The sequence below is a fragment of the Vidua chalybeata genome, chromosome 18 (assembly GCF_026979565.1).
Source record: "Vidua chalybeata isolate OUT-0048 chromosome 18, bVidCha1 merged haplotype, whole genome shotgun sequence".
NCBI lineage: Eukaryota > Metazoa > Chordata > Aves > Passeriformes > Viduidae > Vidua > Vidua chalybeata.
This window is the reverse complement of record NC_071547.1, coordinates 7,762,562-7,982,918: the sequence shown is the minus strand read 5'-3', so window position 1 is coordinate 7,982,918 and position 220,357 is coordinate 7,762,562. Positions and strand designations below refer to the sequence as shown.

The window sequence follows — 220,357 nt, the reverse complement described above, 5'->3', positions numbered from 1 at the left end:
CATGAACCCTGCCTCATGGCACAGACCTGCTGTGCCCAGCCCTCCAGCCTTGTCAGGGCTTTGCTCAGCCCCAAGGCCTCCCACTAGCAATGTTTGGATAGATTTGCCTTTGGGGACCTGAAATGTAGTGTGCAGAGCACACTTGGTTTATAATTTGTGGAGTGTCCCTTACCTAAGTGCTTCTGCCCTTTCTAATCCCTAAAATATTAAGCATCTGGAGGACAGAGGGGAAAATGACATTTGGGATCAATCTTCTGCACAAACCTTGTATTGTTTGTGTGAATAAGATGGAGTATGAGTCAAAAGATTAATTAAAAGCTCAGTGATCTCGAGACAGCTTACCATAACTTCTGGATCAGACATAAGCAAAGGTGAAGAATTAGGAATCCTATTAGAGATAGATTTTGTGCCATATTTGTATTCTAATTAGTGCTGAAATAAAGGCAGGGAGATTTACAAACATAGAGGGGTTAGGCAAAGGCTGTTCTTTATTTAGAAAGCCTGAGATTTCTCAGAGAAGATTATTTCTTTCTGAATTTTCCTTCAAAATGCAATTCTTTTCCCAACCAAAGAGATTCCATACTAGGATAGGGTTTCAGGAAGTGTCAGCAATGCCAACGTGTCTTCAGTGTGGCACATCAGAAGACTGGCACATAGGATATGAGTTCTTGTCAAATGAGCAGGTTATTACAAAATGAAAGTGCTCAATTTCACCATAGGATTTATTTCACAATCATTTATTTCGGAAACAAGCTGAAGTGGTTAATACGAAATTGTCACTTCTTCTTAGATCATCTTTTGAGCAAAGAGAAAACCAGACCAGAATTTTGGAAGAACACATAGTGTTCTCAGTGACTGGTGCTAATGATGTAGAATTCAACACTTTTTTTAGTACAAGTGTTGCTGCTGCCTTTCAGGATTGAGAAACACATTGATGCCCTGTTCCCTCTCAGTGATGATGTGACTAGACTCAGGTAAAAGAAAGGAAGGAAACAGATATATGTAGCTGGAAAAACACTGAAAGAAGTTATAAATGTGCTTCCAGCCTTCATATATTTGCTGCTGCAGATCCCTTTCCAGACACAGTGGCCCTAGCCCTGTATCAGTCTCTACTCTTTACACACACACTCTGCCCGGGTGCAGCCAGGACTACACACGGTGGGAATGCTGAGACAATGTTACAGGTGCTTTCCTCCCTGAATGAGGAAAACCATAGTGGTAAACCATCACTAGAACCAAGTTGCACATCCTCGCTCTTGAATTTCTTTGCACACAAACTTCTGGAGCAGCACTTGAAACTTCCCAGTGTTGGAATTGATCTTCATGTCTCTCTGTTAAAGCATGCCCTGCTGAGAACATTTCCAGTCACCACAGGCAGGACCAGCTGGGCTGCACTGGTGAGCTGCTGTGCACCCAACCCTTCAGCACCTTGTTTTCTGGATTCAGCTTTGCAGAGAACACTGTGGTGTCACTAGACAGCCATAACCCTGTGTTAATGGTGTTCCAGGGCAGTTAATATGGCCAGTGAAGGTCCCTTCCCAAAGTCTAGAATGTCATGTAGGTGAGTTTGATCATCTACAGTGTGATCAGAAGATCACACTGAATGTGTGCTTAGGCCATGCCACTTCAAATACTTCTCTTTAATGCTATGGACAGAGAACATAACATATTAAAGCTTGGATAGGCAGGATGGGGGGGGGGAAGCTATAGGAAATACACATTGTTTCATGCCTAATGGTCCATTCTACAACATATTTCCTTCAGGACAGCTATAGTTTAATTTTGTCCTCTTCCAGAGTTAGCCTCCTTCCACAGATTGTGGTGTACCAGGATCCTGGTAGATCTCTTTCCCATGTAATTCTTGGGAAATCACACGAGATGTCAGTTTGTGTGAGAGCAGCGTCAGCAAGGACAAATGCCATTGTTTTAAATATACATTGCAGATGTTGAAAGTAAAGACATGACCATGAAGTTACTGAAAACTATTCAGGGTTAATGGTGGGAAATATACCATATTTATCTTGTGTCTAAAGAAATGTGCCTTGCTGAGAAGATGTGGGAGGTTTGGGACATCTCTTCTCCGCAGTGCAGCCCCTACACATCTCAGAGAAGCTCTGCTTTTGGGAATAACACACATCTGTTTGGTCAATCCTGGCTTCCTTCTTAAAAGGGAACTTTGTTTCCAGTAAGAGGAAATGATGACTGTTATTGGTAGAAAGATGCAAAATGTCTCTTATACTGGAGAATATTTGTAGGCTGTTTTTATTGCTTCTTCATTACCGTAAGTAGCATCTTGAAAAGGAGGTCTTGTATGTGCTTGTAAATGCAAAAGAAACACTTGTATGTGCTTGTAAATGCAAAAGAAACACTTCTGTTCCTCTGAGACTACTATAAATCAAATATAATCTTCATTTCCTGTAGTGTGTCACTGAAAATGAGGCTTGGGCATTTTTTTGCAGCAAGGGAAAATATTTATCTGTTGCAGATTTTCTTGTAAAGCAGCTTGTGTCTGTAAATCTTGGTGCATGCACAGATAGTGGCTTCCTGTTTGTACCCTGCCCAGGCTCCAGCTCTGAGCTGCAGGTCTCATCAGTGACACCAGCTTTCACTGGCCTGACATCTCTGATTCCTGATGCAGCATGTCTACAAAAATGAGGAAATTTGAGATGTTAGAATGGTTCTCCCTGTTGGTGATTCCATAGATAAAGCCCTACACAAATACTACATTGATCAAATCAATGGGAACTTCACCTTTAAATTTCTGTGTTTCAGCACACCCAAATCCTACAAATTAACCCAGTGAATATCTAAATTACTTCATCTGACATTTCCACTAGCTACATTCAAAGTATTTTTTTCTCTGGTAATCCTTTAAAAGAGGATGTCACCCACAGTGTGCAGCAGATTTATTCCTAAAAGGTTTGGATCTGGAGCCATGTACTGTAACTTGGCAAAGCATACACAAATACTTTGAATCAAACACTGAAATCTTATGGAAATGAAAAGGATTTATGTATATGATTAAGATGTTTAATCAGCCCTTGGGCAATTTTATCTCCAGAGATATTTGGGAGTGATGATGTTCCTAAATGCTCAAGGTGCTCAGTGTCTGACAGCAGCGAGTCAGTATCTCTGTGAATTGCTTTCATAGTGCAGCCATTAATTACAGCAATCACACAGAATTTTAGGCTCAAACCCAGCCATTCATCTATGTGAGGAAAAGACTGCACTGAAAGAAAATTGAGTTAAAAGGGATCTCACAACTGAAAAATAAAAACAGTTTTAAGCAGCATATCTTAAGAAAAGTAATGCCAAGGAATGCAGTTGGTTTATCTATTAAAACTCAATTTAGGTTTCAGTTTATGGCTGTATTTGTTTTATTATAATCAGTATCACCATTTTCTCTGCAAGAGAACTGGAACAAAAGACACATAATGTCTTTTACTGAATGTATGAGGTATTTCTGACTTACTAAGATGTGACTCTACACAGAGTTAAGATTTGAATTCAAGGAAGCACTTTTGTGCTTTTGATAATGTAAACCCTGATGTGTCAGGAACTTTAAGAAAAAGCATTGGGATTTCCAAGGGAAAAATGAAACAAAATTCTTCCAAAAATAATAATTCTGGGAATGAGTGAGTCAGTCAGACTGCTGTTCACAGCATGAACATTTCTAGACTATTTAACCAGTGTTCTTCAGTAGAAGCACTTCTTCTCTTTGCACCTCTGCTAATATTGGTGTAGAAATAAAAAACATGCAGCATGTGTTTGGGGGGCTGCATTTGCTGTAGGTGTCTGCAGTGCAGCATTTCTCAGTCACACACCCCAAACAATTCCAGTTCTGTTGCCTGGCATTCCTGTGAACTGCAGTTTCATAACGAGTCTCATAACAGGTTTCAAAGGTAACAAAAGTACATTTTCATCAAGTGAATAATGCACTGTAACACTCATTGTCACAGGACGCTCTTTAATGACAGAAGTTGGGATGGGTTCAAAAAGCAAGAAGAAAAATTCATGGAAGAGAGAACTATCAAGATAAAACTTCTGGCTGAGGAAGCTGCTGAGCTCCAGATTGCCGGAATCTGGGAGGATACACAGGCACGGTGCTACTTTTATCTCTTCCTAAGCATCTGCTCCTGGGCCCTGCAGAGGCAGGGCACTGGCTGGGACTGACTTACCCCGAGTGCCCTTCCTTACATCACTTTCTGGCCCAATGGGACTTCTTTGGAGGGTTGTGGCTTCCCTGAACACTTTGTGTGACAATTAGTCAGCGATCTGATTCAGCCATGACTTGGGAAAATTATTGCCTCAATAGCAAAGGATTTGAAATTTCTGGAGACTCTTTCACCCCTTGCACTAAATCCTGCCAAAGGAAAGGATTGACAGTCATGGGAAAGCACTAACTTCCACCCGTCTCTGTGTTGATGGCAGCCTGTAGTTTGGCATTGTCTGTGCCAATTTCTTACCATTTCTTCAAATACTAAGCAGTTGTTTGTAGACAGTGCATGTGTGCAAAATCTTGTGCGCATCACAGTGTTCTAATTTAGTGAAAGAAAAACTGCCACAGATGTTCCTCTGGTGATAGTACGAAACACCTATATGGAAATCCATGGAATAATTGAAAATAAAACCTTAATTTCTAAGAAAGATTGAAATGCTGTCTTTTAACTCCTCCAGGAAGGAAGTGTGAATCAGAACTTTGAGTTATAATATTACATTTTGTCCTAGGAAATGGAACTTGCTTGCACTTTCACTGGCTTTTATCTTGTTCTTACTCAGATCCCATCAATGCTCAGTTGAAAATATGAGCACAATGTGAATTGCAAATAATGCCAGTCCGCCTTCAGCAGCATTTGTTTCACTTCCACATTTTCCTGTTGTGAGCTGCAACCCTGTTTGCTTAATTGATGGGAATACAGACATAACAGAAATGTGTTTCTTGGTATTCAGGATTTTTAGTCAAAAGATTTGCTGCTAGGTCACACACACAACCTGCCCTCTCGAAATGTGTGGATAGATGTCCAGCAACTTTCCTGAACACAGTTCTTGCAGCTGGAAGGTTGGGAAAAGCCTTTCTGGTACTTCTGCTAATATGTGTTTCAGTTTTGACAGTGTTGAATTTAGAGTTTGGGCTATGTAACACGGTTTCCCCATGAGGAAGTGATCTGTGTCTGTAATCTAACCGTAGGTATCATTTACACTCCAGGTCTGCCTGCTGGAGTCCCTGACACCGCAGAGAACTCGCAGGAGAATCCCGTCTGGCCCTTCAGCGGTGACAGCGACCAAGGCTCTCACAGACCCAGAGGGAAAGCTGTGACGGGAGAGAACAGTGTGAGTAAAACAAGTACCGGGGAGTTTTTGTACAGTGTTCGGGAGAGGAATTTGCTTCATGTGTGAATGAGCATCTGCAAGCCAACCAGGCTGGTGCTACATACTCCATTACAGTCAAACAGTACCCGCGGTTATCACACCAGCCACGTTTACCATTGAGGAGAATCGCTAAACCCGCTGTAAGTGGAGCAATCCCAAAACTCAACGATTTTTGGGTAGAAAACAGAAGCCAAACCATTCCGTGTAGATGTGGCACTTCGGAAGACGGTTCGGCGATGGCCGTGGCCCTGGCCCGCGGGCCGCCATGGCCGCGCCCGCCGGGGCGGGCGGGGGACGCTCTATCCCTCCTCTCGCTGCTCCCGGAGCCGCCTCTCGCTGCTGTCTCCGGCCGGGCGCGGACCATAGAGTGGCGCGGGGTAGGCGGGCGCTCCGCCGCGGTGGCTGGTGGGATGCGGGAGGGCTGTGGGGCGGAGCGGCGGATCGCGGCCTGGCGGCGGGAGCGGCCGCGGCCTCAGGTGAGCGGCGGGAGGGGGCCGGTTCCCCGCGGCGGCGGCGGCGCCTCCGCCCCCACAGCGCTGCAGGGGCTCCCCCGTGCAGGGCACGGCCTCGGCCCCGCCTCCGTTTGCGGGGAGGGTTGTGCAGCCGGTGTGGGGACGGGAGAAGTGTACCGGGGGCAGGAGCCCCGGGACGCCGCTGCGGGGCCGTTTCGCGCCCACCTTGATTTGTTTTTAAAGCAAGGCGAGGATTAATTTGAGATGTGGACAGGGCCGCGGTGCTGGGCTAGCCGGAGATGCGAGGAGAGAATGGAGCAGGAAGTGCTGTCTCCACTAGGCATTCCTCGGATGCTTTTGAAATTGCAGCACCCACCATGGGATTGCGGCTGCCGGGAGCCGGGGGGATGCACAGAGCGAACCTGCTTTGGCAACAGACCGAACTCGTGCTGTACTTCTTTTTGTCTTTAATTATTGTTCACGTGTAAGTCAGAGACTTCATGGTATCGTGAGACTTAAGCATGACTTGGAAATTATTTAAATGCAAACTTACCGGTTTGCTGTGAGTTGACAGTATGTCCACAATTATACTTCAGCTCTGTGGGTGTGAGGCAGAGCTGCCTATTTCCTGATGAGTGATGTGGCTAATATGTTTATCTTTTTAATTTTAAAAAGCCCCTGTTTTTTTTCACAATTAGAGGTCCGTTTAACAGTGCTTTTTGACACAGTAACTCAGCAAAAATACTGTCAAATGCTGCTTGCATAGAAACAACATCATCCCTAGAACTGATCGTTTACAAGAACGGTGTCACTGCCTCCTTTGTGCATTTCAAGTGGCTGTTTTCATTGATGAAACAGTACAAAAGTTGTTTAGAGTCATATGTTAGCGTTGAAATTGAACTTTAAATAAAATATTTAGGATTAGAGCTTTAGGTTCGTGTGTTGTTTTTTCTTGACCTTTTAAGAATAGTGCTCATACAGGTGGTTGAACCCTTGTAGTCCTTGTTCCTTTTGCTGTGCATATGTGTGCTGTTGAGTCACAGGCATGTTCCAAATTTTGATGCATTCCCAGTAGTAATCCCTGTACAGTTTCCTTAGTTCAAATACAATACCAGAAGGAAGTCTGTAGAACTTAAGAGCTCTGAACATCAGTTCCAGGCCAGAGCAGTGGCTCACACTTAACGTGGTCTGTCTGCAAAGGTCACACCTGGGTTGTTGCATTTTCTGTAAATTCCATGTTTGGTGGAAGTGATACAGTCATTTTTCTGAATCAGAGTGTAGCAGAATTGTTAGTGTGTAAAAGAGCATTCCTACAATTGATAATACCTATTTCTAATGAGGAAAAATGAAATCACCTGGGATTGTTCATCTGGAGGGGGTTTCCCACAGTGGAGGTGAGGACATGCCAAGAACAAAGCATGGCACACAGAACAGGCTGTGCTGGATACGTTTGTTAGAACTCGGTGATTCACAGAATCATGCAAATTTTTTCTATTATTATTGATGTGACTCAGATTTGACATTTCTTCCTTGGATTTTGTAGTTCTTTTAGTGAGAAACCACAAATACTGCTGTTTAACTGCTATATCTTGGTGTTTCTGTCTGCTTTAAGTCTGAAAAGTGACTTCAGAATGCTGATGTTGCTGAGACCATTTCCAGAACTGGGAAACCTGTGTAAGTCTTCACTCCTGTCTGTGGCTATTAAATACTGCCAAAAAAAGTATCTGAGTTATGTAGTCTCTGATGGAAGGAAGAAGCCTCATTTGAGAAATCAGGAGGGCTGTTCTGCTTGTTGAGATGTTGTAAGGTCACTCTGAAGTGATTATTTGAAAATGTTTGATATCCTAATATGGACACACTCTTTGTACATGTTTGTAGTGCTTTCTTTGTGCTGGTTCCTATTGAGAAGCTCCCAGTCTGCCTGTTCCTCACAGTTTACTTCTTGCATCCTGACAGGAACAAAGGAAATGACCCATTTTCCTTCCTCTCTCTTTCTCTCTCACCGGAATACTGCTCTTAGCAGAGGACAGTGGGATGGCACGTTCCAGCTGCAGCTGAACTCGGTGGCACGTTGCTCCTTTACATTGCCAGCATCAAATTGTTCAGGATAGGAATTTGTTGGAATCCAAAATGAAACTTTGTTGTGTTATCCACTGTTCAAAACCAGATTTGGACATTCCTATGCTGTAGCACAGTGCCCCCTTTTTTCTGTTAGGCCTGCTAAGTAGGGCCCAGCATTATTTACAGATAAAGTTTCACTGCTTTTTGTAAGTTGTTGCAAATGTATCTTATCTATTCCTTTCTCCTTGAACTGTTTTGTGTGTGCTGTTTTGCTTATCTCATGCTGATTGAAAGAGTACTTTGAAAATTTAAAGAAAACAGAACAGATACAGTTCTTGCTCTGGTTTGCCTTAGTTGTGGGGTTTTTTTATACATTTTGTTCTGGACAATTGATAAGAAATTAAAATTTCCAGGTGTGTGAACTACCCAGAGTGTTGTCAAAGACTCAGCTTCACGGTGTTTTGATGTTTGAGTCAGCTGTGTGCAGACAGAGCTGTGGTTTTCTGTGGTCACTGATGCGCAGCGAGGACTGGTCCAGCGCCAGACTCTCACTAGTGAGCAGTGCTGAGAGTGCTGTGCTTGTTTGGTGCTGTAAGAGGATTTAACGTGTGGCATTTTGTTCATTCCGAGGTTTTGATTTGTACTGTATGGTAGAGCTTTGGGAAGGTAGCACATGGTCATCCGGGGAAGTTTGGTGGAATGATTTTCGAGGAAACCTCATGAGGGCAGTATTAGGAATTGCAAAATGTCAAGGCTGAGCAACTGAGCTCTCAAATGAACCTCGGCACCTTAAGTGTTGTGGAACAACAAGTGTTTCTGTGGGGTTTTTTGTTGTTGTTGAGGTAACTTGAGCTAAAATATTTCTATTCTAACAAAAGACATTGGGAAATTACTAATTGGAAGTGTGAGCTGCAATCTGATGCGATTAGAGCAGCTGGGCTGCTGTTTTGGCTACAGCAATTTTCAGTCAGAGTAAGACACAAGGTGATGTGGTTTGCCTTGTAGGAAACAGGTTTTGTAAGCTGTACTTGTGGAACAGATGATTTTACAAAAAAATGTTCCTTATGCGATAACAGACTAACTTTGAAGCTGAATGTATCATAATCAGTTGATGGCAATTTTGACTCTTCTGCTTTTTAATCAAGTAACTCGAATAATGCTACAATGGTTGTGACTATACTGTCAGTTTAAAGTAGAAGTAGGGAATTTGCCATACATATTGAAACCTGAATCATTCCCCTGTCTCTCCTTTATCTATGGACAGTGGGCCTGGGTGAATTCTCCTCTGTCATTACTGTGAGAAATGGGTCAGGTATATCTACATTAGCACTCAGTAACTATGAGTTTTCTAAACTCTTGAACTATGTTACTAATTTTATTGACAAGGTGACAACAGAGGTTTCCAAACTTAGAAACAAGATGTCAACAGAGCAACGAGTTACTTCTGTCAGTGGGATTGTGAGTGTCATTAAGAATCTGTTGGCTGGAGGCCGCAATGAGCCTTTGCATACTGGTCAAAGGAAAAGAAGCTCTGGTTTTCAAAACCATTCTTACGGGATGCTTTCCAGAATGTTTTGAGGAATACACAATTAGAGGTTGACAGATGATTAGAATGAGAACCTCCTTATTTTCCAGGCAATGGATGCATTGGGCTTTCATTAGAAAGCAAATGAGCTGGGTATGGGGGAAAAGTAGTTGGAGGAGGAAAAAAACAACTTTCCTTGCTTATAAGGTAGCTAGTACCTGCACAGCTGCCAGGATTTTAAATGCTTGCTGCAGGGCAAATGAAATACCTGGGAGCTGAAGATTGGTTTTCTTTAGAACTCCAAGCAGCAATTATGCTAACTTCAACTTTTCCTTCAGTCCAGAGCTTGGACTCTGCCAGGATTTGACTGCCAAACTGCCAGTGTCAGAAACTGGACTGTATCCTGCTAAAATGACTTCTGCTACCCAACAGGAAGGTCTGAACACACAGGTGCCTGCATAGGTCACTTCCCTACTTTTCCAGGCCAAGAGCTGCATTGTCAACAAACCAAGCTGTGAAGTGCTCTGGCCACTTCTGTGTTTCCTGTCCCTACTCTGGGGCTGCTCTAAATGAAAGGGCTTTGCTATTGCCCTGATAACTAATCTATAGCACAGCTAACATCCTTGAGTAAAGAGATAAGGGCGTGCCAAAGTCCAGCTGTTCTGGGTGTCTGAAACTAAAGAACAAATCTCTTTTGATAGTCCTTCACACTGGCATGAATTTTTGCATCCAGCATGGGTTAGCCAAGTATAGTGTCCTATTCAGCAACAGCACTTTGAAGTCACTGAAAATAATGTTATGTTCTGACCCTTACCTGGGAATCATGTAGGTGTCCTGTTCTCATGAGAATTTTTGGATGTGGTAATAATTCTCAAATGTAATGTTTGGACAACATTTGCATTACATTCGCCTATCTGTGAACCATCCTTCTACAAAGAGAGGATGGGTGAAAGTTTGTTATGATACTAAATTTTAATATTTTGCATTTGAAAGGAATTTTTCTATTTTGAAATTTTTAAGTATTTAAATTAAGTACTTCTCTGATTTATTTCAGAAGGAACACATTTTGATTATGGCTTATTTGTTCTGGTAATCCTTGAGTATGTGACATTTCATTCTACTAGAATAAAATGTGATTGCTACATGCAGTTGATCAGTTCAAAATTAAAAGTAATGTAATCTTCAAGTCAGCTAACATGCACTATGGCTTTTTTTCTTCCAGTGTCTGAAACTTGAAGTGAAGAAACATGTCTCAGTCAGGTGAAAAAGTAAAGGTAAAGAGATGGCTGCATAGCCAATGTTTTGTCTAGAAGCTGTTCAACTTCTGAAAACATTTGTAACCTTACTGAAGTGCTAAAATTGTAAATAAATTATACCTTATTGCTTCAGATGTGTTTCTTAAAAGGAACTGCATAGTAGAAACAGAGATTGTATATGATCCTAGTGATAGACTTTCTGGTGTTCACCAGACATTCAGTCTCTGCTTACAAAGTTAAAATGGTACCTTCACCTAAGGAAATTTCATGGTACAAACCTTCATTCCTAATGTTTTTGCTCACCTGGATGGGCTTTAAAAGGATTGTTAACAAAAAAAATTATTACCTTTTAAGCGATTTCCCTTGTATCCCCCCACACCACTGGAAGTGCATGGCATTGTAAAAAGCCTGTTCTCTTAATAAACTCATCTGTGAAGAAGACATCTGGTTCCAGGTAGCCCACAGGTCCCTAAATCAGATGGCTGAGTTCTTATTTAGGCTCCTATTAGGTTTTCAGTCAATGGGTAACAGATGTTGGAGCAGACTGTCCTGTTTATAGCCCAGATCTCTTTGATAAGTTTTTCAGGCATGTTTCTTTTTCCTGCTTTTGTGTTAGAAGTTAAAGATTGTGAAGATAGGTGAACAACTTAACCAGCAAAAGATACATCTCTGTGTGATTGTATCTCAGTAACCCCTCCATTAGTATAATGTTCTTGTTTTTTACCTGTAAGCATGCATATGCATTATTTTTATAGAAGATAGTAGCAGCAGACACCAAATCTGAACAGAATTTTTTATTTTGTGCTGTATTTATTTCTTAAGATTAATAATAGCGTGTTCTTGCAAGCTTGCAGATTTTTATTTTTATTTTATCCAAGGGGAGAGTTTCATTTGTGTAGCTCAAGGTACTTACCTTGTTTCTATTTATATCAGCCTGCTTGGTAAATGAGCCTTTTTAAGGTCTGCTTTGCTATTGCAGAAAAAATGGTTTCATTCTCTATTCTTCCATGTGCTTTATATACCCTTGCACTTTATTGTGTAGAATCAAGTAAACTCTTTTTCAACTTTTTAGGGGGAAAGGGATTTCATTTACATTCAACCTTTGTTTTCTTGTCAGTTTTCCGACTCGGCAGGCTATGTGGGATTTGCTAATCTGCCCAACCAGGTTCACAGGAAATCTGTGAAGAAGGGTTTTGAATTCACACTCATGGTGGTTGGTAAGTGAGTTCTTTAAGTATTTTTGACTGTTATACAATAACAACATTTCTTTCACATAGATGTATACATCTTCCTACTTAGCAATTGACTGTTACATAGTAGAAAAAGCTTTGAACCTCTATACACTTTCTAATTACATCTGTTACTATTTTGTCATGTTTAGTAGGAGGGAGTATTTATAGTGATTAAAGATGAAGACTTGGAGCCAACAGGACATTTTGGCATTCCTGATTCATCGTCAGATGACAGGGGTAGTTGTTTAATCTTTCTTTCACTCTTGTTTCCCCACTGAAGGCATGAATGCACAGAGTGAGTGTTTTGCTGTTGAAATGGTGATGCTGCTGTTGTGTTTTCTGCTATTCTGTACTGACTCACTCTGGTGTCAGAGATAAACCTGTAATTTGCCTGTTCTGTCAATGAGCACCTCTGAGTCTCTTTTATGGAGAGTCCTTTAAGCACAAAGCTCTTCCTAGTGATGTTGAATTATGTTTGTATTAAATCAGTTTAATGGTTTGCATGTGCAAAGGGAGTCCACAGTACTGTTATCCTTTTGTAGCAGTGAAAAATGAAAATGTGCTCTGTAGTACCATTTGGGATTACTTGGTGACAGTATTCAGCAGTGTTTGTGAGATAAGCAGGTAATTTGTGGTAATTGTAGAGTTCTTGTGTCATGTAGTTTGTGATGAGAAATACAGATAATTTTTTCATCTCTAATATCAGGCTAGTAGCATCTAAAATAATACGGCCAGTTGGTCTAATGCTGGCTCCTTTGATTCCTTGAGTTAGGAATCAAGCAATTTTTTGAAACTCAGATTTAGTAGTTAAATTTACACGTTTAACTTCATTACTTAGATGTAGCACAACATTTGTATCGTTTGAAGTTACAGAATTATGAAACTTCTCAGGTGAATTTTGAATAATTTGCTTTATGATTTTCAGTTACATAGAACCTATATGGGCTTAAGTGTAAGGGTGCAAAACTTGACTATTAGTTTGGGACTGCTTTACTCATTTGTCTTCCCAGCAGTGTTCCAGCTTTAATTTGTAGCTTAGGAAAACCTTCAAGCTCTCAGAATTTTTCAGCAGGAGACTTAAAGCTCCTGATTTTGTAGGTTTAAATGAAAAAAGCTGTAATTTCTCTCAAGTAACTAAAGCTATCCTTAAATCTATAGTCCAAGTGCTGTATGACCTTTCAGCTTTTATTGTGACATCTGTTACAGTAAACTTACAATTTTCATGTAACATTTATGAGAACACTGGAGGCTTGTTTTTCCGGTGTTTTCAAAGTGCTTAGCTGAACCTTTGATGTTTTGATATCAAAAGCTAGGGTGGATCCTGATTAACAAATTATTTTTCCTCCATGTGGACTTGGAGAAAGACAAGGTGCTTTAAAAATGTTGGAGTAGAAAGTGTATGTGCTTAATAACCTGAATTATTTTGTTTGTAGGTGAGTCTGGCTTAGGAAAATCCACTTTAATTAACAGTCTGTTCCTGACTGATCTTTATCCAGAGCGTTATATTCCTGGAGCTGCAGGTAAATGTGGTTTTGCAGTTCCTCCAGCACACTCCATCCTATAAAATTTCATGTTCTTTCAGTTAATATTGCTTCATTCTTTACCCATTACACCACTTTGTCATGCTGTATTTAAATTTTCTAAATTATGTTTTGTTGAGCTGTCATTTTCTTATTTAGATTTCCTTTCAAAGACAGCTTTTATTTCTTTATCAGTTGCTATTAAAAAAAAACACTCCCAAACATTTTAGGTATCAATATACCTAAATGTGGTTTTGCTCTAATCCCCATTTCTTCTTACTGCTTTTTGTCTTTAGTGCCTTAAATCCTGGTTAGAGGTGTAAATAACCTTTTGACAAAGAATCTATTGAGTAGTATTATTTTATTTTTGTATATTGTCATAAGTAAACCCATGTTTTAGTTCATTGTTTCTTGTTTTCTTACAAAAACATGGTGTTAAATTCTGCTTACTGCTTTGTGTATTTTGATAAAATATTTTATGTCATGCAGGTTACAACACACTTGAGCTTGCAGTTCCTCCTCTTGCTCTCTCCTGTGGAGGTGTCTGCAGGAATTGCTAGGCAAATAACAATCCAAATGTTCCTTTATTTTAGAGAAAATAGAGAGGACAGTTCAAATCGAAGCTTCTACAGTAGAGATAGAGGAGCGAGGGGTGAAGCTGCGTTTAACTGTAGTTGACACACCAGGATATGGAGATGCCATTAACAGCCAGGACTGGTATGTGTGTAAATACTGCTTTGTTAACAAAGTTCTGTGTGTCTTACACAAACACTATTCTAGTGTGCCTGGTACTTTCTACAACTTCCAGTTTCAATTTCTAACCACTTTTGGTGTTTTTAAAAGTTTTGTAGGGTGTGTCTATGATTCTGCCTCAAAATTAACAGCCTCTCCTTCAAAAAATTTCTCTGAGCACTGCAGTCAGCTTTTTGTCTCTATGTCCATTCCAATAGAACAAAAGTCTGGTGGGGGGAAACTTTTTGTCTTTTACTTTCTGTGTCTCTGGCCCATCCAGTTTCCATGTTTTTAAGACAGTTCTTTTCATTCCCTGTCCTCTATATGTACTACCAACAACTTGGGTAGAACTGGTGTTTTTTTATGATGAAGTTACCACTTGGCTCTCTCTTGCCTAAATATCACCAACAATCTTTAATGGATGAAAAAATTGTCAGTAGGTATGCTGGAAAATATACATAATTGCTTTAGCATAATGTTTATGAAGAAATAAGTCTATAAAGCAGCTAGAGAGGAATGGGGCAATTTGTAACAAAGTTCATAAATGTAATTTCCAAATAATCACATTCAGGCAATTCTCTTTAACTGTGGAAAGCTGATGAATTTTTCAAATAAAGATGAGATATCCTTACTGGGATGCTCCTAGTTTCAGTGGATTAAAACTTCGAATTTTCACATGATTGTCTTTTAAGAAGTGCTAACAATATTTATTTTACTCAGTTGTTAATTACCACTTTATTTGTGGTGGTGGTGGTAATCCCAAGGCAAACAAGGATCACTGTGCAGAGAAATGGAACATAAAGCTAATACAGGTTGATTTGAGTCCTTCACTATAAGTTAAAGACCAGGAAATAGATAAATAGCAGATAAAATAAGCATATATAATGCTAATAGAATGTTTTGTAATCTTTCATTGGCAGAATGATGTATCTGCAATGTTCTCATTATCAGATGGTTTTTCTCTTCTTTCTATGGTGTAGATGTAGGAACACAGCAAAAGTGAAGGCAGTGAAGTTCTGTAATACACTAAATGAAAGTCTGAAAGCGAAGCTCTAGTGAGATTTCTATTTTCCTTCCACTTTTCCTACTTTAGTAAGTTGAAAAAACCTGAACTTTTGGAGTAACACAAAGGCATCTTTCTGGGCTGCATCATGGTCTTGCTTATTTTGTGCACTGTTGACTAGAGCTTCCTTCCGCTGCAGCTGAGAGCTCTGCAGCCTGTGCATTGTGTTATAGAGAGCCCTTCCTGTTGATTGTGTTCTAATGCCCTTTGTTTATTCTGCTCAGATGTTTCTTAGAGACCTACGTGTTCAGATTTTCCCCTTTCTTTTTGGAGGTTTTCTGAATAGAATCATTCTGTGGTGATTCAGAGCTGAGTAGAACAATTTATACGTAATTTTATATGACAAATATGAAACATCAAATACACTACAGGAACAAATAGTACTTACATCTTACAAAATAAAAAGATACAGTTAATGGTAGCTCTTTAGTCTACTTATGTCACATGAAAAGCCTTTCGGCCATGGCAAGTGTCATTTTGACAAAGTCTGTTAATCTTTACAGGATGTCTCAGGGACTTGGATGGGCAGACTCTTTGTTTTGAGCTGTAGTGAAGACTAACCCAGTGCAACCACCTTCCTTCCTTGGTAGTTCAGAGGAAGGAGCAAGTTCATGTTCTTGAACTTATGATTGTGTTCAGGAGCATTTACTGCAGTTGTGGTTCACTGGTAGATAGTGCTGTTCATGATCCAAGATTTATAAAGCCCTTTTTTTGGGAAGGCTGCAATTTGTGCAGACTGTTTGTTTTTTGAAGTGCCAAATTTTACTAAGGCAAATTTTGAACACAGGTAAATCAAACTGGCACGGTGTCTCTAGGAGGTTGCAATCACTGGGAGTGTTTCAAATATCTTTCTCCTAAGTAGGTTCCCTAATGGTTTTTAGTCTCTGTGCATTGATGAAAGGGCTAAATTTTAGAGTTTGACTTTCAGGGATGGGAGCTGAGGTAAATTTTTATGTATTTTGTGTCAAAGAAAAAGTACTGAGAAGGATTTTTTGCTACTAATAGTGTGTCCAGGAAGTCTACTGGATTGGAAAAACAACAGTGTTGGATTGGGAAATGATTTGTTATAGATTTAGTACAACACATTTTCTGAAGTAGAGTAATTCTTGTTTTTTGGATGCTACTGTACTTAAACAATATGATAGGTGAGGTGGACGTGAACCACAGTTTACTGTGGTGATTTTTTTAAGATTCTGTGTGAAGCTTTTAAGATTCTATGTGAAGCTGGCTGGAGTTCTGTATTCTAGAATCAGACCCACACCTAGGATTGCTCATGGCATCAGTTTAAGGGTGTTTTTGGAGAACAGCAAAATTTTTTGTGGTGGGAGGTTTGACGCATTCACCATCTTTCCATGAGTAAGTACATTGGGATCATGAGAGAAGCGTGTTCTTAAAATAGCATCCTTCATGAGAAGAGAGAGGATCTAATCAGGGGAGAAAAAAATTGCTTGATGCTTAGATTTGCTTTGATATCTGGCCTCAAAAAAGTGGTTGACAAAAACAAACTAGAGGTGAACTTGTTAGATATTGCTGATCACACTCTTTATTTCATCTTGCTTGTGGTGTCACAGGTCATTCTTTGATAGCTGCTCTCAGCTCTTTGGCTGCTGCTAATTATTTTTTTCTCTTTCTCGTTTTGTTTCTTTTTTCTGAACTGACTAAGGTTATATTTTATGGGTTTTGGCAGCTTGATAATATTGTTCATTTTCCCCCAGTGGGCTTAAATGCAGCGTTTGTGTTGTTTGCTGTTACAATACAGGATGTGCTATCTCCTAAGTAATGACAGCACTGTGGTGTAAGCCAGGTGTTTCCCGGAGGTCAGGAGGTACAGGACACTAATGCCGTATTTATAGGGAAAATTGTAGCTGTTAGACCTAGAAAACTGCACGTAAACTAATTACATTACCAGAGAAATGTGTGATAGTTCTTTCCCATTGTTAGTGTTTGGTTTCTGTCCTAATATTTGTATGTCTTCAGTCTCGTTACCTTTTACCAGCTAAGAGAGGTATTGAAGATTAACAGGAACAAAAACCATATTGATGTGTTTCAGCACATTTACGTATTAAGGTACTATTTCCTTATGAGTAGCACTAAGGTCAAAGCCAAATGAATTCCATCTTCTGCTTTGTTGTCTTCTGTAATATGACTTAGAATAGCCAAATCTTGCAATGGTGTAAATGTGTGTGTTTATATATTCTACCGTGGATTTATTCCTTCTCAATCCAAAAGCTTACTTAGCTTTGAAGAGTCAAATTCCCTCCAGGATCTCTTCCATCATTCTTGTTACTTTCTTTTATTATCTCCTTTGCAGCCGTGCAGCCCTGGTTCAAACACTGCTGCCTATCACAGTGTTTGCCAGCATTCCGTGTTCATTTTCCAAATTAGTGATTTTCTTTTCTGTTATCTGCTCCGTTTCCTCCTTAAATGTATCTCATCAAGTTTGTGTTTTCTCAGCAACAGAAATATGGATGTTCCTATTTCTCAGGTTAAGTTTTCTGCTTAGTTTTTTTTCAAGTAGTTTTAAGACATGTTCATGATACGTGGTCATCTGCCTAACCTTACCTATGTCAGCTGTTCACCTCCCTTCCCCTGCAGTAACTAATGTAAAGTGTCCTTTTATATAAATGGTGTTTGCAGGTGTCTGCATGCTCTGGAATAGCTTAAAATTATCTTCTTATGCATTATTTTCTATTCTCTCTCCAGTCACTGCTCTCTGTGTCTGATTAATCTGTGATCAGATTTTGGGCTCATTTACTTCTTTGTAGGGAATGTTTTAAATTGCCTTGCACTAAGTAGGAGGGTTTTTTTTCTTTGCCAACAGAAAAGAATTCTGTAAGGTAACAAAAATAGCTTAATAAATCATGTGATGCTTGAGTGCATGACTTGCAAATGTATTTGTACTTAATTCAAACAGAATACCAGAATACCCTGGCTGTAGGGTCAGGGTTGTAAATCAAGATCCGGGATATGTCATTCGTCAACCAGTTTAAAAACAAATCTTCAGCCCCTACCCCCAGAAAAAAAGGCAGAAAAATCCTCAGTCTTCTGTTCCCATGTTGTCTCAGCACCAAGTGCTTTTTTCTGAGCTTGCACTTGAACTTTTTAGCCAGTGAACAGAGTAACACTTGAAATTGGTTCTAGGCATAAGTTGACACTTGATGATTGTTATGAAAACACCCTTTTGCATTATCAAAATATTTTTCCTCAGTACCAGATAAAATGCTAGGAAGTTGAATTTTCTGCAACAGTAATGTTTTTAATAAAAGTGTGTTTCTCCTTCTGTTCTTATCTTTTCATGATTCTTTCCTTATTATTTAAAGCTGATGTAAGATGCCTCTCTCTCTCTCCCCCCTCCCATACCACAGCTTCAAAACAATTATCCACTACATTGACAACCAGTTTGAGCGATATCTACATGATGAGAGTGGTCTGAACAGGCGCCACATCATAGACAACAGAGTCCACTGCTGCTTCTACTTCATCTCTCCTTTTGGGCATGGGTAAGAAAAAGCTTGAGCTTTTGTCCTTTAGGGCGTTGCACCTTCATAATGGTTCATAAGTCTGTTTGTTACTTGAACTGGTAACTTAGCAGTAATGTTAATTGAGTTACCAACCTGTCAGATAGCAGTGCAATTAAAACAGTCTATGGAGATGAGTGCTCTCCTTTACTTCATCCCCTTTTGCATTTAATATTGTTTCAAGGCAGTCAGTACTGCATTGTTTATCACCCAGAAACAAATGCTTTTAATATCTACTTCATTATCTAGAGACAGTTTTAATTGCAACTTAAACTTTGTACAACCAAGTTGATAAGCAAGGGCATTAAGCTTAATGGCTTAATTTATTATGAAAATAATGTTTATGTGGACACTTGCAATAAATACTTTTTAATACATTTGGTCTGTTATAAAACAAACAGCACAAGATACCATGCCTATTTTAAATCTCTTTTTTCCCTGCTTGTTGGCAGACTGAAGCCATTAGATGTAGAATTCATGAAGGCTCTTCATGGAAAGGTCAACATTGTCCCTGTGATTGCCAAGGCTGACACCCTGACGCTGAAGGAGAGGGAGAGGCTGAAGAGAAGAGTAGGTCAACACTTGATCATGAGAACAGAGCAACCCATACAATATTAAAGCCAAATATAAAGTAATTTCAAACTGAAGAGGGTTGAATGATATTGGCCAAGGACCTAATCTTGGGGAAGCATGAGGTGGGAAATCTTCACTGAAGTCTGATGTGCTTTGCCAGTTATTCTTGCTAAGAATGTGGCAGTTCTTGGCTTCATGTATCTAAGCAAAGCAGGGCACCCAGCAGCAACGCGGTTTGTGACAAGGGTTCAGACAATCCTGAAAGGAGAAGTGGAGACGTCTGAGAGCAGTGGCCTGAGTGCCCCTTAGTGCTGGGAGTGCATTAGGTGTGTTCTGAGGGCGTATCTTCAGTTTCATCCAGAAGGTACTTGGGTTGTGCACTCTGCTGCATGGTTTGTAGCAAAACGTGGTTGGAAACTTTTAAAATAAGTGCACCCATGGTACAAACTAAAACACTAATACAGAGACAGGACAGTTGGGTTAATACATGAGCAGGATGCTTCTGTGGCTCCATTGTTATAGGAAAATGCATGTTGTTGTGTGAACATGTAACATTTTTCCTGCTGGGTTTTGTGTTCATCTGAAACACCAGGACATACTCAGTGTTGTATTGGAGACCATCTGTCTCTCCAGACAGTGGTACTAAAATCATTCTTTGCTTTGCAAGGTTTATTCAGCATCTTGAAATTTTATTTTTTGACAAACCTTTCCAAGACAGCCCAGCTTTTGCCAGATATGATATTGTAGTGAATTAATAATAATGTCAATATTTGTTGTTGTACAAGTCTTTAACCTTAAATTGAATTTCCATTTTATTGCATCATCTGAGCAATGAATGTGAATATTTAATCTGCTCTGATTTATTCTCTTTGATTGAGAATGACTTTGTCTGCCTTGTTAAAGGAATGTGTAGGTGGTGTGATTGTATTTTGTATGCTTAGAGGTGGCCCAGTAAAGTTTATTGAGATCACAAGCTTTGTCACGTTCAATTGACTCAAAACCAGTACAGTAATTTATAAAGTCCAATGAGTTTGAACCCTACAAAGCCTATGATTTTTTACAAATTTAAAGACTTACTCTTTGAGTAGTGTAGGGATAATTAGTACTTCTAAACTGCAGTCTGTATTTTACACCAGAGCAAACCTTTTATAAGGTAAGATACCTTTTATATTACATTTTCATGCATGGCATAACAGTTTTGATTGTGACCCTGTGACTTCCTGTAGGCCTTTAGAATGATTATTAGATCTTTATTCCAAGGGTGTTCATGTTGGGAGTATTTTTCTATTTTCTTGAGGAGGGACTACAGTTTTATTTATTGGGAAAATAGTATAGATAAAATCATGCTGCAAAGCAGCACATTAGCTGAACTCCACCTAAATTCAGAGAATTTGTTTGGAGCTTTTTTGAGTGAACCAGTGCCACAGTGGTAGGTGTGGCCATGGTTTGTGTGGGCACATGAAGAACTACATTTTGACGAGGTGAGGTACTGCTGGCATTGCTGCTGTGTTTTATAAAGCTCAGTGAGAAAACTTGCCCAAGAGATGGAATGAATTCTTCGTAGCTGAGAAAGTTAAAAATGGGGACAGTGTGACTGTATGAAACTTGTCTGCAATGCAGGCAAACATCCACTGAAGAGAGGAGGAGATACTTGTACAGAAATGAGCAGCTTTATAGTGAACCAGGTGAAAGGAGGAGGGAAAATTTAAAAAGTCCGTTCATTGAGACAAGAAGAACCTTTGGATCTTGCTGGGAGAAATTCTGGCCAGCCTCTTGAACTTTAATTTTGTTCCTCCACAAATACTATAAGGTAACAACAGATGTGCCGTGTTTGAATTGAAGGAACTCATAGGAAAATCATAAAGCAAAAATGTGGCTGATTGTGTAGGTTTTATTACTTTTCCTTTTCTGTTACTGTACTGACTTTGTGAAAGATTTTTATCTCACATTGTTTGTGTAACTGCTACTTTTTGTAAAATCCCCGTAATTCACCCTTTCAGCAGCGTACTTCAGGCTCAGTGTCCATAGTTGCTTGCTTTTTGGTTCAGCATTTGGGAGAAGAATGATGTTGAAAGATTTGAAGAAGGCATTTAAGTGGAACGTTAATTATTTTAAAATAGAATTCACTGGCAATTTAACTAACTTTTAACTAACTAATCTTTGAAACAGTCTGGACTTAGACATATGAACACCACATTTATGCAGTGGTGAAGTACAACAAGATGAAGGGCATCTGTAGTCTAAGGGAGTGGTTAGGGAGCAGGTAAACAAGTTTTCATTATTTTTATACTGCTGGCAAAGGTCACTCTGCAAACTGAGTTTATATTAAGTCAAATGTATAATGTGCTTCCAAAGCTTTGAAAATCAAAGCTACTGTATATTGTTCTAACTCAAAGCATCTTGGCCAACAGAGTCTCTAATCAAGAATAGGAATCAAAGTCCTGCTTTGCTGACGCAGCTTGAAGTCTTACTTTTTTTAGATGTTTCTGCCATTTGGCCGTCAATCTGAAGTAAAATGTTTTTGTTTTGCCGCTATGGACTAAGCAGCAAGATTAGCCTGTGGTGCTTGCAAAGGAAACCCAGCTTGGAGTAATTCCTGTTTGGGCTTTCTGGAATTCAAAGTTAGTTTTTCAAACTCTTGAGTGGGAAGAAATGCACGACAATTTCACAAGCTGTGCCATGCAAGGGTGCTAAGGAAACATGCTCAAAAGAATGACTTCATGAGAGGGGAACTAATATTTTGACTTTTTTTTTAATTTCCCATGGGAAGGCTAATCTTTAGGAACACAGAATCCTCTGAGGCCAATAAAATTGAGATTTGAAGAAGCAAAATGCTGTTTCATTGTTAGGAGCATAAAACACAGTTTGTTTTTATTGCAATTCTTTTTCCTTTCAGGAAAGCACTAGGTTTAACAGCTGTAATATATTATTCTAGCACCCCTTGCTGTTGGCTTTCCCGTTATTGTTCCACATGCATTTTATCTCAAAGATCTCAGCCAGGTTAAATGTGCTTTCTTGTTTTATGCAACTGCTTAAAGGCATCAAACTGCAGTGCTGCCCCACCCATCCCAGCTGTGCATCTTTTATTGTCATTTGGTGACAGTTCAGGTCTCTTTCATTTTGCAAAACAGTAATATCCATTGATTTAAATGTCATTGTGTGAATGTCTTAATTGCTTATTGGCAACACTTACTCCCAAATTTCTTTTCTCTCTATAAAATATTGCTCTCTGTGTAGGTGGGGGCTCGTGGTACTTTGCTCAGTGTGCGCGTGTGTGTGAGTGCGGGGGATGTTTATATACCTGGCAGGAAAACATTTTCAGGGAACAGCTGTGGCTCATACATGGTATTTCCTCTGCTAATGGTCTGGAGAATTGTTTTCTTTTAAACACCTGTTAAATAACCAAGTTCTGATTGGACAATTTTCATTTATACTGTAGCTGTCAGCTGCCATCATGACAGAGGATGGAGGAGCCCAACAATACTCAGAGAAGGCTCATTAAGACCTCTCTATTTGAAGTCTGCTTGATTTTGTGCTACCAAGTTAATTTCCAGTTGTATACACAGTAATGGCATCACAAGTCCTTACATAGGCTCTTCTGAATATTTTTACCATTACTTCAAAACTCTCCCTGAATTTGCCCAAACTTTGTCTGTGCTGAGAGTTCATTGAGCAGGGCAGCTGCTTGGTTCAGGTGCTGTTGGTGGGGTTACAGTTGCTGCTCTAGGAAGTTTGCACAGTTCTTCCCCTATTCTGCTGAAACATCCAAGACCCCTTTGGAGACAGTCATTGTAGAATCTCAGCATTCTTCGTGCTCTCCTTACACCACCACACTTCCTTTACTGAAAGTAACAGCTCAGTGACAAGAGCTGACTTAAGTATGTTTAGTAGTGTGGCAGCAGAAACATTCTCCTTGGTTTTGAAAAAGGAATTGACTTGTGCCACCGTTTGAAACTGCCAGAGGCCTAGAGTTATGCTGCCTGCTCACTCCTGCAGTGATTTCATTAGGAAAAGAATGTGCCCAGGAATACAGATACTGTATTTTTTATGTTATCCTCAGACATTAATGACGAAGAAAACTGTTTAAGAACAGGGTCTTTTTCTTAGTGGATTTTAAATTACTTTCTCCAGTTTAAGTGGGTAATAAGCTTCTATATTTTTTGATTCAAGAGGCACTAGGCACTGTCTTCTACATTTTTGAACATATCAAATGCAAAAAAATATACTTTGACTTGGGGTGAATGGTTTTGATTCTGTAACTAACAAATTCCTTCTTGTTACTTCTACTCTTTTTTCATATTAACCTCACTTTGCTTCTGTATTTGCCTTGTAAATCTTCTGGCATTTTTTAATTATTTACTTGCTATGTTTTCCAAAAATACATTTATTTTTTGTGCCTTTTAAAAAAATCTTCAAGCCTGTGCTATTTTGCAGTTTGGACACTGAGTCAGGTGAATATTTGTGACTAGTTAATCAATTTCATATATTTTTAACTGAATACCTCTTCAATGAATTAAGAGTATTATTCTTTCTTTTTTGCAAACTTTCAGGTTCTGGATGAGATTTCTGAACATGGCATTAGGATTTATCAGCTCCCCGATGCAGATTCTGATGAAGATGAGGAGTTTAAAGAGCAAACTAGAGTTTTAAAGGCAAGTTTCACTCCTAGTTTATAATTTTGCTGCTGTAGTTCTTCCATCTACAACATGCCTAAAGGTACTTTATTCTTGTCACAATGTGTCGAAAATTTCAGTTTCCTTTCTGTGTTGACTCTGAATTATAATCCCTTTTATTCTAGTCTCTGCTTCATCAGAATTCCAAATGTAGTGTGTCATGACTTTCTCTTCTTTCCTCTTTTTCGTGTAAACCACTGTTCACCATGAACTATTATTTGCAGTCTGTTTTCTGATTCAAACGTTTTAACGTGAGCAAGGAGAGAGATTGTGTGTGTTATGGTTGCTGTACTAATTAACAACTTGCCTCATGTTAAAGCAGATAATCAAGGTTTTACTGAAGTAATTTCCTCTTTGTGCTTGCAAAGGTGTTTGACGAATGTGTCTGAAATTCTCTTTCTAGCTACTTCACTCTGCATCTGAAGTATGTTTCTGTTGGCTGTTCTCCATGCATGATGTTATGTCAGATGACACATTATACCCAAACTGTACTTTAACAACAGTCGAGTGTTCCTAAAGAGAAGCGTCATTTCCTTCTGGGCCTCTGTTAAAACAAATTGATCCTAACACAGCTACAGGTGCTCATAAGGAGAGGTTGCATTGCCTAGAATGGGATTTGTTGGTTTTCTGGTATGAGAGGATTTTAGTAGAGAGTGTTTGTCAACATTTCTTCTCCCCCTCTCTTGCCTGTTACTTGAATTGTTGTGCTTTCTTTAAAAGAAAGACAAAGCAAAATACAAAAACTAACCAACCAACAATTAAAACAGTAACTTGTTTTTTCTGTCTCAACTAGGCTAGCATTCCCTTTGCTGTTATTGGATCCAATCAACTTATTGAGGTGAAGGGGAAAAAAATCAGAGGCCGCCTGTATCCCTGGGGAGTTGTTGAAGTTGAAAATCCAGAGCACAATGATTTCCTCAAGCTGCGCACAATGCTGGTGTGAGTAATGGTAAAGTGATCCCATCTCCTGTGGTGACGTAACTGCCACAGTGACTAAAAACCTATAGCAACCTTCATTCCTTAATTTAAAACTAGCCCTGATGCCAGCATAGAGTTAGATTTTAGTCCCCTGCAGCTTGTTTTCCTGCTGTACCCTCTGATCTCTCAATTCAGGAAATACTTTCTATATTTTATGTTGCCAGATACAAGTGATGGTTTTATGCCTTATGTGAACTGATCTGATGGCTGTACATACCAACTGAAGTTTTGTTGTCGTGCAGTTGGTGGGGCAGAGAGGCTTTTAAAATACTCTTCAAAGTGAAGAATATTCCAAAAGCAAAGAGCAATTTTCTTGGCAATATGGGAAATCCTTTGTTAAATATGATACCCCACCCCGTTATGATTTTAGCCGATACGGATATTCTGCCTGCGTAAATGCTTTTAAGTGATTTTTTTTTTAAACTATGTTTGGCTATTGTTGGAAGTGAATTCCGTTGTGTCATTCCAGATTCCTTCTGCACTGGGCAGGGATTGCCCTCTGCTGGGCATTGGGGGAAAGTGGGTTTTCCTTTTTTTTTCTTGGCAATTGGAAATTGTTAAGCAATGTCAGCTGTTGTGTGAACCAAGCAGCTCCACCTAGTTCCCAGTTACAAATTATGTTTGACAGCACTTAAGAGTAATAAAATACTTTTGGAATTAAAGTACCTTTCTGAATTACTGTCTCTGCAAGTTCTTAACACTGCAAAACTAATATAAACAACTCGTCTGAAATAATTAATGACCAAGAGGAGGACAGCATATTTTGGGTCTTTGAATAATATTGGTGTGGCACATAGGAATGAATTAAAGATCAATGAACTTGAAAGCAGAGTTCTGGCTGGCTTGGTCTGTAAGGATTTACTTTTCTGGTAAATACATCCATTAGATAAAACAGAAACAAAAGATAAAAGGGTGTTTTTCTTTGCTTTGGTGAGTGTTCAATAGCCCTTTGCATGTTCTAGGACACACATGCAGGACCTGCAGGAGGTGACCCAAGACTTGCACTATGAGAACTTCCGTTCCGAGAGGCTAAAACGCACTGGCAAGTAAGTGTGTGCTGCCCCTGGGCTCTGCTGCTCCTCATTGCCCACTGACAAGGGACTTGCTCTTCCTCCTAACTAATCCCACCTGTAAACAATTACTTCTGATGAGACTTCAATCTGTGGAATTCTGAAATTTGTATGAAATGCTCTTCTTGAAGAGGAATAATATATAGCAAAGTGCTGTGCTTATAAACAGCTTAAATCCCCTTTTCTCTATGCTTTTAACTGGAATGTGCAGGAAGAAGGTGCCTGCAAGCAGGATAGGTTTTATGTAATGATGTCTGCTTGAAGAAAATGAATGCTAGTGGGCAAATTTAAATAGGCCCCAGTCTATCAGCTTAGGGAGGTATTTCTTCTCTTGCTCCTTCATATGTAGCTAAAGAGAGATGTTTAGACCAAACAATCTTTTCTGATAATTTGTGTGTTTTATGGAGTTCATTATATCTTTTTTAATTCTTGGCAAGGTTGTCCTTGGCAACTTAATGCAAAAAACCCACAACAACCTTTGCTGCATCTTTTGGGATAGTAACTTACTCTTGTCCACATTCCATTTGTTCTTCAAGTGTTCAGCAAAGCATTTTGATGTTAAAGAAGAAATGAAATAGCCTTCACAGCTTTTTAGTGGGAATGGATAGATAGTGAAGGAAATCTCTTCGTTAAAGTAAATTGCAAAAAAAAAATACATATAGCAGTAAAGAAATAAAATTTTAAGAAATGGAGAGCGAATAGCAGGAGTCTGTGAGGTAAAGATGGCCTTTTACAAAAGGGCAGCATGATTTTTAAAATGTCCTAATTTGCCCTGTATGGAAGAATGTGGACTTTGATGATGTTATATTGAAATATGAGTCTTAAATCTGTTCTTGGAGATTTTTACTTCTGTATTTTATGCTGTTGATGCATTCTTTTCTTCAATAGGCCTGTTGAAGAGGAAGTGGTAGACAAGGATAGAATCCTCCAGCAGAAAGAGGCTGAGGTAAGAGGAACTTTCTAAAACTTGTTCTTTAATATAACATGCTAGGTTGCATTTCAGTTTTCTGCATTATCTACTGCCTGTGGCAGGTAGGATTGGAGTTGTGCAAAATGACAGGCATAACCTGACCATACAGTGGCCCTTACAGTGTTTTGTTTATAGTCACTTGCATTGTGGATGGGAGGTAACGTGTGCACTCTTGGTTATAGGCAGAATGTTTATAATTTCCTGTTTGGGTGCTAAGTTTCCATAAGGATATTTGCTATTTTAAGTATTGAAATCAATTTATGTTTGTCAGCTACACATGTTGGGTGCTGTGGTGGGATAGACTGACAGTCTCATGTCATTTCAGATGTGCGGGTGCTTACTGCAAGCACATTACCAGTAAATTTATACTTTTGTCTTGTGGCTATGGAATAGAAATAGGCTCTTGAGTCTTAAAAAACCCATAATATAATTAATACATGTGTTTTTTCATCTTAACCTTGACTTACATCATAGTATTTTCGTTGTGTCTGTCAGTTTATGAGATCGGTGTTTTCAAACCCTGATTTCTCACTCTGTTTCCAAGTTATTGCTAGGCCTTTAAACTTAGTATTTTTATGTTGAAGTTGTAGAGACTCAGAAAATTTTAGCCTGGTATTTAAATTCTAGCAATATGCTGCCAGTGCTTATAGTACTTGCAGTGTGAAAACTGAAGACTTGCTGCCAGTTGTAAGATAGTGGTTTTTTTCTCTTTATCTTTCTTTTATCCAATTCAGCCTGGATCCACATCCATAACTGCAAGAAAGATCATTGCAATGATTTGTAATAAAAAATAAAAAACTACAAACAGTTTTGTGTGTTTCTGAGGTGGAAAATTTATTCCCATACATGGAAATTTTTGAAATTTACTTTGGTCTGTGCGTTTCCTTTTTCCCTTATAGCATCCATATTTAAAAATAGCTGACCCTGGTTAGCTATTGGCTAACCGTGGCATGTTGATATAAATAGGAAAAAATTTTCCTATAAGGAAATACAGAAGCAGCTGATTATCCCCATAATTAGTAGCTAATAATATGAATTACTGGAAATTGAGTGAGCTGCATATTTATCACTATATAACTGCATTTCAGTAGCATGAGCATGCTGGATGACTGTGCACATACAAGGGTGGAACTTCTGCAAGTGCTCTTTACACAAATTAACTGCTTCCCATTTACTGGGGCATGTGCAAAGCAATAGGAGCACATCAGCTGATAGCCAGCAGTACTGAACGCTTCAAAAAAGTCAAGAGCGTTTTTTGAAAATATTGTTTGTTTTTCTATTTTTCCTTAATGATTCCAAGCAGACAAGTAGACTTAAAGAATTTGAGTCATAGCTGTTTCTCCTGTTATTTGAGCTATGTAAATTGTACATGCCTAGTAGTTAAGTAGAATCTTGGGTATCCTTGTAGAACTATTTGTTTTAAGACCTATGTGTGAAATAAGTCTCTTATAAATAAATATTTTCCCTGGAAACTGCCTGACGGGCACTATATATATATATTTATTCTATTTATGCATTGACATAGAGCGGTCAAAATAGACCAGTATATAAATATGTAATGTGTCTTTTATATAACATGGCTTAAAGGGATGAAATTTTGAATTTCTCAGGGGACAGTCTTTGAAAGTTTCCTCTGGGGCTAATCATCTCTGAATAATTGCTGCTGAAGTTATGGGGGATTAGGTTAGAACTTGAAAAAACAAATACATTTTTAACTTCTGCATTCTATTGTTCCAAAGAGATCAAGAGGCTTTGCTGAATCTTCTGTAGATAAGCTGGTATGAAGTCCCTTCATCTCCAAATCATCCCTAAGGTTCAGACTGGGAAAAATCTGTGGAGGAAAGAGGCACAGAGGAAATGGGCTTGCATTCCATGGCCTTCACAGAGAAAACAAATATCCATTTCCCCTCCTGTTCTGCATTCCCATCAGTAACGGTGCTTGATGTTCTATTTACAGTTTTGTGAGGTTTATATAACCTTGGAAGGAATGAATGCTTGAACTAGTGCCAGGATCATCTTTATCAAGGCATCACTTTTGCTAAATGGTCTTTTATTATGCCAAAGGATGTGGTCCCAGTTCAGCCAATTTGTGATTGCTAAATCTGTCATTTTGGATTTATTGCTTAGTCTTGTTGTGCTTTTTCTCATTTGCAAGTGATGACCTGTTTTTTTAGAGCTGGAAAATGAAAATAGGCATAAAGATATTCTTGTTCCTTACTGTAAATATGATGCAGAACAGATTATTTTGATGTTGTAGTGTAAGTGGGCACAAACTTAGTTTGTAGTTTTGTGCCATATTTTTCCTACTCTGAAGACATCTTGTCAATAAAAACCTGTGAAGGTTTTAACAGGTAGTACTTCCAGAAAAATGTTAGGGCTGTGATTACATGAAAACAGCAAGGAATGAACTCCTCTGGGTTTCTCTAGTGAGCTACCCTGAGACTTTGGGCAAATCTTTCCACACTTCTGTTTTCAGTGGAGTTGGTCAGCAGTGGGCTGTATATAGCAGAATGAACACAACGTTGAACTTGTTTTCTCTCTGTCCTTCCACTTTCTGAACATGTGTAACCCTTGGCAGATGAGATAAAGAGCCCTGGGTTAGTGTGGGAGTCAGGAGGGGGAGCAGCAGTGGGGCTGCCAGGCTGGGGGCCAGCAGCGGCCCTGTGGGGAGTGAGGATGGGAGCGATGTGTGCAGGTAACTGCCTGCTGCTGCTGGGGTTTGGGAAAGCATTGTCTTCAGAGATAAGGGGCAAACTTCCATGGGAAGAGACAGCATCACTGCTGATGAAGACCTGCAGACCTGAGGGAAATAAAAACAGGTCTAAAGTTTAATTTTTTAATGGGATGTTACTGCCCAGTACAGGGGGCAGAATGCTTCAGCCTTGCCCTGTGAAGTGTGCAGTCTTAGTCCTGGAGAACTTCCTAAGGAGAAAACCCCAATTAGCAATGGGAATCTCTGAGGAATTATACTGCAAAAGTTTGGTGCCCTTTTTTTTGCTTTTTTTTTCTTTGAACAATTGCTTTTTTTTTGTTTGTTTTTAGCTGTTTTTTGAAGGAACAGTTCCTTCACTGTTTTGAAGGAGCAGTGCATGCACAGCTCAGTGGCTGTGGCCTGAGTGACTTCTGCTCTTGGTGAACGTGTCCTATGGAAGACATTTATCTTAATGGTAGCCCCATTTCCAAATTATCAGGAATATTTTTCCTGTCTTCAGTTAACAAAATTATTTGCGTTCTTTGGTATTGGAAGTATTTTTAATCAAAAGAACTCTTACAGGAGCATTCACTAGAAAATCCAATGTCTGCAGTTTTCCATCTTCCCTGTTCTTGCAGCATCTTCACTTATGCCTTTCTTATGTAAAAGCATGGGCAGGAATAATCAGACTTGGTAGAGGGGAAACATATCAGTGGGAAGTAAATACTGTTAATTTCTTAATATTTCTCCTCCTGATACCTGCATATTGGTCACTGAGAAGCTGCTCATGTTGTTTAAACAGGAATAGTGTCTGTTGGTATTATATGAAAATCTGTAGGTACAGCAGAGTGGTGTGTCTGTGGTTTCTGTTAAGGGTGTGGAGGCTATTAACCAGATGTATGGTTCACTTTTAACTCTGTAACCTTAGCTCTCATTTTAAATGTTTGTTTCCTTTCTGATTTGCTGCAGTAGTTACATGATCGTTTGAACTAAATTGTAGATCTGACATAAGTAAACTAAGGGGCATTTATACCAAGGTTATGTTTATTCTTTTGCCTTTTGTTATCTGAGAATTCACAGGAATTATTTGTTTTAACAGATTTCCAAACATTGTTTCCTAGCTTCCTTCCACTCATGATGTGCATTGGCCCTATGCTGTCATGTTGTAGCATCCATTCTTTAGGGGATGAACACAAATATATCAGTGCTGCTCTTGCAAGTGAGAGGACTCTCTGCTGAGCAAGATCACAGTCATCTTCTGCTCTTGTTGCTTGCAGTCCCCAACAGCAAAGGGAATGTAGATGTTGACATGACATCAATTTAAGTCTTTGGTGTGATTCTTTTATATTCTCCTTTATTAAGAGCAGAGGTTTTTTTGTCCTTTCAGTAGGTCCAGTAAGGTGACCATGAGCTGGTTTTGTTTGTAGTGTAATGTGGAGGAACAGCTCTTGTGTCCTGTCCTCTACTCAAAGAGGAATTTTTGAAGAGACTGGCATGGTTACCATTTGAGCACAATAGAGCTTGAGTCCCTTTTTTTAATTTTCAAACAGTGTGTCTCATTTTTTTACAGACCTTGTGCCTGAAAGGTTTTCTACTGAATTATTCTAAACTAGCTGCAGAAATTTGCCATTCTTTGCCTAATGGAAAAGACTGAGACTTCACCATTAGGTCTCAAAAACACCACATGAGGATGGAAAAGGAAAATCTTTTACACTCTTAATGTTAGAGCAGAGTAGGTTTCCTTGGGCTTTTGTGCTACCTTATCTTTGTGTCATATGCAGCATCTGATTTATTTTGTGCTATGGGCATATTTTTATCAGTTAAAGTTAAGAAAATGCAATTCTCAATTCTGTATTTAAGTCTTAAAATATAATGTTGGCTATTAGCAGAATTCTGCATTTGAGCAATCACCATAATATGTGTGCAGCAGTATCTCCCCCTGTGATTACTGAATGGTTTCTATTTTGGGAACGTTTCGTGGCTCAGCTTGGAGTGCTCTTGGGAAAGCTCAAGTAGGAGAGCTTACAAAAAGCTACTTTTATTCTGATGGTAGATCTGCAGTGAGGAAGTTCAAAAGACCAGGTGTCTTACATATTTACAAGTTGATCTTTGAAGCTTTTCTTTTTTCTTGGATCATGAAATCAACGCAGCACACATTTGGGGAACTTTCTTCCTCTTTTTCCTCCTTCCTGCAACATTATGCCATCTTCTTCATCAGAAGCTTTTTGTTTTAAGTACTGAGCAGAAAGATGCAGATGGGTTTATAATAATCCTCACAGACTTAGCTGTATTTCATGCTGTTCCTGTGTGAATCTCCTTTTGTCAGAGGGCATCTCTGCAGCAGTCACAGGAACCTGAATTAGCCTCTCCTGAACCCTGTGCTGCTGCAGCAAGAGGATAAGTACATAAGCCAGCGAGTTTTAAGCAAGCTCTGGTACTTCTGGCTGTGCTGCAATCTTTTTTACTCTTTAGTTATTCTTCTGTTTCTTACTCTTTCCTTAATCTGTATCTAAGTGCAGGCCAGAAAAAGTGATATAGGCACCTGCAGTTAGTTTTTCTTGTTCTGTGATGTTCTTTCAGTTTGTTGGATTTTTTTTAAACAAAACAGAACAACAGCTCAACACCACATGCATATATTCTAGCATTTGTCTCAGGTTCTTTTGTATTGAACCTGGTGGACTAACAAGTATCACAAGAGTTAATGTGGTTTACTGGATGAAAATAGAGTACAATTGTTTAGACAGAGTTTTTCTCAGTTAGTTTCCCCCCTGAAAATAAATGAAAGCACTTCTCTACATAAATAAAAAAAAGAGAAATTGCTATACAAGCCTCAGATTTTTACATGATCTCTGGTTTGAGGTGGACTCATAGGTTATAGAGTGTGCATGGAAATAGCAGCCTATTTCCTTCCCACTTTGTAAAATGGGGCTCTTGTAGTTCTGTATGTGGAGCTTCCCCACCTGCATTTGGAAGGAAGTACCCAGTCATTTGTAAAGCAAATTAGAGGTATTTGCATATATACTTTGAAAATCCATATTAGTGTTCTTTCTTCTGTCTTAGGAACATTTGTTCTTTTTTTTAGGAAAAACAACCAGCAACAAAGCATTATATATAAGTGGCCTTTTATGAAATGGAAACCAGCTTTTAAGTGTTATAAGAAAACGCCTTAAGAAAACAGTTTTTTCCAGGAAAAGTAATTGTTTAGATGTAAAAAAATATTGGTGCTTAATATGTTTAGTCTGACATTCCAAATTTTATAAACATCTTTCTAGTTCTCTTTTGAAATAGTTTTTAAATCTTGTTTTCATGTTTGGCCATTACTGCTGCTAAAAATTTGCAGAGTTCTCTGATAGTCACAGGATGAGTGTTCCTACATGATCTGATGCTTTGAGCACCTCTATCAGAACAAAGCTGCTACACTCAGGTGTAGCTCTGTGCACACCTAAAGGACATGCTTTCCTTATTATGGGTTAAATGTTGATTCATAGGTCTGCAAGCTGTTTCAAAAGATTTGGTTCTATTGCTTAATTTTCCTTATAAGTATTCTTACAAATCTTTTGTGAAAGTTAGATGTACTGAACTGAAGAATATGAGATGGAGAAAAACAAAGTATTCAGTTATGTGAATTTTTGTGAAGGGGAAAATAGGATCTGTGTTCTACCATGGGAAAAAAAAAAAAGTTTTAAGGTTTCCTGGATTTTTGGGCTTCTCATGAAATTGTTGTGAACACTGGGGTGTCTTTCTCTTCCAGCTGCGCCGCATGCAGGAGATGATTGCTCAGATGCAAGCCCAGATGAGGATGAAGCCTGGTGATGACTAAGGTGCTTAGCATCTGGATGTGTCAGGTATTGCTTTTCTGACTTGTTTTCACCTCTTACATAAGATTTTGGCAATGTTTATTGTTAATTTTGCACTTTGGCCTTGCATTTACTGTACTTAATAGGAAAAAGTGATGTCATGAGTAGACCAGAAAAGATATATGCCAGTGTTATCTCCCAGCTGTTTTAAGACCTGTAAATCCTTCTCTTCAGTGCCTTACTTTTGGATCATCAGGCTTTGCTTCTGTTAGCACAAGCTGGTCAGAAAGTTAATTTGATATGTAAACAAAAGATAGAGTGTTTGGGGGTATGTGGGCTGCTGAGTTTTTAACAGTTTTCTCAAAGAGCCAGACAGAATTTTCTTCAGGTGTACTGAATACAGACTCCCTTGGTATGTGTGATGTATTAGGGGAGATCAGAGTGAGTGAAGAAAAAAATTCCTGTAGCACATGCTCATTCTTTCTTCTGGTAGAATTTTTCTTTTAAATGCAAGAACAAAAAATGGAAGGATATGAGAAGTCTTGTTGCTTAATACTTCAGTTTAATACTCTAGTTGTGATTGCTGGTCTTGTGGAATGTAAAGCTTGAATAAAATGGATTATATTATCCCTTATGACCTTGTGTCAGCTGCCAACATTCCAAGCCTAAAATAAGGAGATTTTTTGTTGCCTTTATTTGAACCTTTAGTCTTCCTGTTTACATAAAAAGAAGAAAAAAATAATTAAGAAATAAACTTATTCATTGGATTCTCACTTAAGCAGAAGTTGATTGTTTTACTGGTATGAACACTGTTACCTTTGAGTGAAGTACTTAAGGGGAAATAAGTAATTCAGTCCCAGGTTTCTTACTGTCACAGTTCCAACCGTTGCAGATGGAGGACTCTTCACATCATGTCTTCCAACTTCCATCCTAAGATATGTTTTCCCAGAGATGGTAATCTAAACATTGAGGATAATTTTGTGGCTGACCACACGGTGTTTGTGAAAGCAGTGTCTGACAGAAAGCTCTCATTCTCTGGCCAGGAGCTGGTCATTTTGCAGCCTGTTCAATATTGTTAATAACTATAGTCTGAATTGAAGGTTCCAAGTTTTCACTGTGACTTTGTTGTCATGTGGCCAAATTCTTACCACTTGTAGAAATGGTTATTTGGTGTAGGGAAGCTTTTTTAGTGTAAATTACTGTTACTGTTTTTTGCTAAGGAGCTCAGTTCTTTGTAGGAGTTAGAAATCGTGTTTAATCACATGACACTTTCAAACTGATACTCAATAAGAAAAACACACCATAAATCTACCCCTGTCCACAGTTGTTGGCAGGGCAGAGGATGGCAAGGGGTACAACTATATTCAGATTTCTTTCCTCAGTTTCTAGGTGCTGCCTTTGCTGTGAAATCAGTATCTGAGGGCTGATGGGATGTAGTATTCTCACTAATGGTTAGCCAGAAATGGCCCCAGATCCTCTGTGTTTCACAGCTTCTGGCAATACTGGATATGGTCTTTATAAAAAGGAACTGGAGCATGGTTTGTCCCTAGCTGAATTTGCAGCCATGGCTACATAAGTAAACAGAGTTCTGAGCATGCTCATGTCTGTCCAAGGGAAATGTTCTTCTGTAGATACCTCACTCTGCTAATCTGGAGTGCAGCTCGGACCACTCTGTATGTTAAGCAGGAGATTTTGCAGATTTAACTGAGTGTTCCCATGATCTTGTTGTGATTTGAACTAAATCTTGAGGTGAAGTTAATTGGGGTGAAATACTTGAGTATGGGTGATTTTGAGAAGGATTTGAATGAGATCCTCTTACCTGGAGGTCCTGCTGTTACTTTGGAATTTGCTAAGCTACATTTCTGCAGCTGCTGTGAAAATCATGTTTAACAGATTGCTTTCAGGAAAGACTTTTGAACTGCTGGTTTTGTTACCCTTGAGAAAGAGAGTGAAAGATAGATTGATTTTTTTATTGCTATCCAGGATGCAGTCAGAACTGCAGATGCAGTCCTTCTAAACCAGGATGCTGCTGTATGATCCTGGCAGCATGTGGAAGGGAATCCTCATCCAGAGCTTAGCCTTAGGGAAGTTTCTCTCATGCATGTTAACTGATTTTGCAACTTAGGAGGAGTGACGAGTTCAACCTCCACCATTCCCATCAGATTTATTTGCTGTATTTTATTGAAATCACTATTTCTAGAGAAACCAGGAAACTTGTAATTAACACAGTAGTTAACAGAGCCAAACTGCCAACAAATTTAAATGTAGTTTGTATTAATCTTTTTGTTCTATCTCAGTTTATCTTGAACATCTCTTAGGTTCTAGTTTTACAAGAACTATAAAGGATCACTGAAAGCACAGTCTCTCCTCCCATTGCTCTTTTGCACCCTTTGTGCTGAGAAAGATATGTGAATTTATAAACAGAGAGTTTATGTAAAAATTAATATTTTCACTCTTATTTTGGATACATATTTAATTTTTGTGTTTTCTTCAAAAGACTCTTAAAATATTTTCCCCTTCATAAAGCACAGTTTTCAGGTATTTTGGGAAAAGTGGGGTGTGGTATGGTATGAAGACCTTCATAGTTAAAAGCTGGAGAATAAACAGTAGGGGAATGAAAGGTGTTAATATCCAAATATGTGAAATACCCACTTTTGATTTCAGTTGTATTTTGGAGTGGGGAGGAGATTGCTGAATGCTTTGGGGTTTTCTAGGAGGAGCATTGCATAATGATTAAAAAGTGCTAAACTCAAATTCTTGCCAAAAAGACTGACAAGTCTGTGTTACCAGAAAGTGCTACACAGATGGGATGACTGGAAGATCTGGTTTGCCTGATCCCTTTTGAATAGGGCCATCTTTAAAGGTTTTGTGGCAAGAGCAAAGAGAGAGTTCACTTCAAGCAGTTTCCTTTACTTTCAAGGCTGGAGTAAGAGAAGAATAAGGGGAGTGACAAAGGCAAAAATTAGATGCAGGAAATACATTCAAAGTTTCCAAAGAGAACAGACAGATTTCTTGCTGTGGAGAAGTAGAATCCTGAAAGGGAATGAAGATGAATGCTGGTGGAGACTCAGTTAGAGGTAGGAAAGGAAGATGATTTTGGCACACTGGTCATTCCTGTTTCCAACTGCAGTTTCTGACAAAAGCCTGTGAGAACAGATTGTGGTGATTAAGATCTTTTGAGTGCAGCCCTGACAAAGGTGTGTTGACCTACACTTCTGTCTCTTTCCTCTAAACATTTAATAGCTTCTGTATGCAACTAGTGCAGGTGGAGCAGGCAATGAGAGCACAGCTAGACACCAGAATATTCTTAGACTAAACAGTAACAATTTTTTTACCCTGACTTTTGATATACTCCCCTTGCTAATCTTTCTCGGCTTTGTTTTTTCTTGTAAAACACAAGACACTGCTATAAAGTGTAGGAATTTATTGGTTCTTATATTTGACAGTTTACATGAAGGATTGAAGAGAAAGATGGAAGGGTGGAATAAGGTAGCAAAACATAAATAAAACTAAAACATGTTTAGTTTTATTTGGGTGCTCAAATATGAAATGCTTTTGAAATAAGCCTGCAGTAACTCCAATAACATATTTACTAGTTTCTGAGCTTGTCCATCTCAGATGAGCAATTATTATGAAAAGCTGGAATAATTGTACCAAGTGAAATGGTTATTGGTGGATGTTTCTTCCCTTTCCTTCTCTGCTTCTCAAAGTGTATCTCTTTGCAATCTGTTTTCCTCTTGTTATTCTTACAAATCTGATTTGTCTGTCTTCACTCAGTTTCAAGATCATACTGGGACAAATCAGTAACAGAAACCAGGCTGTGGAATGCTAATACAGCCATCTGGAAATGTAGTTATAGTTAGGGAGATCTGTTCAGACAAAAAAGAAACCCAAGCATCTTGCACTTAAAATATCTGTAGGATGCTGAAAATTCTTTTAGTATAGCTTATGATTTCCACAAGTATTTTAAAGCCTCCTGAGCACATTAACTGGTTCTTGATAAGAACAGTGGTAAAGACACCAAACAGCTCCTTTTTTCTACCAATGAATTGACATCATTTAACAGAACAACACAAAGCACTGTCATAGCAACCAGCCTTCTAAAACGATGCTGCTGAATGCTGAATTGATCTGATGAGAAATGTCATTTGAGGAAGTAGAGATGATGTTGTAGGTTTTTGGCAGCTGAAATTGAGAGCCTAGGGAATGTGAAGCTTGGGCAAATTTGTAGTATTTGTATCAACTGCCTGGCATTGCCAGTGGATGTTTCTCTGGCTAGAAACTAGACCAGGAGGGTGCTGTCAGTGTCCAGCTCTCCTCAGCTTTTCTGACTGTGGAGTTGTTCAGCAAGCCCTGCATTAATGGGCTGGCACAAGTTTTTCCACCTTTAGAGAATAGACTTCTATTGGAAATTGTATGGTAACATGGGGAACCTGGAAATGTGTCAGGGCCACTTTTTCCTAAAGAAACAAAGGAACATTTATGATAGTTTTGAAGCTTGGATCCTGGTATGTAGATGTGACTCTGTGGTTATCACACCTATTGACATATTTAACTGGTGAGCATTGGTGATCAGTGTAAAGGCCAATTTTGTAACTTACTGTGAACTTGGCTGATGATGTTTGCTGTGGGGAAGTCTGAGGTCTTGCTACAGAGTAGCAAAGGAAAGGGAACAAACTTGAAGCAGTGAAGTCAACAGAGGGTGACTGAAACACCAGAAAACGAAAATGTTTAGGGTGTGGTGATGTACTGAATCAAAACCAACAGAAGAGCAATGGTGTCATTCAGGACTCCTCTGCTTTTTGGAAAGATGCCATTTCTCAAAGTTCTTGCTGATGATGGGACACTCAAAGGGCTGTAGTTATCATAAATTGGTGCTATTTGAAGAAAAACAATAGAGGTAAGTGAGGAAATGTAGCTGCTTATCAAGCTAATTTCTCTCATTTGGAGTTCAGAAGTGAACAGAGGTACCAAGTCACTCTGCATTGTAGTGGTGTTCTTGGAAGAGCTGAGGGGGAGACAAACCCATTTCCTTTACAAGGTGTTCAAAATCTTCACACATACAGGATTCTGAGCTATGTGAGCACTGGATCAGGGTGCAGGTGTATGTGGTACTTGCTAGTTATGCTGCTTACTGAGAGAGTTTTGTTTTAATGGCACACTGGAGAAATATCCTCTTTGTTTAATGATGGTATGAACTCACGTTGCAGATGGAGGCATTTGTTAACTCTGTGTTGGTGAAATGAGCATGGGGGACTATAAGGTTGGTCTAGTAAAGCTGGAGGTCAGACTTGTCAAGAATAGTATTAACCTAATTGTGTCATAAAATATTGTTATAAGATGAGGAAAAAGGAGCAGTGAAATGAATCCACATTAAAAGTACACAAACATAACTTGCCCAAGTGTATTCTATAGCTTATAAGATGTGGGTATCATGTAGCTAATGCTGCTAACATCAATGCACAGCTGTGCTTAGAACCCGAGTCTTCATGTTTATTGGAAATTCCAGTCTTTTTGTGAGCCTGAAATTAGTTACAGTTTCTTCTTGAGGTATCTTCTGTAACAGATTAGAGTTGGGCAGGCAGTGGCAGAAACCAAGGTTCTCTTTCAAACTCAACGTAGCAGTGTAGCACAACAGGTTGAGTTTGAGTATTGAATTTGCTTAGCAATTTATGGACTCTGGCTTTAAAGCCTTATTGCTAGCTTGCTTGTTTTAGTTGTTATTAGAAATGATGGGCTCCTTAAAACGAGAAGGAATTGTGTATTGAACAGAACTCCACAGCGAGAAGGGTGAAGAGCAAAGCAGGTTGCTCTTTATCCCCGCTGTAGTCTGGATGAGTGTTACAGTGTATTTTACAAGTAAGTTGGCACAATAGTGTTTTCTAGGATATTTCTATTTTCTCCATCCAGATAGGCATTTAGATTAAACTGACTTTTTCTGTAAGGAATGGGTCTTTTTGGGACTGGAGAATTTGAGGTGTATCCCCTGAGTTCCAAATCTGACACAGTAGGATCCAACTTTCAGGGGAAGCTGGGATTCTGCTTTCTTTGTAGCAGCCTTTTTGATTGGCAAGTAACTGTAGAAATATCCAAAACTGATAGTTATTTTTGAAATTACAGACCAGTATCCTTTTTTTTTTTTCAGCCACAGGAACACTGCTGTATGAATGCTTGAAAAAATGTCTGCTTTCCTGCTTTACCTTAATAGTGTCAGTGCATGATGTCAAGCTTGCTGCCTCCTGCTAGCCCTGTTTAGCTGAGTGGTTTGTTTCCCTCAGCAGCAATAATGCTTCAGAGAACAGGCCAAGGTCGGTGTGTTGTGTGCAGGACTGTTGAGAGGAGCTGTAACGCTCTCCTTGTGTTCTTGCAGGCTGAGGGGGGGTATGGGTGCCTAAGAAACTATGTAGCTAAAAATAAGTTCTCATTTAGCAGCTCTTATTGGACATTTGTGATAAATATTTAGGATCAAACTGCTCAGCTGATCTAGTTGTAATACAGGTGCCTGTGCTGCAGGAGCTGAAACTCCCCATTCCCTGGATTATGCTGCTTTGCTCGGAGGGGCTCTGACTGCCCCCAGTGCTCTGACAGTGCCAAGAGTTTGTCCTTTCTAATGCTCTGTTTTCCACTTTTGTTCCCAGCAGCATACGGTTCTCTAAGTGGATGGGTGCTCTCTTTTCTTTGCCCGAGTGGTAACGTTCAAATGCAAAAGCTGGAGCCGCAGACCAGGACCTGCGTTAAAACAAACACAAAGTCTGAAGATCATGTTGTAAAACTGCTTGTTTTATATAATCAATGTTATTCAACTTATAGTGTATGTTTTTTGATTCCTTTCGTAACACTGTCTTCATACTTACTCATGTGGTTTTATTATCCTTCCTATACCTTTTTATTCAGAAACTGCCAAGAGTACACTGTTTGGACTAGTCATTGTGGTGGGTTTAAGGAATTAATCATTTATCTGCTAGGTTGTTCTGAACAGTTTCGTGGTTAATACTAAGCCTTTGTGGCCTGTTTATGGTAAACGTATGTGTGTTTGCACAGTATTTTAACTTTCACCTGCCATTTTAGGTTATTATGTATCGTATCAGTTTTTCAGAACTTCCTCTGTGCTTTTGTTGCTTTTGAAGCTTCATCTCTGGTGATTTGCATTTGTGTGATGTATGAGAAAATGTACGAAACGCTGACGATTCACCAGTGATTGGAAAAAGCTGACTTTCCTAAATCGCCGTGCCTTAACACACCATAAACACTCCACACACCAACAGCTTGTGTGGATGCCTCTGGAGGTTTGGCTTCAGGTCTCAAGAATTGATGGCAAAAATTTGTCACAGGCATTTCTATCTGTCAGCTGAGCGATGGCATGTACTGATTTTTTATATATACCATAGCACTACTTTTCATTGAAGTTTTGTAATAAATTGTATGAATGTGGAAAACGTTGATTTTCTTTTTGGGGTGGTTTTTCTTGTTTTATTTCGCCTTTTCAAGCTAATGTATGAAATGCTGTAATGGCATTCTGCACAGTGCATATTCAAAATAGTTTTGATGTTTACCCTGGGGTATGAAGGTGTTTTCTAAAATTTGTATACCTGCAAACTGCGTTGATTTCATTTCAAAACAACTTTAAAGTGTTTTACCTGTAAGTTAGGTAGTAAAGCTTCACATCCATTTTTTTCCAAAGTTCATTAAGCACCTAGTGATGTCTTTAGGTGAGTGAATATCTTGGGAAATCTGATCACACACCTTACTTTATAAGTTCATGAATGTTGTTATTTCCTTTATGTCATTGCTGAGTTGCAGCTCTCTTCTGCATACTTTTGTAATCTTGTGTGTTTTATATATGCACAAGTGTAAATTACTTTCCAAATATGGGATTGAGACACTTTGTCTTCTGTACTAAATTGGAGTGTCTTTCATGTAATGATTACCCCTAATTTTGCTGTCTAGCAATGAGTGTTTAATCAGGATAGGATTCGCAAATGATTGGTATTACTGGGATGCATGTTTGGCTTGCTTGGAGTTGAACTGCATAAAATGGACATTACATTGTTACTTCAGTGGCTGCTATAACAAAGTTGAAAGAAAAAATGGAGTGACAGATTTGCATTCACACAAATTTTCTACCATTTTTATGAAGATTTGAATTTAACCATGTCTGTCCAGAGGGCCAAGGTGAGAGATTTAATGGCAAGCTTTTTCTCATAATTCATTTGCTGTTATTTGCACATTTCTTGTTGTTTTTCTTCCAGGATTTTGCATCATGTTTTGCACCCCTCTTAATTACGTGCTTGTCCGTTTGTTCTTGTGAAAGTCAGGACAGCCACACCCCTCCTGAGAAACACAGACTTCAGTTGAAGACCTTAGTTACAAGCTAGATTAGCTCTCTGAGCAAAGGTGGCATGAAAGCTTTGCCTTTCAAAGCCAGCTAGGACAATGGGGAAGCAGACTATCAAAAGCATCTAGTCCTTAATTTTATTAAAAACAGAGGAGTTTTTTCTCTCTCTTTAAAGCAAGGCACCTAAAGTCACTGTCACAGTTCTTGTGTAGAAAGCCTCAGTGAAAAGATTTTTACTTGGAGATACTGAGTAATGATTGATAGTCTGTACTTTCTTTGGGTTTGTGGATTCCAGATGGAGCATTTTGGCTCAAAATTTGAGATCTATTTTAATAATTGTCCAAGAAGGGCTTGTAGAGCTGCTGATTCCATATGTGTGTACTTTCCTTTCAATGTAGTTTTATTTTTTATGCTTTCTACCACTTCTTTGATGTTGACTGATGTTAGTTTTCAGTTACATTTGAACTTGGTTTTGTTAAAATACTTACCAGCTGACTGGGGGAATAGATAGTTGTTAAGCCAAGTCTTTGTACTGTGGAGCTCTCTGGACAGAGGACACTGGCTAGAGCCTGCTTTCTGACTTTGCATTTCAACTCCCATAGGTGTTGGCAGTACCAGGGCCTTGGAAGACAAGTCCCTTTCTCTGAATTTCCTCCTGGCCTTCTCCAGATTGACGTTTTCCAGCACTGGGACAAAGTGCCCACATGTAACTTTTTTAATGACTGTTCAGCAGGATCAAAGAGTATTTGACTGCAGTTCTTTCAGTCTTCATTAGTTTTAAAACACTGTGGCAGACTATAAAACAACTCATGAAAGACTGATTGGCTCGTTGGTGCCTTTAATTGTGGTGCAGAGTCTCTGATGGTCTGGGGCTTTCTAGCATTTAAAACCAAGGAAATTTGCTGACAATTATCTGATTCATTTTTTTTCTGATGCTTTGAATCAATGGCTAAAAGTGAGCTCAGGGTACGCTAATGTGGTTTTAAAAGGTATGTGCCTCGGATTGCCAGGCCTTGGAAGTGTCTCCTTGTTTTGTTATGAGGGATGTTTTGAATGAGAAGGTGGAAGAAATGCCAAGATAAATGCTGTGATGACTACAAGGATTTGAAAAGTTGATATTGTGGCATCAGTGTCATATTTGTTCCCAGGCAGGGCAGTGCCCTTCAGTTATGCAGCCAAACTTATCCTGTCCTGTATTTGGAAGAGTTTCAGGTGTGATAACTTGCCTCTTGAAATGGGGAAGACATGACCCCTCCCTGCAGCTGTGGAAGTCAGGAGAAGGATCTGGGTGTCCTTAGTCTTCACATCCCATTCTCCTTTCTTCTCTGTTGTTGAGTTTTCTATGAGTTCTTCTCATGTCATGTGCAACTGCTGCTTTTCATTTAAGTTCTCTCTTGCCTTGTCTTAAAGAGTTATGCTGACAGCTTTTACCTAAAATAACTTCACATATAACCTCTTTAAAATTTTTTAATGGAAACAGAGCACACATTCCTACTTCACACAGCATGGTTGCAGTATGATTCAGGACTTCCCACTGTATTTTGAGATGCTAAATCTGGAAACACATTTCCTATTTATTCCATTTGTGTTTGGGTTTTGTATTTTTTTTTAATACTGTATTCCTCCTTCTCGCTGCTGTCTTTCTGTTCGAGAGCAGCGAGTGCTGCCTTTTATAGCGTTTAAACCTTCAGGGAGGTGTAGCCTGCCCGGCTCCGGGTGGATGCGGGGGGTTATTCCTGCACATCAGCCCGGCCCGGGGCTGTGTCCGCCAGCCGCCGGCACGGGGCGGGGCTGGAGGGGGGGTATCGCTCCTGTGCTCCCGCCGCCCTGCCCGGCTCCGGCAGCCCCCGGCCCGGCTGTCACCCGGCGGGGGCGGGCCCGGGGCGGGCTCGGCTCCCGGGATTGGCGGCCCCGGGCGGCCCCGGCCCCTCGGCGGCGGCGCGGGGCGGCCCCGCCGCTCGCACTCCCTCAGTCCCCCACCCATCCTCGCACACACGGGCACGGCTGTCGCTCCAGGGAGGCACCATGAGCACGGGCATGCGGTACAAGAGCAAGCTGGTCAACCCAGGTGAGGCGGCGGGGACGCGCGGCCGCTCCGCCCCGCGGCCCGGCGCGTCCCTCTCGCCTCACTCTCTCTCCTTTTCTCTCCCCGCTGCCGGTCCCCCCCGCGGGCATCCCGCCCTGGCCGCGCCGCCCCGCAGAGGAGAAGCAGGTAGGTGGGCTCCCGCCGGGCACGGCTCTCCGCGGGGATGCGGCAGCTACCTGGGCACAGCGGCGGCTTGGCTGCCTTCATCCGGGAAATAGGCGCTTTGCCTGCCGCATCCCCCCGGCTTTTGGCTTGGGTTTCTTTTTTGTCGCTGCCTTTGGGTGTGTCGAGCGGGTTCGGATGGAGAAAGGCAGCGCGGGGCTGGCAGAGGCGTTTGGGTATTGGGAGCACGTCTCGCATCCCTCTCCCCTCCGCAGCACAGATGCGCAGACACAGCCCCGGTCCTGCCGCTCCTTGGTGCTGCAGCCGATCGGCACCTCGCAGGCGGCCGGGATTTGGGTGTTAGGAAACATCTGTTTTGCTTTGCAAAGCTAATAGCTATTCGGAGACATGCCTTTGAGTCCTGGAGAGAGAGGAGGGGTGATGCAATCAGATGACATCGACAGGTTTTTTTGTTGTCTATTTGGTATTTGGAGGGGTTTAGGATGTTTGAAAAGAAGAGGAATCTTCCTCTGCAGAGCTTGAATGCTCTAAGGGGTTATCAGGGTCCTGTGTGTTCCTCAGTACCCATCATCATGATATAGGGAAGTCTGCTGTAATTGAAAGAGCCTTTCTGTCTCACAAGGGTGGGGATGGAGATGATGGTTAACACAGCAGAGCAGTGCATGGGAAGAATCTCACCCATTCCCAGCCTGGCTTACACTTGCCTTTGAGTCCAGTCTTTTTCTGAGGCTCCAATTCTGTGTGAAGCAAACACCTTGCCTGCTAAGACCCTAGTACTGCACAGCCTTTTTGGGCCACAGAAAAGCAAACTAGCTTTGTATCAGCTTGGGTATTCACCTGGCTATGGCAAGAGATGGTGTTTCCCTGTATAATGCAGACTTGGCACTGTGCATTTTGGGAGCTGCTGATCGCAGTGGTGAGAAGAACAAAGTAAATCTAGGGGTAATAGGATAATGGGATCAGCAGATGCATTTTTCCCAAGGTACTTGAAATTTTGCTGGTATTGTGTAGCTGATTATGAATTTTGCAGTTAATTATTGTTTTATTTCTGGATGAAAGCAATCCAGAATCTTTTCTGACACTGTCGAACATCTAGTGTAAGCTCTCAGGTGGAGAGAAGCTTCGTGACATCCCCCTCCAAACCATGCTGTTCTACAGTTCATGTTTTTAAATTAAGAGGGAAGCGGGTTATGTATAAGGCTCCTTTCTGTGCATTCCCTAGGGGAAGAAGTGAGGTAGAGATCAGAGGAGTCTGTTGTAGATATTATCGTAGCTCCTGAAGGCTCTTGTCACACTGCATAGGCAAAAGTGGGCTGGAGTCTGTACCCCAAAGAACCCGTGTGTGCAGGCCAGTGCAGTTCCTGCTGGGGCAGAGGAGATCTTTCCTCCAGTGTGGAGGAGGCGTGTGCGTATCCGCGTGTCTTACGCTGAGTGTAGAGTGGGTCTTGCATGACAGAGCACAGTTCATTATGGGCCAGGCCTGTTACTTGTGGATGGAAAAGGAAAACCAAGCTGTGAACACAAAGCAATCTGTTAAAATTAACCTGAATACTCAAAAGCATAAATTATTTTTATTTCGCATTTTTTAAGAGCAGGATTTTTCTTCCTGTGCCACTTTTTTCCAATCTTCTTGCATCTGACAGCAGATAGCAATTGAAAGGATTTACCAAAGCTGTAGTTTTTGTCTGAATTGATTTTTAAAAAATTATTATAAAAGCTGTTTTTTAATGAATATTTGGGAAATTAAGTGAGCTTCTTAGAGGGCAGTACAACAGATTGCATGTAAGTAGGGTTGCCTTTGGTAAAGTCTTAATAATATTCATGACTTACGGAGTCCATAGAATAGAACAATGTGGTGTCAAAGAATGTGTGTTCATCCTCCCTCACAGCATGGTCAGGGCTGATGCATTGTCTGGGTTCAGGGTACTCTGATTTGCAGATTGGGCTCCTAATTACTACCATTCATCAGGAAAAAATAACGGTAGATTCTCCACCTCTGATTTCTAAGGAATGACCTCTTAATTACTGAAGTCAGTGGAGGTTTCATCCTGGTCTCTGTGTGCAGAGCATTCCGCTTTCCCAGGGGAAGGGTTGTGGTTTAAGAGCTTGGACTGGTGTGGAGCTCTGTGGCAGGTTGCCTGGTGACACCAAGCTCCTCAGTTCAGCACCTCTTGGAAAGAGGGATGGTTTCTTTCCTAGCAATTTATTTACCACTAGATCACTAAGAGGGATTCTCATGGTGAAGCTGGGTAGGAAATGAAGCAATGACTAATGTCACATGTGCAGAGGAGTAGGCCCCATGTAGGGAAACCCAGCAATTTGTCAAGAATTTGACAGGGCAAGTACAGCAGATGGATGCTCTGCCAAAGCCAGAGGTGTTGCTGTGGGAGGAGTAAAGTGAAACCTTCTAAGTACCTGGTTAAACTGGAGTCTCCTGGCACACTCCTCCAGAACATGCCTCCTAGCTCCTGTTGTTGGCGTGTGTGTGTGCTTGGGGTGTTACCTTGCTGTGCCTCTGAAGCTGGCTCCTGCCCATTCAGGCTCATGTCTCTCACGTTCTTTGAAGTCATTGTTTCTTTTTAAATCAGGAGGATGGGAACTTCTCCTTCCCAAGTTGATCTCTCCCCACCCCATCAACTTGCAAAGTTGTTTGGGTGTGGGAGCAGAGACTATCTGGTGGATCCAGTTCTTTCAGTGGGTTTGAAATTACAGGGCTGTGCCTTTTGCATTCAGTTTAGTCCTTTTTTCCTACTTGAACTTATTTTTAAGTGGTCTGCCTGTCAGTAAAAATATATGGGGGCCTGTATATAGAGAAGATGCTGTGCAAAATGTAGTTTGATTGGAGGAGTGGTTTCAGTGCCAGTCATTGAGAACTGAATTCATTGTCTTTGTGTTTCAGTTTTTGAGAATCTGGGTTTTATATGTTAAAAAATTATGTTCAGACTCCTTTGGTTTTTCTTATAAGAAATGGAGCAGAGATTTCTATTGTTCCTGGAACAGCAGATATTGCAACAGCAGAGATGTCTTCTATCTAAAATAGCAACTGTGCCAACACAGAGCATAATTTTTAAGGTCAGCTTTCAACCCCAGCCTTGCCCACCAGAGAACGTTGGTGGAAATCCCCCAGTTCCCTCTTAATGTATGCTGAACTGCCTTCTCCTTTTCTCTACTGTGCTTATGGAGAAATAAGCCCAGATGGGCCACAGGTAAGTGTATCTCCTGAAAGACTGCACTCTGCATAGAGCTGAGACACCCAGGGTAGTTGTAGATACTGCCCATCACACTGAGGACAACTCAGTGCAGGCTGTGGTGCTGATGACCAAGAACAGATTAAGAGGAGGGAAAAGTGGTGATTCCTTGTGCTTGCCTTGAGCTGGTTGAATATGACCTAATGTGACCCTCAGTTTCTATGTAGGTACCTATGTAGGGAAAATTGATTAACTGAGTTTTGTGAAATATGTGATAAGTATCATCAGAGTGGTAGGTTCTCTTATACAGCAACTATACAACAAAGACCATAAGCAGAGCTTAGTCTTTACAGAATCTCCCCAAGGTCTCTGCTGGAGTAGCTTGGAGGACTTGTACCTGCACTGTTCCTTTGTGGCATTTCCATCTTTCACCTAAATGTTTTTCTTACAATAACAACTCTTGTAGTCTTGTGGCTAGAGGAACGTTCTTGCTTGTGCAGAAAAGTATGGAATCTGGAAGGAGAACAGACTACCACTGACTCTTTAATTTTCTCAGAATTAAACCAATTATTTTATAATTGTGATTCTTTGAGTCATTGGGAGCAGCTATATGGATCTGTGTTCCTGCTCTGTGTCAACTCAGGGTGGTTGTGGTGAGGTGGCTTTTTTTTTCCCTTGGAGAAAGCAAAATTATGTTTGCAGCTGTCTAATGGGATATTTCGCCACAGCTGGATAGTCTCTCACTGTGTCATAACTTGCCCTGGGTGAGGCTGTTTCTCTTTGACTCCCCACATTAATGTCTCTTCCAGCCTCTGTGTTTTCCAGCCCTGGTCATGCATCCTGGCTACCAAGATGCGCCTGCCAGAAAGGGAGTAGCAACTTAGTCACAGAATCTGGAGGTAAATACTGGAAACACACTTAAAGCAGCACATCCCTGCTTGTTTTTCTGATGTCCCAGTGTATCTTGGCCAGACGCAACATAGGAGTGGAAGCTTTTACTTCTCTGTGAAAAGCCTGTGTGTTTCATTCATTTTTTTTGGCCCATTTCAAAAGACAACGTTGGTCCCTTGCCCTCTGAGCTGGGCAGAGGCTCAGTGCTCAGAACAGTGTCGGGAGTGGATGGGACTGCAGCAGGTCAGGAGGTTCAGCCCTGCCTGTGTTTCTGCTGTGCATCTGTCTAAACAGCCTGGCTGCAGGAGGCCCTGTGTCACAGATGGGCTGTTCTGGGCTGGGAAGGGAAGTTCATCCTGGGCACTTGGACTTTTTTTTTTTTTTTTTTTCATTCTTTATCTGCTTGTCTACTTGGAAAAGGGCTGTAAAAAGAGGTCAGTGCATGGACTTTGTGGTGAAACAGAACTGCTGGAGAGCTGGGCATAGATTCTGTCTCCTGCTGCTGTCTCTTTTCAATTATTTATGCTCCAAATGGATGAAACAGTTGTGAGTGCAGGGCAGGGGAGAGGTTCAGCCCTCTTGATACAAGTACCAATCTGCAGTTTATGGAAGGGAGAAGTACTTCCTGCACAGGATTTTTGTCACTTCAGTTTCCCTGCTCAGCTACTTGTACACAACTTCAAAATTCTGCTGCACTTGTGAGAGTTGTACAGGGCTGTTCCAGTGTTCCAGGCACATTAACCAAATGTGTAAATTAAACAGATGTTAGGGCTTGATCCTTGCTGATATTGAGGGGGTAGGAACAACCTTCATTTAACCCCAAGAGATGCTGGTGACACTTGTTCAGCTGCTGGGTTCCAGACTGCTGGGGCTTTGCAAAAGTTTGCAATTGCAGAGGGGAAAATGTTGCTGGAGAAGGAAGAAACACAGTCCCTGGGTGCTTTTAGTCTCCAAAGTCAAGGATTCTCTTACAACCACTTACGCTCTCAAGAAATGTTACTGGTTTCACACTGATGCTGTTCTTCATTTGATGGTTCTAGCAGTAAATGTAAGGGGCTTGTGTTATGACCATTCCCTGGAAAAGTTGAGGAATGGCAAGTCAAGAGAGAGAAACAACTGGTGGAGTTCAGTGTTTTCTAGAACCCATATTGCCCAGTTTCGGTCTAAGGTGCTGTTCATTAAATACCCAGTGAAATGGACATCTTAGCAATCCAGAGGAGATTCCATCTCAGCCAGCTGGTTTGGTCTCTGTGCCAGGCCAGGCTGGGTGCCTGCTGTGCATCTCAAGAGCTTTGCCAAATTAGTTTTAAATGTTCAGTCCAAGGGGTTTCTCCAGCTGTTTTGGGATACCCCACAGTGGTGGCTCCTATAACCACGCTGCAGTTACTGCTCATATGTGCTGGAACCAAGCCTGGGAAGCTCAGCTTCATCCTTAGTACTTCAGGTCCTTCTTGCTGAGATACCTCTTGGCTAAGTTGAGAGGATTCCTCTCCCATTCCCATTTCTCTTCCAGTTCAAGTGGCCTCTGTGTTGCCTTTTTTCTTGGATAACAGAGCATGAACTGGAGGGCACATTCTTTGCTTACCTGTAGAGTTTTCTTTCCTGACCAACAACAAGTGTTTGTCCCCTTCTTGCCCAAGGCAGAGGTTTCCCTGTGACAGTGAGACCACACAGTATAATGCTGTACTCATAAAAGAAACATGGGGCACCTCTAATACGTGTGTGACTTCAGATGTTTGTGAAGTGTATGCAAGTTGTTTAATAGCATACTGGAATAATTCCCATAAGGGCTGGATTTTGTGTGAGTGTATGTGCATGTCTACACTGTGGTTAGCCTTGAAGCACAGGAAAAAAATGTTTGTCTGCTGTTACACATTCCTTTTCTCCCAGAGATTTGTCCCTGGAGCTGTGAAGAGGTTTGCAGTCATCTTGTTCCCACAAAAGTGTTCAGGAGCTGGATTTGCGTGTGGTGCTGGGATCAGATGCCAGAACATATGCTCCTCATCAGTATATATGTGTGCTGCTGTTCATCCATGACTTGGCTTTGCAGAAACGCTGTTCAGCATGAACAGGGGAAGGCAGCACTGCATACTGAGAGGGAAGATTTGGATGTACAGTGCTGACCATAGAGGCTGGGCTGCAGGAAGCGGAACAGATCTGTTGCTTCTGACTTAAGTAAGAGCTGTCTTTGTTTTAGGACTGAATGGGGTGATACTCTTCATTCCTTCTCTTTTGCATTTCCAGTGCATTAATTGAAATCTGTTATGACCTGCTAACATTCAGCTCTAGACTGCTATCCCTTCCCTTGGTCCTCACTCCCTGACTGCAAGGCTGGTACCCAGCAGCATCACAGCAGCCAAGTGCCGGGGGTGGCTGGAAGGGAGAGTGTGCTGAGAAGATGCAGGGACTGTTTTGCTAATGAGCAAAGCTTGGCTAAGTGTTGGCCAAGAGCTGAAGAGGAAGTGAAACCCTGCACAAGCATCTGCAAGGGTGTAACGCCAAGAGGGGGAGGAGAATTTAGCTTCTGGCTTGAGTACAACTGTCCACTCCTGAAGTCAAAAGAAATAAGAGAAGTTGAGGCTGAAGTTGAGTTCTGGAAGAGGGATGTAGCTGTGCTGGGCAGGGCAGGACAGTGCAGGGATGCTCAGGATGTCAGAGACCTCTCTGGATACAGCCCTTGGCCTGCCCCAGCCTGGTGCTGTGCCATGGCAGCCAGGGCTGAGGGAGGCTCAGGGTTAATGCTTGGAAATGTAGCACTGGAGGATCTTGGGCTGTGGTTCATGCAAACCTGGGGCTCTGTGGGGTGTGAGCCAGTGTAGTTGTAAGTCAGTCAGGGGTGGGAAGCCTTTACTAGAAGTTAACTCCAGTTGTTCACTCAGCTCTTAAATCTGGGCTGTGTCTGTGCACAGTGGCAGTGGCTGATGGCAGTAACAGCCGTGCTCGGCGTGGCCTGACTCGTGCTGGGGAGAGAGGGGCAGCGGCTGCCTGGCCCTGCCTGTGCTGTGTGACCACTTGGTGCCAAGGAGAGGGAGACCTGAGCTTTGTGCGGCTCAGCCCTTTGCTCTTCCGGGCATCTTTGGGAGTGCCCTGTTTGTCTTGCAGCTTGTTATCCAATGTGTCCGGGGTGTGTGTGTGGAGCTGGGATGGCCCGTCTCTGCCTGACCCCACCCGAGGCAGTTGGTGCCATTCTCTCAGAATGACTCCTGGCAGGGAAACTGGAGCTGAGAGTGCAGGCTGAGCAAATAAAGCACAGGATCATGAGTGCTAGCTCCTGGAGACTGGCCATGAGGAGTGAGCCCATCCCACTGACCTCTGGATGTTCTCAGTGCAGAAGCAAGGGAGGGGAAAGATATCCACTCAGCTTGTGGGAAAAGAGGCTCCAAAGGCGTAACATCTTCCTTCTGCTTTCTGTGAGGCAAAGCCCATGGCAGTACAGATGTGGCTCCAGTGATTAAGTTTCATTCTTCCTTGCAGACTTCTGGTGCATGAAGCTGTGTGAACACACATGGGAGCACAAGCCAGGCCTTTTACTGCTCTAGTTTGTATTGCAATTATTTTTAAGGTTACTTCCCAGACAAGTCACTTTACTTTCAGCTTTTTGTAATGTCTCCTCGCTGTTTCCTCAGCGTGGGAACTATTTTAATCCTTCCTGATGCACTGAACTCATTCTTGCTGTGATACATGCACACATGTAGTCTCTTTAGATCCTGCAGTCTTACATCCACTTTTATTTTCAAATAAATTACATACTACATTAATTATATACTCAGGTGAAATGTGAGTCACAAAGGCATCTGCCTGCCCTATGCATGGTCTCCTTGGCTGTGCTTTCTCTTTGGTTTGAAGTTCTCCTGAGTCTCTGCCAGCGATATGAAGTCCTGGAAATGCCCATCTGGACCAATAGTAATTTCTCTCTGCCCAAGGCCTGCTGTAAAAAATGTCAGGGAGATTTATGGCTTTTAAGATTCTATAGATTCTCAGAGGTTACTGCTGCCTAGGGAGTCTGGTGCCAGCTGGGATCAGACAGTAATGGAAGAAGCATCAGACCCTTCAGAAGCTAGTATTTGCCCTGTTTTGTAGGCAGTGAGCTGAATCAAGATGGCAGGAGTTAATTCAAGAGATGCAGCTGGTCTGTAGCAAGGCCTTGCCATGATTGCACAGGGCCAAGATGAGCAAGAATGTGTCATTGGGACAGTGAGAGATGCTGTCAGGGATGATCTGTTGTCTCCTGGCCGTTGTTCTTGCAGTCCTGACTCTCAGAGATGGTTTCTGTGATGCAGCTGGAGCGGTGCACTGGAGCTGTAGCAAGCAGAAGAGAAACTGTTTGTGTCTCATCCCAAGTTTTATACCTGTGCTGTTCAGCTACTTTAAAGAGCTCCCCTCCCCTTGAAAGGAGCCCTTGGCAGCACGTGTTTATGAGGGAAGTGGGTATCGGGGAAGACAGTAATTTTGCAGAACTTGGTGTTTTTACTGAGCAGTTAATCCAGGCACATGCTTGGGGAGCACTCCAGGTTCACTGAGCAGCTGGCACCCTCTGGATCAGCTCTGGTCTGCCAGCAGTCCTGGGGCTGACACTTCAGAGGCTGAGAGCAGGCCCATGGAGGTCAGTGAGTTAGAGGTCTGTTTGCTGCATATGCCCCAGCAGTGCCACATGGACCTGCTTGGGACCCTGATGGCCATCGCTGTGCAGCAGGAGCATGTCCTCTTGTCACCTAGATAAGCCTCATCTGCCCTGCCCTACCATGCTTGGCTCACACCAGGTTCACAGCATTGGATCTCACAGCAATTTGAGCAAACCAGAAGCAACTGGATGGAGCCCAGTGTTCCTGTTCCTCAGTGCTGGCTCTGTTCAGCTGCCAGTCCCCAAATGCACTTGCATGCCATCTCAGAGCTGTGGGATGGCATTATTTGCAGCAGCTCCCATTAATGTCAGTGAAAGCCTTTCTGTTTGAGGTGGTAGGGCTGGTCCTCAGCAGCTGCTCAGAGGTTCCAGCCAGTGCCAGGCATTTTGAATGCCCAGTGTCATCTGAACATCTCCCTGCTCCTCCCGTGGTCGCACTGTCATGGGCAGGTGTCAGGCAATAGCAGAATTGTTCTCTTGGTAAACAAGTGATGTGTTATTGGAGCTGCCCCTCATGTGGCAGCAGTGCAGTGTGTGCATGGGGTTGCTAATGAGGGATGTCATGGGGCTTGTTAGTTTGAAAGCTTAATGAGCCATCTTCTGCTTCTTTGAGAAGTGTGTGGATGCTTCTTCTCAGCTGTTCCTGTGCTGCATCTTGCACTTGGATGTGTTTAGTACTTAAGTGTGTCCCTCCAAGTTAGAACTCACAGCAGATATTGGGCATTTTGGAGGACTCAGATCCCATTTATCATGACATTAATGGCAGTGGACATCCAGGAAATGTCTGGATGAGACCGCTGCTCCCGTTTCCTCAGATACCCCGCATATGCTTGAGGGCTGAGCTTCCTTGTGGAGCTTCCAGTGAATCCATGTGTACTGGATACCTAGAATTTGTCCCTTAGCTGATTAGGGATTTTCCTTCATGACAAATAACTATTTTTCTTCATTATTTTTCAAAAAATGAAATAATTAGGGCATCCACCCACTTCTTGGCTGGCATCCTGCAGTAATAGGCCAACATGTGTTTTCTTCAGAAGAGGAAGCAGGTATTGCTTTGTATTTTCAAGGCAATGGTTTATAAATAAGCTTGAAAAGCCTATGAGGGGCAGTGGGATGAGAACCCACACAGAGAATAAATCTGAGAAAAGAAATCCCAGAAAATACATCCCAAGAGATCATTGTTTGGCCTGGCAAGTCAGAGCCCAGGCTAAAAGCCCAAGAGAACCCCTCCTCACTTTGCATATGACAATGGTTCTAGGCTTTGCTTGGAGATAGTTATCTTTGGATTCCTAAAACATATAAAGGTTTGACTTCACGCTGTGCTGCACATCCTAAGAACTATTTGTGGGTATCTAATTTGATTTTGCACCCAGTTCTCGTTAAAGGGCTGCAAGTGACAAATTACTCTTGGCCTGTTGTGGCTGTCACTTGAGCTGACGTTGCATGGGGGTGCTGGCTCTCTGCTAACTCATGGACTGAGAGGAGCATTCCCCACCCTGCCTCGCTGCTCTGCCTTACCTACGCCGCTGTTTCCATTTCCTTTGGGTTGCCTTGTAGGAAAACACAGCCTAGCAAATGCAATTTTTTCCACTCCATTGCTTCCAAGTTCTTTCTAACATTGCGTGTTGCTGCCCCTTGTGTGTCCAACAGCCACAGCATTTACAGTCAAATGACTTTCTGTCTTCTCTAATATCTTTTTGATCTGGTTTCATTCTGACTTCTAGAAATCCAATGTAATCATCTCAAAGGTGACATCTTCATGAACTCTGCTATTCCAGTGCCTGCTGTGTTAGCATCTCTCATCTTACATCTCGTGTACTTCACCACTTTTGTTATTTTCAGATAAGCCCAGAAAGAAATTTATGAAATCAGCAATACCACAGAAAAATTCTCAGGAGGGAGGATTCCACAGTTATCTGTTCCTTACAATCAGGGCTCTATTAGTGAGTTGCTGATAACGGTTTTTCTACAGGGCAAGTAGAGAGTATATTGATGACTCTGACTGGATAAACTTTACAGTGGAAATCAAGACTGAAATAGCAGCAAAGACCAGTGTCACAGGGATATTATCAGCAAAGAACAGGAGAACCCTGTTTGTCCACTGGTTGGGCTGTGGTCCTAATGCAAGAACAGTAGTTATTCAGCATGGGACACTAATCTTTTGTGATTGCTTTCTCTCTCATTTTTTAAGGGAAGAAATGGTTATCTTAAGGTGGAAAGGATCTTTGGTGGTGTAGAGAATGCACTTTTGAATGTCTGTCTTTTAATAATCTGCAAGATGTATGACTTTAGTGTCTGTTTCCTGCAGTCCAGCTGGGTGATAAGGTTTGTTCCTAAGCCTGTAATTTTTGATGAGGAGAGAAGCAGAATAGCAGTCTTGAATTCTGTAGAAAATACCATCCCTGAGACCTTCTCAGGACAATACACGTATTCCACATCTGTCCTGGTCAAATTGGGTTGCCTGGTCTGGCTGCAGTATTTTATACTGAATTATCAGTGCTGAGATTTACCAAAATTGCAGAGTTAGGTTGTAAACCCAGTGCCTTTTTTCTGTAGGATCACAGCAGCTCTGATCTTCTTGTTCCAGTATGAAGCTCAATGGGGCCTTGTGGCAAGATAGCAATTATTGAGTGTTTGCATGGCAATGGTGTCTGTGGAGCCTCTCCTGGGCCACAGCCTTGCAGTTTCCCACTGTGCCAGTCCAGGACTGTGGGCTGTTTCTGCCACAAATGAAATGATCCTGCTTGCAGTGCCTCTGAAATTGTTGGCACATTCTGGATTAACCAAGGAGCTGACACATTCCTCTGGTCTGGGTTGGTGGTGTGGAGATGAAAGGCAATAGGCTGAAACATGAGCGTTCCCACAAAGGCCATTGTACAATGTAGTTATTTAAAAGGCAAATATTTTAGGCAATTTGCAATAATAGGAATCAAGGGACAGCCTTCTTTTAATACAGATGAAAGTGCCTAACTCCTTTGAAACTGAGGAGCTAGATACCTCCTGTATTTTTATAAATTTGGCTCTGGCAAGCAGCCTTGTCACTGCTGTTCCCCCACCATCCCTCTCTGATCTAAATTGCTATGTAGCAAGAGCTCTCACCATCTCCCATGAGGAGACTGCTGCTGCCTCGGCATTTACACACCTGTGCCAGGCTTACAGCTGCCTTTCATGTGCTGTGGTCCATGGATTAGGTCCAGGAACGGGGTTGCTGAAGGAAAATACTGCAAGAGGTATGTTCCAGGCTGCTCTGAATGGCCCTTTCATCTTTGCCTCAAAAAAATCAGTGAGAGTTGTAGCTCTGTGAAAGGATTGTGGTTGTGCTCAGGAGTGACAGACCCATTTAACATTTTGGTTTCTGTATTGGAACTGAAACTTTTACAATGCTGCTTCTGTTTTAGGCATCTGTTCAGCAGAGATGTTCCATTGTGGATTAATCTCTTAAGCTCATCCCACCTTCTTTTGAAAGTTGTCCTCTTTAATTTTCCTTCAGACTTCTTAAACCCCTCCTGTGTGTCCCTGGCAGGAGCTGGCTAGTGGAGAGTCACTGTTTATCACAGTGGCTGTGCTGCTTTCTGGCTGCTCTGTGTGCCTGGCAGTTGTCTTGTGTGCTGAGCACAGGCCCTCTGCAGCTGGGATCACCTCTGTGCTCCAGCTCTGCACCCTGACATAGGGATGTGCTCCCTGGGACCATGGAGCTGACTGCAGTCTGCTCTCTTGGATGACAAATCCAGGTCTGAGGAGCCAGGCAGTGCACTGCCCTGAGGCCTTATACTCCCATGTGCCTGTCTCTGCTTCAACCAGACTCATCACAGCATGGAAAACTCACACAGGCTTTGCTCTTGCAGATCTTTTATCTTTTGCAGTGTTAATATCTTTTGCAGGGGACAGAGAACATGGTTTGGAGTTTTCCAGGGTGTCTGGGTGCAGGGTGAAGAGCATGACTCTTCTTCAGTGCTTGCCAGCACTGGATCCTTAAGGGCTCAGCAGACACCAGGTGTGGGTGTTTGCAATGAAATTCTCTATGCTCAGAGGTGGTGGAACTGAAGCCCAGGATATAACAGCTCTGTCTAGAGGCATTTCTGTCTGGAGGCCATGATTTTTAGGGATACACAGCATACTTTGATGAAGGAGTGGCTCTGCTCCCCTGTGAGTCAATCACACCACAACTAAAGCTTCCCAGAGGCACTTGAGCCTCAGGATTCCCCTTAGCCCAAATGTTCAACTTCAGACCTGTTCCTTCCATGTGGTGGTTGGTGTTTCTCAGGGTGTGAAGCACGCCCTGCTCCACTCATTGCTGTTGGAGCTCTCCCACTGGGAACTTGCAGGCACTGCTGTGTAGAAGCTCTGTGGTTCCTCATCTCCCCAGCAAGGCAGCCGTCTGTTGGACAGGCGCTTCCCCACCAGGTCCTCACTGTGTTGAGGCATCTTTCTGAGTTACAGGTGGGAAGCCAGAACTGGCAGAAAGAAGCTGGTGGGAATGCAGCCAGGTGGGAACAGCCTGCTGCTTCACCTGCTGAAACCTCTTTGTCCTGCAGTGTATTTATTCCTAGTCTATGCTGAAGAGGAGCTACCTCAACAGCCCAGGTCCATGCCTCGTACCAGGGGTTGAGAGAAATTCCTTTCTCTGATGCCCACTTCTTCTAGAAGGGCTAAAGCCCACAAGGAAAACAGGTCTTTCATTGCAGTTTTGGCTGGTTGCTGTCCAGAGCTGGCCTCTGGAAAGAGACTAAGGAACAAAGTGCTCTGTGGAAGATGCAGTCATGCTGTATTTCTCCTGCTGTTCAGGTTGTTGTGTGATCCAAAGAAACTATCACAGTATTGGCAGCACACACAACCCATTCTTCCACCTGCTTGAAGGAAGTCTAAAATTATGCAGCACGTGATCGATAGCTGCACTCAAGCATGCTCTGCCCCTTGTTCCTCTATCCACTGCCTTTGCAATAGCTCTCACCACCCTGTGGGGTCATGCCCAGTGGCTGCTGTGTCACCAGTGAGGCCAAGGCCATGTGCATGTGTGAGCTGGATTGCATTCCAAACAGGGTATGGATCACAGCAACTGTATTTGCTGACAAAATGGCCCCATCCAATGGCTGCCATTGCAGTGAGACTGGGAATTCTGGAAGAGACCCACAAAACGTGGGGGCCTTCCTGTTTTGAGCAAAGTCTGGGGTGAGGGGGAAAATCCATGACTGTGTAGGAGTCTGTGTGTATGACAGTGATGTGTGGGGGTCATTACTGCCTGAGGCACTGCTGGGTACTGCAGTCAGGTTAGAGCTTCCAACAATGAGACACTGATTCATCTGTGGTCAATGTGTTTTTAAAAGAATGCCACAGAACTGTCAGTCTGGTTTCTCCTGGCTGACTGTGACCACTGCAAGGCTCTTTTCCTTAGGACTCCCCCATGCTGGTGACTTTAGTTTTCATTTTCCTTTCTCAGTCTGGTTCCTCAGGCATTTGTGCTGTCTGATCCAGGTGGGAGAATCCTGCTCCCACCCTGGCCAGTGTGGCCACTTGTACAGTGGAGAATGGGGCTGTGCTGGAGAAACCACAGAGCTGGGGGCCTGGTGCTGCATTGCCAGTACAAACCATTTCCAACTCTGTGTGTGGGGAGATAGAATTGGGCTGCTGCAGTTGGAGGTCAGCAGTTGGAGCTGGCACAAGGCAGAGCAGTGTGGCTGAGCTCATCTGATGACACCAAGCTGTGATTCTTCCCCACTGCTCTGCTTGGGTTTGGATTTGGGGATTTGGGGGTTGAGTATAGTCCTGTGCAGCTTGTGCCATACCCTGCTGTTAATTCAAAGCAGTTTCTGCCAGATTTGTTCTTGCAGGGGAAGGAGGGAGGGTGGAGGGTTCGGATGGCAGCCGACTGGGAGGCAGAGATAAATTAAGTGTTGAGCTCTTAATGGGGAACATGCTCCATTGGTTTGGGTTTCCCTCCCCACCCATCCCACTCTTTTTAATCTGTGGCACAGTCTTGGGAGCAGTTTGAGAAGGGAAGTGATTTCAGACTGGAGGTGACCTCATCTGTCTCCAGCTCTGAGGTGGAGCAGTGTTTGGAGGCCCAGCCAGAGCTTATGGTACTCTCTGAATGATGCAGGCGAGGGGCTGAGGCTCCAGGAGAGTCCTGTGCCTCCTGCCCAGTGCTGTACAGCTGTGCAAGGGGGTGGTAAGTGGGTGATGGCTGTGGGGGTTTTTATCTGCTAGAGTGGGGGGAAGTAGGAAGGAGAAGCAGAGTCCAAAAAACACAGCTGGACATGTCACAGAGCAGTTAGTTCCTGATGAGAGGTCCAGCCCTGTCCTGCAGGGTGCTGAGCTGTGCCCAGCTGGAGAACCTGCTAAGTGTGGTCATGTGCTGTGTGGAAAGGTGCCTGAAGGTACGTGTGTGGATGGAAGAGTCCTTACTGAGTTCTTTGAATTTGAGGATCCTGTGGATCAGCAGAAAAGGGGATCAGAGCTCTCCTGGAGGTTTTGCTTTTTAGGACCCAAGATGTCAGTGAGAAATCTGGGATATTTGATGATCTGGAGCATGGAGTGGGAGCCAGTTGAGGTGTCAGCTGCTGGTCCAGATAGTGATGAGGAGCACATGAGACCACAGATGCTACTTGCAGAAACTACGAGATAATTCTGCTTCCTGACATGGAAAAGGGCCATTCCTCCTGCCTTGATGTCTGCTATTTTGACGTGGCCAAGATTTTCTGTTGCACAGCTGGAGCCTGGAGTCCTTGGACTCTGCTGGTGTCCAGCAAGCCCAGCTCTATCCTGTGTGCTGGAGCTGGTCTGCCAGGTGCAGCTCTGGACTTCAGTAAATGTCCATGTTTTTCAGTAAGGACAGCTTCCAAGTGCTGTCTCACAAGCTGTGTGGGGGTGTCCAGCCACTTCCCCTTAAGCTTAGTTGTCTTCTGGCTCCAGCTCAGCTGAAGAGATGTTGGGCTGTGGTAGTCTATGGGTAGGAAAATAAAAGCAGTCTTTTCTCATGTCTCTGTGGCTATGTGGCTGCAGAAACTCCCTGTAGCTGGGTAGGCAGTATTGGAAGAGGATAAATTGACTGGAAGAATTTGCTTTTCTCTTGGCCTTGTCCCAGGTGGCATCAAGACTCTGGCTTGGAGATAAATTCCCCTCCCACCACTGCTAAATAGGGAGAGTTTAACCATTCATGGGATCTAGCAAGAGACTTTCTCCAGCCTTCCTGCCCCTCTTCCCTGTTGCACTGGGAGCAGGGACTGAAAATGGATCCTGTTGTGACCATGTCACAGTGAGGACAAGAGTTTGCAGACTTTCCTCCTTCCTGCCTCAGAATTGTCTCCATGCCTGTATGTGATGAAACAGTCCCAAAGTGCATAGACAAACAGGTATTTTGTGTTAAAAATGCCCCTTTTTTCCTCTCTGCTCAGCATCCCACAGCTGTGCCCATGACACTGAAGTGCAATGACAGGTGACTGGAGCTGGTTGGGTTACAGAGGAGCTCTGCCATGTCTTTGAGGAAGAGTTTGGGTCAGTGGAGCCCTAGGAGAGGTTTGTGCTGCTGTCAGTGGTGACGGATGCACGGTGCCAGTGCTGGCTGCCTGGCAGGGCTCAGGACCTTGGCAGCCCCCTGCGTCTGCAGCCTCTGTGTGTGAGCCCCAGCAGCATCCCAGAAAGGAACCATTATCCCCAAGCCTTGCCTGTTGCTGAAGTCAGGAGGGCACAATAAAGATGTGTCCCGGCGGCAGCCTGGAGCAGGCTCGTGTGTCGGGAACAGAAGAGGCTTTGTACCAGGCGCTGCCTCTGCTGGGAGGTTTGTCAGCTCTGGAGCTGGGATGGTAACTCAGGGCTCTGTGCCCAGCCCTGCTGTGCTGCTCAGGGCCTCCCCTGATTCAGGGCAGGGTCACTGGCTCTTCCTTCTCTGGGGGAGGTCTTGGCAGCAGATCCTGCTTGCCTGTGCACAGCTTTGCCCGGTGGGCTGGGAACTGCAGGAGGCAGGGCTCCCCTGGTCTCTCAGGTTCAGCAGCCCTGTGCTCTCTGGCCTGAAGCTGTGTGTGCTCTTTGCAATGTATTAAATCCCCGAGAGCAGCCTCAGGGTGACTGGGACAGGGCTGTAATGGACCAGGATGGCAATGTCACTTTATCTGGAGCTTTGAAGAGAAGGTCTCCTGGGAAGATTTCAGCAGAGCAGGGCTGAGTGGGACAGCTTGACAATATGTGACAGCAAAGCAAATGCAGATTGGAGAAGCAAGGGAAGCTCCTGTGGTCAGGCTGTTACACCAGACACATGAGCTACAGGAAGATACACTTTAGAGAATGCTCTTTTCCAGCTATTGAGAATGGACCTGAGGTCTGGCTGCTCTCCCACCTCTGTCTGCAGCATCAGTGCCATGTTGTTATGGGACTGAGCATGGTGGTGGCTGCCAAGTGATCCAGAATTGCCCTCTGCAGAGGGGTGTGGTTGGAGGTGAGATAACCAAAACCACAATGGGGCAGAGAAGTTGGTGGTGGGATTTGGGCAGTGAGACAAGACCATGTTGGGAAGGGTCCCTCCAAGAAGCTGTGGAGGATGTTTTAGGATTTTGGTTTTGTGGGAGTTTTGTCCAGTCAGTTTCTGCTACTGCAGTATCACAGGGTATTGCTGTGTTTTGTCCATGCTGTCCTGATATTCCATCCTTTCTTACCTAAGAGCAGTGTTCTCCAGGAACACTCAGCTCTGCTCTCTCCAGTCAAGACTAGGAAGATTTTATTGTGAAGGAGAGGAGAACTTAGGATATGTTCTGCTGCTCTCTGCTGTTTTTGTGAGTCCACCACAGGCACCAAATCTTACAAGCTGAAGGAATCTCTGAAGGGAATTGCAGGGCCCATGGGCAGGCTGAGAGGAGCATAACATCTCTTCTGGCTCTGAAAAAATGTGTGCTCAGAGAGGAAGTAGCAAACACAGGAAAAGGGTAGTTTCCGAACACAAACTGTCAAGAATTAAGCAATCTGTTTTATGGTATGAAATCTCCTGTTGAGCAAGAAGACTATTTTCCCTCCCAAGCAGGTGTGACTGGTAAAGCAAGGTGGCAAAGTCCTCACAAAGCTCAGCTGCCAGACAGGACTAATACTTCCATAGCCCTCTCCACACAGGGTGTCCCCAGATTTTATCCCTTTCCTCCTGCTACCTTTTTTGGAAGCTGCCTAGACTCTCCCATGATACCTGCTGCCATTTTCATCTCCACTCTGTGCTTTTGTGCTGCACAGGCACCACAAGCATGTTTTGACCTTTTGTGGGGCAGTTTGGTACATGCTTGACCCAAGCAGCATGTACATAAAAACAAATGCATGGAAAAGGTGTCTGAGTAAAGATCTCTTTGCATAACTTGATTTCTGCAGGACCCTGATATAGAAAAAAACAAGGCCTGGTAGCTGTTAATTTAGAGATGCTGGCTTATCAGTGGCAGATTCCTTTTGGCTTTAAGAGGGAAGGCCAAGAGATGTGGGAACAGCTTTATCAGCCCCTCCTCTGCTGTGGTGCCATGCAGAGCAGTAATTCGGTGTAAGTTGCACTTGGGAGCAAGTCCTCTGTGCCTTCAGGGAAGTGGCCTGTAGGTGGATTAATGATGGAGCTTGGTCACAAAATCAAAGGGGGAGGGCTGCAGTGCCTCCCAGGTGTTCATTTTGCAGAAGGGAGGTATTAGGTCACTGAGGAGGGTGAATTCAGCCTCTGTCCCAACTGGCTGGCTGTTTACTCCCTGTGTGCCCAGGAGAGCAAACCCCTCTCCAGAGTCCTTTGCTGTGTAGCTGCTCCTGTGAGCCAGCACATAAATGGAAACAGATGGCTCCATCTCAGCGGTTAGTAGGAATCTCTCACTGCTGCAAAACTGCTAATGAAGTCTGGGGCTGGACTGAAGCAGACAAGGCTGCTGTGCTGGGCTCCTGGCTCTGTGCTGGGGTGTCTGTTACTGCCCCCCTGTCACAAGAGCACCAAGATTGCTGAGCTGACCCCCCTAGCCTGGCAAACTGTGCTGTGTCCTGCAGCAGCCTCAGGCAGGGTGTTCATCTGGGTACTGCAGAGCCACTGGGACCCGTCAGTGTTCACCAGTCTTGGTAAATGATCTGGGTGATCCATCCTTCCTGTGGGTTCCAGACCTTGCAATTCACACCTGTATTGTGGAAGGGCATGGGGAGCCCTCTAGTATTTGACACAATCCCTGCTGAGACTCTGAGCCAGATACTTCTTCATCTAAGGTTATTTGTTCTGTTTCATTACAAACTCAGACTAACTAGTCTTATTTTTGCCCTACTGGTCAACATCTCCCTGATAAGGAGAAGCAATATTCAGCAGTTACTGACTATTACTCTTAAGCTTGGAAAAAACTTCATTTAAATTCCCTTTGACAGCACAGTTTGATTTAGATGTTCAGTGACTTGAAGTTTTCTCCTATCATCATATAAAATGTGACTCTCCAGTCACACTGCAGGGCACAGGGAAGCAGTGAGTTGTGCAGCAAAGGTGTAACCAGGCTTGGTGTTTGCTGGAGCAAGTAGGTGATTGAGAAGGGGAGAGAAAGGTGTTGGAAAGCATTTCTTGATGTCGTTTTTGATTATTCTGACAGCTGTCCCCCAGGCACAGCCTCAGTGTCTGTGACGGCAGGGTACAAGGAGCCGATGTTAATGTTGGATGGCTGCAAAACCATAGGCAAGTGGGGAACAATCCTGATCCCCAGCTGCCTTGCTGCCCTTACCTTTTCTTCTTCATTCATGCAGCAAACTGCCAGACTCTGTATCTGCCTAGGTGGTCCCACAGCTGTGCTGGGGACCTCCTCGGGCAGCCAGGGCTGTGATGCCCTTTGGGAAGACCGTGCCTCGCTGCCGCCGTGAGCCGGTGTGGGCACCGGTGTGTGCCAGGCCCTGGCAAGCCCAGCCAGGCTGCAAATGGTGCAAGAGGCACTGACTGTTCCATGGCTGCAGTGTCTCAGCCTCGTGGCCTGTGAGCCTGGCACAGCTGGGTAATGCTGCATCCAGCTCTTGGTGGGCAGCCAACAGTGGGCTGGCATGGCTCACAGGGAGAGAGTCAGCTGCAGGCTCCTGAAATCTTCTGAAAGGCATTTCAAAGCCCCTTGTATGGAGCAGGCAGCAGTTTACTTTTTATACCCACATGCAGAATAGAAGCTACCAAGCCCAGGGAATGCTGTGGAGCTGCTGGAAGTCTTGGTGGTTTGCACTGGAGGGCTGTAAGCTCCATGCTCTGCATGGATTCAGGACATTGCCCATGGAGAACACAGGATGTCGCAGGGTACAAGAGGACAGAATTGATAGATTGTCTCTGACAATCTGAAAACTTCAGTCTGTACATCTCCTGTGAGAGGGAAACTGTGGGAAAGTTGTGATCCCAGCAGGATAAGTCCTCTCTGTCAGGTGGAACTCATGTGTCTGTGCATCTCTGCAGGTCCTGGGGATGCTTGTGCAACCATCAGGGCTTCAGGTATCAGTACTGCTTCCCAGAAAGCCACTTCTTAGTGGCAGGGGAGGACAGACAATCTTGTATGCTCAGTGAGGATCTCTTTGGATACTTCATCTGGGCATACAATCCTCTCCTTCTCTGGGAGCTCTGAGATACAGCTCTGTGTTAAATTACCCCAATTTCATCATTGTTCCATCTCTTCCTCAGGTTTCCTGCAGGAGGGTGTTATGATCTTTTTCTAAGAGCATCTCACACCATGGCTGAGAATCAGGTACGCTTCTTTAGGCCCTGCCCAAAAGGAGTGTTTGGCACCACTGCTCATAAATGGAGGTGTGCTGCAACCCCAGTACAGCTGATTGCATATTCCTGCTGATTAGCTAATTGCTTCCAATTGCCAACAACATCACATTCATTGAATTCACACTGTGATTTCTGTGTCACCTGGGGAAAAGGGGCAGGGTGCAGCTATGGGAGGGAAGCCTGTGTTTGCCAGGCTGAAAAGGACAAATGCTATTGCAATGAAGCACTCAAATCATCATGCAGTTCATTCTGCTGTTCATATTGAACCAAGAACAACATCCTGGGGAGGAAGGGAGCAAAATTTCCCTCTGACTAATGCTGCTGGATTGTGCAGGGCTGCAGGGGAACTGCCAGCCAGAGAAACCATTAGGAGGAGAAAGGAAATGGAAAGGGAATCTAATTATCCATCTGCAAAGACATGCTAGTCCCGACACAGGGCCCAGCCCTGGGCAGACTGATGTGGGCAGTGACGTTTGCACAGTGTTTTTATGGTGGGGCTGGGAAACGGGCTCCTGGGGGACCCCTCTGGGATAGCAGATGGTCCAGCACACATCATGGCGAGCTGGGGCAGACTGGAAGGCACACAGCTGCTTCCTCCAGGAACACTGGCCCGTGCTAGGCTCCGAGGGACGGCACTTCACAGCCAGGTACAGCTGTGTTGTGTGGAGATGGAGGTGGAGCAAGGCAGAGCTGTGCTGGTGCAAAGGGAGGAGGGTGAGTGCATGGCTCCCTCTCAGCATGCTCATGCTGATCAACTGCTCGGTCAACTGGGCTGGGGCTGCAAGCCCAGGGGTGAGGGTGGGAAGGAAGGTGAAGGTCCCTGTGTGCCTCTGCTGCCTCAAGGTGCACAAAGACTCTGCTTCATGTTACTGAGTATGTAGAGGCAGCTGACAGCAGGGAGGGGAGGGTGTGTGGCTGCAGCCTGGGCATCTGAGTCCTTGATGGGGAACCTGCAGGAGAACCCGTAGGAAGGAGACGGTGCCTCGACCTCCTTGTTCTGCACAGCTTTTCGGGGTTATTGTTCACACAGTCTGAGGCCAGCTTTTCTCTCCTTGGGTGCCTCCCAGAACTGAAAGTTGCTATAGAGAGCTGCCTTTTCCCCCTTAATTAATGGAATTTAAAATTATTTGGTGAGCCAAGTGGGCTTATTCTCCTCTCTTGTGGGCATCAGCTACTCCTAAAGTTATGTTAATTGTAGCTGGAAGATAGAGGTTGGGAGTTCTCCCAAGACAGTTGGCTTTCACTCTCCCAAAAAGGTTTTCAGGAGCCTGCAAGGAGGACAGCAGGGTTAAGAAAGATCTCCTTGCAGACCTGGGAGTATCCATGAGATGGGTGAACTGGGAATGAATCAGGAGAATTTCTGCTTGAGTGGAGCATCTTTGTTGTCCACTACCTTCCTCTCCGTGGTCTGTGCTCAGGGTATTGTTTGCAGGTGTGGTGCCCCAGCCTGGACTGTCTTCCCCTGTGATGCCCTTGGATTAGCTCCTGCTGGACCAGGCGTAGGTGTCTCACAATGCTCCTCTCCGGTTCAGGATTCAGCCTCTTTGGTAGACAGGCCTGATCCTGCATCCCTTACTCACGTGAGCAGTCGTCTCTATTTCAAAGGGACTACTCGGTGAGTAAGGATCGCAGGACTGGGACCACTACCTGTAACTTAAACTGCACCTTCTGTAGGATCCTGTCCCCAACCTTTTCCTATTCATGTATGTTAACATGCGTCAAGAACTTCCAAAACTGATGTTCTTGTCATTTGGATGGAGAATCTGAGAGCTGGAAGAAGCAGTGTCTTTCCATTGCAGAAGATAAATCACCGTTATTTTCCATCCTCTTCCACCAAACCTCTCTCAGCCCAGCCAGCTTCTGTGCCCCAGAGGAAAGTGTACCTGTTTGTCTCCAACAGCCTGTTGTTCCTGGCTTCCCAGGGCTGGCAGGGCTCTGCTCTGCCTCTCCCTGGTTTTCCAGCTATAGCTTTGAGATGAGAGGCTGGGCATCTATTTAAGTCTGATCTGTGCTGCAGAGCTGGAAGATGAATTGGAGGGAGAGATGAGCAGCAGTAGTGCTGAGACTGCCACAGACCTTCTTGCACCACCTGGTTTCTCCTTCTGTCTTAACAGGTTAAATTTGGAAACCTCTGTCCTATGCTAAGGAATATATTCGAAATCGGAGGAAGCAGCGAGGGTGGCAGGTTTGACCTGTACCTTGATTTCCGTGTGGCCCTGGCCAGGGAAGCCGCCGGGGCGCTCCCCGCTCGGACACGGCCCTTGCGTGCGCCGGTTCTCCCTCGCGCGGAACGCTCCGGTACCGCACCGCGGCTCCTGCCGCGGACAGGAGCGGGCAGCGACCGAGGGGCTGCTGGGAGAGATCCGGCCAGCTCCACGTCTGCCCAGCTTGTTATATGGCGCAGATTATCCTAAATGAGGAGCTGGGTGTGAGAAGCTCTGTGAACTCGCTCCAGAGCAAGTCACGAGTTTAAACAAGCAGGAGGCAAATTAAGGTCGTCGCTCCTTTTTAAGAGCTGGAAGTGGAGGCATGGCATGAGTCACACAGTGCTTCTTAGGAAGCACGAGGCACGTCAAGTGGAAGCAGGGAGCATAAATACCTTTGAAATAGAATTTGATACATTTCTGGAGGGATTATGTGACAAAACAGCAGTGATCCTTGAGCGGAAATTAAGAGTTTAACCTGTGGGATAGGTAAAAGAAAAGATGAGATCTGGCTGCTGTGCAGATTGTGCTTGTGGCACTGAACATACAGAGGATTAATCCTGTGCTTTGGGATTTCTGCATTTCTTGTTTGGTATCTTGCTTTTTCCTGAGCATCACAGGATGAAGCCTGGCTAGAGTCAGGGCTCTGAAGCCACATAGTTGGAGCCTTGCTTGCAAGTTTGAGGTTAAATTATTCATCAGAGTTTAGATCAGCAAGGCTTTTTTCCTTGGATCAGGTCAGCAGGAGCCTCAGGGTGAGTGTGCAGCTCTGCTGGTGATGGAGCAGCAGAGTTCAGACCTTGCAATACCCATGAGATTCATCTGTCTGAAGTCAGCACTGGTGTTCCTTATAGTGGGAGAGGAGGCAGCAGGAGAAGAAGGTGGTAACTGAGCCCTGGAGGTTCCGAGCTATGCACATGCATGGAGGGGAGGGTATTGGCTGTTCCTCATCCTCCATTGCCCTGTTCCAAGCTGGAAATGGGTTTGCTGCCTGCTGCTGCTCCTATTCAGCTTGAGCAAACAGCTTCTCTGGAACTGCCCTTCCCTCCGTCCTAGAAAACAGAAAGAAAATTTCCCTTCTGTGGGGAATACTGAAAATAGCTTAGTTGCTTCAGAGGAAGAAACATAAATGCTGTTATTACGTGACTGTGCTGACTCTGCCAAGCCATGGATATGCAGTTTCACCACTCTTCCATGCAGGCCAGGCTGGCTGGGTGCATCCCTGGTGGGACCCTGTTGCCTGGCTCTGTGCTGCTCAAGAGTGTCTGTCTGGATGAGGCTGAAGATTTTTCCTTCCACGACATGCTCCTGGATGTTCACCAAGGATGGAGCCTGAGCACTGCAGTCCCTAAGCCGCAGCATCTCTGCCAGAAAACAGCTCCCCTGCAGGTGGAGGATTTCTCTGCTGTCACAGTTTACAAAGGGCTGGCCTGTGAGGTGGGAAGGACTTGGTGCACCCCAAGTCTGTGTTGCTCTTGCTGACTGTTGGGCATATTGGGGCTAGGCAGGTTGGGGTTGTCTGCTCTGACACTCAGAAACCTGGATCCTGCAGCCAGTTTGACCCCTGAGCTGCTGCTGTGAACACCTGCCTGGAGAGGAGCTTAGAGGTGCCAGTGGAAGAAAACCCTTTGGATTTGCTCTAGATCTTGGAAGCATCAAGTTTTTCCCTGCTGAGCTCTGCTGCACACTGCACGAGATGTCTTCTGTTTTTCTTCTTTTAAGGATGGTGTACATCAGATTTCTTGTTGGAGGAGCAGGCCAGAATTTACACTGGGCATTTCTAATGGCTGTGTGGAAAGGGGATTGTGATCAGAAAGGACAGGGGCAAAACAAGATTGGCTTGGCTCTCTGGGAAGTTTGGACACAGATCAGCCTGAGCCAATAGCTCTGGGTGTGTCATGTGTCACATCTGAGGGACACAAATGAGTCTGTCATTTATGGTTGGTGACTTTGAGGATGCCAGATGAGCATCTCTCCTGTCTCTAGGAGGGACAGGAGAGGCTTAGACCAGTTGACTGTCCTTCAGCCTTTTGGAAGCCATAGCACTGGCCACTCAGTCTTAAGATGATCTTTGTAGCCAAGACCTACTCTTCTGTTTCTTTTCCTGATCTTTTCTCTGAGTTGTCAGGCATGGCCTTCTGACTGGAATTCCTCCCGGCTGCCAGTCCTGAGAGCATGTGTGATGTGTGAGAGCTCAAGGCACTCATGAGACAGTCGTTCCTTGTTTCTCTCTGCACTGTCAGCACAGCTCCTGGGGCCATGAACAACACTGTGGTTTTGTCGCAACCAAATTGTTGTTGACTTCGTCTGTGATCCCAGCCCAAAAGAATGTTCCGATTTGGTGCAGTGGGCTCGTGGGGACACAGCATGTCTCCATGTGCCTTTGGAAGATGCTTGTGGTTGGTGGCCATGTGGCCTGTGGTACTCAGACAAGAGTTTTCCAAGCCATGCAAATTCATTGGAGTTGGAGAGGGTTTGATTGCAGCTATTGTGGTTTATGGTGTGGAAGGACCGGTGAAACCTCCTGTTATCTTAAGAAGGTTTGGATGCAACTTGGGTGTGCCACAAGCCATTGCTCCTGCTGCCCAGTGCAGGCAGCGCAGTGCAATCACTGCTCCTCAGTCATGTGCCAGTTGCAGGCCCTGGTGGGAGAGTGCTCCAGTCCTGGAAAGCAAGGATTAGGTGAGTCTAGGAGGAAGAAGAGGTGTCATGAGCATGGCCTGACCTACCACTGAGCAGGGAGACCAATGCAGGGCTGTCAGCTCCCTGGGGAATGGAGCAATGCAGCAGAGGGAAGGCAGAGCCGCCAAACAGGGATGTGTTCTGAGCAGTGGCAATTCCTGCCACACCTGGATCTCAGTCCAGGCCTTCTGCTTGATTGCTACACACAGAATTAACTGGGAACAAAACTCAGTGGGTGCAATTAAAGATGCTGCTGGCAGATCAGTGTGGTTTGGAGAAGGGTTTCATGCTTGTGATATGACAGCTATTGTATGGCAGGGGTTTTCCTGCTCTGGGAGTGCGTCCTAGTTCTCCTCCATTTACTTTTATCAGCCTTTAGGACCTTCTGCCTTTGACTTCTGACATCACCCTCTGTCAGCTTATAGGATGGCAGTGTAGGTAAAACATTGGGAGGGTTTCCCCTTTTCTTTCATTTGCACACTCACAGCTGCTCCCATTCAGGCCACTGGACCTTATAGTGACTCAGTACCTTATAACAGAACCTGGTGTCAGCCAGACTTGGGGTACATGGTGGAGGCCCTGGGTTGTAGCCCAAGGTGACCAGGGCAGGCCTTGCTGGTCTGGCACTCTGTGGAGTTAATGCTGGAGCCCTGCAGATCCCAGAGAAGCAGCAGCAGCTCTGGCTGAGAGCAGGAGTATGGCTGCAGCCTTGTCCTTCCCATTGGTGAGCAGAAAGCTGCTCAGGAACCTGTGAGGCAAGGGACAGGTTCCTCCAGCACCACCAGTGCTGTCATCTGTCACTTCATTATACATGCTGTGGTATTGTCACTTTATTATACATGCTGTGGTATTAACCCCCTGGTTTCCAGAATGGTGTGATTATATGAAATTAGGAGCTTTTGACTGTTTAATATAAATTCTCGTTCAGTTTCTATGGCTGCACAGAAAAGCTGGAAGGCATAATTTATAGGTTCAGAACCCAGACTTGAGATTTGAATGACTTTTTTGATGTGCTGGGCTGTTGTTGGGTTGGGTTCATCTGGTTAATGAACACATAGATGCTTCCTTATTCTGAAACGTCTTCAGAGCTTGAATGGTTGCTGTAAGATCCAGAATGCATCTGCTGCTATTCCATTTGGATTCAGAGATGAGGCTGCAATAGAGCCTGGACTAGACAAGAGATCAGGCTGCATCACGTGGGGACAGATCCATGTCAACCGGGACTGCGATCTGGGGGTTGTATTTGAACCCTGATTTTTGGGGCCTTTGTGGATCCTTGAGACTTTCACCCACACAGCCAGAAGCAGCACTTTTTTGCTGAGAGCAGGTTTCCCCCAGCAAACCTTTGTCTCGGCTGCATCAGGCAGGGTATGTAAGAAATCCTCCAGCTGAATAGGCCCATCTGTCACGCGGAGTCAGACTGATGGCAGGGACAGCATCCGGTACGTGCACAGCCTCTCCGCGGGACCCTGGCGGGGGAGAGACATCGCCTCTGGCCTGCGGCCGCGGTGGCCTTTGTCCTGTCCTCGCTGGCAGGCTCCTCCCGCGGCACAGGCGGAGGCAGGAAATCCCGGGCAGCTGCCTGGGAGCCTCCTCGCCTTTCCTCGCCTCTCCTCGGCTCTCCTCCTCGCCTCGCCTCGCCTCGGCACCGAGGCGAGCCGAGCCAGCCCTGCGTGTGTGTGCACGCGTAGGCGGGGGGGGGCTGCCGCATGGATTTAGCGAAGGCTGGGAGGGAACACATGGGTTGGGGTTTTTTCCCTTGGCCCGCCGTGGCTGTCCGTCCGTCCTGCCGCGGTTATGGATTCGATCATTATTCAGGAGCGGTTAGTGGAGCGGCTGCTGTCTCCCCGGACGCAGGCACAGCGAAGCCACCCAGGCAAGCTGAAGGTACAGGGATGTATTTATAGCTCTGCGCGAGCCGGGGAGCAGCGGGGACAGGAGGGGGGAGGATGGTGCCCGAGAAGACGCGCGCAGCACAAGATGAGACCTCTGAGGAGCAGAGGAGCGGGAAGACGCCGGTAAGGGAGGGACGGCGGGCGCAGAAAGGAGGGGAGCAGCCCCCGCGGGCGCGGACCGAGGGGCACCTGGGAGATGCGCGACGCTTTTGTGCGGTTATTCGAGGCAGTGATTCCCTGTCTGAATGGCGTGTGTGTGCATGGGGGGGCTCAGGGCAGGAGTCGGCGCTATGTATGCCCACACGCAGTCCGATTTGTGCTAATTAACACTGTGTTAATGCTGTGCTTTGCTGGTCGAGTTCCTTCTCTTCAGCAAATGCTGGTGGCCGAGTGGTTTTGCCGATTCTCCTGTGCTCAGCCCCAGGCCCGAGGAGCAGATGTCCGTGGCAGATGCCTCGGGGGCTGTTTGTGTTATGAATTTATGCAGCTTTCTGCAATGAAAGGAAGCAAATGGTCTGCCTCTCCTCCAGGGCTGGGCTGTGCTGGTCCGTGCCGACGCGGATGTGGCGGCCGTGCCTGGCCGGAGGGGAAGGGCTGGAGGAAGGGCTGCCTGGGAGGGAGGTGGATGGCTTGTGCTGAAGGCTGTGACACCGAGAGGGCCCCTTCCCCCTGAAGAGGCAGAGGCGCCAGGGTCCTAGCACAGCTCCATCATTTCTGGGGCTTGCTGCAGACCTTGACGCGGATTATTCTTCAAATTTGCTGTGGTCCCATAATGTTTAATTTTAGCCCTTTTGAATATACCCAGCAAGGCCCCTCTTATCCCCAGGCTGAATGAAGTCACGTGAGATCTGGGTTGATTTAAACAGCACATCCACCAGAGACGTGGGGAGGGAATTGGGAAGGACAGGAGTGATGGGGGCTGGACTCTGCCTTGGAGGTGCACACAGCCCTCTGAGCACCTCAGTACCAGGCTAGCTTCTCCTCTGTGCAGCACATCCTGAGTGTTTCTACGCCCCCAACATGAACAGGGCTTGAGCCCACCCAGGGCTTTATTGCTTGGCTTGAACTCCCAGGGAGAGCACTGGCTGCCAGGGGAGCCCTGGCCACCTCGGCTGGGTATTAGAGGATGTGAGGATGTGACATGTTGCTGTAAGGTCTGGTGAACCAGCAAGCGTGTGCCAAGGGAGAGTACGGGTGTGTTTTTCTTGGCCTGCGGTGCTTTGGTTTGTGACAGGGTCCCAAAGATTGGCCACAGCTCTTAGTGGCCTCTGTGGTAGCGTGTGGGGCATGTTCCCAGGCACGTGTTTGTGGGATGCCAGTGGGAACAAAGGCAGGAGCATGGAGCAGGTGATGGGAGAGGGGCTCCTTGTGCCAGAGTGCTGCTGGCTTGGCTGGCTGAGGCTCTTTCCTGACAGCTGGGGCTGGCAAGGGAAGCGCAGTGCAGGAACCAGCTGTCCTGGCTTTTGTCAGCTTGATTGGCCCTGCCTTGTGAGGGTCAAGAGCACAAGGAGGGGGCTGTGATGCATTTAGGAACTCCCTCCATCCAAGCCTCTCATCTCATTAATGGATTTTAGCTTTTCATAACCCAGAAAGCCCCCTGTATCTGTCAGTAGCCCTCCCACGCCTCTCCACCCCATGCATGGTTGCTCTGCAGGCAGTACCTGGAGGTGGTGAGTGGTGTAGAGCTTTGTAAAGTACACACCAGGCTCGGGAGGCTACTTGGGCTCCTTAAATGCCATGTTGATGATGCCATGCTGGCAGAGGTGGTGGTACATGTCTGTCATAATGTCTGAATATGACTGGGATAGGAGCACACACTGAGTGTCTCAAAGTGAAGGTGAAGAACCACAAGTCAAGGCTGGTGCAGAGACCACACTGCTGTTCCTGAGAGAGGGCTGTTACAAGAAGGGGATCTCTCCTCACAACTCACCTTGCATCTCTTGCCTTCACCCTTGACAGGGCTCTGCAGTGTGTGCATGGCTGGTCAGAGGGAGACATGGCTGGGGACAGGGTTTTTCCCCTCACAGGTCTGGCTGCCTCCCATAGTGAGGGAAGCTCTTCTGTTGGTATTGCACTCAGCACTGACCTTCCTTTCTGCAAGGGAAATGACTACATGAGCCATGGGTGAAGGGCAGTGTCCTGCACCAGCTGGGATTTGCTCATTTTGGATATCATGAGTCCACAGAGCTATGGGGAAGCAGCCAGAGATACAGCAAATCCACGATCTCTTGGTTGGGCTGAACAGAAATGAGGGATCAGGTTCAGCCAGTTACACCTGGCAGAAGTAAGTGGAGTTGCACCAGAGCGGAGCTCCCCAGTGTCTCTATTGTCAGCCCTTAGTCATCTAGGTTAAAAACCAAGCAAAACAAGAGAAGCACACCCCAAGCCTCAGCCATGGTTTCATTAGCACATTAGTAGTACTATTTCACACGTCAAGTCACTGGAGAGAGCAGGTGATCATTGTCTTTCCAAAGTCTGGCAAAGATCAGGGCAGGAGAAGCACAAAAGGGAAGTATGTTGTATATTTATGGTGCTTGCTGGGACACACTGGACCTTTTACTGTGAGGAGTTGGCTGTTACGTGTCCACTTTGGCTGTGCTTATGGATGTGTTTTACCAGGAAGTGAAGCAGCTGGGAGACAGCTCTGATACTGAGAGACAGAGGCTGGAAGCAGTCTTTTCTTCCTTGTTTTTGTGACCTTGCCATTATCCCATTTCTCACTCTGCTTTGCACGCCTCGTTTGCCCTTTACTGAGCCCTCTGGGTGGCAATTTGAGGTGTCCCCCAGGCAGGCAATGCTTTGCTGCATGCAGCTTGTCAGAGCTGCAGTCACTCATCACCCGGGGTCTCGCTGCCACTTGCTGCACTGCTGCTCAGGATGTCACTGCCTTTTAGATCAGTCATTACAGCTGCCAGTGGAGCACTCTGGGCACTCTCTAATTCTCCCCATTTCTCTAATTTAGTTTTCTCTGTCCTTTCCTGCCTTTCTGGACTGTGGGGTGGTGAAACAACATTGCTTCAGCTATGGGAGGTGAGGGAGATCAGAACCCACAATCACTCAGGGCTAAAATGACCAAGTTTCAGACCCAAACCAAGAAGGTACTAAAGTGCTAAAGGACTGAATCCTTGGGCCATGATGGCTGTCAGCCACATCTGTTCCATCTCAGTGGGCAGCTCCAGAGCAGCCATAAAATTGGGAGGAGACTCTCTGTCTTCCTGCTCAGTTCCCCAGTGGAACTTTTTTGTCTGTCAGAATGAGGATGCCCAGGGATTCTCACACAGGTGGACATGCAGCTGTAGAGAGTTGCCTGGGTGTGATGTTGCCCACCTGCAGTGTGGAAATAGCAGCAAGTCAGCATTGCCCTAAGCTTGGCACCTGGGATCATATTTCATATTTCTTTGAGTGTATGGCCCAGGAATGGAGATATTAAACTTATGAACTGAGGTGTTCCCTGTTGTGCCTGGAGAATGGGTGAGGACAATCGTGTGCTTGAAGGCATCCATGGAATAGGAGCTAGGGCCAGTTTTGAGGAACTCCTGGCTCCATGGATGTATCTGTGGTGTGAATTCCAGTAGTATGATTATATTCAATGATGTTGAAATGCAGGGTCTGTCATGTCTCTAGCTCAAGCATTTGTGAATGGCTTAGTGTGCTTGTACAGAGCATGTGCCATGCTTGTGAGGTGCCTGTGGATTTTCTGCTGTGAGGGAGCACTCAGTGACAAGGAGCTCTGTCTGGGGGGTGGTTGGATGGTAGGTAACACTCCAGTAATACTAAATGTAATACCCTCACCAAAATAATCTCAGTTCTATTATCAATATTTCCACATCCTTCCACTTCCCTTGCTCCTTGAACTTTGGTCTCTTCAGAAATAACACAAGAGATTACTCAGGATTTCCTCTTATTCAGCCAGGAGTGGCTGTGACACAGCAAGAAATAATCCCCTCTCAGGTCAAGCAGAAGCTGAGCCACTGTACCTTCCTCTAGACATGGCTCAGGACAGTGCAAGCTCCGGGGTTCTAATTACAGAGCTCTCCATCATGTAGCACACGTACCTCTGGAGGGAGGGATGTGGAAATGACCTGGGGAGAGGTGGCATTTGGTGACCCTGCTGTGAAGGGAGCCTGTGACTGTGCAGATGAAGCAGAGTTAGGAAAGCTGTCAGCAGCAGCCATGGATGTGCTCTCTGGTGGGAATGGTGGGATGTGCCTTTTCCCTTGTGGTCTCTATGCTGGGAAGCTGCCAGGAGAGCAGGCAAACAGGGATGTGGCTGGGACATGTCCCTTTGTGCCCACCTGTGGGAAGGGACAAGTCCCTAAGCCCAGAGGAGGTGTCTGCCTTGCCCTGCACTGCTGCCAGGGCAGGGACTCTCCTCTCCTCCAGCCCTTGGCTCTGCCCCAGGGGCTTTTTGAGTCCCACTCCCTGCCACTGTGTGAGGCTCAAGCAGAAGGCGTGGCACACTCTGACCTGCTGCCATCCACCTCTGCCCTGCAGGACCATGAGAAGCAGTACGTGGGCTTTGCCACTCTGCCCAACCAGGTCCACCGGAAATCTGTGAAGAAGGGTTTCGACTTCACCCTGATGGTTGCAGGTGAGACTGGATGGAGGTGGCTGGGCCACACGGTGGGTATGTGGTGGGAACCAGCTCTCCTCACTTCCCTTAGGTGCTCCCATAGCGCCTGGATCCTCCCCTCACTCTGTTCTGGTCCTTTTCTCGGGCCCTGCTGTGCTCCCCAGCCTGTGGCAGTTCCCCCAGGGGGAACAGGCCCCTCCTGACCCCTCATAACCCACTCGAGCAAGCTTTTCCTCCAACAGTGACTGCTCTGGGTGGTGAAGGCAGGGCCAAACAGGGACCAAGGGAAAGGAAGGAGAGGAAGAATGGGGAGCTGGGAGATCACATTTTTACAAGGATTGAGACATCTTGCAGCAAAAGTCTTTCCACTACTGGAAAAATGTAGTGCCAATAAACAGCTCCTGACAGCTTGTCTCTCTTGCTTCCTCTGGCTCAGGATTCAAAGCCTTGTTCAAAGTTTCATTTGTAAGTCAATTAGTGGGTCATGTTGCTTGCTTATTCCTCCTCCCCTTTGCGCTCTGTCAATTAGGAGAATCGGGCCTGGGCAAATCCACGCTGGTGAATAGCCTGTTCCTGACAGACCTCTACAAAGACAGAAAGCTCCTCAATGCAGAGGGTAAGCTGGGGGCAAAGTGGGGTGAATGGGACTGTCCTAAGGACTAGCACTTTGGTTCCTTGCTTCAGCAGCAGCTACAAGCTTGGCTGGATCCCAGCCCTCTTGTTTGGCTCTGCTCTCCTTTGTGTCTGCTGAGGCACTAGAATTGAGCAAAAAGGGTTTGGCTGTAGGGCTTTTCTGTCCTTTGAAGGGAAGATGAAGCTGCAGAGCAGCACTAGCCCTTTGGGATCAGATATTAAGATTTGTCTTTTGTTCTTGGATGCTGGAGTATGGTAGGGATTCCCTTTCCCCAGTGACTGGACAAAATGTTCAGAACAGCTGGGCTACAGGCACTTCAGAGGTTTGTGTATCTTCTTGGGGTCTGTCTGCCTGCTGCTGGCCGCTGCAGTGCCACCGCCTTGAGGCTCCTTAGGGCATGATCTGGGGTTTTTGAAACCTGTGTTACTCCCTGTGTTCAGTGGTAAAAGGGAGCTGGCTTGTCACGGGTGTAGTGGGGATCCCCAGCATTACTGCCTGGCTTTAACTCACATGCTTCTGTTCAAAGAGAGGATCAACCAGACAGTGGAGATCATCAAGCACACAGTGGACATTGAAGAGAAGGGTGTCAAGCTGAAGCTGACCATAGTGGACACACCAGGCTTTGGAGATGCTGTTAACAACACTGAGTGGTGAGCAGGGCACTGCTGCCTTCCTTTTTGTCCTTGACCTCACAGTCATTAGGAGACAGGAGACACTACTGATGATTTTGTTTTGATGGAATTGCCCTTCCCAGCTGGAAGCCCATCACTGACTACATTGACCAGCAGTTTGAACAGTATTTCCGTGATGAGAGTGGCCTGAACCGGAAGAACATCCAGGACAACCGAGTGCATTGCTGCCTCTACTTCATCTCTCCCTTTGGGCACGGGTGAGAGCCCACACTCCAGGCCTGGGGGTGACTCAGTCCAGAGGGAGGACTCTTGTGCCCAGGACTGCCCTGTAGCAGCTTGTACACTGCCAGGGCTGTTTGCACAGGAGAGAAGCAATATCTGGATGTTTTCCCTCTGCTAAGCATCACAGCACTCCCTTCCCCTCACTGGCAGGACAGACTGCATGTAAACAGACACAGCAGATCTCCCTCAGGCCTTACAGCCTGATTTGAAAATCAGAAGAAATAATGCATTCATGCCATGCAGACTTGTATGTGCCTATCTAGCTAAGCTGGATGATGTGTAGGAAAGGGAGTTTTAAGCTGCCTTCAGTCCCTGCCCTTTGCTGGCTCAAGTGTCAGCCTAGCCTGGAGCAGCTGAAGGGGCTGTGTTGGCTGCCTGTGCTGGAGGGAGACCCCAGGCTGTGACCTGGGCAGTATTTGGCCTGCAAGGGAGCATATACCCAGCCAGTGTCTGTATGAGACACTCAGCAGCTAAAATTGGAGACAGCTTTCCTGGAGGTACAGCCCTAGCTGAGGGCTGTCCCAGTGCTGCTGCAGGCTCTTGTGACAGTGCTGTCCTTTTCCCTTTGTGCTTGGTGGGTGAGAGAGGCTGGAGGAGGAGCTTCCCAGTGTGTCTTTGCTAACAGTGTCCCTCATCCCTGCTGCAGGCTGAGGCCTGTGGATGTTGAGTTCATGAAGGCCCTGCATGAGAAGGTCAACATTGTGCCCCTGATTGCCAAAGCTGACTGCCTGATCCCCTCCGAGATCCGGAAGCTGAAAGAGAGGGTGAGATGCTCTTTCTGTACAGGGTTATACCTGAAGTAGCGTCAGGGATGAGCTGAGGAGGGAGGGCAGATAGACATGTATGTATTTATGTGTCTGTACAGCGTGTTTGTGTGTATATATACACACACACACACACACAGTATCTGCACATACAGCTGCAGCTGTGCTCTGCTCTCAGCAGAGAGGATGACTGTAGAAGAAGCATCAAATCCTTTTGCCATCTGTAGGCTATAGCAAACCATGGTAGCACAAACAGAATAAACCCAGCGTTTCTGTATTGTTCTGTTTTACATCCTTTTGGTTTTGTCTTGCATGGACTTAGATCCGGGAAGAGATTGACAAATTTGGCATTAAAGTGTATCAGTTTCCTGAGTGTGACTCTGATGAAGATGAGGAGTTCAAGCAGCAAGACAGAGAGCTGAAGGTAAGGAATCTGCTCAGCAGGGTCTGGAGAATCAGACTCATGGGTATGTGGGTCAGTCCAGAAGGAGCCAGAGCTGCCCTGCTTGTGCTGAAGGCCTGTGCTACTGCTACCCAGGGAATGGCCTTGGCTCCTGTGGTGGATGGCCTGGAGAAGGTGCTGATGCCATGGCCTGGAGAAGGTGCCATGAAGTCAAGTGTGGCATGAACTCATGGCCCTTCTGCTCTCCCTCCAGGCAGTGTCAGTCTTTCCTCCATCTGCCCCAGCCTCTGTGTTTAAGATGAAAGCTGGGTTGTACAGCAGTTCTGAGCCTCTGTTTGTGGGTGATGCCATCAGCAAGCAGGAGAGATTTTTGAGTTTTTGAGTGATTAGGCACCACTGTGACACATTAGTTGCGCTGGGGGACACAACATGATCATACAGGCATATCTGGAGGCCCCAGCAGCCCAGTCCTCACTGCCTCCCAAGCCTGTGTGTGCATGCAGTATGGCCTTGTTTCTCCTGTCAGAGGGGGGCAATGGGCTTTGACTCCCTTCTGAGCAGACAGGAGCACAGTCTCTACATTCCTGCTCTTGGCGTACATTGTCCCACTTGCCTGGTGTCTCAGCCTCTTTGCTCTGGCTTCCTTGTAGAGCTTCCCCTTAGTGAAGGGATGCAGGCACCTGCAGAGACACAGCTTCCCTCAGGACAGCTGAGCTCAGGCTGGGAACTAGGCTGCTTGTACATCCCAGTCCTTTAGGCTTTTCTCTGCAACTGGGTTGTGGTGCCCTGCCCTGTGGCATGTGTGGATGTCCCTGTGCCTTTCCTACCAGCACCTTCCTCCTGCTGTTCTGCTGTGCCTGAGCTTGGCCCCTGGAGAAGGGATCCATGGGCAGCCCGGGCTGAGCTGGGCTCAGCGGTGCCTCTCGTTCCAGGAGAGCGCTCCCTTTGCCGTCATCGGCAGCAACACCGTGGTGGAGGCGAAAGGCCAGCGGGTCCGTGGACGGCTCTACCCCTGGGGCATTGTGGAAGGTAAGCATGGAGCCTGGGAGCACTGGGAGGAGGGGCAGGCAGGGATGGGGCAAGGATAGGCATTTCCAACAGGGAGGGCAGGGGAGAGCTGGGACTGTCTGTGCCACCTTTGGCACATGGCAGGGGACAAGGTAGGGTAGAGACAGAGGCACCGGGACTGGCTCAGGAGGTCTGTGTTACTGGAGTGAATCAATAACTCTCCCATTCAGACTGAGGAAGAGAAGCTCCAGTATGAATGGATGAATGCCTAAGCTTTAATGTGCACTAGGACATGGCTTCTTATTAAGCAGGGCAGGCTGGGCATTGCCTGTTTATTTTCTGGGGAGAAGCTGTTGCTTTCAGCCAAACAATCAGAAACCCTCGTGTACTCCCTCCTCTGCTGCTGCTCCTGTGAGTGCTGGAATTGCTGGGCTGGAGGCTGTGCTTGTGCACAGTGTTTGTCTCCAACTTTCTTCCCTTCTAAAGGGAGAAATTTCATAAAGCCCTTAGGCAGCATAACCCTGGAATGGCTTTTGCTGCTGTTGCTGATTTGCCCTTGCTGGTTTGTTGCTTTAAGACCTTGCAACTTTAGATCCCAAAAGCTTGTGTTGGCACTCATGGGCTGGTGCTGGCTGCTTGGGCTGCTCAGCTGTTGGCTCTGCTCCCTCAATGGCTTCAGAGGGGGATGTGCCTGTTAGGATGCTGGCATTTGGCAGTCGGATCAACTTTGTGAACCCCTGTGCCTGATACAGTTGGTTTTCCCCAGCCCTGCAGAGAGGCAAATGGAGATCATCACAGCAGCACAGTGCTTCCCACAGTGCTGTCTGGAGCCATGCTCCCCATGGCAACAGCAGGTCTTTCAGCTCTCCATTGCCTGGTCTTGGCTTTGCTCCTCAGGCTGATTTTGTCTACAGGGCCTTTTGATAAGTCCTAAATTCTGATCAGACAAGCAATTTACCTCCAGCACCAGCTGTGCTCACTGTGGTTATAACAGTGATATCCCATTACGTGGGTTCCTCTCTCAGGGCTCTGCTGTATGTGCTTGATTAATCCTTTTACACAGAAAAGGTCCTGGGACCACGGTGCCTTCAGCAGCCTGGCCTCGGTGTTGAGAAGTGCAGAGCACCATTGAGGCCTGCGCCAGGGCAGTGGCAGGGGACGATGAGGAAGGAGCCCTGGGGTGGGGTTTTAGTCCAGTCCATGTGTCCAGGAGTTGAGAAGGGGCTCCCTGGAGAGGCCTGGTGAGATATGATATCCAGGCACTCTCCCGTTGTTTCCACAGTGGAAAACCAGGCACACTGCGACTTCGTGAAGCTGCGGAACATGCTGATCCGGACACACATGCACGACCTGAAGGACGTCACTTGCGATGTCCACTATGAGAACTACCGAGCTCAGTGCATCCAGCAAATGACCAGGTGGGTCCCCAGCTCTGGTGGGAGGGGTCTGTCACCCTCTGTGGAGCTGGGGTTGCTCTCACAACAGCTCATTGGTCAGGAGGCTGTGGATCTGCTGGGGGCTTGCTGGGCTGCAGCCTCCAGGAATGGCACTGGTGACTAAAATAGCAAATCCAAACATGTTTCCCACAGCCTGAACCCAAGGCAGGAATGCTTCTGAGAATCCACATTCCTGTCTGAGGATTCCCCATGCAGATATAAAGAAATAGGCCTGGAGATTCTTTTGAAGAGCTGTTTCTAGCAGTGGATGAAATACATCCAGCCTAATAAAACGGGATAAACCGTCTCTCTGGTGAGAGGTAGCTGTGTGCATCACTGAACAGGAATGCATTCTGTGGTCTGCAGTTATGTCTAAATAATAACATGACCCTTGGGATGCTGCTGTTTCTCAGACAACAGGGCCCAGGCAATTAGTAAGACAACGTCTTCAAAGATTTCTCTGCGTTGTCTTCCCTTTGCATTTGATGCTCTGTGGTTTTAGTCAGAATGATCAGAAAACAGAAGAGAGAACACACACAGGCTTCTCATTTGAGACCTCTACTTTTCCTTCTCCCTTCCATGACTGATATACTGGTGAAAAAACTCGGGTTAAAGTAGGTCTTGGCTCCTCTGTTGTGAACCATTCCCTTCACTTCCTGCCAGCCCTGGCTGGTAGCTCTGTGCTGCCACGTTGCAGAGCAGAATGGCTGTGCTTCAGCAAGGAGCAGTGCTGCATGTGTGCCAACGTGCAGGTTGGCACATTCTCCTGACACGCAGTGTATCCCTGTACTTTAGCATAGCAGACAAGCCTGTTTTTTTCAGCAGCAAGTATATGAAGTCCCAAAATAACTATGTTAAATGCTAGAGCTGGGTGAACAGTGTCACAGCTGCTATTTAGGTAGGCTGTGTGTCTATTAAAAGAAGAGCACAGTTAAAAAGTGGTTGCTATGCCTAGAGAAAGCTTCAGTTTGGTCCCGTTTCTCATGCCATGATTAGTTCCTTGCCAGTCAACAAGTTTCATAAAACCAGCACGGGGCCATTTCTAGGGAGTTGTTTTGGTGGGAGATCCTGAGCTCCAAGGCTGGAATTGTCTCAATAATGAGCCAGTGGTGACTCCAAGTGGTGAACACGTGCAAGTGGCATCGTGAAGTTCCAATTTCAGCCCAGACTTCTTTGGCTACTACCATTCCCTCCTCATGTACTGAGAGCTCCTGTCTTTTGAAAGAAAATAATCTCCTTTCTGTGTCCCCTACCTGCAGTCATGGACACCCCAGCCCTCAGAGCAATGCTACTGTGCTGTGCCTGTCTCATGCCCCCCACCTCCTGAACAGGAGGTCTCATTCTCCATCCAGGTGCATGCCACAGCTCTGGACTGGATTGCCCTACAGCCCCTCCACTTGGTTGGGTGTGTGATGCTGCATTGCTGGTGGCTCTGCCATGGGAAGTGACAGGCATTGTGTGGTGACACCAAAGCCGGCCATCCTGGACCACGAGTGACTGTTCTTCCCCCCTCTCTCCATCCCTCTAGCAAGCTGACTCAGGACAACAGGATAGAAAGCCCCATTCCTATCCTGCCTCTCCCAACACCAGACACAGAGACAGAGAAGCTGATTAAGATGAAGGATGAGGAGGTGAGTACCATTTCTGCCTGTCCCTCCTGGATGTTGGAGCTGGAATCTCAGGAGTTGCTCCAGAGTTGCCCCATAGAGGCAGTCCTGAGGCTTCCCACTCCTGTGTCCCCCTGTGGGCTCCTGGGGTGGAGGACAGGGTCCAACACTGTGGCTTCCTCTGTCAGGGAAACATAGCTCCCTTCCACCCCAGACACAGGTGCCTCTGCTCAGGCAGGAGTTAATACTCCCTGAGGCCCCCTTGTCAGCTCCAAGGGGTTGCCAAGTCTGGATCCACTGGTCCCTTTCTGACTCTCTCTTCTGTGTCTCCTGCAGTTACGGCGGATGCAAGAGATGCTGCAGAAGATGCAGCAGCAGATGCAGGATCAGTGAGAGGCAGGTACCTGGAGGGCAGAAGGGATCCCCCAGTGACCATCTGAGACCTGGCAAGAGCTGTGAACATTTAGAAAAGGTTTCCTATTGTATAGAGACTTGTGGGCAAGAGCTGCACCCGCACCCTCTAATTTATTAGCAGCAGTGCTGGCTTTTCGACCAGCTGGATTGTGGAGGAGGCTGTTCACTTAACAGTTTACTGATGTGTATTTCTTTTTTAATAATTATTCTTTCATTTCTTTTTTTTTCTTTTTTTTTTTTTTTTTAAGAAGCTAGCCTGGGACGTCTCTAAGGCATCCTAAAAAAATAAGAAAAGAAAAAGGTCCCCCTTTCTTATGTACTAATCTCTTGTTTGGGAATGCTCTGGTATTTAAAGTCCTGGTTTCTCTGGTGTACAAACTTAGAGTATCTGTGTCAATGCACGTAAATGTTTACTCCCAGCTGAGGTGCTGTGCCCCAGTCCCTGTTCCCCTTATCTGGGGCCAGCACAAGCATTGTAAAGGCAGCCATACCCTCCTGTGAGTTTGACCTGCGCTCCTTGGGCTTCTTAGCCTGGGGACAGTGCTGGCCCAGAGAACTGGGGCTGGGGGTTCCTCTGTGCACTGACCTGCTCTGGAGTCCTGATGATTGCCTGGTATCCTGTCCAGGTTTTTATAGTTTTTTTGTTTAGTTGGTTGGTTTTGTTCTTCCTATCAAGAAAACTCCAGGATGTTTGCACTGAACAGCAAAAGACTGAGTGCCTCGAGGCTGGTTACAAGAAAACTGTTCTCAGTTTCATCTTTCTGGCAGAGAGGTTGAGTTGTTGACTATTGCCTGCAAGGAGGTGATTGGAGTGAACCCTTTCCCTGCCATGGTTTCCTCCCACAGCAGGAGGAGGCATTGGTAGAGGAACCCTAAGGCCCTGCAGTAGCTGGGTGAGGGTGTTTCATGGTTTAGCTCTGGTCATCACCTGCAGTGTGTCTTCAGTGTCTGCTCTGAAAAGCACTGTGGCATCCGGAGCACTTGCCAAGACTGCTTTGGAGGGGATAGAAACCCTAGGGCTGAAATCCAACCTAAAATGCAGACCTGTCCCCTACCCCCAGGCTTTACAGTCCCACGAGCACATTGCTGGCTCCAAGCTTCTCCTCGGGAAGGGGCAGTTTTTGCAGGCTTGTATCCAAGACCTGCAGGCAGTCTGTGTGGGCAGGTGTTGGGTCAGCCTGGCAGGTTCAGGGCTGTCATTGAGTGGGGCTGAACACAGCCCAGCAGGCTTGGCTCTTGCTCCCCTGCCTTTCCCCTGGGCACTCAGCCCTGCCCCCCCTCCTTATTCCTTGGCTCTTCCTGCCCTAGTGCTGGGAAGGCTGGTGGGTCTGCTAGGCAGAGATAAAAGCACTCTTTGGGCAGCAGCTCCTGTCCTGTTCTTGCTTCCTGCAGTATTTTTAACTTGAGTCCAGCCAGAGCAGAGCCCTGGAGTGTGATGTGCCTGATAGGGCAGGGCTCGCCAGCAACACTGCCACACTCACAGGAGTCAGGGCTGTTGGAGGGAGAGACACTTGGCTCTTCCCTCTGACACCAGAGAGTGCAGCCATGGGCTGGGCCCTTCTGCTCCTTGGCTGACTCCTCTGCCCCCTTTCCCCTTTTCTATCTGTTCCTCCATCTCTGGATCTCCCCAGTAGATCTCCCTGGGTAGGAAGCACAGTGTTGGCCAGGAATAGGCAGGCCCTAGATTCTGTTACTAGGCACTGCATTTGTCTGATTCCTCCCTGGGGCTTTAGAGTCCCTGTCAGGGTTTGTCCAGGTGGTGGGTAGGTTGGCTGGTTCCAGTTATTCACTGTACAGAGCCTCTGCTTATCCAGAGCATGGGCTGTAGGGGCAGGGGAGAGACCCTGGCACCATGTGGAAGGACAAAGTAAGGATGACAGAACTGTGCAAGCTGAGCAAGAGCAGTGTTCGGCAATATTCAGGGGTTTCTTTTTCATGCTCCCCTTTTTTGGGCTCATAAGTGGCAGTGCCATCCTAGGAGAGCAGAAGGATTCAGCTTGACTTCAGTAACGTGAAGGGCCGAGGCACCTGAGAGGAAGTGTAACCTTTCTTTGCATTATGTGCTTACTTGAGCAGTGGAGTAGCCTGAAACAGGAACTTCCTCCAGGTTTTCCAAAAAGGTGGACAGCTGAGTTCTCAGCTTTGTCTGTGCTAACATAAAAGGAAACATCTTGAAGTACCTGTCCCCTCTTTTCTTACACTAACCTTGGTGAGGAGGATGTTCTGTTGCAAATGAGCCCTGTCCACCTGGAGATTTTCCTCTTTCAAACAGATTCATTCCTAAAAGATAAAGGAGACCTTTTCCCTTTAGCATGGACATAGAGCAGCTGACACCTTTTATGCTGGGCTGTGCACAGAGGTGCTGTGTGCTGGTGAAAGCACACGGTACACTGGTCACAGGCAGGGTTGCTGAGGGTAGATCTGCCCATCCCTCCACGTGGGGAAGTCTCCTTCAGCTCAGTGCATGTGCCTCCTACATCAAGTCAAGGATCACAAGCCTGTCCTCTACAGAGAGCTGAAGCCTTTGGCTACCAGCTGGCAAAGATGGTTCAAGTTGCATTTAGGAAAAACCATACAGGAGTGAGGCACCAGAGATGGCTTCTACAGAGGGGTGGTGGTACCACTGAAATCATGTCTCTGTAAGATGTTCCCTGGCCTGAGTGCCAGAATTTAGGGACTGCTTGGAAAGGGATTAGAGACTGATTTTGGGGAACATCAGGTGTTCAGATTCTGGCCTGAAAGGTGGAATCTGTTTATTTAAGGAGTGTGTTGTACTGTGGCATCAATTCTCACAGTAAGTGGAGAAGAGACTCCTAACACAGGGAGCTTAGCCATATGGCTCTGGCAGTGAGAAGTGTGGATAGGAAAGTAATTTAACACCTCCCCTCATGCAACCCTCCACAGCCTTACATGCAATCCCTGCACCCCCTGGCACATTCCCATGTCTCTGCCAAGCTTTGCCCTGCTGAGTGAGTGGCTGCAGGGATGGTGTCCCACTCCACAGCTATCCCAGGCTGCAGCTGGGGCTGTTGGTACATCTTGACCCCTGTGCCTGACAGGATGGATCCATGGCATGAACCCCTTGTGTGCCACTGCTGTGCTGGTCCTGCCTGTGCAGTCCTTGCTGCCTCCTTGCATGCCTCCCCTCAAAGGAGGGGCTCCCACTCGTCGTGCTCTGCAATGGCATTCCCTGCTCTTCCTCACAAACTCTGCTGTGCTTTAATGCTGGCTTGCTCCTGCCATGCACCTTCCTCACCCCCTGCTCCATTCCTAGGCTCTATGTTTCCTGTCCATATGTTGGGTTATTATAATTATATTTTTTTGTAAATTTCTGTTTGAACATTTTGTCATTGTGAACAAAGAAAATGAAACCTTTTAAACATATCCATTTTATTAAATGACTATTGTTATTATTATTAATGTTTACTACCTGAATTGATCAGTGAAATAAATACATTCAAAAATCCAACTTCTTTCTGTTTAATTTTCATCCCCCTTGAGCAGCATTGGTGATCCATTATGGGCAGGAGAGAGCAAAACTGACTCTGTTTCTCCTTGTGTCTAATTCAGTCAGAGCAGGTTTCAGGCAAGTTTCCTGCATGGGATTTCTGGCCTGTTTATTCCAGAAGCTAGCAAGAGGATCTTGAAGGTTCTTCTAGATCCAGGCTTCCTCTAGGAGTGGTATCTAAATCATCAATGGTCAGCTGGCAAGATCCAATCCCAGGAAATCCAGTTTGTAAGTAGCCAGGAGAGCATTGCCAAGTCCATGCTGCATGCAGAGCCACACTAGGTCTGGCTTTAGATCAGCTCCATGCCACACCTGGCCTGAGCACCTGCCTGTGAATAAACATAGCACCGAACGCATGAGACGAGGTAAGTTTGCTGAACAAACTTACCCTGCTGTAGTTGAGCTGCTCCCAGGTGGAAAGCAGACTGCAGGAAAAACTGGGTTAGTTTGTTAGCCTAAGATATCTTTCCCACTCTGCCTGGCCACCACAGTGAAACACCTGGAATTATCTGCTCCAATTTTGTAGAAATTTAAAGTTTAATTGTTTTCTTCAGAGCATAAAAAATTTCCCTTGGTTAGGGTCACATTCTGCCACTTTTTGCACCCTCAATTCTCTTAACATGAGCACATTCAGGGCATTCATCATTTCTGGTATCTAGGATATCCACAGTACAATGTAATAGAGTTGAGTTCAATGGGGCAGCAGTTCCATAATGTGATTCTGGTGGCCTTAGGCTAAGGAGTGTAGTGTATGCCTGGTCAGGCTGATGGCAGAGAAGTGTCTGTGAAGATGCAATGGCCATGAGAAGACATGATTCTGCCTGAATCTAGTTTTGATCCTGGGACTTACCTGTTGAAGTATTTGTGTAATGCAGCTTCTAAATAAAGCATGTGGTCAGTCTTTCTCAGTAACTGCACTTGTCAAGGGCTGTGGGCCATCTGAAGAATCTTTCTCTAGAAAGATGGATGGACTGGAAGATCTCTATCAGCAGATCTTTCACTAATAAGTACTAGATTTGTGTCACTGCTTCAAGGGAAACCTGAGGGTCAGCACTCAGAAAGTGTCACCACTCTGCCAAGTTTTCCTGATGGGAAGCCAGAGATCACAGTGCTGAGGGAGTACGGTACCAACCAGTAATACCACCTTCCAGTCTGAAGTGAATTTTGAGTTACTATGCCACTGAGACTTTGTAACATTTCTGTTGGGCTGAGCCTGTGGGCCCAGAATCACAGTTACCAGTACTGGCAGCCTCTCCCAGCAAATGTGTTCTTGTGAGCAGTGTCAGCTCCGTTTCTTGGAAGACTTGCTCAGTGAAGCCTCAGCTTCCGGTGACATGCAGCAGACTTGCAGGAAGGCCTCATGTGGGAGGTGTGCCTGGGATGAGCCTGACCCTTATCTTGCCAGCCAGCTGCAAGGGGGTTATCTGGGAACACAGCTGTGCACACACTCTTGCACTGGCTGGACTGCCTTGAGACTTTTCTCTTGTGTTGTAAAGCCAGCAAGAAAGCAAGGATTGAACTACTCTGGTAAGTCAATAATGCTACCTCCTACTTTTTTAAAATTTTATTTGATTGACTGACAATTACAATTTGTCAAGCACAGAAAAATACTGCCTTGTTGCAGGTATGTGTAGTTATTCTCCTGGAGAAGTTACAGCAACTCCTGTTCAGCAGTGGCATGAGATTGTAACATAAAAAAAAGCTCGTTGACCCATATCTCCCAGCACAGGTGATTATTCACCTGCTAGAGCAGTTCTAGAATGAAAAACTCCACTGGCCTCCATCCTCAGAGGTCAGCACCTTCTCTGCAGCCAAAGACTGTTTATCACTTCTTTTCAAGGCTGGAAAGGCTATTTTTTACTCATGGTAACAGTAGATTTATTTCTGAATCTCTTCTTGTAGTTTACATGAATGAAACTTTGCTTACAGATGTAATCCAGAGCTATGATAAGGCATGAGAAAGTTCATATTCTAGTTTTTGATTCCTTGACAGAAATTTTCTTGGCTACCCTGATAATGCACCTCCAGTAATGGTGAAAACACAAGCAGCTCTTGTATATTTCTGAGGACTAGTGAAAATGTATTTGATGGCTGCAGCTAAGCCTTCCAGTAGCCATGTATTCATATCCCTCCTCAAATCCAGGTTGGAAATTCCTTCATGAAAATTCCTTCACCTATAGCAAGAGACCAGAATTTGCTCTCTTTTAACTTTGTTCTTTTCAGAGCTCTTGCGTCTCCAGTGGAGGACACCAAATTATCCAACTTTGGAAACTCATCCTCAGAACAAAACAACAAAAGACCTTGGCTGTGGTGTCAGTCCTAGAGTACATGGTGTCTGGTCTCCACCTCATCCAGTCTCGCCAGGGAACTGTTTGCAGGTGAAAATGAACAGTGGAATTCTCTTGCCCCTCCTTGGCTTCCTCCCACTCGTGACACCCATATGCCCTGTGCCATGCAAGTGCACCACCAACATTACTGACTGCTCATTGAAAAACCTGACTGTAGAAAACCTGCCCACTGCGTTCTATCCTTCGGCTGAAATCATCCACCTCGGCTCCAACAGGCTCACCTCTATTCCCAATGGGCTCTTTGACAACCTGAGGAGCCTCCAGGTAGTCTACCTGCAGGGCAACCCTTGGGAATGCACCTGTGACATCCTCTACTTGCGCTCCTGGCTCCAGTGGCAGCAGAACCGGAGCCTGTACAGGGATGTGAGGTGCAGCTCCCCAGAGCACCTGCAGGGCCGGATCATCGCCTACCTGACAGAAGATGAGATCGTCTCCACATGCCAGCACTGGTACTGCAGCCTGGCTCTCCTCTCTCAGCTCTCTCTCTTCATCCTCCTTTTCCTCCAGAGTATCTTGGTTATCCTCATCATTGTCTACCTGCAGAAATTTCGGAGAATGACCGCTGAAGCCCGGAGCACCACCCAAGAACTAGACCAGCAGGTAGACCCTTGGGTATCTTCTTCAATAAAACCCTCCAACAATGATTAACATCATGAGACAGAAGACCCTCCTCCTTTTGGGGGATGCTGTGTCAAAGTCCTGTAGTTTGTGATACCCAGAGAGGACGATTTAGTACAGCATCTAATCCTGAGAGCAGTCTGAAGCAGAACTTGAACTGATCAGACTTTTGCTGTGTTCCTAAAGAATCAATTTTGTGTTTTTTCAATGCTTTAAATTCTTTAGCATGATCTTGACTGCTTGTCTGAGCTGGAAGTGGTTCGGTAGACTAAGGAAGTCATAAACTACAGTGACCAGAACTGACTCAAACAGTTCATAAGCTCACAGGGGCTCCAGTGCTCAATCCCTCCCCTCCTACAGTATTCCAGCCATATTTCCCAGGATGTTTCTGGTTGTGCTGGGTCAGGTGAGGACAGAGGTGGGCAGTGAACTGTTTGAGTACTGAGCTAGGATAATGGAGAAATAAAGTTTCCTTCTGCTACCACAGACAGCAATAAGAGCTTTAGACTAGGGATTTAGTCTTCTCCTGCCTTGGTTTCCCAAGTAAAAGGGAAAGGAAATATCTTCTTGCTTGATGCATCTTTTCCAATGTTCTTCTGGGGGAGGGAGGGCATGTCTAGAAGGCCACTCATTTTACCTTATCTGCATTCCTTTTAGTCTACTTTAGTTTTAATACTGACTTGAGTGAGACTGGGGCCCTGAATCTTTATGAGAAATTAATCCTGAAGACAAGAATTGTTTGACTGTGCTTGTATGGCACCTGGCACAAGAAATCTGGTCTTGAGAGGCTCAGACTACAAACCCTACTGATATGGCTACTGCTGTTTATGGTGTCCCTTAATTATTTTTGAAATAAAGCAAAATTTAAATAAAATTATACATGACCATGTAAATGGCTTATTTTTCTATTCTGCACTGGGATGGGGCAGGCTGGGGCAGTGACCAAACAGGCGGGGGAAGGTGATGGGACATGGGATAGGTGAGGGCAGTAACAGAGCAGTGACGAGACACTGGAGGGCAGCGACCGAACAGGTGGGGACAGTGGTAGGACACGGGACAGGTAAGGACAAGGGTGGTTCACAGGACAAACGAGGACAGTGGGCAAACAGGGACAATGGCAGGACACGGGACAGGCGAGGGCAGTGAGCGAACAGGGACAGGCGGGGGACCCGGGACAGGCGAGGGCAGTGGGCGAACAGGGACAGTGGCGGACACGGGACAGGCGAGGGCAGTGGGCGAACAGGGACAGTGGCGGACACGGGACAGGCGGGGGCAGTGAGCGAACAGGGACAGTGGGGGACACGGGACAGGCGAGGGCAGTGAGCGAACAGGGACAGGCGGGGGCAGTGAGCGAACAGGGACAGTGGCGGACACGGGACAGGCGGGGGCAGTGGGACCCGGGGCAGTGGGGGACACGGGACAGGCGGGGGCAGTGGGACACGGGACAGGCGGGGCAGTGGGACCCGGGGCAGTGGGGGACACGGGACAGGCGGGGGCAGTGGGACCCGGGGCAGTGGGGGACACGGGACAGGCGGGGGCAGTGGGACCCGGGGCAGTGCCGGAGCCCCGCCAGGCAGCGCTGCCCCCCGGCCGCCGAGCGCCCCCTAGCGGCCCGCTGGCCGCTGCCCCAGGCCGCTGAGGGAGCCCGTGACGGGAAAGGAGCTGAAGGAGCCGGTCCGGGCGCTCCGGGGCCGCCTGAGGGGAAGAAGGGAAGTCCTGGGGCTTCTCTGCCCTAGGCTGCTTCACCTCGGCTCAGCCCAGCTCAGCCCAGAGGGCCGCGCTAGCCCCAAACGCACCAAGTGTTGCAGTGAAAAGCCCCAGGTGCTCGGGGCGGCGGTGCCGATGGAGCTGAGGCGGGAAGATGGAGGCCTGTGCGTCCCCTCACGGGCAGCGCGCGGGTGGGGTCGATGGCTGAGAAGGACGTTCCCCATGCTGTGTGTACCGGGGCCAGCCTGACTGAGGTGAGTAACCTGGGGCTCTGCCTTGGGGTCTCCTTCTGCCATTTCCTTGCTGTGCCACATGTCCCTCCAGCACTAACCCCTGTGGCATTGGCCTGACTGGATGTGGCAGCGAGGTACCCAGGGAAATGGGGGTCCAACTCAGATTTATTTTTTCTTCTGGGGACTGCACCTCTTGCACCAGTATCCCCTGCAATATCACTATGACCATCACCTCCAAGGAGGGACACAGGTCCACTGAAGAGCCTCCTCTGTGGAGAGGTCAAAATTGGTGCACCATGAGGCCCCGTGAGGGGACCCACAGGCCTCCATCTTCCCGCCTCAGCTCCTCGGCACCGCCACCCCGAGCACCTGGGGCTTTTCACTGCAATGCCTGGTGCGTTTGGGGCCTGTGGATTTTTAACTGAATTTACCTGGGTTAGAAGATGCTGCTGGTGCACGTGGGCAGTACAACAGGTTCAGTTGCTGGGAGAGGCTGGACTGGGAGCAGGCACAGTCCCAGCCCTGTGACTGCTTAGTCTGTTAACACTGCCATGGGGTACTGAAAATCCTTTGTGGCTCAGTGTGTCCAGAGAGACAGAACAACTGCTGACTTTGGTTTTGCTCCCATGAGGAGGCAGGAGGGCTCCTGACTCTGCATCATTAAGTCTTGGCACATGGAAGTTTAAAAACCTTTTTGGCATTATTTGCACCTGTGAAAAATGTGACCAGCCATGGCACTGTGATAATGAATTGCACTGAGTGAAGAGTGATTTGTGTGCCATGGCAGCATGTCTAATCCATAAATCCAGAGCCTGCATATCTTGCCTTCTCCTGGCTCAGGAATCTGCATGTCACAGATGCTTTCTTGCTCTGCTACCCAGTGGAGGATCTGCTGGGATGTTGTTGAAATGAGAACTGGCTTTCATTCTGAAAGGACACTGTCCAAGAATGCACAGATGCTTCAAAGGGGAAGCAGCAGTGAAATATGGCAAACATAATAAATGCAAGCTATTAAGCTGCTTTGCAAATAATTTTCTAGTATCCAGGCCAATCCAAGTCCATGCCATGCAGGGTTGGGCTGCCAGGCCTGCTGGACAGTCTGCTACCTTGCCAAAGGTTCAGATATTTCCAAGCAGCTCCTTTCTCTGAAAGTTACCAGGTTAAAGAAGCCTGGGAGACCAGACCAAAGTGTTTGCAGTCTCCGTGATGCAGACCTCCAAACCTGAGGTGTCTAAAAAGCAGGTCAGCACTTCCTAAGTGAAGGACCAACTGGTTGGTAGATGACATTGGGGAAGGCACACTGCTTTTTTCTTCTTCCAAAGGCCTTGTTTCTCAGTTGTCTTTATGGTGACTTTTGAATGTTTTCCAGAGAAAAAGAAGGCTTGAAAGCAAAGCAAGCTGATTTTGGATCCTAGAGAATTTTAACCCATAATCTCCATATGGTGACAGTGGTTCTGTTTTGCTTCAAGATTGCTGCAGGCCCTTGTTTACAGATTGCCTGGGTCCATGTGACCCTTGGGAACCTGCCCTGTTCTTTTACTTACACTTTCATGGGTTCTGCACCCTCAGGCATGTGATGAAAATACCACATCTGTACACACAGACAACAACTCATTATCACCCACTGCAGGGCTTGGTCACTGGGACAGGCCAGTTCCACGCAGCACTTGGACATTAGGCAGTGCTTGGAGATAGGATGGAGCGTGGCGCTTCCCTCTCATGCAGTCAGAGCTGTGTGCTGTGCGTGTACCCGAGTGAGAACTTTCAGTGGATGCCTTGGTGGCAGCCTAGTCTGGGATTTGTTGCCTTGTTTACAAATCGTAAGAGGCATTTTTCTTGGTCATTAATATGAGGTTGCTTGGCCTTCTCTAAACCCCTCATTTCCTTTCAGGATTGAAGCGTGAAGAGCATCCCAGAGAGAATGCCAAGAAAACAGTGTTGATTCCACATCATGGGACTTCTTATCTATCCTAGGGTACATAGAAAAACAAATATTTGAGAAATGTTTAGAAGTGACTTTTACTTTTTTTATGTCTATATTTGCATATGGAAACAAAGGCTCCCTCAGGTTCATAGGCCTTATTTTGGAGGGTTTTAATGGAGAGTACAATTTAATTTTACAGGTTTCTGCAAAAAAATAGTTATCATGGGGAAGTGCATTGAAAGCAGCAGGTTGCAGTGTTTTGTTCTGAAGATAGTGTGTACATACTATATGTCTAGGTAAAGTTACATGCTCCCTGGAAGGACAGGATAGAGCACTACTGGAGGACATAAAAGATTTAAGTGGGTTTAGTCCAAAAAAACCTCCTCAAATTACCCTACAAAGAATTTTTTTTTCTATTTCTTTATATATCTCACGGTCTGCTTTTGCTCTGAAATGTTTGGGACTATTGAGAATAGAATATGCTGGGAGGTATTTCTTTGTATTTCCACAGAGGAAAAATAACCTGAGAGTTACAAAACCAAAATGCCAGGAATGCCCTCTGTGCATACCAAATGGTTCAGGCTGGGTAGCTGATCTGCCGTCCTCATCTGTTGCAGCTGATGATCACTTCTAACCTGCCCTGTCACATCTGTTTGCTTCCACACCAGCGCCATCCTTTTTACATGGGAGCAGCTGTGCTTGCTGAAGGAAAGTGTCTCCAGAGCCACTACAGTACTGACAGTCACTGGGGCTTGCTCAGGAGAGGGCAGCAAATAGCTTTTAAACTCCTGTTTGCTTTGACTAGTGAAATACACATGAGATTTGGGTCTGGGAGAGGGTGAAGGCAAATGTGATGTCAGCCATAGGCTGACAGGGATGCTCCAGACTTAGTTGCCCAAGCAGCAGACACTGCTTCTTGAACCAGTAATTACTACGTAAAAAGCTCCTTTTCTTGTTGTTTCAAAGCATCAGGCTGAAGCAGAGAGGGGGAGGAGGTGGTCATTATGACGTTGTGGCCATGATGGAAATAGGGTTGGTTCTCTGTGGGTGTTTAGTCGGATGAGCTTTGGAGGGTGGAAATCCATCCTTTGACAGGTGGTAGAAAAAGCCCTTGCCATCATCACTGAGTGGTGAGAGCAGTGGGTTTTCACTGATGTCTCTGTTGGAGATGGGAAGGTGCCCGGGCTGTTTTGTACCTTTCACAGGTGAATCTTCATATTGGGTCAGGAGGATGGGTGGGAGGTAAGTGCTCTCAGAATACTCCAGGGCTTTGTAGGACAGAGGGCTCAAAATTGTTGGGATTGGCTCTGTGCATCTGTGGGACAGAAAATGCAGAGGCTGAACAGGCAGCTGTGTAAGCACCCATGGAATTTAAATGCCCCTGCACTGGGAGGAGCTGTGGGGAGCTGAAATCTGGATCAAAGGACTGTGAAATACCAACAACTCCTGTTAGGACTCCTAGCCCTTGACTTGGTTGTCTCTCATAGCGTATGATAAGGGATGTGCCTGTGTTTGTGAAGCTTTTACCTCCAGCATTCTCAAGCTTGCTCAGCAATGGATTATGTGGGTGCCCACACTTGCTCTGCATCTCCATTACCTGATCTTTCAACACAGTGTTAGCAAGCTGGTTTTTTTCCCAGGATGAGACTTTAATTCCCTCCCATTGATCATGGCCAAAGAAGAGAGCTCAAATGGAGATTTTATTCCAGAAACAATGGCCCCCTTATGTGCTGTGTCGTGATCTCTCTGAATGAACCTGCTGGTGAAATGAAGGCTTTTCTCCGGGCTGTTTTTTACCTCTCACAGGTGAATCTTCATATTGGGTCAGCTGCCTTGATTCCTGCAGGGAGAGAAGGGAAGTAAAACATGAAACCTTTGTTCTGTGGGGACTGAGACAAAATGACAGTCAGTGGGACTCGGGCTTTATATTTAGTTTCCATAAATCTCCAGGTGCTGCAGGGAATTTGTACCCATTAACAGCGACAAAGTGGAGGGCAAGTTCCCTGCGCAGTTTTATGTGTTTTTGTGCCTTAAGACACTTCTCTCTGGGTCCAGCCCAAAGCCTCTTGCCTGGGCTGGCGGCTCACTTCCAGCCAAACTGCTCTTGTCCTTCTTGCCTCGTCCTCAGCGCTGCTGTGAGCTGCTGCCTATTCTGTCTGCACCTGCTCTTCCACACCCTTCCCACTGCTGTTGGCATTTCCTAAGTTGTACATAAAATACAGCTTGCTGCTTTCCCATGTTTGGCTCTCTGATGGCTGAGCTGCAGCAAGCCCACCAAACTTATTAATTTGATCATGCAGTGCAGGAGGCTTTGAAAGCAAGACCTTGGTGTTCTTGATTACTTCCTCTCCTGTCATCCTCTCTTGCCACTATCCATCAAGAACGGCATTTTAATGATCCCTTTGCTTCTTTTCCTTTTTTCCTGAGACTTCAAAGCACAAGAAGCAGCATTGTCATTTCTGTGCTGCCTAAATGAAGGGAAACTCTCTCCAAGTGCTGAGTGTGAATTTCAGTGTACAAATTCCCATGCAGTTTCCTACAGCACAGCAAAAAAATAAAAATACTGTATTGGTTTGTGTTTCTGTGTTGAGAGGAATAAAGAGATATGCTTGCATCAGGTAGAGATGGAGAGAGGGCATTGCATTGTCCATAATTTGAAAACATATCATGAGATGTATTTTCCTGTGTGTATATTTGAAAGGAAGCTCCTCAGTAAGTGCAGAACTCTGTGGTGGTGTTCACGCTCTGGAAGAAGTCAGCTGTAGGTAAGTTGCTCTGTGTTGCAATAATCCAGTGCCCTACTTTGTGTTCCAGATGTGCAGGAAAAAAATAATTGGAGATGCATCTGCTGAAAGCATGTGAAACCTGAAGGCAGTGGAGTGAAATCCTAGCCCTGCTCTATTGTGCCATTGACTTCAGTAAAGCTCAGGGTTCAGCCTTTAGAGCATGTGCTGGGCTGTGCACACAAACTGCCAAGAGGAATCTCTTTAAGAAGATCCAATGCAGGGAGGCCCAGCTCTGGAGCAAGAGCACTGGATTATGCATGTCTTGGTAGTGTAACATTAGTTATGTACAGTAAAGCAAGTATTTCTAAAACCACAGAAAGCATCTGAGTCCTGTCAAAATGAAAGAAAATTGGGATGAAGGTCGGGCACTATATTCCCTAAACTTGTTCTAGTGATTAATTAGCTGTGGAAAAATTAGCATGTAATTTCAATCCCCGTTTGTCTGTGCATTTCCAGCATTCCTACCTTGCCTTGCCTTTATCTGTAGATGTCTGTAGGGCCCCATTTACTAGGTACTCTATGTTCCCAGGGATGGGAAATTGTGAAATCCATGTGGGATGGGAAATTATCTCGGATGTTTCCTATCTTAGAGGAAAACAAAAAAATCTATCTTGGAAGCAATTCAGCTGAAACCCAGAGCATACAACTGGTGCGTTCATTTTCATGCTCACTCGCCTGCCTACTTGCAACACACTTCACTGTCTAAGTGAAAAATAACTCTAATTCAAAAATTGGAGCCTCAGTATTCGTTAACTGGAAAGCAGACAGCTAAACAAGTCCACTGATTTATATATTTTTTAATCTGTGTCTTAAAAGTAGATGCATATACCAACTGTTCCTTGTTTATGCCAAGCTGAGGGTTTCATATTAAAAAATAAATAGTTCACAGAATGGTTTCCACCAGCTTTGTATCTTGCCAGGAGGCTCTGTCTGGGGTATGTGGTCCTTGGTAGTGCAACTACCAGTGACCTCATGGCCTGCTGCTGAGGGGAGGTGGCTTATGCCATGAGCAATTCCCCAGAATGCTTGGGCCATGAGTGTATTCCGCCATGATCCTCATATGAGATGAAATGGGCTTCTCTGGCAGTTTCCCCTTGGCTTTCCTGAGCCAGGATGGTCTGACCTGAGCTCTACAAAGATGAAGAGGTCCCTGGCAGGTGTATGGAAGCATTCCCTGCTGGCTGTTCATTTGCTGCTGTGAGCTGCCTGGAAAAGGTTTCCTCACTCAGCTAAGGAAGAACCTCACTGCAGAGCTGACAGCAAACAGCCCTCAGGATGAAGTCTGTGCACGCAACCAGGAAAAGACCAGGAGTGAGCAGAATAAAGGAGTAGGCCTGATGGGCAGTTTCCCAGCAACAATAGCTTGATCTGGGCCAATTACTGAGTATTTACAAATGCTGAATCAGTGCCTACTGAGCTGGCCTAGTTTTCTCCTCAGCAATTCTTACAGATATGGTGGCAAGAATAACTGAGGAGGGAGGATCTGGTTACAGGCTCAGAGAGGAATGCCAGGATTCCCTTGCCTGTCTTGGCACTCACTTTCTCTCCTCTTGCCCTGCCCTCCTACCTTTCTGGCTAATCCAGCCCTATTTCAGAGCACAGGAGAGGAAGGCTCTTTTGTTGGAGTCACTGTACCTAAGTCAGTCTATGCCAAGTTGTACATAAAACATATTTGAGCTGCTGTACTTCCAATGGAGAGGAAAACAGTAGAATTTGGGAGTTAACATGATACTTCATAGCAAAGCAGCATTTGCAGGACCTTTGTGAGCAGAAGGAAAAAGCTGAAGTCTATTTTATTGAGTAGAGTTATCAAAAAACTTAATCTAGAAAGTTAATCTCAGAAGTATGCTAAGTTTGAACATCTGTAAGTGCTTTGAAATTTATGAGTGAAAAATGCTGGGCAGAAGGAGAGGATATGTCTGGTTCAAAGCAGGGGCAACAGAATACCTCCTGCCTACAGCTGGGCTATGCAGTAACTTCTGAAAAACTATTTCTTTACTTTTGAAATACATTTGACTGCACTAAGTGGCATGGTGTTCTCAAAATGTTTTCCTTGGCTTGTCCAATACCTCCTGGCCTGTCTTCCTTCTCTTTTCCTTCCCTCTTCTTTGCAAACAATTCTGTTTGAACCTTACTTTCCTTTGTTTAGGTTTAGTATTTCCCTCAAATATTTATGGCTGTGATACTCATCTTGAGTAGCAAGCCAAGGAATCACAGAAATTCTGTGTTAATTTCTCACCCTCCTTTTGCTACACAGTGGCTTTCCCGGGCAGATAGGTAAGCTCCCAACTTGCTCCTTGTTCTATCCTAATACAGCATAAAGGATTTGGTCTTTTATCTTTTGGATGGTGGGACACTTTAAAATAGCTCCAGGCACTGTTCCTTCTTTTCCCACCCTTGTGATGAACCTGCTGTTTTAGGAAGTGTGAGGAACATAATTAGTAAAATAATACCAGCTGTCTCATAGGTCCTTCTCATCAATGGATCTTGGAGGGCTTTGCCAAGCTGGATACCAGTTGTTGCACCTATTGCAAAGATGGAGAAACTGAAGCAGGGGAAGAGAGCCTGCTCTCCTAGAACACATCAGCAGCAAAGCTGGAACGGAACACCCCCGCATTTTGCACCACCTTCGTCGGAAGTGAGAGGGAAGGATGTGCAGCCCAAGGTGTATTTCTTGCATGTAGCTCTTCCTTGCTTCCTTCTCAGTAATTGGCACACTGGAGAAGAGGCACTATGCTCTCCTGTTTTTCATGGTTAAGCTAATTGCCAAGCTCCCACTAGGTTTCAGTAAGTCAGAGGATGGAAGAGTTGGTGTTACAGATTGACATCAGGGTCTGGGAAGCAGTGTCTGTCTCCAGACCCTGGGCTGATGTGGGCAGCTGCTGCCACCTCACAGAAGTCTTGTAAAATGCTGCTAGGAGTCTTCTCAAAGTACTCAGATCCTAGGTGCTAGAGGAATAATGGGGAACAAGGGCATTTTTTCATGTGTGATGCAGCTGGGAGCTGCTACACTGGGAAAAGATCTCTCTGACTTTGCTCTTGTTGACCATGAAATGTATCCTGCAGTCTGGCAATGTGCAAAACTAGCAATGGGAACAGAGGTCTCCTGTCTTGAACACACTTCACTCAAGCGTGCACAGATATGGGACAGTGTCCTCTTTCAGTGTGCAAGGGAAGCCAAATCCTGCTTTCATCAGGTCTGGATGGCCTTGAAGTAACTTCATTTCTTTGTTATGCTGCAGTGATGCACTTGGCTTCCCTACTTGTGAACCCCAAAACCCACTGAGGAATGTGTCTCTAAGCCCCATCAAGCCCTCAGCCATTTTTACTGGAGGCTGAGGTACAAAGACACTTGTGATGCCTAGACAAGGGAGGGCAGAGTGCACGCCTGCCTCATATGATAATGTGTCTCCACCTACGCCTGGCATGGCTGTGTTTTTCTAGCTCTTTTGTGGTTTTGTTGTTCTCCCCTTGTACCCACAAGACCCTGCACTGGCTATAGCAATTGGCTAAATCTTTCTTGTGTTCCTCCCGCAGGACCCAGGCATAAGCCCAGCCAAGTTTTTTATACATGAACCTTTGCCCCTATGGTTCGCCTGGCCCTCTCTTCACCCGTGGCCAGGCACTCCAGTGCATGAAGTGGACGTTTTCCAGCCCTGAGCTGCCAGAGTTAATTAACCCTCTGCTAAGGCCAGGCCAGTCTTTCTGGGAAACTAGATCCATTGGACTGTGCATTCCACAAGTCTCTCTTTGCCTGGCGTCTAATGTATCTGTACAGGAAAAATCTGTCTCTTCCTCCATATACTTGTGTTTTGGGATTGGAGGGGGCAGAAGCCTGAGGAAGAGAGAAGGGATCAATTTCCCTAAGTTTCCTTGCTGTCATCAGCTGCCAGGAACTTGCCATGGGAGAACACCAACCCAAAGCTCCTGGAGATGCCTTCATTTTTTCTGGGCAGAGAATGCATGCATACAGTTTTCCCCATCTCCTTCCTTGTGGCAAAGTTGTCTTTGTATAAGGCAGCTGCTATAGTTTCCTACAAACTGCTTGGCATGACTGGTCATAATGTTGCTGTCCAGCTTAGTCCTTACCCTCTGTCTTCCACGAGGCTTGCTATCCTTTCAGAGGAAAGCACAAGGTTTCCCTCAGAGGACTGTTTAATTTATGTGGTTCTACTGGCTGAGCCCCTACAGAATAATGTTCTTAATGCCATCACCCTTTGGGGCCACGGGGCCCAATTACCTTCTGTGCCTTGAGGTTTCAGAGGTCCTTGAGGTACCATCCTCCAACAGCCTGAGGAGACAGAAGTAAAGGAGGAACTGGACTCTCACTGAGACATGCAGAGCTTCAATGGCTATGTTCTTGAGGCAAACTGTAGAGTTGAGGGTTGAATTCTTCCCTGGCTGATCTCTATCTTGAAACAAAGTACCCCTTTTGCACTGTGCCCAGTGCATCTCTGTGTTTTCAGGCTCACACCACCTGTGTCCCTGTGCTTCGTCTCATGATGAGTTAATGCTGGTGCCAAAGGGAACAAACACGGGGTTGTTCAGGCTCCCAACACATACATGCCTCACTCCTGTCCGTGTTGTGCTGTTAAGGTCATTTATCTCCTCCCCAAAAGGCCCTGCAGAACGCTGGCCAGACCTGTTCCTGTTAACTGTGCCTGTCTTTCCTTGTAAGAAAAAGGAGTGTAATTGTGCAGTCTTCCAAAAATAATAATTAAAAAGTATAAGCTTGCATGAAAGCGCGTTATGCTCTGGAGAAAGAAAGATAGGGACCTTTTTGACTGGTGCTGAGGGCAGGATACAGAGAGTTGTTTGCTTAAAGTGAAAAAAGCCAGAATTTACCTGCATGGTCCAGTCCTGTTTTGATAGAGGCTGCAAATCCCCCCTTTCCCACCTACTTCTGTGAGTGAGTTGCAGTAAATCAGGACAAGCTGAGGGTTTTTTTTTGTTGGGTGGTTGGTTGGTTGAGTTTTTTTTTTTTAAAGGGCCTTGATTGTCCAGCTATTTTTCTCCCTTGGTGCTGCTTCACGCCACTTCTGACTTTGATTAATAGGTCTCTGAATAAAATGTTAATCTAACTAGGGGTCCTTGGCCCAGCCCCCCCCTCCCCGCCCTCCATGCCTTGCTCCAGAAATATCAGAGAAAACACACAGAGGTTTTGTCTCCCTGCAGAGCACTTGTAGCTTTTGATTAATGGGTGGAAGGGCCCAGCTCCAGGTTTGTGGCATCTCTCCCGACGGCAGAAAAATAAGCAAAAAGTCACCAAACATGACACAGAGAAGGCAAGTCCCAGGAGCTGCAACAGGGAGAAGGAAAGGAGAGAGACCAGCTTATAATTCAAGATATACCCTGATCTAAGCCCTGGTACTTGTGAGACCGAGTTCAGACTCTCATCTCCATTTTAATCTTTCTTTACAATGAGCTCAAACCACATTGCTGAATTCAGCAGTTTCCAAACTCTGGGATGTCTTAACTTCTAATATATGCATCATGAACTACTCTGCACATTGCCCTGGGTTGACACTTCACATGCATGTGTGAAGAATGGCTAAAATGGCTTAATAAAAAAAACGAGACCTTACAATTCAAACAGGACATGTGTTTCCCCTATTCCCCTTCGAACTCTTGCCCATTCTCTGAACCAGACTTCTTTTAGAGCTTCTGAAATGATCAGAAACACGTGTTTCATTCTTGTCTTCTGGCCAGTACTGAACTCAGAAAGACTCTTCTTGTATCACTTTCATGTGGAGGCCAGACCTGCTGGAAATGTTCTTGTTCCCTCAAGGTGGATCATTTGGTGGAACTACAGATATACCAAACTACTTGTGCAAGGGCTTGTCCATGTGGGGCAATTAGACATGAGTGGGTCAGGAAGTAAACTGAACTACTTTGTTAGTCTGAAATAAGAGTAATCATTGAAGGGGCTTATCAGATAAACTGTTCCTCATGCAAGCCCTAAGTAATGGTGTGGGATATGCATGAAGTGTGAAGGAGATATGTATACCATCTTACAGCTCCCTTCCTTTGCAACCCCTCTATGGAGCCATCAGTGCTCTCCAATGTTCCTCTATTTTATGATGGGCCAACTGGAACAAACTTGTATCAGAGCTGTAGGCAGGTGGGGAATCTTGTATGGGTACTCAGAGACTGTAGGGAAAGGTTCGCACCATTCAGAAAAGCAGAAAAAAGAATCCCTGAATACTTTGAGCTTGGATTTTTTGTTCAGAAAATATGAAGGGCCTTAATTGGTGCAGCTACAATACTCTCTTTTGCTAAGGAAAAGTGCTGCATCCTCAGCTACTGTAGAAATACTTCAGTTAAGAAAAATCAAACCTGATACCAAGAGATTTATGCATTCTTCACCTGGAAGGAATCTGTGAAGCAGTGTGGCCTTTCCTGGCACTGATGTGGAGTAGCGACAATCACTGTATGGTCTTTCTTCTCCTCCTGGCATCTCCCCGGAGGCCTCTTCAGTCCTTGACATGCCTGTCATCCAACTCACTGGACAACTGACATGCCTGGAGGATGCAGCCACCCCTGCTGACAACAGCTTTGTTTCCCAGGTGATGGATGGCTTTGTGGCCCAAGCCCGGCCATTGTCCCCTGCCTGTGGCCTTACTTCAGTGATTCTTATCTTGGTCCTGGGCATCCACTCCCTGCAGGGAAGGTGAGCAGTTGCCAGTGCTGCACCTTCTCCCTAGGTGCCTCTCCAGGACTGGGTTGGGGGAAGGATAACGGGCATCCCATCCAGACTGAGTGAAGCCCAACTCTGTTGTTTACCTGGGCCTGTGAGGCATTCGTCTCTTATCACCAGGGGAAGGCAGATAGTTCCTTAGTCAAACACTCTGTCATTTAGGCAGTGTGGAAGCGCTCATGTAATTGCCATTCTCTGCTCTCACACTCCTATCTTGTAAATCACCAATCCATCACAGCCCAGGTCCTCCTATTGTTCTATAATTAACTGGACAAACTACAGGAGCATTGTCATAGTTCCCTATTTATAGAGGAGGGACAAAGACTTGAATGAAGATTTCAGTCCCCTTCAGCTTTTTCTTCCTCTCATGAACTCTTTTTTTTCTGTATCTTCTGATCCATCTCCTGACTCTAAAGATGTCTCACCTGCTTCTTTGAATGAGCACTTCTTTTCTAACCAACAATAACACAGAAAAAGTGGCCACAAAAGGATAGACCTAAGGATTTTAACCCTTCTCATTCCACTGAGGGTTTGTGCACATATGTTCACTCCCTAATGCAAGGAGCAGCTCAGTTCTGAACAGGCTTTGGACCCTCTGCTAATGAAAACAGGCTACAGTTGCCTCATCCATTTCTTAACAATAATGTGCAGAGGATTTAGCTCCAAGCAAACAGTCTCCTTATGAGTTGGACACTCCCTGGGGCTGGATTATGAGCTACAAGGGAGATGGATGATTTCCAAAGGGTGTGGTAGTGCATAGATTTGGGGAGTTACTGTTACTTTGCTGTTTTTGACCCAGGAAGGTGGATAATGTATTTCAAGGTTCCATATGGCTTTTAAGGCTATAAAAATGTTTGATGCAGGCTCTGGAGCATGGAGGGAACTGGCAGTGATTTGGAGTAATAAAGCTGGTTTCTTTTCTGTAGACCAGATGAGTGAGGCTGCTGTGTTGCTGGACAGCATGGAGAGTTGGTTGAAAGGCAGAACTTTCCCTAAATTGGGTCATCTTACTTTAGAAGACTGTTCCAAACTGCCTTTGAAAGGGTTATCCTGCTGTATTGCCCAGTGAGGGTATACAGGGCCTTGGGTTGATCAGGAGAACCATGCCAAACCTCTGCTCTCCTTTATCTTCTTACCCCCTCATGCCTACAGGGATTCCACTACTTCTAAGCAGGGTGTTTCTCTCACTTTGGCTTACAGCACCTGGCATGCTGTGGCCCCGTTTGCAGCTGGAAGCTTTAGACATTGGAGCACTACACATAACAATGGTTTATATATCCTCTGATCTCTTCCTTTGCAAATTATTAGAAAAGGTCACAGTTCTCATGGCTGCTGCTTTGACAGCAGAATTTAGTCCTTTGTGTTTACAGTGTCACACAGCCAACTTTACTGACCTCCTGGGCATCCCTTGGAGCAGATTTTGGCTCCAGTGCTGAAGATCTACTTTTCTTCCTTATTTGAGGTGTCAGGTAGGTCTGCTGGATGAAATGTATGCTTTTATGTTCTGGTAGGCCAGGCCTTTTAATAAAACCCAACAACATTGCTTATTTAACCTCCCTCTCTAAAATATTTTCCTACTCTTGTGAGTTGTAAATTAGAACTGTCCACCCCATGGAAATTCTGAATAAGCGACCTGAGGCTGACCTCCAAGCCATGGGGCACTTCCTAACACTGCCTGCATCCCAGTGACCAGGTCACCTCTATTAATGTATGAGCACATTGGATTCCCTCTTGTGAAGCCAGTGAAGTACGGGGTGTCTAAGCTCTGCTTGGAAAAAGGCTTTGCCACTTCACTACGTTTGAATGGAAAGGGGAAGATCTGTTCATGTTTATTTTACAGCCCCTTTTATTGACTTGATTTATAGCCTGAGGCTGTGAGTTAATTGAGATCCAGTCCAGGAGAGGGCACCTGGGAAGGGGAGGTGCTGCAGTGCCACCAAAGGGAAAACAGGCTATAAAGAACAGTTTAGTGCAAGTTCTGGCTCTTGCTCTGAGCCAAGCTTTTGCTACCAGAACTGGTTCCTCTACCTCAACGAACACCCTTAGCTCACTGTGGGTGGCAAGCACCATGAGGGCAGGGGTTAGCCAAGAGAAGGTGCATTTCTTTGGTGTGTCCTTTGTTAAAGCATCCTTCTGCCTGTCTCTTATGGGTGAAACCTAGTCACCTGTATAAGTGCAACTGTCATCGCCTTCTCTAATGGAGAGCTGAGAGGGTTGTTCCCACAGCCTGAAAGCAGGTGCCTTTCAGTGCACCTCCTGGGCCTGCAGAGCAGATGCCAAGGCCAGTGCTCTTCTATGGCACCTAAAGTGTGGGATGCAGCAAATGATGCACACTTACATGCACTGAGGCAGGTGAGAAAGTAGGGCTCTTACTGAGGTTGGCTGGCTTCCAGACAGGTCAGGGAAGAGGCTCCTTCATCCCCGTGACACCCTAACAAGCAAAGTGGATATAAAATTGCTGTGGGTGGCCAAGGGCTGAATCTGTCGTAAGCTGGAGGGTGGCAGATCAATCTGGAAGGGCTGATTCACCCTTTTCTGTGTGGCAAACAGTAATGTGGCTTTGGGGTTTTGCACAACCCTCTAGTGCAGGTGCTCTGAGCCTGCTCCAGCTGCTCCTGAGCTGTTTGGTACAGGGAGAGGCTGGAGCTGAAGGGTTGCCAGCAAGTGCTTGTTCTTTGGAGCTGGTGGGGCATGAAACCCGTGTGCTGCCCCTCCTGAATCTGTGCTAAGGGGGCAATGTTCTGTCCTGTAAAAAAAACCCGATAGGCCAGGGGCAGAGTTTCAGCAACTCCTCTTACTTGTCTGGCCCTGCCACAAGAGGCTGGTACACTTAAGCAAAGAGCTCCTCTTCCTCTCTCCTCAGCCCCTTCATCAGCCAGGAGGGAAGCTATTCTGCCAGTCACAGCAGCAGTTCCCCAGGCAGTTCCAGCCTCTTCACCCACCCTGCAGTCAAACTCCAAGCCCACAGATAGCTGGGCAGGTGTGACAAGGCAGCCATGGCGTCCCTGCAGACCTGAACCTCCCAAATTCTCAGCCTGCTGATTGGCCTGTAGGACTGCTTTGTCAAGGTTCTTCTTCTATTCCTAATTCATCACCAGCTGACATGAGCAGGAAATAAAAAGACCAATTTACCCTCCATGTCTGCTGTGCAATGAGCCCTTTTCTTTAAGCCGTCATCTCCTTTATCTTTTGCCATCAGAGTGGCTGCAGTACAGCTTGTTTTCAGCTGTCTCTGGACATCGCTTGAATCTTCAGGGCACTTGTCTAGCCCCACTCAGATAATCCCCTCTTTCACTCAGAACAAACAAAGTGCTCCTGGGCCACACTGCACTTCCCCTGCCCCATTGTGGTGCAGGACTGCAGGGGCTGATGCACTTCAGTGTGCGCTGAGGGGGCTGTTCACTGGTTGACAACAAACCCGCAGATGGTGGTGATTTTTTAAAATACCTTCACTGGTTGGAGGGCTGAGGTTCAGAATGAACCTCAATCATCTCATGCACATGATTTTACAGTGAGCATGTCGTCCCTTGGCAGACATGTTGTTCTGTGGGGTACCCAGTCAGACTGGGGAGAGGGGAGGAGCTTCTTACGCCAAACTATGGTCTGTGCCTTCTGTTTGAATCCTTTCCACGCAAACTGGCGAAGGTCTGGGATCTTTTTCCCCTCGCTGTCCCATCAGACTCTTCCTCCTCCAGCTGGTCGGCAGAGGGCACCAGTAACCGGGAGACGGTCCCTGGGATGCGCTTGCTCTGCCGCTTCGTCCGGCCAGCAGGCGAGGAAAGGGGACGTCCTGTTCTGGGGCAGATTTCTGTGACATTTGGATAGAAATGTCCCCAGCCGGAACATCCACTCAGTTGCTTATTCCAGCCAGCCAGACTGGGGGAATGGTCAAGGGACTGCTTCACAAAAGGATTCTCTGAATCCTATTTCCTGCCCACGGGGCTCGTAGACAGAGACAGAGTTGTGCCCTGCTCATCTCTGCTGCGGTAGCTGAAACAAATGTTGCTGGCAGAGTCAGTGGCTGGATTAGATCTTTCTGCCTTTCCTTTGCTTCATGTTACAGGCAATCTTGGAGGTGTTTCACAAAGAACACATCTCTGGATCAGGGTGCAGCATTTCCCAGTGTGAATTTCTATTAGATCAAGAGACAAGCTATTTAGGAGTTAGTACTGGCTCTCCGGAGTGAGCACTCCCTACTTAGACTGCACTTGGCTTTTTTTAACTCTATCCTAAATCTGACCAAAACACAGCTCTGCTAGAACTGTTTACTGCTCTTTTCTACTGACAGAGATGAAAAAACACATGCAGTGTCGCAAGGGCAGCTTTGAAGCCAGACGTGCTGCAGTGGCTGCACTAATGGAATTCATTATAGGCTTCTTGCCCTGGTTTTGAAAGCATGGGATATCTAAAAAGACATTCCTTTTTTTCTTGCTTTTATTAGAACTCAAATTCTTATTTCCCTCATGGCCTGCTGAACATCCTTGTGGATGGCCTTTTAAATGTAGAATCTGGCTCCACATTGCACACAGTTAAGTTGCTTCTCCAAAGACAACCCTATTTCCCTGTTCCCTGTTCCCTTCTTTGCACTAGATTTAAGCTATGTGTAATTGCAGGGGAAGTTGCTAGAAAGCGAAGAAGAAATATATTGTCTTTTTTTCCTGGAAATTCTTTTCCCAACAGGTGAATAGTGGAGAGTAAAGCCAGATTCCCTGTTCATTTCAGACTGCTTAGCAGGCAGTGTGTAGATAAGCCTGCCATCCCTTACTGTGCAACCCATAAGAAGCAGTTCAACTTTTGGAGTCCAAAACAGTTCTGACTGTCAGGCTTCAACTGTTTATAGCATCCCCCTACCAGAGGCGTGTGTTGCAGTACACCAGCTGCAGTGAAACTAGTGATGATACTGCACATCTTCTGATTTATTGTCAGAACTACCTCCTAATCTCTGTATGTCAGTCTGGAAGAATAGCACTAATTTTAGCAGACTTATTCCATGTTTACATGCTGTAACTGAGGTTGGGGTTAGGCTGACTGATGACTCAGCTTTTGTTCCTTCATGGTTTTCTGTCCCATTTTAATTCCCCCTGTTGTTTTCCTAATTGTAGTTGACCCAGGATGAGCAATACAGGAAAGTCTCACACATCTGCTTATACATGTCACTTGAGTCCTAAACCAAGTATGTCAGGTGCCTGATTTCTTTTTCATGCATTTCTGTGGACTTTGGAATTTTTTTAACTTGAATTAGAAAAGCAACAGAAGCTGGAAGGCTGCAGTAGAGACATACTTTGGGGTTTCTTTTTCCATGTGGAAATGTGGTAAAGGATCTCTAGTAGAAGCTATTTCTTTCCAGTCTTCTGGAGTGTTTTTCCTCAAACAGTACAAGCATAATGTTACTGACTTTGAGTTATGTTGCCTGTCTAAAACAAGGAAGATTTGGTTCATTGCTGGAAATGATAGGTGATTTTGTAACTGCACATAATTGCTATTGATACTGGCACACTGTTTAGTTTGTGTAATCTTTGTACCAACCAGTACAGAAGTGTTCGTCTCAAATTTGTTGATTACATGTAAATTCTAGGCACGCTCAAGATGGGTGTTTCCAAACTGAATTCAAGATGCTTTGTAAACTCCAGAAGACAACAGTGCTTCTGGAAATATATAGAGCCAGTGGGTTGGGAGTAGTGAACTTTGTAATGCGGTCTGTGTAGATCTACTGGAAATGATCAAACTTCATTTGCAGATGGAGGGATGGGGCACAGAGAACCAATTACAGGGGATTTAGATTAAGATAAGTTTATCTGGCCATGACTTAATGTTATTTAAGTTCCTCAGAACAGCTTTATTTGATCAATAGAGGAGGTCTTAGATGTTCATATCTCCGGTACATCACCAGCAGTGTCTCTACCTATCTCTTCAACTTCATCTTCAAAAGCCCGATGCTTTTGTTTCTGGAGTTGATTGTCCAAGAATAGTGTAGATCTTCATTAGTGCCCTGCTTTCTCTCATCCCCACACCATTGTTACTGACTAGATCACCTTTACTGTGGGAAGTGAAATAATAACCTTGCTGCATGCTTTGGACTTGGCTGGTGAAGAGCATGTGAGCTCAGAGCTGATGTTTTCTGTTGGCACCTGCTGTTCATCAGCATCTGGCTGTTGCTAAAACTCTGACACAGGAAAATGGTTTCAGTCTTCTGAGCTGCAGTCAGTTTAGATTGTACTGTTGGTTCTTCATGGAAAATCTTGGTGCAGGAAAATCTTTCCAGGTAACTGTATTATTTCTAGTGCAACCCGGAAAGAAACACAAATCACCGTTGAAAAAGTGAAAAGAAAATGTTCTTTTGGTGTTCTTATGCCATCGTATTTGCACAAATGGTTGTGCCAGGGGCTGGATCTGTTAACCAAGAATGAGAGCAACAGCTAAGATATTACAAGTTCTGCAGAAACAAGAAAGTGAATAGGAGGAATTATCATCTCCCTTGCATTTGATAGTGTTTCATAGGAGTAATCCCAGTTTTTATGTGTAGTCCATTATTAGAGTGATTATTGCAAAATAGGAGTCAAAACCATGTAAAGATTATGCTTTTTCTCTTGGCTCCATGACTCCCTGGAGCTGTCATGTGACGTGTTTCACAGACCTTGGGTTTCAGAGGGATTTTGAATAAAATGCTATGAACCCTGTGGCTTTTGGGAGAAATGTCTTCTCTGGTGTCCAGGGGTTGATGGGTTTGAGGGTTGTTTAATGACCAAGACAATTCCATGTTCAGCTTCGCCCAGTTTAAAATAAGCCATGTTTTTGTAAAATGGTGCTGCTGATATAAGAGAGGGTAGGGAATACAGAATTCTGGTACAAAGAGAAACCCTGCAATGAGGGCACTGCCCCAGAGGGACTTTGGGGAGAGAGAGAAGAGAGGGAAGGGGCCCACACAGTGCTAATTGAAAGCGCATCTTCCCGTCAGTCATGGTGCTTGCCCATCAATCATTCTGGCACCAACAGGATCTGACATCAGTAGGGAATTAAATAAACTCCTCTCTCTTTAGGGATCTGCTGATGGAAACCCGTAGGGGGGAAGTGAGCAGAGAAGAGCAGGAAGCGTGTTCGTGGGGGAGAAACAGTCTCAGTGGTCCCCTGGGATGGTGCAAGTCTGTATCCTCCCTCTTTCTCACACCAGCGTGTGCAGCTGAAGGGATTTTTCAATGAGTCCCCAAAAAGGTGAATTTAAAGCTGGTAATAGGCCAAGCTCACCTCAGTTTAAATAAACAAACTGCAATAACAGTATCCTATGGTGAGTGCCTGGAAAGCTGAGTGATGCACTGTGCAGCTGAAAAGTAGTTTTCACCCTTGGGTGAACTTAGTGTTACTGGACTGCAGTAACTGAGGTGAATCTCGACCAAAGTGTCAGAGCAAAACACTGGGAAGGGAAAGTGGATTAGAGGAGAGGGTTAGAAAATGATCCCGTTTCCTATCCTGCTGTGAAACTGTCTCCACAGTGAATTAGGATGTGATGTGAATTAGGGTGTGATGTGGATTAGGATATTACAGATTAGACCTGCCTGAAATTAGGGGTTCAGTGCAGATAAAGGGACTGGTATCTCCTTTGTCAGGGCTATCGGCAGTCCCTCGGGGTAAGTGGCAGTGTGTGTGCACCGTGCTTCTGAGGAGAGCCCCAGAGCAGCTGGAAACCATTCGGTCACTGACAAGTCCCCTGATGGACCTCTACTGACATGGAGCGGCTTTGGTTTCAGGAAAGCCAAAGGGAACCTGTCACTAATTAGACACACAGCTAATTAACGAGAAGCAAACAAAGAGCAGCAGCTTGTGTTTTGGGAAAGCTCAGCTTTAGTAGCCAAGGACGTCTGCTCCTCCCTTTCAAACCATTTCAAAAACAAACAAAGCGGGAGACTTGCATTTCAAAGCAGTGCAAACACTACCAACCCCAGAAAGCCTTCCAGAAGGGATGTCCAAGAGTGGGATTTAGCAGTGAAAGGAAAAAAGGCTCTCCATGTACAATGAGACCTTCCCTGTTCCTAGATCAGGGCCCTCTGAATCCCCAGTGTGCATCTCTAACCTATTAGCTTTTGATTTTTCTATCTCCAAATAAACACTTCTGTTAAAATTTTGGGTGAGTGGATGGGAAAGAAAGGCAGGTGTGGAAACAAGAGCTGCCATTTTGTGCTTTTTTGCTTCCCAGATCTCACAGAGGTGTGTGGTATTTCAATTTAAAAACCTTTTTTGTGCGTTGTTTTTATTGATATTGTATACTGCTTTATTACTGTGGGTTGGCTAGAGGCATATGTCAGTAGCAAACTAATCAAAAATTACCTAGACTGTGTAAACAGATGCTCAGGAGTGGATAAGGCTCTGTTTGAGTGCTAAAATCTTTAATAAGAGAAATGTGCTTTTGGGACAGGAGGAATCCAAAACTGTAATCCCAGTTATGAGTTCTCCAATGACCCTGAGAAATCTTGCTTAGGACCTGATCCTCCAAAGAGCCTTGTCAGGGTCCCAAATCCTGCTCACAGCAATTGTTTTGCACTAACTCCAAATACAGCAGTGCTAGCAGGACCCATTAACTGAATTTTGCTAAGTGCTTTGAACATGAAACATGGTAAGAATGCCAAGTTATGTGATATTTGGTGTATTTCCTAGAGCCATGCATGTAATTAATGGGGAATCTCAGCCTTTGAAAACCAAGACAGTTTATAACCTGCTTGTCATAGGAAAAAAGTAATAGCTGGAAAACAAGACTGAAGGCTCAGAAATAGGAGGCAAATTTAAAAGAAACAACAACCCAACAAGTTATGATACCCTAATATTAATGTCATGGGTTTGGAGACAAAATCATAAAACTGAGCGCTCAGGTATGACACTGTGTGACTATGCTTTAAATATTTACTAAAAGAAATGCATTATTAATCTTTTTGTGCATTCAGTAGAGAATTATTATTGTGATCACTGTCTAATGTGGAAATTCAACACAGCACCTGTCATCAGATTAGCCTATCAACCTAACTTTGTCTATTTTCTTCCTTTATCTTGGAGGAAGGACTGTGTTCCTGGTTAGGGAAAAGGTTGGGATTTTCAGGCTTGGTCCCAGTGCTGTCAATGGCTTCCTGGATGGGCATCATGTGGTCCTGCTGGGATCAGAGTTCCCAGCCTCACAGGGGTGGGAGCAGACATCAGCTCTCCACCAGATTACCGAGTGAAGGATACCTCCCTGTTTCCATGGGATGTTGCAGTGTTTAGCTCATGAAAGTTTTTAAAGCACTGCAGCCTCCTTTACAAGAAGGAGTTACCAGAGCACCTGGGGTTACACTGCAGTAGTAGACCACCATATGCTCTTATATTAGTACTTTTTTTTTTCAGCTGTCATTTGTCTTTCCTGCTTTACGGCCTGATTTGAAATTGTCTTATACTCTGCTATCAGCACGGGTCCTTTGCCATCAAAGGACCTGTTCAAGTAATCAGCAAAGCCACAGCAGGATTCCTTCTTATATCATTTTGGCTCAGGTCTCAAATATGTACCAGTAATTAAAAAAAAAAAAAAAAAAGAGGGGGGAGAAAAAAGAAGTCAATGGCTTCAGGTTACAACAAGTAAGGAGCATATCAACTTTTCCAGACACAGATTGGTTTCGCTATGCCTCTCCCCATGAATATCCTTAGCTTCTATGAAAAAGCTACTGGAGGCAAATACATGAAGCACTTCATAAAGAAAACATGGGGTGGCACTTTAGTTTTTCTGACTGGGATGTTACTTTGCTGTTTTATTATTGAGACCACAAAAATCTAGCAAGGAACAAAGCAGGATAAGAAGATAATAAGAATTTTCTATCCAGCCAGCACACACTGGCTGAGGGGTGTTTCAGATGGCATCAAGTTTCTTTAGCCTACTCAGTGCTTGAAAATGTGCCCTTGATTTCAGCCCACAGGAACGTGGGCTTGTGCTGCTTTATTGTCTAATGGATCTTTCACTTGATCTCCTCATACAAACACGTTGAGCATGTGCTTGGGTCACTTAGAGAAAACTGAACCCCACTCATGTTCTTAGAGTGTAATCCCTTAATATTGATTACTGTGTTGCACAGGGGCAACAGGTAACAAAATCCATGTGGATTCAGACTGACAGCTGATCGTCCCACACACGCACGGTTCAGCTGGTGAGCACTTTGCAGCGTCGGGACTGCTTTCCCCTAATCGCTTCCCACTGGTGTATGAAACACATAAATATCCTGGAACAGAAATACCAGATTGCAGCAGTTGTTCATGTGAAGGGAACAGATGCAATGGAGGATTTTACTATGGAGTGTGTTCCTCTCTAGATTTATCTTGTAGGCAGCTCATGTTTATCTTTTGCCAGCTCACGTTAGGCTGGAGTAGGGTAACCTTGAAGGCAGAGTGTGAGAAAAGTATTTTGTTAAATAAAAGCAAACAATTAATTATAAAATGTATGGGGTTGGGGGGAAGACCTAAGTATTTGTGAGAACAACTTTCCAATGACCAGAACAACTCTGATTTGATTTTATGTATGGTTAGGGCCATGTTTTCCTGACATTTGTGGTTTTTTTGGTTCAGTGGAAGCCTCATTTCTCTCTGTGGCTTTTGGGGACTATGCAGTGCTAATTTGAAATTAAAGTGGTTCTTAGGGTATACATTATAAACTTGGGTCTGAAGGGAGGTAGGAATCTCAGGAACTGTTGTAGCCTGAGGCTGATTTCTAAATATAAAGTATCCTGAGATGATCTGTCATGTTTGAATGTCTCTTTGGTTCAGTTTAATGGGAGCCCAAAATCTGGTAGTGTGAAACAGAGAAAAATGGGCTAATGGGAAACTTTACAAACATTTGAGTCAAGAGGAGTGACTGGTTAAAGGTAAAGCCTAGTGCTTGGTGATTGCTGGGCTATAAAGGGGCATCCTGTGAGGGCAAGGACGGGAGATGGCCAACTGGCTTTCTACTCAGCTTCCAAATATAGCAAGTGCAGATTTTGCACCCAGATGGGAAGAACTGCACATACAATACTGCTCATCAATAACCATAGACTAGAGTATAAAGATGCAATCCAGGACACTCATAGGAAATGTCTCCATTAAGATCACTGTATCATGTTACTCCCAACAACAACAAAAAATGGAGATAAGCTTAAGTTCATCCTACTTGAAACATTTATTAGTTCTCTACTGTTTGGTAATAAGAGTGTTTCTATACAGTGTCCCACATACAATCCTTAAATAGGCCTGCAATTTCTAAAAGCTGTGTTCCCGGCAAAATAGGTGGTTTTAGTACTCTTATTTCCCAACTAGACACTCTGACATTGGATTTTTTTCACAGCATTTTTATTTGGTGTTGTTTTGGCATGAATCTCAAACCTGAATGCATCAGCATCCCCAGGCTATCTTGAGGATCTGATCTAAGAGGCATCTTCACACTTACCCTAAAAGGTTGGAGACGGTATGTGCTGTTAGCTCATTTAAGAACTACAGGTTTGTAATAGACTTGCACTTATAGGTCACTAACGATCCCTTACTAGCTGGTGAATAGATGACCTTGGCTGTAATGCCAAATGCTGCTGAGAATCATTGTAGCCATGGGGATATTCATAGCTTGCACTTTAAAGTTGTGGTTTCCTTTGGGATAAGGTAGTTTCAGGGGCCACTGTATTTGAATGTGACTGAGGGAAGAAATCAAAATCTGGCATGCAGGAGGCATTTTAAACTGAGGCTGTTAGCAGATGATATGTTGTTGCTAAAGCTACAACAGATTTGTTATTAATGATTACTTCATTATTAGGTTTTTCTGGTTCTCTGTTGTATTACACTGAGTGTATAATACCTGGATCTTCTCCAAGACTTAAACTTCCTCCCTATTCTCACTCCCCTCCAGTTTGGAGAGATGTTGATTGAGTCAAGGTTTCCTGATTTGTTATCACAGAGTCATGGAAAGGTTTAGGTTGGACTGGGCCTGAAAGACCATCTGGTTCTAACCCCCCTGCCATGGGCAGGAGCACCTTTCACTAGACCAGGTTGCTCCAAGCCCCATCCTACCTAAGTTTGACCACTTCCAGGAATAGGACAGCCACAGCTTCCTGAGCAGCCTGTGCCAGTGTCTCATCACGCTCTTGGGGAAGAATTTCTTCCTCATATCTAATCTACACATGCCCTCTCAGTTTAGAGCCATTCCCTCGTGTTCTATCACTGCATGCTCTTGCAGAAAATCTCCCTCCAGAGGGACTAGGGCTGTTAAAAACCCATTTGTCAAGATGCTTAGGTAGGGGAGAGTAAAGGTATCAGCCAGCTGGCCCTCGGCTGCACCCAACAGAAAAGAAGGCATCAGATTTCACCAAATAATTCTTCAATCAGTCCCCCATCTTTTAGCTGACCAATTGCTATCAGAAACAAGCATTTATGTAGCAGGGGATCCTCCATTTTCTTGGGACAAGAAACCTAATAGTCTGTATTAATAGAGAGAATTTTTGCCACTTTTTATTATGTCCTGAGCCAAGCAGACACAGGGGATTATTTATTTTGATCTTCTTCTGTTGGGTACATATTAAAGATAAATGTACACTGGCAGTTGTTGCAAATGGAGGCTTTTTGTAGCTCCACATATTCCCCTTCTCCCTGCTTCTTTCAAGCTCCAACACTTGTGATCAGATCAGGAGATCTGATGTCTAAGTGACCTGGTTTACATGAGAGCAGCCCAGTCTCTGGACATTAGCAAACTCCTTTCTGAAGCTGCAGCCATATTTAGAGACTGTGCTTTCACAGTTTGGCTCTCCTGTTCCCAAATATTGTTTTTCATACTGTATGCTAATAGCCATAGATGGGGCCATGGATTACAGGAATTTAAGCTGACACCTTATAAAATGTTAGAAGAATCCAGTGGGACATTTAGAATATGAGTGAATTGGAGCCAGCTGGAAACAGAATACAGGAGGTGGATTTTCTCCTGGAGGGGTGCTAATAATTCCTGGTAAAGATCAAAATGAAGGACAGTTGGGTTGGTTTTGGATATCACATGGCTTTACATAAAGAGAATTTCACTTCAGTCACAGCTTATTATCAGGAGGTTTTTTGCTTTCTAGTGGAGATCCGCTTTCCTATTCTGTTTATCTCCTTGAGGAGTGTATTTGCAGGTGTGTGCTCTCCTAGGGCATATCACCCCAAAACACGGAGAGAATTGTGTGGGGTGCCCAGGCACATCAGTTTCTTAGTTCCACAGGTCAAGCAGAGCTCTGGAGGGGATCCCAGGAGTGGTTGGCAGCACAGCACGAGTGATCATCTTCTGCCCCCAGGAGTCCAACACTGCCTCTGAATTGTGCTCCACTGTGCCTTTGTGCCACATCAGCTTGTCTGTGTGGCAGCAGGACAGGCTTAGAAGTGGACATGAGGGTTAGAAGCACCCTGGACTGGTTGTTCCCTGCTCCACTCCAGTTTTCCTTCTGAGCTCAGGGATCAAAGACCTGAGAGAAGGTGAACAAGCCACCAGCACTTTCTTTTCTCACTTCCTCAGAATCACAGAATTATTTGGGTTGGAAGGGACCATAGTGGATCATCTGGTCCAATTGTCTTGATACTGAGGAGGCTTTAAAACATTTCCTGTTAGCTGTGATGTCTCTTGCTACCTACATCTCATCCTGTGATTGAATCTTTAAGTGTTTCCTTCCTAGCTTTAATGCTATTCTTTTATGCTCATCAGTGCTGCTCTGCCCTAGTGCTGCTTTCTGTTTGCTGTCCATGCCCTGAGACCAGGGAGCACCATCAAGATGCTCATTCAAAGCCTGACAGCTAAAAATCTTGATTCAATGGTACAGCCAGGTCAGCAGTGTCCTTGGGCATTTGCTTACCTTTGATGTTGTACTCAGAGGACCTTAATGATATGCTGAAACACTTGTCTGAATTGATGCCGAAGGACAGTGCAAATGGTTATGCCACACCCCCCAGTGCATTAGACAAATGGTTTTACTAGATGGGGAGGTGTGGGAGGTCTGTGAAGCTTGTTACAAACTTTTAATCAGGAGCAGGGAAAGAAAGAACACTTGACTACATTTTACATTAGAATTTATTGGATTCCTTATAACAGAACGATAGCTGAGTTTGCTGCTGTATCTCCAATGTCTGCCAAGCAATCTTTATGGCAGCAAATACAGCAGAACTGCTGTCAGGTGTGAGCATGCACACAGCCTGAGTAAGGAAATTTCAGGTATGCAGGATTTGTTACGCAAATATTCACCGTGAACAATGACAAGGAGATTGGAATGCTGAGGATTCTTCTGCTTTTCTTAAAAAGTTGTAGAAACCCTTTTCTTACAGGGAGGAGAAATACTGAGTACCTAGGTGTCTACTGCTACCCACTGTGCTTAAACATGAAAAACATCTCCAGTTGTAGCTCATTTATCTTCATGGCATAGGTTGTACTTTTTCTGATGAAATAAGTAACCCAGGCTCACTGGGATACTTGTGAATAAAGGGAGGAAGAAACTTTGTTTATCCTCACATGGGATGCAAGGACAAGGAAGCCGTTCCTCAGTGACTTCATTGCTTTGAGTTCAGTAAGTTTTCTTCCTTGTTACCCCTATCCCTAGTGCACATTGTACCTGTCTATAGGATAGATGAACCGCCTCCTCTTGGCATGCAGGGTGCCTCTGTGCGTCTGCAAACTATCGAGGCTTTGTCTGTGTTTCCTGTGTAGGCTTTGAGTACATGATGCAGTCAGTTCACTGTGCTGCTTTTTCTTTTCCTGCAGTGAGCCCGCTCTGTGTCAGGGATGCCTCAGGACGGTAATAACTGCAGGGTCTTTTGTTTGATACACTGAAAGTCATTGTCTTCCTCCTCCCACTGCTGGCTAGCTCTGAGCTACTGTGACAGGCACTACCAAAGAGACCCACAGTAAGTCCTTGTACCCATTGCTATTCCATAGAGCCTCTGTATATTGCTCAACAGCCATTATGGTATTCTCTACAGCAAAAGAGTAATTTTAAAAAGACCTTGATGTAACTCACATTTTTCCTTCTGAAGTCTGATTTTCAGGCTACTGCCTAGTGTTTCCATCCACAATATCAGGACATGGGATGCTAGGGATGTGTTTCTTCTCCCTCAGTATCTTCTGTGTGGCAGATACTGCTCTAAAGAGGTTCACAGAAGAAGTAAGCCTCTTTTCTTATACTTCAGCCAGTTTCCTTTGAAGAATTTTAAAGCTAGAGCCAGGCATGATGCAAAGTAGCTCCTCATTTTGATAATTTCATTTGAGGTTTATGTACATGCAGGTTTATTCAGATGACTTGGGTGTTCATTGTGATGTCCTGGATATTTCTAAACCTTCGAAATACCTCATGATCCTTTGGAATGTATTAACACGTAGAAGCTAAAGAATCTCGTTGTCCTGCAGCTAAGCAAACATATCACAACCTACCTGTCAAATACAGCACATACAAATACATGCTTCATCAGTGTAAGTATTTACAGAAATCTATTTGTGTACTACACTGGGAAGTTTTGCTTGATGTTGTCCCTTTCTAAAATTAAAGGCAGAGTGGTCATTGTATTTACCAGAAAAGGACCTTGTTTTAAATGTGAGGTTTTTTTTAAGTTGCCAATATCTGTATGCACATTTTGAGGGAGTGTGATGATTTTGCAATAAAGAGTATTTCCACTTTCCTTGCAGAAGGCTTTTTGCCAATTTTTTAAACCCTTAAGAGAAAATTTTTTTGCAGGGGCTTGGTGAGAAAATGTTCTTTATTGTTTCAACATGTCTTGGGACAAATAGAAACTGATCCTGAGGCAAGACAGTATTCAGAATTAAAATAATTCTCTTAAATATATTATTCCAAGATACTGATGTGTTTCCCAAAGTGTGCGTGGCACAGTTGTCTTTGACCCCCTTCCTTTTAATGATATAGCCTTATTCACTTGATTTGAAATGAGAGTTGTTGAATTTCACCTTAATTTTACTCCCTTCAGACACTAACTTGGAGGTGGTATATCCTATATGCTTGGTACTTATTCTACTGACTGTGGCCCACACACCAGTAACTATTGTTTATAGTGAGGAGCATTAGTGCAAATGACACAGCACGGTGGGTGCTTGGTTTCACCAGCATGTTACAAGAGACAGATCTTGCTCTCTGTAGCTTCTCGGACGGCAATGGACATATCTGAAAAATTTTGGTGTTGTCTCCCCCTGTGGTGTCACAACACTTCGTGTTTTTCCTTGGTGAAGGAGAACCTCCATCCAGGCTGGGACACAGTTTCACAAAGACTGTGACTTGGCCATAATATCAAAGGAAACATGAAAAGCAGAGCAGAGGCATAAAGCTTGGAGCTTGTACCTTTAAGGTGCTGTTTCAGGCAGTTCAATAGCTGAGGTGCAGGACAGGACCCTGAGAGATGAGTGACTTGCCAAGTGGTCAGCAGGAAGCAATTACTGGGCTCCCCAGTTGGTTCAGTGTCCTGCTCTTCATGCTGCTCATCCTCCTGGGACACAGCACTTGTGGAACAGAAAAGCACCATGTGCCAGTTTATCTCTGCCCTGTGAGTGTGCAGCCAGGATTCCTCAAAAGCACAAAGCACTGAGGAACCCAGGGCACTGCCAGTGTATGGGAGACAAAAATGCAGGTGTCTGGAATGGGAGAAGAGGTGTCTCTCTGGAGAAGCAAACAGAGAGGCTGGGAAGTTTCCAGGAGGCAGTTCCAGGCTTGCTAATGTATTCTTCAGGGTGCCAAATAGTTCTGCAGAAATCTGGTTGCAGCAGGAGCTGCTAACAGATATAGCTCATGGCTCTATTCACCTGTGACACACAAATGTGGTAAGAGGAGCTGCTTGTAAATTGGATTACAGCTTTGGGAAGATTTTTTTGTTGTGTATTGCCAAGTCCTGGCTGTTGCCTCTTGTCACCTACAGCAGGGAAACTGCTCCATGGGGACATTGCAAGTCAACTACAAGGGTCCCCACCACCATGAAGAGCCAAAACCCAACCCAAGTGCAGGTGGCAGTCTGAAAGTATGAAGTGGTGAGGAAGAGACAGTTAGCTGCATGAGTTTGGTAGCATGTCCAGAGGGACGCAGCTCCCTGGATGGCCTTTTGCAAATTTATGGAGGTAGATAAGCATCGGTGAAGATGAATAATGATGCCACACAAGGTGAAGGAAAACAGCTTCCAGGAAAATGAGGTGTAAGAAGAACACTGAACATAATGTCAGAAATTGTGTCTATTCCAGCCCTGTAGGTATCTGGCAATAAAAATGTATTGATTAGCTAACATTCTTGCTAACAGATGCTAACAAAGAGAACCTGTACTAGGCTGATTTTTATACTGAATCATGGCTTGTGCATTGGAAACTACTGAAAAGAAATTCCAGAAGTCTTATATTCATGTGGGCTTCCATTTGTGCAACTGAGTCTCTCAGTAGCAAACAGGGGGGCTAATTTCTTCTTCTCCAATTCATAAACACCAATCTACTTCCTTCTTGGCAAATCTCTGGCCCTGCTCTTCATATTCTTGTGTATCTCTCTTTGGTAGCCTTTGGGGGTTGGATGTGCCTTGCCTCCTAAAGCCTGTGTGTTAAAGGAGTGTCCTTTCCTGGCCCTTCCTGTGTTTGACCTCTTAGTGCACACTTGCACTCAGGGCTAATAACTCAGAGTGACCTAAAGTGTGGTTGAACCATGCAGCAGAATGGAGAGCAAACAGGCAGAGTGAGCACATCACTTCAGGGGGCTGATGGAGCAGCTGTAGGACCTGTGCCATCATAGTAGGTGTGATGTCTGCCTGACTGCTGCAGTCTTTTCCTATCTGTATCCAGTAGCTTAAGCAGAGTGAACTTTTGGTTCATGACTTTTTATCAAAAGTGTCTGTGTATCTCAGAACCACCAACATGGTTCCCTGATCTTTGCAGCCAAATTCTGTAGTGTTTCTTCAAATTAAGTCCCCACTGAAATAAATTTTTATTCAGTGAAGTGGTGGAGAAATAGTTCACTCTGATTCATGGCAGCAGAAGTCCTTAATCCTGGCAGCTCAGGTGCTATTAATACCAGTCTTTCAGTTGCATTCACTAACATTTTTACTTTAATTCCTTTGAGGAATCTGTCTCTTAGATGCCTGAATTATAAATCTGATCCCTATATAAGGTGGCCTTCTTCTAAGGTTTGATGAGAAAAGCAGTACTTAATGGAGTGATAAATTAAATCTGCCTTTTTCCAGGTATAGATGAATTGGATGGGTAGAGAAAAGTGGCTTTTTAATGCAGAGGCATGTGTTAGCTTAAACAAACAAACAAGAAAAAGAACAACTAAATCTGGGCATGAATTATAGCCTGCTTCAGATTTCAGTGTGTCACGTTTTGAATTGAGCTGAAGTACCTATGGCTTTTTTAAATTGCATTTGAACAAAAGTAAATACAAAGAGAAAGAAACCAGGACAGCAAAAGCCTGCAGGAAATTCCTCTACTGTAAACAAAGTCACCTTATGATTGATGTGAATGTACAGCCCCTTGTAAACATGTCTGTTTACTTGCAGGAAACCAGAAAGAACCCACATTGGGCGCTGCTGATTTTATCTAGCTTTGCTTAAATGCTTTTGGCTTCCAGTAGTCACTCTAGAGGGAGCACAGGAATGATGGCTGCTCCCTGGAAAACTCGAGTCTACTGTACTTTAAAATCTGTGCCAAATGTTGCAGATGGGCAGAGCTTCACAGGAAAGATTGATATTCACTTTTTGTGGCTGAGCCTCAGCAGTGAAAGCTTATTAAGAGTGGATGTGAAGCATTCTTTCTTTGTGAAGGAGCTCTGGTTTTCAGTGCACCTAGTGAGGGAACTTTATACCTCTAAAAAAAGTAATAATAACCCTGATCCTACTCCATGAGGTTTCTGTAGGCTCCCACTGAAAATTCACTGTTCTAACAAATATTATCTGTGCTGCTGAGGTTGGTAATATTTGTGTTGATGAAAAATGCTGTGTTTGTGGGACATGTTTTTCTTTAAGGTTTAGTCATACCTGAGAGTGAAATCCTGGCCATGGTGAAGTCCTCGGGAAGCTGGTCAAAGCCTTCAGAGAGTTGCAAGTCACAGCAAGAAAGTCTGGATTTTTCTTCTAATAGATATATCAGAGAAATGATGGGGTTATCAACTGTCTCCTTCTCACACCATTATGAAACTTTTGTAAGGGACCTTCATAAAAGGTGGGTTTTTTAAAAAAAATATATATTTACACAGTTTCAGCTGGCTCATTCTTATCCATACACACAGTGAATCCTTCAGAGTGGTCTAAGGGATCAAGACCTATCATTATCACGTATTTACAATTAATTCTGTTCCTTAGCATAGTTTCTACTAATTTCTTCAGTACAAAGCTTACATACTCAAATTCCAGGATCATCCATAATTATGAGTTTTAGTGAGCAGACATGTATGATGCTTAAAAATTTAGTACGACATCTTTATTAAATATGACATTTACTCACTCTTTGTGAAGACAATCAGTCTCCCCCTACAATTATGTTTTCTATTTTTGCTCTTTTTGGAAGTCTCTGAACATGTTATAATCAGGGTCATCATCTTGATGGGACAGTTGAGAGAACAGTCCTAATGGTTCCTATGTAGAAGTACTAATGTTTCTTGGACTGAGTTTAGAGAAGAATAAAATTGGCTTTGAAGTTGCAGCTTTTTAAGGAAAGTCCAAAGCCTGAATATTGGCTCTGAGACACCTACCAAAAGAGTGACAACAGCCATTTCTGGCTCTCTTCAGGGCAATGCCAAGTGTGAATCTTTGCACTGCTGAAGTGAGTGATGCCAGTAAGAGTAATAAGCTGAAAGTAAAAGGGGAAGTTGGGCTACATACATGGAAAATTATGCATGCAACAATTAATGTAAACAGACAGACATATTAGCTGAATAAATAGGTGTCTAGAGGCTGGTACAGATTTCGGTACTTAGAAGGGAACTGAAGGTCTGTAGGTGCAGGTTTGGTGTGATCTGTGGTTTGGTGCTGAGGCAGACCCAGGCCCCTGAGCAGCAGCACTGGGACAGTGGCAGTGCTGTTCCAGGGGCAGGATGCTCTTCTGCTCTGAACTGGGCCATTTTCTCACTACTAGCACTGCTGATCAGCCTTGTACCTCTTGAATCATGTGCTCTTCTGGTTTGCTAAGGTGGAGAGGACAGACAAGAGGAGAATTTATGCCAGACTGAGAACAAACATTGCCTCATGTGGGTGGTTTTATACCTTGGAGGCCAATCCCTCAACTTTCTGACTTGGTTAGCCCCTTCTTTATTTCTGATGGGAAAACAACCCAGAAGGGTGTAAATCATGATGCAAGTCTCTCCACCCATGTAAAAATGAGAAACTGGAGCAAAAGGGGCTGGCTGCATGCATGCAAAGAGAGGGAAAACAGAATTAATTTCTTCCTAATAAATTTGACACAGAGACTGGGACTGTGTTTATAAAACCCTATTGGAGAGTAGAGGAGGATTTGTATCTTTGTTTTTTTTTAAGTGCAAAATCAGGGCTGGTTTATTGGACCCATGGGGTTGGACAGCATTTAGAAGGCCACCCATCTGGAAACAAGCTGATCACTGCTGAAACTTTCTTCCCAGGCTCTGTCCCTTCTCTGACAGGGTGCTGGGGTGTTATGAGAGGCTGACAGCAAGCCTTTTACAGACCATAACTCCTTGTCTCAACAAAAATTGCTATAAATTAGCTGGAAAAAGGACCTGAGGGTATTGTCCCAATCTGACTCAGGGTGCCAAGTACACAGTCAGCAGTTTTAACAGAATAATCTGAGTTTTCAAGTCAATTGTGTTTGGAAACGACCTTTATGGGAAATGGGCAAGTGGAAGGTAGGAGACAAGGGAACAAGAGGACGTTATTTCTAGATGTTGAAAGCGTAGTCCAAGTCTCTTCGCCCCAAAGACTTTTCAGGGTTTATAAAGGAAATCAGCTAGTCTTTCATTCCCTGGGAGTTCTTATTTCATTCAACCTGAAGGCAGCTTCTATATAAAACTTGAACCTGTGCTTTCAACCTGGGTATCCAAAATTTTATATTAATTCAGAAACTAAGTTTGCATGTGACCTTCACAGTAGATCCCATTTTCACAGTAGCCTAAACCTGATGCATCTTGGAACACTCCATTTCCATCTGATAATGTGGCAAAAAAACCCCTTCTTATCCAAATAACCAATCTGATATTAGGCTTGTATCCCAGAGTGGTTCCACAATAAACAGATCAGTTTAGGATGGAAAGAGATGATCTTGAATTATACACTGAACAGAGTTGAGCAGTGTGTCTGGTCCTGTCAGCTCTTCATGAGGTGTGTAATCAATGGGGTGATGCTACATCAGAGGAAGAAACTGAGAAAGCTTTTCAAAAGAAGGAAGTTAAATACAAGCTAAAACTTTAATATTTATAAAAAAGCTTTGTTCAGGAAATTAAGTATTTTGATGCACTATAGACAAGCATCTCCCTTATTAAATCCCCAAGCAGTGTTTCTAGATTAGTAGACTGAATACTTTCTGATGAAAGCTATTTATGCCTATGTTTGTTTTGGAGCTTTTGGAAACATCAGTGAAATAGAAGAAAAAAATGCCATTAAAAAGGATCAGAGAGGAATTTGTTTGAGCTGAATGTAAGAATTGTCAGAGCAAACTTCTGTGGGGTACTTTCACATCTTACGGCAAACAAGTTCTGTTCTGTTGCACATGAGTCTCACGATCTTGATTTTTGCTTTCCACAGTGGCTGAGTGACTGAGCAAAGCAATAGAGGACAAGGATGGAAACCCCTTGGACTTCTCATCTTGGAGGGAGGAGGACATCTCTGAGCAAATCAGGAAAATACTGGTTGTAAGCAGAGATAACTGCAAGAAGTGCTTGTAAGCTGGAGGGCAGAAGGAGAGGAACACCTGGCATGTTGTCTGGATGTTCACAGCAGTTGCTGGTCATGTCCTCTTTGGAAGGGAGAACAGGTCAGTGAAATGCTGGAAGCAGGAAAGCCCTTTCAGATCCCTCTCTATCAAAAGACAGCGCCAGGTAGGCTGGAGAGGGCTTTGGGTGGGGGCACTGCTGGCATGTGACTTTGAAGATGCTCTGTGAACTGTGAAGTTTTCTTAGTCATTTCACATTATCTTTGTCTGAACTCAGCATGGTTTATGGAGTGGTGGGGTCAGGCTGTTGTGAGCTGTGGCATTTGGCATTTGGCTGTGCTGGTGCTGAGCTTTGGCATGATGTGAATCAATAGTAACTAGGACATGTGGTGGGTGTGGGCTTAAGATGCTTTTTTTCCTAATGTCCCTTCTGCCTTTAGCTGCAATTTGTTTCACTTCTGGTTTGAAATGCTGCTTGAACTGCAATAATTAATTATGACAACATTTAAAATCCAGTCTCGTTTACATAGGAATGTTGACAAGGATCCATGCCCCAGCTAGAGCACAAGCCAGAAGGGCAACATCTCCAGTTGGTGCTATCCTTGTAAAGACTTTTGGGTGTAAATAGGTGTATGTGCCTTTTGTGTGTGTTAATGCACAGGGCTGTGAGTCTGCATTCTCTTCCACAGGGTACAGCTGGGGAAAAGGCATGGATAACAACTCAGTGCAAACGTTTGGATAAGCAGAAATTGCCCCAATTTGAATTTGAAATAAATTTGTGGGGCTATTTGCAGGAACACTTGGAGGCTCTCAGAAATGTCAGAGAAAATACACACACTTCCAGTGTGTGAAATGTCCTGGCAGAAAGCTTAGCACAAAATAAACCAAAACTTTCACCAACTTCCACCAGCTGGAGCTGTTACTGTAGCTGCCAGCCTGCCTTGGTTCAGAAATTGCCTGCTGCTGCTTGATCTGTAGCACTGCCGGGGTTGAAAGACAGAGTGAAAAGGGAGCTCTTTAAGTTCTCAAAATGTATTATGTGTGAAAACATTAAAATATACACTTAATTTCAAACAAAACTGTTGAGAATCAGGTTTTTTGCTGTTTGCAGACATGCCAAGAACTCTGCTCTCTCCTGCAATAGCTAATTCTATAACTTAGTCTGACTGGGGCTTTTCCAGCTCCTATTAAAAGAAGTGGAAAACTGCTGGTGGAAGGTGGATTGGGCTCACTTGGTACCCTGTTGAAATTTGTGGTGATATACCAAAACAGAACAAAGATAACACCTCAGACTGTAAATTCGTTGGAACAGGGACTCTTGTTTGTGTGCGTTGTGTAGTGTTGAAGACATTTGTCGACACTTCAGAAATAATGAATAATGCCAGTGTGAGGAGGAAATCTCTCCACTCAACCCTAGGTGTTTCTGCTGCTAAGTGTTGAAAGAGAAACACAGAGCCCTGAACTTTGAAGACTTGGCAGGTGAGGAGAAAGAAAATCTTTTCACTTTCCATTTAAATTTCAGCTTAATCTGCATTTGTTGGGTCTGGTAGAAATATTTGAGCTTTTAATTTAATGTTGTTGGTTTTGGGAAAACTTCTTGGGATGCATGGCATGAAAACACCTTAGATATGAGGCAAGGTTTTGATTTAATTTCTCCTTTCATCTGTTTTCCATTACAAACCAGACTAATTGCAGTAAGATTCTCTGTGGTAAAAAATACTTGAGGCAGTGTGAATTTGGAAGTTCTCTCACTTTTACAGTAACTATAAAAACAGTCAGCAAACAGATTTCATAATGATTTAGTACAGAAGGGAGCAAAGTCTGGTTGTCTTCATAGTAGCAGGATTTCACTGGCACTATCAAATTTTCAAAGCTCTCAAATTCAGTTTATTCATATTTATATAAAAACTTCCTTGCACACTTGAGTTGCATTTATTCCTATTTTAGAGACTTGTAAAATTGAAGCACAAGCTGATGTGGCCCTGGTATTTGGAGTGCCCATGTTAACTGTCCACCAATTGCTGTTAATGGCTGTGTGTTCATGACAGAAACTGCTTGTTAAAAAATAGAAAAGTTAAGAACTAAAGGGAGGGTGGGCTTTAGACAGTGCTTATGGAGCAGGACTGAAGGAAACCTTGGCATGATTTTTCCACTTGTGCTATAAATCCGGTCACTGAATGATTCTGATTTTAAAACAACGCTCTATAAAAGCGCTCTGGGAATAGGCTGAAGCAGTGAAAGGCAAGGATATCTCCACTGCCATAGATAGTGTGTCAAGAGTTTATTGCCTTGGTGATACTTTTCTTTGGCTACAGACTCGTCACAATTTGTATTTTATTTCAGATAGTGTCTTAGGTGGCAGTCACAGGATTTTAAGATGCTATAATATGAAACTGACATTAAATGCCTGCACCACAAAAAATAACATTTGGTTTCTATTTGTGCCTTTTTTTTTTCTTTTTTTTTCTTTTTTCTTTATTTTTTTTTCTTTTGTTAGAGAAATATTTGAATCAATTTATGCACTGTAAAAGATGAAGTAACTACAAAACAAGAACTTCTGAAGAATACCATATGTTGTATTTTATCCTAAGCTAGATTTATAGGGAAAGTATAGGACCGTGATAAGCTATCATTACACATTAATTTGGTAGTGTACGTCTTTGAGAAACTCCGGCTTGTAGTGTAAATGTCACATAATGTGTATTTGGTGTGGGGAGCTGGGCTGTGGTCCTGCTCCTTCCTTCAGGCATAGCAGAAGGTAACAGCCTTGGTGACTGTGATGACTGAGATGCACATGTGGGATGGTTCACTTTTGTCTTTGAGACAGCTTGGGTCTGTCTAGCTTAACTTTCTGTTTTGCAAGATCCATCTGCATCAGTGCTTAACAACACCTGGGACCTTCAACATGAACAGAGCAATAAATTATGGCTCCCTTATTTCCTTGAGAAATGGTGATTCTATACATTTTTTAATGCGTACATTAAAATCTTCTTGGGGATCACCCTGTGGAAACAGGCTCCTGTGCACTTTGTGCTTATCAGCTCACAATTCACTATTGTTCTGTATGTGTTGACATCATTTGTGTAGCTGTTGAGAGAAGCAGGAAAGGAGCTGAAATGCCAAGTGAATTTCAAAGTCGTTGTCATCATGTGGAAGAGGGACAGCTGTCACATGAAATGTGACAGAATTGACAGGACAGGATCTTGTGGCTTAGTACTTCTGAAACACCAAGTAAACAACAAGCAGGTAGTTACTGAGGTGAGGAAAAAAGGGGTGTCACATTTGCTGTCTTCAGGAATCCAGGCTCCGAAGATCCCAATGGGTGCTGCTGATTCTTTTAAAAAATCTTTCCTGCACTGTTTGCATGGAACATGCTGTTCCATACAAACATGCAGAAGGAACACGCTGTTCCTTCTGCAATCTCAGTGTTTGTGTTGCTGGTTGGTTTTAATATTTACATGTTAAAAACCCCAATTACTGGTCCTTATGTAGTGGAAAATTTGGTGTGTGGGTATTTCCAAGATCTGGGATTCTGTAATTAGGAGGTTTTGGTCTGGGCCTGTCTCTTAATTGCAGCTGAGCAAAAACTTCCCCATTGTAAACTTCTTTTTACAATAGAATACAAAAGCCCCAAAGCCCATAAACCATAAAAAAACCCTCCAGGTGACCTAAAGTGTTGTCATTAGGAAGTGATTCCCCACCCTTGGAGAATCTTGTATGGGTCTTAAGCTTGGCCGGGAAAAAGTATTCTTTCTGATAGTATTTCCTATATACTAAGGGCGGAGCCTCTCCTTTTGCTAGATGTTACACCCTGCCTTTCCCTAAAGAACCAGTCCTCATACAAAGAGGATAATGCTGGTCTGGCAGTGAGCTACATCAGCTGGGGTAGTAAGTCCTTCCTGTAGTGAATCTGTGATGCTGCTGTACTGGAATGTGTAGAAGGAGCCAAGAAACAGTTATGGGAGAGTAAAATTGCAGTGTTTGTTCTGGAGACAGGCAAGAAGGAAAAAACACATACAAAGCGATCTGTGTATGCATGTATATGACATAGCAGAATACTTTTTAGATATATGACACATTTGATTACATTAAAAATCCTTTTCTTCCATTTTCTTCCCTTGCTTTTTATATTGGGTAGTATTCTTGCTCTCAGATTGAAGGATGGAGATGGGATGTTGGATCTTCAAGCCTTCTCCAGACCTGATCAAGCTCATCAGCTGCTTTTTCATTTGTTTCTTGGACAGCAAAATTAAAATTAAAAAAAAAAAAAACCCAAAACCAACTGTATGAGGTATAGGATTGTCTTTGGGATAGGGAGCTCCTGTGACCTGACTGAGCCAGGCACTCTGAGAAAGAGATGATGACTAGAACTGTGTAGGAGATAAATGGGAAAGGAGAGTGATATTGCCACCTTGATTTTTTTGTTCTCCAAGGTCCTCTTACCTTGATTGTAAGGGATAAGTTATGCATTTCATTGGCAGATCTTCATCCTCTCCCCCTCAGGGCCCATCCAGAACAGAGAAGTACCTGGTCCCATCCCAGTGTTCTTTGGGCCTCCCTGATAGCTACTTGTTACTAGTTTTGAAATTCCCTGCTAATTGCAGGACCAGCAGAGATAGGAGCTTCATTCCCTAATGCTCTCCCCACTCTGTGTCCTTCTGGGGCTCCACCTGTCGCCACAGGATGTGGCAAATTTGCCTGTTTCCACTCTCATGGGAAGAACTGCTTGTACTGATGATGATTTGCAAGTGTGGTGTTTTGTGGTTAAATTATTGCTTCCACCTGTAATTTCTCATGCTCTGCCACACAGGGTGTTTAATAGCATCTTGGGTTAACTCCATGATGACGAATTTGCTGAGACTGCACAGACCTCTCATGTCCTCTGGTAAGAAGCTGAGTGGTAAGGATTGATTATAGACCTTAGTGCAGGGTTAGGGTTAGGGCTGGGTTGGCCCTCGCTTTGCCATGGAGTCAGTGTGTGAGGCCAGGCATCCTTCAAGGGAAAGTAGTAGAAGAGTCTGTGCATGCCAGGCTGAGGCGTTCACAGACAGGACCTGCCCCGTGAAGCGAGTGGCTGGGATTGATTGCCCCTGCCAGCCCCGGCTGAGAGAGGAACGCAGCCAGGTTCATGTCGCTTTGCCTTCACTCTTACAGTCCATGGTGGCAACATGCAATGCAAGGGCTGCTTCTGTCTGTGGAGTTTTCTGAGCAGCTGAGAGCACATCACCCTTTAGCAGCCCAGCCAGAGTCCTTCCTCTCCCGCTGGCAGATTGATAAGGAGGGACTTTCTTCCTCCACCTCTAAGTGCTGCTCTGATTTACTGCAGCTCTTCCTCAAGTACTTCCGGAGGTCAGAGGGCTGCAGACATTAGCCCATAATGGAAGACCCGAGGTCATGTGTAACCAATACCGCTGGACCTGGGTGCCGTGCAGTGTGGCTGGGAGTAAATAAAGCTGTCCCCTGACTTGCTTTGTAAAACCGCTCACTAACATGACACACAGAGGAGGATGGAAGAATAATGGATGGTTCTCATCAGAAGAAATATAGTGCCCAGTGGCTTGTGAAGTGAGTGTGTTTATCTGTTATTCTTGTGGGATGCTACCCTGCAGCGCAGCTGTGCTCCCTGAGCAGGCTCTGGGGGCCATGGAGGCTGAGGGCTGCATTGCTTCTGCCTGGGCAGCCTTTCCTGAGCCCACCTTGCTCCAACCTTGTTATTTACCATTTGTAATGGAAACTTAGAACATTTCTAATGAAATAACTACATTTTAGTTCCAAGAGCAATGTAAAACTCCTGTACTGCAGTATCACTAATCTGTATTTGATGACTTGGGATCATTCATAATGAGTATAAATTAGCCTAAGTTAGGTCGACTGTGATGAAATTCCTGATGGTCCTTGCTCCAGTAACAGTTGGAAACTGCCCACTGCAATGACTGCTAATAGAAGGAATTGAAATTGTGGGTGTCCTGTGAGCAGTTCTTTTGGTGGTAACTGAAGGACTGAGCACCATGTGCAAGGAAGTGGACCCAGACAGCATGCACTACTGGATGTGCAAATGAAGGGGCTAATCCTAAAGGCAACAAGATTTTCTGTATTTCAGTGCAGTAAATCCCACTAAAGTCCATGTCAGGACTCTCAGAGGCTGGCTCTGAGGCTCAGCAGCTGCACACCATATCCCTGAGTGGCTGAGCAGCTGTGGACTAGGCTGCTGCAGGATTCTGAGCAGGAGGCCTGAGAACCAGCCACCCTTGTGCTGTGTGAGCAGAATAGGAAAAGTGCCTGGGACAGGGGGGAAAAGAGCACAAATGGAGATACCATTGAAGGTATTGATGGAGGTACCGTTGAAGATACTGGTTATGACTGCAGTGCTTGGTGGTGCACTGTCTCTGTGTCAGCAACATCTAGGAGATCTGGGAAGTCCCATCTTTAATGCTGTGTTCAGTATTGGTTAAGAACACATGAGAAGGACACAGATCCCTGAATGGGTTTTTTTTTATCCTCTTGGGCACTTTTGTAACAATCTGGCACATCCACTGGTTCTTCTCAATTACACACCCACCCACCCACATCCAATCTGCAGAAAATTTACAAAATTGAGCTAGGCAGGATGCCTTTCTCTGGGTCTGTGTTGTGTGTGTAATTGGGACAGTGGGCCAAAAATCCCATGCAAATATATTGGACTTTATTGGGCAGGATTTTTACATCTGAAAATGGGACCTCAAAAGATGGGAAGCAGTCTTTTTGAATCTTACTTGAAAACAGTAACCATGCTTAGCACCTCCATTCATCCAATAATCCCACAACAGAACCTGTCATCAAGTGGTACTCAGACATGCTCGTGTCTGCTCCAGCTTCATTACTGGACATTAGGTGTATTTATACTGCTTTGAATGCTCCACGCAATTCAAGTCCCGAGGAGAAAGACAAGCTCAAGAGTCCGCACAGCGTTTGTTTGCCTGATGTTATCACCATCAGCAAAGGAAGCAATTTTCACAACCAGCAGGATCCTGTGGTAGCTGCACCTCGAGCGCTCGTGGACCGCTCGCACCTGAGGCCCGCCCTGGCAACGCGGAGGTGATGACAATAGGCCTGCAAGGTAAACAAAACAACGGAATAAAAAGTGCTGAAAGCCAGCAGCAGGTGAACTGCTAAGAACAAACCCACATGCCCATCACCCCACCTTCAAGACAGGCTGAGCTGTGGCTGGGCAAAGCTTATCAGTTAAGTTAACACATGGTCCTTCCACCCCCCCTCTTCCCCCAACACCTCTCTTTCCAGCTGTCAACAGTTGTTTGATTACTTGTGTGGTACAGCTACAGAGAAGAAATTATTAGCTGCCCTCGCTTCCTCCTTCACACAAAACAGAGGAAGCAGCTCCATTGGGGCTTTGTACAGTAGCCAGGTGCTGTTGGGTGGTTGGTCAGTGCTCTCTTCAGGAAGGTAAATATTGGGCTAGAAGCAATTACAGGTGTGTTCAGAGGAGCAGCACATGGTCTGCAGCTTTCACACCCTCACGGGAACCCCAGCATGCATTTGCATGTCTCGCACTGAACCAGCTCTTGTTAGTGTGTCTTCAGCAGTGATTGGCTCGAGCCTCAAGTAAACAATTGGCTCTGACAGTTGGAGAGATGGTGCACACATGAAAGTGCTCTTTGCAGGGGCTGAAATTGTGTCTATCTCCTGCTCCTTAATGGCAGCTGTGTTAGGAAGAAAGCAGACAATCCAGCTGAGAGGACCTGTGTTCCAAAGATCACTGGTGTCACCAGGACCGTGTGCACTCCAGCAGTCTCTGGAGCATATTCCTCTCCTGTTACATGCTGCCTAATGCTTGCTTTACTTCAGTTAGATTTTCAAGGAAGATGAATGGAATGAAACTCTGTACATTTTCCCTGTGGCAATATGCTTCCTCAGGCATCTCTCATCTAAAAGGCCAACAGCACCTGACTGCAAGTCACTGGCTTTCAGGAGAAAGACTTCCCTGAGGTGGAAGCAGTGATTCTTAGAGATAGATGATAACAATTGTCAGGATTTGTGTGTCATTCAGTCTGTGTTTATGGGTGATGGCAGAGTCTGCACTAGCTCTTACCATCTTTCACTGCTGTGGAAAAAAGTGCCTTGCTCCAGGATGAAGAGTTGTGCAGAACCTGGCTAGCAAGTGTTAATATCATGGTATCAGCCCCTGCCTGTGTCATGGGTACGAGGCTGCAGCAGACAAACCCAGCACAGAGAGCTGACAGGATAAACAGGGAGGCCAGATAAAGCACTGCAAAGGGAGCAGAGGCACAAAGAAGTGGAGTAACAGGGTCAAGGTCACACAGCAGGTCAGAGTTGGGCCGGGTCCCGCGGGTCCCAGGGCGATTCACTGCCCAGTGTGGCCGGCAGCCTCACACACTCCCTTCTGCAGCAAAGACAGACACGCTCTGGTAAATTGTTTGCTGTTTTAACAGCTGCAAGCTTTGCACAGAATAGATTCAGGTTATGTGATGCATTCTTCCAGCTTCTTAGTAGGAAAATCCAGGCAGCACAATGGAAACTCAGGATCTTTTTGGACTACCTTAGCATGGTGTTAAATCAGTTTGTACTTGAGCAGCACTGTTCATGCAGTTCAGAGTTTTACGAATTGGAAAAAGCAGGGCCACTTCATTGTAGCTTCTGTACAGCAGGGAGAGGAGAGTAAATCTGGGATAGAAAGATTATTAGAGCTTCTGTGAATCCAGATGGTTCTTGGGGATGGCAAGGCAAAAAAAAAACTTTTAATATTTTTGTCCCTGCTAGACATCTGGGTGGTATTGCCCAGTGATGAAGGGAATAGAAAGGGCTCCATTTATCATCTCTTCTATTTTTTCTTTTTATTTACTTTCCTTTTAAAAACACATTAAAAAAATTAATTCAGTGCTGGGGAAAGGTGACAGATTAACAACCCCAGAGATTTCAACCCTCTGTTTATCCTCTGAGCAGAGAGCACTGAGCATTCTCAGTGCTTCTCTGGCACTGTGCCCCAGCCCTGACCTTAGGGAGCAGCTCCCAAGGGAACAGCTACCCCATCCCTCCAGCCCCTCTGGCCTACTGGAGCCACATCCCCTCAGATGGAGCAAGAGGTGCTGCTGGTAGTATTAGTCTGGGCCAGGGACTTCCGCAAATGAGGAGATAGATGGTGTTCCACACCTAGACTGCTCAGCAACAAGTTGTGTTCGTGCAGAGCAGCTCTGCAGGGGTGTTACTCCACATCCTCCATGCCACGTTTTGATGTCTCAGTCCAATTCCCAACCTGTGGTCTTCTCCCTCTGAGCAGGGAAAGAAAGCTAATCCTGTGAGGTCACAATAAAAATGGCCTTTGGGATGCCCAGGTATCTGTGGATGGTGTTTTTGATTTCACTGAAGTGTGGCTGAAGTGTGGTTTTGACAGTTTGGGCATTTGCAGCTCCTGCCAGCTTCTGGAGAATTTTTAGATGCACTATAATAATATGGTTTTATTTAGGGAATAAACATGCTACATGGATCCTAGCACTAGGTCTCCAACTTTGAAAAGGTAAAATTCATTCCCCATCCCTCCAGCCTTTCTCACTGTCAGATTTTGTTTGATAATTATCACTATGGGTCATTTCAATTTCCCACTATAAAGGCCTTGTGTAGTTACCTTTTCATCAGCTTTGGTGTTTGGAATAACCCTTTGCAATACCCTAGGTATTTCCCTCTGCCATAAAGCTGGAGTGTCTGGGAAAGGAGAGCATCCTTCCCAAAGCAGTCACCATGGGTCAGGATGGGGGTGGCACTGGGGGGGTAATGCTTCCCAGTGCACACAAGCAATACCTCCTTGCAATTAGTAATGCTGCCACTGCTCCCTCCCCTCACTCAAGAGTGACATTCCAAGACATGCATTTGGTGTTTGAACTACCCTGTCTCCTGGACTCAAGGGACAGGGGCTGGGACAACTCTGTGGGGGGCCCTGGTGTTGAATCCATTTGGCTGGTGTGCCCAAGGGGCCTTCCATCATCACCTGCCTCCGTCCGAGCGAAGGCCTCTGCTGCACCAGGTGGTACTCAGGAATTTTATCCAGTCTGAGTTACTCTGGGAAGAAACTCCTCCCTTGCTTTTCTGCCAGTGGTATCAGAAGATTGACCCCATTCCCCCTTTTTGCTGAAGGGGCAGAAATTTGATAATGGCCTTAATGATGTCTGAACGTTACACAAATGCTCTGGATCATCACTACTGTATCCACTTGTCCATAATTACCAGGACTGGACATGGTGGCTTCAAAGGCCACCCAGTTATCGTTTATGTTTACTATAAACACAGCAGCTGTTTTGGGTTACGAGGGTGGTCATTCTCCTGGAATTTGATGAGCCAGACCCTGAAATCCTCACCTGACACCAGCTCTCTCCCTTTTCCTTCATGAGGAAAATTCAGTGTGGGAATGCTCTATGCTGCCTAAAGAGGGAGGAATGCATGGGCTGTGCCTTGTACCTTTGGGTTTTGCAGTTTCTCCAAGCTCCCTCTGAATTCCAGTGAACTGCTCTGTGTTTGTGGGGCTGTTCCATGTTTGCTCATTTGGCAAGTCACCAACTACTCAAAAAAAAAAAAAATTGGGATTGGATCAAAATTAACTAAAGTGTTAAAAACTTCTGCTTTTTTGATTCACTTTGCAAAATGGGTGAAAATCCACTTTGCAGTCATGTGAATTGATGTGTCTTTTGATGTGTGAGCTCATAAACCTCACACTGCTCTGTGCACAGGGGAGCTCACAGGGGTTTCAGAGTGTGACTGGTGTTGCTCTGGACTGTGCTTCCTGAAGAGGGGATATGCACTATAGCTTTACCTGTGCCACTAGGAGTGACACTGTCCTGTCTTAACTCAGTGAGAGTTTGAGAGCTCAGGACAGGTTGATGTTGCCCATGGCTTTGGTGTAATCTCTACAAAATTAAAAATTGGTAACTCACGATGGCAGCAGCAGAGTGTAATTTATGAACTGCCTCTTACTGTCTTTCATGTCAGTGCAATAGAACTTAGTTTCTCATAGTTCAGCCAGAAGACGTGGGACTTTTCCAAGTTTTTCTCTTAGTTGAAAGTCTTCCATCTGGCACAGATTTTAAGAAATGCCACCAGAGTGGGTTTCTAAACTAGTTTGTTGCTGTGTAATCCTTCCTGATTTTTGTTCTTACTGATTTTTTACCAGAGGAAACTCAAGTTCAGTGGTTACAGAATGGACTGTAAACTCAGATGAACTGACAGGAAATGAAAGGACAGCAGCATATTTTGTTGCTGTGATAGTACCACTTTATGAGAACTGAATTATAACATGGGGAAATTTCACACCACTTCTGGGGAATAAATCTCTGCCCATGCTCAGTTCTAGAGGCCAAACACAGACTCCTCCTTCAGGAAGAGAGGCACGAAGGGGCCACTGCTGTTGAAGGCTTATGCTTTCTATGAGTGGAAACAGTGCATTCAGCCTCCCCCTCCCTGGCTTCTGTGCAGTGCCTGGGAGCAGGTCACAGAAAGGCAAACCACAGCAGCAGGGGAAGGGGGCTGAAGATGTGCAGCTGGTTGGCACCTGCAACCTGACTGCAGGTGATGTGGCTTGACTCAGTTATTCATCACTGGGAAAAGATGCTTCATCTTATCTGTAAAGGAAAGAGCAAATTGCCTGGGTTTTGCAGCAGGTAACACATATCAGGATGACGTGTTTATAAGGGGAGGAAAGAACAACACAGCCAGTTCCCGTTTATTTATTTTTTCATGAATTACGAAGGCTAAACACACTAAACACTCTTTCACTCCAGAAAGAAAAGCAGTGCCAGTACGTGGAATTGAGAAATTCTGTGAGGTTCAGACCATTACCTTGTTCTCCTTCCAGTCAATAACTGAGATAAATCATAGCCTCAAACAATAATGTTCACAGAAAAACTCTGGAGACAAAGCTACAAAGCCAGCCTTGTGAGAGAAAGCTCTTCTCTAAGACTCTCTAAAAGCTATGTTAGCTGATGTTGTCATGCTATGGCAAGCGTGTCTGTGATGTGTGGCATGTAGATTATCAGGAGTTTGTTTGTTGTCAGTATTTGCAAGTGAATATGTTTCATGTAAATTGAGAAAGATGTGTTACACATCTGGGACGTTGCCTCAGGTCTCTTTTGCAACCTCCAAGGCTTTTTGGCTGTGCACTTGAGCCAGGGGGAGTTAATATTTTCATGTTCTCAAGGTGAGGATTTCAGTGAAGTCCCCAGAGGATTAGAGAGGGATAAATGATGCAGTGCTCTCCTGCACACATAAAAGTTCAAGGAGAATAAGGAATAGGGAGCTGAAAGGATTGATTTGTGAGATAAAACATTAAAAAGGCAAAATAAAAAAAATGTCTAACAATACTGTACTGCAAAGTGAACTTCAAGTAGGAGATGAACATCAGAGAATAGGTTGCATAGCCTTGGCAACATAACAGAATGGGTGCCCATATATTTGAATTTTTTCATTTTCAGCCTTCGCAAAAGCCAAGAGCCAGATCAGACACATGAAATGTTTTGTCTGTTCTCAGGACCTGGCCCACCTCCTCTTTAGCCCTCAGCCCTCCAGCCCTGTCAGATTGCAAAGGATCAGCTGGAGCAGGTGTCAGAGGAGATGTATCAGTGCAGAGTTTTGCTGGGGTTTCTCAGAGCAAGTGGCAGGATCGCTTTTATCACGCTGAGCCTTCTCCTGTCAGCAAAGCAGACGGATGAAATTTCCTTCTCTGGAGACCCCCTCTCTGTTGCTGTGTAGCCAAAGGATGTCATAGGCTCCTTTACTGTCTTAATTCTCATCAGATTTGCATCATTATTCAGGCCTAGCGAAAAAAACCATGCAGCTGACTTTAAAATAAAAATTTCTCCACAAAGCATATGAAGAACTTCTGATTTTGACATGTTTGGAAATAGTTTGGGATATTTTGCTTCTGAGCATTTGGAAAGTACAGACTGAGCTGTTTTGTACTAACTTCTGCAAATGCTAACCATCTGGCTCTGCTGACATTACTTCAGGTATTCATTCTAAGTCATTTAGTCTAGAGTGTGTTTGAAGTCATAAAGAGCAAAGGTGTTTTCTATATTTCAGTAAATGTGCTTAAAATGCAGTAATTGTGCCATGGGTCCAGATTTGGAATGCTCCAGGGAAAACCTGGAAGCAGAATTACATTTCAGTCCTCTATAAAAAGCAATCTACTGGGCACTTTTGAACCATGTTCAAGTTTGATTTTTTTTTTTAATTCTGGGGCATTTTAGTCTGGATTGTCTTTATTTTCTATCCACTGAGATAGGTGAAAGATTGCTCAAGTGTCAAAAATGCATTGAACATGAGAATTAAACCTTCACCCATAACCTTTGTACTTTCAGGTGATTTGTAGTTTCAGAATTAACAAGGAAAGAAGGTCCACATAGGGGAGGAATAATGAATTACAAACAGAATCTAGCAATCAGCTTTAGAGGGTGAATGAAGACACAAGAGGTGCAGCAATGGTAGTTCTCAGGTGCTGCTGTTTCCTTGGGATGGTCTTCTGTGGTTCTTATCATAAAGCAAAGTAGAAGGGGTTTGCTTATGCTTCTTTATAGACATAGTTAAACACTAACAGAAGGCAAGAAAAAGACCACTCAATCAGAAAGCAGAGCATCCTTGGTGCCCTGTGGTGATTAGCCAGCAGGACCTCTCTGTTTCAAGGCTATAAAAATGATTATGAGAGCAGGACGACTGAGCTGGTGCCCGGCCACACTTTGTTTGGGATGCTGATTTGCACACTCGTGTTTCAGTCACTGCTGAAATGTGCAATAAAACACATCAACTACTTGACAGGATATTAGGCCAGGATGAAGAGAGTCTTGAAATTAGGAGCTCCCCTTGCAGGCAGGCCAGGCCTGGCATCCCAGAAGAATGTGCCCAGTGTGAATCCAGCTGCAGATTGCTCGTTGCTGCCCTCAGCTAGAGGGCTCTAGCACCACCAACTCAGAGTGTTTGTCTTGTTTGCAGAGCCATTGCAGAGCAGGAATCCCACAGCTAAAGTATTGTATCCATGATTTATCCAGGATGCAACTCTTCTATAGCCTTTGGTTCAGGGAGGCTCAGTGGATCCTGCAAGAAGCACTAGGAGGAAGGCTGGGAGCTCAAGTTGACAGCTCCTACCAGAGGCAAGAATTGGCTTGTATTCATTTGATTAATTGTTTTCTCTTCCATAAATATAAGTTAGGAAATTCTTGCACTGATTTAAAACAAACAAACTTTCCCTACTGAGTGGGAAATTCAGGATAGCTGAATCTCTGTCCAGAGCTGTTATTCCAGGCAAAGGAATAGGTATTTGTTACATGGAGGTGTTTATTAAACACTTCTGGTATTGAAAAGGAAAATGCCAACAGTTTTTTCTGTAAAAATGAGATGTTGCACCATGGAGCTGTCAAACATCCCAGAAAGGAACAGTCCCACAGCCCAGCTACAAACACATTTACAACCAAATGCCAGGACAGTCCCTAGAAATGCCAGGGTTAATGATATATGGATTTCATTTAACTTTTTTCATTACAGCTTTTAAAAAGCCTTCTTAGGTTACAATAGAGACAATAAGGTTTGAGAGAAGAAAGCAGTTAAAAAGAATAAAAGGAAAGGTTTAACAGAAACAGAGGATTGAGGTATGTTTATTGGGCTGTATGAGACCTGTCCAGCTGGAATCAGCATCAGCAGTCACCCTGACGGGTGCTATTCCAGTGATGTCTCTATTCAGATGGGATTAGACGCCTGTCTGGCTGCTGGCTGAAAAATCATTATTTTTAGTGCCGTGTCCCTCTAGTCGGTTTTCATTCCCCTCCTGATAATGTGCAGTTGGGATACATTTTATCTTCCCCCTCCCCTTATACCAGGTTTTGAACAAATAGAATTCTCTCTGGTTGTTAAGCGGCTCTCCCTGGCCCTTTTTTCTTGTTTCCTACCAGAGGGTGATGGATTTGGTAATTTCTAAGGACCTTCCCAGCTGTTTTGGACATGAAGACAAAAACAAGCTTGGAGAGATTCACCGATATTATGGAAGATTAGCCTGGGAGTTTAAGGATTTCTTTCAAAAAGAATTGGTTTTTTTCCAGTTTGACTCTCTCCTGGTGTGCATGACTAAAACAACCATGATATGGGATCAGTGCAAAGACAGAGGGATCTAACCTTCAGCTGCTGTAAACCAGCATTGCCCAGTAAAGTTCACTACGAGCTCCCCATGTTTACACCTGCTGGTAAACCACCCGTGACAGAGGCTGTGTGTCTGTCTGGGGCCAGGGAACACACACAGCATGGCATTCCCTTGCTGGTTTTTCATCCAGAGCCAACAACAGAGAAGGTGCCTTCTTCTCTTTGAGTCAGGGGTGCAAGTGTGGCAGCTAATTGGTGGCATTTGGTTTTCCTCTGTCCTCCCCCTCCCCTGCTCCTCATGGAGCCAGGCAAACTCTCCCAGCAGCACTTGGTCTATGGTTGGAGGGCATAGCTGTCATTCCATTAGGCTTGGCTAGGCCTGCGTTAAAGCATGTCATACAAATTGAGGGGATCCAGCACATTGACAGACAGATATTTAGCATGTAATTGCACTGAAAGTGCAGCACAAAAGCTCTGGGAGGTGGGAGAGTGGAGGATTTGGATTGCATGAGATCTAGTTGAAGTGAGGTTTGGACTTTTTTTTCCAAAGTGCATTTGAGCTCTTAACAGGTGTGATGGCAAGACACAAATACATCATCCCACAGCCACTGAGGCACTGTGTTAGTCCTCTTCCAGACTGCTTTGTGCCCTTGAAGAAATCCTGTTTGAGGCAGTATCTGTTACAGATCAAGCAAAACCATCCCATGGGCTGGGGCACAGCTCCCACACTCTCCTACTCAGATCCATCTCTCAAAGGAAGGTGACCTGCACTTCTCTGGCCTTGCCCTTGCCTGACACAGCCTCCTGTCCCTCAGCCACGCAGCAGTGAATCCCAAACACCGCATGCACTACAGCTTCCTTATAATAAAAAAACAACATAAATTTAATATTTGTGTATTTGGAAGTATAGGAAAAGGATCATTTTAATTTCTGGCTTTAGCATTGGTCACTAAGGACCAATTCCAGTTCTGCTAAAACTCTTGTTTCCAAATGCAGTCAGGTTGTTTGTTACTTGACGCTCCTGGTGCCAGTCTGCACCCATCTGCCCTACTAGGGCTTTTAGGAGCCAAGGCTTTTAGGAAAGGCACTGGGTCTTGAGAGTTCAAAATTCATCAGCAACTTTTACAAAGACAGCTCATGCTCCCAGGTCATGTTATTTTTAAAAAACTTGACATTGAGTGGTTGTCAGCTGGTGGCATACCTGGGACATGGGCCCCCGGTCTGTGGGCCAGGTGCTTCTCTCACCTGCACCTGCCATTCCCCTTCTACAGGTGTTCCTAAGGACTGAGCATCAGTGTCTGCAGACTCTGTGACTTATCTCAGGCTGTAGCAGAACTACTAACGTGAAAATCACAGACTGACTTCAGAAAAAGCATCTGAACTGGAACATGCCCAAAAAATCCCTCAAAGTGGCCTGAGGTGGGAGAGCTGTTCAAACATATTTTTTGGCCATGGTCATATGATGTGACTGAAAAGGGAAGGAATCACTGGCTTTTAAGTCTATGTAGTAGAGCAGGTTGCAGATTAAACTGCATATGTCAACTAATGAGGAAATAGATATAAACCAGTCGCTGGTTCTGTGCTGGAGTCAGGACCGGTGGGGAGAAAACGAAACAGTGCTTTTGCACCGCTTCTTTGCACCATACCTCTGCTTATATTGCTTTGGTGAGCTGTACCCAACCACCCCTCAGCTGGAAGTTGTTAAAGCTAAACCTATAAGAAGAAGCTGCTAAAATAGGCTACTGAGATCTGATTCTGAGTTTACTTTGAGCTTTACTGATTTATTGAATTTTTAGATCTGTGGTTTTGAACCTAGTTAGAAAGCAGAAACAGAGGGTGCAAAAGGGTGGGAGCACTTTAGTTAGGAGATTTCAGGGACAATGACCAGGCCATAGAAATCTTTATTTAATTTATTAATTTACACAGAGAGGTCCTCTCTTAACTCCTACCAGCAGCTGAGCAGAGCCGGCATTCCTCAGTGGTCAAAGCCCAGGACTAGGTCTGGAGGTGTGTGTTAGGTGCTGTACACACATGTAAGAGGGGAATGTTTCTGTCACTGCACAGCCTACGTGGATGATATAATATTATAAGGAGCTGGGTGGAATGTAGCAACAAGCAGTGTGATTGATCATCGATGATAAGCTCTTGTCATGTTCACTTGATTTAGATTGTTTTAAGTGTATCATTTACCAATGTACCTTTTACTGTCTGAGAGAGAGAGAGGAGATTCCACAATCCAGGAATTTTTTTTTTTTTTGCAAAAAATGGTGTTGTTTAGTGCATTCATTCTTAATGCTCAAACTGAGAATTTAAAAGGATCTAAATTCTACATGTGCCATGTTGTCTAAAATAGGAGGACATGCTTGAGGGTCTGGATCCACAGATCTCTTCCTTGTTAAAGCATAGCTTTTCTAAAAATTGTGGAAGAACTGTAAGTGAGTGGGCAGTGCAGATAGCACTTGTCCAGATGGGCACATCCCAGGGATGTAAACAATGGTAGGACATACTTCGGTCCCAGCTTACACCAGGTGAGTTTGCAGTGGCTCCATTGACTGGGATGTCAGGACTCAGTTTATTCCAGTTAAACTGAGGTCAGAGGGGACAGAAGGATTTCTCTGGTGCTTCAAGATCACCCAGAAGGAACAGTGCCAAGCTTTTATGATATGGACATTACTAGTCTTGGGCTGTTTCTCTGCTGTTCACAGCCACACCTTCTGTATGCTTCCTTTTTGTACAGCCCGGGCCCAGGTTGCTGTCAGGGAACATGATAAAGGAATAAAGCTGCAAGTGGGATCACGTTTCCCTTCACTCCTTGTGTGTATGTGTGTGTGTCTTTGTTTTTTTGTGCTGTAGCTCAGGGGGACTCGTAAATCTTGGAGACGACTGTGGATTTTTTTTTTCTCCCCCTTGTATGACTGATTGTGCAAATTTATGTGTGGTATTTCTCTCCCCCAGCCTCACTCTGTTAAAACGAGACAGGAGGCCAGTAAATTTGCAGTGGAAGCTGTGCAGGGTTATGGATCCCTCACCCCCTCCTCATTGCAGCCTGAGGGCTGGCTGTTCCTTAAAAGATAATGATTTTGGTGTTTCTGCTGGGGGTAGGATGCTGTTTGCAGCGTTCTAGTTTGCTGAATGAGCATGCTGTGACCCCCAGCTTCAGTGCAGGCTGGTGTTTAAGAGAAAGGTGCTCTTGGGGGAAACTTACAGTCTTCCAGGTTAGCAGCCAGTGTGAGGAAGGGAAAATCTTGAGGTGTGGGTTAGAACAAGGGATTCCAGAGAACACCCTTGACTCGGTGCTGAGACATGTCCAAGAACACAGTCTATTATCTCTTGCCCAAACTGCAGTGACTGAGATAAGAAGAGTCGGTGTTTCAGAAGCCTGTTGTGTTACAGGAGGAAACAGGGGGTTTAAAAACTCTTCTGGAAACTATTTGTGTCCACTACTAATTCCTGAAATATTCCTGAAAGAGGCCCTGCCTGTGTTCCTTATCCTGAGGTAGAAGGATGCCCTGCACCCAAGCGCTGTTTCTTGCCTTTCCTCTGACTTCAACTCTATTAATCCCACGTAGCTTATGCTGTGACTGGGAAATCCAGCTTCAAGTCTGAATGCCTCTTGAATTTGAACTGCAATAGGAATATTTCCCTTGAAGAATAAATTGATATTTTTAAAGCATTTCCAGGTTTATTCCAGATTTATTCTAGTAATAATTGCTTTAGTATCAGAAGCAAAAACTGGAAATTATGGTTCCTTGTTAGAGTTAAGAGGCAAAATAATAATTTAAGGTCTCATCTCCACCTGAACACATGGCCCTGTCACATGGCCCAGTTTAATCAATTTAAAATGTCCTAAAACCAATCTGGTTTTAGCTAAGCTTATTAAATGCATTCAGTGAGCTACATCTGTATCCTTGGATGATAACACATCTCATGAACTTTAGAGTTAGAGCTGTTCCAATAATCTGAGCCAGTTCCAGCCTGCGCAGGAGCACAACCAGACTTCTGTGCTGCTGTCCAAAGCTCCAAATAGAGCTTTGACTGGACTGGGCTTCACCTGTGACAGTGAGGAGCTGAGTACAGTGGGTGGGACAGGGGAGCAAGTGAGAGCCTGTGAAGGCTGAGCTGGGACACTGATAGCTGTCAGGATTTATAAGGAGGTCAGAGAGCACTGAGCTGCTAAACTGAAATTTGGTTCGTTTCAGTTTTATCCTGATTTGGAAATAACAAGGGTTCAGGGCCAAAATGTAGGAATTCTATCCTGCAGGTTGGTGCCTTGTTCCTTCCATTAGGACACACTTCAGAACTGATTGATCAAAAAGGATGTTTTATATCAAAACCCCAGTGTGAATCGAAGTGTGGGCAGTAGCCTCTCAGAGCTGGGTCTCTGTGTGAGCCCACTGTGCTGGGTCTGTACAGTCCTTAGGTCAGATTCTTGTCTTGGCTCTGCCCCGGGTCTGTTATCAGACTGTGGTCTGTCTCTTAACCCTCTGGGTGACATTTTAAAAGGCATTTAATGACCAGCTGCAACTAAATATCCAGGGAGAAGTGACTTCCCCGGACACCTTGGAGCTCCAAGGCCATAGTTGCTGCCTTAGAAGTGTGCAGGTAACAGCGCTCTCCAGCCAGGCCAGGCTGAGTGAACACATCTGAGCCCTGTTATCCTTCCAGAGCATGAGGCTCACCTACCCTGAGCAGGATTTGGTTGCTAGAAGGATCATGCAGACACTCATAAATCTTCGGTGTAACTCTGAAGCAGCTTTGTTGACAAATTGGCACCCACCTCTCCCCCCACCTCGCAACATGACTCTCACACTCAGGGCTGCTAAGAGCTATTTCAGGCCCCGTAACAAATGAAATATTCATCTCCCCTTTGCCCTGGCAGTTGCCTCCACACCACCCTTTCCCCTTCCTGCTGAGCTGAGTTTTTAAGCACAAAACCCCTAAGCCAGCAGTGGCAGCTGCAGAGGACAGGAGCAGACTGGGTGACTGCCACTCTCCAGCCCCTCAGTGTCACTGAGCCCTGGCCAGGCACCCATTCTCTTCATGTCCCCCTGTGACTTCGCAGCCCACCCACTGCTATTTCAACTTGGCCGAGAACTTGGCTCCAGATTTTCACCTTGTCATCCCTCCCCATCAACAAACCATTCCTTTTGTATGGCACATGATCCAGAAGTCTCAGCTGCTCTTTGCCTCTTTTCCCATCCCCATTTACCAAGAGTTGAGGCACCCAGGGTCTATCCTGTGACTTAGGCAAAGGGGACCTAAAGAGCTGTCGGGTGTGAGGTGTGTGTTTAGCAGATGTACAGAGAAAGAAAAGATTATATGTGGTCATTGTGCTCCATGCCTTTGCAAAACACTAACTGCTGTATAACATGCAGAATAAAGACAGCAGACTTTCTTTGATGACTTTGCTTTGACTATTTTTTTTTCCTTCTACAGTGCCAAAATGCTCTTAGACAAACATCTGCCTTAAAAACAACAATCTCCCCTTCCATTAGCTCAGTTAAAGCTTTTCTACAAGCTTTTCATTTTGAAAAGACAAGGAAAACCAGAAAAGGAGAATGAGCTCAGGACAATCAGGCATGTGGTTCTTGTGACAAAAAAAGTAAATTGAATTTTAGTCAAGAAATGTGAGAGATTTAGAACAATACAATTAGTACTTAGTGGTATAGCTGCCTGACAAGCAGGTAAAACCAGGGTAATCCTCCATCAGTACGTAAAGCAGACACAGAAAAAGAGCAAAGAAAATAGAGAGCAGGCTCTTTGCTTGACAATTTAAATCCTCAGGGTACAATAGCTGTGTAGAGCAGCTACGCAGCAATAGCCATGAGTGAGTGTATAGTAACTTTCACTGTGGGACATGGGTATAACCTGTCTAACACCAGTCAGTGCCACAGTGGATATGGCCATAAAACAGATTCCTCTTGCCAGTGCAGCGGTGCATGTGTTGTCGCCGTGTGGTATCAGCTAAAGCTCGGCAGATCTGGGACAAATAAAACTTTGCTGAGAGAAGCAGAGGCAGGCAGCCTTGGAATAATCTAGGAATGTTATGATAATCACAGTTTCTTCCTTTGTTATGGAAGCAAGTGATGACTGGAAAAACTAAGCAGGCCACGGCCCCCCCATACTGCTACATGTGCTGGTGAAATACTTCTCTGAAATTTCATTTTCAGAAGCTAAGTGGAGAGGAACGTACTGTTCTTGCAAGAAGATGTGTGTCAGATGAGACAGCAGTATTACTACAGCCCTATGCAAAAAAAAGCCCTGTAAAGCCAAAGAGTATTCAAGCATTTCAATCTCAAAGAATTGATGATACAGCCAGCACAAATTTATTTAGCAAAATATGTTTGTTTTTGTAAAAGAAATGCTGCATGTTTGCAATGCTTCTGAAAGCCAGGTTCTCAGAAGGGGAGCCACAAGCTCACTCACAGAATGACACATAATTGTCTCAGGTAGGACAATTTTCTGCAGTTGCCAGTCATTTTAAGCCTCACATATGGATGGCTGCCTTTGTCTTCCAAGTGCCTGCTTGTACAATGAGATTTACCTGTTATGACAGACAAGTGATTAACATGAGAAAGACAAGTTGAATCTGGTGTTGAGCTTCCTGCATATCTCCCTTGCATACACTCACAGACGCTTCCTCAGAAGCAAAAGGAACTGTCTGTGCTCCTGGTTGCTCAGAGAAAAACATTTGTGATGGAGCTTGACTCTTCTTGTGGTGCTACAACTCTCTTGCCAAAGGAGTGAGACATCCATGATGGTCACTGTAACACAAATGCTGACAAACACTAATCAACTGCTGCCTTCACTCTGTGGCATGTCTGTAACCAGAAAAAAAGAGCTTGGATTTGTGTCTCATACAAAGGATGTGTTTTGGTACTGTTCCTTCTTTGATGGAGTTCCCATTCCTGAAGGCCTTGCAGTATCCCATTGGGCAGTAGCTCTCAGTTCAGGCCCAAAAGAAAACTCAAGATGGCAACAAACCTATGAGCAAAGGCACTCTTTGTCCCCAGCCCTACAGTGAAATGTAAGTGGAAATACTTTTATCTTAGGCATGACGTATAATTTGCAAGTCAGAAAATCAGGTACAAAGCAAAAGAGTCTTGAGGAAAGTAAGTCTCATGAGGCTGATATCTCATCCCTCCCTGGCACTCGCTGCCTATTGCAGCACTGTCTGAACCCCTGCAGAGTCCCAACTGTGGTGGCACCTGTGCAGCTCGTGAGCCCACAATCCCTGCGCAGCCCGCGGCCCTCCCTGGGACCTCTGGGATGCAGTGATGGAGCTGCCATTTACCATTAAAAACAAACAACAGGCTGTGGGAATAGAAGCAGCTTCCTTTTCCCTCCAGCCCTGTCAGGCCATTTTGGTGCCGGCCTGCACTGCGAGGAAGCTCAGAGCGGCCCAGGGCTCCCAGGCACAGCGCTGGCAGCCGGGGAGGATCAGGAAGTTGGGCAGGGGCAAGGTCACCTCTTGACCTCCCATTCAGCAAAGAATGCAACTTGCTGTCAGGCACTAGGGAAGGCTTTTTTCCTTTCTGCAGTTAAAGATCCCTGAGGTTTCTGATGGGAAGAAGCTTACAGCATGATTTTTATTTTATTTTCTCAAGTGCTCTTTAAAAGAGGAGATGCCAATGACATGGTGTAATCACCAAAGAGCTTTGGAGACTGGCTGTTCACTCAGTGGGTATACAAGGGCAAAATTCTGGGCTTAGTATTTTATTATGCCTTTGGAAACATCAAGGTTCATAACTGATCTTGGCATAATATGACCATAATCTTGTAACAAAGAGGGAAATGTAATCTCTCAAAAAATAAAATTTGTGCTCCATTTTTGCCTTAAAATGATGTGATTTCATTGCCATGTGGGTTTTGTAGCCATGTAAGTGAGAGCAAAGTCTGGTCTCAGTTGGACCGTGATTCAGCTCCTGTGGTTTGTTTGTGCCATCTTGTCTCTTGTCCTTTGATTTGTCAAACCTGGATCCAGTTTTGCTGCAGTTGTAGGATGAAAACAGGGCTGTGTGCTTTGGAAACTTTGCTTGTCTTTGGTGAATCCACTGCCAGTGTTGGCTGGGGAAAAGCTTTGTGGTGAAGTCATTCTTCCTCAGTGTCCCTCTATAGCCCATTTCTTCATCTTCACTGTCAAGAAGCTGTGACATGTGCAAAAGGATCTATTTCTATTTCAGTTTTCAGCCAAAAAACCTTCCCTCTGGGTCAGTATCTGATAATGTGTCACAGCCACAGAACGGCATGGTCAGACTTGTCCCTCCGAGCACTTTGGAAATGTCATCCCATCTGAAAGTCGTTCTTTGAAGAAATATCCATGGCCAAGAGGCAAACAACCTGATTTGAATAGAAACCTGCTGAAAAGTAAAGAGAAAGACAGAGCGAGAGTCCCAGCATGGAAAGTATCTTACTAGTATTTAGCAGGCAGCTCCCTGAAAAGAAAGCTGCCTGACTATTTTAGGTATGGTCTGTTTTCCTGTGAGAAAGTCAAAATCTAAACATGAGGGTTCATAAGTATATTGTTCCTTATGCTGGTGTAAAGCTAGTGCATATTAAACGGGTTCATGGATTTGCTCTAGATTAAATTCAGTGTAACTCTGAACAAGATTTGACCCTGGTCTAATGTGACTACAGAGACTTTAAGGGCAGAAGAGACCTGCTGTGTAGCTACAGACCAAAGATCTTCAGCACTGGCAAGATACCCAGCAATATCTATGGACAGGTAACAGCTCCCCTGCTCTACTGCAGAAAGATCTCTTCTATGTTTTAACAGTGTGACTGATGAAGAAGCCCCCCTCAGTTCCAGTTGTGAATACCACTCACATTTAGAAGCAAAAGTTTTATTTCTCATATTAACTGAACAACTCAGAGCTTAAATAATCTGAATTTCAGGGTACCTTCTCCTGCAAGAATGAAAGGCTAATCCAACTCTCTGCCAGTGTTTTCTGGAATTTTTTTCCACTGTTGGTATTATATTTTCTTCCATGCTATTGAAAAAGAATAGTGAAAAGGTTGTTGAACTAAAAGCACAAGAATACATCTCTCCAGAATACTTCTAAAAACTCCCCAAATTCCTCCCTCTTAAAAATTCTTTTTACATTCTGTCTTTGAAGTGGTATTTAATGCATCCTGCACATATTTTTGTTAGTATTTTTTCTCACAATATCACGAAGAACTCACTTTAATACCTCACAAAACTGGAGATACTGATAAGGGGTACATTGCTAGAGCAGTTTGTTGCTCTGCTGTGTCTGCTCTGTGGCAAAAGGTGCTGTGTGACATCTGTTAAGGGGTTTGAGTCTCCCTTTACCTGGCACTGCCTGACACCAGTGCTCACATCATTCCTAGCTCAGCTGCAGAAGGGGCATGTCAGCAATTCTGATTTATTTAGATTTTCTACCTCTACAAAAAAGGAAGGGTTCCACGTTAAATAGTGAGCTAGCCTAAAATTATAATATATTTAATTTGCATCAAAAGGAGTTCAGTTGCCTGATTACAAAGTTGGAAGAAAGTTAGTTACAAAAGAAAAGCTTAATAAGAAAATCTGTTCTTAAAGCACCTGAACCCTAGCCGAGTCACAGTGAGCTATTGTGGAGCTATCACAGGTGAAGAGCCCAAATCAGCTGAGTTCCACCTCCAGAGTTCTGCACTAGAGCAGACCAAGGCTCTTGACTCTGTTTTTCATACCAAGGGACTGATACTAGTGTTGTGTCTAACTGACCCTTCATAGCAGCCATCCCCACCCAGTCATTCCTCTTACAGCTCAGTTTAATGACAAATTGCTAAACTAGCAGCTTTGGTGAGTGCTGCCTGTCAGGGAGGACGCACAAGAAACTTTGTTCATGTTAGTTTGTCAGTCAGATGTAACTTAGGTTACCTTAAGCTTGCTTTTGGTATCTAGGAGATTAAACTTAGATTCTCCCCAGACAGCATGATGAAATAGGAACCATCTCACAAGGTTTTCCACTTTAGCTTTATTAAAGCTTTAAAGCAGATGGGAGCAGCTGCAGACATCTCTTCAGTAAAGTTTTGGGAGAAGGCTGAGGCATGGTTTTCCAGGATGACCAGGGCTGGTGGGAGATCTACCGGCTGTAAAGATGTCTGTAATGCTGTGGGGGTTGTGCTGTGCAAGTTAAAGATAATTCAGAACACTTAGACACAAATCTTCAAACTCATGTAGGAATTCACATCTCCACTCAGCTGGTACACGAACATCTACATTGGCTCTGAAACATCTAGTACAAAGCAGAGCAGCTCCCACAAGAAATACAACACCTTCATGTCTGGTCAGAACTGTGGGTCTTTTAAGATGTGGGATAGCGGGGAATAGGTGTGACACTCACAGCAGGCATTTACTGTTTGCACTGCTAACTGCTGCAGAGAGCTCAGGGTCCCGAGCAGGGGGAGACACCTGCATCTTCCTCTTTGATGACTAAGCCCTGTCTGTTTTCTCTTCATTTTATGAGTGCTTGCCCAGGCTGTAAATGCACTGGGGCTTTACAGCTGGTGCGAGTGGCTGGGGGCCAGTTCAAGGTCCCAGTGTTGCTATAATGTGTCCCCTCTGGCTTGTCACATGTCCAGGCTCTGTTCTGTCTTCCACCTGCAGCAGTCATGACTATGTTTTTGTGCTAATTTTTAGTATTATAAATGCCAAATTGCTTTTAATACAGATAGCTCTGAAACCAAACAGCCTCACAGTGCGCTGTACCTTGCTAAGAACGATATTCCTTGCCTCCAGGGAGGGAGGCTTTGAAGATCTGCCCCATCTTTATACAGAAAACAGAGATAGCTGAGTCAGGTACCCTGCTCCTTATGAAAAGAGAGAGCTCCCTTAGATGTAATCTCCTGAAGTCCTCAGTTACCCTTTGAATGTCTCAATTTCCCTCTCTGGACTAATAAGAATGATGGGAATGGTTGGGCTGGGTGTATCTGTAGCTTTGATCCTCAGCTGGAGATCAGGAAATGTTGTCCCTCCGCCGGGCTGGGCGAGACACATAGGTAGGCACAGCCCTGAACTTTGGGAAAGTTCATACCTGAACTTTGCATCCATAACCAACCTGTCCTGTCCAGACAGGAGAGAGTTTGGTCAGTGCCTGTAGGGCTTGGGTGGGGGTAGGGGTGAGGAGCTCTTGAATAAAATGATGATGATTAATTATTATTTCATAATGAGGGATTATCACAGGCTTTACAGCTAAATAACCCAGTACTTAGCATTTCTGTGCTGTGGCACCATGCACGTTCAAAGCGTTGTACAAACAGCAACTAAATTACTAAAATGAAGAGATTATTTAATAGCCTGTATCTTTGCATTTCTCAGGGAAGGGTGGGGAGTGTTTAGAAATTTGTCCTCGACATTACCATGCGGTCACATTCCGAGATTGTGGCTCATGTTGCCAGGCCTGTGATGTGCTTGTTTGACATTTACATTTGGGAGACTGTAGTTATGAAAATAAAACCAATAGGCTTACCAGGTACAAGTGCCTTAGTCTTCCCCCCTAACACCCTGCCAAAGATGGCTGGGTGGACAACACAGAGGTTGAGCTCTTTGGCCCAAGTGACCTAAGATGTCAGCCTGGTCATAAAGTCTCTGACCCTCCAAACATATTTTTACTTAGCACACTCTGTCTTGCAGAAACACCCCATGCTGCCAAGTGGTATCAGTTGATCTCCAGCGGTAACATTTGGATCCCAGCTCAGTGTCCCTCTGCCTATTCTCCACAACTCACAGCATGTTCATTTTTACAGACTACATCTATTTATTATTCACCCCATGTATGCTCAGCCATCCTCCATGGGTGCTCTCAGAGGGCTTGGTTTTCTCCTCAGTATATCACCTCAGTGAACACTGATTATAACTAAGGTTTTAGTGTCTGCCAGAGGAATGAGACTGTGATAGCTGCAGACTGGATGAGTAGCCGAAGATACTGTGGGGTTGAGGAAATCATTGCATGTAAACCAGCTTGGATTCAGATGCGATCTGCTTGTGTTAGTGTGATAAATTTCAGCCTTTACTAGATTGTATACTTGTATGCTTAGCTCACCCAAGCAACATGTCAAGGCATTGGAGGTGGTGGTCTGTGGTCTGTGCTGAACCTCAGCTTACAGTTTGTGTCTCTGCGTTCTCCATATGTGTACCATGCTCCATTTCACAGGGCAAACTCACCAGAGGATCCCAGCCACAGCTTAGATCCATGCTGTTTCTCTCTGTAAATGTCCAGTACCTTGAATTATCTTTTGTTAACTGTATGCTACACGTGAATTACTTTGACTTGTGTGGGGAGTGAGCTTCATCCCTAGGCAGCCCCTGCAGTAGCTGCTAACACCATGCTGCGTCTGGCTGGGCTTGCACCTTTGCACATTGTATCGCTTTGCAGTCAGGACTTTGTTTGACACTAGGATAGCTAAAGTATTGACACCAAAGTTCAGGTATTAAGATAAAAGCATTGCCATAATTTCCTCCTTAATCCTAAAAGTAAGAGCTCATAAAAAAAATTATTTCAGTGCCCCTTCTCAGTGGATTTGGTTAGGAATTACCTGTGGTTTTTTATTTATGGTTTTTCCTTTTTACACAGGGAAAGATACAGTTAAGTTCCAGGAATGCTGAAATCCAGCAAATGGTATTTTTTCCTGTGGGCAAATGTATTTACAAACTAATTTTAAAATACTTCTGAACTTTGCTGATAAGTAATAGTGTTAATTGCTCTCTAATGAGCCTAATTGCTGTTGTAAGAGCACACAGAGGCATAAGTCTTGATGCCTGCTGGAGTGGGAATAAGCTGACAGGTGCTGACACAAAGGCTGGATAGTTGTCTGAGCTCCTGTGAGGTGTTAGAAAAAGTCCCATAGACGTTTATTTTGGTGGGGCTTCATGCATTAATTCCATCTGCTCTTGGGCTTTTGGAAGGATTTGGCTCTGTTCAAGCTCCAAGGCTGCTGGGGAAGGAAAGGTGAGGTTACACCTTAGCTTTGGGTGCTGATTGCCACAGCTCCACATTGTTTCAGGGACTCGAGCCTTTAGTACTTTGCCAAGCTGGGGAAAACAGTGGAGTATTGCTTTTCCTTCTCTTTTCTAGACTGAACCATGCTGATTCTTTCAACATTTCTTTAGAGAACATTCCCTTCTACACCTTTCCATTCAGTCCTTTGGTCCATATCACATTGAAGCCAAGCATCCAAAAACTGGGCAGCACTTGGTCAGCAGAGAGGAGAGTAGGTCTCGCTGGCCCTTCCCAGCAGCCCAACCCTTTCTGCAGGAGTGGGAAACTCCTGTCTCAGCCCCACTTGCATTCCTCAACCCCAGCATGGCTGAAGAGCACCTCTGAGCTGGGTGCTGTTCCTGCATGCATGGATGTTCCCTGTGCTCAGTGGTCCCAGAGGGAAATGCCCCTGTGCCTGATCTGGGCTTGCTGTGCCAGTGAAAGCTGGACATCTGCCGGGTGAGATCAGGCAGCTGCCTCCACCCAGCCATACTGGGAATTTGGGCAAGTCCCTTGTGCCTCAGTTTGCCCATCTAAAGAGTATGTGTCCATGTCAATGCCTTTGAGAGCCTTAGGAAAAAAATCACTTTGTAACTATTCATTATTTATTAACTGCAAGTCAGGAGTAGCACAGGGACCGTGGAAGATTTATGGAGGCATAGGAAAAAACAAGGCATCTTGTTTCCAGGACAGAAATGTACCATTTATAATTCTAGGAGAAAATTTTAAACCTTTTTGTAAATAGCATGGAGAATTCTCTTGTAGACAAGGTGAGCTTCAGTTTTGGAGTTGGAGATTACTGGTGTATCAGTATCTTTAAGAAAATCTGGCTCTTGCTCTTGTGTAGACTTGATAATCTACAGAAAGTAAGAGGAAAATATGAGAAACATAAATGTGGTCCTGTGGCTGGTGATAATTATTATTTTGTTTTGATTTATCGTTCACAGGAATTTTTTTATGAGAGCCTCACAGGCATAATTCTTTCTCGTGCATAGTTTATTTTTGCCAAAACGACAAGAGGACAGGATATTTAGCAGAATATGTATGATGGGTGGGTGGAAAACAGAGAGGATTTGGACTTGTGCCAAACATCAGGAAGGCGAAAGAATGAGAAGAACCCAGCGTATTGCAATAGTGTGTTGCTCTTTATCTTGGAAAGGGGTATTTGCCTGAAGTGGCACTCCTAAGTCATCATGGGATTTTATTACAGGTATGCCTCTGAACTCCAGCTCAGCCCCAGCTTCAGAGGGTTCTTCAGCCATTTGCATAATTGCAAAACCCTCAGTGATCAAAACGTATGCAGCAGGCCAAAAAATCAAGAGTTAAAAAATATAATCTTCCTTTTAGCATCTGAGCCTTTAGGATATGTTTGTTTTGCATTTTTAGGTGTTTCCCAGTAACCATGAAGAGCAGCTAAGTACTTTGCTGTTCAAGGTCTTCAATCCAGCAGCTGAGCTTTGGGATTGAAATGCGCTAATAATGTAATAGATGCCAAAAAGTCACCAAGGTTGTTACCCAGCAGTGGGGCATGACAGAAAGTTGCCAGATGTTATAAAATAAGCACAGACATGACTGGTGATTTTCAGATGGGCAGTGCCAAGTGTTTTGGAAGGGCTGTTTCTTATTTTGAATAATAAAATGGAAGATTTAACTAAGGAGTGCTTTTGAAAATATTCCACTTGCATTTTAGCGGAGTGCCAGCTGTCAAGGGCAGGAACTTGTGAATAAGTTGTCTCAATGCCAGGTGAAGACTCAGCTTTCCAACCATATCATTGTGGCTACAACTTCTCACCTTGAAAAGGTCTTAATCCTATGTACAAGGTGCACAGGCATTTATAGGATTTATGTATGCAAGAGAATTGTGAGTCCTGCCCTTACTTGCAGAATAAAATGGAAAAACTTGTGTTCAGCTCATCTGCTCCCTGATCCCACTGTGACCTCAAATCACTGGAAAATTGGCATGTTTGTTAGAATTACTGATGTATCCTTTCTCCTAAAGTTTGTGAGTAGGTTTAGGGAAAAATCATGTAGATTAGAAGAAAACAAGGAAATGAAGCGTTGACTGAGTGGTTTTATTCTTCTGTATTTTATTTTTCTGGTTATTTTATTATCCTTATAGTTTTGGTATAAAGAATTTTTGCACTTGATTTTTTTTTAGGCCTACTTGATGTAATCCTGAAAACAAAGCTGAAAGAGAGCCAAGAAATAATCTCTCTTATTCCGTTAAGTTTTCACAGAAATTAATAGTAAACTTCTCTCATTGGTATGCCAACAAACCTTTTCCAGGGTTTCCATCTCAAAGCCTGAAATTGGTACATTTAGGGAGGCTTCATGGAGAGTGTGCAGTGCTCAGGAACGTGAAGGTGTTCAGCACCCTCCAGACTGAGCATTGGGGCTGGCTTTCAGAGGTCTCCAGTGCTGAGCACCTGTGGGTACTGTACATTTCTAAGAACATGGCTGTTCAAGGGGTATTAATAAAATACTCTGCAGGAAATTAATTACATTTTGAAGATGTTATTAGCTTCTGTAGAATTTCTTCTATTGCTCCTGTTGGAGATCAAGCCCAGAGTCTTCACAGCTCCTGTATACCTGACCTCAAAGAGAGTTTTTGCCTTCACATGAATAGTTTTGGAGTGGGAACTGTATCCTTGGATGGTCTTAGGGTTCCCCCCAGACTCTGAAAAGGGATCAAGATGGAGCAGTAAGTAGGGAAATCTGACATTGGGCTACACTGGTGGGACTGATGCTAGGACTTCCTGTGTAGCCCATATGAGGGGTTAGCTCCACACTATTGGAAGTGGGGGAAGAGCACGGGACAAGGAGCATCACAAACAATTTCAAGCTAAACAGTGTGAAATATTTAAACAGCTCAACTCATCTGATTTTCCAAAATGAAGTCTTAGAAGTGACTTGGCTACAGTAGATGAGCAACTTCTCAAAAGGAAAATACCAAGAACTAAACACTGTTTAATCTGAGTGGAAAGGCTGAACAAGAAATTGGCTGAAAGGTGAAGCCAAATAATTATAAAATTAGGCACTTCCCCCTCCCTTTTCACAGTGACAATAATTCATCATTAGAACAAGGTTATATGTACATTTCTGTGTTTCTTGCTTCTTCAAATGAAGAGGAGGTGCTTTTGTGGAAGACAAGTGGTGAGTGGCCAAACACACACTATTGAACACTGTATAGAAATACCATGGTGAAATGCTGGGTGAGGCAAGTGTTCTTATAAGAGTGTTTCAATTCTTTTAGTTGATCCTCTCTGACTTGTTGCTATCTTCTGAAACATCTCAGTGCTCCACAGCTGTATTTCAAACACAGTGAATGGATTTAAGATAGAAAGAAATGCTGCTCAGCACCATGTGAGAGCCTGGAGCACTGAAATGAAAGTGGGCATGACTGTGCCTAACAGAGATGGGAAGGCACTTGCACAGCTGTACTGCCTCAGAAATTCCTGGTGATACTGCAGAGGTCAGTCCTTCACTCAAAAATGTGTTTCTGATTAGATTCTGCCCCCTTGCAGATAACAATGCAGTCAGTGACAAATCTAGGGGCAGAGAGGCTTTTGGAGCAGCTACCATGCATTTGCCTTCCACTGGGCTGACACAGCTCATCTGGTTTAACTTCTGCATGGCAGCTGGGTGCCAATCAAGCCTGTTGTTACTTTCCTTGGAGACTGCAGTTTTCCTCAAAAGCAGCATGGCTGCTCCACCAGTGAAATGATCTGCTTTTCTCTCTGTGATACGACAATTACTTATAATGACTGATGTCTACGTCAGGCAAAGAGAACTGTTTTCCAAACAGCAATGCTTTTCCTCTGCAGCCAAATCACGCACTGTATTGAGCATTACAAAAAGAAAGGGCTTTATCTCAGAGCTCTCCATCTGATATTTTATAAACCATGCCTGAGCCCTCTTAAATGGGGCAGAAAAGCTTGGCAAAGATACTTATGAAAGGCAGCTGGGTCCAAAGAGTCTTTTACCTACTTTTCTGGGAAAATAGTCTTGTCTTGGACAGCTGTGGATGGAGGAATTGATGATCTTGCAATTAAGACCCTGGTTGAAGAACTGCATGACCTGGATTCAATAGGTCAGATCTTCTGTCTGGCCTTGGGCCAACTACTGTGATTTGTTATGCCCCTGTTTTCCTGTTGAAAAATGGGAATGGCAGGATTAATTTGTCTGGCAGGGGTACAGAGGGATAGGTGATGCAGAATGCTGGGTTATAAAGTAGAAAATCTGAAGAATTCTCAGAAAAGCAAAGCTGCAGCCTCTCCTCCAGAAGGCTTTTGAGAGTCCAAAATCCAGCTGACACTGTGAAGCAGCTTCATGACAAGGAAGGCTGGAAGGCCCTAGGCAGGGATCTCTACAGAGCCCTGACAAAGCCCATTTGTTCCTTGCTGGCACACCTGGGAGACAACACCAAACCGAGGGGTGGGCACAGCTCAGGTGCCAGGTCTGTACCTCAGCCTTGCGGTCAGCAGGTCTAGGACAGACTCAGAGCCCAAGGGAGTCCCCATGACTTGTGGCTGTGGGACAGTTTGGCAAGCAGATGGCTGCCAAGATCCAGAGCTGCACTCCCTTCCTGCCTGCATTTCAAAATGTTTTGGTTTTGCATTCAGTCCAAAACGTAATCTCCAAATCCTCCACGGAGGAGCATTAGCATTCCTGCATCACTCTTCTAGATCCTGATCAACTCTCAGATATATCATTTCCACTTTATAACACTCGTTCTTTTTTATTTTTTCATTCACAACCAATTTTATCTGAAGTTTAACATCAGAAATTTGCCAGTTTTGTTCTAATTACAGATGACTCTGAGCCAAAACCTCAGATATTATCATGTGTGAGTGTGTGAGAAAGACAGCAGGGAGAGCAGCACACAGGTTCCTGGCCTCAGCATGTCAGCCTGGGCAGGCATGGGGCTGAGAGACAGGCACTGGGAAGTTTTAGCAAAAAATAAAACTTCCTAAGTTTTAGTTGCTCTCTACTGCCCTAAGCACTGTGCTGCAGAGCTAACCTCTCCACTTGCTTTTGGGCTATGGTATGACCACTGCATTTTTATGCCTGTTTCTTGTGCCACAGAAACAAAGTTCTTTGAGTGCAAGCTCTTGGATAACCCAGGATCAGGTGCAGAGAGAAATTAAAGGCAGGATGGTGGGGGAGAGACTGCTGAGGAAGAGAGACAGGAAGAGTAAACTGGGAGCTGCAGGTCACACAGAATGAGGTCACACAAACTTTCCATATTGATCAGCCTGAATTCCCTATGAGTATTCTCTGTCCCTTCTCAGCTGTCTCGTTTCCTGGTGGATTTTAGTTGACATTTTAAAATCTTTTTTTATTTGCTTTATTTCTGTGCTTGAAGATCTTTCCCTATCTGTGGCTGAGGATGCTGACAAAGCTCTCTGAGCCATCAGTTCCCCAGTCTTTCCCTGCAAGGTGACAAAAGTTTGTTGAAAGCATTAGGGTGGTTGATGCTGTTTTACTTTCAGCCTTCATCATGGAAAAAAAAGAGTATGGAGAAGTGCATGGAGCGTGTCTGCAGTGGTGACTAATGACTATTAGGCCCTTATTGCTGTCAGGTGAACTAGTAGCCGAGCCTCAGACATGTGGTCATTGTCAAGAGGAATTTTTGACTCCCCTCTTAGGAGCACCTCCTCCTCCACTCCCCAGCCATTAATTACTTCCACCATCCTTCCAAACTGCCAAGGAGTGAGGAGCAGCAGAGCTGGAGATGAAAGGAAGCAGCGGCTGCCCCGGTTTCCAGGTCTTTCAAATAACCAGTCTGTAATAACTTCCACAGCCAAGGGAAATGGGCGAGCTGTGGGAGGAAGGTCAGCGCTGAGGGGAGGAAGGCTCTCGCGTAGCAATGATGTAGTGGCTCTTAATGGAAGAAACCTGTGGAATTAATCAAGCGCTGTGCCTCATTTGTTAATGACAGCACGCCTAAAACGTGCACCAGCCTTTCTTGTTGGTGGGTAGCCGAGACCCTGGAAGTTCAGGCTGTCAGCATGGGGACTGGGGTCTCAGGGCAATGGCCAAGCTCTGTGGCAGTGCATGCTGAGAGTGACGGGACACTGGGATGTGCCTGTCCATGTGCCTCATCTCTCCAAGCCGACTGCGAGGGAGCTCTGAGCGAGGCTGGTGCTGACCTCCCATGCTTGGCTTCCAGGCTGTCATGCGTGAAGTTGGTCACGCTCAGTTTCCCCCAGATTAGCACGGGGTATTGAGATGACATTGTTCTGGCTTGCTCGCTGCGGAAAGCAGCAGCTCTGTGGAACCAGTTAAGGCAGTTTGGGCCCAGCTTCCATCTCCTCACCCCCCCACACACACTCCAAAGTTTGGCCTTGATTTCATGGGCCAGAGATGAGCAAGAATCAAAGTAGAATAATTACTAGTAGTGCATGGGGCAAGTCCCCAGCCCCTCACCCCCAAGCTGCCTCCACAGGCTGAGCACGCAGACTCAGCAAGCGAGGGGGTGCTAGGGGAGTGGTTCTCACATCCTGGGGAGGATTGCAAGCAGGCGGAACCCAGCACATCTTCTTGATTTATGGGAGAAATGGCTAACGTGGTTTGGGGAGTATTTTACATTTGCACCCCCTAACACTGTCTCTACTTTGCACATGGATATACACATCCTAGGGGTAGCAAAGTCAGAGCTCCTGAAAGTTCCTGTATGTTGGTGTCCCTGTAGCAAATCAGCCCAGGGGATGTGTCTGGGCTACATGCACCCTCACACCCTGTCCCATTGCTCCCAGCTGTGCTCCCACCTCTGGCAGTGAATAACTGCCCTAAGTGTTGCTGCGGTTCCTGGGGGATTGCTCTGCTCCTGATGAAGGCTGGTAGAGAAATAGAGAGAGGTCTCTGCGTCCTGACCCGCCGGTCCTGCTGCGCTGTGCACTGTGCTCCTTGGACAGAGATGAAGCTTTGGCCCTCTGCGTGTCTGATGCAGTTAATGTATTAGGCCTATGTGACTCCACAGAGAATTGCAGATATGAATGGTTAGCACGTAATGAGTCTTCTCAGATATTATAGCCTTCCTATGCATATAAAAAATAACGTACAGTCTTGTTATAGGAAACATATGTGTCCTTTCTCCAGAGGCTGGGCAGATTTCTGTTTGAAGAAATGACAGTCTGACCAAAATGCCAAGCCCCACATAGTATCACATTACACCCAGGAGAAAGGCTGAGTTTTCTCAACCTAAGGTTCTATTTAAGCTCTAATTCCCTTCAAAGGAGTGCAGCTGCACACTGCCTGATGGGGAAGTGTCTTCAAAATATCTGTGAGGTCACTGTCTGATCTTGGATTAGTCATTTACTGCCCCATCCATACCTCAATTTCTCTGCTGGTAAAATCACAATGATACCTGCTGACCTTTCAGAAGGTTTTTAATATCAGTTGCAGAAAATGTTACAGGGCAAAACCACAATGTAAAGAAATGTAAAAGGTTAGATTTTCTGTGCTTGTCATTAGTTCTGATTCCTCTCTAGGTAACTGTAGTAATTGGTGTACTGGATTAAGAGCTTGAAAAGTCACATGGTTGGAAATGATTCCTTTGAAAGACCAGTGCATGTAGGGAATCTTTCAGAAGCTGTAATAGAACCACCTTAAAACCCACTTACTTGTGAGGTACAGGTGTTACAGTGTAAGGACATCACACTTGAAAAGCTGAAAGTGAGATGCAGTCGCTTGTATTTGTATTTCCCATGCACGAGAAATACTGACAAACATCCCATCTGAGGAGGATGGGAGATGCTGAGCTCTGAGCTCCGTGAAAACTCGGCCTTTAAAAGCCAGCCAAATGCCTTGCAGCAATCCTGTCACCACAATAATGCTGGGCAGGACTGTCCAGTCCTCAGAGCTGTGGGCCATGTGCCAGTGATGGGGCATCTTCAAACCACACACTACCCTGGAGCAACAGCTCATGGGCTCAGAGCCTGGGCATTTGCAGGTGCACCAGGACTCCTCCAGCCTCATCCCTGAGCTGTTGCAGCAGCATGAATTGGACAGCCTAGAGGAAGGGCTTCATCAGCTCAGAAGAGAGTCTTTAGAAAGAAACAAAGGTACCATGTACCTTTTAATACAATGATCTCAAGTTATGCTTATGCTTTAGGCAGGTAACCTGGAAATGTGAACAACCACAGATTTGCCCTTGTGCACTGCATGCTCTGATGGATGAACCTGACACCCCAGGATTCTTTCATAATTGTCTGGTGTGTGTATGTGCATCTCAGACTGAGCCCTAATGCTTTTTTCTTTTTCAGCTCAGTGATAAATTAAAGTCTTTAGCCCCATTAAAGTATTAAATTTTAGCTAAGTCCTTAATTAAGCCCTCCTTGCTTTAATTAAGGCATTAAGATTTAATTAAAAGTTAACACATTGGCAAAATCTACTTTCTCTTCTGCCTTAACTCCACTGGAACAGGTTGTGGCCCCAAATGTGATCTGATGCTACAAAATCAGGAGACCTTCCTGATGGTCTCCCCCACACACAAGCAGGCTGAAGTGCATGCCAGCACTTGCCAGCAGAGCCCTGAGACCAGCTGGTGCATCCGGCGTAGCTTTTACAGCACATCAGGAGGGGTGAGGTGCACTCAGTCTCTCTCCCCAGCTCCTCTCCCCTGGTCTGGGAGGCAGAGCCTGCCTGCGCCCCCAGTCTAGGCAGCATTCCCCAAATCACTGCAGAGAAAATCTACACATGCAGCTTTGGCCTTTCAGCTGGCCCTGGGCAGCATTGGGCAGGTCCTGAGGAGGTGTGTGTGGCAGTCACCCTTGGAGGATAATCCAACCTTCAGTGTAAAATTAAAATAAAATCAGAACAATTTTTAGCAGGAAAAAAAACAAATTCTAGAAAATGGCAAGTAGGTGTGAAAATATGCCTTGTCATAAGTTCACTACCTGAGATATACGAGTTACAAGAGCAGAGATTATCAGCCAGGACATGGCTGGCTCAGTTCCAGGCTGTCTAGCAAGAAGCCCAGTGGGAGAATATGCTGAAGACCTTGTCTGGATTATTGTGCTTTTCTGGACTTGCTGGTACCCTAAAATCAAGTATGGATTCTTGACACTTCAGTGCCCACTGTCTTGATTGTTTCTAGGAAAGGTGAAGCACTTGGCCATGGAAGGCGAAAGCACTGTAAACCATGTAGTCTTTTTTGTCATGTTTCACTTAAATCTTCCATCCATACCTGCATACTCTGACTTGTCAAAACCAGCTCATCCCAGCTGTCATTGCAAAAGCCCCCTTCCTTGAAGCAGAATAGAATTGGCAAGGAGAAAACTGCATTTTTAATAGGTTGCATTTCTCTAGCACTTCTCTTCCAAGGACCTCCAAGATCTCTGCTATGATAATGACACCCTTGCAGGTCATATATTACTACTTTGTTTTCAAGTCAAGGAAACCAAAGCCCCCAAGTGGAGCAAGCTTCTAACAGTGCCTCAGCATCAAGTGTAGGCTGTCAGCCTCTCATTTTCACAGGAAAGCTCTGCTCTGCCACAGACACGCACACACGGCCAGTAGGCAGCAAGTAGGCTCTGTCTCTGGCCGCATGGTGGGTGATCACCTCAGCCCTTTTGGGAAAAAAATTGCAGGTCCCAGGGTTTTGGCCAGATTCATGATGGAGTACAAATCTGTGTGGCCTGTTCTCCACAGAAGAACTCCTCAGCTGTGATGCAGTGTCCTGCATCATCTCCTTTTGTCAGCGTTAAGAAGGAAAACTACTTTTACACCCTTTCTGTGCAGAACGGAACGGAAGGCTGTCCCGGGGTTGTCTGTGTTCTGCCCTTCGGCCATGGCCTGGGGCTCTTGGGTCAGTGGGGCTGGACGGGGAGGGGGACTCTGGCACCCTGTGTAGTCACAGGGCTCGCCGCGAGGTGTCTCCGTGCGCTGCGCTGCGGCCGCCGCGGGCGCCCGGGCACCGACGGAGGGGACAGCGCTGGAGCGGGGACAGGGCTGGAGCGGGGACAGGGCTGGAGCAGGGACAGGGCTGGAGCAGGGAAAGGGCTGGAGCGGGGAAAGGGCTGGAGCGCGGACAGGGCTGGAGCAGGGACAGGGCTGGAGCAGGGAAAGGGCTGGAGCAGGGAAAGGGCTGGAGCGGGGAAAGGGCTGGAGCGCGGACAGGGCTGGAGCAGGGACAGGGCTGGAGCAGGGAAAGGGCTGGAGTGCGGACAGGGCTGGAGCAGGGACAGGGCTGGAGCAGGGACAGGGCTGGAGCAGGGAAAGGGCTGGAGCAGGGACAGGGCTGGAGCAGGGACAGGGCTGGAGCAGGGAAAGGGCTGGAGCAGGGACAGGGCTGGAGCAGGGACAGGGCTGGAGCAGGGAAAGGGCTGGAGCAGGGACAGGGCTGGAGCAGGGAAAGGGCTGGAGTGCGGACAGGGCTGGAGCAGGGACAGGGCTGGAGCAGGGAAAGGGCTGGAGTGCGGACAGGGCTGGAGCAGGGACAGGGCTGGAGCAGGGAAAGGGCTGGAGCAGGGAAAGGGCTGGAGCAGGGACAGGGCTGGAGCAGGGACAGGGCTGGAGCAGGGACAGGGCTGGAGCGGGGACAGCCCTGGAGCAGGGAAAGTGCTGGAGCGCGGCTGTGCCGCGGACTGCTGGGCTGTACCTGCAGCTCCGCTGCTTGAACACACACAGGCATCTCGTGTGGAATGAGCAGAAATGTTTCCTGTAGAGGAAGGTTGGTAAAACAGGAGTTAAGCAGAGCCTCCATCACATTAACACCCATCCTCTCAGTAATGGGAAGGAATTTATTTCTTTCCTAAATAACTAGAATTCATACTGAAATATATTTAAATGCTGGCAGCACCCCTGGGAGCCCAGTGATGGACAGCAAATGAAAAAATAAGTAGTTAACAGTATTTGGAGGCAGAAATTAAACTATGCAGCCTGTCAGCTGGTGACCTGTGATAACCAGCCCAATAACTTGTATTGAACTTGTATGCACCTCTGTGCATCTGTGATGGAAAACAGGCCTGTAAAAAATCCTGTTCCTTGCAGGTTCCTTTGGCTCATAAAGAGAGTAGTGGCTAGAGCCCCAATGAGAGGGTATTTCACAGGTCTCAGCTCACTGGGGAGAGGAGAGGAGAGGAGAGGAGAGGAGAGGAGAGGAGAGGAGAGGAGAGGAGAGGAGAGGAGAGGAGAGGAGAGGAGAGGAGAGGAGAGGAGAGGAGAGGAGAGGAGAGGAGAGGAGAGGAGAGGAGAGGAGAGGAGAGGAGAGGAGAGGAGAGGAGAGGAGAGGAGAGGAGAGGAGAGGAGAGGAGAGGAGAGGAGAGGAGAGGAGAGGAGAGGAGAGGAGAGGAGAGGAGAGGAGAGGAGAGGAGAGGAGAGGAGAGGAGAGGAGAGGAGAGGGGCTGTGTGAGTGAGCAGGTAAGCAGCACAGTTCTGGGCAGTAAGGGAGATGCCTAGGGAGATAATGAAATGCAAAGTGCTGCTGTGCTGGACTACACATGCAGGCACCAAGGTAGAAGACAAGACAACACAGATTGGTGAATTCAGCCCAGATACCCTTTGGTGACTGTTCATAGAGAAAAACTTAATGTTCAGACACTCTCACCTGAGCTTGAGGTAGAAAGATGCTCAGAAACTGTGATATTCTCACGTAGCAGCAGAGCTCTCATGCATCAGCTTTGTCAGTACTGGTAAATCTCGGAGCTGGTCTCTGCCACAAACCTGGGAGCACCTCTCAGCAAACCCCTGAGTTTAATGTGTCACATCTGAAAAACTCTTTGCTGTGCTTTGTCACAGCTCAGGCAGAGTTTTCCCCAGGACTCCTAGCAATCCTCCAGCAGTGTCCCAGCTTGGAGCAAGGGACCACACACTCTGCAAGCACCTGCTTGTCATCCTGAGGTGTCTGGGCACTCAAAACAACTGAGAAGAAACCTGCACTTCTCTGCTCCCTCTTTGCACAGGATACATGTGATGATAGGAAGTGGGAAACTTGCCAGGGTATGAAAACCTCTCATCCTTAAGGAAATAAGTCCCTGCAGGGAGCCATTCCTGAAGAGTGGGCAAGACAGCTTGGGAATTGAGTCCAGGAATGTGGGATGCCTGCTTGCCAAGGAAGTGTCTCGGCTGCCTGTTCAAAAGGGAGGAATTACTGGAATGTTTGGGGGATCCAAGCTATGTCATTGTGGGATAGGAACCAACAGGATTAGGAATAAACCCTGAATGCAGAAAGGTTCCAAACTACCCCTGTTCCTTCAGTGATCATGGGAACTTAGTAGGCTCTGGAGGAGAAAAGACAAGATTTACAAGAGATCTGGGGTGGTTCAGTACGTCGGGCACTCAGCAGCAAGGCTGTTTTAAAGGCCTGAGTTATGTGATGCGTGGCACTCATTAAATCACACATTTTTATAGTGTCTGATGTCAGCTCCTCTGCCCTGGCTCACTGGAGCAGCTCTCCCAGGTGGAGGGGCTGTCATGCCTGGGCCGAGGTGCTGGATGATGGACAGCACAGAGGCCAAAGAGCCTGGTTTTGATGGTTTAGTTACATTGAAAAGTCTTTTGCCAGCATGTCTATGTAATTTGAATTTTTTTTTCATATCCAAAACCAATTTCTTAGAGGTAGTGCAATGTCCCATGGTAGGCAAAGCCTGGGACTCCCCAGCACAGCAGTTTTTAGGAAACATTTCTATCTCCATAGCCAAAAGAAAGACACAGTGTTTATGTTAATAGCCCTCCTGCCTGACACAGGTTCAGCACTGGCTGTTATGCAGTTCCTGGCCTTGAGATTTGCCGCACAGGATTCAGAAGAGAATCAGAGACACATATGATTCCCCAGAATACTCAGAATCCTAGTATTAACTTAAAAATGGTTTCCAAGCCCTCCTGCTCCAAATCCTGTATGCAGTTTTCAGGGAACAGGGAAAAAGAGATTCTATTCCCCAACTGTCTGCTGAGAGTGTGTGGCTAAGGTGTTGGGCTGTAACAAGTGAATTTCCACAGGTCATTTCTTGATTCCAGAACTTCAAGTCCTGCAAGGTGCCCTGTCGCTGAACACTGAACCTGAAATCCACTCAGCTTTGCAGCCTCGTCCTACCAGCCCCTATGACCGCCAGGAAGATATGATGTATGGCAGCATCATGCCACTTTTGGTGGGGAGATCTGACTCCTAAAGATTCCCATGAGCTCTGCAGATCTTTTTGGCTGGCTGGGAGAGGCACAAACATGCATGGCTGCAAATATCTATGGGGAAAGCAATGGTAGGAAATTAAGTTCCAATGGCCAGCTTTGTACTATAAATTCTTTGCTACAAGGTCTGTAATTGCCTCAGTTCCATAACACACCTAAACTTCTCCACTACTTGACGTCATCCTAGAGCACTTTACAAAGAGACAGCAAAATTCCCAGACCTAAAGCAAACAGAGAAATAAAGTGACTCATTAATGTTTCATCAGTGATTCTCTGGCAGGTGATGTGGGATGTGAATTCGCATTCACAAATACACAATTATATTACTTATATTAATTCTGTGTATTACCATAATTCTACATAGTGATTTGATGCACTGATGACTCTAAAGATATACACAAAATTATTTATTTTCTTGAGGTTTTCAAAGAAGACTGTCTAACAAAGCTAAAGTCTAAGCCGAAGGATGTGACCTCTACTTAGGAAAGGTTCACTCAAAGACTAAAATTCTTCAAGTCATGGCCATCTTGAAGCTTGTAGGGAAGGGATAAGAGAATGGAGTTTGAAAGAAAAAAAAGTTCCTGTTTGTTAGTTTTATTAGGAAGGCATTTTAATGATAATTTTCCCCTCTGTTCTTTCACAGAGTGATAAGAATCTCTTTTCTTCTTGTTTCTTGGAGGGCACTGGAAGGCATCATGGGTCAGCTAGACTGCCCTTTATCCTCTCCCATCCATCACGGTTCTGGCTGGTGATGGGTTCAAGGTGTTGCAGGTTTGAGATCCTAAGCAGTTCCTAATGCCTCCTCCACACTCTGAAGCCTGCCTTGTTTTTTCAGTAATCCAACCTTTCCCCTTCACCCACGAGAGAGTTTAAGGCATCTGCTACCACAGATTTCTGAAGAGAATGGGGAAACTGATAAAGAGTTTTCGTTGTGCTTTAATTTCCAGAGGAAAATTTCATCCTAGTAGTAGTGACACACTGATAAATTTTTCTTAAAGAGTAAAAAGGAAGCATGAAAAATTTCAAGAAAATAGCCTATAGCTGGCTTCAGTGCTGTTATGCTGTTATAAAGGACAAAAGGGGCACAATCATTAATGTGCCCAAAGATTTTATTTTTCAGAATCATAGATGAAACATAGAAATTAAATTCTACCTTGTGCAGCCCAACAACGTTAATGACTTGTGAATTGTGATGTCTTGATATAAACCAGGACTGCCTATATATTTAGCTCAAGGTATTTAGCTCAGTCTAAAGGGACTGAGAAGCAACTGAGAATGACATTGTCAGCATGTTAGCACCGAGTTTGTGAAGCAAACCCCAAGGCTTTCAAATCCGCATCAAGACAATTTTTTACTTCGCAACCCGGCATTGCTGTAACAGCACACACAATCTGATGTAGTACAAGGTGAGGGAGAGCTACCACAGGGGCACCTGGGAACCTTAAGCAGAGAATATCATCCCTAATTTGTTCAATGTTAAGCATCACACCCTTGCCATTATTTAACTTTACCTGATCTTTAGTGGGATAATTGGTGTTTAACATCTGTATTATACATCCTTCTTGAGGATGGTGTTGACAGTGCAGCCTCAACACAGCCTGAATGGCAAATACTCTGTGGGGTGCCCTGCCCAAGATAGAAATCTCTGATCTTTCCTCCAGCCAGACTTACCTGTTTCCTCTCTAACTGAGGTGTAACTTCTGAGTGAGTTGTGAAACTGTGGGGTTGCTGTCATAAATGTGATCAGACAGGAACATGTAGATGTTAAGGAGGGAGGGCTTGCCAAATACATTTTTATGCCACTGCCTTGAACTTAATGACAGTGAGATTAGAAATCCAAGTACTCCAGACTGCAGGTGATTGTTTTGGGACCAAGCATGCTACATGGGGATCAACGTGGTCCCAGGTCTCAGTGGATTTTTGTGCAAGCATGGTTGAAGATTTCAAAATTTTGATTTTTTTGAAATAAAAACCTTCATAGCCACAATCAAAACACAGGGATGTCAAAACTCCTCCCTGTTCCTTGAAACAATCCCTAGACACCAGGCTGATGACAGTCAGATCTGACAGGGTCTGAGCCATGTGCTTGGAAAGGTTCCATAAATCTTGCTCGCACCTTTGGAGCACTCTTGGTCTCAGGCTGCAAAGGGAGCTTTCTGCAGGATCCCTTTGTACAGTGTGTGCAGACAATGACATTTTTGTCTTGGTTTTCATTTCATATTATTGCACCAGTTGTCCTGGATAAGATCATAAACTTGTCCTCACTGGTAATGTGCTTTCACAATGTCTGGAGGAGGAGGAAGGAGGTTAAAATTAATGCACCTCCTAGCGTGAAATTATTCATGGCTCAACACTTGTAATTACCAGGGCCAGTTTTAGGAAGCCCATAGTTATGAGGAATTTGATATTTTAAGACTTAAAACAAATGTTTTACAAGCTTTATCCTTTGCCCACTGCAGAACACATTATAGTCTGGTAAAATCACAGTGCATGTGTACCATCCCCAGCCATTCCCATCAGCTGTCAGTCGTTCATCACCAACCATTGCCCGTTAGATAATGAAATTCAATTGGGGTGGGGGGAGGTCAGCACAGCCATTGTGCTAATTCCCCACCAGAGCAGGGCTCCTGCAGGCAGGCCCAAGGCATCCTGTGCAAAGTTCAAAGCTTTTGGAAAAAGTAATCAGATCAGACCAATTAGGGCCTGTCTGCCTACACTGACAACTGTGTCAGGAGCTCTGTCCACCCCATCCCCTCCTGGGCATGCTCTGACCACATTGCTGCCCTGGCTTCAGGCTCCTCTCGCCATCTCGGGCTTGTTCTGACATAACTCCATAGCAATTCCTCCTCATTCCCATTAAAGCAAGAGCAGAATTTGGCCCTCAGTGCCATTTTATAGCAAAGAGACTGGCTGTAGGCTGAATGGGGAGTAGGGCTTAATTCAATATTTAATCCATGTTCTTAAATTGTGTATCATATTACTACCTTTTAATTCCCTTTGTTACTTCATGATTTGTTGTGTGTTCTGGGGGACTCCCACACAACTCCTAAGTGCTTCTGCAGCTGAGTTAAAGCGATTCAGCTTTCACTAGAGACCAAAATACCACTGACTCAGAGGGATTGTGTGGGTGTGTTTTCACACCAGGACCCTCAGCTCCTTTGCCCCATAGAGAAGGCAGCTGACCTGGCTGGCCCCTGAGCACCCACTGCTGCTGGCTTCTTCTTCTTCCACCATGTAGTGCCACTCTGCTTCCCTCTCCTACTGTTTTGTTCAGTGAAAAGAGATCTGTAGTTCAGTTTGTATTAAGAAACTTTGATGTTGCATCACTATCAGGTAAATAAATACTTTTGACAGTTAAAGGACTTGCACTGTACTTCAGATGTCTTCTTCAGATGTCACTTCACAGTCTACTAACACTTTTAAACCAGGAAATGTATGATTGTCTCAGACCTATCTGTAAATTTAGTAAGTCAGTTTTGACCTATGTTTTCCAGGTTATCTGGATTTTTCTTTGTATCTGAAAAAGGTCCCCAATTGCTTGGTGTTTCAGACTTATTTTGGTTATTTGCAGGGTAGTGATTTGGGCTGTGAAAACAGAAGCAGGTCAGAGTTGTTGTTCCTATTTGTGTGTCTTGGGATCTTTGAGGGGTTCCAGCAAGTTAGAATAGAGGATTGCTCAGACTGCAAGGTTGTGACCAAAAAGCAAATCCAGTTGTATTTTGTATTTTCCACTTACACTTGCAAAGTATTTGTTACTAAATGACAGATAGGGCAGTTGATGGTTAGTGGTTGCAGTAGTGTTGAAGAGGCCCTCCAAAACATCCAACAGTGACAACTTCCTCTCATCTGGTCATATCCATTCATAATATACCATATTTATAGGTATAAAATGCATGACTTTAGGCATTTACACTCTTTTTAGCAGTTATTCATAAATAAGCCCTTCATATGAAACACAGACAAAATGATCCAGTATTATACCATCACAAACCAAGCCAGCATTTATGGAGAAACCACGTCCACTGACAAAGTCGAGCTTTTGAGGGCTGCATCGTTTTTCTGGAATGAAAAAGGAAGCAGGCTGGATTGTAAAGTGAGTGGTTGAGCACTGCAGCCAGTGCAACAGAATAGCCCAGCTTTGCTCTTTGCCCTGTCAGGCAGGGCCTGGCACTTTCTTGATTTATAAATGAAAAACTCAGTTGACGTAAAGAAAAAAAATCTTGCTCTGTGTTTCTCAGTTAATGTTAAGTTTGCCAGGAGTATAGGATTCACACATGCTCTTAAATGTATCTGGATATCACAGAAGAAAAACGTTGCAGCAGATACTGATGAAGATTCAGAAAACACAAGAGTGTGCCAAGCTGTTGATCCCCTAAGGAGCACAGTAATGCAGCCTCTGCCAGGCTCCAAGGCAGAGGCCCATTGCCAGAGCAGCTTAGACAAGGCTTTATAACACCACAGAAAGGAAGGAATTAGAAATTATTTAAGACAACATGCACTGCTCCACTGAGGTGCTCTTAGGGCAGCCAAACAGCATCTTTCAGAGATTTATGTTATACTAGGAAGGACAACTCCTGGAAACGATGGATGTGAGAACCACGCGGGCAGACGAACGTCGTCCCATCCAGACAGTCTGAATTAATGCCTGGCCAAGTGTTTGGATTTTAAAATGCCTGTCCCAGTTTCAGGCTACCAGATGCCAACTCCCATCTTTCCAGGAGCAGGACTTGACCCCTTGTAGGAGGACCTGTCAAGATCTCTGCTTTAATCATCACAAATGGCCAAAAGAAAAATCAATCTATCATACTGAGAAAAAACTTTTGAGATCACCCCTCAAGGAGGATTGCAAGTAATCCCTGTGCAAAGGCCCTGTAAAGTGATCTCTTTCAAAATCATATGTATGAAATTAGTTATAATCTGCATGGTAACGACCCAAATTTTCAGCTTGACTGTGCAGGACACAATAAGGAGCATACAGATGCTTCTGAGGAGGGGGGTTCTACAAACCATTTCATTTGGCCATGTTGAGATCTTCACTGCATATCAAAGGCTGTCCTGTGAAAATGTGCACAATAAATCAGAGGGACTGTGTTTTCCTGGTAGAGCCTGACCCTGTGCCCTTTGAAACTTGTGACTAATCTCTCACTAATTTTAGAGGTATAGGATCAGCACTTCATAATTTAGGGCCTAATTTTTGTCTTCATGAAGGTGCTGTTACATTCCCAAACTTGTGAACCTTAATGTCAAAAAAATGAGCCTACAGCAGGAGCTTGCCTTTACAGGCCAGTCACCAGAGAGCTCTTTGATGATCACTGATTCTTTTGATTTAATTAAATTTAATAAAAGCAAACCTTTACATAACATTCAGGATACTGAAGAGGGACAAAGTAATGGGGGATGCCATGGAAATGCACAGCTTAATAATGAAATTGCTCTTTCCCAAGTACACAAAAGGACTTTATCATCCATGATAAATAAATGCTTATCAGACAAAAAGTGGAGTTTTGGATGAAGTGCAAATCATCCCATTTACTGCTGTCACTGTCAAAAACCTATCCCAAGAGCAGCATCTCAGTTGAAAGAGAGGCAGCAGAAGACAAAGGACTGTAAAAGAAGTGCAATTGAAGCAATCTGAAACTAGGATAAAGTGGATCTAAAAGACACAAAATGGAGCAGCCAAACTTAGGACTTCAGAGGGAAAGTTTACTTACTTGAGGAGAAAAAAGACAACCTGTTAAGAAAAGGACAAGTGAAAAGAACCTGTCCAGGAAAAATAAAATGCTATCAATTTCCTATATAATATTATCAGAAAATTATAATAACAGTGAGGGAGACTTCATAAAGGAGCTGATAAGATAAGTAGTCTATCTCCTCTGCTATCTGACTAGAGCACCAGTGCTATGTTTTTGCTAATAACCTTATCTCTTGTGGCCTAACGTCTCTGATAAGAGGCAAAGCAAATGCTGTGTTTTCTCCTGTTCTGTTTGTAGTAGGCAAGCAGCTTGCTAAGCTTGTTCCCTTTTCTTCCATAGTTCTCAAAAGTGGGCATCTCCCCAGGTGGAATGGGGAGAGGCAAATGGCCAGCTCAGGATGGTTAGGTCACAGGAATAGGTCTAGGGACACCTGGGGGCCTGAGCTGGTTCTGTCCCAGACTTGCTGGGAGACTTCAGTCAAGTCTGTCCATCTCCTTGCTCCTGTATTTGCCTTTAGTCCATAGCAGAGACAATTTCTTCAGTACCTGACAGCAGGACTGGGGTCTTGCAAATAGTACATGAGAGATACAGTTGGATATCGGAGGAGAACTTGTCCTACCAATTTGAGAGCCATGGGAGAGTCAGGAAAGACTTCTACAGTCCTGTCTACCATGCCCAGTTCAGCAACTGGAAAGAGAGCCCAGGAGTCCTGCTCCCAAGTTACTCACTCTTGCATCACTGAAAATATTTTGTGTACGACTGTGTTAATTAAAACTTTGCTAGTAGACACTTGAAGTAATGAAAACCAATACACACCTGCCAGGTCTAAAGACATTTTCTTCAGCGAAACTATTAGATCAACATACACTAAAACCCGGCCTGTAAATGTTTTGGCCCCAGGGCTTTTCTCATAGTACATTAAAAAAAAATGTTAACCCAAGTTAATCCTCCTTCTAACAGTTGGTAGATATGGTTTATCTGATCAAAACAACAGGACAAAGGGATCTTACTGACTTTATTTTCATTATCATTAAAGTAAATGTTTTTGCATCACTGAAAAAAAAAAGTTATTGCAGAGTTATCATGTGTTGTGGCACAGAAATTGTCCCATGCAAATCTTGATTCAATATTATTATACACTACTGTAAACAGCACGGTGTTGATTCAGAGAGAGATCAGGGGGAAGGTATATTTCAGTTAGTCTGTTCATTTGTTTTCAGTTCCTGGTGGGGCAGTTGAATTCCAGCTGCTGACTGCTGGTTATACTCCCCTATCCCTAAGCCTGCAGGTTCTAAGGTCAAGCAGCACTGCTAAGGGCATTCCATGTTCCATGGCTGTTCTCTCTGTTCCTTGGTTTGTCATCCCACCTCCTCTCAGGAAAAGACAGGTGATGAGACAGTGAAACTTACATACCTTATGTGTAGTGACTGATCTTTGACTTGGTCCTGAGCATAAATTTAAACAGGAACATTCAGCCCTGTGTAGGAAAGAAAATATTGCAGGTATGTGAAGTAAACCACACAAATAAACCTGTCCTCAAGAGCTGTATTAGGCAAGGAAAGTCCTGCACAGCACAGAGCTTCCTAAGAAGTTAGCACTCCACACTTGCCCTCATTAGGATAAAAGTATTTTACTGATGAATGAGAGGCAAAATCCCACTCATTCCCAAAATAGGAAGGCAAAGCTATGGGCAGCTCTCTCAGGAGGAGCCTTTTCAAACCAGTCTTGAATTTCATTCCACCTTGAGGTAGTTGCCCACTTGAGATAGTTGCCTTGGCTTTGCTGGTGGCACAGCTACATCAGGGATTAAGATGTTAATCCTCACTTCCCATTAGCACTGGTCAGTGCTGAACATACCTTTAAGACCTGGCAAATGTCTGGGCCATACATCCCAGGGCAAGAGCCTAGCTGCTTTCCCAGCAAACACAGCACAGCTAGGTAAAACACAAAAAAAATGTTTGCCTAAATCTCTGCAAAGCTCAGGCACAGAGGGGAGAAATGGCCCCAGACCTTCTTTTCATAGCACTGCTTCTTGGCCCCATAAAAAGGGATCATAAACTAAAATCCCCTGGCCTCCCAGGCTTATGTCTCTCTATAGGGCTGTATTTAGGACTAGAAATGGGATCTGGCAATTTTTAAAGATTCAGATTCCTTAATCATTCATGGTGGGAGAATGTCACCGAATGGGGATCCACACATAAGCCCCCAAGATGGGAAAATACAGGGAGCTTTCGGTTGCTAAGGAATAAATGAGGTTAAACAGAGCACATATCCTTTCCTCATGCAGTGCCTGTCTGGTGGGAATGAGAAGCCCTGACTTTGGTATGCAGTGGCTTGGTGTCTCTGGAAACATCTGGATGGCAAGACAGGACTGTGACTTTGAATATTGTTCTGCATGTTTCTTGTTGCAAAGCCCTATTTCCTCCCATCCTCTCACCATGAAAATACCTCTCCCCATCACACAATGGGCGAATCCACCTTCCAGTGGGTTAAGAGATTTATTTCACAGCAGCTGTGGCAAGGGTGCAAGGTAGAACATACATGTGCCATTACAGGGCAACAGAGCCCAAAGAACAGCTGCTCTGTACACACCTGCCGTGGGGATATGAGAGGGCAGTGATTTATCTGCCAGCATCAGTGAAAAAAGCATGTACCAACCAGGCACAGTCGGCCTCTCTTATTTTCCAGCTCTTCTGTGAAAGCTGTTCCCTTCTCCCAGGCTGTCCCTTGCTTTTAGCCCATGGCAGTTGGGTTGTGCAGGATGTGAAGCCACAGTCAGTTCTCCATGAAAGTGGACAAGATGTTTAAATCAACAAGAGGTGTTCAGATCCCCTGCTGTGGAAGGCAACCCCCATCTCATGCCAATTTGGATACCAAACACAAGCAATGCTACAGCAGGAACTTGGCCTGTTTTGAACCCAAATGGGCAGATCAGATTTCTGCTTTAAAATACTTAGATGCAGAGAAGAAAGCGAAAAAAGATGGTGTGGAAACAGGAGAAGCAATACTCCAACACAGCCATTGCTTGGGGACTTCTCTTAAGTTTTCTCTTGTAGGTTTGTCTTCCTTTTTGTTCTCTATGTAATCTCCAGCTGTCTGAGTGCTATGAGCTGGCAGAGTGTGTGAGCCTTGGTTGGGTTGGTCACTGCTGTCCCATTGGCTCAGCAGCCACAGCTGCACACGGGGAAGCAGTGACACATCCTGGGATGGCTGGGCTGAGTGTAAGGGGTGGCACCAGCTGCAGCTCTCCAACTGTGGGAAAGATGTGGGGAGGTTGGGGCTGCTCAGGCTTGTGGCAGTGGACTCCCAGCTATGTGTTGTTAGTCTTCTTGAGAGCTTTCATATCCCCCCATGCACAGTTAAATGGGGTTTAGACATCCTTTGATACAGCATTAGCTGCTATCGAGCTGCTGAGGGAACTCAAGCTTTGCCAGGCTGAGAAAGGGGCAGGGTGAAGTGAATGCAAATGCAGGGTGAATTGAAAGGCAGTTTCTGGGAAAAGCTTGATGTTGTGGCAAATAATGTCTCTCACAAACTGGGATTTACTTTTCAACAGAGAAATGTATTTTGCATTGTTGCATATATGTCTCTGAATACAGGACATTCTGTACACAGACTGATCATGAAGAAATCATCAAAAGTCAGCACAACCTAGTACACATAGGGGCCTTAAACAGCTGAAGGAGTCAGATGGGAAAATGGAAAATAAATTTTATTACATATCAAATTAAATGAAGTAGAACTAAGCTTTCCAGGGAGAGCACAATCTGGCCTCCTGTCTTACCTGTGCATGGGTGCAACCAAAAAACAGGAGGGAAAAACAAATTGGCGCATGCCTGTAGATGGATAGCAACATTAGATATAAAATACACGATCAGTGCTCAAAATATATTAAACAAAAAAATCAAATCACAATGGTCTCTTAGAGATTGCAGAAGCATTACATCAGGAACCCTGTCATTTAAAGTGCTACAAAAAGTAATTAGAGAGGAGCAAAAAGGCTAATTAAAAACCTGATTATGTTTCTACATGCTTTAAATGTCTGTTCTTATTGGCAAAACTGGAATTTTCAAGTGTTTATGAGAATGGGATTTGTATCAAGACCAAAGGGATTTTTCCATGTGTCAACTATTCACAGCATCTTGAAAATAACTGAAGAGAACTGAAGAGATCCTAATATTCCAGATGAGTTTCATATCAATGGTCCCTTTGCCTTAGTTACATGTATATGGTTACATGTACATGAATATGTACATGTATATGAATATGTAGGATTATTTTGTGACCTAAGAATACAGTGTATATGGAAAAGTTACAGTTGGAGGTTTTTATTCCTACCTTCCCGCTGCTGCAGTTCAGCTGACAAATTCTCAGGCAGCTGATGAAGAAGAACAGTACTAGCTGCTCACAACGTGTTCCAGAGTATGAACTGCAACAAAAGAAAGAAGGCTGGATGTTGCAGTGTTTACTTCAGTGATTTTAAGGTTTTAGGCATTATGTGTAACCATTAGTACACATGTAATGGTGCATGTGGATGAGGATCCATGTCCTCTGATAAAGATTATTCTGTGATGATGATTTTCAGATTGGGATCTTTCCCAGGATGCAGGAAAGGTAGCTAGGAAAATGTGATGACAAGCTCCCTGGCTTCAGTTCACTGTGCTATGAGGTGTACAGTCCCACATAGGGAACTGGGGGTGCTGCCAAGCAAAAATGTGTGAAAAGCACTGAGCGGGATTGATAGGAATAAATACACAGTATCAGCTACATCAATTGAAACTTGCCTCTTGTGGGGTAGAGTGTGTTCAGCAGCATCAGTAACAGCAATTTAAAAACAGATACAGGGAAACAAATTATCCACTGTAAACTCCAGTGGGAGGCAGAGTTACCCTAGATTTGAGCAGATGAGTGAAGCTGGTCTTTCCCCAGGGTGGAAGGAACTATCGTGAATGAACCAAATAGCAGTGCTCATCTAGAGTTAAAACAAGCAAGTGAATGTCATTCCTAAGAAAAGTTATAAGCAGCAGAAAAGCCAGCTAATCTTCACAAAATCTTTACTACTTAACTATACGTAAGTTTAAAATTAGCTACCTGCCAATTTGGAACAGGAGATGCTTCGATATGCTTAGTGAAGAGAAGTTTAGATGGGAGAGTGGCAGGAACTCTCCCATCTGTTCCTGAACACAGGCTGAAGCCAATTCAGAGCTCCACCCAGAGATGGCTCTTCCATGAGCACAAGCTCCAAAGAGGCCAGCTCCTGAGTTACTTCATGGGAAGCATTTTGGATGCTGAGTCAGCATTGCCACTTCTGGTAGCTTTGAGTTTTCCATGTATGGTTCCTGTGGGCTGTACAGGACTTGTTTATCTGCTACAGCCTAGCCCAGTATGGCAGGATTGCAGGCAACATGAAAAATAAACAGGGGATTCTGGCAGCATTATGTCACTCAGGCCTGCCCAAATGCTGTGGAGTTGCTGCCAAGTTAGGTCACTTAAGCAAATAGTTTGAATGGGTTTAAGAGACAGCTAGACATTTTTATGAGGAGAAAGGAGATTTGCAGATGCAAAGACAAAGCAAGGAGGTGCGTTCGAGATAAACTTAAAGGGCCAGGCTCATTGGACCAAGTGGCCATTTCCTGCCTCGCAATTCTTTGCTTCCTCACATCTATTTACAGAGGAGAGCGATGGTCCAGTGCACAGCCACTGCTCTGGGAGATGCCTGTGGCAGAGCACAGAGGGATCATGATCAAAAAACTCCCCCTTTTCATGGAGGAGATGGCTGAAGATTGTTAGCAGGAATTCCAGACTGCATCAAGGTTGAAATTAGATTTGACTATCTCATGAGTCATTTAAAAATTTCTCACTATCTGCCCTAGAGCAAATAAGGACAAGGTGGTGGGTAGGAACAGGTCACTGAACTAGTGTGCCCCTGGAGGAATCATTCCTCCTGGGATGTATTCAGCTTGCACTAGAGACAGCATTTCCTGGCATGATGGAGAAAGAAATTATGGCACTACCTGCTTGGGACTATTTAGCTCCATTAGGGCCAGCATGGAGCATCTGGTAAAGGTATTTTCTTTATTTCATGAAGTATTCTTAACTTTATGAAATGAAGTATGCAATCAACCATCTTCCAAATACCTTCTCTATGAAATTTGGTAGAAAACTAAGTCACAGCAGGAAGGACATTGTTGCTGTACACAATTGATACAAGAAAGGAAAAGTTACCTGCAGAACTCAATTTATTGGGCCAGGTTCTGGATCTCCACTGCATTTAGCCTCGCTCGGCTCACTAGAAGTCTGTAATAGAAGACTGTTAGGGGTGTTAGATCAGACAGATTGTCAAGATGCAGGCACCAAGTCTCCCTTGCATGCTGAGCAGCATCTCTCTCTGCTACAGAAGTGCAGTGCAGGTGTTTGGATGTAATGTAGGAAGGATTTTGTATCTTATTACCATTAAAGTAGGATTATGCTGTAAAACTGGGATGTGACTGCAGTCTTCTTTCTCTTTTCCATAAAAAGAAAGGCACTTAAAAGAAGGGGAAAGCTTCATCTAGTCACAGTGGATATAAACTTTATGTACTGTAACTAGCTATTTAACCTCTGCAACCTCATCTATCTGGAGACCAGTTCACATAGTACCCATGAAATGAAGGCCTCAGGCAAATGGTTTGTTGACTGTCTGTGCAGACTCTCAGATGTACACAAAACATCATTAAGCATGCAGAGTCACAAAAAACAGAAATGGATTTTTAGAGAAAGGGACAGATCTGCCAAGCCCCCAGATCTGGGCACTGGGGACCTCCAGTAAGCATCATTTTCTTTTGTAAGAATAGTGACCTTTTTTATTATATTTACCCACAAGTGATCCATAATGGCCAAGTACAGAAGAGTTTTATAGGAGGGTAAAGGCAGACATTTAAATTTTCATCATTTTTCATTCTTCCATATGTTCTTACTTGCGCTTTTTCAAACATCACAAATCCTTCTTTGTAGATCTGATGAAGCCAAGGCACTCATTAGCTGAAATCCAAAGAGGATTTTTCATCATAGAGTCTGGGTTTTATTCCTTGCAGAAGAAAAATTATCTACATCTCCTATTCACATTTCAGAAATCTGAGGGTCTGAAACAATATCCCCTCTTTCACCTGACTTTGCAAGCCACTGTATGCTCATGGTGCTGATTTCACAGAGTAACAACAAGAAAGTTACTATTATTGAGAAAGATGTTAAAAGGGGAATCTGCTGCAAACTGGGATGAAGTTTACAGAATCACAGAATCACTAGGTCAGAGGGGACCTTCAAGATCATCAAGTCCAACCCATGCCCTAACACCTCAACTAAACCATGGCACTGAGTGCCACGTCCAATCTTTTTTTAAAAACATCCAGAGATGGTAACTCCACCACCGGCCTGGAATGGCAGATCATTCCATTACTTTATCACTTTATCATCCTTTCCATTAAAAACTCTTTCCTAATATCCAACCTGTATTTCCCTTGGCGCAGCTTAAGACTGTCCTCTCATTCTGTCAGTGCTGCCTGGAGAAAGAGACCAACCCCCACCTGACTACAGCCACCTTTCAGCGAGTTGTACAGAGTCATAAAGTCACCCCTAAGTCTCCTTTTCTCCAGGCTAAACAGCCCCAGCTCCTTCAGTCATTCCTCACAGGGCTCGTGTTCCAAGCCCCTCACCAGCCTCGTTGCCTCCTCTGGACACGTTCAAGCATCTCAGCATCCTTCCTAAACTGAGGGGCCAGAACTGGACACAGCACTCAAGGTGCCTTAGTGGTAATGTGCAAATGCATCTGCTGCCAGGCTGGGTGCAGAGGCACCCTTACAGAACTGCAGTATCAGAGCCTTTTGCTGCTGCCTGAATCCACGTAGTCTTCATGGGAAGCTGTAGCCTGATGTACTTATGGGAATTGCATCCCTCAGTGGTCCCTGTTGTTTGTGCTCTCAGGTGTTGTTTGTTAGAGCAGTGAGCAGAGCTGCTGGCCTGGCCAGCCTGGCTGCCCTCTGGGCTGCTGAGGGGCATTTGCTCAGAGAGGTCTCTTCATCTCTCCCACAAGCACTGCCAGGGACATGCCAGCAGTCCGGACTTCTGGCACATGCTGGCAGTGTGCTCATTTCTGCCCTTTGCTTTCCTTCGGGCTGGTTTTTGCTAAAAGATCTGTATTCAGCCCAGATTTGCCCTACTGGCACTGAGTGAGCTGGAATGCAGGAGGCAGATTCCTTCCAGTCATCAGCAAGCCTCTCTCAGGGAATAATATTTAATGGGCTGCCATCGTTGGTGGCCACTTGCCCCATCCATGATGGGGAGCCACCAGCAGCAGCTTTTGCAGCAGTGAGAACATCAGCACTGTCCACAAAGGAGCATGACAGGAACCCCAGTCAGCTGAGCATGACAAGCATTTAAACCAGATTCCTTTACAAATGGGAAGAAGTCATAAAATCTGCTGTGAAACCTTAGTCCTAGCTTCAGCTGCTTGTGACTGTAATGGCAAAAGTGTCCTGTCTTCATTATAGGAATCTTTTACTCTATTGTCTAATTTCCTAAGGGACTGGGAGCAGATTGATCTCACAGTAGCACTAGTAGAAGAGCAATAAAAAGGGGGAAAGGAAGAAGACAAAATCCCACGTACTGAACAGCAGCCATTCTGCTGCTGGCTTTCAGCACAAGCAGGTGCTTATGGGGTTTTCATATTCTCTTTATGGGAGCACTGCAGTAATGCTCTTCTTGGGATATGCAGAGCCCTCAGCAAAAGGAGGACCTGCCTGTACCTGTAGAGAGGAAAATAATTCCTACCCCTCAGTGACAAGCCAAAATTCTTCACAAGTATGTGCTAGGAATTAAAGGCCCAGCCCTATTAAGAGCAATAAATTTGTACCAGGGATGTTCTTGGCCCAACAGAGGGAGTAAATTGACGCTTTCTGGTTCTGCAGCCTCCTGCCAAAGAGGGGGAAGAAGTAACCCAGGTATCAGCAAAATTGTGTCAAGGGGGGTTTTCTGTAGCCTGGCTTTTGGAATGAAAGCCAAATTGCAAGCCTCTCCAAAGTTTCTTGAAGCTAAAATACTGTGCTTCTTTTACTACAAGCTGATCAGAAGTGTTTGTGTTTCTTGATCCAACCCTCTCAAAAAGGAAAAGACAGAAGGAGCAAAGAGCTGGAAGGGAGGAGAAAGGGGCTGGCAAGCAGCAGAAGGGAGTGAGCATCAGCATCCTCCTTTTGTGTAGGGGGTGAGGAAGAAACACTCCTCTCGCCTGTGCCTTCTTCAAATAAGCAGCATTTAGACTCCTTTTGCCAGATGGCTGAAGACTCCTGGAGCCTCAGAAGCTGAAGACCAGACCCAAGCTCTGGCCCCAAGAGCTTTGCAGCTCCAGGGCACTGCAAAGCAGCCTTTGGCTCTGCAGTGGAGATGGCTGAAAGGGGTGGAGAGAGGCTCTGAGTGTGGAGCAGCTCCCTTCCTCTGCCCCAGGTTGTATCCAACACTGCCAGCCCCCAACACAAGAGGACACACAGGGGGCTGAGAGCCAGGTGCACCCTAAGGAGAAGATAGGCTGTCACCCTGCTGAGGCAACTAGGTGTGCTCCATCCTTGGGGAGGGCTCACCCAAAAATGCTGGTAAAGGGCGAGGCAAGGGAGGGGCTTCTGTTGTGGGAAACAAGCTGCAGCTGCTCTCTGGATTGTGTCAGCCAGAGCTGGATAAGTGATGCCTGTCTGGTGATCCCAAATCCTGCCACTGAGGTTGGTTTTTTTCAGCATCTCCCTTCAGGGTACCACAGAGTTGATGGCTTTGATGTTGCTCCCATTTTTCTGTTTGAGGCCAGGTGTCATGTCAACTTCTCCAAGCCATCCATCCTCAGTGTGTTCCTTTGCTCAGAGCTGAGAGCATTACGAACCTTTTCCATGCATGGAAAATCATTTCATAGCCCATGAAGAAACGATTTTAATGAGATAGAAGTGCTCTGTGAAAATCCCATGGTCAGGAGCCAGCAGTTCCTGACGGACAGAGGTGCCTCTTCTATATCTCTATCTGCCCATGTGCTTGCTTTTAAAATTATTTATAAACAAGTTCCTGAACTGATGGAACTGCTTCTTTCTGGGGTCAGTTACACATTGTGTATCTGCCATTTGCCACATCACAGCACTTTCCCCTTACACCTCTTTTCTCACCAACATTCACCCAACATATAAACCACATTGGGATTCACAGCACCTCAGAAATTTCTCTGTAGTGTCAAATATCTTCAATTTATCCTATACTGTCTGTGGAGCAGACAGGATTGAAGGAGGGGATCCACAACTCACTTCCCAGTGGCAGAAGAATCTCTGTAATGGGAGCAGCAGGAATGGAAAGCAGTCCTGATCTGCAGAGCCTTTGGTCAGCTCCCCCTTGCAGATGCTGCCACCTTTCCCAGGAGATCAGCACCATCCATTGCTCTGAAAGCTGTTCAGGACATTGGAGGGGCTCCCAGCTGTGCATAGATTTGCACATCATAGCCTCTTCCAGAGTGGACAAGACACATCCTAACCTCCTTGCTCCACAAGAGAATCCTATGTGGCCAAGAGATCACATCACACACTGCAGGCTGAGACCAGGCTTCCCTGGGAGGAAGCCTTCTCTCTTTGTTAAAATGGTCCCTTTCCTCAGCCACAAATAACTTGATGCATGAAGAGAGGGAGGGAGGTGACGTGACTGTGTCCAACAGCCTCCATTTTCCAGTGCAGATTGGGACCTTAATCTTCACTGCTTTGTGTGACTTCCTTCTCCTTTCTTGTTTGTTTCACTGGTGTGACTTTACCTTTGGTCTGAGCAAATATCACAGAGAAATCTCTTGTAAACAGGGGGACATGACATTTTTACAAGATGCATGCTTAGCTATTTGCTTTGGAGTCTATAGGCAATCTAGACAAGTTGAACAAACGGTCTGTTTGCCTTTGCCCCTCGAGGGAGCCATGCTCTGTACAGCCTGGCCAGGGTGTGTTACACTGGCCCAGACCCTTCAGGTTTTCAGTAAGGGGAGTGCAGAGGGGGTCATCCTGAGTTCTAGAAGCCATGTAGCTCTGCGCTTGTGTGCAAGCCCCCTTCTGTAGTGTTTCCACTCAGATTCCTCATTCTGGTTGTAGACCCCCCGTGTGGATAAGCCTCTGATGCCACACAGCACTATATGGTCTTCTTGTTACTTGATCAGGGTAAGAAGGTAATTCAAGTAGAAAACATGCCTGGCAACGTGGAGTCCTAGCTCCTTTCCCTGCCCAGTGAATGGGTGATGAGTTACTGCTGTCACAGTGCTTCCTTCATGGGAGTACTGCGGTGCTGTAGTGAAAAATTATGTTTGTTGGATGTGGTTGCCCAAAGTGTATTAGAAGTTCACATGTTTCCCAGCCAGCACCAGGCTTGCACCTCCTCTGGAACACATTTGCAAGAGGGGCTGCTTCGACCAGATCTAGCTTTTCAAGACACAGGTCCTGGCTTCCCTGAGTCTCACTGATCCTGCCTTTGCTCCATCACATGATTTAATGGTCAAACAGTATTTTAGAGGCTTCAAAGATACTTTTGTAGTGTGAATAATTATAGAAGGATTAGTAAAGAGCAGCAAATAACACATTGAACCAGGACTGGTGAACCAACAAGTTGCTGTGTGACCTTGGACATCTTTCCACCATTCTCTGCCCTGGCTGCCTCCATTACTCTTCATTGATCTTCCCTGTTTAGGAATGAACCAGTTCCTATTAGGAAGCTATATATTTCTAGTGTAGTGATATACAAACTTTCAATGTGGCCTCAAAAATGTTATCAAAGTAATAATTTTTCAGTGTTATTGATGCTATTTGTTAGGCTTGTATGTAAACTATCCACAGCAGCACTGGTTGTTTCTAGAGTGAGTATAGGACAAATAAACACTGTCTGCTCCACTGTGGGGCCTGCCAGTGCAGCCCCTACAGTGACTTCAGAGACCAAGGACCTTCAGCAGGGCTTGCTGGAGGAGAAACCATTCTTTTGTCACCAATGTCATAACTCAGCATAGTTGATTTATTGCTTCCTGAGTCCCTCTCTCCAGTTCCAGAGTTATCGTGGGCCAGTTATGGTGTGCGCTCTCTGGCTGGGTGACTTAAACCAGGACCAGTTCCTGTCATCTGCATCAAAAGGAAGGAGATCAGGTTTTATTAGAAACAGCATGTGGGCATTCTGAGCAAAACCAGTGGTGAGTGCCTCTGCCACTGCCGCCAAGGAGGACGAGGTATACAGCCGTGTCAGGCACACTGTCACCCAGGTCAGGGCACAGACTGGGCTTGCATGGTGCTCAGCATCCTGAGTGAGTGGAGAGACAGCCAAACAGGGAATAGATCAAACATTTTACCTTTTAGTGGGAAAAAGAATTTTTTTAATCTAGCTGGAAATCCCCAGAGACAGCATCTTTTTATTTTAACCTTTCCCTTAAAAAGTATCTGCTCCTCTCCCATCACTAAAAATAAATTAATTTGATTTTTTTAAAAAAAGCTAAACCAGAAAGGTATTTTTTCTTGGGCAGCAAATCAAATTCCCAACAACTTCCAAACCACTTTAAAAAGACATGTTTTCCCTCAAAGTGTAGAATACATAATACATACCTGTGCAACAGCACCAGTGTCTTTTTTTGTGTGTGGGTGATATTCAGTGCAAATGCAAGTAGAAAGCTCGTTTACAGCAGAAGAGCTGACAGCTCTGATACTTATTGATCTCAGCCTCACTAGGGTTTGTCTTTATATTTATTTCTTTTCTCCGGGCAGATGGGCTTTCCCGATTGAGTGTGGAATGTGTATTTATTGGTCCCACTCCCCTAGGGACTTTAAGCAAGGAAAGCAAAGACGACGCCAGTAGACAAGAGACGGTCTGAAAACACTCCTGGTAGGTTTGGAGGGACGAGCAGCATAGTTAGCAAAGTTAAATGGTTTTATATGACACGGTTGTCTGTGATTGCAGAGGGCTAGACTCGACACGCAGACGATCTTTCCAGGTCTGGTTGCCAACTTGGACATGTCATTCGAGTTCGGCTCGAATGCAGCCTAGAGAGCCCCTCTCCACATTAGTGTCTGCCACCAACCTGCTTGGGCAAGTCATTTCCTTGCTCAGAGATGCTTGAAGAGGAAGTTGTATTGGCTTCAGTTGTACTTTATTTTTATAAGCCTGTGTGAGCTGCCTTGTTGACAGCTCTGTTTCAGCCTGTTTCAGTGCGACGTGTCTCCCAGGGACATCCACACAAGGGATTGAGCCACCTGGACCTCAAGTGTAAAGGAGTATCTTGGGTGAAAGTGGTGATGGTGGAGACTAATTCTCAAAGGCAGATCTTCCCCCCCAGATGCCATCTGCTGAGCTTAGCAATTGTGTACAGGGCAACTTCCAGTAAGACTTTGCCAGGCTTAGGTTTTCTCTTAACAACTATTTTTAGGGTTGATACTATAAATCCCAGTCTCTCCCTCTTGTTGCTGCTTTTTATCTCCTTAAATCATGCATAGTAGCAGCTGTTTGGCTCTATCTCTGACTTCTCCCTCCAAAGGGAAGGGAAACTATTTTGAAATGTAATCCTTTTCCTCTTTTTTTGGCTGGGAAAGACCTGACCTGCAAAATGTAGGCCACTGAGTAACACCACCTTTTTGGTACCTCCAAGCTCCAGCCTTGCTGTGGGGTCAGGGGGAGGATGGTCCATTGTGCTGCTCCTGGTAGGTCCTGCAGAGCACACTTGGTGCAGAGCTCATCTGGGCAGGCACTTGGGCTGCCAGCCCTGAGCATGCTGTGCCAGGAGCAATGGCAGGAGGCATCTGCCCACCAGCTCCTCGTATTTGCTGGAGGCAAGCAGTCTCCTTAGGTGGGATGTGGGGTCCCAACACCTTGCAGACTAACTAGCTGACTGCACCCCAAGGGTGCTCTACGCTCCCCAGCCTTGGTTGGCTCTTGCTCCCCTCTGCCCTGGGGCCTTCCAAGAAGCCCAGGAGTAGAGCAGGCTCTCAGCACTGGGACTCACACTGGGAAGGTCTGGTTTTGATTGTTGAAGTTTGGAGTTCTGCGATTTTGAGCGTTCACAGCACACGTCACAGCTTGGCCTGTTGCGTCAAGCCCACTGTGTCACTCCGGATGTAGGGGCGGGTGCTCAGGTGTTGGGCCACCGTGGCTTATTCCTTTTGGTGTCAAACTGTTTATGATTCATGTGTTGCCATAACATCACTTCCGTTAAAAACATGGGATAGTGACCCAGCTCGTCTTCCGCCAAAGCACCTGGCAAACGGCTCAGCTCCTGTCTCCCCTTCACCAGTGACCTGCATGCTCACAGTGCAGGTTGCCACCAGCCCCTTCCTCACAGTCTCAGGTCCTTACTCAGGGCTAGTGGCTGGTTAAGGGTGGCTCATATGGCTCAAAGTGCCTGGTAGAGTGGGAGAAGAGATCAAGCCTGGGTGGCTCTCACAGCTTGTTTGGGAAGGGGTGTGTGTGCCTCATGTGAACGCATGGGCAGGTTGGCCCAGGGGCTCGCTAGGGTACGGCTGTGGGTGGGAGTGGAGTGGCCTTTCTGCAGCCTCCTCTGCTACTGTTTGTTCAGCTAACAGTTGCTTTCATTCAAGAGCTAAATCACAAGGGCATAATTTGCAAATAGCAACTGTATGTTAAATACTAATTTGTATGTACATGTTTGGGTTACTTTCCAAAGTCCATTTATCATCTCGGGTCCCCTGCATCTGCTGCCACGAGGCTTTCTGCCAACTCAGCAGAATGGGAACTCCAGCTTACCCTGCTCACACTTGTCTTGCTCCCAGCACCTCCGGATGAGAACTAAACATTGCTGGCTCTGCCATGAGATGAGCCATACCAGTGCTTGCAACATGTTAGGATTTCTATCCAACAGAAAATGCTAAACATGTAAAGTTAGGGTTGGAGTTGGGCTTGCTGGAGTCTGTACCCATCTTGTGTTGTCACTATTCTAAATTTGGAAAAACAGTCTAGAAAGAGTAGCTGGTAGAAACAATTAATTTCTCAGGACCACTAAACTTGGTACAAATTCTAGATGTGTAGAGAAGGCTGATGTGAGACCCTCAGTCTGTGCATCAGCCTGTGGATTTGCAGTTCTCCTTCTCTGTGCTGGACATCTCACCAAAAAGCACAACTCCACGTGGTGCTCTGCAGAAGCCCAGAGCCAGCTGCTTGCCCACGGAGTTTAGGTGGTATCTGTACCAATATCTAATCTAGGCAGGTCCAAAACTAACTATGAGAAAAAACAGCCCTACTATAAAACAGATGGAGGCCAATTTACTATTATTTCCTAAAAAACATTTAGAATCAAATCAAAACAGTCTCTGCTGTCTGTGAGTGTGCACATGTTGTTAATTGCCAGCACCACCAGTTGCACAAAGCAGATCAATACAGCTGAGCCCAGAGCCCATTTTCTGGGGAGACTGGCATTGTATGTGAGCTGGAATTTCCTGTGAACCAAGTGCCTCTGCAATAGAAAGAAATGTCCAGGAAACAGCTGCACACATGCAAAGCACTTTTACTACTTGCCTGATGTTTTCCTCAGCATCACTTTTTCTTTTTTTTTTTTTTAATGCTTAAATCCTGTGCAAACAACCTTTTTCTCACCAGCTTCCTGTATGACAGTAGCCAAGAGAAACAGCTTCATTTGGGGTGATCCATTTAAGCCACACACCATATTGTCTGGGAATTTGGGGACCAGGGATTATTCAGTGGAGGTTGAAAAATGTTAATATTTTATCAGCCACAGAGTAAACAGATAAAGCGGAAACCACTTTATATTTTTCTGAAATGTTAATAATGGGCTGATAATCTCCAAAGCCTACATACTTCCTGTGATTCAAAAGGGACTGCATGTACTCAACATTCATGGTGTGGACCTGGCACAAGATACACACCCTCTTCAAGAAAGGATACTGGTGGTCTGGATGGGAGCATGGCAACGCAACGAAAGGGTTCCTTCTGCACTTTCTTCATGAAAATCAGAAAGCCACGGGTAAAGCAGACAAGGGGACCAGCAACCATACATACCTGCCTGGAGCCTGATCCACACATCACCTTAGACCTGGAACCCAGCAACACTAGTTTTAAACCTAGAAAGACCTGTAAGTTGCTTGGCATCTGTGTAAAGGTTATCTTTAATTATTTGTAAGTGTTGAATTGTGGAAGGACACCAATCTTGCATTATTAGAATGAGATTCACAATGAGGTCCATGTGAAAGACATCCCACCACACATCTGCTGCAGGACAGTTTTGTGTCTTTCTCTTTGGCACTAGGCCACTCCAGGACCTAGCATCAAAGGCCCCATGCACTGCAGGGCTGGAGTCAACAGCTGAGGGTCTCTTCCTCACTTGGCCCAAACAGGGACACCAGTCCCTGTCCACATGAGAGGGCAGAAAACACACAAACACCATTGTGTGAATCTGGAGAGCACTGGCATGAGGGGGACAAAACTGCAGGTCAACTTTTGCTTTGTACTTAGTGACACTTGATCTGCAATTCCAACATTCTAGCTCCTGAGAGGTCAAATTAGACTTTTCTTATGAGTTAATGTAGCTTTAAGATATATCTCCTAAAGAGGTGTATGTTGGTGCTTATATGCTACAGGCTGGTCTGACTGCAGAAATGGGAGATGTGACTCTCCACACCTATTTCCATTTTAGGTTATATCAAACCTCTACAAACCTATTCAGCTCTTATATCAGAGTGACTGTATTGAAATCAAAATAAATTTCCAGTATTTGGTATAGATATATCATTTCTTTGGCTTTGTATATGGGAACCCTGATGCTTTTCTGGCAGAAGTTGAAAGTTTCTGCCATTTACAGACCTGTGCAAAAACTGACAGGTATAAAATTCCCTGCTGGTGCCAACTTAATGCCATTTTTCTTTTGCAATCAAGGATCTAAACACACACACATATTTTCTATAACAATTGCCAAAGCCTGCGGGGGTGTTCCGCTCTCCCCTTTCTCCAGGGTTTCAACTGAGACTTGCCATTTTTTGACAACAGGCAATGTCATACTGAAAGACTAGAGCCTGAGCAGAACAAACCCTGCAGCCCTAACTGGCAGCACCAGATGACCTCCCTTTCAGGTTAGGTTTTTCCTCACGTTTCTGCATGCACATCCCTATATCTTTATTCAGGATGTTCCCATTGCCAAGTGCAACATATAATGACTACTTTTCACTGTATTGATGGCACTTCCTCCAAATCACAACTAGATATCCTTCTTCCACTTCTGACAACAGAAACAAAGAAGGCTTCCCTTAATTTGTGGGTAAATATGGAGAAAATAATATTCTCTGGAGATCACAGTCACCACATTTTCCTTTTTTTGCTTTCAAATTGAATGTAACTGAAATATATAACCTAAGGACTTTGTCCTTTCTTGTAATTAAAAACTAGAATTTTCCCATGTCATTTTGGTTTTACTACATAGCAGATACATATTATCAGCAGCAATTTGAATGTAGTTTTTAAAATGCGGGGCAATTTGTAATATTACTTGGTAAAACTTTATTGTCATCAGTGTTTCATATGTCTTATCAACAAAAGACCTTTGAGTATTATCCTTTTGTTGTTGCTGCTTTTTCAATGCAAGTTGCATATGAGCAGGAAGGAAGGAGTCCCAGAGCTCCATTGCCCCTTAGCTGCTGTGGGGTGCACGGCTGGATGCTCTGTCTCTCATCCTTCTTGTCCACCTTCAGCTCTGATCCAGCCTGCCCAATGCCCCAGGATCAGAAACAAAACTCCACCAAGAGGAGCTCAGTGTACCCCTACAAGGTTTGGTGAGAAGAGGAGGTGGTTGAAAACACAACAGCTCTGTTGCATCATTGGCCCCAGGCAGCAATTCCAGGGAGCTGTGCACGCACAGAGGATGCCTGATGGGATTCCCAGACGTTCTGGCTCCCACTCTTGCCCATAGTTTCAAGTAAACAGTTTGATACACTTCCTTTTTCAATTCCTGTTTCCCTTTGCAGGCACATGGGCAACACAAACTCATATTCTTGAGACAAGAGGGCAAAACCAGCCAAATTGGTTGTGCCTTAAAACAGTTTTCTATTCTTTCCTTCCTTTTTTCCCCCTCTCCCTTTGCACGTGTGTTGCTGTTTCCACAGCAGTGACTAAATATTGACACACAACATTCACCAAACAAGAAAAACGAGCACATGAATAAATATGAACTGAAACTGAGAGCTTTCCAGTGGCAAGGTTCACTGCCCTCCTCCAAACCATGGCAGCAAGAAAATGCCTACAACCCACCACCTCTGCTTCTGCAGTGGGGCTTTCCAGGCTGCCAATCCACAAAATTCAAAGCTGGCTGCTGGCAGCACTGCATGTGCTATCACTGTGAATTTGAGGCTGGAAATGCTACTCCTATAAACTGATCATCAGGGAAAGGCCTCTTCCCATTTACTCCTAAGTATCCATGTGAACAGTGTAAATTTACAGTATTTGCAACAGTCGCCATCCATCCACTTGCCTGCATTCCCCAGCAGTTCTTTTCACTGAGTTACTATTTGGAGATAAATCTTAGCTGAGATGCAACATCTGGTTTTCAGCAAGATCTTGAATTTTTCCCAGTTCTACAGCTGGACTGGAGGCTCAGGGGGTGAAATGCTTGCTCAGGTTCAAAATATCAGGCAGGGGCTTAGGTGGGATTAAAGCCCAGGATGCTTACAGTTTAGTCCTTGCCTTCACTAACCATTTTTCAGCCACCTGGTCTCACTGGGTGTAAGAAAAACTTGTTCTGGCCATTGGGGTGTGTAATTCTGGAGCTGCACACACCAGCAAATTATTTGTCTAGAAAGAAATGTAACCAATCTCCCGTTAAAATTCAGCTGTGTGTTACCCTTGGCATAAGATTTGTTAGAGTTTAGGATCATTGGGATGAGAACAGCTCAGAGACCAGGAGATCCATTTCATGAAAGATGTCAGATTTTAAAATTTCGTTTCCCTTCAAGCAAAAATGAGCACAGAAAAAGTTGCAGCTTTCTTCGAAGTCTCTTCTAGGTTTCTCCTCAATAAATTACATAGATTATGTTCTACAAGTCCTTTGTTTTCTGGTATAGTTTCCAAACCTTGTCCCGTTTAGACATAAATTTTTGAGTGTATCCCAAAATTTTCCACATCCTTTTGAAGAGTAGGACAGGATAGATATTCTAGAAGTGGTCTCACTAATTCCTCAGGCAAAGATAATACAATTTTCATCTCCCCTGATAGTCTGTTCTTTTGGAGTTTAAAGACTCTTAGCCACAGTTTTGTACTGATTGTTTTGTGTTCCCCAGTGCCTTTCTAATATTTTTAGAACTTCATGTCTTAGAAATGGGACCTCCAGTCTTCACATTGGTTGTTTGGCTTTTCATTTGGTCAACTTTGAGTGCATATTGATGAAACAAGCCAGAGCTTCATTCTTGGTGCAGTACCACATTCCCTTTTTGAGCCACTTCCAGTGTTACCCCTACTTAAATCTGCATTTGTTTGAAATCCTTAAGAAAGAAACTGGAAGGCATTTAGTCAAGGGCAGGATGCTATCAGAAACAGCCCCATTTCATCACAGTTTCTAATTTACAAATATTTTGTGTTCTGTCAGTTCCCTAATTGTATTACATGTAGGAAATATTAACACTGCTTTGTGGAGTGCTCAGCTTTTTTGTCAGTGTTGTGCAAATAAACCTTATGCCTTATAGGAAAATCTCTATATTATATCAGAGACATTTTTATTAATGAAGCTTGTAATTTCATCAAAAAAAATTTGTTTGGCAAAACTTATTTTCCATACCATTATGCTGATTGGAATAAAATATGCTGCCTTTCTTCAATGCAATATTGAAGATATTGATATAAGATATTGATATAATTGCAAAAGACTATACAATTCTTCAATGCTTGTATCCAGTATCAGTCTTTTCACAACAGAACCCAGAATCAGCATCTGTTTAACTGAGTTAATACCACCTGGGATTTTCCATCTACCCCTGTTCAAATGTTGGCACTTTTTGAATTCTCTTCAGTCTTGTGGAATTTCCCTCATATTCCAACATTTCCTTAAATCCAACAGTAGCAGGTCATACAGCTCCACTTCTGCTGATTTTAAAGCAGCTGACTGCTTCCTATTGAAAGTTTTCCCTGGTTTCTGATGGACCGGAGAGGATGCCATTATCACTGAAAGATAGAAATATGCCTTCTTTTTTAAAAAAATCAGAACAGAAATAGGTATTTATGAGTGCTTCCTGACTGGGGGACTTATCCTTCTTGGCTATAATGGGGTTCATTACTTCTGGATATGTTTCTTAGTTTTCTTGCTATTCTTACTTGGAAGGCCATTCTTAGTTTCCCTTTCACCCAGGTAAGAGTGGTTATATTAATAATCCCAGTTAACTTCACTCTTAAGCACCATTATACTAGAGGGGCTTGGTTTCCATTACAGTTTGTCTATGAATAGGTTTGATTAAGCATATGTTTAAGTACTTAATTAAAATCTAAACAATCTCCTAACTCCAAAGTGGGACAAGTGGTGAATTTTCAGAGCAGAACAGTCCTTTCTGAAGAGCTTCATATTCAGTGTCTGTGCATAGCATGATGTTGTATTACCTGATCTCCCCTGAACTGCACGCTTCAACTACGTTTATTGAAATAGATCTTACTTTATAAATTAAGTACTTTATATATGCCACTTTGCACTCTTCATTTCAGGTACAAATGCTTGTGCATAAACAACCTGTCCCACTGCCAGATTTGTGGGTTTAGACAAGTATGGGTAGGTGTGAGTAGGATCTGTCTGACTCACAGAAACATGTACTTTCATCCAATAACCAACATGGAAGCCCAGTATTCAAAATTTGTTTCTGTTGAGTGCAGAGTGTAGTTTTCTGTAACAGGAAGTTTTAGTTTTGCCAAGCCAAGAAAGCTGTCTGAAGCTTATCTCGTCTGTCTGATCATATTTTTCACTGAAAAAGGCGTGGGTCTCCTTTATCAGCTCATGTTATGGCATAGATATCCACAGAGACTCTGAGTAATGCCCATCAAATTTAATGGAGAGAGGTATGGCATCCTATGTCTTGTACACTGCTACAGGTGGTGTCTGTTGGAAACTTACCCAGGCTTTGCAGAAGTGGGTAAACTCTTCTTTCTTAATCTGTTCCTAAGCAGAGCCTTTGCCTCTTGCTGATGTCACACAGCCAAATTCCTGACTGTGCGTTATTTGCAGATGATGGTGTGTGATTTACCACCTTAGGCCCACATGGCTGTTTTGCTCTGCTTGGCCACTGGTATTGTTGCAAAAGGGAGGATATCCAGAATTGTTTGCTAATACAAGTCATCGATAATCATGTGTGTAAAGTTCGTGAATTTCCTGACACTTGCCAGTGTTTTCACATTAAGCCAGGGGCTGTCCAAATTCTTGTAAGTAATAAATCACATGCCTCACCCACCACACAACAGCAGAGCCAAGTTTATTGAATAAAATATTCACATGGTCCCTATTCATCTCCATGTTGTACAGACCCATTCAGGTGAGCACAGGCATCCAGTCAGGAGCTAGCTGCTGTTTGCTGGCTCAGGTGAGGCAGGCTGGCATTCCTGCTTGTCATTCCCTCTGAGGCCCAAGTGGCAATCGTTTCCTTGATGCCTTTGAAAGTGGGTTTTGCACAGGGCAGAAAGTAGCCAACAACTAACCTAAAGCTGCTTTCTGTACGTGATGAAGGTGGAATTAGTTCATTTCTTGCTTGCAAGGATGTCACCAGAGTGTTCATCTCAGGCTCTAAGTTCTCTAGTCCTTTGGGCGGCTCTGTAGTCAAAGCAAACTACCTGTTGCATCCCATAAAGCTGACTGTCACAATAAAGATTTAACAGGAATATTATTGTCATTGGCTAGAAAGAAAGATGCTGTCTAAATGATTGTTTTCCCTGAGTATTTTAACAGAAGTTTTGGTTCAGCATGAAGAGCAGCTTTGCCTCCTTTTATAAGAATTGGCAGGAAGAGGTAATATTTTAGCTGACGCGTAATCTATCTTGCCTCTATTGCTTTTTTATTGTTTGTCAGAAAGGCCCTGGGGGTAAACATTATTTCTTTGTCTGTTTTGGCTCTGGCTTTATGCCATGGACACATTTCTCACACCATGAATGTTTCTGCATACTGGAATAGACTGGGTGAGGACAAATTACCAGCTCTGCACACAGGCCTCTCAGGTGCCATTTTCACATCTGTGGAGAGGTCACGGAAGTCAGAAAGTGTAAGAGGGAACAGGCTGCAGGGAGCTTCCCAAGCTCCCTGGAAGTTGTCAGCTGGCAATTTCAGTTCAGCACCTCACACCTTGCTCCCAGCACTTGTGGCTGAAGAGCTGCAAAGCACTCAGCCAGCACTTAAGGAGGCCAGCCAGCCAGCCAGCCAGATGCTCTTGTTGTGTGTGTAGATGAGCCCAATGACTTAGCAATGATTTGCAGATTCAGGTGAAACAAATTGTCTCACATGATCTCCTGCAGCATTTGATAAAAAAAGAGCTGACATACATTTTCAGCAAAGCTCTTGAGCTTCACAGTTTGGAGAGCTCATTTCCCTAGATGCCAGCTCTGGAGTCAGAGTTCCTGGGATGCCTAACACACAGTGGTTGCTTAGTGCATTTGTTATCATCTACACCTAATAAAAGCTTACAATTTTGCCTTCCCCTGTTTCACCATCTCTCTATCACCTCCTCTGTGAGTTGTTGAGATGTTAAGTCTGTGCTTTCCTGGCTTTTTTGGTCCTTGGGGCTTATATGAGCAAACCTCTCTCTTAAACTGAATGTGAACATCCCCAAGACAAAACAAGGTTTCCCATTCATCTGTGGGGATGGTGTTTTGGATGGTTTTGTCTCCCATCACCTAGAGCACAGCAGCCCAGACAGCTTCCCCTTCCCCCTCTGATGCTTTAGAAAGGCTTTATCTATTGTCCGGCACCTTTTCATCTTTTCTCTCACTAGAAGGACTGGAGGTCTCCTCTCCATGTATAGAACTTTCCAATTTTGCTCTCAAACTTGACCTCAGCTGACAGGATGGAGGGATCTTATTTTGGGCACTGCTTCTGCTCAGCAGCCGCAGCTGAGTCCAGCTGCGTGGATAGACGAGAGGAGGATGCTCTCTATCCCCACTGTCCTTACTCTTAGATGAGCAAGGTGTGTGTGTCCAAACAGCTGAAAGAGTATTTCCTAAGAAAACCAGAGGGGGAAAAAGTGCATCTGTCTGTGGGATTGGTATTCACCAAAAAAACCCAACTACAAACTGGCTGCTGACTGTGGATTAACAGGAGCACTGGACACCTAACCTGGGATACTCTGCCCAGCTGCTATGAAATATGTTAGTCCTAAGGGTGGGATAGTGTGAGTTGGCTTGCATGGATGTAGAATTAAATTGCTTTTTCACTTCACATATCTTCTCAAGTCCCACTACTTGAGATTGTAGAGGAGCAAAGGATAGACAAGAACACCAAGCACCTTTGGCAATGCCTCAATTCTTTTTTTCAGCTGAAGAGTTGGTGGATCCTGTGGGCGGCATATAAGCTGAACCTTCTCTCCAAACACAAGGACAGAGGGCTCTGGGATATATTCCATAAAACATCATCACCTAAAAACTCTACATAAATTCACAAGCGTCTCAGTCAAATAAGACATTCCCAGCATCCTTCTGAGTATGTATATAGTACCAAGAAGTGTCAGGGGATAAAAGATTGTTCAGTTATTATGAAGCTCAAACCTCAGCCATGAATATTCTTCATTATTTCTATTCACTGAGACTTTTTTTCAAAAAAAGTCATTTAGTGAAATCCCTGTCTTCACAATAGAGATGGCAATAGGCATTTTATTAGAATGTAGCTGGAAAAACAGGCAGATCTACCATGCAGAATATAAGCACTCATCCTTCAGACCGGTGTGCAGTTCCTGGCAGTGCCACAGACTTCCTGGGTGAGTCACAAACTAACCCTACACTGTCCTTGTGTGTGTATATGTGGTGACTATTGAGTCCAACATGTCTCTGAGGAATGGAGCTTACAGAGCCAGTGTCTATGTAACATCTGCTTAGATGCATCAATAATCTGCTTAGAGGTCTCTGTCTTATGGGTACCCTGTGCTTTACTACACCTTGCAGTAGTAAGGCAGCCTTAGAGCAGTCCCACTTACAAGCTGGCACTGCTCTGTGGAACACGGGATTACTCATTCCCCATTGAAAGCAGGCAGTGATGAGAGTGAGCAGGACATGGGCCTTTAGATCAGGGGATTTCCTTACATTTCTTTTACTATATCCACTAAGCCTGCTTCTCTCACATCTGGCACGTTGGGGCCTTCTAATCCTTAAATCAGCTATAATAGCAGGAATGGAAAAAAAATTGAAATTACAAAGGAGAATATGCTCAGAGATCCTCCTTTTGTGGGGGTAAAAGCAAGGAGAGTAAAGCAGAAACTGACTTTAATATATTTGCTCTTTCAGGGATGGGTGTGATTACTGGCTGTTGTTTTTGTTGAAAGCTCTGGGGGCAAAGGGGTTTTTGTCAATGTTTTACAAGTCTCTGGATGGCAGTTTGAAACTGCAGCAAGAAATGTGATTCCTGGCTTAGCAGACAGGTTCTGCAAGTAAAGCTTTCTGTTTATTTTAATATTTCAGGCATCCTTCAGTGTGTGTCACATGGACAAAGAGAAAGGGGGAAACTCCTCCTCTGGCATGACCACAGCCACAGAACTGTCTTAAAGGTGCCGAGTTCCTGTGAGCCACATGCCAGCATACACTGTCCACTCCCCAGTCAGACCATTCCAGCAGGGAATTCCTGCTGAGCCAGCTCAGATCCGTGTATACATCTGGCTGTGGACTTGTACTGATATCAAACACCATGGAATGCTCAAGCTAAATGATAACCTAAAACTAAAGGACATTCAGATGGGTTCTAATCACCCTCCAAGAGAAGTGAGAGAAAGAAATCCATTGTCCAAGACATAAAAACTCTGCTGGCACCAGTGGCATGCAGGATTGTAAGGAAGGGTTCTGGGGTACACAAGGAATCTTTTCCATCTCTAATGCAGGTGTTTTCCTGAATCAGCTACATAAAGTCTCCAGAGCCAACTGTAACAATGTAAAAATTTATGACTTCTAGCTCTATCTGTTGTGCCTCTGCCCGTTTCTAATGGTTTTAGATCCCAATTTCTGCGAGGAGCATGGAGAGTTTTCTCCCATGACTAAGGCTACAGTGTAGAGGAATTTGTTATCCCAGGACATGGGACATATCTGTGGTCAGCCCATCTTTACAGTTGATATTCTCACATGCAGGTTTTATAGAGACACTCGTGAAGGCTATAACCAGAAGGGCACTACATAAGCTAAACTGGAGAAGTTTTTGCTTCCAGATCCTTAAACTGTTTTAATAGCTAGGGAGGCTTTTGCTAGGGATTCCACCATTGTGGTTATGATTTCTCCATATTTATAGTTAGAGGATTAAAATAATTTACAGATAGGCTGCTTCTGAAATTCCTCTGCCTTTAAAATGGTTTTCATAAGGGTAAATGCCAACTGGGCATTTGAGAGTGTATTGCTTTCAGAAGTGGGAAAGTTTATTTTTTGAGGAATCACTTGATTTTTGTAAAGAAAGTTCTCCCGAGATCTACACTAAAGTGGCTTCTTGACTTTATGCAATTTCCTGCAGAGCTATGTCTATTTTGCATCTCTTCCTTCCACATCATGCTATCCATTACCCTTTATGCTTCATCACTGAATTTTAAGCATATTCCTGCCAAAGTGTAGCTATCTGCTGGGATAGATTATACACTCTTTTCAAACAAAAAGAAAGGATATGATGGCAAACTATGTGGCATAGCTGATACCACATGAAATATAAAGGAAGGATAACAGAGTCCTGTAATCATTCTCAGAGAAAAAGAGCAAAAAATGAAGCACAGACCTCTTACACAGGAAAGATGAGCCAGCGAAATTATAATCGAGATTCCTTCACCTCAGCAAGTACATTTGCTCAGACCATCTCACTGCATCCCTCTGGAGCAGCTTTTACTTTTGGGCTCCAAGCAATAGAAAGCGACTCTAAAGGGAAGGAAGGTAGATCTGAGTCAAAGGAAGCACATGCATTGTCCCCATCCCCAACCAATCCCATTCCTCTATGGCAGTGAGTGATTGAACAGCTTCATGATAAGGACAAAGGGGAGCTGCAGTGTTTTGAATAGCGAGCGGAAATGCCTTTCGCCTTGATTAATCTGATTGGGTTCCCAGTTTTGAAGGGAACTGGAGGGCAGACCTGGGAATTCCAGTTAAACGAGGGAGAAAGGAATCCTTGTTCCCAAACAGGTAATTAATTTAATTTTACAGGAATGTTGATATTTTGCACCTATAAGTACTCTTTCATAGGCCATAAAAACTTTACCGGTGCACAGATGGTTTGCTCTTAGAAAAACAAATAAAGTGTGATTCATTTGGTTAAAATAAGTCTCCCGGTTGGGGGGGTTATAGGACAGTAGAATAGAAATCTGTTAAACACATAATCCATATTTATTGCAAATCAATAAGATAACAGAGCTCTTTGTCCAGTAATCTCTTTTTCATTGTGTGTCACACTTTCGTGTATTAACATCCTTCCTAGAGGGAGCCTGTGTCTTATTTGGGTTTCCAGGTTTGGGAACAGTTTTGAAATTAATTATTTAGACATATCAGTGTTTCTGGTCTGGCTTTCAGAGGGAATTTGGGTGGATTGACACAACACTGAACATAAGGGATTCATTCCTAATTTTTGAACATAGACATGTCTGGGTGGGCCCTGGGTTCCCCATAACTGAGGAGTGTGCAGCTCATCTAAAGCCTGGTGCAAACAGTGAGAAACTGTCCTTTGCTGACTATGTCCCCTTGCAGATTTATGAAGGGAAAAAAAGAAATTAACAGAAATTACTGCTGCAAGCTCCCCTCCACAGGTAAAATGGTAGAGTGGCAGCCAGGAAATCACTAGTAGAGCTGGCACAAAGATGTCACCCCATGCCCAGACCATTAAGACCATGATAGACACAAAGTAAGTCCTGAGAGAACCTTGAGGTATTTTCAAGCTTAAACCATAGTCTTGCTCAGTCATAAATGGATTTAAAAATTGAGAAAAGTCCCAGTAGACACAGCAGCTTGTGAAAGTGAAAATATGAGCCTCCAATATGGGAAGGACATGCTTGGGATATGGCTTTGGTGCTCAGAACTGTGTGTGAGCTGACAGGACAAACACCTGACAGAAAACAGCTGGGTGAGAAAAGGACAAATGAGATGATCCTCTCTCACATCAACTTGGCAACAATTCAAGTTCCCAGCATGATCTCAACCCAGGCACCTGCCAGAGTTGGGTGAGCCTCCAACAGTCATTCTGCAACATCCCCTCTCCTCTGCGTGTGAAAACAAACCCAGTCACCAGCCCATGGTCATGGGGACTCTGGCTCTGGAAATCTAAATGTTTTTGCAAGGCAAGAAACAAATCCTCAAATAGTCAATGTCACTTCTGGATGTGGACACTCAGCCAACAAAAACCCAGGCACCTGCAGATAGGTCACAAATCAGGGAATGTTTTTAGGAGAAAAATAGGGCCCAATTGAGAAACAGGAGTGTTTTTAAGCACTGGAACAAGTGCCAAGTAACTATTCAAGCAACTCTTCAGTCCCTTCTACCTGCTGAAAGGAACACACCCTTCCCCCCTTATTTTCTGCACCAGAAAAATATCCAGCAGTGCCAAGTCAGTAGCTAGGAAATGGCAAGAGCAATTCCCAAACCAGTTACCAAAGGGCCTACATGAGACCTTCTAAGGACATGAGATGTTAGTTATTTCTATAGGCAAAAGGAACAAGGACATGGTAAGAAGAAATCTTTTTTTCATTGTGGCAATTTGATCACAGGAATAATTTCTGAAAGATACACTGGAAACTAGACTTCCATAGGATAGTAAATGGACATTTTTTATGAAGAATACAAACATTTTTATCTATGAGAAGGGTACTTACTGAGTTAGGGCAGAGACCACTAGACAGGATGTACTATGTATGGATTGATGCTAGAAACACTGGTGCCTCAAAGTTAACTGCTAATTGCCAGTATTAGGCAAGACATCTTCCTTTCTATATGAACTATTCAGGTCTTTATTTTTTAGACCCAGAAAAGGAGGCTTGCTTCTCCCTTGATGGGAGATCCTAGTCTGCATCAGAAATAAAGTTAGAAAGTTAAAACTTTCAATTAGAAAGTAAATTGTCTAATTCATCCTGTCTAAATAAGTGCTGGCTTTGTAAGTATATTCAGATTCTGAGTCTTTTTCTCGCTAATGCATTGGGCATTAGTAAGCTAAATGTAAATCATTTCTGTGTTTGTAAGTTAAAAGGGAAAAGTCCAAATGCATTGAGGAGTCTAGAGTTTAAGACCATTCTTTCTTCCCTCAAAGCTATATATCCTCTCTTGCTTTGCTTCTCTGAGCAAGTAAAATCAGAAGACAAAACCAAAACAAAATGAGGGAATAATAGAAAAATCATGCTGAAAACTCTTCAAAAAAGCATGACAACCAAGTCACTGGACTCTTATCTGCAGCTATTTTGGAAACATCAGAGTGATGGGAACAAGCCAGGAGATCGCATTCATGTGGAACAAGGGAGGAGAAAGATCTGACAGCTCCCCAAAACAAGGAGCACGTTTGCCTGGTGTTGTCCATCTCTTTCACACTGAGTCCCCACAAGTTCATATGGAAAGTGTGACACCCAGCAAATAATTTTCAGTCTTCAAATAAAAGAGTTTTCACATCAGCTTGTGGAAGAGGGTGCCAAAAACTACACTCTGGCTCTGGGATTTACCTATATATCAAATAATTTATAACACACTCCTACACATTAATAGTCTGTGTGTAAGTGAATGGGTGCCAAGAGAGCAGGTACCACATCTGGTTCTCATGCCAAGGTTCTTCTGATAGCACTAGGAAGAGTGGAAGGTATTTTGAGCAAAACTTGAGTATCCAAATAATATCAAGAGAGGATATTTAAGGTCAGGAGAGAGTGTGAGCCCACCTATGATACCAGATCAAAGGTATTTGCAACCACCCTGGGTCAGATCAGCCCAAATGAGTCTGTGTGAGAACCTGATCAGTCTCAGCATCCTTTGAGGGCCGGGAGTACACAGAAACAATACAGACACTTTGTGCTCCAGCTGCCCTGGCTTTGCCAATCCAGGGGCTCTGAGCTGTGGGACTGAGACACAGGCTGTCTAGACTGCACGTGCAGGATCACAGGCTCTGATCCGGGAGTTGGATGACAGCATTTCATAGAGGCAATATTATATTTTCTCTGTTGCTCAATGGCAGCAGCTTGATGTCGGGAGGACCCTTGTGGGGACAGCTGAATTCCTGCAGGAAAGCTGCTGAGCTGCTTGGGGGATTTCCCGCGCTGTGTGGGAGCTCAGCAGGCTGCCCAGAGCCCGGATCCTGAACCGCAGCCCGTCCGTCAGCACGTCGCCCCATGTGTGATTACAATGGCTTTCACCGCCCTCACCCCTCTCCATCATGTGTTTATAATCACCACTATTATTCTAGAGTTAGCAGAAGCATCCTATGCAAATCAGGATGCCAGGGTCAGCTAATGAATTGGTTACACCCTTTCCTTCCAAGAAAACCCAAGCCCTTGGAGTGATACTGACAGTGCACCATAGGGAATGCAAGTGCACTGGAACCATACAGAGCTGAGTCACTGTTTTTTTCATAGCTTTGTCCTAAGCAGGTGAGGTTTAGATGTAGAAGCATCCTGAGTTGCAGTGAAATAGTTTCAGGGAGTTTTCATTGGCCTCACGCTTCTGCCCCACAAGTCTCACTCAAGACATACAGGCTGGTCTCGTGTTGCTGCACACACTGGCAGCACACCCACTGTGTCACCTCACTTTGCCTTAGCTCCCCCCACCTATAAACTTCAGTCACACTAAAAAACCCCTTCCACAGGGATAGGCAGGCCCTAAATGCAGTGTAGGCAAAAGTCACCCCAAGGGTAGCACAAGAGTGTTTGTGGTCCTGCTGCTGGTACAGATAGAGGAAGTTCCTGGGTGACATATTGACTTAGCAGGAAAGGTAGGAGACACTGCTCAGGACACATTAAACACATGCTCCAGTTAATTTATGTGACCTGGCACACCAAGAACTAATAAAACCAGTTTATACTTTCACTTGTACATGATTAATGGCAAAGCTCTCCATCATATATCACAGACCATGCCCTAGCTGCGACAAAAATATACAGATTATGGGAGAAATTAGGAGTTAACAAAACAGCTGTTAACTGAGCTAGAAATACTCTACCACAGTCCCATTGTAAATCAGAAAATCACCCTGTGACAGGTCTCTCTGGATGATTGTTGGGCAGTTCAGAGCAGGAAAAGCAGACAAGAGTAAGAAGGTTCCCCCTAGGTATCAAGCTAGTGCCTGCTCAGTGCCAGATGCTGGTTGGACCCATGGTATCCATGATATTTATATTGCTGTCCTCAAAGACCTTGTGACCACAGCAGGGAAAGACAATGGCACTAACCTGGTGAATGGCTCCCTGTATTCACTGGCTCTCCCCTGATTAGCAGTTCAGTGTGTAACTCTCAGAAGGCAATTCACTAGCAGTATTATTTAATGTATTTCCAAGGATGGAAAGCTTTCTTTGGAAAGAGAGCTTCCCCTCTCAGCATAGGCAGGATGCAGAGTGCAAAAGTTAAATTTAAAATGTTGCTGTAAAGGTCACGCCAGACAGATGCAGGTTTCCAAGAGGGAAAGGGTCAGTGACCTGGAGTCACTCTGGATCAAAACAGCCAGACCTGCGTGAACTCGTTCTCATAGCGCTTGTCCCAGCTGAACCACAGTGCCCATCTCGCTGTGGACATGCAGCACAGGCAGCTTAATAAAAGCCTGCTTTCCTGCCCCTTCCCAAAAGGTTTATTTCCTGACCTAGGCAACATCACTGGAGCAGCAAGAAAAAACACCGGCAAACAGACACATCCTTTGCCCGATTCTCAGAGGGACAGAGGCAGACCTTGCCCAGCAGGATGTGGGGAGCCAGGGCACTGCTATTGGTCACCTACTGCCAGCTGAAACAAAACAAAAAAGATGCTTCACAATGATGAAAAATAAAATAGAGAGTAATGAGGGTATTTATGTCATTTCCTGATAGGCCATCATAGAGCATGATAACAGGATGGGGTCCACTGTCAGTTCCTGGATGGTTCAGGCTATTTCCCATAACCCCAGTGACTAAATAGTGCTGTGAGGAGAGCCTGAAGCTGTGGTGCATCCTGCTTCCCCATGCAGACACCTGGTTTGCAGGAAATGAGGAACCATCCCAGGGGGGTGAGATGTGCCCTGGGAACCACAAGCCTTTCACTGGCTTTGAAAGAGTAAAAACATCCACTTTGGGAGTATTTGCCCTTCAAAATGGCCTGGAGACCCTGGTTCCCACCCGCTGCCCTTGCTAGTCAAGGCCTTGGCATGATGCTGGGAGACAGCATTGAGTCCAACCACAGCTCTGCCAAAGCCTGTCCCTTGCCTGCAGCAGTGACTCGGTGCTGGTGCACCATCCGTCCTTAGACAAACCTGCCAATTTGCTCAACTGAGATCCCACGGTTTCCTTCCCCAAGTGCCTGTAACAAGCCCTTCACCTGCTCCTGGCAGGCCTCAGCCTGCTTAGAGAGCTGTTGCTAAGCTGTCCTGGGTCCTTGTCACTGCCCAAGACATGCCAGTTCTCAGCAGAGGAATTTAAAAAAAAAAACAATTTCAGTTGAAGGTAGCAGACATCGGTAGCATTTTTGCAGGGACTTTATGGTGTCCAAAATTGGAAGTTTTGTTAAGACACATGAACCAGAGTTTTAAAACGTCTGAAGTTATAATCTGTTGCTTTAATCATGTGCTAATGCTTTCCTTTAGTTTTGACATGGAAGTTGTTTTGTGGTATTAACTGAAGGGGAATTAGGTGCTATTTCAGTCATACAAAAATGATCTTATGAGTACATAAATACATAAATGTATACATACATTCATACATACATAAATGGTCTTATGAGTACATATCTCTCTTGCTTACAAATTACGTAGTTCAGGATATTCATAAAAGTTCACAACTAGCTGCACAGCCTCTCACCAGTAACAGAGGCCCTTTACTAGCAGCTTTGACATGTTAATAGCTGCAGAGATAGTAGTAAAAGAATTAGAGAGCTGTTTTTTAAAGCTGGGTTTTTTATTCTCCTACACCCTGTTGTCCTGGGGGACAGGTACTGGAGGACTAATGAGGTGGTGCTAGTTATGCCATTAGTATTATTCAACGCTGTAAGATTGATCTCTTTATGAATTAGCACTTACATCTGTATGGCACAAGGAGTTGCTGGCTGCAGACCAAACTTCCCCACTTGTACAGGAGTGACAGAAAGGGCCCTGAGCAGGGCTGCTTTGCCTCGTCTCTGCTCTGAGGCCATTTCTTTCCAAGCCTGTTTAAAACAGATAGGCAAGTCCTTCCAGCAGCCCAGAAGGATGTGGAAGGATGTGATGTGCACTTCATCCTAGAAGTGCATCAAACACAACATGATTGTCTTAGATGGGAATTATGACTCTTGTTGGTGGCGATGAAGGGAGAGATGAGTCCTTCCTCCATAGCTTGTCCCTTACTTATGGTGCAGACAAAAACAGCTGGACCAAAGCAGCCTTTTGAAAACTGTTTTTGGAAAGAGAAGAGAGAAAGAATAAAAGTCTATTTTTCCCCCAAACTGAAGTCAGACTGTCAGATACAGATTTTTTTTTCCGTGCCATACGCTGTGGACCAGCCACTGTGCAGAGAAGATGCTCCATTAGCCTGACCTCCACCAGCAGTCCTGAGCTTTGCTCTGTTGATGGTTCTTGCCCTGCAAAAGGATTTCCATCCCTTTGAGAGACAGACATTTTTTGCCTCATATATGATGTAAAATCAGTTTCATAATACAAGTAAAATCTATCATAATCTCTTCATGCTTGGTGCTTATTTCAGAGCCAGCTGCAGCTGTCACAGCCTAATACTTGCTGCTTAGGGTCCGTGTGTGCACAGCTGGCTCCAGCCTGAGCACCTGCCCTCGGCCCTCAGAAGCAAGCCAGGATCCTCCCGTTGGGTCTGGGCTCTGATACTTGACTGCTGATTTTCTTTTGAAACCCCCCATGAAAAACGTGCCGAGGGGAGAGTGCCCTGTTCAGGGACAGCCTGGTTGGATTATTTGGGCTTAGAGAGCAAAGTGTCAGGTTTGTGTTTAATGAATATCTCCATCAATCATCTCAGCTGCCCATGGAATAATTACCTTGCAGAGCCACAGTGGCAGGTAAAGCCCTTGGCTCAGGACACAGAACAGGCTTTTTTAGAAGCCCTGCTGTTATACTCACTGTTATTATAATTTGCCTTCAATTACATTCATGCTTGGTGTTTTGCAATAGATGGCTGTTTATTCCTTTCTGGGGCTGTTTCAGCAGGTACTTTATACTCCTGTGGTATTGCAGGCCAGGGATGCTCACCCCACCCTTTGAGGCACACAAACCAAATTTGCCAGAGATGTAAGTTTTCTCCCCAGATGCTGCCATATTTGGTGAAGTGCAAGCCAAAAGCACTTCATTTGGGTCCTGACTCAGCTGCACTGACTTGGGTTCTTTTGTACTCACATATTCACATAAGGCTATAACTAGCTCGCAAAAACTCCCAAGAGCTGCAAGGCAGATGGTCTAGGCTAATTTTGTAAAGCTAGTGGTTAAACTACACCGAACTCCTTCCCTCTGTAAGCTCCAATGCCTGCAGTCATCTCAGCAATGAATCTGGCCCCTTTCACCTCTGCCCTTGCTGGCCTTTATCCCTAAACATCAGTAGGATGAAATGCCCAAGCTATGGGCTTTAGAGGACTTTACAAGTTCAATTTACAAGCTCCATAAAATTACAAATTCTCCCTCCCCACTGCAGAAGTACCTTGTAAAACATGTCCTGTATTGTTTCAGTTTGACGGGTCAGGCTGCAAAAGCAAGGCAGCATCAAGTGGAGAGAGTGCATCTGGTACCGAGCAGAGTCTCTGGCTGGGAGAGGAGGAAACAAGAGTAAAAGTAATTCCCTGCCTCTGCCTTGTGCTGTGGGAAAGCCCAAGGGCTCATCCCACCCTCTGCTTCTCTTCTCTTCTTGAGCAATTATTTGCAATGTACATTTTGTTCAGTTTGCTTCAGGGTGTGACATCCATAAGCATCTCTGTGCATGCTGATGTCCTAACCTAGCCCCAGCAGCCAGGGCTGTACCTGGGACCATGTGGGCTTGTTCCTTAGCTAAGCATCTGGCTCTCAAAAAAACTGCAATGACCCTCCACAGCAAATGGCTGGCACTAACCTGACACCAGGGCAGTAATCCACAAAGCCTCTTGCCCCATCTCAGGTAGCTCCTGCTGCTGGTTGTATGCCAGAGGTCTGCAGAGGTCATATACTTCATCTTTCTGTTGCAGTTCAGGCTGCCTTCAATAGCATCAGGAAATAAGCAGAAGCCTCGGCTGCCACACACAAAAACCATTTTCATATCCTACACACATCTACACCCAGAATTATTTGATGTCAGACTGAGCACAATGAGTCATAACTCACCTTTCACTGGAGTTGGAAAAAATACTCTGGAATTGTTGCCAGTGTTAATGCCATTTCTGATATTTTTAATGCCAAGGGAAAGTGTTAGTTGAAGAAGAAAGCAAATAAGGTCCTCCCAACATCAGCTGAAAGACTGCCAGTAAAGGATGGAAAAAAATATTTTGGGTTCTGCTGATGGCCTGTGCCAATCCATCCCATCCAGAAAAACACTCAAGGACCCGTCAGGACAGCTGGGTGTGCCAGCACACAGTACCAGTCAGTCAGGGCTGGCAGGGATAAGCACAGAGGCATTATGCCACTGCAACAATGGCAGAAATCAGACAGCTGAGGCATCTCCAGAGAGAAAAGCCTGAGGGAGCAAACAGCCCCTGGAAAAAGCTGTGGTCCGATTTATTCAAATGCACTCTGAGCGATGTACGAATGGGAGCCTGTCGCTGGGCAGTTTTAAAGATGTCTCTTAAAATACACTTGTTCCCAGAAACGATGACAGGTAACACAATCTGAGAAGAAAAAGAGAGAGAAAAAGCTTTGCCAACACAGATGGCCAGCAGATGCCCTCCAGCCCTCTTGTGCCCAGTGCAGTGGCCCCTGTGGCTCTTCCTGAAGGTGACAAGCTCAGCTGTCCTAAATCCAAGGTCTTGCATCAGGGCTACTGAGACTTGCAGAGCCCCCTTTTACACCAGCTGAGGTCTCCAAGGATCACTGTGGCAACAGCTTCCTGCAACAGGACTGAGCTCTCATAGGGACCAGCCCATTTCAGACTGTACAGGAAAGCAAAACCTTTCCAGAAACCCAGATACCCTATATGCAGTAATGACAAGATTTTATCCTTCCCCCATTATGGTGCAGGGTGTTTATGGGTTGTTTTGTTTTGTTTTGGGGTTTCTTTGGGTTTTTTTTTGTTTGGTTGGTTTTTTGGGGGGGGGGGTTGGTTTGGTTTTGTTTTTTTTTTTTTTTTGGGTTTTGGAGGGGGTTGGGTTTTTGGTGGTTTTTTTTTGGTGTTTTTTTTGTTTTTTTGCAAGTTTTCTCTTTTCAGTACAAAACTCAGCTGGCTCAGAGCAGGGACTCCTGGTGGAAATGAGAACAGGGAAGGACTATCTTGTTCCCAAGGCTGGATACTGTGAGGGACTAGGGAGCATGGGCAGCGGTGTCAGGGCTTAGGTTTAAGCCCAGCTTTATGCCACCTCACAGCCATCTTAGCATTTTGCAGAGGAACACCAGGTTTTCTGAAGTGCTCAACACTCAGCACACACTTGACCTGCAGCTTCTTGGCTCCAGTAGTTCCTACCAGCCTCTGCCTTCTTCCTTCCCCAGAAAACCTCCTTCTCTTGGATTCTAGCTGAGATGAATTTCATCCCAAGCAGAGGCAGCGTGTGCCTCCAGCAGGCAGGCACTTTCAGGGCTGCATGCCACAGTCCTGCTCCAGCCTGGTTGTGTGTGGGCAGGCATGAGTGGTTCCCTGATGGCTACTGGCCTTTACAACAGACTTCTTAAATCTGCCATGGCACTGCCAATGTAGCTGCAACAGTTTTTAGATGTTCAAGAGGACAAAGTTGATACATGATTCCCCATCTCACCCTTCTGCTAACTTTGGATGCAAACTGTTTACAAACAGCTGTTGTAACATCCCTGAGGTGCAAAAGAAAATACTCAGCTACAGAGAAAAAGATCTTAGCATGGACTATGTCCAGGAATTTCATGAACAGAGCCAGGAGCTTATTCAGATGTTTCCCTTCTAGGCTCTGGGTTAGCCGGGTCTGTGGAGATGAGAGGGTTTATCATTCGTAACAGCTGTGACTGGAGTGGGGCTGCAGGATGGCCCGGCAGGGAGGGCTACGCTGAGGGAGGGCGGCCATCGCCGCCGCAGCTCCAGCCGGGCTGCACGGACTCCCACGGCAGCCGCACCCACGCTGTCCGGGTGATTGCTCCTTGGCCATGCCCCACAGGCTGCAGAGGCGTCTCTGCTCCCACCACCAAACCCTGGGGCAGGAGCAAGTGTGGCCCACAGCCCCCAGCGTGTCGCCAGGAGTTCTGTGATCAGGTTTGCTGGCAGCAAAACTGGGCTGGCCGTATTGAGCTGCACGAAGGCGCAGCCCCTTGGCCATCGGCTGTGCTGCACAGACGTGGACTGTGTGTGCCCACGTGCTCCCCACACCGAGACTCTGGGGAAGGTTTTCTCTTCCCGAGGAGACTAGAGCAGTGCAAAGACAATGTAATCTGCCGCCATCAGCACCACCTCTGCCCAGCTGATCCCTCCCTGCCTCTACTGCCAGGACTGGAGGGGCCGTGCACTGATCTTTCTCACAGCTGGTCACCGGTGCTTCCCTCTTGCCTGTGTACAGTACACTCACTCCTCAGGCTGCCGCACCAGAAGGGTGTCATTCCTGTTGTATTTAAAATGTAAGCCCTCTTGTTTTCTTGTCCCTTTATTGGATTAATTTTCCCCTCTCCTTGCCTCACTGCTTTCCCTTTCCATCAGCAGTATTGGCACGTGGAGCTGGTTTCTCTCCCTGGAGAAAACTCTTGCTCACCCGCACAACAGGGGGAAAAATAGCTTGTGAAAAAAAGGCAATCAAATCGCTCAAGCTAAAGTTAATTTCTTTTAGAGTCCCCCCATTCTGGAAGCAGTTTCCTGCTCTTCTAATTGGTATTTCTGAAGGGGAGAGAAAGAGATCCCTGTTCCAGGGGTATTAAGCCCTTTAAAGATGCTTTAGCTAACAAAGCAAAGATTAGAGAACATGGATCAGATGTTTTTCCTATCAAAGCCTTTTCTTTCTTTCCTTTTTTTTCCCCTACTGTGGATGTTTTGAGTCTCCTCTGGGCCGGGCTTCATTAAGGCTGTTAACTTCATAGTGCTGATGTCTCTTTGCCCAGCTCACAGTTTGGGTGGCCTGAACTAAAATCTCCCAAAGGGCTTATTACAGGTGGTAGGCAGACAGGGCTGGAGCCTGGGCCACACCACATATTCCTGAGAGAAATGTGTTTCCCTGACCAAAAAAGCACAATATTATATTCTTAAAACATTCCAGCCCCGTCTGGGTGTTCTCTGCATGCATTCCTGTACGTGGGATTATTATTGTAGAGAATTTATAAAGTCATTCATTTCTCTGGAAGTGTATGACATGGGTTTTGGTTGAATGGGCCCAGTGCAAACTTAGAGCCATGTGGTGCTATAAAAACACAACAGTAAATAAATCAGCAGGGAGAATTTACACTTCAGCCTTCTGATTGTTTTTACATTCAGAGGCTCAGACTCAGAGCCAGAGTGTAAAATAAATACCTGTAGCAGTGAAAATGCAGCATCACACTGGCCTGCTAGCAATCACACCAGCATAGCCAAGATATGTGCAAAGCAAGGGTGTTTACAGTGAGCTTGTGGTGACCTTTTTTTCTTTGGCTGCTTCCTATTTTTCTTGGTGATACCTCAGATCTTTATTATGTTATTGTCGGTCCTAGTGCTCCTGTGGGTGAAGGTTGTGTCAGGCCTTCAAGGGTTGATTTTTTTTTTCACGGGGGTTATTTTTATCACTGCTCTTTAGAGAAAGAAAAGAAATAACTCCAGGCTGAAACGTGCCCACTTCTGGGTGTTACCAGGATGAAACCATGCTTTTCATCTATGGAAAACAGGAATGAAAGGAGCCAGGAGATGGACATCCGGGTTCTGTGCTTTCATGGTCCTGCCATTTGCAGGAAGCTTAGTGGGAAGAGCCAAGTCCTGGGAATGAACCACGTGAATTGAGGCCTCTCTCAAACCTGCCTTTGGTGGGAGCCAAAAGGGGATCTCCTCACCACATTGACAAGGTGACCCTGCAATTAAGCACTCCTCCGTTGGAGGAATTTCTGCTGCACTTGTCCCTGCATAATGTGAGAATGTCACTCAGCTGCAATTTCACCCATGAAGAGACAAAGGGTGAAATCATCTTTGATGACATCAAATTCTGTTCGGAAAACCAAAGCTATTCTGAGATGGGCTGAAGTAGACCTTTTCTGTGCATGGATCACAATCCTGTGAGGCTGTAAAACAGCCTCTGCATTAACCTTCTCCCTAGGAGCCCCCCTACTTACCCCACATTGCTCCGGTTGAGTTCTCCTCTGCTGACCATTGCACAAAAGCAGATTTTTGCTTTACTGCCAGAAAGGCACTGGGGTTATTTATCACCTCAGACCTGGAGCCTTTGCCAGTTCTGGTGGACCATTTCTCATCAGCAATTAAGACCTATCTTGCCACCGATGTCTCCTCCAGGACTGACCTGTAAGAACACCTGATTTTACCTGTCAGGCTGAAATCACTTCTTCCCACACAAAACAGATGCGAGGGATATGTGCCAGCATGGAGGGAACTCTGGGTGACTTGTGGCAGAATCAGTGCTTTTGTAACCCTCTGGCTGCCTCTGTCCCACAGCAAGGGGCTCTGGGGCAGCCCCCTGGGGAACAGTGGCAGTGGCTGTGCTGAGCTTTCTTTCTCCAAGAGCCCAATGTGCTTTTTGCACACTAGACAAAATGCTGCTGCTGGTAAAGGTATCTGAGAGCATAAGAGAATGTAGAATTTGGCTCAGTTAAAGGAATATATTACTGACATTTGCATTTACCATGTTTTCTTAATAAAACAAATCTCTGGTCTAACAAAACGATGAGAATTCAGATAGGTTGCTCCATGTCCCTGGTAAAAAGGGGTGGTTACACATATGCACCCCTTGACTGCAATGCAAGGCTGAATGGGTACCTGTTCAGGCAGGTTAAGACCTTGACAACTCTATTTTGATGGCTGAGATCAAATTTAAGTCTGCAATTCAAAAGCACACACAAAATCATAAACCCAAACTGTGTCTGCAAAAGTGCTTGTCCCCACCATCATGCTGATACTGTGGCTTTTAGTCTTTCTGAAGGTATAGAAACTCTGAAAATTGGAAGCACATCAATCTCAATGAATGCATTATACAAGCCAGATTCCTGTTATCTTTAATAAGGGATTATTTTTGTTAGCCAGGCAGTAGAGTTATCGGATAGAAAAATGAAAGTATTTTCCTCTGGTGGGTCCCAGAACGCCACCCTCCAGGAACAGCTCCCCCCTCTTCCAAGCTCCATCCCTGAGATCGTCCTCCACTGTGCATACACTTTTCATGGGTGAGGAAGATTTTGTTGAGTTTTTGGGTAATGGATCCTCTATGCTCACTTGCTCTCTGTTTGGATTGTGAAGGAGCCTTTCTAGCAAAGCAGTATTCAGTGGTGGTCTCCAGGAAAAGGCATTTCTTGCATTAAAAACAATAAAAGGCCCAATGTTTTACAGACAGATGTCCATCAACAGCTGGCTCTGGAGTGGGAAGAGAACACCGGATCTTCTCCATCGTCACAGTGCTGGGGCTCTGCATATCCACTTGTTTATTTAACAAGCTACATTATTAAACTGGATCTTGGGTTGTGAGTGGAAGCTCAACTCCCTGAAAAGCCACACAGACGCTTTGATCGGCTATAAAGACCTACTTGAGAGACTGTGCACTTCACCAGTGCTACAGGGAAGGAAAAGGGCCAAGTCTGTATTTCACCAGCTTTTCCTAAGCTGGGCCATTGACTCAGCTTGTCTTTGGCTCAGATGTCGTTGGACTTGCTCTCATTTGCAGACTTAGCCATGTCAGAATCATGTCATGGGGGCAGCGTGCTCTGAATAGCATGGGCACCCAGACCGGTGTCACTGTCCCAAATCAAGCACTGCAGGCAGTGCTTCGGGCAACAGCGGCCCCTTACCCAGCCTCACAAATCCCACTTGCACTTGGCTTTGAGCCTTTCCCCATCCCTCTGCTCTCTCACCGGCCAGGCACTGGCTCAAGCTGTACCAAAACTCAGAAAGGCTCTTGGGGCTCCCAGTGTGCGGGCGAGCCCTCGGCAGCAGTGGCTCCTGCATTGGGTACCTGGGCTTGGGCGGCCGTGTGCCACAGATACGTCAGTCCTGTTCATGCAGCAGCTGCCCCCTAACTTTGTCACAGCAGCTGTTTCCCAGGACATGGCAACAGTTCCAGCTAGGAAGGGAACATTTTATCCAGCTGAGACTGGCCAGCAGTTTAAATGGGGAAATGTAATTACCCACACTTCAATTTGGCCTTCAAATGGAATCTGATGTCTCCGTGGTGAGCACCCACCGTGCCTGTTGGAGGCAGTGCAAACACTTGAGATGAAGAGACACATGTCCAAAGATGCCCTGACAATTCCAGGCAGAAGAAGTTAAACCGAGACTTTCAGAAATACACTGGAAATCTGTCATTATCCCACATTGTACATATTCTCCTGTCATCTGCAGGGAGGGACTTGTGGGGAAAACACTGTGAGGGCTGTGACAGAACCTGCCCTTGGACAGTTACACCCCATGTAAAACCAGCATGAGATCCCTTATTTGGGGCCTCAAATTACTTCCACAAAGTCTTCTTCTCTTCAGCCACAGCCAGCATTGCTTTTTTATTGCTTTTATTGTCCCCCTGGATTTCTTTTAATTAAAAAACTCTCTAAGTAAAGCTGGGGACAGCTGAGCAGCTCTTTGCCATGCCCTCCCTGCCCAACTCCTGCTCACAGGGACACGGTGCATCGCTCCCCAAAACTACTAAGCTTTTCCTACTGGATGTGACAGTAAAACCAGAACCCTTCCCTGATGCTCTCTACATGCTGGAGGTCAAATTTGTCTGGGTCAGCCCCCCACAGACTCTGTGAATACCTGCTGGATGCCTGCTGAACTTGCTAAGCCAAAAACCTGTTCTCAGTGACAGCAGCACCCGGCCCAGCCTGCTGCCCTTGCCAGGGCAGGCTGTTCCCCCTGGAATCTGACACTTAGATTTGATAGCATCAGTTTGGCCACCTGCAAAAGCTCCACTCTCTCCACAAACTGGACAAGTCAGGCTGATGCCTAGGCTGCCACAGGGACCCAGAGGTGCTTTGTGACAACCTTGGGTCTTGGACAAAAGATTTTGCAAGGACTCAGATTCTCAGTAAAGGAGCCCAAAGCTGACTCAGGTGCCATGCCAAAGACAAGGTTTGGACAAACCTTTGGACTCAGAATAACCACAGAGAAAACCTGTCACGTGCCAAGATCTCCTCTCTTTGCAACTAGAGAGAGCTGCAGTAAGAGCTGAGCATGTTTTCCTGCCTCTACTCATCTGTAGAGCTCTTGCCTCTTCTGGCACAGCACAATGCTTCACCTCAGAGCAGACAAAACTCTTGTAGGTTCATCACGGCATGAAATAAGGTGGAAATTACTAAACCTGACATTGAAAAAGAAATTCTCTCAGTACAGGAACACCAAGAAAATAAGTTTCTGTGGATTATTTTGCAACCACTTTATATACTCTGATTGTTTCAAAGAGATTTTATATTTAATTTTTTTCTCCTTAGCTAATTTATTCTTTGCCCATGTTTTCAAGAAGCCTAAAATCACTACAGCAAAACCCAGCCATTGGGTTGAAAATGTGATATTCCCAAAGCTGTTATGTAGTCCTAGGTATTTTGGATTCTAGTCCTGACACAAGTAACAAAAACAAACACTAGGAACACATATGTAATTTTAACTAGAAGCCAGTCTAAGTTTTAGGACCGTAAACAGCATACACATTATTTATACTTTACTAACTTGTGTTTCAATGGAACCTAAAACTTTTTGTTGTGTGTTCACTAAGGTTGTCATTTCAGGCTGGCCACAAAATGCTTTGCTAAAGAAAGTGAATGGAAATAGGAAAGTCTGACTGACAGTGCACCAAGGCAGAATAATTCAGCATTGCATACAATGGTTGAGCACAAAGTTAATCCTATTGCTGAAGGAAAGGCTGCTGTAGTGGAAAGGTTGCACAGGACAATTCACTTTATTGGATTAACTTTGTGTGTGAAGAGCCACCAGCAAGCCCCATTCTTGAGAATTTCCATTATTCAGCTCTAGACCTGCACTGCACTTCCTTACAGTCCTGTATTTCTCTTTCTGTAGTTTCATTCTTGATGAATAACCCTCAGAATATATTTGCTCTATTGAGCAGCAGGCACTTGGCACTGTTTCACCCCCCACAGGTCCTTTCTGCTGGCAGCAGGGACTTGGAGAGCTGCTCAGAGTGACAGGACTATTCCCAGGACATGCTGCAGCACCGAGCAGGACAGCCTTGAGGGGAAAGGAGCTTCCCCATAGCAAGGGCTGAGAGTGGACATGGGATCTGGCACCATCAACACCCACCTTCCCTCCCATCAGCTGAGCTGCTTTTCACACTTCTACCTGCACCTGGAGTTAATGCACTTCAGCTGGACACTGGAGAAATGCAGCTTCTTGGTTGGTGTTTCCAGAACAGACTTAACAGCATAAATTCCACCAAGATTCAGGGAGAAGTGCACTCTTGGTGCATTTTCAAGAGAGTGCAAGCATTTTGGCAGCCTGCATCACATCTGCAGAAGTGTGTAAGCATTCCTGTTAAATGCAGATAGTCCCTGGTGAAACTAGTAAACCAGTCAGCAGGTCAGGACCAGTATTGCCCTGATTTATTCCTTTTCATTGGTCTTTGCTGTTTCCCGCTCCATCACCAGCCAATGTCTGGATACCTTCAGATGGCAAACATGTGGGTACTCAGCAAACATGCACTTAAATACTTTCTCACCTTTGAAATGGAGCTCCACCTCCTAAATCACCGTGGTCCTGTTGGGAAGTAACCCATCGTGTCTCCTAGACAGAACCCCCGAGTCTGCATGAAAATCAGTGCAGCTTCACTGAATCCTGACAGCATCAGCACATCCATCAGCTGTCCCACATCATAAGCAAATTAATTATCATCACTTCTGCTGTAAAGCATTTAATGTCACAGCCAGACACATGGATCTATGGGAATTTATCACTGCATGCTCTCTGCACACTGTTCTCTCTCCTGTTTCTGGACCTCTAAGGAACTCCATCTGAGAGAGCCCTGTGGTGCCCATCCCTGCTGGGAGATGGGTTCGTGGCTTTCCCTGGAGGCTGAACTGGTAATTGGGAAATGGCTTGGGCTTGGCCTCCCGACAGTTACATTTCCATCAGCAGACCCAGGCTGCTGTGGACTCATCGAAGCTTCAGGCAGAATTTCCCTGTACTGCTCGGCTCTCACATAGCAGAGTGATACCACACAGGGGTGCTAAAACTTCTTCTATGAAACATCTTCTTCCAAATCCCATTGTTGAGCTGTGGGAACCTGCCCTTTTGTCCGGAGGGCAGAGCCAGCAAAGCCATTCTGGGGAGGCTCTCTCTGACCACCCAGGGGCCTGCCTTAGCTTCTGATCTGCAAAATTATCTGATACTTCTTAGACCACAAAAGTAGAAATAAGATGATTATTGGAGAGGAGTGAGGTGAAGCAAGCTTAAAAGAGATGGAAGGAAATTTTCTGTTTATAGAGAGATAGGATATTTTTTTTAAGAAATGCATGCTGTCTCCAACTTGCTTTTCTCATGAAGCCATGGTTACTCAATGGGTTAGAGATCTGTTTGGATAAAAGAAAACTTAAGTCAGTTAAACCACTTGTAAATAAAGCAGATCCTGTGCAGTTGTTTCAGAGGACAAGCTCAAGCCAGACAGAGGATTCTCCTATCTTAGAGCACTAATAATCAAACAGCAAGTGCTGTCTGATTGTGAATAATCCAGTTTACAAGATTGAATATACAATATGTAGAATTAATGTCACTAAATTATGGCTCAGGACTTTTTTTTTTACCTGGATCCCTTACTGTGTAGGGCTGTATACTTCATTACCTTAAGGGTGAATTCACCTCCCCATGGCAGTCACCAGCTGGGGGATTGTGTCATCCACTGGGATGTTTGTACTTGTGCTTGCTGCCACAAAAGGACCAATGTGTTTTTCCACCAGCAAGGAGTGATACCTTGACCACTCCAGCCCCAGGGTCCCAGTCTCTGGCTTTGCTGGGAAACAGGCTGGCCCTGGAGGCTGCTTGGCAGCTGACCACTGCCCAAGCAGTAACACCAGCCCTGGCAATGGCTACAATCATAGACAAATAGTAATAAATAAGCAGCAAAGCACTGTGGCTTGACAAGCCTTCGGCATCCCCAGCGATTTGTAATGGGATATGGAGGTTTTCACCTCCTGGTCTCTGGTTCACATTTCAAATCCAGCCCTGCTTCGAAGTGACCAGAGGTCATTGCCAGGCTCAGTCGCCCGTGTGAAGACATAAATGGCCTCGTTTCTCTAATTCCTCAAGCAAGGCTGGGGGGAGGACTGGATTTGTTTGGTTTTATGATCCTGATGGAACAGCCCAACAGCAAGGCTATCTGCATTCCTCCCTGTCCAGTCCCCATCCTGGCTGTGTGTGGAACTCCTGTGTGGTGCTGGTGTGAGGCTCTGCACCTTGCTCTGGCCCATGATGCCTGGCCTTGCTCTGACTGAATCCTGCACCTCATTTTTATTTTTCATCTATAAAGGTAAGCAAAAGTGTGCATTCTCCTGTACAGGGCCTGGTAGGTTTGCACAGGTTTCTGAAGTGCGAAACTTCACTATTTAAGCACAGATCCTCAGTCCTGTCACCAGAGTTTGGTCTTGGTCTCTGCAGCCCAGATGTCAGGAAGGGCAACAAATTGATCCTTCTAATCAAACTCAGCATAAAAGGCAATTGCACCAGTGCAGCCCCCTTGCCAGCTGCACCCTTACCCCCTGGTAATCCTGGGGAGCTTGGGCATGGTCCGTATCAGCTTTAATTTCTTTAGTGACATCTCTCTTCCCCACAAGGTGGGACCAGAGAAAGAGCACCTATGACTCCTGTTCTTCCCCTTCTTTGCTCTGCTGGCAGGGAGGTGGCTGGGCCTGAGCTGTCCCTTGCTCCCTTGCAGGATCATGGTGCTGGTGCTCACGTCTTACACCAGATCTTTGCAGTGTCCCCTCCAGCCCATGCATTTCTCATACAATTCTGTGGGTTATAGGGTTTGGTTTTTTTTTATAACAATCACCAGAGGGGCTCAGGGCTGACACACAGACCTGCCCAGGTTTGCAGATTGTTCTGGATTCCCAGGCACAGAGGTGTTTTATAAATATCCCCTATTATTGCAGTGCTCTATTAATAACTGCCTTGGGGAACAATGGGAGCATGCAACGGCTTTGGTCATCTGATGCCAACCTGCCAAGCCTCCTCAGGGCCATGGGACATTCCCAGAAAAGTGTCTATTTGGGGAAGCATAGCATTTACACACAAGCCCAGGGGATGCATGAGGCCCTGGAGGAGGACAGGCCATGGTATCTTCTCCTAGGAGTGTGCTCTCTGGAAGCACAGATGCTCCTCAGTATCCTGGGCTTTCCCCACACCCAACATGGGGATGTGTTGGGCCATAGACCTAACATCCATTGTTAGGGATGTACAAGAGCTGTGACCCTGAGCATCTGGTTCTGCCTGTGCTCTCCCCCAGCTGTGCCAGATGGGCAGGGCATGAAGGGAAGGAACTTGTGGCTTGTGGTAAATTTGGTTCTGCCCAGACACTCTTGTGGTTGCAGCTCTTGCAAAATTTGATTAATGTTCCCAGGGACGTGCCCTGGCCTTTGTCACAGTCTGCATCTACACTAGTGGTTTGGGATGAGAAAACTTTTGGGCAGCCTTGATGCTCAATTAAAAGGCATTTTGGGGAAGTGTTGGAAATTAAAGATGCTGATGGAGTGACCAGCATGTGTCCTTCAGTAAGCCATGGCTGCTCCCTCAGTCCAGAGGCAGGGAGCTCATTGGGGACCCCCTGCCAGCCCTAGCTGCTGCACATGCACTCTGAATGTCCAGGCAGAGGGAGACATCCCTCCTCGTCATGCTGGGGACATGGCAGCAGGGTTCCACAGAGGGTGAGGAGGAAAGTGAAATGAAGGAGCCCAACACTTGTTTCTCCAGGAGAGGCATGAGGGAGCCTCACTCCTGCTGGCTGTTATGGTCCCTGCTTGGGCTTCTGCCAGGTTCACCAGGGAAAATGGTACCAGGTTTTTTTCACATTGTTCCTGATGGCTGGGTACTTCCTCAGTCTTTCCAGTGAGGTGGGGAAGGGGAATGAGAGGAAAACAGAACCTTTTTTTATTTTCCTTCCTTTTGCAATATCTCTGTGATCACAAAAAGCCATATTGCAGCTGATTTTCCTGCCTCCGTTCACACGGGCATTTTGCAAGGGCACAGGAATTCCTTTGTGGGGGACATGGGCTCTTCTGATGCCTCCCTGTGGTCCCTGAGCTGCCAGCTTCCCAGTTTCCTGCACTCAGGAGCTCAGGATGCAGCACTGGGCCCCACATCCCACTTGCTGTGCTGGCCTGTGGTGGCAGAGGCAGGGAGAGGAAGCAGAAGCAAGTGCAGAGCCTACAGCCCCAGGACCTTTGCAGGGGCAGAGGTGGGAATGCAGAGAGGCAGAGGAGAGGCTGCACCATAAGGCTGTGACTCGCCAGGCCCAGAGCATCAGGAAGGGCTGCCATCCCTACGGGCTGGGGAACAGGGTAGTGCTGAGAACTCCCATAACTCACCAGACACCACTTGCAGCTGCTGTAGCTGCAGATCTCCTTTTTTCATAAACTCTGCACTAATCTACCCTGCTAAAGACAGACACCTAAAAATGGGAAGTAAAGGTTGCAGACTTCTGTGCTCTCTATTCATGACAGTCACTCAGCAGCTGTATAAAGAAGTTGCAGAGCTCAGCAGGTACCCAAGAGGACTTTCTGTGTGATATAAAGATGAAAAGTCTCTCAGTTCATCACTTCTGAAAAAATAGTTTTTGCTTCAACTGAATATTTGCAGGGCCATAGTGGGAGTGCAGCCCTATCCTTGGTGCAGGCAGGGTGCTTTTGCTCCCAGGACAGTGTGACCATGTTAGTTTCCTCTTGCTATGTTGTAGTTTGCCAGTGAGGGAAAGCCAGTGACCCCTAGGTTGTGTCTGCAAGTCTGGGGTGGGAACAGATGTTCTTGAACCAACCATGATCAGCACCCTGAGCTAAGCAAGGGGACCCAGCTTCAAGCATCCACCACTCCCTAATTCCCCTCTGGTTCAGCTTTCACTTGCTTTTCCTTAGTAAGGACATTCTTTTTCTGTTTACCAACTGCAAAGCTGGGGAAACTTAATGCCAGTATTAAGAAAAATACTTTTCAAATTATCCTTTAGTTCCAACAGCTTAATGTCCTTACATATGCTTAGTGTGGAGTTTCAGCCTCATCTGTCTGCAGTGGGACAGCCCACCCTGGCTGGGAGCAGCAGGACCCCTTTCATGTCAATGTGTCAGTCCCCCAGCCCGCTGTGGGGAGAAGAGGCCACATGAAGCATTGGGCTCCCCCAGGAGGAGCCTCCTGAGAGGGCTAGTTAGGTTTTTAAGGTTGTATCTTCCTATTCTGGAACAGATGCAATGGGTGGGGTTATCCTTCTTTCACTGTGGGTGGTGCTGAGAGTCTGAGAGTAGGACCTGTTGGCCATGACTTCAGTGTGGCCATAGCTGTGCTTCATGCTCTGCGTGTGTACAGCACCAAGTGCAGGAAAGAGCTGACCTATGGCACAAGCCTGCCAGTTCCATGCTTGCCTGGGTGGACTTCTGCCATTGTCCCTCAGAGGTGGAAATGGGAGAATGTGCCAGATGAGCCCACTGAGAGCAGAGTGGACAAGGCAATGACATGCAGGGGGTCTGTGGGGGGACAGAAAGTCCTTTCAGAGAGACAGGAGCAAGGCTGTAAAGGGAATCTGCTGCTCAGCCCTTCCTACCTACCCATGCCACTGGTGCCCAAAGGAAAGCAGCCATAAGCCCATGGGGATGGCAGACAGCTTGTCAGGTGCTTTTCCAGTTGCAGTGGGTAGAACTCTCCCCTCACCACCCTCACCACCTGTGCTGCTCCTCTGCATCACCCGGCTGTTCTGCCTGCCTTACCCGGAGTTTTCTGGGTGAAGGAATGTGTCACCCCAAAGAGGAGCTGCCCTCCACCCCTTCTCCACTCTTCTTCCTGCCCCCTTCTACTCCACAAATAAACAGCGAGGTGCTGACAGCTGCCAGGTTTGGCCAGAAGACTTTTGACAGAAAATTGAAGCCCCTGCTGTGAGGAGGGCGAACTGGGGGGGCTGTGTGCTTGCAGAGCAGCCAGGAGTATGGCCAGGCTGAGGAGGCTGCATTTTTAAAGAAAAGTCAAATACTAGTCTGATGCTTACCTGAGCAGGGGAAACTGGGAAAGCCCAGCCCAACATTTCCTTTACTCTCTTTTTTTTTTTTCCTGA

At 45.0% G+C, this 220,357-nt stretch overlaps 3 protein-coding genes and 2 long non-coding RNA genes across 12 annotated transcripts; 4 read left to right on the top strand and 1 right to left on the bottom strand.

The window, feature by feature from the left end:
- Positions 1-470: 470 nt before the first annotated feature.
- LOC128797050 (uncharacterized) lies at positions 471-5,714 on the bottom strand. The gene is made up of 2 exons (XR_008433995.1): positions 5,485-5,714; positions 471-2,643 (listed from the first exon to the last, which is right to left on the bottom strand). It is a non-coding gene; the product is annotated as an uncharacterized LOC128797050 (long non-coding RNA).
- Positions 5,715-5,791: 77 nt separating this feature from the next.
- LOC128797048 (septin-2) lies at positions 5,792-40,922 on the top strand. 2 transcript variants are annotated; one of them, XM_053959268.1, is made up of 13 exons: positions 5,792-5,846; positions 10,631-10,682; positions 11,782-11,881; positions 13,330-13,416; positions 14,010-14,133; positions 18,577-18,711; positions 19,182-19,299; positions 23,853-23,954; positions 24,769-24,914; positions 25,916-25,999; positions 26,912-26,969; positions 33,437-33,530; positions 40,124-40,922. In XM_053959268.1, the coding sequence occupies exons 2-12, from the start codon at positions 10,656-10,658 to the stop codon at positions 33,503-33,505; spliced, it is 1,050 nt and encodes a 349-aa protein (XP_053815243.1). In that variant the 5' UTR covers positions 5,792-5,846; positions 10,631-10,655; the 3' UTR covers positions 33,506-33,530; positions 40,124-40,922. The 2 variants fall into 2 exon arrangements, with proteins under 2 accessions (XP_053815243.1, XP_053815244.1); XM_053959269.1 differs by having other exon boundaries at positions 40,121-40,922.
- A 2,839-nt stretch (positions 40,923-43,761) lies between these two features.
- On the top strand, positions 43,762-88,788 carry SEPTIN5 (septin 5). 6 transcript variants are annotated; one of them, XM_053959263.1, is made up of 13 exons: positions 43,762-43,885; positions 44,019-44,029; positions 64,344-64,407; positions 75,712-75,808; positions 76,320-76,406; positions 76,951-77,074; positions 77,179-77,313; positions 77,985-78,102; positions 78,425-78,526; positions 79,438-79,534; positions 80,796-80,931; positions 82,478-82,580; positions 82,893-86,439. In XM_053959263.1, the coding sequence occupies exons 3-13, from the start codon at positions 64,393-64,395 to the stop codon at positions 82,947-82,949; spliced, it is 1,071 nt and encodes a 356-aa protein (XP_053815238.1). In that variant the 5' UTR covers positions 43,762-43,885; positions 44,019-44,029; positions 64,344-64,392; the 3' UTR covers positions 82,950-86,439. The 6 variants fall into 6 exon arrangements, with proteins under 6 accessions (XP_053815238.1, XP_053815241.1, XP_053815239.1 ...); XM_053959264.1 differs by lacking the exon at positions 43,762-43,885 and having other exon boundaries at positions 44,009-44,029; XM_053959262.1 differs by lacking the exons at positions 43,762-43,885; positions 44,019-44,029; positions 64,344-64,407 and adding exons at positions 70,898-71,209; positions 88,702-88,788 and having other exon boundaries at positions 82,893-82,952.
- On the top strand, positions 88,659-90,331 carry GP1BB (glycoprotein Ib platelet subunit beta). The gene has a single exon (XM_053959270.1). The coding sequence runs from the start codon at positions 88,863-88,865 to the stop codon at positions 89,472-89,474; it is 612 nt and encodes a 203-aa protein (XP_053815245.1). The 5' UTR covers positions 88,659-88,862; the 3' UTR covers positions 89,475-90,331.
- A 4,057-nt stretch (positions 90,332-94,388) lies between these two features.
- LOC128797051 (uncharacterized) lies at positions 94,389-128,842 on the top strand. 2 transcript variants are annotated; one of them, XR_008433997.1, is made up of 7 exons: positions 94,389-94,550; positions 96,010-96,073; positions 121,758-121,953; positions 124,503-124,731; positions 126,047-126,108; positions 127,717-127,887; positions 128,768-128,842. It is a non-coding gene; the product is annotated as an uncharacterized LOC128797051 (long non-coding RNA). The 2 variants fall into 2 exon arrangements; XR_008433996.1 differs by having other exon boundaries at positions 94,389-96,073.
- Positions 128,843-220,357: the final 91,515 nt, after the last annotated feature.

Coding starts and splice junctions, on each gene's coding strand:
- LOC128797048 (XM_053959268.1), top strand. CDS start 10,656: ATGTCTCAGTCAGGTGAAAAAGTAAAG. Junction 13,417..14,009: donor TTATATTCCTGGAGCTGCAG/GTAAATGTGGTT, acceptor CCTTTATTTTAG/AGAAAATAGAGAGGACAGTT. Junction 18,712..19,181: donor ATCTCTCCTTTTGGGCATGG/GTAAGAAAAAGC, acceptor GCTTGTTGGCAG/ACTGAAGCCATTAGATGTAG.
- SEPTIN5 (XM_053959262.1), top strand. CDS start 71,120: ATGGATTCGATCATTATTCAGGAGCGGTTAGTGGAGCGGCTGCTGTCT. Junction 77,075..77,178: donor GCTGTTAACAACACTGAGTG/GTGAGCAGGGCA, acceptor TGCCCTTCCCAG/CTGGAAGCCCATCACTGACT. Junction 80,932..82,477: donor TGCATCCAGCAAATGACCAG/GTGGGTCCCCAG, acceptor CCATCCCTCTAG/CAAGCTGACTCAGGACAACA.
- GP1BB (XM_053959270.1), top strand. CDS start 88,863: ATGAACAGTGGAATTCTCTTGCCCCTCCTTGGCTTCCTCCCACTCGTG.